Source organism: Eptesicus fuscus, chromosome 4, assembly GCF_027574615.1.
Source record: "Eptesicus fuscus isolate TK198812 chromosome 4, DD_ASM_mEF_20220401, whole genome shotgun sequence".
In the NCBI taxonomy this organism is placed as follows: domain Eukaryota; kingdom Metazoa; phylum Chordata; class Mammalia; order Chiroptera; family Vespertilionidae; genus Eptesicus; species Eptesicus fuscus.
In genome coordinates, this window is record NC_072476.1 from 9,785,389 (window position 1) to 10,026,215 (window position 240,827).

A 240,827-nucleotide genomic window follows, 5' to 3' on the forward strand; every position below is an offset into this window, starting at 1 on the left:
AGAGCAGGGCCAGCCACATTACGGTGCCGGTAGTCACAAGGTCCAGACCCAGTGCCCCGGTGCTCACTGAGTCAACCAGCCTTTGCATAGAAGGGGTGGGAGGACTGTTTTCATAATCCGCCATCAGAAGCTCCTTCCAAAAATAAACCAAAAACCTCCCTGAAGTGAAAAGGGAACGACTCCGTTATCCTTCCAGAAGGGCTCATCTAGCTGAGAGAGTGGATACCACCACTGGCCCTCCTGAGTGTGAGTCAAAGCACAGCCTGATCCTCCTCCTCTGAGGAGCCCGTGGCTGTTATGTGGATATTCTGGACACTGCAGTGTAGCTCCCCTGAGCTAGAGTGCCAGATCAAAGCCCTGCTAAGAGCAGGCTAGACAGGTCTAAATTCCTAAAGAAATGTGGGCAGATGGGGTGCCTACCTCCTCCCTAGTGGAGCCCGTGGTCTGCACTGAGGGGTGAGCCAGGCATATCTGGATCCGGTCATTAGGGCAAGGGGAGGAGGGGTGTCAGATGACCAAAGTCAAAGGGGAGTCCCAACAGTAAGTCATAATTTCTGAAGATGAGCAAAGCTCACTGTGACAGTGCCCATTGTCACCACATGTGAAGGCCGAGGTGACGCGTCTAGAACATACAGGGACAGCAGACTCCATTGCAGCAGTCAGGAGGCAGTCAGTCAGATTTATTTATTCCTACTCAACATAACCCCAGAACACAGGAGTAATTCTGTACATCTCTAGAAACTCACAGCTAGCTCCAAAACAATAGAAACTTTAAACTACAAAAGATGTGTTGTATTCAGCAAATATAAAGGGTAACTTCAGGCTGTGTCAAACATTTATCAGACTATTTACAGCGCCCAGGCATAGGTTCAGATCTCTCCAGCCTCCTTCTCCTCCGATGTCTTCCCATTGGAGCTTTCGAGCCTCCAGTCAGTGGCCCCACGCTCACTCCGACCTCGCTCCCAGGACTCCTCCCTCGATGCCCGCTCTCTGGAGAACCTGGGAAATGGGAACCAGAGGCTCAGCAGAGGCTGTTGTCTCCCTTCGGACTTGTCTCCTCAGATGACCCTCAACACCAGGTCAAGGAAGGCCAACACCCACCCCACCAAGGAAGGCTCCCTAGCACACCAGAGAGCAGTCAGGCCTGCCATCTCATGCCCAGCCCATAACCACTAAAAAGTGACATTTGAAAAGATTTCTAATATAATATAAACAGAGCAGCTATAATATAAACAGAGCAAAGAAAAATGCAACAAAAGGTCCACATGCAGAATATGACCCATTATGTAAAAAAAAAAAAAAAAGGAAGAAAAAAAGACTAAATCCAAGCATACCAAAGTAGTAACAGTGGTTACCAGTGGTGTTTTTTTCCCTTAGAAAAACCACAACAGAGATATAAGCAGGGCACAAGCCTCAGGGGCTCTGTGCATCAAAGTGATAGTGAGTTGGTGAGTTGGCAGCCCCTCAGTGTGTCAGGCACCTCGTGGGGCCGTGCTCATGTGTGACCACCCCCACAGCCTCTCAGTTGTCCCATCCCTGAATCCATCTGCTGCTCTCAGCTTAGGGCTCCCAGGACTCTGGGTTCCATTTACCACTCCTCAAGGCCCCAATACTCAGTCCCACAGATGCCCAGCCAGTCTCCTGAGCAACAGGTATGGCTGACAGACCCCAGCAAACCCTGGGAACACAAAGAGAAAGGGCTCACTCCTGGTCGCAGCTACTGAAGAAGTCAGAGTAGTTACTTGTATTTCGCACTCCGGTCCCTGGAAGCCCGGCGGTGGCCACGGCTATGGCTCCGGGAACGACTGCGGTGACGCCGGTGTCTGTCTCGGGACCGGGACCTGGAAGGCTTTCGTCGTTCTCTGGAGGTAGATCTTGACCGCCTCCGACGTCGGTCCCGGGAACGTGACCTGCAGTAGACCAGAGGCTCTGAAGGCTGTGGTGGCCCCACCCAACGACCCTCCTCTCTCAGCACATTTAGCTTGATGCTTTTCTGGTATCTCTCCTTCCCTCCTACAAACTTATAGCTTGGGCTCACAACAGTCCCATCAGTTAATCTCTGGTCAGAAAGAACTATGACCAGACCCGTCCCACCAAAGCATCTTGCTGGGAAACTCCTGGCCACCCGAGGGCCTCAGCAGTGCCCTATAATCTTCCCTCTCACTGACATCACTGACAGTGGATCTTTCTACTGGACTAAGCCGCAATCAACCCAGCAACAGATGGGGCTCAAGTCTGACCTGTGCCCATGCCCCCTCACAAGCCAGCCCTACCCATCACATAATAATTGTGACGTTATAAAGGTTAAGTATTAAGAAAAATGCATGTGTGCTCAGGCCAGGTAGCTCAGTTGTTTAGCGTGTCCTCCCGATATGCCAAGGTTGTGGGTTCAATCCTCAGTCAGAACACAAACAAGAATCAATCAATGAATGCATAAATTAAGTGGAACAACAAATTGATGTGTTTTTTTTTTTCTTTCTCTCTCCCCCGACCTTCCTCTCTAAAATAAAAAAGAAAAATGCATGTGGAAAAGAACATGTGACTGAGAACACTTAAATGGATGTTTGTTTGTTTTTTTTAATCCTCACCTGAGGATAGTTTTCCATTTTTTTTTTTTAGAGAAATGGAAGGGAGGGGGAGAGAAAGAGAAACATCAATGTGAGAGAAACACATCCATTGGTTGCCTCCCCCACACACCCCTACTAGGACCGAGGATCAAGCCTGCAACTGAGGTACATGCCCTTGACCAGAATAGAACTCAGGACCCTTCAGTCCACAGGCCAACGCTCTATCCACTGAGCCAAACCGGCTAGGGATTAATTGGATCTGGAAACCTACCTCCGTCGATCTCCGGTTCTTGATCCAGACCTAAAATGAAGGGGGGAAAAAAATGAACAATCTCCCCCAAACAGCCCCATCCCACACATCTAAGGAGAGGAGTCCCAATTCTACAAGGTGAAGGAGGGTCGACTTCCCACAGAAACCTGTTATCTTCTAGAGGTTCACTTTTTCTCAGGCCTGCGGCACCAAGTGTCAATGCTTACAAAATGAGGTCCACCTCCAACCCCCAGCTCCTAGCTGCTTTTGGCAAAAGGACAGGACCGGCACCCTGAGTTCAACAACTGACTCTGCGAAGTCTTTATAGTGGACACTAGCTCACCTAACAGACACAGGGCTGGGTAGAAGTGAAAGCCACCATGACACCAAAGTTAAAGCAGAACCTCAAGTTCCAAACACAGGCTCATTGCCAGGTGAAGGTCACATGAGGCCCTTGGGAAATAGTATACAATCAGCAATCCAAAAAATGTGCATAGTAATGAGACCTCATTTTACAGTGTCCACAGCAAAGCTTACATGATTGCCACCAACACGGGCTGAGGAGGAAGTGACAGAACATGCTCTTATACTGTGTGGTTTAAGATGATTTAATAAAGCTGCTTGGAAAGCAATTTCTGTAACACCTACCAATATTTATTTATTAAATTCTTTTATGCCAGAAATTCTAAGGAATTTTATAAAACGCTCAAAACATATACAGATGATCTGTAGAGTAACTGTTCAAAAATAGTTTTATAAAAACATAAAAATAGTCATCAAAAATTAAAGTTGGCCCTAGACGGTTTGGCTCAGTGTAGAGCATCAGCCTGTGGACACAAGGGTCCCAGGTTCGATTCTGGTCAAGGGCACATTCCCTGGGGTTGTGGGCTCGGTCCCCAGTAGGGAGCGTGCAGGAGGCAGCCAATCAATGATTCCCTCTCATCATTGATGTTTCTTTCTCTTCCTCTCCCTTCCTCTCTGAAATCAATAAAAATATATTTTTTTAAATGCTTAAAAAATAAATTAAAATAGGTTGCCCTGGCCGGTGCAGCTCAGTTGTTTGAACATTTGTTCAGTGCACCAAAAGGTCATTGGTAAGGGCACATGCCCAGGTTGTGGGTTCGGTCCCTAGTCAGGGTGCATTTAGGAGGCAACCAATCAATGCCGCCCTGCCCCACCTTCTTCTCTAAAACCAATAAAAACATATTTTAAAAAAATATCATCATCCCTTCCAACCCGAAAAAAAATTTAAATTAAAAATGATAGGCAATAGCCTTGGTAGGATAACTCAGCTGGTTAGAACATTGTCCCAATACTACGCCCACCAAGGTTGCAGATTTGAAACTGGGCCAGGGCACATACAAGAATCAACCAACAAATGCATAAATAAGTGGAACAATAAGTTTCTCTCTGTCTCTCTCTCAAATCAATATTTTTTTTAAAAAAAGGATAGGCAACAAAAGCAAAAACAAGTGGAACTATATCAAACTAAAAAAATTCTGTACAGTGAAGGAAACCATCAACAAAACGAGAAGGCAACTACAAAATACAAGAACATATTTTTATTTTAAATATATTTTATTGGTGTTTTTTTTACAGAGAGGAAGGGAAAGGGAGAGCGAGTTAAAAACATCGATGAGAGAGAAATATCAATCAGCTGCCTCCTGCACACCTCCTACTAGGGATGTGCCTGCAACCAAGGTACATACCCCTGACCGGAATCGAACCTGGGACCCCTGAGCAGGCCGACGCTCTATCCACTGAGCCAAATCGGTTAGGGCTCAAGAACATATTTGTAAATTATATCAGATAAGGGCTTAATATACAAAATATATAAAGAACTCTTAAAACTCAAAAGGAAAAACATCCAATTAAAAAATGGGCAGATGCCGAAACCGGTTTGGCTCAGTGGATAGAGCGTCGGCCTGCGGACTCAAGGGTCCCAGGTTCGATTCCGGTCAAGGGCATGTACCTTAGTTGCGGGCACATCCCCAGTGGGGGGTGTGCAAGAGGCAGCTGATCGATGTTTCTCTCTCATCGATGTTTCTAACTCTCTATCCCTCTCTCTTCCTCTCTATAAAAAATCAATAAAATATTTTTAAAAAAATGGGCAGAGAATCTATATTTTTCTGAAGACATACAAATATATAAAAAGGTGCTCAATATCACTAATCACCAGAGAAATGTAAATCAAACCCACAATGAGAGATCATACCTGTTAGACTGGTAATGATCAAAAAGACATTTTGCCCTGGCCAGTGTGGCTCAGTGATAGAGCATCAGCTAGTGCAACTAAGGGTCGAGAGTTCCTTTCTCAGACCTGATCAGGGCGTGTGTGGGAGGTAACCAATCGATGTCTCTTTCTCTCACATTGATGTTTCTCTCTCTCCTTCCCCATCCCTCGCTTCCACTTTCTCTTAAAAAAAAAAATTAATGGAAAAAAATATCCTCGGACCCAGCCAGTGTGGCTCAGTAGCTGCACATCGACCTATGAACCAGGAGGTTACGGTTTGATTCCCAGTCAGGGCACATGCCTGGGTTTTGGGCTCACTCCCCAATAGGGGGCATGCAGGAGGTAGTCGATCAATGATTCTCTCATCATTAATATTTCTATCTCTTTCTCCCTCTTCCTTCCTTTCTGAAATCAATAAAAATATATTAAAAAAAAAAAAAAGGTGGGGGGCATTTAAGCCCTGGCTGGTTTGGCTCAGTGGACAGTATTGCCCTGCGGACTGAAGGGTTCCAGGTTTGATTCCGGTCAAGGGCACATGCACATGTTGCAAACTCTAACCCCAATGGGAGGGTGTGCAAGAGGCAGCTGATCAATGATTCTCTCTCATCATTTATGTTTTTATCTCTCTCCCCCTCTCCCTTCCTCTCTGAAATCAATTTTTAAAAAATTTTTTTAAAAAGACACTTTAAGTGTTGGCAAGGATGTAGAGAAAAGGGAGCCCTCCCCCCCACCCCCCCGAAAAAAGGAAAGGGAATCCTCATACACTGTTGGTGGGAATGTAGACTAATGCAGCCACTATGGAAACCAATATAGAAATTCCTTAAAGAATTCAAACTAGAACCACCAATGCCCCAGCAATTCCACTTCTAGGTAAAGTAGTCTCCCCTTTCCTTTCATTTTCTACAGCTTCAGTTACCCATGGTCAACCTCAGTCTGAAAACATTAAATGAAAATTCCAGAAATAAAAAATAAGTTTTAAATTGCATGCCATTCTGAGTAGCATGATGAAATCTTGCAGCATCCCACTCCGTTCTACAAATCATCCCTTTGTCAAGCATATCCATGCTATATACATTACCTGCCTGTTAAGTCACTTAATAGCCATCTTGTGAACAACTGGTGAAGTACCACATTGCTTGTGTTCAAGTCACCTTTATTCTACTTAATATTGGCCACAAAGAACAGGAGTAATGATGCTGGCAATTTGGATGTGCCAAAGAGAAGCCGTAAAGTATATATAGGAAAAAAAGAGCTTACTTAAGGTACGGTACTATCTGCAGTTTCAAGCATCCAGGTTTAGGAATCTATCTTCTGCAGATAAGAGGGGGAACTACCATATTTATTTGAAACCCCAACTAAGTGTCTACTGACAGATTAATAAAGAAAAGTGATACATATACACAAGGGAATATTATTCAGCCATACAAAAGAAGGAAATCCTATTTGTGACAACATGGATGGAACTTGAGGGCATTATGCTAAGTGAAATAGGTCAAACAAAGACAAATACTATATGATTTCACTTATATGTGGAGGCAGGGGATGGGGAAGTGAATGAAAAGGGTGAAGGTGGGGGGGGAAGAATACTGTTATGACACATCATTATAAGGACACACCTGCTGTGGGATGAGCTCAGATATCAGCTGAGGGTCCCACAGGTACCAGTGCACACAGACACAACCCACACCACAGTGGTCACCTCTGTGTAAATAGGGACTTGCATATTTTGCTTGTATATTTTTATACTGCTTGAGTTTCTTTACAATCAGAATCTGTTAGGTAACTAATGGGAAAAAATACAATAAATTCTTATTTATCCTTCCATAGTTACACACTGAGGAATTCCTTCAGGAAAACCCAGTTTCTGGGCCTTTCAAAGACAATGAGCTATGCCCAATAAGAGAGCAGTTACTTCTGGCTCAAGTCTCTTCCCTGAACTCTGACCAGACTCAGCATCTCTACCTAGATGTTTCTTACACATCTCAAACTGAGTATGACCAGAGAGTCAAGTTATACTCCCTACATCCTCCTCACGCCAACACACAGCTCCTAGTCTTTCCTACCTCCGTAGATGGCTACTTAAGGCCAGAAACCATGACACCAGCTCCATTCCCCCTTTGCTTGCCTCACAACTGATTACCAAGAAATCTTACCAGCTCTATACCTAGACCAGTGATGGCGAACCTATGACACGCGTGTCAGCACTGACACGTGTAGCCATTTCTGATGACACACGGCTGCTGAGGCGGCCGCATGCTGAGGATGAAACATTTGCTGAGGATGAAACATTTGCGAAATAATGTTTTTTCCTCAAAGTGACACACTACCCGAGTTATGCTCAGTTTTTTGGCGAAGTTTGACACACCAAGCTCAAAAGGTTGCCCATCACTGAGCTAGACAGATGTTCAACTCTCCTATTAACCCTTCCCACCCTCACCTGACTTAAACTTCCACCTCCTCCTTCTGGGCTCTCCCAGCTGGCTCCTCACTATTCTTGCTGCTACTGCCCCTACAACCTGCACTTATTCACAAGGCAGCAGGTCCCAACCTCCTCCACTGGCCTCATTTCACTCAAGTCAATGCCAGAGGCTAAATAACCCCAAGGGCCTTCTCCCACAGCTAGGCATAGCAGTGTGACACCTTTTTCTGCCTGTCCTGTTTGCCGAGGGCATATATAAAAATCAACCAATGAATGCATAAATAAACCACAGGAGTCCGGGTGTAGCAGGTTCCTCTCCCTCTTCTACGCTTTACCCTGGGGAGTGGGGGGTGGAGGGTGGTGTCTACATCTTTCCAGATAAGAATTAGGTCACAGAGCTCTCGTGCAGCCGAAGATAGCCCAGTCCAGTGCTGCAATGCTGTGCACACACAGGTCTTTCAAGGCCAGTTAAGACCTCGCTCAATTGAACATGCTGTGAGTTTATTTTCTTTTAACTGCCTCTTAGGTACTTAGCAACCTCAAATGTTATCAGCAACACTGCAATGAAAGTAGGGGTTTCCTTACGATGTGCTATCTCGGGCTCACCTCCTGCTCAGCCGCTCCTCCCGCTCCCTCTCTTCTCTCCTCCTCAAGCGATCCTGGTTTCTCTTTTCCTGTTTTTCAGCCACAGTTTTCTAAATAAATGAAAAATTGGAAAATAAGAGAAGAGAAAGTTATATAAACTAGAGTATAAATATTGTTTAATAAAGCACATTTATATGACCTCAGTATTGGTAATTTAAAAATCTAAGAGAAAGTCTTAAACAGGAAACATGGTCAATTTAAAAACTTCTTAAACAATGAAAAATGAAAAACTCATTTTAAAATGCTTTATCATCATATTTAAAAAATTTTAAACATATTTTTATTGATTTCAGAGAGGAAAAGAGAGGGAGAGGTAGGAACATCAATGATGAGAGACAATTATCGATCGGCCACCTCCTGCATGCCTCCTACTGGGGATCGAGCCCACAACCCAGGCATGTGCCCTGACCAGTAATCAAACTAGGTTCTCCTGGTTCATAGGTCGACACTCAACCAATGAGCCACACTGGCTGGACTATCATTACATTTTATAAATTCAGTGACACAGTGCATATCCTTCTTCTTTTTTTTAATCCTCACCTAAGGAGTGAGGATATTTTTCCATTGATTTTTAGAGTGGAAGGGAAGAAGGAGGGTGTGAGGGAGGGAGGGAAAGAAAAAGAGAGAAACATGGATGTGCAATAGACACATTGACTGACTGCCTCTCCCACTCGCACCGACCAGGGGCAGGGACTGAACCTGCAAACCCAGGTGCGTGCCCTTGACCAGGAATCAAACTGGCGACTCTCCAGTGCCCAAGCCGACGTTCTAACTGCTGAGCATACCAGCCAGGGCAAGAAACTGCATAGTCTAAGGAGCTGTTGTACTTCTAAGTCACAGAAAATTTACCATATTGCTTTAAATCAATCCAGAAAGCTGGTTTTCTATCCAAAGGAGACTCCACCAACTTTATGGTAAAGGAGAACACAGATATCAGACCAAATACATCTTGTTGCTGGAAGCCAAGCTCCTGCTGTCAAGGAGCAGCCAGTCTTCAGGTGCCTTTAGACCTGGCCTCACAGGGAAGCAAGCAGGGGAAGAGGACCATGAACCTCCAATCTTAACACATGGTTCATCAGGCTTGATTGTGAACCCAACAGAAAAGAAAATTCAACAGGCTGGAGGAGGCCTTGAGAAACTTGCACTGCTGGAACACAATCAACACAGCTCAGTGCAAAGCAGCACTATGTCCAATCTGCACATCCCCCAACCCAACGTCTTTCAAAGCCTGCCCATGGCCTGATCTCTCTGCTCAGTGAAATGAAGTCCTGAAGGAAAGTCAGAGCCAATGAGACAAACAGTCACCAGTCTTCTCATCCCCATGAAGGCATGAAGGATGATCTTAAATCTCAGTGCGGACTAGAACCAGGCCAGGTCCCCAGGAAGAGAAGGCACAGCAAGGTGTGAGAGAGAAGCTAGCTTTCCTCCCTGAAGCACTCCTCAGCTATGAGAACCTTCCTGCCGGGCACCTCCAGTTCTACACCTGGGACCCCAATCACTTGCACCTGGAGCAGGCACACACAATGGACAAGTAATGTTAATAATGGAAGTCTCAGCACCTCTGCTTCCATGTGCACTCTTCCTAAGAAGATCTGATTGTGAACAGACCTGCAGGCTGGCATCATTTCCTTTCCAAACTCTTCCCACTCCCTAAAAAACTATCTTTCCCCACCCGACAAAAAAGGCCTTACTCTTCTTACACCCCCACATTTACTTCAGTGTGTGGCTTTGAGATGTGAACATCTCTGGGATCGCTGTGAAGCCATCTCTGATTAGAGCACAGAACTCCCACCCTCTTTATCATTTAGAGCTACCTTTTCAAATACATTTTCTGTTGTTTTAGTTTAATAGCTATTTAACAAAATCTATAATATATTTGTGTTGTTTTGGCCAACTATATACTACTCATCACTGTAAAAATAAAACATACTTTCTAGATCAAGTAATTAAGTTCTTAAGGGTTCAGGAAAAAATATTTTAATGTATTCACATTTCTGATGAAGATATGTTACAGAAATGAAAAGCTTTCAGGACAAAATTATGGAGTGATATGGCATGGAACTACAATTTAAAGGAGAAATGGGCTCTAGCTGGGTTTGCTCAGTGGATAGAGCGTCGGCCCTCAGACTGTAAGGGTCCTGGATTTGATTCTCGTCAAGGGCACATGCCTCAGTTGCAGCCTAGATCTCTGGGGCCATAAACTTATAAAGAAAAAATTCTGACTTATAAACATCTGACAAAGTGTATTAATTTCCAAAATCCTACTGGGAACACAGGAGTAAAATGTGTAAAGACCAGTGGCTAAGGACATCCTCACTGCCAGCTCCCTCACCCAGTGCCGAGATCACATATCACCTCCTGGGGATCCCTCCTTTGATGCAGAGCGCTGCTACCCACTGCTCCTTCCTGAGAGGCACACAAAGGTCTCAGTCTTATCATAGTGTCCTATAGTTAGATGCCATGTCTGTCCTTCCACCAGATTTCAGGTGTCTAGAGGGAAGGCCTGTTTCCCGGCATCCCCATCTTTAACACAGTACCCAGCAGGGAAGACTCCTGTCAGTTTGGAGAACGATAATTCTAAGTATCTGAAACATGTTCACCCTTTCTTCTTAGTGTTCTGTACTCAAGATTTCAAATGTTTTACAGTCTAACCCAGGAAAACAATCACCTTCTTGGCCTAAGTTGGCTCAGGGCAAGGGCCAGGATGTGTCGTTTCCCATCTAGCCTAACCATTCTTCATGCATTGCCTCTGTCCAAAGAGAAAAACTAGAGACTGTTGGTTCTTTCCCATCCCCTAACACCGTGGTCAGCAAACTGCGGCTCGAGAGCCACATACGGCTCTTTGGTCCCTTGAGTGTGGCTCTTCCACAAAATACCATGGCCTGGGCGAGTCTATTTTGAAGTGGCATTACAAGAAGTTTAAGTTTAAAAAATTTGGCTCTCAAAAGAAATTTCAATCGTTGTACTGTTGATATTTGACTCTGTTGACTAATGAGTTTGCCGACCACTGCCCTAACAGAAGTTATTTTGGAGATGTGCAAAAGGTGTCCGTATCCTGTACTGGACTCTGCCATTATCCTTATAAAAAGGGAATGCTGACTAAATAAATGTCCAACGCCCCTTAGGTCTCTTGTGTGAGTGATGAATCCAGCATTTATCTAAACTAATAAAAGAGAAAGACGCAAACTGACCATACCTTCGCAACGCCCACCAGCCAATCAGGAGTGGGTATGCAAATTAACCCATCAAAGATGGCAGGTTAATTTGCATACACAGGCGCTGAGCAGCTGGGGGCTGGACGCAAGAGCTCCACACCACCCCAGCCACTCCGGGCATCTGGGCAGTGTGGGAAGGCGGGAAAGCGGAAAGGCGGCTCCGGGCTGAGCAAAGGCGGTGCCCAGCAGAGCCAGGGGAAGGAAGGCCCATTCTTGCGCAAATCTTCGTGCATCGGGCCTCTAGTTTCACTATAAAATTCAAGGCACATTCTTAGGATAAGAACAAAAGTTTTCTAGAAGGAAATAAATGTGAAAATCACAAGACTTCTTAGGTTTCTCCAAAAACACAATACATTAACATACCCTCAATTGATCAAGCTTCTCTCGGATCTGAATGAACCCCAAGTGCAATTTGCCCCCAAAGTGGTCTGCAAGTCGACGGTCATTGTCATGGAGACCAAGGTAGGCTGAGCAGACTTCACAGACACGCAACTTCTGCTGTTGAAAACTGGATGCAGGCATGGAATTTCTGTATTCTTCCTGGAAAAAGAGAATGGAGTGATGAAAATGCCACCAAATAGTCAACCCCTAAAATGAAAATATTTGAAGGGACTAAAGAAGTGCGTTATAAATAAATAAGAATTTGATCCTTTCAAAGCTTCAGATATTTTTAACCAATTTAACTTCATCATTTATTTAAGAAATGAACCAACAGCCCTAGCCAGTTCAGTTGGTTAGAGGGTCATCCAATAGGCCCAGGTTGCAGGTTCGATCCCCGGTCAGAGCATATATAAAAATCAACCAATGAATGCATAAATAAATGGACAACAGATCAATTTTCTCTCTCTCTAAAAATCAATTAAAAAAAATTTTTTTGAAAGAACCAACAGTCATGATTTTAAAACAAGGAAAATTCAAAACATCCAGACCAGCAGGATGCTGCCTATTCTCAGAAGGAGTAGTGAAGGCAGGTCTCTAGGCACTGTGGGGAGTGAAGACCAGAGAAGCAAGACAGGAGAATCTTTAGCAGGGTCCTTCAAAAAATAAACCAAATAAACAAGCAAAAAAAACTCGAGCCCCATCCACAGAATTTGTGTCCCAATGTCTAGGAAACTATATCCCAATGTAGCACCAAAAGTTAAAATTTGGAAGGACAAATATATTAGACACTCTCTTCAAAGAAGAAAGTGTGCACAACAAAACTGAACAAAACCAATTCCCTCCTGCAGCCACTACAGTCTGAGTCCAATCACAAGAAGTAACTCACTCAGGCTCAAAATATATAAGACACGAAAGAAAATGAAACATGACATGGAAACTGCTGTTTGTGCCCAAGTTAAAATGCTCCTTCAAAATCCAGGTTTAAGATATGCATTACAATAGTCACTTATCCTTAAAGGGAGGCTTGCTTGTAAGTAATCTATTAATCCACACATTCAAAACATTTCCTAGGAAAGACAAATTAAAATAAGATACCACATCACACTCACTAAACTGACAAATATACAGAAAAACAGGCACTCTCATACATTACTGACAGGAGGAGCCTGAGTTGGTACAACTAATGTGCAGTGTACTTTAGTGATCTATCTAATGGAAGGGGGACATATATATGCTATTATCAGAAACTCTCCTTCCTAATCTATGTCCTAGAACACTCTCACATGCACTAGTAGACAGGATCAAGAACACTCACTGTATAACTGTTTGTAAAGATGAGAAATCCCCCAAACCTACAAAACAGCCAATGGACAGTCATCCTATCCTATCCTACATAATAACCAATATATATAGCCTATCATATATAATAAAAGGCTAATATGCAAATTGACCAAACATCGGAACAACTGGTCGCTATGATGCACACTGACCACCAGGGGGCAGACGCAAAGCACAGGAGCTGCCCCCTGGTGGTCAGTGTGCTCCCACAGAGGGAGCTCCGCTCAGCAGCAGTGGCTGGGGTCAGACATCCCCCAAGGGCCCCCAGAGTGCACAGGCCGGGCTGAGGGACCCTCCAGAGTGCACATATTTTGTGCACTCTAGTATGTTCATAAAATGGAATCCTACAGCAATAAGCTAAAAAAACAGATCTATAGGCAGCAACATGGAGAGATCTCACAAACAATGCTGAGTAAACAATGCAAGTGAATAAAAGATATAGTGTGGACAGAATTTATGTAGGACTTTAAATATTTAGTATATTTTTATTGTCTTCAGAGAGGAAGGGAGAAGGAGAGGGAGATAGAAACATCAATGATGTTCTGTATCTTGATTGTTATTAATGTCAGTGTCCTTTCTGTGATGTTGTGCTAGTTTTACAACATCGGGGGGTACGGGTAAAGGGTAACAGGATCTCTGTATTCTCTCCTGCACACGCCACACTGGGAATTGAGCCCGCAACCTAGGCATTGTGCACTGACCTAGAATCAACCATGACCTCCTGGTTCATAAGTCCACGGTCAACCACTAAGCCACACCAGTGGGACATGTAGGACTTCTTTTTTTTTTTTTTTGTAGGACTTTTTTTAATGCACAAAGTACATCCCCCTCACACACATGCATAGAGATTATGGGTATAAATGTGTAATAAAGTATAAAGACAGAATTGAAGGTTATGTTACATGTACACTAATGCCTGTCTCTGAAAAGGGAGGAAAAGTGGGACTAGAGAAGAGGGGAAACACAGAGAACTTGAATTTCCATTATAATGTACTACACACTTTTAAGTAAAAACAAAACCAAAAAATCTTAAGCAAAAATTATAAATATGTTGGTTATACAAATACAGGCAGTCCTCGGGTTAGTAGGACTCGACTTAACGTTGTTTCATGGTTACATCACCATCTCCCATTTACAGTATTTAAAAAGTTCCGTCATTTCAACATATGTACATATGTGCTTTATGTTTATTATTATTTATTTACCACAAATAAAGGTCAGGAATTGTTATCTTTCTTTTAAATTTTTTTTACTGTTTCACTTCATTACTGCTGTGTATGTGCTCCATGTGAGTGACGTAGGTGCTTATGTAGGTGGGTTCCGACTTATGGCACAAATCGAGTTATGTCGCACCATAGGAACATATCTCCCACGTAACCCAAGGACTGCCTGTATTTATGATATTGTTTCCCCTTCTGTAGTTTTGTAACTTCGAATGCTATTCTGTAGTATCTCTCAAGATAAATTCTAATTATGCTGACTGAAAAGCCAATTCTGCCCTGGCCAATGTAACTCAGATGGAAGGTCGCCAGTTTGATTCCAGGTCAGGGCACATGCTTGGGTTGTGGGTTCAATCCCTGGTTGATGTGTCTTTCTCACTCTCTCTCTCCCTCTCTCTAAAATCAATTTCAAAAAAGCATGAGGAAAGAAAGAAGATCCCAAAGGTTACATACTTTATAATTCAATTGATATAACATTCTTGAAATGACCAAATAAAGACATGGAGAACAGATTGGTGGTTGCCAGAGATTAGAGAAGTAGGTATGGCTATAAAGGGCAACAGAATGGGGATCTGTGGTAATGGATGTTCTGTATCTTTTTTTTTAAATATATTTTATTGATTTCAGAGAGGAAGGGAGAGGGAGAAATACCAATGATGAGAGAGAATCTATAATCGGCTGCCTCCTGCACCCCCCACACTGGGGATGGAGCCCACAACCCGGGCATGTGCCCTTGACCAGGAATCGAACCAGGACCTCCTAGTTCATAGGTCAACCCTCAACCAACCACTGAGCCACGTCGGCCACGCTGGATGTTCTATATCTTATTAACGTCAGTGTCCTTTCTGTGATATTGTGCTAGAGTTTTATAACATTGGAGGAAATGGGTAAAGGGAACACAGGATCTCTGTACTCTCTTAAGCCTGCTACTAAGAGCAGAAAGGATCCCACGGGTGCTACACCACCACAGAGACCAGCACTCCCAAGCCTTCCCACACACCATCTGTCTTGCCTGGTGGTTTTAAGTGGTGCTGCCTCTTGACGGTACTCACAGTGATGGGGACAGGGAACAGCAGCAGGAGCAAGGATGCTAGCAATCCTGGGCATGAATAGCCATGTGTCCCATATCCTGCTCCTGTCTCAGCTGTCTACAGACATCCATGTGGTAAACACCACATCTACAATTACTTTAGCCCAGTGGTCGGCAAACTCATTAGTCAACAGAGCCAAGTATCAACAGTACAACGATTGAAATTTCTTTTGAGAGCCACATTTTTTAAACTTAAACTTCTTCTAATGCCACTTCTTCAAAATAGACTCGCCCAGGCCGTGGTATTTTGTGGAAGAGCCACACTCAAGGGGCCAAAGAGCCGCATGTGGCTCGCGAGCCGCAGTTTGCCGACCACGGCTTTAGCCTATGTGTAAATCTTTGAGCCATCAGACTTTGGTGTCTGCTTGGTTCTTTGAAGCAGGAAGAGCTGGCCCTCAGTGTGTGGTAGAGGCCACGAGTGTCTTTCCTAACGCCCTGGCCTTTCTGGTACAGCTGAGCTGTCAGCAGCAACTCAGGGAGTCTAACATCTGTACTACATATGAACACAAATTTCCCATTTAAGCATGTAGAGATCTAGTTCCTATAAAGGACTTATATGAACATACGACCCTTCGGTGCTTGGGCCAATGCTCTTACCACTGAGGCACGGGGGCCAGGGCTCATTTATCTTTTAGTGTGATCAATCTAAGCATTTATATACAAAAACATCAGATATGTATTGTGAATTCTTTTGTCTCTCTTTTATGTTCAAGAATGGATTATATTACCACAAATATCACTGAAGGGGATGCTGGTGTGACAGGTGCATGAAGCATTATCGCAGCACCACCTTCCAACAAACACTGCTGACCTCAATTCCAGCCTGTGCTGTTGAGGCACCGTGGAAAGGTGTCCTGACGGCCCCATCATGAGTAACCCCATTGCTCTGTCTCTTCAATCTGTCACTCGCTCAGCAAACACTGCTCTAACACCATGACTCTTGGCAATACCCTACTATGTATACCATGCTCTGAGCCAGGGTAGTGACAACCAAAATCAGACCTACACCAGGGCATCTATAAGCCATCTCCTCATCTCTACCTGGCCCTCCTGCCCCCACCACTTTGATAAATTTCTCAGTCTGTGGATCTCAGCTAAGTGGCCTTTAGGACTAACTTACCCTATCTGAAGACCCCCTACAACCCAAAGTCACACTCAAACTCAGACCCCATTTCTTCTTAATTAATCTTATCCAACTGTTCACATTCTCTTCTGTCTGTGCCCCCACCCATTCTCCAGTGCCATCTCCATTAGGGGAGGGCCTCTTCCAGTTTGCTCACAACTAGGAAAGTGCCAGGCACCGAGTTGAAGCTTGGCGAGCATTTACTAAAGGAACACACCCTGTCTCACTCTGGCTCTACCATTCTCGAGCCACCTCCAATTGTAATGAGGATTCAAGAACAAGATATCCAACAGATAAAATAACCTAGTAAGAAAATGGTTGTCAGTGAAACAAACACTGAGCCCTTGATCTGTTCCGCTACCACACTGCCAGTGTGTCCTGTCCTGGCACCCAGGCCAATACCACTTGTATGCTACTCAAACCTGCACAGGCTCTCTCTACCGAAGATGCAGCATCAAAGGTCTCATTCTTTACAACAATCTGCAATACAACTGTGGTCCAGTCACACAAGCTATAAAACCACCACAGCCCTCCAACTCCCCAGGGAGCTAGAGGAATAAGCAGTAAAACTGGTTTCTATGGAACCTCACACATGGGAATTATGCTCAGATCGGGCAAGTGACTGGTCTTAGGTTATGAAGGGATGCCAGGGGGCACAGTAAAGACAAGAGACAAGCCCAAGCATGCACTGGGATCCTGTCAATGTCTCACCGCATTTTAACTCCTTCTTAAGATTCAAAAATTAGAGGCATGGCTTAAATTTCAGTCCAGAGTCAACTCTCTGGCATTACTCAGTTTCCCCTTTCTCTAAGACATTTTTCTCACCAACCTCAGCTTCTTTTTTCTTTGCACGGACTTTCTCCACTTCCATAAGAATTTTCTGGGATTCATCCACATTTCCTTCTGCTCCCAGCTGCTCAGCTTTAGCAAGAAGTTTTCCTATTTCTTCATTCAACTCATGTACTTTTTCTGCCTGAGGGGAGAGAGAAACCATCAAGTAAGCAGGCATCCAAAAAGGGGAGGATTTTTAATACAAAGAAAATGAGTGTGTTTCTTGCTGAATTTCTGGTCTGTCCCACTGAAAATAAACAGAACAGTTAAAGATCCTTGGTGGCTCACATAAATTGTGACAATTACGCCATCCTTATTGCCAACACTGAGACTCTGACCATAAACTAAACCTGTACACTATGTTTCAATAAAAGCACTGGCATCTCTGTCACTTCCAATATGGCTGCAAGGATCAATATTAGTCATTTTCTAGGCTGTGTTTTTTTATGTCTCCTTCACAGTTCGATATTTTGGGGTAAGAGTAATAAAATGTCTAGGTTTAAATATATGAAACCTATACTATAAGCAAAATGCCTAATTATTTTTATTTACTTTCAGAAATAAACAGCACTTTTGGTCCAGTTAGCAACTGCATATATTCTAAGAAATGCTTTTACAAAACTGAAAGGGAAAAAACAATAAGCAATTTTAGTTCCACTGAACAGGGAGTACAGAAGAATAATGCAGCTGACACCCACCCAGGCCAATTATATACAAATCTACCTTCATTTCGTGATATGGATGTACTATAGTTCAAACATTTCCCCACTTCCCATTTCCTGTTTATGTGGGATAAAACACACTTTAAAAAGTATGTATGGTGGGGGCAGGGATAGCAGCAGTAGCTCCTGGTAGCTGAGAGTTCACTGACAGCCACTCTTCTTACTGGAAACACTCAAGGCAGAGTAGTGTCCACCCCAAAGATGCACTATCAGTGCTGATGGTGAGCTGTAAGTCCGTCAGCAGCCCAGTTCTTACCAGACAGTGATTTGTACCAGTAACTCGAGGCAAAAACCTCACAAGCATACCTTTGCAGAAACTTCTGCACTGATCTCCTCCTGTGTCTCTGCCAGCCGCTTCTTGGCAAGTTCAGTTCTCCGATCACACTCAGCGATAAAGGACTCCAAGTGATCCATCGCCTAGCTCAGGAGAAGCAGAGAGCTGGGATCAATTACATGTATGATCTAAGAACCCAGTTGTTCGACAGGAAAATACTCCTGGGTTGATTTCTTAAAGCCTGTAGGTTCAGTGGGAAGATTTGAAACTACACTCCAGCCAACACATCCATAGTCACATTAAACAAGGGGCTTTGTTAAACCAAATAAGCATTCGGGAGCATAGTCTTCTCATCTGATTTATTTATTTCCAAATTTTGTAATAGGTACCCCATCCCTCAATAACATTTCCAAGAAAATACTAAGGAAAATTACAACACTTGGCCATGATGAATAGTTTTCTCTGAGGGACAGAAAAGGCTGGATCGAGACTGGTGTTAAGAGCCCTCCTCTGGTGAGCTGTGGGAAATGCAGATGATGTACTCACTGGTCTTTGTGAGCCACGCAAATATTACCCCTCATGTTCTGAGGGTAGAGCTCCCCCTTCCACCTCAAAACAAAACAATAGAACAAATATTACTGAGAGCTGTGAATACGTTTAGTTATTGCCTACTGTCTAAAGTACCAGGAAAACTGGTATACTACTTACCCAAAGAGATAAAGGAAAAGAAACTCTAGAAATCTAAATGCTTACTCCGGAGAGAGTTGGTAGGGAACAATAAAATACTAATTAACAAGTTGTCACATACTAGTATACTAAGTAGTTAATTTGCCATACTAGTCAAAGGCCCAACATAACTTCACATACATACAAATAGGAAATCACTTGTCCAACTTTCAGGCTACCACCAGTAATAAGCAGAATCTCCAAAGTTATAACCATGAGCCAGTCTGCTAATGTCATTATCACCTTGAAAGCAAGGGAGTATAGCCATGGATAACAGGGTCAGACAGTATGATCTAGCATTAAGAATAAATAGGGAAAAGAAATTTTGGGTGGTAATGATAACAAGACAGATAAAAGTTAGGCCAACAGACCAAGTGGTGGTAATTCATATCCCTCCCTGCAAAGATGGCCAGGAGAGAGCAGGTGAGCTATTAAGGAAGTGCTCCACAAGGATCCGTTGACACTGGAATAACATTTCACTATGTTCAAATCAAGCAATCAGGAATGCAAATGATCGGCATTTGTTTGCCTGGATGCACTGTATTTCCTGGAAAAATATAGAGTAAATAAGTTGTACTGACAAATTTGAACTCACCAGGATCAAAGTTCCAATGAGCGGATGGATATGTGTCACGTACCATCTGTGCTCACCTAGGACAACTGTGCCTAAGAAAATAGCCTGAGATGCCCCAGTTCACCCACACACAGGCACTGAGACTTTGGTGCGGAGCCCCTCGAATGTCTACACAGAGCCATTTCACACCTGAGGCAGATCCAGGGATCCACTCATCAGAGGCCCAATAGAGAGCAGACATCTGACGACACTGCCAGTGTCTTTACCAATCAGAGAAACCACTTGTATCTCCAGCAGAATCCCAATTGGCAGGGTCAAAAATCAGAATCAGATTTCTGATCAGTTATAAACTAAACAGTAAACTTCACAAAACAGAACAGGCAGACCGCAGAGAGGTATTTTAACTGCCAGGTTTTCTTTTTTTTAAATTCTCATTTTAAAAAAAATTCCTCACCTGAAGATATGTTTTTGATTGATTTTAGAAAGGGAGGGAGGGAGGAAGAGGGGGAGAGAAACATCAATGTGAGAAACATCGTTTAGTTGCCTCCTGTACAGGCCTCTAAAAGAGATCGAACCCATAACCTAGATCTGTGCCCTGACCAGGACGACACTCCAACCCAGGGAGCGAACCGGCCAAGGCTAACTGCCAGGTTCTACTGCCCCTCCCTCTCTTCAATGTGCTTCTCAATTTCAGAGTGATTCCTAAACCAAAGAGCAGGTCTAAATGATTTTTTTTAATGTTGCATTTCTTGAAATACTTGATTATTCTCCACATGATAGTAATAGTAATTGCTATAATGGATTAAAAAATTCTGTTACAGACATCTCAGCAGAAAATTGAAAGACTAATATTTAAATTAAACCACTTTCTTCTATACTAAAAAAACTAACTAAAAAGGCCATGAAAAATAGATCTGATTCTCAATAGCAATGAAAATTTTAAAAAACTATTAAAAAACTTTACTGAAATACATTTGAGGTCCCATAGCTCATCAAAATGCACAGTTTTAAATGGATTGATTTTATTGTACAAAAATTGCTCTTTAAAAAGCCGTTTAAAATGAGGCACCCTTGCTAGATGCTGTGGCTCAACGGTTGAGACCCATTCCCAAGAGATTGCTGGTTTGATTCTGAGCCAGGGTACAAGCCTGGATTGCAGGCTCATCCCCAGCACCAGGTGTACAAACGGCAGCCAATCAATGTTGTTTCTCTCTCATCAACGTTTCTCTTTCCCCTCTCCTCTAAAATCAATAAAAACATTTTAAAAAAAATAAACAGAGGTACCCTTTCCAGGGTCATTGTATTATGACCATTTATTGTGGTATCCTCTTATGTATTTCAGTAAATTAATTTTTTTTAAAAGGTATTTGCGTCTAAAAATTAAGTCCTAATCACAACCTACCACTTACTACTAGAAAGTCACCCAACTTCTCATAACTCGAGGGTGATGAGATGAAACATGAACTCCTAAGGGTACTTGAGCACAGCACAGCACTGCACACAGGTCTCACTGCTGCTGCAGGAGGCTGTCCCTTCACACACAGGACTGGCTGTGACTGACTGTGCTGTTTCTGATTCTGCCTGGCCAGCAGCAGTGACACCAGCCAGCAATCCATGAGCCTGAGACAAAACAATGTTGTCAGAATGTTCACAGCAAACATGTGCCCCTGGACAGTTTGCCTGTTCCACACATGCCTCAAAATAGCTGTACAGGGACTCTTAAGATTTCCATTTCTCAGAAGAAGAAGTTGAGGTATAGGTTCCAAACTACTTACTAAGTGATAGTATCAGGATGCAAGGACCCCTGTGGTTTAGCTCCCTACACCTTAATCCTCACAACTCTGAGATAGTTATCACCAGCCCAGTTTCTAGATGAATAGAAACAGGTGAAATAACTTGCCCAAGGTGACACAGGGATTCTAATCCAAGATATCTGACTTATAAAACTATTAAAAAATGTGTGTGTGTATATATATATATACACACATGTATGTGTTCTGATTATACCTAGTTTTTCGGTCTTACATATGCACAGTATTTTTATATATATATTGTATTATATATATGTGTGTGTGTGTATATGTATATATACATGTACATACATATATATATACACATACACACACACACACACACACACATATATATAATACAATATATATAAAAAATACTGTGCATATGTAAGACCGAAAAACTAGTATCATCAGAACTGGTCACATTTGGTATATTAAGACAGTTTGGAAATTAGTTAACATGGTGTGTTGTTCTAGAAAGCTGCCAAATAGAACATCACAGAAAAAGACAATTTAAAGAAAAGATCAACTGTATTTACACTAAATTAAAGAAAAACAAACTATTTACATTTTCAACATATGGATACTTAAGAAATGTACTGCTCTGTAACTTTTCCACAGGTTAAACTAATGAGTTGACATTGTTTATTTGCCAGTGTTCAAGTTGAGGAACTTGAAATTCATTTACAGAGTACCTAGTAGAAAATATTACATGCCCTTTCCTAGAAAATTCCTGGACAAAACACTCAAGAAAGCAAGGTCTGCTCCTAGCATGATCAGGCTGAGGCTGCATTAGGCCTGAGGAAGCTAATGGTAGGCACCTTCTCCCATCAAAACACCTGAATTTTGGGTGGCTCCTGAGTGGAAAGGTGCCAGAAGTCCTGCCCTTCATGCTCAAACTGAGGATACAGGCAGGGAATACCTACACAAAGAAGTATCTTGATGACAACTCTATCAGGCCCACAAAGAAATACATTTTTACACCTTTTGGGTCTCTCACTGACAAAGACCCAGAGTTTGACAACTCACTGTCAGTGAAGATGTGAAAACTGGAACTCTCACACACCATGGTGAGAGCATTCTCACCATGGCACTATCCATTTAAGAGTTTGGTACATACCTTTTTAAATTGTGTTAAACTATAAATTGGTAGTTACAAAATAGTCACAGGAATGTAAAATACAGCATAGGGAATATAGTCAATAGTACTGTGATAACTATGCACAATGCCAGGTGGGTATGTGAAATATTGGGGGGACCACTTTGTAAAGTATATGATTGTCTAGCTGCTATGCTGTACACCTGACATACAAAATAATATTGAATGTAAACTGTAATTGAAAAATAAAATTTTAAAAAGTATATAAAAACATGTAATTTTTATTCCAACTAAACACGTTTTGCAAGTTTCCTTATCTTTTTCACATCAATGATCTAAAGTTGTGTAGTATTTCACTGTATTTTAACACAACTATGGTAACCCCTCTAATAAATACATAGTTGGGATTTTTCAATTCCATTCCTTTAAAATGATAGCAATAAACATCTTATGTCTTCTCATACATAGGCAAATACTCTTTTAGGACAATTTCTTACAAATTGCTTAGAAGTGATTCAAAGTCCGTAAGTATTTTAAATTTATAAAAAGGGCTGATTAGTTCTTATTTTAAGGGAATTTTCCTTTAAACCATTGCATCATGAATTAATAAATCAACTATAAACTTCAGTTTTAAAAAGAGTTCTTTTCTAAAATAAACAAAAGGCATGGATATCTTAGTACCATCCAGATTGCAAAACTTTCATTTTGATCTGATTTCAACAACCTATTTTGAAAAAACAGCCCTTATATAATAAAAATGATGTAGCCCAGCTGGTGTTGCTCAGTGGTTGTGTCAACCCATGAACCAAGAGGTAGCTGGTTCAATTCCCAGTCAGGGCATATGCCCATGTTGTGGGCTCAATCCTCAATAAGGGGGTGTACATGAGGCAGCCAATCAATGTTTCTATTTCTCTTTCCTTCTCTCTTCTTCTTTCTCTAAAATCAATAAAAACATCTTTTAAAAATAAATAAAAATGATTTAAAATATAATTCAAATCGTTGCTATATCGAACTTATTTGATTAAAAAAATTTTTTAATATATTTTATTGATTTTTTTTTACAGAGAGGAAGGGAGAGAGACAGAGAGAGAAACATCGTATGAGAGAGAAACATCAATCAGCCGCCTCCTTCATACCCCTCACTGGGGATGTGCCCGCAACCAAGGCACATGCCCCTGACCGGAATCGAACCCGGGACCCTTCAGTCCACAGGCCAACACTCTATCCACTGAGCCAAACCGGCTAGGCATTAAAAATTTTTTCAATATTAAAACAACATAAATGTTATACTTTTTTTGTCAGCTCTCTAATATAACCCGGGTTAAAAAAAGCTCCTAAATATCCTTGATTGATCTACTGAATGGAATCTGATTCCTCTCCTACTCAGTATCACATGCTGCTGCTTCCCTTCATTCTGGCAAAGAATATTAAACTTACAGAACTTTCAGAGACTTTGGAGGTAAATGTTTGACCCACCTCACAGAAATACTGCCAACAATGAAGAGATTCTACCAAAACATTTGGTGAGCTACACAAATGTGTTAAGAAAAATGAGAACAAATCATGGGTTAGTGATGATCACACTACAGCTCTTCCAGAAACCACCTCAATCAACTTGTGAAAATGAAACATGAGTCCATCTCCCAATAGTGATGATCACACTACAGCTCTTCCAGAAACCAACCTCAATATGGACACTTGGGAGCTAATTCACCCCAAGCCTGAGACTCAAAGACAACCCATGGGCTACACGGCAGGCTGGGAGCTAAGTGCCAACAAACCGGTCATCATGAGGCAGCAGCAGGGTCTTTCAAGAGTTGGTCTATTAACCATATCTAGTCAAAAAGCTAATGTGTTCTGCTTATCAAAATTGCAATTTTGAAACGCCCCACCCCCACCCCAAATCACAACTGGCCTCTATGAGAATTCATTCTGAATAAAGGTTCTTTGAAAGCTACAAGTGACCCCAATAGACAGATACTGGATGGCTAGTCATATGGAAAGGGGAGACTTCCATGTGAAAAGTCTGAGCCTTCTAGAGCTCTGGAATCAGTAACAGTGAGTGTATATTAGCTACCGAAAGTCATTTTCATCAAATTAATTCAACAAATTTATATTCTGAGAAAAAACTTTATGTTTCTTTCTAAGTTTATTCTGCAAGACTAAGGAAATAAAAGTTAATATAGCTTGGTATTTTAAAGTCAGGCCACTTTTATTATTAAAGTAACCCAGGCACATCCAAACACTACCAATATGTATAAATTTTAAACTTTTAACGTAGGCCCAGCTGGCATGCCTCAGTGGTTTAGCATGGACTTATGAACTGACCTATGAACCAGGAAGTCAAGGCAGCCAATCAATGATTCTCTCTCATTATTGATGGTTCTATCTCTTTCTCTCCCTCTCCCATCCTCTCTGAAATCAATAAAAAAATATATTTTTAAAATAGTAAATTTTAGTCCTAGCCAGTTTGGCACAGTGGATAGACTGTCGGCCTGGGGTCCGAAGGGTCCCGGGTTTGATTCTGGTCAAGGGCACATGCCTGGGTTGTGAGCTCGATCCCCCGGGGGGGGGGGGGGGGGGCGCTATCAATGCTTCTCTGTCATCATTGGTTTCTCTCTCTCTCTGTTCCCCTCTTCCTTCCTCTCTGAAATCAATGAAAATATATTTTAGAAAAACATAGTTTTTAATATAAATTTTTAAGGTAGGGCAAATTCTATGGCACGTGAACTATATCTAAAGCCATTACTGTAAAAAACCTTTTTTATCTCCCTAACACCCAGAGATACCTGCTTAAAACTTCATGAAACAGAATGATAGGACCACAATTTGTGTACCAATCCCCCATTAATAGTTTTATCATAGCTTTCCTTCCCCCTGAAAAAAAGTTGCAACAAACCTCTTTTCTGTGTATTCATTTGCACAAATCCCCAAGATACCTTCCCAGTTGCAGAGTTCTGGGAGGAGCATACAATAAATGTTCACTGGACATGCTGACAGTTCCTGACAGACTGCCCTTCTACAAACACGGCTGCCCCAAGTTGCCCTTCAGGCTTCAGGGTAGGAGGCCCCCTCCATGTGTTCATAGCACTGGTTATCAAACATTTTAATATAAGCTTTCCATAATGTCAAAATTATTTTTAAGGAGATAGCAGAAGGGGTGCTTACCTTTTCAAAAGAAAAAGTAATTCCCGCATACTGTAAATTTTCACACAGCACCAAAAGGTCTTTTGACCTGTTCTAGCCCTCCAACTAAGACAAGAGTGACCATGTCAAGGAGTATAAAACACCCTCCCTTCTTGAAAAAACAAAACAAAAATAAGGACACATATGTAACACCTTAATCAATAAAGAAATTTAAAAAAACACACACCATGGAAGCATCATACCACATTTTGCTTTTCCACTTAATCTTAGAGGTAATTTCACATCAACATACACTAAACTACCTCCATTCTCTTTTCACAGTTATAGATCATTCCACCAATTCAGCCAGTCCCTTACTGAGGTTAGTCTTTTTGGTTCCTGCTTTCTGCAGTTATAATGCTATAAGAATATTCTGGAGCAAATTTATCTTAGTATATATGCAAGTATTCAGTCAGATATACTCTCACAACTGGCACTGGTAGAACGTGTTTTCACACCCTGAGATGCTCAATTACCCAGGTGTATCAGGATTACTTAACTCCCATCTCTTTAGTTCTGAGTGAAAGTAAGCACCTGTTATAGGATTAGATGCCTGCTAGGAAATGTTCCTCGCCCGTTTTCTATTGAGCTATGTCAACCATGATGAATTTTATATATAGCAGGTCCTCGAATAACATCATTTCATTAAACATCCATGAGATGATATAGGAACTTGACTCTTGCTTATATCTACTATTAACCTACGGTAAAATTGGTTTCTTTTTACATCATTTCACTAAAGTCACAGAACCCACCAACGTAAAGTGAAGACTTAATGTAGAAAGGAAACTAGCCCATCATCACATATACAAATATTTTGCCTCAGTTGTCTTATTTTATGTATGGGAATTTTTCATAAGATAGTATCTTAAGTTTTCATATAGATTAATGCATCCATCTTTCTCATAGCTTCTATGCTTTATAACATCTGAAGATGACAAAAACAAAATTAACTTTTTGGGGCTCCAACTTGGTATTTTTCCAACTGGCTAATCCACAGTTTCCAACACTGTTCATTAAAAACCAATCTTCTCTACTCTGACTGAACAAACATATACCCTTCATAATAAACCAAATTACTATTTATATTTCAATCTCTTTCTGTAGTCTCACTTTCTTCTATTTACCTATTCTGATATTAATCAGGCTATTTAAAAAGTACACTGACCTTCTGACTTAGTAGAAATGCTAAGGTTTGTGATCCAAATAATATATTAACTAAAACTGAGATTTCAACCTATACCTCTGTATACCTATCAGTTTACTAAAACCTGATATCCCTAGGTAACAGCCTCTTTATATAATCATTTTTAGGTTATTGGAGAATTAAAACTCATAATATAGAAAATTACCATTCCCAAGTCCCATCTGTTAGTTGAGCTGTTGCTAGACATTGTTAATTCAAAGATTCAATGCTGAGAGCACACTGCTGTTAAAGAATATATTTGGGGAAAAAAAATCCATTCTAATCACTTTTTAAGACTACTGGCTTAACCAGAATTTACTCCAGCAACAATATATCCTTTAAAATGTCCTTTGAGGGGAAAAATGTCTTTCCTTGGGTTTCATTTTTCTCTGGCTTCCTTCACAGTCTTCAACTCAGGAAACTGAATGGCATCAAACCCTTCTAATGACTTCTGCTCATAATAGTGTTGGCGGATTAGGGGGAAAAATTAAAACAACTCTAAATCATGCATTCTCAAAAGGGGAGGGGTAAAAACTGGCCTTATAGGGGAAAAAAATCTAAGATATTACAATGGTTGTAGAATGGAAAGAATCACAGTACATAAACTGACATGCAGCATGGATTATCATGATATCCAGAGTGTCAGAGCGAACGGGGCCAAATTCAGGAAAAAAAAATATATATCTTTTAAAAAGGTTCCTTTGGGAGAAAATAAACAAAAGTTGTGAAACGTCATTTTATAACCACTAAATTACAAAAATTTAACAGTCTGATAATACCAATGTTGGTGAGGATGTATACACCCCTATTGTGGGTGTAAATTGATATAGCCACTTTATCAAACAATAGAGAGAAAAAAGAAAAGAATTATCTTGAAAGGATGAACATGTGCATCCCTTACAAACTACCTCTCCTAGGAGTATATCCTAGATAATAGAATATATCCTAGAAAAATCCTTGTACACATGCACCAAGAAGATACTAAAGATTATTCTTTATACTCCTCATAATAGCAAAAAACACTAATTTTGTCTATGAATAAAGAATGGATAGATTGAGCAATACTCAATCAATAATGAAAACAATACCCAGCAAAATGGGTAAATAGAAACACTACTGAACCAAAAAATAGTTATTAACAACTGTCTACACTATGAAACCATTTTAAAGCCTCTAAAACAAGAAAGAATAAACATAATCTTCAAGGAATCATAAAAATGTGTAATACAAATATTTTAAAAGGAAATGACACACACAAAATATAGAATAGTGTTGGGGAGGTAGACACACAGGCAGACACAAAATGGTATTGGCCATGTTCCAGATCTTAGCTAGAGTGATGGAATAACAGGTATCTATTTTGTTTCATAACTTACTTATGTTGCATTATTCCTATTAGTTCAATATTTGGCTCTTCACAATAGGGACTAATTAACACCAAATAAAACTTACATCCAATTCAAAAAACAGGTCCCTTTCTTTACTTGCGATTTCATAATCTGCTCGGAGGGCCAAGTCGTGGATTTTGGTACATTCTCCTAAATCCATGCGCTGTAAGAAACAAACAGAAGTTTACACACGAACATCTACCCATTAGAAAGCACATGCTCTGGTGTCTCAACTGTCACCAATATAAACAATACTTTTTTGAATACTAATCTATCATAAGAAAATTAAGAAATAGAATATGGCTGAGAAGCCTTATTTTTCTTTACCACCGTGACTACATGATACTCAGAACTGATGCATTTAACAAGTGTAAAGGTTTATATCTCTTTTAGACCCAGAGATAATTGGACAAATGAAAATCACATTAATTAACTTTGCCAATTTTATTTTTGCATCAGTCATAGAAAAAAATTTTCTATTTTTTAATAGGAGAATTGGGGGTGGGAGTGGCAAGAAAGAGACAAGAAAACCCGAGTGTCCTGATAGCAACAAGCTTCTAGTTCTAGGCATCCTTTCATGCAATCTTGACTACTCAAGATGCTCAAATTGCAGACAAGAAAAGGAAAGAGCAGACAGAAATCAGGTTTTGGCAATTACAACACAACCTAACACTTGGCTTTTGTGTAGCACTTTGTATACCAAAGGGAATAAAGCAGAATAGGCTGATTCAGAGCCAAATGAATCCTCCATTCTCTTAACCTGATAAAAGACCCTGGACATATAATTGGGCCACTCAGTTGCCCTTTTGAGAAACAAAAGGCTCTTTAACCAAACAAATCACCTGTGTTACAGTAAGATTAGCCTGATGTGCTATTATGTGTTTTAAGCACCCGTAGAACAATTAACCCTGCACAGTTCTTATGTAAATCCTGAGTACAAGACTGCACAAACACAAACACCGCCTCTGACATCTAAACAGCAACAGGGAAGTTTGTATACTGAGGATCATGCTTATCAAGTAATAGAGTTCGAGTTAACAAAACCCAACATCCAATGAGACAACTCATAACTAGTAAACAAAAAATGATGGAACCCAGGAACTCCTTTGAGCTCAAACTGTGTTCATAATGATATCAAAACCTTCACGGGTTATAAAATCCATAACATTTTAGGAAAATTAGAGAGGCTCACAGTGCCTGGCTCTTGGGCCCTATCTCACAGAAGGTATGTGCCACACTCACTCACAAAATATCCTTCAGCCCTAGCCAGTTTGACTCAGTGGATAGAGCATCGGCCTTCGGACTGAAGGGTCCCAGGTTCGAATCCGGTAAGGGCACATATCTGGGTTGGGGGCTTGATTCCCAGGGTGTGCAGGAAGCAGCCGATCCATGACTCTCTCTCATCACTGATATTTCTCTCTCTCTCTCTCTCCCTTCCTCTCTGAAATCAATAAAAGTATATTAGAATATATATATATCACCAGTGACAGTAATAATGTCAGTAAGCTGCCTAGCGTGTTTATCTTCATTTCTACCAAAGATTGACTCTTACATTTAAATGCGAAACCGGTTTGGCTCAGTGGATGGAGCGTCGGCCTACGGACTCAAGGGTCCCAGGTTCCATTCCGGTCAAGGGCATGTACCTTGGTTGCGAGCACATCCCCAGTAGGGGGTGTGCAAGAGGCAGCTGATCGATGTTTCTAACTCTCTATCCCTCTCTCTTCCTCTCTGTAAAAAGTCAATAAAATATATATTAAAAAAAATAAATAAATACTAAAACCTTTTCTCCTTCATTATCTTACTCTGAAGTCATATATAGCTCATGTATTTTGGTTACACAGGGGATCTAGAGGTAGAGCAATAGTGGTTCTAGAAGCCAAAGTTGCAACTAGAATCACTGCCCCTGTAAAGCTAACTTTTGCTTCATTTACTCTTTTAAGTACCAACTAAGATTATTTAAAATACATAATTTCCACAAATAAAACTATGCGCTTTAGCAGAAAAATTAATGGCAGCTATTAGAAATACTTAAAAGCTAATGAAGTCTTGCCCTGGCCAGTGGTTAGAGCATTGGCCCATTCACCAAAGGATCAAGGATTCGATTCTCTGTCAAAGGCAAGGGTAAGTACCTGGGTTGCAGGTTAGATCCCCATGGGGGAGTGTAAAGGAGGCAACCAATTGATGTTTCAGTCCCTCCCTTTCTCCCTTCCACTCTTTTTTTTTTTTAATAATATATTTTATTGATTTTTTACAGAGAGGAAGGGAGAGGGATAGAGAGTTAGAAACATTGATCAGCTGCCTCCTGCACACTCCCCACTGGGGATGTGCCCGAAACCAAGGTACATGCCCTTGACCGGATTCGAACCTGGGACCCTTCAGTCCGCAGGCCAACGCTCTATCCACTGAGCCAAACCGGTTAAGGCCCTTCCACTCTCTTTAAAAAAATAAAATAAAAGCTAATGAAGTAACCACCACAGGAAGCACTAAAACCTTAAGTGCTAAAAATTTTAAGTGCAAATCAATTTCCACTCTAAAAACTTCCAAATGCCAAGAAAGTTTTTACATTAGGGAACCACAAATGAAGCAAAATTCACCGCTGTTTTCCTTTGGGTGAGAGCCCTCAAGCTAAAGCAAGCAGAGGATAAGCCTGGGTGCCATGGTTACTCTCTGGAAGTATTAGTATCTTTTCCACTTTGCCAAGGAGGCAGGGAAGTACTGGCCAATTACCCTGGCAGCTAAACACCAAACAGAGCTGAAACATCACACTCATTAGGTCCTTCCAAAATACCTCAAGTGGCTGTTAAATCCAGCCTGTCAGAGCTTTTTTACTGCACAAACACCTGTGTTCTCACTAGTGATCTGACACTGCTAACAGGAAAAGACACTACAGGTTTCTTCCAGGACCTTTGGAAAACAAAGTTCTTCCACTGAGACAAGTTATACTACTTTCCCTCCAGCTATTTTATTCTCCCAAACTTACTAACCAATACTATATTTTTCCATTAGGCCCCAATAAAATTATTACTTCCACCCCTCTTTACCTTACCCTAATGACAGGATATAGTTTTGAACAAAAACTTGGGCCTGCCTGGCGTAGCCCTTAGCTGGCTGCTGACGGTTATAACCACTTTCATCTTGCAGCTCCACTCTACAGAATTATATTCATTCCAATTTAACACAAACCCCCCATAAGACCCATCATTCAACTCTACCCTCACCTTCCACTTCCATGTAGCCCACACCCAATGAGGCTCAACCTTTACTACAACCTCCATTTGAATTCCCAATCCTCATCCTAATGGATCCTCGGCAACTCCTGAGATTTATTTGCATCTTCACATGAACATGTCTCCTTCTCCTCAGTCTGCTCCTCCTCAGACTCCTTCTATTGAGATGCCCCTGCCCAACCTGCCACCAGAGTGACTCTGATCAGTCCGTGGCTTCTCATCCCTCAAATGATTCCACAGCCTCTGCCTCCCTCTCCCCACTCACACCAGTCCAGATACACCAGTGGCATTCCTGCTGTCCTTCATCTCTATCCTCTACCCAGAGCATTATATCCTCAAAACCAGGCACATGTTCTTTCTCACCATTCACGTCTCTATTCCAATGTCCCTAAGAGTCCTAATCTTATCACCCTATCTAGAATAGTCCATTACCTACTCATTATTTATTGTATGTTCTCTTCCACCATTAGATGAGAGCAAAGACTTTGTCTTATTGGCACCATATCCTCAGTGCCTGGCACAGACAGTAGGTGTCCAATAAATGCTTGGTGAATTAATCTATACCTAACACAATAAACATTGGTGGGAAATGGCCTCATTCTGGTTATTTTTCTCACCAGCATTCTGGAACAATGCTACACAGGGATCTGATTAAGAAAAACATGGTTGGCCCTAGCCGGTTTGGCTCAGTAGATAGAGCATTGGCCTGCAAAATGAAAGACCCCGGGTACGTTTCTGGTCAAGGGCACATGGCCAGGTTGTGGGCTCCATCCCCAGTGGGGGGCGTGCAGGAGGCAGCCCATTAATGATTCTCTGTCATCATTGATGTTTCTCTCTCTCTCCCCTCTCCCTTCCTCTCTGAAATCAATAAAAATATATATATATATTAAAAAGAAAAGAAAAACATGGTTGAAATGCTTCACTCTGGTTCATGTCCCTCATCTCCAAACTTCTCCCAACAAGATTGTTGATCTATCAACAATTCCAGGTTATGAAACTTGTCCTACAGGAGTATCCTATAGTTGAACTGTTTATAACTAATGGAAGCCAGACATCTACATTGATGGATTCCTTTGGCTCTGAATTTGACGATTCTGCTTGACTTTGTCTGGTACACAAAGAGCAACACAAAAATCTGTAGCAAATACGAGTTACAATGCTTTCCTACATAAGATCAAAGTGCAGTAAGCCTCAGGTAACAGACTCACAAGGTTTGGTATTAATTTCCTATTTGCTGTCAGAAGAGCCAGGTTGAGATTTAATACACCTAAGCAGTTTCCCACCACAATGATATTAATAAAGCAATGATTAATCACAAAGAAAACGTTCACTAGTACATGCACATTTGAGCCTTAAAATGAAGACAGTTTTTATATCCACGAGGTGGCTGTGAAATCTTAAAATGGTGCTGATCATTATAGAGCCTACACTCTATTTAGTCTTCTTAAGTCCTATCTAATTTTGAATAAATGCAATTCTACAAAATTAGCACTCATCTGTTTTGTTCATCTGAAGTGAACTTAAAATTTTAGGGGTCTATATTCATTGAATCGTGTTACTTTCTTGAAAGGGTGACATAACACAAAACTAGAAAAATCAATGCTATTCCCAACTTATTTTTAGAAAACTTCTGAACTCGGAGAAGGAATGTTATCTTGTTTGACTCTACAAAAACCTGGTAACTTTTGCCTGGCCTGTTTGTCTCAAGTGGTTAAGTGTCAACCTATAAACCAGGAGGTCACAGTTTGATTCCAGGTCAGGACACATGCCCGCTTGTGGGCTGGATCACCAGTAAGGGGTGTACAGGAGGTAGCTGATCGATGTTTCTATCATCTCTCTCTCATCAATGTTTCCATCTCTCTCCCTGTCCTTCCCTCTCTCTTTGAAAAAGCAATAAAAACCTATTTTAAAAAACTGTTCATTAAAAAAAAAATTCCATTAAACTAAAAGAACCTATAATTTGAAGGGGCAATAAAGGTGATTTCTACCTGATAAAGGAAGACAGAATTCAACCTGGAAAACTTATACTGCCTACACAGCACCCCAAACCGAGTGTTCTGTGATGTCTCCCTCCACCCTCCAAATGTCCCACAAATGCACCTACCGTCCCAGCCAGGATGTCATGAGGGCAGCAGTCCAGAAGGTGACTCTTGCAGACTCGGTCATCTGTAAACTTCACCCTCTGTCTGGTTTCATCTCCTGAAATTTATTTGTGGTTTTAAATAAGACAATACCACGTTAAATACAAAAGCGTATCTGGTACAAGTCACCTGGATGATTTGCAGACTACCAAATACACTGAAAAGCTGATCTAGAGATATTTACAACTGGAGTGGAATACAGATGTTTTTTGATGCTAAATATATCACGAAGAATCACATTTAATAAGATCTGACTCCATCATTGTGCCAAAGAAGTCAAGGAGTCAGAAGTAAAAGGCTGAGCACCAAAAGGCCACTAGCCCCACACATACATGTGGGCAATGATACCAAAACCCATGTTAATCAGAGGGCCATGAATCACCACATATGACCTATAGCTGGTAGTTTCCACCAACAAAAGCTATTTATTAATCTAATCATTTTGCTGTGGACAAAATGTGTAGGCAGCATTTTGCTCAAAAATACAAAGAAAGCTTTCAAACTCTACCGCTAATAAATAATCTAGACCTAGTCTTCCTATCCCCTTTTCACCCCCACCCTTAAAAAAGAGAGTTGGCACCTGGGAGTCACTGTTAACAAGACAATACTTAAAAAAAAAAAAAGAAAAAAACTTAAAAAAAAAAAAAAGGCAAAAAGGAACTAGGTTAGTCAATACACACTGTGAGTTCCAACATATACTGTACCCATCTGCATTCTTCAAGACCTCAGCTGCAGAATTTTATGCCCGCTGTTGAAAAGTTTTAAAGGAAAAGTTTTCTTGCCCAACCTGCAGTAAGGAAGTCAGGGGAATGATACATAAAAGTAAAGGCAAAGTGGAATGTGACAAATTTTAAAGCTAATCTGTGTATAGGACACAGAGCTGTGTAATACTAAAGGAGGAATATATTTTAGGATTTGCAAGCATCCAGGATTAATGTAGTGTCTTTTTATTGAAAATGCTCTCTTTCTAAACTACACTTTTAAAGATACTTGTGAAAAAAAGCAAACACTTTTTTGTTATAACAGCTTAGAAATTGGTTGTGACTCACGGCTCGATGAACATGAGGCTTTTCTGCAACTCCCTTGCAGATTGATGTAGGCAGGCAAAGATACACTGAACCTTTATAAATAAAATAGAGGGGCCACAATTGTTCAGTTTGTATGAAATAAAAATATGGGAAGCAATTCAAAAGCAACTCAATATACAAAGAAAGCTAAAAAGCACGTTTTCACCTATGAAATATAGTGCAAAGAATTTGCACAGCCCTGCGAATGTGCCAGTGTGAACTTACAACTTCATTACTTCAGTAGAAAAGAAAACACAAACCACAGCAGGTATATAGTTTTGCAAAGATGCAACCACTTTCTCCTGAGACAACCATCATGATCTTGCACTCCTCCCTACAATACAACCTAACCTAACGACTGACAAGCGCTGGCTAAACAGAGCCTCTCCTAAGTGGGAAGTGGGCTTGGAAAGCAACTCGGCAGGAACCCTCGTAAGAAAAGCTCAATTTACGGCTCTCCTTGCAATGATACAGAACAAGAACGGCGGGAGTTCGAGGCCCATCGGCTCCCTTGGGTGTAGCTTCTCCCAAGTGGCCGGCGACCTGAAACCCATGGTGGCTCCAGCCTTTCGCCAACTGCCCGGTTGGAAATGGCAAGACCATACATGGGGAAGGGGGATGGAGCCCCACTGACGGAGCGGGCTCGGAGGAGGAGCTCGCCGAGGATCCGCCGCCGGTGGGAGAAAAGCCGGCCGAGGTCGCCCGCCTGGCGAACCCGCTCACACAAAGGCCCGGCGCCTGCCATCCGCGCGTGGGGGAGGGGAGGGCGCAGGCGCAGACATTTGCGGCCCCCGCTTCAGGCCGCCCGGCGGCCTCGCCTCACTCCCGCCCCAGCCCCTCGCCTGGCTGGCCGCCCCGACTCACCATCCCGGGCCGTGCCCATGAGCTGGTCCAGCAGGGCCCGCATCTGCGCCTGGGCGGACATGGTGACCGGCGGGAGCAGCAGGAACGGCCCTGACAAGATCTCTCAATTCCGCAGCGGTGGCGACGACGGAGAGTCACGTCGGCCTCGATCCCACTCGGCTCCTTCCCTTCGCGGGGGACGTCGGGAGGAAATACGTCAGCGCCGGCGTTTGGCCTGCTGGGAAATGTAGTTCCTGGGTCGGGTGCGTGCAGAACTCCGCTCTAGAGGAGACTGCCGTTAGATGGTCCAAGCCAGTTGTCTAAGCAGCGGAGACAGTCTCTACTCTGATTTTACTCTGGAGCCCAAGACTTATTAACTCTACAGAGGCTAACCTTCAACTAAACAAAATAGTAAATATAGACAAACCAAAACAAATCTCGTGGGTCTTTTTGCTAGCCAGTTTCAAAATGAATGATAGTCTTTAACCTGGACAGGAATCAGGAAGTCCTGCTGGAGGAGCTCTAAATGCCCTATGTGGTGACAGAAAGCCCTACAAGAAGAGTTCTAGGTTATAACAACCCTACCACACACTTCCTCTCCCCTTCTATAAAAGATTTCCTCTCTATTGCTTACCCAGGAACTTGCACCTGATTCACTATGGTGGCAAGGGCTGTGTTGCAATCCTATCTTTACTTCCAATTAAATATTATTTTTGCTGAAGGAATACCTGGCCGACTTCGTTTGTGGTCAACACAGTGAGGGCTCATCTGGGATCCAGAGAAGACCCGGATAGCTCTGGGCTGGTGAGCAAACAAATGTGGTGCCCACAGAGCCAGTTATTTGATCTGGTTGTTTTTCTCCCCTCCGCAGAAGCTTGAAGGTAAGTTTTCTCCAGAGTCCAAGCTTCCAGGTGTCTTGCGTTTTAAAGCTCTGTGGGTTTTCTTTGGAATCTGTTTAGAAGGTTATTTTTTTCTTTCTATATTAAAAGGCCTTGTTTGTCTGCGAGCTCTCCCTTTCATACTTTGGCCTGATTCCAGGGGATCAGGCTGTTTCTTGGGACTGTATTAACTATGGACTTGGTTTTTAGATTCTGGTGGTTTGAGCTGTCTGTCAGCCTGATTCTGTTCCTATTCTGTTGAAACTGTGTCCTTGAGCCTTTGGCCAGGCTCTCTCCCAAGCAGGCTGTTCTAATAGAACTACATTGCTTCTCAGCCTATGCCTGACCACCTCAAGTTGGGTTTCTGAATCTGCTGCCTCAGCATGGGGCCCTGACCCCTTCTCCTTTGGATCAAATGGTTCTCTTTTTTAAATATATTTTTATTGATTTCATAGAGGAAGAGAGAGGGAGAGGGAGAGAGAGATAGAAACATCAATGATGAGAGAGAATCATTGATTGGCTGCCTCCTGCACACCCCCTAGTGGGGACTGAACCCTAAACCTGGGCATGTGCCCTGACCAGGAAATGAACCCATGACCTCCTGGTTCATAAGTTGACCCTCAATCACTGAGCCACCCGGCAGGGCTTTATTTATTTATTTTTAGAAGGAGTAGAAAGGGGAGATAAACATTGATTTGTTATTCCACTTATTTATGCATTCATTGGTTGATTCTTGTATGTATCCTGACTGGGGATCAAACCTACAATCTTGGTATAAGGGGAGGATGCTTTAAGCAACTGAACTACCCGGCCAGGTCTGGATCCGACTGTTCTAAATGGAACTGGTTGCCCTAACTGGTCTGGCTCAATAGATAGAGCGTCGGCCTTCGGACTGAAGGGTCCCAGATTTGATTCCTGTCAAGGGCATGTACCTCAGTTGCAGGCACATCCCCAGTAGGGAGTGTGCAGGAGGCAGCTGATTGATGTTTCCCTCTCATCGATGTTCCTAGCTCTCTATCCCTCTCCCTTCCTCTCTGTAAAAAATCAATTAAATATATTTTTTTTAAAAAATGGAACTGGTTGTTTTTCAGGCTGCAGGCTGCCTAAGCTAATTGTTTGAATTGCTTAGCCAGTTTGGGCCCTTTCTCTAGAGAAAAGCCTCTGAAAAATGGGGTCTTGGGTATCTAAATATTTCCCTCCTACAGGGCTTCCAGCCAAATTTATGTTTAAAAACCATGGTCCCACCCAGTCGGTGTGGCTCAGGTAGTTGGGCATTGTCCCCTGCACCAAAAGGTTGCTGGCTCCATCCAGTAGGGGACATGCAGGAGGCAGTCAATCGAGGTTCCCCCCTCACATTGATGTTTCTGTTTCTCCCTCTCCCTTCCTCTCTCTCTAAAAATCAATCAAAATAGCCTGGCCACATGGCTCAGTGGTTGAGCATCAACCTATGAACCAGGAGGACACAGGTTTGATTCAGGCTCGATCCCCAATAGGTGGCATGCAGGAGGCAGCCAATCAATGATTCTCTCTCATCATTGATGTTTCTTTCTCTCTTTCCCTCTCCCTTCCTCTTTGAAATCAATAAAAATATATTTTTAAAAAATAAAATAAAAATCAATAAAAAATATTTTGAAAACCATGGTCTTTAATGTACATTTTTAAAAGATATATTTTATTGATTTTTTACAGAGAGGAAGGGAGAGGAATAGAGAGTTAGAAACATCGATGAGAGAGAAACATCGATCAGCTGCCTCCTGCACACCCCCTACTGGGGATGTGCCCGCAACCAAGGTACATGCCCTTGACCAGAATCGAACCTGGGACCCTTGTGTCTGCAGGCCGACACTCTATCTACTGAGCCAAACCGGTTAGGGCTTTAATGTACATTTTAAACTAAATGGACTGCTATGACCAAAAGTAATTAGAGCATCAATGGCCATTATGGGGAACTTCCCCCTCAACTTTTATAATGTAATGACTCTTTAGTTCTCTATTTTCAGGTCTGAGCTCCTGTTTTAAAACCATCAGATACACTAAGTTTGTTATGTTTTTAATTTTGCCTCTTTTTTTTTGCTGTTAAAATTTGTACCTGTTGCTTATTGAACCTGGACATGAGCAATTTGGACCATGCATTTTCTCTCCAACTTTCAACAGGAGACCCTGAAGAGGTCCTTCCTGGTATCAAGGGACAAAAGGCTGCTGATTTTGGAAGACCTGACTATTGATCAGCTATGCCTTCAAAGATCTCCATCAAAAGGGAGAAATGTCAAAATTAATAAAAGATTTAAACCAAGATAAGAATCCTTTTAGGAGCCTTGGTTGGTTGGAGCTTCATCCAGGACACCTTCTGGTATACCAAAAGGATTAGGGTTTGAGTCCCCCAAGGGAGGATACCTAGGATGCCGGTTCAATCCCTGTTCGGGGATACAGGAGGCTACTGATTGATGTTTCTCTCTCGCTAAAAAATCAATTTAAAAAAATATCCTAACCTGACCAGCGTAGCTCAGTGGTTGAGTGCCCACCTATGAACTAGGAAATCACGGTTCAATTCCAGTCAGGGCACATGCCCAGGTTGCTGCTTGATCCCCAGTGGGGGGCATGCAGGAGGCAGCTGATCAAAGATTCTCTCTCATCACTGATGCTTCTGTTAGAAAGAAGGGCAGCACCAAAACCAGAGTTTAGGCCCACAGTCTTGCATGATTGGCTAATTTAAAGGGAAAAGGAAGGGGTTGACCTTTGCCATTTCAAAATGGCAGTCCCCAGGGGAGCTGCAAGTTAGGAGAGCCAAAATGGTGGCTGCCTAAACTCCCTTCTTTGACAGAAAAGATTACATGTTTATTCCCACAACTCCCCCCTTTTTTCTTTTCTTTTCTTTGTTTATATTTTTATTGACTTCAGAGAGGAAGGGAGAGGGAGAGACAGATAAAAACATCAATGATGAGAGAGAATCATTGATTGGCTGCCTCCCGCACGCTCCCCACTGGGGATCGAGCCCACAGCCTGGGGACATGCCCTTGATGGGAATGGAACCTGGGACCCTTCAGTCCACAGGCTGACGCTCTATCCACTGAGCCAAACGGGCTAGGGCCCCCTTTTCTTATTTAACTCTTTTCTTCAAACTCGGCTAACATTCATTGACTTTCATGCTCTGCAGTGTCTAGGAGGAGGAGATTATTTTGCTGTTTGGTCAATGGGATTTCAATTAACCTTTGGATAAGGCCCTTCATACATGGATGATACAACATCCCACCTCTGTAACTCCTAACAAGATTATCAAAGAATGAATATGGATACCATCATCCCCTTCCATTTTCTGAACCATTGCTCTAGTAGATTGGAGAAAGGATCCTCAATTCCAGGATTCTCAGCTAACTCATGGCCTAAAGTTGTTAATCCCTGCAGGGCCATTGGCCAACATGGCGGCTGTCTAAACTGTTCTTTGACAGAAAAGATGACTTGTTTATTCTCACACTTCCAAAGAAAATAAATAAATTTAAAAAACACATTACCCTTCCTCACAAATCTTTTTTTTTTTAATTTTTTATATATTTTTTATTGAGGTATTATATGTGTACATATCTTACCATTACTCCCCCCACCCCACACCCATACATGCCCTCACCCCCCAGAGTTTTGCATCCATTGTTCATGCTTATATGCATGCATACAAGTCCTTCGTTTGATTTCATAACTCCCCCACCTCTCCCTAACTTTCCCCCTGTAATTTGAAAGTCTGTTTGATGCTTTACTGTCTCTGTATCTATCTTTTTGTTCATCACTTTATAATGTTCTTTACTATTCCTCACAAATCTTACAATTTTCAGAACCCACTTTTTTTCCAGTCAAAATGACACCAGAACCATAATTTCTTTCCAATTAGAATTCCTAATCCATAGTGCTAGGTGTATGATTACTGCTTTGTGATTGTCCTGTGAGCTCATAGCCTGCCATCCACCAAAGCTCTTCTAGTCCTAGCCACATCAAGAGACGGACAATGAGCTCTTGACCTAGTCCTCTCCCTTGAGAGCAGCCCACTGCTTGAAGGTAGGTTGGTTACATTGGGTTCTTTCTACTTTAAGGGGACAGTGATTCATCCTTTTGGAACCATTAACATATCCAGATGTGTATTGGCTTTTCCTGACTACAGCACCTCTCCTTCAGCCCACACATCCAAAGGCTTGCAAAATTCTGAGTCACTGACATGGAATCCTGCACAAGAGACCCATTTCATGGTAAAGCAGGTCAAATATTTATTTCTGTGTAGCAAGCCACTTAGAAACTCAGTAGTGTGAAATAAAAACATTTATTATTTCTCATAATTCTGTGGAATTCCTCCAGGGCTTAGCTGGGCCCAGGGCTCTTCAACTCTAGGTGGTGATGACTGAGTTCCCAAAATTGCTTGTATAAAACGGGGCTGAGTGAAGGTAGAAGGCTTCACTGACATGACTGGCCCCTCCGTGGTCCTCCATGTGGCCTCTCCCTGTATGTGAGATCATGTCATTCAGCAGTCTAGTCCAAGCTGCTTCATAGTATGGCAGCTGGCTGCCCTCAGGGAGGAAGTGGAAATTGACCGTTCTTTTAAGGACTAGGCTCAAACCCCAGAACTTTACTCCTACCATTGTCAGTCAGAGGAAGTTGAAAGGTCAATGCAGATTCAAGGGGAGGGGAAACTAATGCTACCTTTTGATGTCAGGAACAGCTTGTGTGTACAAAGCTGTGAATAATTTCCAATAGCCATTTTTGGAGACCACTGACTGCAGTCCCCAATGGCTAAAATATACAGGCTTTGGAATTAAGGGTGGGAAGCAGTACTGACATAATCATTGCTCTCGTTGACCAAATTGAGGACTTCAATATTAAAAACTTTAAAGCCGGGGAGGAACCAAGATGGCGGCATAGGTAAACACCTAAACTGCTGCCTCGCACAACAATTTCAAAACTACAACTAAAAGACAAAAGGGCCGAACCGGTTTGGCTCAGTGGATAGAGCGTCAGCCTGCGGACTGAAGGGTCCCAGGTTCGATTTCGGTCAAGGGCATGTACCTTGGTTGCGGGCACATTCCCCCGTGGGGGGTGTGCAGGAGGCGGCTGATTGATGTTTCTCTCTCATCAATGTTTCTGGCTCTCTATCCCTCTCCCTTCCTCTCTGTAAAAGATCAATAAAATATATTTTAAAAAAATACTTAAAAAAATAAAATAAAAAATAAAAGACAAAACGTCTATCACCCAGAACCACGGGAAAGCTGGCTGAGTGGAAGTTCTACAACTAGAAGGAAAGAGAAAAGAGCATTGAGATGTGCACAAGAGCTGAAAAGCTGAGGTAGGGAGGCGCGCGAACCGGGCTGGCGGCAGGCATTGCTTTCTTCAACCCAAAGGGAGACAAGCTCCCGATTACTCTGAAATCCAGTTTCTGGGGAGACACGGGGGACCCAAACTCCTACGGGGAGAAGCTGGACTGTTTACCATCGGGTTGGAAAGTGAGGGTGGCTTGCTTGCAGAGCTGCGCGCAGGAATAATTGTTTACTGTGCTGGGGCGCGGGACGCAGGGACGTGGTCCGAGAAGCAGAGATGGCTGACTGGCAGCCATCGCTGTTTGCCACGCCCTAGCCTAGTGACTCCCTGAGACCCCGCCCCGCACAACCTACAAACCCACCCAAGCTCCAAGCAGCGGCTTTTGCATATGAATGGCCTGCCCTATCGCAGCTTAACATAGCAAACTGCAGCCCTGGTCAGACAGCTCCAAAACCTCCAAACCCCAATCAAAGAGGAGAAAACTGTAGTTCTCACTGTAGCTCCTGCTGGGTGGCCCTAGACAGTAGCTGACCTGCAACCCATTGGAGATCCAGAAGCCAGTGTACCTAGTGGTCAGTGTGAGACACCAGATTTCAACTCCTCACATCCATAAGTGACACATTCAAGAGGCAGACTCAGTGAGCACCAAAGCCCCACTGAAACAAGTCCTGCCCCATAAGCGTGTCTCCAGCGCAGCAGTTTTTCCATTATAGACACAGCGGGTCCTCACAGCCAATTGGCCTGGAGGTCCATTCCTCCCAGTGTACCAACAGCAATAAAGGCTTAACTACACCAAGACTTTGCACTCAGCCCACAAAGGGGTGTACCAAGAGCATCCACCTCAGGTGATTGGGGAGGCTGAGCTACTGGCCCTTTAGGTCACCTACCACACAAAGCCACTCCATCAACACAGGGAAGCAGCAAAATGCGGAGACAAAGAAATATGTCATGAATGAAAGAAATGGAGGAAAGCAAACTACTGGACGACATAGAGTTCAAAAACCACATTTATAAGGTTACTCAAGAATCTTCTAAAAACTGCTGAGAAATTTGATGAGACCTCTGAGGAGCTTAGTGAGAACTTCAAGGACCTTAATGAGAATGCCAAAAAAAATGGAAAAGGACAAGTCAGAAATTAAGCATACACTGTCTGAAATAAAGAATATACAGAAACTCAACTATAGATCAACGTACCCCAAGAATCAAACCAAAGTTCTGAAATATGAGGAAACAAAAAATACCCAACCAGAAAAACAAAAAGAAAAAGAATCCAAAAATATGAAGATAGTGTAAGGAGCCTCTGGGACAACTTTAAGTGTACCAACATCTGAATTTTGGGGGTGCCAGAAGAAGAGAGAGTGCAAAATATTGAAAACCTATTAGAAGAAATAATGACCGAAAACTTTCCCTACCTGGTGAAAGAAATAGACTTACAAGTCCAGGAAGCACAGAGAACCCCAAACAAAAGGAATCCAAAGAGGACCACACCAAGACACATCATAATTAAAATGCCAAGGGCAAAAGACAAAGAGAGAATCTTGAAAGCAGCAAGAGAAAAACAGTTACCTACAAGGAAGCACCCATACAACTGTCAGCTGATTTCTCAACAGAAACTATGCAGGCCAGAAGGGAGTGGCAAGAAATATTCAAAGTGATGAACAGCAAGAACCTATAACCAAGATTACTCTACCCAGCAAAGCTGTCATTCAGAATTGAAGGTCAGATAAAGAGCTTCACAGACAAGAAAAAGCTAAAGGAGTTCATCACCCCCAACCAGGATTACATGAAATGCTGAAGGGTATTCTTTAAGAAGAGGAAGAAGAAAAAGGTAAAGATAAAAATTATGAACAACAAAATGACATCAAATACATACCTACCAACAAGTGAATCTAAAAATCAAGTGAATAAAAAATCTGATGAACAGAATGGACTGATGAATATAATAGAATCAGGGACATAGAAAGGGAGTGGACTGACAATTCTCAGGGGGAAGGGGGTGTGGGGTGCGGGAAGAGACTGGACAAAAATCATACACCTATGGATGAGGACAGTGGTGGGGGATAAGGGCATGGGGTGGGGTGGGGAATCACATGGAGGGGAGCTATGGGGGGGGGGGGCGGAGAGGAACACCTGTAATAATCTGAACAATAAAGATTTATTTAAAATTAAAAAAGAACTTTAAAGCCATTAGGAAAAAATGTGGAAGAGTAACTTGGTGTAGGACAGGATTCTTTAGCAAAATACAAAAAATACTAAGCATAAAAGATAAATTTTTCTATATTTAAATAAAAACTGTTCATCAAAAGGCACCACAAAGTGAAAAGACAAGATGCAAACAGAGATACTTTCAACACAAATCACTGATAAAAATTTAATATCCAAAATAGAGCGCTAAGAAACTATAAGAAAAAGACCAACCATTTAACAGAAAATTGGACCAGAGAAGAGAAAGTCTTGGCCAATAAACAGGTGGAAAGATGCGATAATAATCGTGGAATGAGAATAAAGCCACAAGCAGGTCCACTTCAAACCCACAGGACCGTCCAGGCCAGCTCTGGGTGGTGACGGCCGCACGCTCCCGCGGCGCTGGACTCCCACGCACGCGCCCGCCGCCAGCAGTGGGGCGGCACTGGGTCCGGGAGGGCTCAAGTTTCTGGCCCCGGGAGGGCGCGGCCTAAAGCAGTGTTGCTTAGCAACCGAGGCCCTCCGCGGGATGGGGCCAATTCCGGCGCGCTTCCGCCCCGCCCCGGTATACCGGAAGTGAAGCTTGGGGGCGGGGCTGAGGAGCGCAGGGCGGTGCGGGCTGTGCGGACGAGAGAAGGCACGGCGGGAGGTGAGTGAAAGCGTTCGCGTCCTCCTCTTCCCGTGTGCATGACACGGGGCCCACCTCTTCACTCGGGACCCGGTTTCTCCGCCTCGGCCACCCCAGCCCCGAGGGACGCCGCCCGTGCTAGCGCCCACCTCCCCTCGGTATTCGAGTCCACGCGTGTCGGTGCAGTGGTGTGGGTGGGAAGGCTGCAGCAGAAGCTGGGGCCGGCCAGTTCTGCCGGCTCGTCCAGCCCCAGAGGGTCGGCAGATCCGGTTTCCACAGCCTGGACTTGGTTGCGTTGAGTTGGAGCCTTTTTACCTCAGAGACAGGATTTAAATCCCAGTTAGGAAACTTCCCACTCCGCGTTGCCTGCGCAGGTAGGTAAGCTAGGCATTGCTACTTACACTCTTGAGGGTGCTGCCTAATGAAAAACATCTATCCTAACCGGAATGTCCATGAGAAGTCTCTCACAAGGGTCAGGTAGGCATGTCGTCTTGCCAGGACATTGTTAAACCAACTGGCAAAGTAACCCAAAGCTCAGCTGATATTTACTCATCTGTGGGGAAGATCACTCAGAGATAGCCTGTCTTACTGAACAAAAGCCAGAGTTTAAAAGGGGGAAGAAGAAAAAAAAGAACACAGTGAAAGAGTTTCTAGCTCCTCCGTGAACTGATTGGCTGAGAGCTAACAAGGAGAGGGTGATAAGTTATCAGGACAGGCATGTGCAATTACTTGCTGTTCTTTAGGAAACCCTGTGATTTCCGCCGAGGCGCTTGTGTTTTGCGCTCATCTCCAAGTACTGGCTGTAATGTTTTCCTAATGCCATCTCCAGATTGTGCCACTTCTTTCTTTTTCCATTGCAATTTCTCAGTGACCATACAGCAGCTCAGTGACCATACAGCAGCTTAGATGAACTCATCAAATACGGAATGTCTACTTAGTGCTGAGGATATAGCACTCAACAAAACCCCAAATTCCCATCCTCAGGGAACTTTAAATCTATAGGAGGATAAAGATAACAAATAAGACAAATAAAGCAAAATATGGATCATGCTAAAGAGAAATACAGAGGAGGGAAGAATGAAATAAGGGAAATTTTCCTGATATTAAGTGGACATTTATTAGGGCACTTTACCAGTTTTCTGGGTTCTTGTTGCAGGCTTCAAGTGTCAAAAAACACACATTAAAACTAGTGTAACCTGGCCCAATTGGTGTGGCTCGGTTGTTTGAGCGTTGTCCCGTGTACCAGGAGGTTGCTGGTTTGATTCCAAATCAGGGCACATGCCCGGGTTGTGGGCTCAGTCCCCAGCTGGGGCCGTGCAAGAGGCAGCGCATCAATGATTCTCTCTCATCATTGATTTTAAAAAATATATATATATATATATATATTTATTACCTTTTTTCATCCACAAATTCAAACACTTATTATTTCACAGTTTCTGTGAGTCAGGCATTCGGGAGTAACTTAGGAGATTATGGTTTTATCACCTATAGCTAGGTGAGTGTGGAGCAGTGTGAAGAAGGAGGTCAGGTTTGAGTGTGCTTGGCAGGCATAGTGGGAGTTACTAGGTGAAGACAGGCAGAGGAACAGTGTGTACCAAAGATCAGCAGTGTGACTAGGGGAACAAATGTTGGGCATAGTGTTTGGGGGGAGATGGTACTAGAGGTAGGCAAGAGACAGGTGGTGAAAGACCTGGAGCGAAATGGGGGTTTCTGAGCTTTTTTTCTAAAATTGTGAGGGGTCTTTCTTTTCTTTTTTTTTTTGTGAGGGGTCTTTCAAGAAATTTTAAGCAGGCAAATGACATGATAAGGAGAAATCTTAGAATGCTGTCTTTCGAAACTTCAAGGAAAAGACTTGAGAGGGCTGTAGAAATTCAAGTAAGTTATAGAAATACTAGAGGCCTGGTGCATGAAATTTGTGCACTTGACGGGGGGGGTGGGGGTGGGGGGGTGGTCCCTCAGCCCAGCCTGCACCCTCTTGCAGTCCAGGAGCCCTCTGGGGGATCCGATTGATGGCTTAGGGGAGTGGGCCTAAGCCGTCAGTCCAACATCCTTAGCTCTGCTGCAGAGGCGGGAGAGGCTCCCGCCATCGCCACTGCCACTGTGATCACCAGCCATGAGCACGTCTTCTGGCTGAGCGGCACTCTCCCTATGGGAGCGCACCGACCACCGGGGGGGGGGGGGGGGGGCGGGGGGCAGCTCCTCTGTTGAGCGTTTGCCCCCTGGTGGTCAGTGCACGTCATAGCGACCGGTCGTTCTGCCGTTAGGTCAATTTGCATATTAGCCTTTTATTATATAGAATAGGATGACCTAAAGCAGTGGCTGTTGGAAGGAGGAGCTAAATTGAACAGATCAGTTAGAATCTACAGAATTTGTTGGATGTTTCAAAACATACTGTATATCTCACTCAAACTTGATCTTTATATAAAGCCCACAAATCTAGTGAATTTTGTTCCCTCTTTCACTTTGTAAAATCCTTCATGGAGCTTAGGTTGCCTGGATGTGGTGTCAAAAAAGGAGGAGAATGAAGCCCTGGCCAGGTAGCTCAGTAGATTAGGTGTTGTCCTCATACACCATGGCGCAGGTTCCATCCCTGATCAGGGGACACACAAGAAAAGTTTTTGCTTCCCCCACCCCTTAATGTATGGATAAAAATAACACTGATTCCTAGGAGAGTCAAAGAAAATAAAATCTGCTTTAGAATTCAGGGAAAAGGTTTACTCTATGTTATTTTCTGGACAAACCTACACAACTGATTCCATGTAATAACTGTTTGTCTGAAATGCAGATACATATTCCTCAACTTATTTTTTAGGAGTTACTGTGAGCCATCCTCAGTTAATTTAAACCTTTTGCACTTGTGTAAAGGAAAGGAACTGGGTATTGAGGTTTGTGAGTGCTGCTGTCTGCATATGCTGTAATGCATTTGCCTTTATCTGGGCACTGTCACCTTAAAATTTGTTCTCAGTTGAAATATGATTAAGGGCCTATTCTTTGTTTTGAGTTTATTTGCTTGGTGAAGAGAGGAAATTATTGTTCAGCTGTAAACAATTGAACAGTAGCAGTCATTGTCTGACTCTTGCTTTGCTCAGCGGAAAATCCACGCTGCCTAGTTGGATATTGTGGGTGTCTTCCAAATACCCAGGTGGAACTATCAGAATACTTGGGCCACTCTTGGCCTTGACATAGGCCTCCTAGTGTAAAAAACATTCTTAACCCTTTCTTATATATAATTGCCAGCTTTAGGGGCAAGCATTTGAGCACACGTGCTATAAGATCAATTAGAAATGACAGGTCGTGACGTCTGCAAGAAGACTGGCCCTGGAGTGAAGAGACGGATTGTGGTTTATTTATTGTACTTGTCCTCTTGTCCAGGGCTCCATAAAGCTCTCTCCCCTCCAGTCAACTGACATTTACTGAGTGTCTGCCACGTGTTTGGCACAGGGGATGCAACAGAGTCCTCCCGCCCTTAAATAGCTCTCGCTCAGCTGTAGGAAGGATATCGGGAGTGCTTTGAGAGAAAAGGCCAAGTTCTCTGGGGTAGAAGGTGGCTAACCCCGGGTCAGCAGTGCTCACACAGGCTTGATGCTGCTCCAGCTGAGGCTTGGAGGACTGAGAGGGGGCTTCCCAGGCAGGAGACCAGCATATGGAAAGTGTTGAAAATCAGGATTCCTTACTGGTCAAGTCCTAGCACAAGCTAAGTGGACAAAGGCAATTTAATAAAACAACAGAGCCCGGCCGGCACGATTCACTGGTTGAGTGTTGACCTATGAACCAGGAGATCTCGGTTCAATTCCTGGTCAGGGCACATGCCTGGGTTGAGGGCTCAATCCCCAGGGGGGATGTGAAGGGGACAGTCGACAGATGATTCTCTCTCATCATTAATGTTTCTATCTCTCCCTTCCTCTCTGAATTCAATAAAAATATATTTTAAAAAACCACACAAATGCTCCATGAATACAGTAGTTCCCCCTCCTCCCCCTTATTCATGGGGAATACATTCCAAGACTCCAGTGGATACCTAAAACCACAGAATCAAACCCTATGTATACTGTTTTTTTCCTTTATATTTATGTACCTATGGTAAAGTTTAATTTATAAATTAGGCACAGACAGAGAAGAACAGTAAAACTAATAATAAAAGTTATAACACTATACTGTAATAGTTATGTGTATGTGGTCACTTGATTCAAGGAATCACTTACCATTTAATATTTTCAGACCATGGTTGACCATGAGTAACTGAAACTATGGTTTATTTATTTAAATTTGAAGGAGCCTTGATTTAAATAGTGTCTACACTGTAAAATTGTGGTTGAGGAATGCAAGAAGTAGGTCGTCTTTGAGTGGTGGGAAGCATTCAGTTGGCTGTGCTAGGACTTCTGGGTGCACAGAAGTGAGCCTTCCTCATTATTCCCTCACAGAGATCAAACTATAGCACCAAGTTCTCAAAATTCTCAGATGAAACCAAAATTGAGACTTTAAGACATGCAGTTTAAAATTTTTTTTAAATGTAAACCAATTTTTAAATGTGCAAACTACCTTTTAGGTTAAAGTATTTACTTTTAAAATCTGATCTCTTTGGCTCATTGTCTGAAAATTCCTTTAAAAAACGCTGTAAAATTCAAAATTTTAAAATTGGTGGAGGGGGAAGGTTTTTAAAATATATATATTTTTATTGATTTCAAAGAGGAAGGGAAAGGGAGAGAGAGATAGAAACATCAGTGATGAGAGGGAATCATTGGTTGGCTGCCTCCTGCACACCCTCTACTGGGGATCGAGCCCGCAACCTGGGTATGTGCCCTTGACTAGAATGGAACCTGGGACCCTTCAGTCTGCAGGCCGATGCTCTCTCCACTGAACCAAACTGGCCAGGGCAGGGAAGGGTTTTTATTAAGGTACCTTGAAATGACCTTTTCTCAGAAAAACAGTTACCAAGTTTTGGTTTAAAAAATATCTGTAGAACTGCCAATTATTTGTTCTGGCAGTTTTCCTCCTGCTTTTGTTAGAATTTTTATGCTTTTTTTCTTTATCTATTAAAAAAAATTAGAGTGAGACTTTTTTCTCTCTAATTTTATGTTCTCTCTGACTCAGTTCTCTCTTCCTAGAGAAAGAACTCTTGGGGGAAAAGGAGATACCCTTTATTTCCTTCCTGTGTGTACTGTAGCATTCCTGCCCTTGAAAGTTAGTGAGTTACATAAACTGTTGTTTTATTTTATTGTTTTTCCTCATAATTAGAGTCTCCACCCTGGATGGCGTAACTCTCTGGGAATGTTACCGGAAAGGGGGTCTGGCCCTTGGTGGGTCTGCTCAAGGCAGCTGGTGGTTCTTAACTTCATGTAGGAAAAATTTCACAACACGAGTCCAGGTGACTGACTCTGGGGAGCACTTACTAACGCTGGGGACAGTGAAACCAGAAGGGGCTGAGCGCAGAAGCAACAGGAGAGCCCACGCTGGGCTGCCCTAGCTCGTGGGAAGTCAGAGAAAACGGGGCCTTGGGATCAGGTTCAGGATGAGCTGCTGCTGCCCATTGCTCCCCTGGTTGCAAGCCTGTGGGGGTCCTTTAGGGTTTAGGAGATGCATGCCTGGGGGTGGGGGGGGCAGAGAAGAGGGGAAAGGGGATGGTGGGGGCTGCTCCCCTGAGGGAGAGCAGGAGCTGGTCCTGGGTCTGAGGCTTTCTCTCTGTCTCACAGGCTGGAATAGGGGAGGTCTCAGGGGAGCAGAATATTTCAGCAGAATATTCACAGTGGTCTAGGTGTGCCCCTCCAGGCCGTGTGGTCTCCACCGATTGGTCGTCGTCACAGCTGGTCCTGGTGTCGCCCACCCGGGTCTGCCGCTTTCCTGGGTCAGGAGCTTGAAGGCCTCAGTGTCCCTGTCCCACTTGTCCTGACTTACTGGCCAGTCTCAGGAGGACAGGAGTGGCAGCTATAGTGGCCTTTAACAGACACACCCACTGTTGCCGGGTGTGTCTACTTCCTCATAGTTCCTTAGTGCGGAATGGGGCGAGTAATCTATTTGAAAATCCATACACAGGGATATGTTTTCATCTCACTTCAGGTTAGCCTTGGAGTCACATATTTTGCCTTAATGTGTGTTTCATATTGATACATTTTCTTTCTCATCCCTCACATTTTCTTCTTCTTTTTTTGTTTTGTTTTATTGGACATTAAGTTAAAATGCAGACTTTATAGTTATCATTTCAGAAACTCAGAATTGATGGGGAAAAATTCCGATCAGTGACAGTCTGAAAATCCTGTGACTCAATTTCTAATTTCTGTCCTCAAGAATACTAGCTTGTTAGAAGTGAAAGTACATTGGGTGAAAATGAGGGAAAAATACAAATCTCTTAACCTCATGATCTTTTTCCTTTATTATTTTTTCTTCATCTGTTATATTTTTTCTTCATCTTTTTCTTCATCTTCACAGCTTTTATTATAGATGAAAACTGCTTAATTTTTTTTTTTGGTATCTGGAAAGCATTAATTTAATTTCATATACAGGGTGGGGCAAAGTAGGTTTATAGTTGTAAGAGAAACAATTTATTTTTTTATTTTTCTTATTTTATTGATTTTTTTACAGAGAGGAAGGAAGAGGGATAGAGAGTTAGAAACATCGATGAGAGAGAAACATCGATCAGCTGCCTCCTGTACACCCCCCACTGGGGACGTGCCAGCAACCAAGGTACATGCCCTTGACCGGAATCGAACCTGGGACCCTTGAGCCCGCAGGCCGACGCTCTATCCACTGAGCCAAACAGGCCAGGGCAACAATTTATTTTTGTATTACTGTTTATTGATTACTATATTATTTTCCATAGAAACAGGTGTGTGGTTTGAGATTCTTCATTGTGATATTAGAGGCAAAATACCTTAAAGTTTCTCTTCAATCTTGATCTGAAATTTAGCAGTTGCCATTTGAAACAAACAAACAAAAAAAGCTCTGAGTTTACAGACTTACAAATTCCGTTTAGAAAGAAACCTCTTGTACTTTATTTCTGAGTCTGCTCAGAACAGGTCCCCATGGGAGGGCCTGCAGCTGTCCCACCCCCACACCTCCCACAGGTGCTGCTGCTGCGCCAGGAACCATAATGATGGCTGGCGGTATTCGTAACTTTGCGTAAGATGTAAACTTACAGGTTCAGGAAGCTAAGCAAACCTTGAACAGGGTAAACCCAAAGAAATCTATGCCGAGACATTATAATTAAACTTCTGAAAACTAAAGACAAAAGAGAATTGACATGTTACTTAATGGGGAAAACCAATTCAAGTGACAGTAGAATTCTTGTCAGAATCCTTGAAGGCCAGAAGGAAGTGGCATAACATTTGTCAAGTGCCGAAAGAAAAGGGCCTATCAAACTCAGGGCTTTTTTTGTTTGTTTGTTTTTTAATCCTTACTCGAGGATATGTTTTTTATTGATTTTAGGGGGGGGGGTAGAGAGAGAAATATGGATGTGAGAGAGAAACATTGATCGGTTACCTCCTGTACATGCCTCCACCATGGATCGAACCCACAACCTTTTAGTGTAGAGGACAATGCTCTAACCAACCAAGCCACCCAGCCAGGGCAGCCCTGAGTTTTTTATTTTTATTCTTATCTTGGGAATACGTGTATTAAAGCTGGGGACAGTGAACCAAGAAAGGACTGAGGATGGAAAAAGCAGCAGGAGAGCGTAGGCAGGGCTGCTTTGTCTCACTGGAAAGTCAGAAAAGGGGGCCTTGGAGACAGGCTCGGGGGGGTTAGCTTGGGACGAGCTACCTGGCCCATTTCTCCCCTGGTTGCAAGTCTTGTGGGGACTCTTAGACTTTAGGAGAAAGAAAATTCATTTGAAAAGGAGATTGGAGTGTGCATGCCCCAAGGAGAGTGCACCTCAAACCTACTGTTTTTGTTTTAATATGTCTTTATTGATTTTAGAGAGAGGAAGAGAGAGGGGTAGAGAGAAACATCAATGATGAGAGAGACTCATCAATTGGCTGCCTCCTGCATGCCCCCACTGGGGATCGAGCCTGCAACCTGGACATGTGCCCTTGACTGGAATCGAACCCAAGACCCTAAGTCCAAAGGCTGATGCTCTACCCACGAGCCAAACCAGCTAGGGCTCTGGTCACATTTTAAAAACATACTTTATACATGTCAGTGCAGTGGGCTTTCTAGCCATAAGAAACTGCTAACATGCTTCCCCTCTTGAGTTTGGGGGCCATAAGAGGGAGGGAGATTTATACCTTTATACCTTTCAGATGTATTATGTATATTGCTGACTTTTAAAAAAAAGTCAAAATCATCAGTACTGTTTGTTTTGCACTTTCCTTTGTTCTTAGTTTTAAGGACCCACGTAGTTTAGGGATCCTAAGACTGGTGAGGGAAAGGAGAAGTTTAACTAGATTGGGCTCTGCATTTGCATTTACTTTACTTACTGAGCTTACGGACAATTCCAAGGAAAACAGCACCCCCAAAAGCAGCCTCGGACGGCTTGATTACTGGGAGAGGCTGTTCCTCCCCTGGCTTTGCTTTCCTGCTTGCTGGCAGTGGGAGTGGACTCTCCACTCAGGGGCCAGGAGGCAAGAGAAAAGTAGTCATCATCCGATGGCAAAATGGGATGACCAGACAAGGGAAGGCGGAGAGTCCTGGCTCCGGAAGGACCCACATCCTTCACAGGACGCATCCGCAGGCTGCCCCGAGATGCATTTCACCACCAGCTTTCTGATCCCCAGACCCACCTGTCCAGACCCAACCACCAGATGTACCAGTGGCTGTCCAGAAGCTAATGTTGAACACGGCGTCCAGCTGCTCCTGCAGAGGTAGGCCTGGGAAACGAGGGGCAGAGACTGAATGTGAATAGCTGTGTCGTTTTGAACAGGTGCCCCTCGCTCGTGCGTAGGCTGTCTGAGGGCGGTTTCCTGCTGTCTCCTGGAGGATGCTCCGTCTTCTGACAGATGAGGGCAGCTCTTAGCTCTGAGAGCTTGAGTTTCTTGCCCAACATTTTAAAGCTCTAACTTTAAAATTAGAGCTTTTAAAATCAAGGATTTCAGAATTCTGATTGCTCATTCAGTTTTCTTTCCTTTGCCAAATGAATTTGTGTTTTAGTGATTTCTAGAGTGACCAGATTTGCTGAGTAAGCAGCCCTCCTGTTGGTCAGGCCTGGTCCCAGGTTCTGTTGCTTGCTTTTTCCCGAGTTACCCCTACAGACGCCCTGCCCCACCTCCCCCACACCCACGGCAGGTGTTTGGGTTTGGTGCGGTCACTGTGTCGTTTCCTATGTTGAACTTATTACCTTTGACGGATGCACCTTTTCTGACTTCGATGTTTAAACATGTCTCCGCTCTCGGGAGAATGCACACAGGTTTGTTTGGGTTTCTTTTTAAATTGTGGTAAAATACACACGACATAAAATTTATCATTAGTGACATTTGGTTTTACTGCCGCCGCCACCACTACCATTTTTGTCACCCCAAAGGAAACCCTGCACCCATTAGCGGTCACTCCCCATTTCCCCCAGCCCCTGGCAACCACTCATCTGCTTCCCGCCTCTCTGGATTTGCCCATCACTGATGGTTCATATAAATGGAGTCATACAATATGTGACCTTTCCTGTCGGGATTATTTCACTGAGCACAAATGTTTTCAAGCTTCATCCATGTTGTGGTATAGGATTGCTTTATTCCTCTTATGGCCAGATAGTATTCCATTGTACAGAATTAGCACATTTTGCTTATCCATTCATCTGTTGATGGACATTTGGGTTGTGAATAATGAAGCTATGAATATTTGTTCGCAGGTTTTCTTTTCTTTCTTTTTATTTATTTATTTTTTTACAGAGAGGAAGGGAGAAGGATAGAGAGTTAGAAACATCTATTAGCTGCTTCCTGCACACCTCCCACCGGGGATGTGCCTGCAACCAAAGTACATGCCCTTGACCGGAATCGAACCTGGGACCCTTGAGTCCGCAGGCTGACGCTCTATCCACTGAGCCAAACCGGCTAGGGCCACAGGTTTTCTTTTTAAATATACTTTTATTGATTTCAGAGGGGAAGGGAGAGGGAGAGAGAGATAGAAACATCAATGATGAGAGAGAATCATTGATTAGCTACCTCCTGCATGCTTTATACTGGGGACTGAGCCCACAACCTGGGCCTGTGTCGTTGACTGGAATTGAATTTGGGACCCTTCAGTCTGCAGTCCAACGTTCTATTCACTGAGCCAAACCGGCTAGAGCTGTTCACAGGTTTTTGTGTGAGTCTGTTTTCATTCCTTTTGGGTTAGAAGTGGACTTGCTGGATCATGTGGGAATTCCGTGTTTACCTTTTTGAGGAACCGCCAAACTGTTCTCCACAGCAGCTGCACCATTTTCCATTCCCACCAGCAGTGTACAGGATCCCAGTTTCTCCACATCCTCACCAACACTTGTCACTTCTTATTTTTTTCTAACTAAAGCTACCATAGTGGGTGTAAAAGCAGGTTTTAAAATTAATAGGTTTTACTAGATGGAGAGAAACAGTTAAAGTCAGAAAGTAAAAAGTTTATAACAAAAACAACATCTTGTCTCCTTCCATCCTCCGTTAGCCCATTCCTACAGGAAGACAGTGTCTGTTGTTTCTCCTGGGTTTCACCTCCATTTACTAGACAGGCGCTTTAACCAGCTAAGCCATGGAGCCAGCACTCCCCTCCATTTATTTATTTATTTATTTATTTATTTAAAATATATTTTATTGATTTTTTACAGAGAGGAAGGGAGAGGGATAGAGAGTCAGAAACATCGGATGAGAGAGAAACACCAATCAGCTGCCTCCTGCACACCCCTACTGGGGATGTGCCCGCAACCAAGGTACATGTCCTTGACCAGAATCGAACCTAGGACCCTTGAGTCCGCAGGCCGACGCTCTATCCACAAACCGGCCAGGGCTCCCCTCCATTTAACTGCTGGCATATTCTCATTTACCCATTTGGAGTCATTGACTTCCTTTAGGTGAAAATTACAACTCACTCTGGCCCATCTGATCCCTTCCATTCTCTCAATATAATTTGTGTTAGGACACTGGTTTGACTGTATAAAAAGGATCAAGACAACAAATATCTTGCCTTACACAAGATAGAAGTTTGTTTCTTTTATTTTTTATTAATATATTTTTATTGATTTCAGAGAGGAAGGGAGAGGGAGAGAGAGATAGAAACATCAGTGATGAGAGAGAATCATTGATTGGCTGCCTCCTGCACGTCCCATATTGGGGATCGAGTCCGCATCCTGGGCATGTGCCCTTGACCAGAATTGAACTCGGGACCCTTCAGTCCCCAAGGCTGATGCTCTATCCACTGAGCCAAACTGGCTAGGGCTTCTTTTTTTTTTTCTTTTATAGTTTATTAATCCTCTCATGAAACATCTGCACAACCGTCACCGAAGAATCTTTACTCCTTCTGTTGTTCAATCTCCAGCTCACTTTTTGCACCAACATTGGCCTTTGCAGTCCCCCTGACTTTCTTCATTCTGTTCGTGCGTTCCTTTCTGTTTTCTTGAGGTCTTCTTCTCGTATAGGCCATGTCTTGCAAGTCTGTGTTTGGGTTCATTTTTCTTTGCGTAATTCAAGGAATCATCAATCATGCCAAAGCCAGTGGCCGTGCCACCACCAAAGTGGGTTTTGAATCCAGATACAAAGATGACATCAGGTGTGGTCTTAAACATTTTGGCTGGTTTTCCCCGAATTTTTGCCTTGAGTACTGTTGCCTTCCCAGGGTGAAGGACATCAATGACCATTTGCTTCTGCTGAAGTCGTCTGTTGGTCATGAACTTCCTGGTCCGGATAGTTTCTGTGTCATTCATGATGAAGGCTGATCTTCAAGTAGCCAGGGAGGAAAGGTGTTTCTTTCTTACATAAAAGAGTATAGAGAACTCAAGCATTGATGGTGGTGGTTCCCAGCTATCAGGGACCCATGCTCTTTTTGTGGGTTCACCGTCTTCAAAACTGTTTTCCATCTTATTTTCCAAGGTGGTCACTCAAGGTTTGCTCACCACACCCACCCACAGTCCAGCCACAGGGAGGGGACAGGGCAGGAGAGAGCTTGTTCTCCGCCGTAAAGGCTCCGAAGTTGTGCGCAGTCCCGTGTCCCTCCATGCAGCTGTCCACTCTCCTCCACGTGACTTGTAACACATTTTATCTTGTTATTAATAATAACTAGCCAGTGTTTTGAGTGCTTTATATGCGTCAAATTCTGTTCTAAATGCTTTCTCCTCACTTACTCATTTAACCCTTAACACAGTCTTCTAAAGTTGTGTTTCCCGTTTACAGATGAGGAACCCAGGCGGTCCAATCAAGGGACTGCCCAGGTCACAGAGTGCGTGAGGGCGAGGCTGAGGCTCCAGAGCTCACCTTCACTCAGCGCTTTTTTTTTTTTTTTTTTAAATCTTCATTGATTTCAGAGAGGAAGGGAGAGGGAGAGAGAGATATAAACATCAATGATGAGAGAGAATCATTGATTGGCTGCCTTTTGCACGTCCCCCAATGGGGATCAAGCCTGCAACCCAGGCATGTGCCCTTTACCGGAATCGAACCTAGGACCCTTCAGTCCACAGGCTGATGCTCTATCCACTGAGCCAAATCAGCTAGGGCCACTCAGCGCTTTTAACGTGGGGTCTGGATCCCATCAGGTTGTTCCATCTGTGCTTCAGGCTGGCAGAGGCTGACAGAGGTCCCCAGGCATGAGCTGGCTGGGCTTAGTCAATGTTTAAAGTACGGGCTTGTTATCAGCCCCGACCCAGCACTGCCCTGCTTATCCCAGGTCAATGGACAAGAAATATCAGTGTATGAAGGATGAAATATGTCCTGTACTGGCTCTGTGCAACCAATTTGCCTTTCTGAATTAAGGACCTTCTTGCCCGGCCGGTGTGGCTCAGTGGTTTAGGGTCAGCCCAGGAACCAAGAGGTCACCGGTTCGATTCCCGGTCAGGGCACATGCCTGGGTTGCGGGCTCAGTCCCCAGTGGGGGGAGTGCAGGAGGCAGCCGATCAGTGATTTTTTTTTTCTCTCATCAATGCTTCTATCTCTCTATCCCTTTCCCTTCCTCTCTCTAAAAGTCAATTAAAAAATATGTGTAGCCCTAACCAGTTTGGCTCAGTGGATAGAGCATCGGCCTGCGGACTGAAGGGTCCCAGGTTCTATTCCAGTCAAGGGCATGTACCTTGGTTGCGGGCACATTCCCAGAAGGGGGTGTGCAGGAGGCAGCTGATCCATGTCTCTCTCTCACCGATGTTTCTAACTCTCTATCTCTCTCCCTTTCTCTCTGTAAAAAAATCAATAAAACATATATTTAAAACATATATATTTTTAAAAAGACCTTCTTAAGTGGAATCTGTGACACCCTAAACATTTACTCCGCTTTTATTTCTTGGGCTGTAGCCCACAGTCACCACTGCAGCCATGTCCCCCAGCACTGACAGCAGCAGGGCCTTGGGGGTCAGATGGTGCTGCCTCCCCTGACTGCCTCGTGTTTTGTTGACACAGTGACCAGAAGGTAAACTGTGGGATGTGCGCACGATGGACAGCAAGGACTTAGAAGCTGAAATCCACCCCTTGAAGAACGAAGATGGGAAATTGCAGGAGAATCTGGGGGACCAATTGAAAAAGGGAGATAATTTGAAAAGTACGCCCCCGCAGTCCCGCTTCTCCAGATGTCGGACGGTGGCCTTATTCCTCTCGCTGTTCGTCTGCCTTTTGGTGGTGTTTGTGATTTCCTTCATCATCCCGTGTCCAGAGAGGCCGGTGTCAGAGGGGATGTGGAGGATCGATTACAACTCAGCAGGTACGCCTCGCCCACAGTGTCATGCTCTCCTCTGGGTGTGTGTGTGGGGGCGCAGCATGTGTGTCCTGGAGCCTGGAAGTCACCTTTGACAGTGAGTCAACCCTAAGTGGCTGCCAATTCTGTGTCCATGGTTTTCCTGGAATTTGGGGGGAAACTGGAAGGCCTGCTGTGGGAGCAAAGCGGTCTGCTCTCCCATTGTAGGAAGGATGGGTTGGGTCAGTAAAGGAAAGTGGCCCTTTTGATTACTTTTCAGAATTAAAAATAATAAGCAAACAGTACCTGGCAGAAGAGATATAGAGAAGGCTGTTCCGAAATGTGGCAGAAATGCAGCTGATTTTGTAGTCCAGTCTCCCTGAAGGGCTCTGGCTGACATTCTAGTTGGATTAGCTAGAGCAAAGCACACTTTCATTTGTCTCATGAAATTGGCAGTCAGGCCCTAGCTGGTGTTTCTCAGTGACTAGAGTGTTGGCCTGCGCACCAAAGGGTCCTGGGTTTGATTCCCGGTCAGGGGCACATACCTCGTTGAAGGTTTGATCCCCGGCTGGGTCGGGGCATGAATGGGAGGCAACCAATCAATATGTCTCTCTCACATCAATGTTTCTCTCTCCCCCTCCATCTCCCTTTCCCTCTCTCACTCTCTCTCCCTTTATCCCTCTCTGCCCATCCCTCTAAAAATCAATGGAAAAAATATCCTCAGTGAGGATTAACAAAAACAATTTTAAAAAAGCCTTTCTTGCCCTGGCCAGTTTAGCTCATTGGATAGAGCATCGCCTAAGCGGACTGAAGGGTCCCGGGTTCTATTCCAGTCAAGGGCACGTACCTCAGTTGTGGGCTTGATCTCCAGCCCTGGTCAGCCCATGTGGGAGGTAACCAATTGATGTGTCTGTATCACATAAGATGTTTCTCTCTCTCTCTCTCTCTCTCTCTCCCTCTCTCTCTCTCTCTATCTCCCCCGCCCCCTCCACTCTCTCTAAAAATCAATGGGAAAATATCCTCAGGTGAGGATTAACAAAAAAAAAAAAGCCTTCCTTAAAAAAAATTGGTAGTCAGTTTATGAAAAGCAACTGAATCAGCCTCTCTCTGGTCACTCCACTTCTTTTATATATATATATATACTAGAGGCCCGGTGCATGAAATTCATGCACTGGGGCAGGGGTGTGTCCCTCAGCCCAGCCTTCACCCTCTCCAATCTGGGACCCCTCGAGGGATGTCCAACTGCCTGTTTAGGCCTGATCCCGGTAGGATTGGGCCTAAACGGGCAGTCGGACATCCCTCTCACAATCCAGGACCGCTGGCTCCCAACTGCTCACCTGCCTGCCTTCCTGATTGATCACCCCCTAACCACTCCCCTGCCAGCCTGATTGATGTCTAACTGCTCCCCTGCCAGCCTGTTTTCCCCTAACTGCCCTCCCCTGCAGGCCTGGTCCCCCATAACTGTTCTCCCCTGCAGGCCTGGGTCCCCCCAACTTCCCTCCTCTGCCGGCCTGGTCACTCCTAACTGCCCTCCCCTGCAGGCTTAATCGCCCTCAACTGCCCTCCCCTGCAGGCCTGGTCCCTCCCAACTGCCCTCCTCTGCAGGCCTGGCCCCTCCAAACTGCCCTCCCCTGCTGGCCTGATCCCTCCCAACTGCCCTGCCCTGCTGGCCGACTTGTGGCGGCCATCTTGTGTCCACATAGGGGCAGCCATCTTTGACCACATGGGGGCAGCCATCTTGTGTGTTGACGTGATGGTCAATTTGCATATTACTCTTTTATTAGATAGGATATTTTTTAAATTGATTTTAGAGAGGAAGGGAGAGGTCTAGAGAAGTAGAAACATCCTTGAGAGAGAGAAACATTGATCAGCCACCTCCTGCACGGCCATCATGTACATGAGAATTGCTGGTGCTCTAAAGAGCTGGGGATTGAGTTCGCAACCCAGGCATGTGCTCCAACTGGGAATCGAACTGGTGACCTCTTGGTTCATGGGTGGACGCTCCATCCACTGAGCCACACCAGCAGGCTCTTTGATCCATTTAAGGTAAGGGCCCATTCTTTTGATGTTTGATTTTAAAATATAAAGTTTTGTGTTTTTTTGTGGGATTTTTGTTGTTAATTCTCACCCAAGGATATTTTTCCCATTAGTTTTTAGAGAGGGTGGAAGGGAAGGAACGAAGGAGGTGGAGAGAGAGACACGCATTGATGGGTTGCCTCCTGCATGCACCTCAACCCTGGCCAGGGATTGACCCTCCAACCCTTGTGCCCTTGACCAGGTTTCGAACCCACAACCCTTTGGTCCACAGGTTATGCTCTAACCACTGAACCACCAGCCAGGGCTAGTTTATCTTTGGAGCCTTCGAATGAAGGGGAAGGTTTAGAGCCTTATGACTATGGAAGTGTGTGTGATCTCTCTCGATCCCAAACTGACGTAAGGAGGAATTCATTCCTGAATAGAAGGTGCTCAGACATCCATTGTGGTACCCAGGTGTCCTGCTTGCTCCTTCCTACAGGTTAACCTTTGATACTGTCATCCATCATGTGCATGAGGAGTTGCTGCTGCTCTGAAGAGCTGAGGGGAATGGCTAGTCCCTGTGGTGATCTCACAGTGGCAGGTTCTAACTGGCACTGAACCCTAAGGAGCAGAGAAGAGGCCATGTCAGACATGGCCTGGCCTTTAAACCAGGCACGGCCTGGAGAATATAGTCTGGTTTTCTTTTGCAGTCACCTACGACTTTCTGGCCACAAAAGACATAAACAGGGACAGGGTCCAAGATGTTATCTTTCTTTATAAAAACACCAACAGCAGCAACAATTTCAGCCAGTCCTGCACTGATGAAGGTAAGAAAGAGGAACTCCCTATAAGAGGAGGAATCCTTGCTCCTCCAATATTTGGGAAAGCAATTGGTGGAGTTTCAGGAATTTCATTGTCTTTGCTTTGTAGCAGGACTAGAAAGAGACAAGGCCAGTCTCAGCACCCACCCTGTTTGGCTACTGACCCCCACGGGGTCAACACTGGGGCCCCCAGGGGATGGGGTGGGTTAGGGGCCCAGGTACAAAGGGAACGAGCCTGGTGGTAGGGCTGAGCGAGGTGTGAGGGAGGACGTCCTGCATGCACAGCCCCTCAGGCCTGGTCTGTCTCCTGCAGGCTTCTCCTCTCCCTGCTCCTTTGTGGCTGCTGTGTCAGGGGCCAACGGCAGCATCCTGTGGGAGAGGCCCGCAGCCCAGGATGGGGCTCTCGTGCTGTGCGGTGTCCCCCACCCGAGGGACAGTGGGGCATCTTCCGCCTGCATCCTTGTGGGCAGATCTGGTTCTTTCATCGCCGTCGACTTATTCACAGGTAGGCTGGTCCCTCTGCACTCCACCTGGGCCTCTCAGACGGAGGACGATGCCAGCACGCTCTGGGGAGGGACAGCCTGTGCTCTCGGGCATGTGATTGGATGGGAGGGTGGTCACAGAGTGGAAGGGAACCCCCACGTGAGGACACGGCCACTTAGCAGTCAACACCACAGCTCCTCTGCCATGTCACGTGCCGTTGTGCCTTGTCCCCTCCTGTATACATCTTGCTTGTGGGAGCACGTTGTGGGGAGGCAGGAGGAGGAGGAGCTCGGCTGCTGCCTGCTTTTGCAGCCCCCGGGGCCAGCACAGGCCGGGCAGCGTGGGAAGGAGACCTGGGCCTGTCAGTGCTCTAGATGTGAGGGTGCTCCCCGGGCCTTCCTGTCACCCGCTGTTTAGGCCCCGAGGGGATGGCCACCGACACCAAGGTGTTGAGGAATTCTGTGCCTTGACACTAGGTTTGGTGGGTACTGACATTTCCCTTACAACTTGTGGTTTTGAGACTGTGGAGGAAAATAAAGAGCAGGTTGGAAGTATTTTAAGAAGAGAGGAATCACTCTATAAAAAAAAGGACAAGATTATGTCTGGTCAGAAGCTGTTGCCTCAGGACCTGCAGTTCGCAGGCATAACCCCGAGGCCATCATTCTCTCCTGTGTGAAGGGCACAGGCACAGGCCACTCAGCTGGGGCCTTGGTGGGGGGTCCTGAGGGGCCTTGAGACATGGAGAGGTCAGGCCCTGTCCATCCAGGTGGGGAGGGTCAGCGTTGGCCCTAAGGTGCTCTAGAACCAAGTATTAGAAAACTAGTGGCCTGGTGCACGGATTTGTGCACATTGAAAGGAAATTAATTAGAAGAAATATTTTTATATCGCTATTTGCCATTTCTCTATAATAGTGTCAGAGATGAAAGAAAATTAGTAAAATGTATATAAAAATAATATATAAATTGATTAATAAATAATAACATGATATAACAACAACAAAGACATGATATAAAAACAACATTGATAAAAACAATGACTGATAAATTGATTAAATTTATTCTAACACTGAGGCCAATGTCAGATGTGGACAAATCAATTCTTGGAATCAGAACAACCTCTCCTCCACAGATCCTGTTAATATTTCAACTTCGATTATGTTAGGTAGCAGTCTTTTGATAATAAAAAATCTAGTACCATTACAAAGACCCCATTTACTATTAAGATTTCTCAGTAGCATGATGATTGCACCTACTTTCAATTCTAATTTATGACACGGCATTCCCGAAGGAGTAATACTTTTAAGAAATTCGATGGGAAAATTTTCCTTTTTGGCATCATCTGTTGAATCTAGTATTATTGTCGATTGCACTGTGTCTCTGAGTCTTTTTTTTTTAAGTGATTAGTATGCTCAAGTTTTTATTTTTTAATATAGTTTTATTGTCAGAGAGGAAGAAAGAGGGAGAGAGAGATAGAAACATCAATGATGAGAGAGAATCATTGATCGGCTGCCTCCTGTACGGCCCCCACTGGGGATCGAGCTAGGATTGAGCCCGAAACCTGAATCAAACCTAGGATCCTTTAGTCTGCAGGTCGGTGCTCTATCCACTGAGCCAAACCCGTTAGGGCCATTTGTTTCATTTTAGTGGCATTCGGATTATTGGGATCTGGTTTACAATGAATGAGCAAGTCCCTTTGAAAACGAGTCCTCCATCTTCGTTTCTTTCTTTTTTTTTTAAAATGACTTTTTCCCATTTTTTACAAAAGTTATTTTATTGATTTTTTACAGAGAGGAAGGGAGAGAGTTAATTAGAAACATAGATGAGAGAGAAACATGGATCAGCTGCCTCCTGCACATGTGCCCGCAACCAAGGTACATGCCCTTAACCGGAATCGAACCTGGGACCCTTCAGTCTGCAGGACGACACTCTATCCACTGAGCCAAACTGGTTAGGGCCATCTTCATTTCTGAATATGATGGTAACTTTGGTTACATGGGGATAATTATATCTACCCGGATCATTATTACAATCATATTTAATTAATCGCCATTGTTACTTCCGTGCGCCGCCACCACTTTCTTTCAGCTTCAGAATGTCAACAAAAACAACCAAATTCATGATCGACAATGACAGATGGAAACACATGGTGCGATTGGCATCAGCTTTGAGAGCTTTATATGTATTGCGCATGCACGAGTCAACTTAGCCTTTTTAAAAATATATATATTTTATTGATTTTTTTACAGAGAGGAAGGGAGAGAGATAGAGAGCTAGATACATCGATCAGCTGCCTCCTGCACACCCACTACTGGGGATGTGCCCGAAACCAAGGTACATGCCCTTGACTAGAATCGAACCTGGGACCCTTCAGTCCGCAGGCCAACGCTCTATCCACTGAGCCAAACCAGTTTAGAGCCAACTTAGCCTGTTATAGATATAGAACAAATTTGCTTAATAAGACCTGCTTTCTGATGCAGCTAAACTTTTTCCAGCCCAGTGAAGCATCACAACTTCTCGTTCAGGTAATTGTCAGCAGCACAGCAGTAAATATCAACACAAAGCAGATTATTACTGTAGATCACACAGGGAGAACAAAGGGTAAAATATTTAACTGCAGCAGTGTTTGACTGTATTCTGTGCAGTGAGAAAACCTGGTCATTTTCAAGGTCCACCATTTCTTTCTTCTTTCAGTCGGGTCAAGTGTCTAAGCTTTCTAAACCTCCATTTTCTGGCTAATGAAAAGAAAATAGGATTTCACCGAGTCTCCTATCTACCTACTCCAGGACTTGTATGAGGATCAAATGAGATGAGGCACGGGAAAACGCTTCACAGACATTTGGTTAAAGTGTGAAATGTTTGCACCTGGCTATAAAGCAAGTCGTGTTCCTGGGCTGAAGAAACTGCAAAGAGGCTAGTCGTCACTAGGGAGAGGAAGCCAGGCGTTGCTACGTGACGTCATTACCCAGATGGACACTTAGCATATCAGCCTTTTATATAGATAGATGGGCCCTAACTGGTTTGGCTCAGTGGATAGAGCATCGGCCTGCAGACTGAAGGGTCCCAGGTTCGATTCCCAGTCAAGGACACATGCCCGGGTTGCAAGCTTGATCCCCAGTGAGAGGTGTGCAGGAGGCAGCCGATCAGTGATTCTCTATTATCATCATTGATGTTTCTTTTCTTTTTCTTTTTTTTAATATATTTTATTGATTTTTCACAGAGAGGAAGAGAGAGGGATAGAGAGTTAGAAACATCGATGAGAGAGAAACATCGATCAGCTGCCTCCTGCACACCCCCCACTGGGGATGTGCCCGCAACCAAGGTACATGCCCTTGACCGGAATCGAACCTGGGACCCTTGAGTCCACAGGCCGACGCTCTATCCACTGAGCCAAACCGGTTTCGGTATCATCATTGATGTTTCTATCTCTCCCTTTCCCTTCCTCTCTGAAATCAATAAAAACATGTAAAAAAATTATATAGATGGGTCAACAAAAAAGGGGTGGGGTAGGGAGTTCTGCAATTCCCAGAAGTGCGGTTTGAACACTGGTGTGTGAGCCCCTGGTCTTTTTGCACATGTGCACTTCAGTGTGTTCAACAGCCGTGCTCACCTGCACCTGCCCTCAGCTCCCTCTGGCAGGTGTTTCCGTTTGCGAGCGGGAGGGTCTGTGCATTTGTCAGGCTGTGGTGGAAGGGGCCTGGGGCCAGCGCCCGCTGATGTGTGCTTGGTTTTAGGGGAGACCCTGTGGAACCATCCCAGCACCTTCAGAAGGAACGCTACCATCCTAAGCCCTTTACTCCAGGTGCCTGACCTTGATGCCAACGGGGCCCCAGATCTGCTGGTTCTCACCCAAGAGGACAAGGAGGTACAGTTCTCCTCCCGAGTCCCTGCAGCCCATGCCTCCGGAGCCTCTCTTCCCTGCTCCCTGGTCTTCCACTTCCCAGGCAGGTTTTGGGTCTGATCACCTGTCAGGGCACTTGCCCAAGGCCCTGTGCCCTGGCACCTGCAGACCCGGCACACTGGGGCAGCTCTGTCCCTGTCCGTAGCTCTTCGGCCTCCCCAAGAATGGGAGTGCCCTTCCCATTTGTGCCACTGAGGTGTGGGTGGGTCCTGAGGAGCCTGAAGGACTCTAGTGTGGGAGACCACGCACACACCCTGGTATCAGACACTTAAATCAAAGTAATCTTTCCCCAAACCAGGGGAATGTTGACCCCTTTCCCTTCCCATGTGTTGCAGGTTAACAGCTACATCTATTCGGGCAGCACTGGGCACCAGATTGGCCACCGAGGCAGCCTCGGTGTGGATGGGACCAGTGGCTCCCTCCTTTACGTCACCAGGGCGGGCGCCCACTACATCCTTCTCCCCTGCGGTATGTTGTGCCTGCTGGGCCCCCGAACGGCCTCACTTGCAGAGGCCTTGCTGATCTCAGATGAGATCTGTAGCTGCCGTGAGGCTCCTCGGCTCCTGCTTTCTTCTAGGATTCAAAGTAATCATTGACCAGCTGTGAAAGCCACAGAGGGTCCATCCCTCCCCGGCTCAGGGGGGCCCCGTGTGTTCCTACCAGCGGGGCTTTGTGTGCGAGTCCTGGTCCCCCGGCAGCCCCTGGTGACTTGAGGCTCTTCTGTGTTTTGAGTAGCAAGTTCCCTCTGTGGGCACTCTGTGAAGGGCGTCTACGAAAAAGTGACCGGGAGAGACAGCCCGCTGAGGAGAGACCCCAGCTGGGAGGACGTGCTCAATGCCACCAGCCACAGGCTGCTTGTGCACAGGTTGGTGTGGCGGCGTCACTCAGGCCAGGTCCCAGTCCTCCGCGCTCGGAGGGTGGAGGGGCTGCGGGCCTGGCTGCTGTACTGTGGGGCCATGCTGGGCTCAGACCCGGGAGTTGGGCAGACAAGCCGCATACAAACAGGGAAAAGGTTCCCAGCAGTGGGCTCACCCTCTCCAAGCACAGCGAGGTCTGGTTTTATATTATCAAATTAGAGATCTAAGCATTAGGGGGCTGCATGTGGGAGTCTGGTGGACAGTGCTCTGGGGAGGGTCCCCGCCTCCAGCCTCTGTCCTAGCTGCCACCTCCTCTAGCTCCGGAGCCATCCACTACCTGATGAACGTTCCCGGGAAGGGCGGCGAGGACCTCCTCCTCGTGAGTTCGGACACCTGTGTGCTGCTGGACGGCCAGGAGCTGGCACCCAGGTGGACCTTCAGCGCGCCCCAGGTCCTCAGGTACCGGCTCTTCCCCAGGAGCCTGTGCAGTTGTTGCAAGCCGGGCCCCGCCAGCCCATCCCCCTGGCAGCCCCGTGGAGGTGGGCGAGAGGACCAGTGTGCTTCTGCCAGAGGCGGCCTGCCTGTCTCCGGTACTTCCCTGCGTGGGGGGCTGGGGAAGCCCCTCTGCTTCCTGTCCTGGGCCTGCCTAGCCAGGGAGAAGAGGTGGCATACCTGCCCCCAGGTGTCTCCTCACAGAGACCCCTCGTGACTTCTTCCCTAGAAAACCCATCCTCGGTCACTACAAACCCGACACCTTGGCCGTGGTCGTTGAAAATGGAACCGGCGTTGACAGGCAGGTTGGCTGCACTTCCTTTTGTGTCCCACCTTGGTTTGTCGCTGAGGAAAACAAGTCTGAACAGCAGACAGGGGGTGGCCTGGAGGCTGAGCTGGGACAAGAGGGGCCTCAGGGAGACAGTCTCCACCCCAGGGAGCAGCTCGTTCAGGGCTGGCCCAGGTGCCTGTGCGAACCCCACCCCATCTGCCCCATGCCGTCCCCTTCCTCCCAGATCCGGCTCCTGGACCTCAGCACCGGGGCAGTCCTTTGGACTCTGGCCCTTCCAGGCCTCCCTGGGTACCCTCCGTCTGCCAGCCTGCTGACCGCAGACCACCGCTCAGCCTTCTTCTTCTGGGGCCTGCACGAGCTGGTCGGTGCCAACCAGATGGTAAGGGCAGAGTACATAATCAGGGGACACGCCCGTGCCAGAAGCCAGGGCCAGAGACCAGAGGCCTGTCTTAGGCCCCATCTTAAGGAGCTAATTGGGTGACTGGACACGTACAAATAAATAGAAGCCATGGGAGAGGGGTGGGATGAGGCAGTGCTCTGGCCCAGGGGCGGCCAGGGCGTGGACTGCCTTGGGGGCGGACTAGGGGAATCTGGAAAGAAGTAGAGTGTGCTGGGGAAGGGGCTGCCTTCCAGGTGGAGGGTGCTGAGGAGGATCAGGGTCAGGTTGGGGGAAGAGGGGTAGAGAAGGTAGATGCAGAGTTCAGATTGGCGTTTGGGGGACCCCAGGGGACACAGCTCTGGCTGTGGTCAGTGTGTCGAGTGTCCCATAAGCGATGAGCCCAGCTGCCAGGCCCAGGTGCAGAGGTGGCTGCAGCCTGGCCAGCCTCCTGCCCCATCGCTGGTTCTCATTCTAGGAGCCGGGAGACACCCAGCACAGCCTCTACATGTTTCACCCCATTCTGCCCGGCGTCCTGCTGGAGCTGGCCAACGTCTCTGCCAACGTCGTCGCCTTCCAAGGTGAGTGCAGCCTCGGTGTGGACCTGAGCGCCACCCATTTACACTGTGTCTGGTCCCAAGACCCCTGACGGCTCTGTCCTCCACAGTGGCCCTGTTGGAGCCAGGCCGCCATGCCGCCTGCATCCTCCTCACGGGCCCGGCCAGCCCGGATGCACCCGGCCTGGTCTCCATGGCCAAGCACAAGGTACAGGACCTCATCCTGAGCAGCAGGGTGGTTCACCTGGCCGAAGGCGGGGCTGACAGCGACCAGGACGTCAGGGACCGGCTCTCCCGCCTGCGGTACCGGAGCGAGGCCTAGGTACACAGCGGTCAGAGCACGAGGGGCTCCAGCGGCTGACATTAAACACCCTAGGAAGTTGGCCCTTCGTTCATTTGCTCTGTACACTGACTCCCACTCCTGAGCCTGGCAGCACTCCACAGGGTCTCCTTAGTCCCAGGGACACGGTGGGAAAGGGACACCCAGGCCTCTGTCCTGCCCAGCACGCCGTGTCCTTACACAGGTCCCCATCTGCCCACTGGGGTCACATGCCGAAGGCCAGCTGCCTTCACGGTGGCCTCCCTCTGGGAAGAGCCCAGGCCCGACCTGCAGAAGTCCCCTCCCCACTTCCCACCTGAGCTCTTCTGTCTGCACTGTCCCCCTGGGGTCCTGAGGTGGTCTCAGGGCAGCAGGACCGGCCCCGCCCTTCCCAGAGCAGGGAGGGAAGAGTCTAGCGTGGTTGGTGGTGTCTTGCCCTGGGGAGCGGAGCCCCTTCGACGGCTCATGAAGAGTGGGGCTTGTGGGGCAGGATGGGTGCACTGATCGCGGACGCCCTGAGGAGAGTTCACACCCTGTGCTGGCTGCTCGTGCTGTGACCTTCCCAAGGAACTGCCTTAGCACGCACACTGGGGTCATTTTGCACCCTCTTGATACACACTGGAGCCGCTTGTCCCTCTGGAGTCCCTGCACCCTTAGGCGTAGCTCCCCTCCTTCCTGGTGCTGGGTCGTCCCCAGCGTTGGTGTCCCTGGTGCAGGACTCACCTCTGTGCCTTGCTGCACCCGGGGCTGCCGTGCCCTGTGCAGCTCCGCCGGCCCAGGCACAAAGCGGCCTGCCGACTCTGGGTCACGCGGAAGAAACCAGAATAAACGTTTGCACTCGCTGAGAAAGCCCAGCGGGCACGTGTGCGCCTCCCGTCTGTCTGCTGCGAAGGGGTGGAATGGGTCAGGATGGGAAAGACGGCTGAGGCGGTGAGGGACCCTGTGTTCTCGGAGTGCCCCCCGCTCCTGCCAGGTCAGAAACTGAAGGGCCCGGAGGTCTTTGTCAGCACAGCCTCCACGTGCATCTCCGGTTTGAGGACCCTCCCTGGGCACCCACAGCAAGCCAGGAGCCCAGCCACGGACATGCGTGTGCTCCCGCCTGGGACAGGCAGTGCAGGGTCCCCCCAGCACCCCGGTGCCTTCCAAGGGCTGGCCAGGGAGGGGGTGGAGGTGGGTTCTGGCAGCTGCCCAGGAGGGGCCCAGGTGGGAGGCTTCAGTGAGATGCAGCTTTGGGTACCAAACTGATGAGGGAGACGTTTTAGAGAATCCTGAAAGAATTTCCTGTGGACATTTAAATATGAAAAACTCCCTGTAACCTCCAAATCCCCCATCCCCCCAAAAATGTTCCTGTGAAAAGTGACAGGTCTGCAAGTGAAAATCACCTGGAGCCAATAGGGCTGGGGGCTGGAGTCCAAGGCCTCTCGGGGTCCAGGTTGGGGTCCACAGCCCTGGACAGAGGAGCCGGCTCTGGGGAGGGACCACCCAGTTTGGGTCTTGGGACAGTGAGCAGGAGTTAGGGGGCCAAGCCCAGGGGGTGCCCTCATCAGTGGGCCTCCCGCACCCTGGACTTGTAAGCAAAGCAATTGGCCCATGGGTTCCATGCCGCGCTCCCTGGAACTCCCCAGCCTTAGGGCACAGCCTGTCCAGGAGACGATGGGTCCCGTCCCAGGAGTCTGGACTGTTTCTGCACTCGGCCCTGGAGCCCGGGCATCCTCGTCCCTCAGAGCAAAGACCAAGCACCCCCAGTTTGCAGCCTGAGTTCAGCCTGGGGCTGTCTCCTCTTCTGTGGACACACGGGACCTTCCATGACACCTGAACCCCCCACATTGTCTTTCACCGCTGCATGCTTCATGCACACACAGACACAGCAGGTGCACACGCACAAACCACGATTTGGACCACAGCAGGTGAGCACAGAGCGAGGGCCAAAGCCTTTCTTTTCTTTTTTCTTTATTGATTTTAGAGAGAAACATCAGTTTGTTGTTCCACTTACGTATTCATTAGTTCTTTGTTCTATGTGCCCTGACCAGGGATCGAACCTGCAACCTTGGTGTATCAGGACAACACTAACCAATTAGCTACCTGGGCTGAGGGTCTTCTATCTCTGGGCCAGGAATGGGCAGGAGCAGGCTAGCTTTGTGAGGTGGGGCGCTGCCTCAGCTGAGCCTGTCAGGGCTGTACCCCCAAAGGAGCGGTGTTCCTTCACAAACGGAGGTGCACCTTCAGGACAGGCCTGGGACATACACAGTGGCAGTGACAGGGCAATACCTGTGGTGACAGCTCTGTACTCATTGGAAGGCTGAGCCCAGCCCCAGCGACATTCAGGGGGCTATAGAGTCCCACTGGGTCCCACTGAGCAGAGGAGTGGGTGACTCAGCCCTGGAGCCTGCATTTCCTCACCACGTGACAAGTGCTCCTGCTGTCTGCCTCTGGCTCCCAGGCACTGGCCTGCTAATGTAAGGCCTGGAGGTGCGGGCTGGGCACCAGGAGCTGAAGACGGCGACGTGCCAGGAGCGTGGCCTTGGTCTGGTTTGCCCATCTCGTCCCCCCTTTCTCCAGGTGACCCAAGCTCAGCCAATGACTCCCCCTCCCTGGTGGTCAGCTCCTGGACCAATCCCTTCTGGGAAGTCTGACTTGTGTGCCCCACAGCAAGGCCACACCCTTTGTGCACTAGGGGATGCCCATGCTGGGGGTCTCGGCAGCTGCCAGGACCCTGGGTGAGAAGAGGGTGATGAGAGGCGAGGGGTGGAACCTCCTCCTCTGGGCTCAGGCCCACCTATGCCTCTCCATCACCACCACCAGGACCACCTGCGGCAGCTGCCGGTTCCACTGAAGCAGATGCAGGAGGGAGAGCAGGGCTCAGGCTCGAATGCCGTGGCTTCCACATGAATGGGAACACTCTGTAGGCGAGAAGGGGCCTCAGTGCAGGGCGGCCTCAAGAGTCCCGCCTCACAGCTCCTGGGCACAGGGCACCACCGAGGCTCACCGTCTCTTGGTCTCCGGGAGTATCATGGCCTCCGCCAGCAAGCCTTTGTACATGTCCGACTTGAGGAACCTCGGGTAGGAGTCCTGTAAGAAATGGTGGTCAGCCCTGACGCCTTCCGCCTCCTCCCTCTCAGCTGCCCCCGCCGCAGCCTGCCACTGCTCTGACCCTCGGAGCTCCCAGTGGACAGTGCTGGAGGCGCCACCCAAGGCCTGCCCTGACCAAGTCAGCTGACTCAGAGGGACCTGGGTCCCTTCCAGGTGGGCCATTTAACAGCCAAAGAGGAGCAAGAGCCCGGCACCCACACGTGGAGGAGTGAACCAGGGTGCCTCCTGCAAGGGAATGCGGAGCAGCTGTCTGCCCCGTAGAGTGAGGGCAAGGACACAGAGCCAACTCACAAGGGCAAGAGGAACCGTACAGTAGACAATTAAGTGGGGGAAGAGTCTACGAATCTAATTGGTTATATATTTTTTAAAATATATTTTATTGATTTTTTTACAGAGAGGAAGGGAAAGGGAAAGGGATAGAGAGAAGCATCGATGAGAGAGAAACATCGATCAGCTGCCTCCTGCACACCTCCTACTGGGGATGTGCCCGCAACCATGGTACATGGCCTTGACCGGAATCGAACCTGGGACCCTTCAGTCCGCAGGCCGACGCTCTACCCACTGAGCCAAACCAGTTACGGCCTAATTGGTTATATTTTAAAAAGATGAATATAAATTTATCTTGGGAAGGAGGGGAAAAGGTAAGGGGCAGCAATAAAAGCTAGATTTATTGGAATTTACCCTGCTTAACAGATTGGGTTTTGAAACTAGATATTTCACATAATTATAAAATAAGTAAGCAATCCCCAAACATTGGAAGTAAAGGGTCGTCATCGGAGCTGGATATCCAGGGGTGACACCATCCTAACCACACATAATGACAGAGCCGTTCAAGAGGGCGTCCCAAAGAGGACACATACAAGGGACCAAAAGAGGAAGAAAGGAAACCACTGCCAGCGGTTGTATGGTAAATGGTGCTGTGTGTCGTTCAGTTCAGACCACTGAGTGGATTGTGAGAAAGCAAACGAGTAATTATGTTAGCATTGCTGGAAACCAAGATTTTCAGTGGGAGTGAAAAAAGAGAGAAATAAGATCAGGGAGGTAGAGAAAGTCTAATCCTGAACCTGAAGTACAAGTGTCAGTATGATTCAAATACATTATTTTTAAAACACATGTTTCCTAATTCTGTCCACTGAAAGGCCGGGAAATGATGACCACCCCAGTGGCACGAGCACATCTGGTGTGTAGGTCAAGGTTTCTAAACACCACCCATGAAAAAGAGCCAGGGCTGACTGGGAAATGGCCTAGGTCTGGAGCAGGATGAACCTGGACAGTATCATACCAGGAAGCAAGGAAGTCACCATACACTGTGGGACACATCAGAGACCTCTGAATATCACATAAGAATAAGAACTGACATGGGCCCCTGCTGGTTTGGCTCAGTGGACAGAGCATCAGACTGTGGACTGAAGGGTCCCAGGTTTGATTCCGGTCAGGGGCATATACCCGGGTTTCGGGCTCAATCCCCTGTTGGGGGCGTGTAGGAGGCAGCCAGTCAATGATTCTTTCTCATCATTGATGTTTCTCTCTCTCTCTCTCTCTCTCTGAAGTCAATAAAAACATAAAAAGAAAAAAAAAACTGACATGGATTTAAACCCATTAAGTCCAGTGAAAATGTGAATTTGGCGGATATCAGGGTCAAACTCATTATTTTGATAAGTGGTAATTAAAAGGAATCAGCCCTAGCCGGATTGGCTCAGTGGATAGAGCATTGGCCCTTGGACTGAAGGATCCTGGGATCGATTCCAGTCAAGGGCGTGTACCTTGGTTGTAGGCTCAATCCCCAGCCCTGGTCAGGGCATGTGTGGGAGGCAACCAATCAGTGTGTCTCTCTCATATCTGTTTCTCTTTCTCTCCCCCCACTCCCCCACTATCTAAAAATCAATGGAAAAAATATCCTTGGGTGAGAATTAATAACAACAACAAAAGAAGGAATCAAGCATTGATCTGCCTTTCCTATATGAGTACCACTGGCCAGCAGAGAGCAGGGAGGGGAGGCTTCAGCTCATAAACGGAGGCGGCGATGGGATCAGAACTCTGCTGATGAAATCACGAGTCTGGGCAATGACTGTTAGTGGAGGCAGCCAATCTCATGTACCTCCTGATGGAAGGACACACCAAACTGAAGAAAATATTCTTGACAACACTGACCAAATAAGCAACAAAACTGAAAATGACTTCTGATCAAGACTTAAATGGTCGCTACCAATTTTTAGCAACTACCAATTTTGGGGCAGAGAAACACATCAAAGATACTACAGGGACTCAGCAAAACCCAGACTGTGGGAAACTACAGAACAAGGGACCCAGTTCCTTCCAAACAAAACAAAAACATTTTTACAAGACAGAGAGGAAACCTATACAGTACTCTAAAAAGAGATTTAAGAGACATTCACCAATGTATGGAACCTGTTTGGATCCAAAGTCAAGCAAATTTTAAAAAATTAGATAAATAGTTGTGGGCTGTGGTATACAGAATAAAGCTGCCCAGAGGTGTCCACATCCTAATCCTTAGGCCCTATGAATGTGTCCCCTCATGTAGCAAAGGAACTCTGCAGGTGTGATTAAAGTGATGATGCTGAGATGGGGAGACTGCCTGGATTATCCGGGTGGCTCAGTGTAAGCACAGGGATCTTTAGGAGTGAAAGGGAGGCAAGGGATCAGAGAGAGAGAGAGATTTAAAGATGATACATTGCTGCTACACCTGAAACTAATATAATATTAGAATGTATCTCAACTATAATTGAAAAATAAATTTTAATTTTTAAAAAAAGGAAAAGCCCTGGCCGGGTGGCGCAGTTGGTTGGCCGAGGTTGCGTGCGGACCGGTTTGCTCTCCGGTCAGGACACATACAGGAAGCAGCCAATGAATGCCTGGATGGGTGGAGCAACGGATTGATGTTTCTCTCTCAAATCAATTAAAATTTTTTTCTTAATTAAAAAAAAAAAATGACACGCTGCTGTCTTTGAAGATGGAGGACGGGCCATGAGCCAGGGATGGGGGTGAACGGCCGTGAAATGGATTCTCCCCTGAAGCCTCCAGAAGGAACCAGCCTCGCAGACACCTTGACCTGAGCCCGGAGATACCCGTCTCAGCCTCTGGCCTCCGGAGGATAAGTGTGTGTTCATCCAGCCACCAAGTCTGTGGCATTTTCTACGGCAGCAACAGGAAGCTAACCGAAGAGGCCACGTGGGCAGGTGCGGACCCTGACTGGCTGTTTGAGGACACTGAGCAGCTGTGCGTTCCGGGCGTGCTGCTGGCGTCTGCAGCCCGGCTGAAAGGCAGGAGGGGGTCCGCGTCCCGTAGAGGAGCTTCCTGGAATGCCTGCCCACAGGAAGTGTGGGAACGGCTTTACAGTCGCGGGAGGAAGTGCTCACCTTCTTCATCAGCAGGTAGATGTGCAGCTGGGCATCATCCAGCACGTAGCGGTGGGGCTGGCGCAGGCCCTCCAGGGTCCGCTCCATCGTCCGGCTGTCGATATTGACCCAGCGGGCAGCGCCAGGGGCCAAGAACTGCCTGTGCGTGGGGACGGGGGACAGCCCCGGTGGGTCCAGGCTCCACAGGCCTGCCCTCCGGCCTGCCAGGCCCACCTCTCGCACTCACTGGTACACGGAGTCCACCAGGGCGGGGATCTGGGCCTGCCCTCCATGGCGCAGCTCCTCACATGCCTCCCAGAAGCTGAGGTTCTCCGCTGGGGGTCCAAGCACCAGGTCAGGCCCACCCTGAGCTTCGGCCAGGGCTGATTGAAACCTGGGGGCAGGGGGCGCGGGGGGGGGGGGGGAGTCCCAGGCAAAAACCTCCCTCACTGGGGCCTCAAATAGGAGCTGGGGGCATCTCACCGCTGAACTCTTTCCTGAGAAAGTCCATGAAATGGGCCCGGCCCACAGGGTCTTCCAGGAGTCCCCGGAAGCTGAAGCCCCATCGCTCCACACGGAGCCTCGTGGGTACAGCCACACTGGGGAGGGGTGGGTGTGTCAGGAGCACGAGGACTGTGGGGTGGTGGGACAGTCTGGAAGAACACCGCAGACCCCCCCTCCCCCCCTCAGCTCACTTGGGGGCGTTCATGGCCCAGTAGGTGTCATCGTCTGTGATCCAGGGGTTGCTGGGCAGGCACCCCGACATGATGGGGTCATGCGGGCCATGCTGACTGCTGAACTTCAGGTACCTGGGGGTGGGGATGGTGACAGGGGCCATGCAGAGAGGGGTTCTGGGTCAAGGGCACTAGAGGAAGGGTCTGGGCTCTGGGCTTGGGGCCTCCAGCTGCCACCCCCATCCCACTCACGCTTCAAGGCAGACAGAGGACTTCACCCGGATCCTGCCCAGGGCCTTTGTGCAGCACTCAATCTACAACATGGAACTGTGAGCAGGGCCAGGGCGGCGTAGGCCAGCCCACCCCCCTGTTCTGGCCCCAGGACCTACCTCCTGCTTGTAGAAATCCGTGTTCTTGGTCTGGAAGGGCCAGGGGAAGCTACAGTTAGAAGGCAGGCCCCTGGGGACCGACACCCCACCATGGCCCAGGCCCCTGTCGCACCCTCCTCTGATGGCAGGGTCTGACTATCCAGGAAGCTTTCAGGGAGCTATAGGTTGGAGGTTTCCAGAATGTTCTCAAAGTTGCCTTGAGATGCCCCAATTATCACTATCCCATATTTTCAAATGTACCTACATTACTTTTTAAAAACAACACATAGGTGAGAAATACTACGACGAGTCACACTAGGAACCCAGGCTGTTGACTGTGCTCCAAACTCATCCTGTTCAGAATTTGGAAGCCGCCTGCCACCTCCCCGTGGGCCAGGTGGAGGGGCGTGGCCATGGGACTGGCTGGCCCTCCCGAACACTGCACACCCCTCACTGGTCAGCGAGCAGAGGCACAAGGCACCCCAGGTGCCTGTGATTTCCAAGTTCTGTGTCAGCCCTCCTGGACTGACCTTAAAGTGGGAAATTATAAACCTACGATCATGAGCTTATGGTTTTGACCTCAGGAAGAAGCTTTATCAGTGAGGTACTCAATGTATCTGTTCTGTTTGGGGTTTCATAGGGTTTGAACAGGGGGCTCTGCTGCTACAAAGTCTGGCCATGCCTGTCCTGGTGCAGTTGGTCCCGAGGCCAGCAGAGGCCTTGGAGGGGTGGCTGGTCTGGCCTGGGAGAGAGCCCCCCGCCCTCCCCAGGGCCCATCGCACTTACTTGCACCCAGAGCAGCAGGTGGGAAGTGAGAGAGGACAAAAGTTAGCAGGGGGGCTGGGAATGGGGGGCTAGGGTGAGGGGAGAGTGAGACCAGGAGTGGGACAGGGCACAACAGATGGAGGGAAGCCCCCAAGTCGTCCCAGAGTGGTGGAGGAGGTTGGGGAGGGGTGTGTGCATGGGGTATAGGGGGTGGGGATGGCAGGAGGCCTGGGTGCAGGGGTGGGGAGTGGGGGGCATGTGTGTAGGCGTGGGGAATGGGTGGGGGTGGGGCATGCATGCCAGCAGGGGTCTTACCATCTGCACTCGCCTGGCAATGCAGGAGCCCCGCTCTGGACCCTGCTCCAGCACATTCGGGACCCCAGGCTGCAGAGGGGAGAGTAGATGAGGCAGGGAGCACAGCTCAGATGGGCTGCTAAGACCCCACCCTAGAGCTATGTTCCTGCTCCCCACTCACCCCCATATATTGAAGCTCTGAGCCCACATGTTACCCTTTGACATAGAAACTGACACTCAGAGGAACCCAGAAACCGGAGTCTCCTCTCTGCCCATTCCCACCCCAAGTGACCACCCTCTCAGAGCCACTCTGGGTTTTCTCCCCAGCCCCTCCCCCAGCTCATAGCTCCTGAGTTCCACATCCATGTGTCATCCCTGGCTTTGCCACTAGAGCGAAATCCTTGACTTTTCTCCCCAAACCTCCCCATTCTCCCTCTCTTCAGTCAAGCTCACCTTCGTACACCTGACTGCTCAAGCCAGAGACCTAAGCACCTAAGACAGTTCCACTCAGCCAAACCCACTCGTCCTACACCTCGTCCTCACACACACGTGCTGGCCTGGCCTCTCCCCCCCTCTGCCCAAGTCAGAACCCTCGTGTCCACTTGCCCAGAGGCTCCAGCTGCCACTCCTGGGCCCTCCACACGCACCTCTCACCCATACCGCTGGCCCGGCCCCTCCACACGCACCTCTCACCCATTCCGCTGGCCCGGCCCCTCCACACGCACCTCTCACCCATACCGCTGGCCCGGCCCCTCCACACGTACCACACACCCATACCGCTGGCCCGGCCCCTCCACACGCACCACACACCCATACCGCTGGCCCGGCCCCTCACACGTACCACACACCCATACCGCTGGCCCGGCCCCTCACACGTACCACACACCCATACCGCTGGCCCGGCCCCTCACACGTACCACACACCCATACCGCTGGCCCGGCCCCTCACACGTACCACACACCCATACCGCTGGCCCGGCCCCTCCACACGCACCTCTCACCCATACCGCTGGCCTGGACCCTCCACACGCACCACGCACCCATACCGCTGGCCCGGCCCCTCCACACGCACCTCTCACCCATTCCGCTGGCCCGGCCCCTCCACACGCACCACACACCCATACCGCTGGCCCGGCCCCTCCACACGCACCACGCACCCATACCGCTGGCCCGGCCCCTCCACACGCACCTCTCACCCATACCGCTGGCCCGGCCCCTCCACACGCACCTCTCACCCATACCGCTGGCCCGGCCCCTCCACACGCACCACGCACCCATACCGCTGGCCCGGCCCCTCCACACGCACCACTCACCCATACCGCTGGCCCGGCCCCTCCACACGCACCACACACCCATACCGCTGGCCCGGCCCCTCCACACGCACCACACACCCATACCGCTGGCCCGGCCCCTCCACACTCACCTCTCACCCATACCGCTGGCCCGGCCCCTCCACACTCCACACGCACCTCTCACCCATACCGCTGGCCCGGCCCCTCCACACGCACCTCTCACCCATACCGCTGGCCCGGCCCCTCCACACGCACCTCTCACCCATACCGCTGGCCCGGCCCCTCCACACGCACCTCTCACCCATACTGCTGGCCCGGCCCCTCCACACGCACCTCTCACCCATACCGCTGGCCCGGCCCACTCCTGGGCCCCGGCCTCAGCTCATGCACATCGTCTTGGGGCCATGCCCACTCCACCTTCCTCCCACTGCCCGCCGCCTGGCCCTCAGATGGAAGATGGAGTCCTTTTCCCGGATACCCCCAAACACACTTGATGAGGTCATCAGGCCTGTGGGTGCCTCCCAGAACCTATTTCCTGTGTTTTTTCCCCACAGGAGCTCCCATTCATGTTTGCTGTGACTGCCACATGGACCCAGACATCTCTCCACTGCCCCACACAGTCAGGGGACCTCAAACCACCGGCCAGGACTGCGGTTCTGGGCAAGGCCTGACGCCTGACCAGCACCCCAGAAGCTGCAGCTAAGCCTCGCCCCCACTTGCCTCACCCCTCGGGTCTTCAGGTCCCCCCACAGCTTCCGCAGGCCTCTCCCTTAGACCTAGAGAGAAGCGTTTTGTCCCGGGGTCTGTGAGTGGGGGCAGCCTTAGTCCTGGCCTCATGCTCCTAGGTTCTGATGAGCCACAGCCTAGAACCTCCTGTCACCCAGGGGCACCATTTGAGGCGCACACACTGACTCCGGCGGGACCTGCTGCTGCCCGAGGAACCAGCCCTCCCCACACAAGGGCTCACCGGGGGCCTGTTCACCAGCCAGTACGTCTGCTCCTGGCACGCCATGACCAGCCTGTCCCCCTTCCTGCGCTGCTTAGCAGCCCTGGGGAGGGGCAGGCAGAGTTGGGGGAACGGGCACCCACCACAGCGCCTCCCACACCCGCCCTCCGGCCAGGGCCTGGGCAGGCAGCCAAGGTCCCATGGCTGCCGGTGCCCAGCTCAGTGCCTCTGGGCTTCCTGGGCAGCCGGGGCTCCGTGCCCGCTGGGCGGGGGTCTCACCGCAGCTGTTCTCTCGCCTGCATCACCACCAGGTCCCACGTGTGGTTGATCCTCCTGTGCAGCTGGTCGTAGTGCTCCTGGGGGTGGCGTTCAGGTCTCCAGTGGCTAAGCCCCTTCCAGGCGAAGCTCAGGGGCGGGGCATGGGCCCTCCCCCTCCCCACCGGGACACGCTGTGCGCCTGCATTATCCTGGGGCCGGGCTGTGTGCTCCCAGTCAAACGGTGAGGCCCTGGGACATGAGTGGGGCTTGGGCTCCTCTGGCTGGACTCAGCCTGGGGTGGGGGTCCCACCTTCTCGTGGTCGACCAGGGCCCCCTGCTTTCGGATATTCTTCTTGGCGAGGTAGATGGCTGGAAGGACAGGGCGCAGGCTGCAGAGGACACTCTGCCCTCGGTCCTGGGAGCTGTCCCAGGCCAGCCCACCCTTCCGCACTCACCATAGTCGAGCTCAGCCGCCGGCCACAGAGTGCTGGTCCAGAAATAGGGTGTCTGGTGCCACGCGGGAACAAGGGGTATCTGGGACCTCCTGGGCCTGCCCCACCCCAGGAGCTGTCCCTACCCTCTCAGCTCCCTTGGGAAGAGACTGGGCTGGCTGGGGATGGGGAGCCTGAGAATCTGCCTGTCTGTCCGTGGCCCAGAGGCTCGGCTGACCACCGGCCATTGTCCCACCTGGAACTGAGCTCCATTCACCTCTGGGGGCCCTGACCCAGCTCCTGGGGCCTTCACTCCAGGGAGGGGTGGGTGGGGCCTTCCCAAGCCCCAGATTTAGTCACAGTCTCTGCGGGAGGCAGGGACAGAGCCTGAAGGCAGGCCTGACCTGGGTTCCTACTGTGGACAGGAAGGGCAGGCAGGGAGTTCCATCATGACTGAGGACACAGACACACTGAGGTGCAGGGCTCCCTCCTCAGGCCCACACAGCCTCCTTCCTGGAGTGGGGGCCTGAGGACCCGGGGAAGCTGGCAAAATCCTCCCTCGGTACTAACTACCCTCCGCTGTGGTCCCAGAGAAACAAGCTAAGGCCCCTCCCGTTAACATGGAAGGGCCTTCTACCACAAGGAAGCTTCCAGCCCTAACCGGTTTGGCTCAGTGGATGGAGCGTCAGCCTGTGGACTGAAGGGTCCCAGGTTTGATTCCGGTCAAGGGCATGTACCTTGGTCGCGGCACATCCCCAGTAGGGGGTGTGCAGGAGGCAGCTGATCGATGTTTCTCTCTCATCGATGTTTCTAATTTTCTATCCCTCTCCCTTCCTCTCTGTAAAAAATCAATAAAATATATTTAACCCTTTGCACTCGCTTGCTTTTTTCTCACTTCCTTTATTCTAATGCTAACTGTGTGGAGTCACACTCGACATCAGTGCAAAAGGTTAAAAAAAAGAGAAAAAAAAGGAAGCTTCCAGTGCAGGCCTTTTGGGGAGGGGACAGTAGACCACCGGGCCTGCTGTGAGGTCACCCAGCCCTGCCTCTTCCAGAAGTTCCTAGTCGGGCTGCTGGGCTCCCACCTCCCCCAGTTGAGCCTGACCTGGAACCTGTAGAGCGTTTCGTCAAGCTGGAGCCCAGCGCTGCGGGGGTCGTGCAGTGCATACAGGTAGCCATGCCGAACCAGGAGGCTGCCCAGGTGCAGGGCCTCTGGGGTAGGGTTGGGAGGTTAAGGCAGGGTGGCAAATTCTCATCTGGGGAGAACTGAGCAGGGTCTCTGGGGATGAGTTCCCCTTCCCCAACACACTTGGCTTGGCCCTAAAACTGCTGGGCCCCAGAAGGCGCAGCCTTATTAGCCCTGGGACCCCAGGGTGGGCGAGGCGCCGGGATGGGCAGTGAGTGACCCCTTACCCTCCTCTGAGATGCAGTACTTTTGGATCAGCCACTCCACGACGTCGCTGCCTGCGTAGTAGCAGAGGTGGTGTGGCGGAGGCCAAGGCAGGGCCGGCAGCCCCCAACCCCCACACCCCAGCCTCACCAGTCACCGCGTGTGGAATGACGGTGATGAGCAGTCGCTGGCTCCGCATCTTCACGCCCTGGTCGGGGTCCTGCATGCTCACGACCACCCGCTCCATCTGGGCAAAGGGGACACTTGCAGGGGGTCGCCCCAGCCAGCCTCCCCCATCCCACATCCTGATTCCACCGACCTGGTTGCCCGGATCGGTGTGGGCAGAGATTAACACACACAGATGGTGGGATTTCAGGCCTTGCTGGCAATGGGTGGGGGTGGGGCGAAGGCCCAGGGCCACTACCCTCACCCCCAGCCCTTGGGGTCTCTGCTGCCTCACCCTGCCCCACAAAATGCCAGTGCCCCAGGTCGAAGTCTACACTTGCCCTCACCTGCACCCACTCCTCTCCTGCCCCTCCCAGCCTTGATGCCAGAAATCCTGGGGACCGCAGGACCCCTACCCAGCACCCACCTTGCTTAGGTGAGGCATCTGCACACGGGGGCACCCACCGTGGGACACGGGGCCAGCGGCCATGGCTGGGGGTGAAGCCCTGGAGGGTATTAGCATCCGAGATGCCCCGCCTCGCCCTGCCCCGCCCCACGTCCGAGTTAACCCTCCCTGGTCTAGAGTTGGTCCCTGGTCCCATTCGGGTCTGGGAAGGGGCCGGTGCCAGGCCAGCCACCCCAAGGAGCTTCTCCCTACCTTAGGGAGAAACTGAGGCCCCTGTGGGGAGGACTTGCTAGGAGCTGCGTGGCTGTGCAAGGTGCCCTGAGGTGGGACCCGAAGATGTGGGCTTAGAGCGGGGTCTTGTGAGAGGGTAGGGGCTCAGGAAGAGGAAGGGGAGCTCAGAGAGGGGTGAGGACTCAGGGAGAGGGTGAGAGATCAGGGAAGGGGAGGGGGCTCTGTGGGGGGAGGGTCTCCAGGAGAGGGAAGTTTTGGCGAAGGTGGGCTGGGGTGGGGGACAACGGGTCTACTGTAACCCCTGCAGGGACCAGGGGTGGAGGGGGCTGTGGGGTCAGACAAGGGGTCTGACTGCCCTAGGAGGGTGTGCTTGCGATTGTGTGATACCCTGGGTTTCATCGTGTGGATGCCACCAGCACCTATGACATTTTGTGGCTGCATAGGGTGCTGGGTAGGGGTCCTCTGAGACTTGGGGGAAGGTGGGAGCTTCAGGACCTGGGTGGGGCCCGTTAGGGAACTGGCAGAGATCCCTTTATTGGGAAGGAAGGATCACACACACACACACACACACACACACACACACACTCCAGTTCCAGCCCTTTCCCTCCTCCAACTTGGCCGTCCCCACCCCAGACCTCCTCTGCTGGGGCCATTTTAAGGGCTACAAACAGGTCCATTTCTGCTTTTTGGAAACAAGAGGCCCCCTCCTTCCCTCTCCCCTCAGGGGCTTGGGGGCAGGGCAGGATGGGGTGAGCCTTTGGCCAGCAGCCTTCCACATGTGATCTGAATCCATTTCCACGGCTGGTGAGGACAGGTCCGGCAGGAGCTGGGGTAGGGGGACTGGAGGGAGCTGCTACCCCAGCCAGGTTACCATCCTGCCTTAGATCCCAGTGAACTCCCACCCAGCCCCACCCACACAGTGAGGTCAGGCTGGACCTGACAGTCCTCTCTGAATGAGTGGACACCTCCTGAGAAGGCCACCAGAGGCCAGAGCTGCCCCTCACCTGGGGACATGTAGCTTCCCAGACTGACCCCGCCTATCCCAGAGAAAAGGCAGCAGGAGTGGGGCCCAGAAGGACCTGGGCCCCAGCAGGGGGGCTGGGGGAGGGGGGAATCCTGCCTTGGAAAGACTGGGGGCAGGTGGGGCTTGGAGGGGAACAGTCCCTCCCCAGCCCAAGTGCCCCCTAGCCCCCAGGGCCTGCAGGCCTCCTGCTCACAAAGGGGCTCCTTGGGCAAGACTGGGTCCAATCCCTGGGTGTCCTCAGAAATAGGAGTGGGCAGAGGGGGCCTAGAAAGAAGGGGCCTCAGGCTGTTCCACCTCCTCCTGCTCCACTCAGACCTAGGCCTTTGGTCCAGCGGTCCCAGCCTGAAGTCCAGCTTATCCCTGTACCCCTGTCCCCCCAGGCTGACTCCCGTGACTCACCCCAGGGTTTGCTTAGGTGTCAAGACCAGAAGCCCCTTCTCTGCCCCCGCCTCTCAACACTCCACCACCCGGTTCTGTTTTGTTTCAATGTCCTCTTCTCCCCGAGGACAAGGAGGGGTCTTCAGAACCTTCTGGGTCCCCAGAGCATAGAGACCCCCAACCCACCCCCACCACCCACACAGGCCGGTGAATAAACACTGAGAAATGGCTGTGCGGGTGGGGACCCCAGCCCCATGCTTGTGTGCTCTGGTTGCTCTGTGCTGATGACTGTAACCTCTGGGGTGCAGGGCCAGGCGGCTGTGCAGACACACACAGCTCCCCCCCCCCCCCCCCCCGCCCCGCCCCGAGGCCAGGCGGTGCTGGGAGTCCCCTCTGCCTAGACACAAGCTCCGAGGATGGGGAGGGGGGAGGGGCTGTTGGGCCCCAGGTGCGGCCTGCACTGCTTACTGGTAATGGGAGCCTGGGGACATGGGGAGGGGGACGCACCTGCTCCACTGGGCGCCCCAGCCCCCCACCGGCCCCGCCCTGAGGGCTTCCCCGGAGAGCCCCCGACTCCGGCGGGCGCCTGGGAGTAAGGCAGCCCTGGTGGCCAGAGCAGGGTGCAGTCGGGTGGGCCGCTGGGACCGTGACCGCGGCAGCGTCCGCGGCAGCTGTGCGGGGTTCCGGTGGGTCGGAGGCAGGGACGACCGGGTGCCTGCGCGGTGCGGGCGACACGCGCGTCTCTGCGGGGCTGCGCGGGGTCCGCGGAGCGGCTGGGGGCGCGCGGCGCGGGCGCGGCGCTGGGCGCGGGGGGCGCTCCCGGCCGGGATGAGCTCACCGCAGTCGCGCCGGGGCTGAGCGCCAAGCCGGGCGGCGGCTCCTCGGCGGCTCCTCGGCGGGGCCGGGCCGGGCCGCGGGCCACCATGCTGGGCCTGGACGCGTGCGAGCTGGGGGCGCAGCTGTTGGAACTGCTCCGGCTGGCGCTGTGCGCTCGAGGTGAGCCAGCCCGGTAGGGGCCAGGGCGGCCACGTGGGCGGGGGGGCTCTGGCGGGGGCCGGTTTTAGTCTGGGGTGGGGACCGGCCCCTCCCCCGTGGAAACTTTGGGGGCTCGCGTGGGGACCTTGTGATGTGGTCCTCCTGGCAGCGCTCTGGCGGGGGTGGGGGGCTTCCTTCAGGCTAAACACTCGGGAAAAGAGCCAAGAGTGGGCGGGTCTGCTTGTGGAGCCTGGGTGACAGAGGGACCCTCTCCCCCTGGGAACCCCCTCCTCAGATCCTACTCCCTTGGGTGGGGCTGGGGCTCCTTCAGGGTGCGTGGCGATTCCTGAGAAGACAGGAGCGCAGTGTGCAGGGACTCAGACAAACCCTGTCCCAAGACACTATGGGAAGGGCTTGGAGAGACCCCTGCGCCAGCCCAGCAGGAAGGGGCTCTAGGAGACACTGGGAGGTGGCCCCACACATAAGCTCCAGGGTTTAGAGAGAGCCCCCTCCCCATCCCCCACAGGAACACTGTGGAAGGAACTCCTAGGACTGTGGGAAGGCCCTCAGAGACCCCAGTCTCTGCCTGAGCAGGTTGACAGGGGCGGGCCAGAGGCTTCAGAGAGCATTGTGGGAATATGGGAAGAGGCCTCAGAGCACGGGGGGACTCAGAGGACTATGAGGGCAGAGCCTCTGCTCCAGGAAAGACCTTGGAGGTCACCACTCAATGGTGGGGCCCCTAGTCCTTGGAGCTGTCCCCCATTTGGGGTCTTCATTGCCCCCACCTTTGGCCTCAGAGTCCCTAGATGAATGGCTGGGCCAGGAGAAGGCAGCTGATGCCTCCAGGAACGTTACTTGGCTCTTGTGAGCCTTTGTCCACCCCCAGAGCCCACCCCTCTTCTGGAGCCCCCACGCACCTCCCTCTGGGAGCTCACACCTCCTTCCCTAATCCCACACTCCCTCCCTCCCTGAGCCCCTACTGGCTTCCTCTTCAGTGTCTCTGGGCAGGGGGAGGTCCACCTGATCGATGGGGCTCCCGTCTGACAAGTGAATGCCAGGGTAGCTGGCAGCAGTTGCTCACTCACCTCCCTGACCCCAGTCCTTCTGACAGAAAAGGAAGCGGGGCAGCTGCCGCCAGATGAGGTGCTGGACGAGGCTGTGCCAGGGTACCGGGCCCCGGGGAGGAAGAGCCTCCTAGAGATCCAGCAGCTGGACCCCGACGATGAGAGCCTGGCCAAGTACAAGCGGGTGCTTCTGGGTCCCCTGCTGCCGGCCGTGGGTATGCTCGGGCCATGGGTGTGAGCGGGGCGGGGTGGGGGTTGGGGGGTGCATCCAGCAGACTTCCAATTTCTCCTCAGACCCGAGCCTGCCCAACGTGCAGGTGACCAGGCTGACTCTGATGTCTGAGCAGGCTCCCGGGCCCATGACCATGGACCTCACCGGTAAGCTCCTGCTGCAAACCACGGACTGATCTTTGGGGTAGAGACCCCTTAGAAGCCTGTGCCCAAACCCTAGTCCTCAGACCCATCACGTAGACGTCACAGATACTGCCCCCCTAGGGGGCTCCTGGGGCAGGGTCTCAGCCATCGAAGGAGTCTGTTCCTTAGCTGCACTTTCCCTCACAGGGGAGCTGGCTGCACTGAAGAATCAGGTGTTCGTCCTGAAGGAGGGTGTTGATTACCGAGTGAAGATCACCTTTAAGGTGAGGCAGCTGTCATGGGCGATGCCAGCCACCCACAGGATCAGCTTCCCAGAGGGACCACGTAACACTCTTTGTCCCTCAGGTCAATAAGGAAATTGTCAGTGGCCTCAAGTGTCTGCATCACACCTACCGCAGGGGCCTGCGAGGTGAGGGCCGTGTGAGGGCCTGGAGGCTGGGGGCGGGGGCCAGTGGGCAGAGGGCAGCCCCTGATGCCCTCCTCCTCCCCCAGTGGACAAGGCTGTGTACATGGTGGGCAGTTATGGCCCAAGAGCCCAGGAGTATGAGTTTGTAACTCCGGTGGAGGAGGCGCCGCGAGGCGCCCTGGTGAGGGGCGCCTACGTGGTCACATCCTTCTTCACTGATGACGACAGGGCAGACCACCTTTCCTGGGAGTGGGGCCTCCACATCTGCCAAGACTGGAAGAGCTGAGCACCCACCCCCCTGCCCTGCCCCGGAAGCTGTCTCCCCACTCGGGGTCCTTGTTCCCTCTGCCTCTGTCAGTCACTGCACAGGGACCCCCAAGCATTCTCCAGCCCCCTCGGTCAGTGACCAGACCCCTCATGCCCTCTGCCCTGTCTCGGGACACCCCCTCCCGGGCCTGGCGCTGTGCCCTGAATAGCCCTATTAAACTTCACCCTGTCTCAGTGCCCAATGTTGCCTCTGTCTGCTTCCCCTCCCCCGGGGGTGGGGGGAGCCTTGTGGCCTTATCTTTCCTGCGACCAGGACTGGGTGACACGTGGCAACTGCTGCTTGGCCCCCGGCCCCCTTATCTGCCCCCGCCCCATCGGCCCCGGCACTGCCATGGACAGCCAGCTCCCGTCTGTGCTGCTGCTGCTGCTGCTCGGGGCCTGGAGCCTGCGGGGCCAGGGGCCGGAGCCAGGGGGTCCCTTGGAGGAGCCCGGGAAGGAGGAGGTGCCTGAGGAGGATGGGATCTTGGTGCTGAGCCACCGCACCCTGGGCCTGGCCCTGCAGGAGCACCCTGCCTTGCTGGTGGAGTTTTGTGAGTGCACAGGGTCAGCAGGGCTGGGGGACCCGCAGGTGTCACCCAGTGTGCTCAACCCCCTACCGCGTGGACTCCGGGGCTTATGCACTCGCAGGGCTTCCCCGATGGGCACTTGGCTCCATCAGAGGGCACCTGAGGCAGAGCCTTGGGGCTGAGCTGGTCTGGGGGTCCAGTTTGAACAGGTGGGAGGGGAGGCACAGGTATAAGGGAGACCCTCAGTTAGACTGTGAAGAGCCAGATAAAACTCACACCTTGCGTATTCTTCCGTGGCTTTCTTACAACCCTTTACACACGTAAAAGCCACTGAGCTGGCAGGCCTCACGGTCAGCGGCATATGGCAGGGAGCACGGCCTTAGGGAGCAGCAACGGAGGATTCTTCTCCAACTCACTGCCTGGAAGGTGCTGGCCACTGCACTCCTCATCTGGGAGCCTTGAGTGGTCCGGCCTCTGGTGCTTGGGTTTAGGTGGCTGAGCTCAGGAGGGAGGTATACAGGACATGCTCCATGCTGGAGCTGACCAATCCCAAGTCTGCCAGCTCTGGCCGGGCGGGAGCAGGGGCTGCGACCAGGGGCATGGAGGCCAGGGACACTCATGGCCCTGTCTCCCAGATGCCCCGTGGTGTGGGCACTGCAAGGCGCTGGCCCCTGAGTACATCAAGGCAGCTGCCCTGCTGGCAGCAGAGTCAGCCAAAACCAGGCTGGCCAAGGTGGATGGGCCTTCAGAGCCAGAGCTGACCAAGGAGTTTGCTGTGACCGAGTACCCCACGCTCAAGTTCTTCCGAAACGGGAACCGCACGAGCCCGGAGGAGTATACTGGTACAGGGGGCAGGCATGAGTGTGGTGGTGTGGGCCAGGGGCTGGGCCCAGGCTGATGGGACTCTCCACAGGCCCCCGGGAAGCCGCGGGCATTGCTGAGTGGCTGAGGCGGCGGGTGGGGTCCAGCACCACACGCCTGGAAGATGAAGAGGGTGCCCAAGCATTGATAGATGCCCAGGACATAGTGGTCATCGGCTTCTTCCAGGTGAGCTAGTGGCACAGGGGCCAGGCCTTGGGAGCAGGGCCTGTGGCCTCAGATGGCCTCACAGACGTGGACCCCTTAGGACCTGCAGGATGAAGACGTGGCAACCTTCCTGGCTCTGGCCCAGGATGCTCTGGACATGACCTTTGGCCTTACTGACCGTCCGCAGCTTTTTCAGAAGTTTGGCCTCACCAAGGACACCGTGGTCCTTTTCAAGAAGGTGGGTCTGGGCCAAGGCGGGGGTTAGGGACCGGACTATGGCTCCTACTGACCCACCTGGTGTTGTCCAGTTTGACGAGGGGCGGGCAGACTTCCCGGTGGATGAGGAGCTGGGCCTGGACCAGGGTGATCTGTCCCGCTTCCTCCTCACACACAGCATGCACCTGGTCACGGAGTTCAACAGCCAGGTGAGTTGGGCTGCAGGTAAGGAATGGGCATTGGGCGGAGTGGGAGGGTGACCACGGAGCCAGCTCCCATGAGCCCTGCTTACTCCTGCAGACGTCCCCCAAGATCTTTGCGGCCAGGATCCTCAACCATTTGCTGCTGTTCATCAACCAGACACTGGCCCCGCACCAGGAGCTGCTGGCAGGCTTCAGGGAGGCAGCTCCCCCATTCCGGGGGCAGGTACTGGCTGGATGGGCTGGGGGCGGGCGGTGGGGAGGCCAGTGCCCAGTGCATACTCCCTGTTGGCAGGTGCTGTTCGTGGTAGTGGACGTGAGTGCCAACAACAACCACGTGCTACAGTACTTCGGGCTCAGGGCAGAGGAGGCCCCCACCCTGCGCTTCATTAACATGGAGACCACCAAGAAGTACATGCCTGCTGACAGGGGGCCGGTCACTGCAGCCTGGGTCACCACCTTCTGCCACTCAGTCCTCAGCGGCAAGGTCAAGGTCTGTGCTGGATGGCCCACCTAGGGTGTGGGGGTGGGAGCAGCAGCTCTCAGGAGAGATCCCCAACAAAGCGCCTGGCCCGGTTCCCCCCAGCCCTATCTTCTGAGTCAAGAGGTCCCCCCTGACTGGGACCAGCATCCTGTCAAGACTCTTGTGGGCAAGAATTTCGAGCAGGTGGCTTTTGACGAAACCAAGAATGTGTTCATCAAGTTCTGTGAGTGTGGAGGGCAGTAGACAGTGGATAGGTGGGCAGTATGGGGTCCTGCTGGCTGTGCCAACATCCCCCTATCCTAGATGCCCCATGGTGTACCCACTGCAAGGAGATGGCACCAACCTGGGAGGCACTGGCCGAAAAGTACAGGGACCACGAAGACATCATCATTGCCGAGCTAGATGCCACGGCCAATGAACTGGAAGCTTTTGCTGTGCATGGCTTTCCCACCCTCAAGTATTTCCCAGCAGGACAGGGTCGGAAGGTGAGGCAGGACCCCATCTTCCTTGGTCTGATGTCTGAGTCCTTAGATGGAGATGGGACAAGGCCTTAAAGGGTGTGGCCTTAGTAGATGCGCTCTGGGATGGAGTGTGGTCTTAAGAGTGCAAGGCCTAGCTAGTATAGGGTGTGGCCTGGGGGCAGGAAAGGGTCTTGGTAGGGTGGGCCTTAGCCAGTGGAGTCTAGACTGGGTGTGGTCTGGGCAGGACATGGTGTATCCTCCAAACCCTCCTGTCCCTCCTCAGGTGATTGAATACAAAAGTGCCAGAGACCTGGAGACCTTCTCCAAGTTCCTGGACAACGGGGGCAAGCTACCCGAAGAGGAGCCCCCTGAGGAGGCCTCGGCTGCCTTCCCGGTGAGTGCCTCTATCCCAAGGTTCCAGGCCTCGGGCATGCCCTCGGGTGGGTGGCTATGGGACTGACTGGGCAAGGTTGGGCTAAGGGCACAACTTCCAGCTGGGCCTCTGTGACCCTTTCCAGGATACAATAGCCAACTCCACCGTGGATCTCAAGGAGGAGCTGTAGCCACCCCATCAGTGCAGGGGAGCCATCTCCTCGGTGCCTGGGAAATTGTGGGCATTGAATAAAGAGTTTCGGCCCTGGACTGTGTGTGGTTCCTGAGCATGGCTGGCCCCCATTTGGCTTTGGCCAGATCTCAGCCTCCTGGGGTTCCATATTGGATGGGGCCTAGCCCTTGCCCCCAGGGTATGCTTCTAGATCCCCACATGGTGTTGCTGCCATCTTGGCTCCTCAAGACACCCTACTCCCAAGACCCTTGGATGCCAGTGTGACCTTGTTGCTGAGGCCTGATATGGGCTGCGCATAACCAGGTCTGGCTAGAGGGGACGGGTCACATGTGCTGGAAACTGGGCTGAGGATGGCGCACCCACTCACCAGACCCCACCGACAGAAGATCCGTGCACTTTATAGCCAGGGATGGTTCAAAACTGGTTTTATTTCATTATTATCCAAGTACCTTTAAAAGATCATTGTACAAGTCAGCGCATGAAAAATGGGCTCGGGGCAGCCCCCGCTAGCCCTAGCCTGAGAAATGTACATATTTACATGGGCCCTCACAAAGGAAGAGCCCGGGACCCGCTGAGCCGGCGCTGTGGAAACTGAGGGTGGAGAGGGAGCACTGAGGTGCCCCGTCGCCGGATCCACATAGTGGCAGGCAAGAGACAAGCTGTGTTGAAGGCACTCGGTGACATGTACAATTTAGAGACCCCTAATAGCCCCCTGAACCCCGGGCCTGAGTTGGCCCTGACCAGAGTAGGGCATGGTGGGCAATTTCTGGAGGGAGAAGCAGAGCCCTGGGGGAGGCGCCAGGGGGCTGGCCCGTGGTTAGCAGCGGGGATCCGCTGGGGAGGGTCAGCAAGGCGGCCTCACAGGGGCTGCTCCCTGCTTGCGTGGGCGGACTCTCATAGTAGTGCTGTGGAGGAGTGGACGGGGCCCCTCCTTGTCGGCAGCAGGACAGACACCTGTGGGACCACTCAGCGGGACCCCCGCTCACCTGGACACAGATGGACCAAAGAGGTGGGTGGCTATGAGGCAGGCAGTCCCTGGCCTCACACGAGAAGCCGCATGCTTGCATACACATGAGAGCACCTGACATGGCACAGCCTTTCCTGCTCTCAGTGTGGCCATCCCCGCCCCACCTGATGAGGGCCCCGCCTGGTGCAGAGGCCTGGCCTGCGGGTCAGTCCACCTTCTCCACTTTGCCGATGATCTTCTCCTCAAAGACAGGCAAGATGGCCTCATCTTCCCGAACCTCTTCAAACACCACTCCACAGTCAAATTCGTCACTCACTTTCTTGAAGTAGTATCTGGGGGACGGGGGTGAGAGGAGATGAGGGCCTGTCCACTCCTCTCCTGCCCACGCCCCCATGGTCCACACATGCACAGCACTTGGTGGCCACATTCCAAACACATCATGCAGGGCACGCGAGCTGGTTCTGCCTGATGCCCACTTGCCAAAGAGTTGACAGTGAATAGTACAGTGACCACTTGGGGGGTCCTCTGCCCTGGCTTCTAGGATGCTATGGGGGAGACATAGGCAGGTTTGGGGTTTCTGTTTCCTAAGGGCTGAGCCTGTCATCTCCATCTCCATCAGGGTGATGTGCCCCCACTAAGGCCCAAGCAGAGGCCAGTGGAGCTTGGGCCTCCTCTAGTGGCCACACCCTCTACCTCCAAGGAGCACTTTCTCACCACTCAGTGGACAGAGGAAACCACCCACCCCAGGCTGCAGTGGGCTGACCCCATGTGGCCCTTCCTCCTGCAGTGCTCACTCAGGAGCCTTCAGGGGCTATCTCAGGCTGGCAGGGCAGAGCGGCCCACGGCAAACCCTGGGAATGGGGGTCCTGGATTCTGTATCCAGTGAAAATGGGTTGAGTCAGAAGGCTGGAGAAAGGCCCACCCAGGTCAGACTAACGTGGGGACAGACAGACCACTGTGTCTGGGCCTGCTTCCCCACTTTTAAGGCAAGGACTGTCCAGACCCCTCGGTTGACCTGGAGGCCTCAGTCACCTAAGGCTGGGAGTTGGGGCTGGGAGCCTTGAGGCCATCAACACCTCACACGTCAAGGTGCTCCCGCCAACAGCTCAGGGTTGGTTAAGCAGGTAAGAGGGGAACAAGGACTAGATGGGATAAGAACAGGGTGGGAATGGGGCACCCAGCACAGCACTCTCCTGGACAGGGACCTCTTTACCACAGACCCCAGCCCTGAACTCTCACCTGTAGTTGCCTTTCTTGGTCAGCAGCTCCTTGAACTGACCCAGGGTGACTGCACGGCCCCTCACCAGGGTCCGGTAGGGGATAGGTTCTCCACAGAAGTAGTAGGCCACAACGATGCTGTCACACAACTGGGCACCCCCACCTCCTGCCTTCTTCTGTGGTTTCGTCCTGGAGGCAGAAACACAGTGGTTACTGCTGAGCTCAGAGTCCCACAGGTCATCTCCCCGACAGGCCCCAGGCTCCCCAGGAAACGACGGGGCAAGGCCTGCAGGAGTGAGCTGCAACACACTCAGAAACGTCATGCATCCAGAGGCCCCAATATTCACCCCACCCATTCAGTTGCATCCAGCCCCCAGGGGCCCTCGCCCTGAATGGTCTCTCAAACCAGGGTTCCAATCCTGCGCCAACCCTATGCACAGACACAGCGTGGACGCCAGTTCATCTCCCCGCTTCCTGCCTGCCCCACATCTCCACAGTGCCTCAGCTCACTTGCTGCTCTCCTCCACCCATGGGAAGCTCCTGGCCTCACTGTGGCTGGACTGGCTAATGGGCAGCACCCCTGACACCGACCATATGAAAATGGGCCAGCAGGCTTCTCAGGGCTGGAGCCCACAGTAGATCCTTCTCCTGCTTCTTAAGGTGGCCAGGCCACTAGAACCAATGTAGCCCCTGCCTCTGGGCTGGACTACACAGCTTGTACCCCAGATAAAGCCTACTGCTCCCAAATAAACAACACCTGAAGGCCAGGAATTGGACAAACAATTGCGTTGGGTCTTGAAATGGACCTGCCCCACAGCAGAGAGCTTGTCCAAAGACCAGAGGCAGCAGCCAGCCAGATTTCCAGAGAGGGGTGTGAGGCCACCAACATCTCCTACTCACGCTGGGGTAGGGCCCTCACCCTGATGGGTCCTGAGCCGCCATTCTGTGTTTGGGACAGGTAGCACTTTCTCTGCCCCCCAGAACCCCTCGTCCTTGTGACTGCTCTGGAGTTGCCCAGGTACACATGGGCAGTCCTTGGCTCTTGCCAGCTGGACGTGGTAAGAAGCTTCCTGAACCAGCGTCATATCAGGAAGGCCACCTTAACTCACAGTGGGCTCTTCTCTCCATGAGGACCCTCCCCTCCCTGGTGCTCCTGGGCACTCACCATGGAGTCAATCTGTGTGGTTGTCCACCCCTCGAGCCACACTCCATGGCGCCTGCTTTCCTTCCCATAGTCCTGAAACCTCAAAGCCAGCCTGTCCTGGGAGCCTGCCTCGGGGTTTGTGTGGGCCCATTCTCTACAGACAGGAGACAGTTCCTGCTCCTCCAGGGGCCACCCCTGAGGAGTAACCTGGTGGGGACGATCAGAGCTGGCTGGCGTTGTCTGGGGTAAGCTTGGGGAGGACTCTGGTGGAGGACTTCCTTTTGCTCTATCTTGAGCAGAAGTGCAGGGATGGGCGGCCAGCATTACCTGCATGTGGCCTGCAGCTCCCTAGCGCCCACCCTACTCTACGCATACCTAGGGAGCAGATACGTCCCACGTGAGAATGCACCCAGGCTCGCTGTGCACACAGCACCTGGACATGCATTACAGGTGCTGATGCTTTCAGTCGGCAGCGTGTCAGAGGAACCATGGGTGCAGCCCTGACCCTAAGTCCTGAGTCCTGGCTGGGTGACATATGGGACCTCCTCTTGGTCATTTGTCACCACGTGGATGGTCAGTGTCCCGTTTGACAGACAGGAAGGAAAGGCCTGTGAACAGCTTGCAGCCCCAGCTCTTCCAGTGCAGTGCCCGGGCTCCCGCCCTGGGAAACAGCTGCTGCTCCACAGCCCCTGGCCCACAGCACAGGCTGGACGAGCAGTACAAGAGGACCCGCCGGGGACGCACGTACTCTGTCTCGGAGAGCTCCGTGTCGGACACTGCTGGCACCACGCTCAGCACGGGCGTGCACACCGGCCTGACGCAAGAGCGCCCCCGCTGGATGACCTCCTGCACATACCTAGGGAACAACCGCGTCAGTGAGCCACATAGGCCTGGGGCAGGGCCTCTACACTCGCGGTGACAAAAGGGTGACAGACAGCAGGCGGAGCACGTGCTCCCCAAGAGGTTCCATTACCACCACGCAAGGCTTCCGCTGTGTGAGTCGGGCAAACCCCTTCTTGGGTGGTGAAGTGGTCAGGATCAGGCAAGAAACAGATGCTGCCTTCATCATTCAGGTTTCCCACATTCTTCATTTGTGGTCAGAGCCTTTGGGCTCCCTGGAATATACTTTGGGGAACCCCTCATCTGAGGTGCTAGGATCCTGTCATTTCATCCACACTGAGAAGACCTGCCTCTAGCCTCTTCCCTGAGGGCACACCTCTTCCCACTTGGCCCTCTGACATGGGCCTGGGTCCTGAAGCATGGTCACTGCTCCATCCGAAGCAGCCAGAGTCCTGTTCTGGGTCTCACTGGCCAGCAGCTCCTCTCCAAGTGGCCATCCACCCTGGGCATGCGCTGTGCAACCCTAACAGTAATTTCTGCTCTGACTGATCTGGGTGGGAGTCACCCCACGAGGAGCTCAGGGAGGCCTAGAACCCCACTGTCACATCCAGACCTCTGCTCTGTGGCCATTTACAAAAGGCTCACATGCCCTGGACCGACGACACGTGGAGATGCCAGAGCCACCGGCTGAAACCCCACAGGCAGCTCACCCCCCAAAACACAAGTCACAGAATGGCTCCACTGGCTACAGAAAGACCATGGTGTTATGATGAGCTGGCTAGGTGCTGGTGAAAAGAGGGAATGAGAGCCCTGCCTCCTGGAGATCGCAGCAGAAATGATGTCCCAAGAAGCCCCGGCAACAGGAGGAATTCCAGCCCTCCCGCCCCAGCCTCTCCCTAGGCTGCCCTCTGTTGCCCTGTATGCCTCCAGGTCAGGGGTCTGCACAGAGCCAGCTGGCTCCATACTGACTGAACAAGATCACAGAGTAAAAAAGTTGGCTGTAAAAAACATTCACCTTCAACCACCCGGGGACACCTTCAGGCTTCCACCTGTGCCTGATGAGGTGGATGCTAGGGAGTTTGCACCTGACACCAGCTTCCCCAGAGCAGCATAGCCCCCCACAGTGAGGCCCATGGGAGGCAGAGTCAGGAACCGAATGACTGAAGAGTGGGCAAGGGGAACCAGTAACATCTGAGGAAACAGTGGCCGTGATGCCAGGCCCTGGTGAAAACTACAGAGTCCAGGCACCTCAGGAACCATCATCGCCTACAGTTTCCAATGAACCAGCATGTCTGTGAAAAGTGACCTCAAGGCCCAGCTGAAAGGGTCAGGGAAGCCACACTCCTGCCTGGAGAGATCTGTCACTCAAAAGGGGTAGTCCCCTTCTTCCCCCGAAAAGAGAACAGGGCCTGCCCTAAGGCCATAGAGGCAGCAGGCTGAGCCACTCTGCCCCCTGAAAGCCAGAGAGGGAACAGTGAGGAGTAGCTGTGGGGCCTGGGGTCTCTCCAGAAGAGATTTATACTGGCACATATTTTAGCACTGTTTACTACTCTACCTGCAAATGGCATGGGTTAAGGCTCCTGAATAGAGGCAGCCAGGACCCACTGGGACCAACACCCCTGAGCTGAGCATGCACAGCAACCAGTGGTGACCTGTGTGACCTCCAGCAGTTCCATGCCACTAAGGGGACCCCACAGCCTCCCATAAAGACCCAGGGTGAGTGCAAGCTCAGAGCACAGGAGGCGTGATCAGGAGACAGACATCCTCTCCTCCCCAGGACAGTGCAATGACCATCTGCCTCCAGCAGGGCCGTGTGGAAGAAATTGGAAGGAAAAACCCAGTACTGCTGGTGGGCACCCAGTGTGGCTCTATGTATGGACCTCAGGCCTCAGGGAGCTCCACCCCAAAGCATAGCCACAGCACCTGGAGGGACCCTGGAAGGTTCAAGCCCTGCTCTCCTCGATGGCCCTGTACCTCTGCTTTGAGGGCAACTTGCTGGCTCTCTTCTCTTCTTCCTCCAGACGCCTGCGGGCCTCCTCCAGCTGGGTCAGGGGGTTGGGGGCCGGGTTGGGTGGCATTGTGGGGTCTTGAATGAAGAGATGAGAGGGCTGGACAGAGTTCCGAAGCTGAGCGCTGACCCAAGGGTGCACAGCCCCAGGACGCTCAATGGACAAGGGCCTGGAGCTCTCATGAATCTGCTGCTTCTTCGCCCCAGAAGACCTTTGAGAGCGAGAACAGATGGGGCAGAACGTGAAACTTCGGGCCCTAGACAGGCATCTGGAGCTGGGCAGGAGCCAGCAGCATAGGCTGAGCTTAGCACTGATCCCTGGATGCCTGGGCCAGGAATGCCCTGTGATACTGGCCATTGGAAGCCAGGTGAAGCAATTTCCTCCTAAACTACATGACACAAACATTCCTTTCTTGCACACTTCTTTTTTTGTAACTCATTTTTAACAGCTTTATTGAATATATAAATCAATCCTATACAAAGACTTTCTATAAAAAAGGTTTTGGTATTTAATGTTCTTTGTGAAAAACCTGAAATATGCAGTAAAGTCAAAGAAAAAAATATATTAATAATCCATAATTTAGAAAAAGCCACTCAGAATATTGATCTATTTCCTTCCCCATTAAAAAACACTGAACACACTTGGCATAATTCTAAACATAATTTTCCTCTCGATGTGGTATCATGCCTTTCTCTGTTGTTTAACATGGAGAATGTGCTTTACTCCCGTGCAACACGCCATCACTCCACCACGGGATGGGATTCCAGTGAAAACATCAGCTTCTTGCAGCTACAGCTCGAAAGGGGGAATCTCCAGGAGCAAAGATGAGGGAACCCAAGACGGCCCCCTTGAAGTGGGCTGCCCCAATGCTCTCATGACACTAGAACTGCCCAATGAAAGATACCCCGGGGAGGTGGGCTCCTCCTCCTAAAAAACCCAAGGCTAGCCACAGGGAGACTTCTGCCCCCCTTCCCGCTCCCCACTTCCCAACCTCCTACACCCCCATCTTCTCAACCCTTTTAACTCCCCACCCCTCACTTCCCATATCCCACCCCTTCCTTTCCTTGCCACCCATGCCCCCAGCCCACCTGCCTTATGTAAGAACTCCTGGGAGGCCAGAGAGGGCCTGGTGGGGACACTGAAGGCCATAATTTAAAACAGCCCATGGGACTGATGGCAGGAGCCTCTGGAACCTGGGAGGCTATTTCTAGATGTACCTCTTAACTCTTCAGCCACAGAAATCCTTCTTTTGGGGTGGGAGGACTGGCCGGGACAGACCCATTCCTTCTATAAACCCATAAGGGAGAAATTCAGAGAAGCTGGGAATTGAACCCACTCCAACCAGAGCAGGAGAGGGGCTCCTGGAGAGGCCCCCTCACTAGGACAGGCTTTGTGGCTGTAACGAGGTCTGGACACTGGTGGGGGGGCTCATTCTCAAGGTCAGGCTCACCTGCCTCACACATATATTCAGTCCTCCCTAACCATGGCCAAAGAATGCTGAGGGTCAGGGAAATCTGAGAGTGAGGAAGGAGGGGATGGCCCACCCACTGAAGGACAGATGCCACCAGCCCCAGGCCCAGGGCCCCTGGGTGTCACCCACCTCTGGCCTAGTCCCATCCTAAGCCAGCCCTGTCCACCTTAGGATGGACTAGCCCCGTGGGGTAATCTAGAGCTCAGAGGGATGCACACTAAACAAGAACCTTCTCCCACCCACTGCTGAGGGTATGATCAGGTATAAACAGAAGGCTTCTGCTGAAGCTCCAGCTGAAGTAAAGGTCAGGTACATGCCTCACTTCCCCGATGCCTTAGGTCATTCTCATGTGGAGGTGTCACTTGTGAAAGCAGCTATGCTCCTCAGTGTGCGACAGCAGCGAGAGGCATGGTGACTTCAGACTGACCTCACCAGTGAGCACTCCTGCCCAGGACACTGAAGCTGCATCCAGGACCCCACCCCATCACAGGTCCATGCAGGGCAGGCGTCAACGAGTTTATGTTGTGAGAGCTTGAACCAGATGCCTTTGAATAACTGCTTCCATTGTACATGGTTTGCAGTAAGACGGCAGGTGGGGCTATGCCACTCTGGACACTGGTAAAGCAGCTCTAGAGGGTCGCCAGCCAGTTTGCATGCCTGTGCCCACACCCCCAGGACACAAGTTGCTGCTTACCCGTGGCCAGCCTTCCGGTGCCTGCTGATCTCCTTCTCCCCCTCAATGATCCACTGCATGATCTTCTGGTTCTTCTCTGCGTCCTCTGAAGGGCCTGGCACCTCAGTACTGGCACTCTTCCCTGACTCAGCCTTCTTGGCATTTCTTTTGGAGGTTGTGCCCGCCTTCCCACTGCAAAAGCAAGACCTGGGAGTCACCCACTGACTTTACTTACCTCTGCTTAACCCTGTATGGCTCCCTGAACATGGAGGCCTCAACAAAGTGGCGTGTTCTCACAGCCTCTGCCCCAGCTCTGTGGGGTTACTGGGGTTTGTTTCAGGCGACTCCATGGCAAGAAGTGAAGGAAGGCAGCATTGGCTGGGAGAGCTGGAGCCAAAGATCAGATGTAGCACTTGCCTGTGTCCTCCCAGGCCAGGTCACCTGCCTGGTGGAGACATCCAGGGCCCGGCCACGCCTCCTCATCCAGACACCTCGCTCTAAAATGGATCTTTATCTAACCACACTTCACAGCTGGAGCCCTGGCTGGACCAACGTCCCAGGCAGAACCTGGTGCCTATCTCTACCTGACACCTGAGCTCTTGGCCATGACACACCTGCAGTCTCTGCAGCTGACCTTGGTTTAAAGACTTCTAAAGGAGAATTCTTGTCTAGAAAATCAGAACAGAATCCACAGGAGCCACAGTCTCTCATTGTGATCCCTTTCTCCCTGGGAAGGCAATGGACACAAGCCCAAGGACAGAATCCACAGCCCCAACCTCAAAGCATGGCTCTGGCCACCCCAGACACTCACCTGTAGGCCAGGCTGTCGTTGGCATTGGGGGTGGTGCCCACACTCTCCAAGTGGTTTCGGGTCTTGACTGTGTGACTGTGCAGCTCCGGGCCCCATGCAAAGCTGCTCTGGACCCGGCGGATGGCCTCGGCCTCAGCCTGCTCCTTGGGCCTGGCCACACCGTGGTGGCTGTGGTGGTGGCTGTGCCTATGAAGATGCAGGCCAGCCGCCTCTAGCTTTGCCCCCAATTTGGGCACGTGCTTACTGTGCCCCAGAGTTGTGCCCCCCAGCACTCCTGACATCTTGGGCATGTGTCCACTGTCAGGGGAGCGGTGGCCAGGCCCGGGCGACTGGCAGCCTGGAGTCCTCATGACCCGCTGCACATGCTCGTCCAGGATGCTCTCGGGGTTCTCCTCATGTGCATCCCGCAGCCCTGTGCAGCCTACGTCCGTGTAGCGGGGTGGGAAGTTGTGCCAGGCTGGGGCCAAAGGCAGCTTATGACTGGCCCCTGGGGGGGCAGAGGACACATCGCCATCCTCCCCTTCTTCCTCCTGTAGAGACAAGGTCACATGTCATCTCTCAGCACCTACTGCACCAAGGAAACCTCACACTTTGGGAAATAAACAAATAACAAACAACCAAAAAAAAAATATATACCAAAACCACAAAGCCTGTCAGTGCCGAGTCCTGGGGGTCAGGAGCCCTGAGCCCAGGATGAGGCAGGGCCAAGGGAAGTGCCGGACTTCCAAGCGACGTTTCTGTCCCTGCTGATTCCTGAACAAACTCGGCCAGGCTCTCAGCAGGCTATGCTGCAGGACGGGCGCAGACAGGATGACACAGAGCTATGCTCACCCACAAGTGTGCAAGGGCATGCGACTGCCGCACCCCAATGATTCAGGGAACACAACACCACTGCCGGCTCAGACCACAGAGCAACCTCCGCACTGGTTGTTTTCTTTTATGCTTCTCAATAAAGATTTTTGTTCTCTTTCAGTGAAATTTTCCTATTCCTTAATTTATATTGCCATATTTTCAAAGGCCTTTTTACAGAAGAGCTCTTGTTTTTTATCTTATGTGTTTCTTGATAAATTTTCACATTAACTGAATTTTATTCAATTCTCTAGAAGTTAATATAACCATTACTGTAGCAGAAGCATTTTATCACCTTAATTTCAAAAAATACATATTTATTTTCTCATTTTATTAAATTGTCCAAACCAGAATAATGTTCAGTAAATTTGGTAATAATTGAAAAGAAAGTGGAACTAAGCTAAACCTGTACTTTAATATAAAAAGATCTCCAAAAGCTTACCACAAAATTTCACACTAATGCAAAAGTATCTAAATGTCATTAGAACAGGCTCAGGGTAGAGTGGCACTGCAGAGGACAAAGTACAAGAGAAGGGACCTAATAGATGGAGGGTGAATGCACACTCCCCCTCCCCCCCACTGGACACAGCTTGGAGCCACCTCAGCAGAGACTTGGACCCCTGGACTCCCATCCCGTGTCCCCATCCCAATCCCTTTGCTGTGCAGGGCTAAGGGACCAGGAGACTTTCTACTGGGGGTCTTCCCAGGGCACTGAAAGTATTAAAGCCATTTATCCCCTAAAGCAGCAGCAAGCAAGAGGAAACCTCCGAATTCCTGAGAGGTGAGGGGGTGTAAACCTTCAGCTGAGATCCATTTTTTCTTAGTAGTTCTGCATATGTAAGATTGAATTTTACAGTTTGGAAATGTTACAGATTTACCTAACTGTTCAGCTAATAGTTTTCATTTTCTTCTTTGCTTATCTTTTCAAAATTTTATAGTACAAGTTATTTAAAAATTGTGTAGTTATCCCTTTTAAAAAAAGGACTATTATTTATAGCATGATTTATTTAGATTACAAACTGCACATGATAACAGAGACTGCACTGACAGCTGCTGGGCAGTGTGCCACAACCGAGGACTAAGGGACACCTGTGGGAGCAAACTTGCTGGAGCAGCTTCGGGCGGAGCACATGACCTAGAGTCCGTGCACCCACTTCTGAAGGCCACTGTAGGCCACTGCATGTAGTAAGCCCACCTGAGCTTGAGGCCATGTGCCTGCCGATTAGCTCCTAAACTGACAATGGAGACATACAAAAGGCTGTTCATTTGAACATTTCTGTTAAAGAACACCACTGGGTGTTGGCAGCTGGGTCCAACCCCTGTCCTGAGAGCTGGTGGTGGGTCCAGACACAGCCGCCTTGCACCTGCCAGGGACCCCACAGAGAAAAAAACATCTGAGTCAGACATCAGAAAAACACACAGAATACCCACAGCCACAGCTGCCTTCACAATGTCTTGCCCAAAACGTTCACCTGCTGAGGACACAAGCACACACAGCCACTAAGCCAAACTAAAAACTTGACAGAACAATTATACTAACTCAATTCTATAGTAAAAAGGTGGTGAATTCTTCCTTTCTTAGACTCCATTTAAGAAACATTACATACATTATTTAATGAGCACATTTGTTTTAAGAGTTGTTAACTATGACATGTTCAGGGGTCCCTCACACAAAGAGAGCTGATGCCCATTGAAACACTGTGCTACACAAATGAAGACACCAGCTTTGCCACAACATGCAAATTGGGATTTAGCTCCTTCTAAAATATTCCATACTTCATGGTGACTCTGTTCCCTGCATTTATTTGTTCAGAGAAGGCTATTAAAATGCTGAAACTACGCTCCTACCTATTCCTTCAACTACTCAATAAGGCTCTGATGGACACTAAGAGCTGGCCTCAGTAAGTGCACACTCAGTGTCCCCGGCTCCCACTAGACGGCCTGTCTCTGACTGGCTCCTGAGAGCCTCTCCCTCTAGTCCAGTGGTCGGTAAACTCATTAGTCAACAGAGCCAAATAGCAACAGTACAACGACTGAAATTTCTTTTGAGAGCCAAAAATTTTAAACTTAAACTTATTCTAACGCCACTTCTTCAAAATAGACACGCCCAGGCTGTGGTATTTTGTGGAAGAGCCACATTCAAGGGGCCAAAGAGCCGCATGTGGCTCGCGAGCCGCAGTTTGCCGACCACAGCTCTAGGTCAAAGAAGTCTCACCCTTGCCCTCACACAAGAAGCCAGCATGGCGGGTGCCCTGCTGAGGGACCTTGGACAGATCACTGAATGTGGGAACTGTGGGGAGGACAGCTGGCACCTGCTCTGCCAGAGTGAGGGTCACCCAATCACCATGAGGGGAGGAGGAAAGGATGCTGGTGAGAAAAATTTACTTGTGCATGTGCATGAGCGCTTAAACATACTTCCATGCAAATTCCTTCCTGGAAGTCACCACTGTCTGGCTATTTATCTTACTCTCAGGTTTGCCTTCCTGGTACCACGTTCATATCAGAAAATGAATCTCAGGTTCTAATATGCTATTTGAAAACTACCTGATGACTTGATGTGGGGAAAGATGGGAGGAGCCATGCCCTTCGGCTGGAAGCTGAGCATCATGTAAAGAAGCTCTGGAACCCAGGATCATAGCTGCAAGGCACAGCCAGCAGGATTCCCTATGTGCAGTGCCAGGGGCGGGGCGGGGGGGCGGTGGGCAGGAAAGGAATCGTCAGCTGTGACCCTCTGCTCTGCCCCATGTCTACCCTTATGGCAGTGTCTCCAGCTTCAGGCGCACAGAACTCATCTGGGGACATGTAAAGAGAGAGAGTAAACCCCTCCTGAGGGGTTCTGATGGGGTCTGAGGAGGGCTCATGTACTGTATTTTAAATAGGAATATTAGGTGATCGGGTAGTGAAATAATTCCTTCAAGAAACATCACATTTTTGAGTTTCAAGTATTGAGCATAAAGTATTGAGAAAAGAATGGAAGACAATCACTTACTTGGTGGTGACCATTAACCTCCAGCAGGTAATTCCTACATGATGAGAGACAAGCAAAAGCCTGTCTACCAGTGACATGGAAGCTCAGGGCATTCAGGAGGGACTGGGTTCAGTGAATAAAGTTCAACAGCTAGGAAGTACAAGGGACACAGGGAAGGCCTCACTCCAGGGGCACGCTTGTTACTGATGTCCCAGCACTGACACCCATGAATGTGTATGGAAATGAATTTGTAGAATGACACCCAGGACAACAAATGCAAGGTATCTCTTCAGTAGTTATGGGCAGAACAGTATTTAAGCAAATGAATTACAAATATTACAAAATTCTTAGCATTCAACACTTCATCAAGTGAGGCTGCAGGTCAGTAGACAAGATAAACAGAAGCCGAGAGGAACCAAGATGGCGGCAAAGTTAAACAACTAAACTGCCACCATGCACAACAATTTCAAAAATACAACTAAAAGACAAAGCGTCTACCACCCAGAACCACAGGAAAGCTGGCTGAGTGGTAGATTTACAACTAAGAAGGAAAAAGAAAGAACAAACGCGGAAGGGCTGAGGTACGGAGGCGCGTGAATAGGGCTGGTGGCGGGCGACGGGAGGCGTGGCTTTTTTCCCAACCTGAAGGGAGATAAGCTCCCGATCACTCTGAAATCCAGTTTCTGGGGACACGTGGGGGACCCAGACACCTACAGGGAGAAGCTGGACTCTCGGCCATCGTGTCGGAAAGTGAGAGTGACTTTCTTGCAGAGGTGCGCCCAGCAATCAATGTTTACTGCGCTGGAGCACGGGACATAGGGACTTGGAAACAGGAAAGGCAGAAAAGGCAGACTAGCAGCCATTGCTGTTTGCCACGCCCTAGCCTAGTGATGCCCTGAGACCCCACCTCGCCCTGAGACCCGCCCCGCACATTCTACAAACCCGCCCAGGCTCCAAATAGCAGCTTTTGCATATAAATGGCCTGCCCTGTGGCAGCTTAACCAAATAAACTGCAGCTCCAGTCAGACTGCTCCAAAACCACTCAAGCAAAGAGGAGAAAACTGCAGTTTTTGCTGTAACTCCTGCTGAGTGGCCTCAGACAGTAGCTGACCTGCACCCCTTTGGAGATCCAGAAACGAGGGCATCTAGTGGTCGGTGTGAGACGACACCAGATTTCAACCACTCTCATAAGGGACACATTCAAGAGGCAGACTCAGTGAGCGCCAAAGCCCTACTGCAACAAGTCCGGCCCATAAATGTGTCTCCAGCACAGCAATTCTTCCTTTATAGACACAGCGGGTCCTCACAGCCAATTGGCCTGGAGGTCAATTCCTCCCAGTGACACCAACAACAATCAAGACTTAACTACAACAAGGCTGTACACACAGTCTAAAAAGGGGTGCACCAAGAGCGTCCACCTCAGGTAACTGTGAGGCTGACCCGTTGAACCAATAGGACACAATAGTACACAAAGCTACCCTACCAACTCAGGGAAGCAGCAAAAATGAAAATGAGGAGGCAAGGAAACAGATCCCAAACAAAAGAAATGGAGGAGAACAAACGACTGGACATAGAGTTCAAAATCACGGTTATAAGGTTTTTCAAGAATTTCATGGAAAAAGCCGGTAAATTTAATGAGACCCTCGAGGATATGAAAAAGGTCCAACTAGAAATGAAACATACACTGACTGAAATAAAAAATATACAAAGACCCAGCAGCAGACTAGAGGAACACAAGAATCAAGTCAAAGATTTGGAATACAAAGAGGCAAAGGACACGCCTCCAGAAAAGCAAGAAGAGAAGAGAATTCAGAAAGTAGAAGATAGTGTAAGAAGCCTCTGGGACAACTTCAAGCGTACCAGCATCCGAATTTTTGGGGTACCAAAAGAAGAGAGAGAGCAAGACGCTGAAAACCTATTTGAAGAAATAATGACCGAAAACTTCCCCCACCTGGTAAAAGAAATAGACTTACAACTCCAGGAAGCGCACAGAACCCCAAACAAAAGGAATCCAAAGAGGACCACACCAAGACACATCATAATTAAAATGCCAAGGGTAAAAGACAAAGAGAGAATCTTACAAGCAGCAAGAGAAAAACAGTTAGTTACTTACAAGGGAACACCCATACGATTATCAGCTGATTTCTCAACAGAAACTATACAGGCCAGACAGGAATGGCAAGAAATATTCAAAGTGATGAATAGCAAGAACCTACAACCAAGACTACTCTACCCAGCAAAGTTATCATTCAGAATTGAAGGGCAGATAAAGAGCTTCACAGATAAGAAAAAGCTAAAGGAATTAATCACCACCAAACCAGTATTACATGAAATGCTGAAAGGTATTATTTAAAAGGAGGAAAAAGAAGAAAAAAGTAAAGATAAAAATTATGAACAACAAATACATACCTATCAACAAGTGAATCTAAAAGTCAAGTGAATTAAAAATCTGAAGAACAGAATAGACTGATGAACATAATAGAATCAGGGGCATAGAATGGGAGTGGATTGATAATTCTCAGGGGAAGGGGGTGTCTGTGTGGGGGGTACGGGAAGAGACTGGACAATATCATACATCTATGGATAAGGATAGCGAGGGGGGGAGGTAAGGGCAGAGGGAAGGGTGGGAACTGGGAGGAGTGGAGATATGGGGGGGGAAAGGAGAAACAATTGTAATAATCTGAACAATAAAGATTTATTAAAAAAAAGAAAAAGATAAACAGAAGCCTACATCCAAACCTAAAGCCATTCTGTGCTCTGAGGTGACAGGTGGGAGCTGCGGGCCCTTCCTGCCACATGCCTGCTCTGCTCTGCACAGATGCATGTGGCCTAGGACCCAGAGGTGCTTGAGGGGCCTCCGTCCACCAGCACTCAAGGGAAATTTCAGCTCCACATGCCAAGGGGGCCTGTGGGTGAGGGGGACGTGGCCAGCAAAGCACGTGTGCTCACGCCTAGGGTTAGTTGTCTGGCATGGAGGGCCCTGGTAGAGGGGAATGAGCCTGGGGCACCAAGAGAAGGACAGCAGGAAGGAAACTGGTCCTGGGGTGAAAGGAGAGGCTGGTTAGTCTGCACTTTGGACATGTCCTGTGCCAAATCTCTCTGAGTTGAGCTGTGCGGTGCCTACTTTGGGGACGACAGCTGGGAGTTGTCTTGGCTTCCCTCTTAACTCTCTTCTCACAAGCAGGTGGAAAAAATACCCCAACCCTGGCAACCAAGGCCACGGCTCTGACACCTACTGGGTCACTCTCCAGGCCCACATTCAGGGCCCAGCCATAAGGACCTCTTCCCGGGGAGACAGCCCAGGCTGGGAACAAGGGGTGGGGCTTTAGAGAGGGTAGATGCCATAGGAAAGTGTGCTGTGACTAACCATCAGGACAGGTCAAAGCATGTCAGAAGCCAGTGTGCAGTCAAGTAGGGGGAAGGGGGCTCTGGGAAAACCTGGAGGGGGCCCCTCAGGGCCTGAAGCTGTAATAAAATAACTTGGAAACCACGATCTGCGTGGCCTCCCTGACTGAGGCCAACTCACCATCCGGACTCGCTTCAGTCGCTCCTCTAGCTTCTCCTCTGCCTCCCGAGTCCGCTGAACAGCCTCCAGGCGGTGGATGAGCTCCGCAGCGAACTTCTGGGGCTCCACGCGAATTTCCTTTGGTATTCGGTAAGTACGCTGCAAGGAGACACTGCTCATTAGTCGACCAGGCACAGCTTTGTTTTTAAAAAATATATTTTATTGATTTTTTACAGAGAGGAAGGGAGAGGGATAGAGAGTTAGAAACATCGATGAGAGAGAAACATCAATCAGCCGCCTCCTGCACACCTCCCACTGGGGATGTGCCCGTAACCAAGGTACATGCCCTTGACCGGAATCGAACCTGGGACCTTTCAGTCCACAGGCTGATGCTCTGTCCACTGAGCCAAACCAGTCAGGGCCCAGGCACAGCCTTTTTTTTTAAAATTTAAATATATTTTATTGGTTTCTTACAGAGAGGAAAGAAGAGGGATAGAAAGTTAGAAACATCGATGCGAGAGAAGCATTGATTCAGCTGCCTCCTGCACACTCCCCACTGGGGATGTGACCGAAACCAAGGTACATGCCCTTGACTGGAATCGAACCTGGGACCCTCCAGTCCGCAGGCCAACGCTCTATCCACTGAGCCAAACCGGTTAGGGCTCAGGCACAGCTCTGAACTACTGTTCTCTGCACCAAGGTGGCACTCAAGCACTTTTGGGGTGGGAGAAAAGAATGTTAAGTCTGAATTTTATTTTAAAGTGAGTGTTTACTTTTCCCCTTTTACCTGGGAATTAATCTCCTCACTGCCCCCTATTCTTGTCAGACTAAATCTCTCCTTCTCCCAGCCCTGATCCAGGGGTGAGAATGGAGCACTGACTTCCACAGCCAAAGAATCAGAGACACTGAGCAGGGCAGAACTTGGTCTCCTGGGGTCAGGTTAGCAGGGCAGTGGTCAGCAAGGGACTGTGAGTGTGCCCTGAACAAAGGGCCTCCAAGACGGACCCAAAATAGGCCTTCTAATATCACTGGCCAGGAGCTGCGAAGACCACAGAGAAGGGAGAGGTGGGAGAGGCAGCCCACAAGCAGGACCTATCTGCTCGCTGCAGTGACCACCCTGCACACAAGAGGGCAGCAGCCTCTGGCGCTTAGATGTACGTGGACCAGGCTGTTGCAGGGATGAGGAACATAAAATTCATGGTACAGGAAAAAAATCAGGGGGGAAAGGTAGGACTATGAAGGACTCCCCTTTTCAAGGAATATAATTCTGCAATGTATTTTATAGTGATACACTGTATAGCTTTTTTTATTTTTATTTTTTTGGGGGGGTAGCTTTATTTTGAAGTAATGTCATATTTAAAACAGTTGCAGGAATAGCACAAGAGCTTCTGTCCCAGATTCCCTGACTGCTGACCTTTCTCTCACACTGTCATTCTCTCTCACACATACTTCTCTGAGCCAGTCAAAAACAAACTGCACATATGATGCCTGCCTACTCCTAAACACTTTAGAGTGTATTTAACATTAACCCAGAACATTGTTGTTGTTTTTTTTTAATCTATTTTATTGATTTTTTTTTACAGAGAGGGAGGGAGAGGGATAGAGAGCTAGAAACATCGATGAGAGAGAAACATCGACCAGCTGCCTCCTGCACACCCCCTACTGGGGATGTGCCCGCAACCAAGGTACATGCCCTTGACCGGAATCGAAACTGGGACCTTTCAGTCCGCAGACCGACGCTCTATCCACTGAGCCAAACCGGTTTCGGCAACCCAGAACACTCTTATACCTACAATAGGACAATTATTTACAAAAAAAAAACCAAAACCCTGATATAATACTGTTACCTAGTTAGCACATCTTATTCCAATTTCACCAGCTGCCCCAATATAGCAAAACATGTTTTAAAAATCTAAGCCACTGCCCTGGCCAGTTTTTCTCAGTGGTTAGAGCGTCAGCCCGAGGACTGAAGGGCTGTGGGTTTGATTCGCAGTCAAGGACACATACCTCAGTTGCAGGTTCGATACCCGTCCGTGAGTCAGGGCGTGAGCAGAAGCAACCAATCGATGTGTCTCTTTCACAACCCTCTCTCCCTCTCACACCCCCAATCCTCCCTCCCTTCCACTTTCTCTAAAAAAAATCAGAGGAAGCCCTAGGTGGTTTGGCTCAGTGGATAGAGCATTGGCCTATGGACTGAAAGGTCCCAGGTTTTATTCTGGTCAAGGGCACACACCCGGGTTGTGGACTCGATCCCAGTGGGGGGGTGTGCAGGAGGCAGCCGATCAATGATTCTCTCTCCTTACTGATTTTTCTATCTCTTTCTCCCTCTCCCTTCCTCTCTGAAATCAATAAAAATATATTTTTAAAAATTCAAGGGAAAAAATATCGTGTGAGGATTAAAAAAAAAAAAAATCTAAGCCACCAAGATATAAGGATGGGGAAGGTCTGGAGGTTGCCTCAGATGAGGCAGGACAGGTGGAAGAAAGAGGTGGCCTGGGGACAGGGTGGCACAAAGGATCTCTGACCTCTGTGGGTGAACAGTGGCTATTTAGAACCCTGGCCTTCAGACGTGGAACAAGGCAAAGAGAAAAGACTCATGGTGACAGCTAAAGCCTGAGTGGAGGTGGCGCCTCCAGCCTCTTGTTGGTGGGCTCTGGGCATAGTTCTCGACTTTGCCTACCTGTTTCTCATCTGCAAAACAGGAGTAAAGACAACACCTAAAACCACAGAAAGTTTTAAGATGATAAGAAGATTATGTGAAGGGCTCAGAAACAAATGTCCATGTGTAAGGCTGATGCTGACCACGATGGATTCAGAGGTGGCCACAGAAACCTTTGAGGGGCCTGGAGAGGGTAAGAGGCTGAGGGCAAGCCAACACAGGCCAAGGCTTCAGGGGTGGAAAAAGTTGGAGTGTTGCCTGGCTGGTGTGGCTCAGTGGTTGAGTGCTGACTAGGAGGTCACGATTCAATTCCCAGGTGGGGCACACGCCCAGGTCTTGGCTGGATCCACACTAGAGGGTGTGTAGGAGGCAGCCAATCAATGATTTTCTCATCATTGATGTTTCTCTCTCCCTCTCCCTTCCTTTCTGAAATCAATCAATCAATCAATCAATCAATCAGTTTCTTAAAAAAAAAAAGTTAGTGTGGAAGGTCTGGTGGTGCCCAATACTAAGCAGGGGTCTGTGCTGAAGTTGAGGAGACCTTACCCAAGAAGAAGGGCAAGTTGGGGTATCCAGTGCTTCTAGACGGTCCTGGGGGAAAAGTCAGGGAAAGAAGGTGGGCATGGATGGCAAGCCCCAGGGCACTGGGGACACTGTGGAAGGAGTGGGGCGTTTGAACAGACAACAGGCCAGTTCTTGTGCAATATGGCAACTTGGGCTGTGTGATGGCGACCTCCCTGGCAGGAGGCATTGGGGGCACAGGACCCTGCTCACTCTGCTCACAGGGGCAGTGTCCATCTGTCCCAACACTGATGACAGCATCTGACCCCTGACTCAGGAGGGCCTCACAGGTCCTCCCCGAAAATTGCTTTTTCCCCACTGTGAGCGGTTATTTGGAACAATGAAAATATCTTGTCCCTCATCAAACTCTCAATTCATTCATCATGTCAGCATGGATACATGGATTCCAACTTCACTGCCACTAACTCTGATGCTCCAGCTATCTAGCGCTTGGCCAGCAGGAGCCCCTTTAAGCGGCTCCTATGTGCCCCCACTCCCTTAATTTCTGGGACAGAAGATGCCCAGTCTCCTCTTCTGCACCCCCCACCCAGCCCTGGTCTTGAGTTTAAACGTCCACTAAGCAGAGCTGAGAAGACTCTTGCATCACCACAAGGCAAGGCGAAGATGCCAAGGCTCAGGACCAGATTGCTCCAGATGACAGGAGTGAGGTTGGATGCTCCCCAAGTCACCTGCAGCGCACACACGCTTGTGTATGCGTGCACACATGTACACACACTCCACACACAGCATCTTCCACTCTTCCCTAAGCAGACACCATCAGTGCCCAGGTTAGGCCAAATCTGTGCCAAGGGTTAGCTGGGAGGTGACAAAGCGCTTGACCATCATTTTCACAGAAGTAAGGACAAACCAACATCCTTTCTTCTCAACCATAAGCAATCATTTTTCTTATCTGGAAATTAAAATATTTGTAGACACTCTAATCAAGGAATCCTGTGATTCCAAGAAACTGTGATTCCAAGAAACAACCACTTTCCCTGCACAGAAACCACAAATGAGTGGCCTGTGTCGCTCTCAGATGCTGCAGGCACCAATGGGCTGGAGCTGCTACTCTAAGCTTTTCTTATCTTCCCCTAAAAGTCTTTCCCATTCAAAGTTATTGTGGCAAAATAAGAAAAGAGAATCACTCCATTCACCAATAAAGGAACTATGTGCAGGTGGAGACAGGCGGTGCCTGGCCACTTAGCGTTGGGCTCTGTGAATCCCCACAAGCAGAAGAACTGCTATCATTAGGAATTGATGAACCACTTTTTATTTTTATCGAAAAGGTGAAGCTGAGGCAGCTTTGAAGTCAGGACGTCCATGTGGTAACGCTCACCATTCAGCCACAGAAAGGCTGATGCCTCTTTTTATCTTGAATAAGGCAGCGCTCACAATAACTCGGACCAAGAGGCACTCCCGCCAGGCTTTCTGACAGAGCAACAGCCAGGCCTGGGGATTGAGCTTTTGAGGGAGGCTTAGAGCTGCTCTCCCACCTCAAGGAGAAGCACCTCACTTGGCACAATGAGAAAAGGCCACATGGCAGACACTTAAGGGCAACCCCTTATCTTCTGAACTGACCGTGAGGTCAGGGCCCTAAAAGCACCCCCTCCAGCCTGCAGAGTATGACCAAGTGTTGACCATGAGCTATATCTGGATGTAAGCTGAGCTCACAGAAAGTCAAGCAGGTGCCTTTCCCACTGGCCATGGCCACAGCAGCCCAGTCAGAATGAGAAAAACAGGTGGGCATGGGTCTGAGAGGACTGGTGAGCCTCAAACTCAGGGACAGGAGGGTGAGAGCTGTGCGGTGGAACTTACGGGAATGTGAGGTAGAGGCACTCGCCCGTTGACCTGGACGCTCTCCTGCATCTCCCTGCGGTGCTGCTTACGGATCCTGTATGGTGGGATTCCATCCCTGCCAGAAAAAAGAGACAGCCTCGTGTGAGCGCACACAGAACAGCTCCACAAAGCATAGCTGTGCCGGCTTTACCATGGGCAGGGTCCATGTGGCCTGTTTTACTAAGGCCTGATAATTAAGAAAGGTTCTTACATTTTTAAAGGGGGGAAGGAATATGTGACAGAGACAGCATGTGGCCACAAAGCCTGAAATATTTGCTACTGGTTCTTTAAAAAAACCATTTGCTGCCCTAGCCGGTTTGGCTCAGTGGATAAAGTGTTGGCCCTCAGACGAAGAGTCCTAGGTTCAATTCCGGTCAAGGGCATGTACCTCGGTTGCAGGCTCAATCCCCAGCCCTGGTCAATTGAGGGCTGGGGATTGTGTCTCTCACATCAATGAGTCTCTCCCCCTCCTTTCCACTCTCTAAAAACAAACACACAAACAAAAAAATTTGCTGACCCCTGCTTTATTGCCCAGGCAGGATGCGATGTGCCTACCTGGGAGTGGACAGGAAACATTTGAGAGCTGCAAAGTGGGCAGCCAAAACAATCTAAATCATAGTGAAAGATTTGCAAGGCTTCATTTTTCTACTTTCTTCCAGGGTAAATTGGTCAAGCAGTGTACTCTCTTTGAGGGATGCTCAAATTAGTTTTCTTGACATAGCTATGAAGATTTAACTTCTGAAGATTATGATAAAAAATGTCAAATTATATATTGTCTTTAAGATAATTAAATGCACTTACTCAAGACAGATGTCAGATTTAACACATAACTCACTGCATGTATACAATCCCTAAAAACCTCTCCAGTCCTTTCCCTGCCATTTAAAAGCTACTCTGGGGAGCATAGTGGCTACCAGGAGCCAGCATGTGAAAAGATGCGTGCCAAAGCAGGATGACTACCATGGCTTCTCTGGGTTCCTACTTCCTCTCTATTGAAGGAACCCAAGGTGGGCCTCCCTGCTCTCCAGGGTGCAGTGAATGTCTGTGACCCTGACTGCAGGGTGCTGTGAATGTCCTGACCCCCTCGACTACTTCCCAAGCACCGCCCACTGCCAGCACATCATGCTCTTCCTGTATGGTGGACGAAAACATGCAGCCAGGACAATTCTAACCCCACTTTAACTGCTGGATGGACTAGGGAAGTTGCCACCTTGCCCCTTGGTACCCAGGACACACTTAGTGTGTCTTGGCCAGCCCCACACCTACCAGCACAGCAGTTTCAAGGGTAGGTATGGCTGCAACATTCTCCCCAGAGCCCTGGTCTGGGTAGAAAAGGTGAGCTTTGGTTCAGAACAGGGCAGAGAGAGGCTGTGATGGTCTCTCCCTCCTATCACCGCCTCGATATTCCTGGCTACCAGTGATCCAGTGGGTGCAAGGGGAACTCAAGGGGGCAGATGTCAAGGAAAAAGTGAGTTGAATACATTTAAAATGTCTTTACATGCCCTCAGGTTTTGTTCAGGTGTCCTGAGCAATCAACTTGTTTGTTTCTCATATACTTTAATGGGGCACTTAAAAATTCCATACTCCTCTATGGGGATTAGGCATTATCCTCAGACACCTATGTCCAAAATCCACAAACTACTAAGGTGTTCAGTCATTTTTGTCATGAGGTTAAAATACTAAGTGCAGTTGCCCCAACAATTTAATAAAACACACAATCCTGTTTTTTTGCATCTAATATACATTCAAATATGTCATAATTTTACATCCCAAATTCTTGACTTTCCTACATTTCTGACTCATTATAAATCAAGATGAACAAAATATCAGGAGGAAAACATTTTTAGTTTATTTATTTATTTATTTTTAAAATATTCTTTTATTGATTTCAGAGAGGAAGGGGGAGGGAGAGAGAGATAGAAACATCAATGATGAGAATCATTAGGCAGTTGCCTCCTGCACGTTCCCTAATGGGGATTAAACTCCCAACCCAGGCATGTGCCCTGAACAGGAATTGAACCATGACCTCCTGGTTCATAGTTCGACACTCAACCACTGAGCCATGCCGGTTGGGCCATTTTTAAATTTTTATATCTTCCCCTTAGCAAACATATTTTATTGGATAGAATTAAGATACTTTTCAAGGAAATTGAAAATTACCCAGGCAGATCAACTTTCATTTTAGTAACAGAGTATTGGGGAAGAGGAAAACCGGATGCTACAAATGCTATCCATCCTGTGCTTTCAGCAGTTGTGGACATCTGCAGGGCAGCAGCTGAATGTAACTGTTTTATGATATTTTACATTCATGGCAGGTACTGTTTGAAACCCCAATAATTTCAAGTAAGAAGTTGTTTAAAAACATGTCAACATTTTATCTTCAAGATTCAAAATAAAGGAGAATGAAATGGTCCATGAGAAATACCACATTCAGAAGTTCAACCTGAAGGGACAGATTCATCTAGTGATGTCACTACATGGTCATTGAAACGGAGAGAGCTCAAGACTTACAATGATGGGTGACTGGCTAAGTTTGGTTCAGACACAGCTTATGATAACCTATCCTGTACACTAAAATTGAGATGTCAGAAAAATCCTTGAAGACAGGCAAATGATGGGCAGAGGACCTGAATAGACACTTCCCCAAAGAGGACATACAAATGGCCAATAGACATATGAAGATACTCAACATCACTAATCATCAGAAATGCAAATTAAAAGCACTATGAGATATCACCTCACACCTGTCAGAATGGCTATCATCAATAAGTCAACAAATAACATACTGTTTTCCATAGTGGCTGCACGAGGGAGAAAAGGGAACCCTCATGCAGCCACCATGAAAAACAATATGGAAGGTCCTCAAAAATTTAAAATGGAACTGCCTTATGATCTAGCAATTCCAGTTCTGGGTATATATATATGAAGAACCCCCAAACACTAATTCAAAAGCATATATGCACCCCTACGTTCATAGCAGTATTATTTACAATAGCCAAGACAAGGAAGCAACCAGGTGCCCATAAATAGATGAATGGATAAAAAAAAGTTGTGATACGCCTTAGCCGGTTTGGCTCAGTGTTTAGAGTGTTGGTCTGCGGACGCAAGGGTCCCAGGTTCGATTCCATTAAAGCGCACATGCCTGGGTTGCAGGCTCGGTCCCCAGTAGAGGGCGTGCAGGAGGCAACCAATCAATGATTTCCTCTCATTATTGATGTTTCTCTCTCTTCCTCTCCCTACCTCTCTGAAATCAATAAAAAATATATATATATTTTAAAAAGTTGTCGCCTAACCGGTTTGGCTCAGTGGATAGAGTGTCAGCCTGCAGACTGAAAGGTCCGAGGTTCAATTCCAGTCAAGGGCATGTACCTTGGTCGCGGGCACATCCCCAGTAGAAGGTGTGCAGGAGTCAGCTGATCGAAGTTTCTCTCTCATTGATGTTTCTAACTCTCCATCCCTCCCCCTTCCTCTCTGTAAAAAATCAATTCAAAAAATATATGTGTGTGTATGTGTGTGTGTGTGTGTGTGTATAAAAGAAAAGCAGTGTGGTTAATGATTATATGTTTAAAAAAAGTTGTAAGAACATTATAAACTTGAACAAAAAGATAGATACAGAGACAGTAAAGCATCAAACAGACTGTCAAATTACAGGGGGAAAGTTAGGGAGAGGTGGGGGAGATAAGAGATCAATCAAAGGACTTGTATGCATGCATATAAGCATAACCAACGGATGCAAAACTCTGGGGGGTGAGGGCATATATGAGAGTGGGGTGGGGGGTGGCAATGGTAAGATATGTACACATATAATACCTTAATAAAAAAATTGAAAATAAAAATAAAAAAAAGTTGTGATACATGTATACAATGGAATATTACTCAGCCATAAAAAAGAATAAAATTTTACCATTTGTGACAGCATGGATGGACCTAGAGGGTATTATGCTAATTGAAATAAGTCATTCAGAGAAAGACAAATACCTTATGATTTCACTTATGTGTGGAATCTAAAGGAAAAAATAAACTAACAAAATAAAAATAGGCTCAGAGATACAAAGAACAGACTGATGGTTGCTAGAGGGAGGGGGGTTGGGAGACTAGTTGAACAAGGTGAAAAAATTTAAGACTCATTACAAAACAGTTACAGGGATGTCAAGTACAGCATAGGAAATATAGTCAATAACATTGGAATAATTATGTATGGTGCTATGAAAATATCAGGGGGAACAATTTGTAAAGTATATGATTGTCTAACCACTATACTGTACACCTGGAACTAATACAAAATAATACTGAATGTAAATTATAGTTGAAAAATATTCATTTAACAAATATCGATTGGATTTCAACTACTACTGATTGGTTTTGAAGGTCAACAAAATATTCAAGAATGTTTACAGATGAGATTAAAAAAAACAAAAACACAAACAGCAGGTGCCCTAGCTGGTGTCTCAGTGATGAGAGTGCTGGCCTGCACACCAAAAGGTCGTGGGTTCGATTCCCAATCAAGGGCCTGTACCTGGGTTGCAGATTTGATCCCTGGCCCCAGTTGTGGTGCATGTAGGAGGCAACCAATCAATGTGTCTTTCTCACATCAATGTTTCTCTCTGTTTCACAAAATCAATGAAAAACTATCCTTGGGTAAGGATTAACAACCACCACCAAAAAAATACATATATATATACTCACAAAGACAGGCAAACGAAAGGTATGAACTATAAAAATGGCATGTTAAGTGGGACACTATTTTTTTGGTTAATCCTCACAATTTATTTATTTATTTATTTTTGGGGGTTTAATCCATATTCTTCCATTGAGTTTTAGAGAGAATGGGAGAGGGAGAAGGGAGGAGGGAGAAGGGAAAAGAAACGAGGAAGAGGGAGAGGGAGAGGGAGAGTGACATTGATTAGTTGCCTCCGCACGCACTCCCAGACCAAGGCCAGGGATCCAGCCTGCAACTAAGGTACATGCTTTTGACCGGAATTGAACCCAGAACCCTTCAGTCCAAGGGCTGATGCTCTACCCACTGAGCCAAACCAGCTAGGTCAAGTGGGACACAATTTAAAAGTATGCATTCGCCCAGCCAATATGGCTCAGTAGTTGAGCCTTGATCTATGAACCAGGAGGTCATGATTCAATTCCCAGTCAGGGCACATACCTGGATTGTGGGCTCAATCCCCAGTAGGGGGCATGCAAGAGGCAGCCAATTGAAGATTCTCTCTCATCACTGATGTTTCTATCTCTCCCTATCTCTTCCTCTCTGAAATCAATAAAAAAATAGTGGGGTTTTTTTTTAAGAAAAATGATCTGCCGAAACCGGTTTGACCTTTGGTGGATAGAGCGTCAGCCTGCGGACTGAAAGGTCCCAGGTTCGATTCCGGTCAAGGGCATGTACCTTGGTTGCGGGCACATCCCCAGTAGGGGGTGTGCAAGAGGCAGCTGATCGATGTTTCTCTCTCATCGATGTTTCTAACTCTCTATCCCTCTCTCTTCCTCTCTGTAAAAAATCAATAAAATATATTTTAAAAAAGAAAAAAAGAAAAAAAGAAAAATGATCTTAAATATAATGTTGCATGCAATAGACATTAATATCTCAAGACAAATGATTTTAAATATGATGTTACATACAAGAAACACCAATTATTCAAGAAAAATGATCTTACATATAATATTACACGCAATAAACATTAATATTTCAAGAATAAAAGAATTTTAAGTATAATAATATTACCAAAACTGTACTAACATAGTATGATATCACAAAAGTTGTAGGAAATATTAGAAATCTGTAAATAACACGATTACTTCTATTATATTCTAGATTATTCCCCCCCCCACTCTATTTTTGTTCATCCGTTTATGTTGTTCATTATATACCACAAATGAGTAAGATCATATGATATTTATCTTTCTCCAACTGGCTTATTTCACTTAGCATGATGCTCTCCAGTTCCATCCATGCTGTTGCAAATGGTAAGAGTTCCTTCATTTTTACAGCAGCGTAATATTCCATTGTGTAGAAGTACCACAATTTTCTCAAATCTACTCATCTGTTGATGGGCATTTAGGCTGTTTCTAAATCTTAGCTATGGTAAATTCTGCTGCTATGAATATAGGGGTGCATATATCCTTTCTGATTGGTACTTCTGGTTTCTTAGGATATAGTCCCAGAAGTGGGATTATTGGGTCAAATAGTCCTTATTTTCTTTCTTATTTAATCTATGACTCCTCAAATTTTTTTTTCTTTTTTTTTTTTAAATATATTTTATTGATTTTTTTACAGAGAGAAAGAGAGAGGGATAGAGAGTTAGAAACATCGATGATAGAGAAACATCGATCAGCTGCCTCTTGCACAACCCCTACTGGGGTTGTGCCCGCAACCAAGGTACATGCCCTTGACCGGAATCGAACCTGGGACCTTTCAGTCCGCAGGCCGACGCTCTATCCACTGAGCCAAACCGGTTTCAGCTCAAATTTTTCATATGATGAAATAGGCTGGATGGAGAAGTCTCCCTGTGACCAGCTGACAGCTTGTTGCTCTAGGCCCTATGAGGTCTGCCTTGTGGGGAAAGAACCCTGTGTAAGGTATATTCTATAGCTTTCCCCTGCACTCAGTACTTTTCCACTGTGCCCACTTGGGGCTCCTGCCCTCTCTGCACTTTTCCTGTTATTCTCATTTCAGGTGTCACAAGAGAGAGCTAAGGGGCCAAGAAGAGCAGCTTTAGAGTTGGCTCCCTGCAACCTCCTGCAGCTGCATCCAGCTTAACTGTTCGCTCCCACCCACATAAGTAAGAGACATAGAAATACTTGCCCTCCCTACTCTTACTTGCTGACACTACTTTGGTCTCAACCCTTCTTTTTTTAAAAAAATATATTTTATTGATTTTTTACAGAGAGGAAGAGAGAGGGATACAGAGTTAGAAACATCGATGAGAGAGAAACATCGATCAGCTGCCTCCTGCACACCCCCTACTGGGGATGTGCCCGCAACCAAGGTACATGCCCTTGACCGGAATCGAACCTGGGACCCTTGAGTCCCCAGGCCGACGCTCTATCCACTGAGCCAAACCGGTTTCGGCTGGTCTCAACCCTTCTGTTCACAGGTCTAACAATAAACTTTGCTTTTTAATTTCATTTGGCCTGTTCCTCTCGGTATCGACCTAACACCCTGCAGTCAGTGAGCTCACACCTACCTGCTCAATGTCACAGCCAAAGACTTTCTGGCCCTGAGGCTGGAGGGTGTCCAGGAGGCAGCCCCCACCCCTAGGGCCCAACCCTGAACAAATACTTCCTATCAGTGCTGGTCAGATAGCAAAAGGCAAAAGTACCAAAATCTGGGCAAGTCTGACATCATGGGCAGCAGGGTCAAGACCCCAAATGACTTCAGCGAGTGACAGGCAATGCCCTCATCTAGTAAGACAATGTTTGACACCATCAAGCTTCTAATGTGCACTTGTACCCCAACAAGCCATCTGCCAATGTGAAGGAGAAGGTGTCAGAAAACAAGTACTTTCCCACAAAAGGAGAGGATGAAAGATCTGCTGCCAGCACAGAGAACACGGAGGCTCAACATGGCTGTTTGTGGTCACTGAGACCTCTTGGACATGCAAGCCTCAGTTGAAATATCTGGGCACTGGGCCAGCACACAGAACCAGCTGCACCAACTTCCTCCCTTGCTTGCATCTCCCTCTCTCCCCATGGTGAGATGATAGGGGACTGCTCACCTATACGACAATTTCTAAGTTTAAAAAACTGGTAAGTGCATAACAGTGAGGACAAGAAATGCACCTGCACAGCAGTGCAGCCTTCCAGGGTCACATTTGCCTGGGCAGGCAGTCACCCTCTGCTTGGTTGCTAACAAGTGCTGATCTTTAAAGTGAACCCCACACTATAAAAACCAAAGAGAAAAACAGAACCAAAGTGCTCCAGCCCAGGCAGCCCTAAAATTTGTTTCAATGTCACCCCATGGTTTCTCCTCTTTCAAAGGTTCCTGTAACCTCGGCCTCGGAGAAAAGCAACTAATGCAAAACTCAATTCTAGTTTATGTTAGGATTAAAAAAAAGTTTTTATTGATTTCAGAGAGAAGAAGGGAGAAGGAGAGAGTTAAGAAACAGTGATCGGCTACCTCCCACATGGCGACCCCCCCCCCACCACTGGGGGTCTAGCCTGCAACCTGAGCATGTGCCCCAACCGGGAATCAAACCGGTGACCTCCCAGTACATAGGACGACACTCAACCAACTAAGCCACACTTGCCAGGCTATGTTAGGGTTTTAAACACTTCCTACAATGCAGCTTGTCTATCTGTACGTCAGATGTACTAACACCAAGTTGGGAGAAAGGCCACAAGTCACTTTCCGTCAAGATAAAGCCCCAGCTCAGACTGGCACAGGCTACCATGCTCCATGAGGGCTGCACTCACCCAGGCAGGGGGGACTTACACACTGCTGTCAGTGAGGGACAGGCTGTCCGCGTCGCTGGAGAGGCTCTGCTGCTCACTGTCATTGGTGCTGGTGGCTGGAGCGAGGGCATAGCCAGAGTTGACATAGTAGGGGTTGACAGGCTCCCGCCAGGATCCATATCTGCAAAGAAGGAAGGCACGTCAACAGCAGCCCAACATCATCTCCTATTAATCCGCGTTTTCAGAATCATATGCATATCCTTCTATACGAACTACAAATGCAAACAATTCAAGAAAAAGTACAAAGGGCTGGCATCTTCTTCCTGCCTCCCATTCCCCAGTGGGATCGGTTAAGCCCCAGGGATCTTCCAGGTCTTTCCTCTGTATTTAAGTAGATGTGTAAGTGAACACACAGATTATTATTTGGACTTGCATTTTTATGCATGTAACTAGGAACAGGACACAGCTGTTCTGCTTGTCCTTCTTCTAAAGAGCAGACTTATTTGCTGCAAAGTACACCCAACCTCCTGGATGTTCCAGCAGCAGCGTCAACCCCTGCCCACTCCTTGTGCAGGCCCACTTCAAGGCAGCCAGAACTCCTGTGCACGCCTGAGCACCGCCACAGAATGGGATGTAGGGGATGGCGGGGGAAAGTATGTAAGTTTAACAGAGTGTTCATTCTGTCCTCCAGTCACTCCCTGGGTGGCATTCACCTCCAATTGTCATGTGATTAGCCAGAAAATGACAATTTATTTTAGTTAACAGTCAGGCTGGCAGTTTTGGTTGTCGTTTAAATTCCTCCCTTTGGCCGAAACCGGTTTGGCTCAGTGGATAGAGCATCGGCCTGCGGACTGGAAGGTCCCAGGTTCGATTCCGGTCAAGGGCATGTACATTGGTTGCGGGCACATCCCCCGGTGGGGGGTGTGCAGGAGGCAGCTGGTCGATGACTCTCTCTCAGTCTCTCATCGATGATTCTGGCTCTCTATCCCTCTCCCTTCCTCTCTGTAGAGAATCAATAAAATATATATATACACACACACACACATTCTAAAGGTAATATGCAAATTAACCGTCACTCGGTTACAAAGCTGGCAGCACCCATAGCCACAAGATGGTAGCGCCCAGTCCTCTCAGCCCCGCCAGAGTCCCCCAGTCCCAGGGGGTGACTGCTGACAGCCGGTAGCGTGAGAGGCCTGGCAGAATGCTTGCTTCGTCGCTGCGGTGACGAGGCAAGCGTTCTGCGCCCAGCCGCAGATGGGACTCTGGGCCGTGGATGGGCCTCTGGGCCACGGAGAGCCTTTGGGCAGTGGGTGCGGAGTGGCCAGGTCCCGCAGAGAGCTACTGGTGCACAGATTCGTGCATAGGGATACTAGACAATAATGAGAGAGAATCATTAATAGGCTGCCTCTTGCACGCCCCCCTACTGGGGATTGAGCTCACAATCTGGGCATGTGCCCTGACCAGGAATTGAACCAGTAACCTCTTGGTTCCTGGGTCCATGCTCAACTGCTGAGTCACACCCAGCTGGGCTCTTAATGATTTACATTGGTTTTTAAATATTCTTACTATTAACCTCTGGCTACGAATAAAAAATATTTTTTTTCTCTAAAGTCACTTAAAAAAAAAATCCTCAACCGAGGATATGTTTATTGGTTTTAGAGAGATAGGGGGAGGGAGGGAAGGCGGGAAGAAGGGAGGGAGAGAAAGAGAGAAACACAATGTGGGAGAGAAACATCAATGGGGCAGAGAAACATCAACCAGTTGCCTCCTGTCCATGCCCTGACTGGACATTGAACCTATACCTGCAACCTTTTGGTGTATGGGACAACACTCCTACCAACTGAGCCACCCGGCCAGGGCTAAAGTCACTTTTAAAAAATAACTCGTTTATGTTAATTTTGGTCACACAAAATGTTTTATTTTTATGAAATCAGATTTGGAAACCTCTTCCTTTATAGATTTTTCTCCCAATCTTACATAGGTAGGCCTTCCTCATTCCAAATTATAAATATATTCTTCTATTTATCTTAATTTTTAAAAATTTAGATCTTTACCTGAAATGCATGTGGATGTAAAATCTACCTCACTTTCTTGCATCAAAATGGAAAGCCAGTTGTTAACACTAAATACTGAATCTTTCTCTGCATTCTATCTGGACTTCCCTCATACACATATCTACTCTAGTGTCTACACTGATCTATCTACACGTCAGCTTTCCTGACCCCCTCACTGCTGTCCTTGGCCTTGTGTTCCAACACCACCTCTTCTTCCCAAAGACTGTCCTTGAATAGCCACCTCTGTCAGGCCTCTACAGGTCATGATGAAAGTGGAATAGGACTAAGGCTGTCTGAAGGCCCCATGTCTGTGTAGGAGGCTGGGGTTTTCATGCTGATTGCTCAGTGATGTGCACAATGGACCCCAGTCATAGTCCCCACAGCCCCAGCCTCACTTCTTTTATTTTTTAAAAAATATATTTTATTGATTTTTTACAGAGAGGAAAGGAGAGGGACAGAGAGCTAGAAACATCGATGAGAGAGAAACATCGACCAGCTGCCTCCTGCACACCCCCTACCGGAGATGTGCCCACAACCAATGTACATGCCCTTGACCGGAATCGAACCTGGGACCTTTCAGTCCGCAGACCGACGCTCTATCCACTGAGCCAAACCGGTTTCAGCCCCAGCCTCACTTCGGATTAGAGTTACTGCTCCCAGTCCTTGAGCACTTGCTGTACTGGTGAATGACAGGCTGTACTGACTGCCAAGACCTGGGATGCGTCACCCTGTTCTTTGGACCTCAGTGTCCTCAGTGTAGAAAGAGGAGAGACCAGGGAGAAACCAAGATGGCAGCATAGGTAAACACCTAAACTGCAGCCTCGCACAACAATTTCAAAAATACAACTAAAAGACAAAACGAACATCATCCAGAACCACAGGAAAGCTGGCTGACTGTAACTTCTACAACTAGAAGGAAAGAGAAAACCACAAGGAAAACCAGAGGAGCTGTAAAAGCCTGAGGTACAGATACATGGGCGCGTGCGTGCGGAGAGGACGGAGCCGGAGAGGACGGGGTAGCTGAGTGCCTGGCTGGCGTTCTCTAGTGGGAAGGAGATAAAAGCTCAGGACTGCGCTGAACCCCAGTTCCGACTGCACTGAACCCCAGTTCTGACTGCACTGAACCCCAGTTCCAGGCGAGACCCTGGGGACTCAGGCTCATACGGGGGGAATCTGGACTGTAAGGCGGAAACTCAGGGGAGCGGTGAAAGGCAGAGCTCTGGAGATGCGCACGTGAATGTGTGCAGAGGATGGACTGTTGACTGTGCCGCTGGATTGCCCTAGCGGGAAGGAGACAAAAGCTCCAGACTGCGCTGAACCCCAGCTCCGACTGCACCGAACCCCAGTTCCGGGCGAGAATCTGGGAATCCAGATTCATTGGGGGAGAGACTAGAGACTAGACTGTCCGGCAGCAGGCGAAACTCAAGGGCACCTTTCTCTCAGAGATGCTTGCAGCGAGTACCGAGGGACACTGAGGGACACTGAGGGACACTGAAACCCAGGAACCTCATAGGGCTGGGCTGACAGGAAGCCAAGGCTGTAGGCTCCACCCTGAAACTCTGCCCCATTCAAGCTGAGCACAGAGGCTTTTGCAATTTTGCAAGTCTAGTGGAATAAGGCTGTCTCCCAGCGTAGACACAGCTGATCCTCACAGCCAATTGGCCTGGAGGTCAACTCCTCCCACTGATACCAACAACAATTAACACTTAACTACAACAAGGCTGTACACACAGTCCACAAAGGGGGGCACCAAGAGTGTCCACCTCAGGTAACTGGGGAGGCCAAGCCACTGGGCCATATAGGACACCTAGCACACAAAGCTACCCTACCAACTCAGGGAAGCAGCTAAAACGCGGAGACAAAGAAACAGATCACAAACGAAAGAAATGGAGGAAAATAAACAACTGGAGTTCAAAACCATGGTTATAAGGTTTTACAAGAATTTCCTAGAAAAGGCCGATAAATTAAGCGGAGACCCTCGAGGATATGAGAGAGACCCTCAAGGATATGGAAAAGGACCAACTAGAAATTAAACATACACTGAATGAAATAAAAAATATTATACAGACACCCAACAGCAAACTAGAGGAACACAAGAATCAAGTCAAAGATTTGAAATACAAAGAAGCAAAAAACACTCAACTGCAAAAGCTAAAGGAAAAAAGAATCCAAAAATTTGAAGATAGTGTAAGAAACCTCTGGGACAACTTCAAGTGTACCAACATCAGAATTATGGGGGTGCCAGAAGAAGAGAGAGAGAGCAAGATGCTAAAAACCTATTTGAAGAAATAATGACTGAAAACTTACCCCACCTGGTAAAAGAAATAGACTTACAACTCCAGAAAGTGCACAGAACCCCAAACAAAAGGAATCCAAAGAGCTCCACACCAAGACACATCATAATTGAAATGCCAAGAGCAAAAGACAAAGAGAGAATATTAAAAGCAGCAAGAGAAAAACAGTTAATTACCTACAAGGGAGCGTCCATACAATTGTCAGCTGATTTCTCAACAGAAACTATGCAGGCCAGACGGGAGTGGCAAGAAATAGTCAAAGTGATGAATAGCAAGAACCTACAACCAAGGGTACTCTACCCAGCAAAGCTATCATTCAGAATTGAAGGTCAGCTAAAGAGCTTCACAGATAAGAAAAAGCTAAAGGAGTTCATCAACACCAAACCAGTATTATATGAAATGCTGAAAGGTATTCTTTAAGAAGAGGAAGAAGAAGAAATAAGTAAAGATAAAAACTATGAACAACAAATACATATCTATCAACAAGTGAATCTAAAAATCAAGTGAATTAAAAATCTGATGTACAGAATAAACTGGTGAATATAATAGAATCAGGGGCATAGAAAGGGAGTGGACTGACAACCCTCAGGGGGAAAGGGGTGTTGGGGGTGTGGGAAAAAACCGGACAAAAATCGTACACCTGTGGATGAGGACAGTGGGGGGGAGGTAAGGGAAGAGGGTGGGATGGGAACCAGGTGGAGGGGAGCTATGGGGTGGAAAAGGAGGAACAACTGTAATAATCTGAACAATAAAGATTTATTAAAGTAAAAAAATAAATAAATAGCCGAAACTGGTTTGGCTCAGTGGATAGAGCGTCGGTCTGCGGACTGGAGGGTCCCAGGTTCGATTCCGGTCAAGGGCATGTGCATTGGTTGCGGGCACATCCTCCAGTGGGGGTGTGCAGGAGGCAGCTGGTCCATGTCTCTCTCTCATCGATGTTTCTAGCTCTCTATCCCTCTCCCTTCCTCTCTGTGAAAAAATCAATAAAATATATTTTTAAATAAATAAATAAATAAATAAATAAAACATGCATTTTCCAATATACTGTAAAAAAAATGAAATAAAATAAAAATAAATCCCCCCATTTGGCACACATATGCCTTTAAGACTCCTTAAAAAAAAAAAAAGAAAGAGGAGAGACCAGTTTGGTTCTAAGCTAGACAGATCCCTATGGACACCCAGTGCCTGATGAACAGAACCTTCTGGAAGCCTCATTTCATGTCATGCGCATACCCAGGAAAAGGCACTTTTATTAATGAGACCGCAGGATACCCTGATATCATGGACACCTGTCACGCAGGCTATGTGGAGCTGGGCTGGGTCAGACAGTGGGTTTGGAAGGTAGGCCCACAGAGGAGGGCTATGTCCCCTGGGGGCCTCGGCAAGAGCAGCACCTGAGGCCACAAACCTCAAAACAGTGCCAACTATGGTCAGTACTCCTCCTCTTCCAGCCATCGAGGTCACAGCAATGGACAGTAACTAGGCTATATAAGTTACCTACGAGCTCAGGAAGCAGATGTTCATCATTCCTGCACCACAGAAGGGGAGCAACACCCAGGGGGTTAGTCACTATCCAACATACACAGTATTTCTGACCCACCCAATGTAGCCTGAGGGCATCCCTGGAGGCCACTAATATGTTCCGGCCCAGTGAGGGCCAAGGCAGGGCTATGAAGGCTCTTAGGAAAGCATCATGTCCAAAGATTTACAGGAAGGACAGGGATATCTTTAAGAAATGATATGCAACGTCACCTTCTTTAGTTTAAATATCAAAAACTCATTTTTTTAAATGACAGTTATTCTTCTGGCACTTAAAAAATAAAACCACCAATATCGTCACCCAACAGCCACCGTACTGAAATTCAAATTACAGGCTAAGTGCTGAACTGTTTGTTTTTCAGTTTCCTTTTTACATTTAAGGAATATTACACTTTGGTAACTTTGAATAAACACTCATTTGGTCAAACAAACAAAAACATTCGAATTAAAGAGATAAAGGTGTCATAGCACTCACAGCACAGAAGCCCGAGCCCACAGATCATACTGAAGAGCCCCACACACCCGCACGGGGCCACCTTCGCCTCCCCCCATAGGACAGGAATGATGTCAGCGTAGGACCAAGTCTCAGACTTTGATGCATCCGGTATGTCTGCCTTCCTCCTCTGACAGCTCCCAGAAAATTCATCTTTAAGGTGATAAGTAGGGAAAACATGGATTTTTAATTTTCTATAGTATCCAGTGCAGAACAAATCCCACTATGTACATGCACTCCAAGTTCGGAGAACAAAGGGAAGAGAAGAGAAAGGAGGAAGCGCTACCCATCACCTGTTTACCTTTTTAAAGTTCTAAACAGTGAAGCTGGCTCTTGGGACAGGTTAGTGCTCACTTCTTGGCATGGAAAACAGAGCCGCTGGGCCTTCACTGCAGGCTGATGTGACAAAGAAAATTCTGACTAGTGAGGTATGAGAGGAAATGTCATGTGGGGAACTCCAGGACCAGAGGTGGGAGGGAAGTGTGTGTGTATGCGTGTGTTTGCGTGTGCGTGTGTGTGTGCACGTGTGCTTATGTGCAGACACAAACTCCTACATGAATATGGGCACAACAAATATGGCTAACTCCTCAAACTCCTCAAGTGGTGCATCTAGGGAAACATCCAACTCCTCTACTCCTCTATAGCTTTCAAAGTTCTCAGAATAAAACCTCCTGGGACCCATACAAGCACTTTCCCCGGCCCTCATCCTGCCTGCATTGACTGCTCTCTGGCTGTTGTTCGCAGGACTTTCATTTTCCATCTTTTTACACTTAACCTTTCTATATTCTCTTACTTTTGTGTCTTTTGTTAAGATCCAGTTTGACAGTTTTTTCTTTTATTTATTTATTTATTTATTTTTAAATGTATTTTATTGATTTTTTTACAGAGAGGAAGATAGAGGGATAGAGAGTTAGAAACATCGATGAGAGAGAAACATCGATCAGCTGCCTCTTGCACACCCCCTACTGGGCATGTGCCCGCAACCAAGGTACATGCCCTTGACCGGAATCGAACCTGGGACCCTTGAGTCCGCAGGCCAAAGCTCTATCCACTGAGCCAAACCGGTTTCGGCCAGTTTTTTCTTTTAATTGTATCACTTAGTCCTGCTGCACTGAGTTGGATCACTGAACATGGGGCCACCATCTTTTCTTTTCTTTTTTTTTGGTGCCCTTGACCGGAATCGAACCAGGACCCTTGAGTCTGCAGGTCAATGCTCTATCCACTGAGCCAAACCGGTTAGGGCGGGCCACCATCTTAACTTGCTTTCTATTTGTCATTGGTTCTATTTGTTTTGTTCTTTCTTGCCAGCTTTTTGAATATTTTGCATGTTCCATCTCTCCCTCTAATAAAGTAACCCTTTTACTATTCTGATAGTGATTCCTGTAAAGTTTACAATAGGTAGCCTTTATGTATTAAGTCCAATTAAATGCATTTACCTCTTCCAAGGCAACACAAGGTCAGAATTTCCTCCCTTCACCTTCCTCACACACTGATGGGCTACTGGTATCCTGTATTTTAATTCTATATATGTCTTAAACCTCACAAAATATTTTTTTTTTTTTCTAAAATATATTTCATTGATTTTTTTATGGAGAGGGAGAGAGAGTCAGAAACATCGATGAAAGAGAAACACCAATCAGCTGCCTCCTGCACACCCTCCACTGGGGACGTGCCCGCAACCGAGGTACATACCCCTGACTGGAATCGAACCTGGGACCCTCGAGTCCGCAGGCCAACGCTCTATCCACCGAGCCAAACCGGTTAGGGCACAAAACATTATTATTATTATTGTTTTACCAACTGAAAGTCAACTAGAGTTACTCCATAGTGTCCAGGAGTTTCTACCTGAGAGCATTTTCCTTCTGCCTGAAGAACATCCTTAGGTATCTCCTTTAGTAAGGGGCTGCTGGTGACAACTTTCTGTGTGTCTGAAACAGTCTTTATTCCCCATTCATTCATTCATTCATTCATTTGAGAGAGAGAGAGAGAGAGAGAGAGAGAGAGAGAGAGAGAGAGAGAGAGAGAGCCCTAACCGGTTTGGCTCAGTGGATAGAGCATCGGTCTGCGGACTGAAAGGTGCTAGGTTCGATTCCCGTCAAGGGCATGTACCTTGGTTGCAGGTACATCCTCAGGAGGAGGTGTGCAGGAGGCAGCTGATCGATGTTTCTCTCTCATCGATGTTTCTAACTCTCTATCCCTCTCCCTTCCCCTCTGTAAAAAAATCAATAAAAAAATTTTTTTTTTTAAATGAGAGAGAGCCGAAACCGGTTTGGCTCAGTGGATAGAGTGTCGGTCTGTGGACTGAAAGGTCCCAGGTTCGATTCCGGTCAAGGGCATGTACATTGGTTGCGGGCACATCCCCGGTAAGGGGTGTGCAGGAGGCAGCTGGTCAATGTTTCTCTCTCATCGATGTTTCTAGCTCTCTATCCCTCTCCCTTCCTCTCTGTAAAAAATCAATAAAATATATTTTTTTAAAAATGAGAGAGAGAGGAAGGGAAAGGGAGAGAGAGAAATAACAATGTGAGAGAGAAACACCAATTGGTTGCCTCCCATACACATCCCACCTGGGGATTGAACCCTTGACCCTTAGGTGCATGGGATGACACTCCAATCAACCAAGCCACACCCACTAGGGCTCCCCTTCATTCTCTCTTAAAAATATATATATAAATATAAATAAATAAATAAATACACACACACACACATACACATACACACACACACACACATTTTACTGATTTCAGAGAGGAAGGGAAAGAGAAGAGATAGAAACATCAATGATGAGAGAGAATCATTGACCGGCTATCTCCTGCATGCCCTCTAGAGAGGATCAAGCCCACAACCCGGGCACGTGCCCTTGACTGCAATCAAACCTGGGACCCTTCAGTCCGCAGGCCAATGCTCTATCCACTGAGCCAAACCAGTTAGGGCTCCTCTTCATTCTTGAAGGACATTTTCACTGGATTAGAATTCTAGGTTGTTGGTTATTTTCAATTTCTCTGGAACCTTGTGCACTACTGGTGGGAATGTAAAATGGAGCATAGTATAGCAGTTTCTAAAACTTAAAACAGAATTACCGCATGATCCAGTAATTTCACTTCTTGGTATGTATCCAAAAGAACAGAAAGCAGGGTTTCAAAGAGATTTGTACACCCAGACACTTCAAAAATACCACCTGTCAGCTTGTCCATCTTTCACTCCTTGGAAGGTAACAAGCCCTACCCACCTGCCCCCCTATGATTGCTGGAGGCAGGTTCTCAGACTGGCTGATGGCTCCTCTGCCTACTCCCAGTGCTAAGGCTGAAGTGAGGTATTATTCCCCTACCTGTAGCTCTGATCTTGCCACAAGCCAAGGGCAACAGGCAGTCAACCCATACAATATCGATCACTAATTGAAAGGCCTAACTCAGATTTCTTCCACTGGCCCAGTAATGCCTTTAGAGCTATTTTTATGAAAAAGATTCAGGCCATAATTGCACAATGACTATGATGTGTCTTCAATGTCCTTTAACCTGGACAGGCCATTAATCTTCACCCTTCCTGACCACGACATTCTCAAGAATCCATATCAGTTGTTCTGTAGAATGTCTCATTGTTTCCTTGCTATGAGATTCACATCAGGCATTTTTGGCAGGAACATGAAAGAAATGATGCTGTGTCACATCAAGAAGAACATCATGTTGACGGGTTCCATAATGGAGGCAAACCAAGTGCCTGCCAAGTTTTTCCACTCTTAATTTATTATTTTTCCTTTGCAATCAATAGGCATTCATGGGGAATGTACATACTCTATTAACACCCAGTGACTTTCCCTTTCCTCCCTCCCTCCCTCCCTCCGTCCCTCCGTCCCTCCCTCCCTTCCTCATCTTTATTGATTTCAGAGAGGAAGGGAGAGGGAAAAAGAGATAGAAACATCAATGATGAGAGAGAATCATTGACTGGCTGCCTCCTGCACATCCCCAACTGGGATCAAGCCCGCAACCCAGGCATGTGCCCTTGACAGGAATCGAACCTGGGACCCTTCAGTGCGCAGGCTGCCGGTCTATCTACTGAACCAAACCAGCTAGAGTACCCAGTGAGTTTCTAATGTCATCATTTGAGCTGTATTTATTATTTGGCATTCTACTGTGAGGAAGACTCCCTCTGCCACATTTATTTATATCAGTGTGGACTGTCAGATTTTTATTTATCCAGTAAATTAGAATCCATTCCTTTCATTTCTGTTTATACCTGATCATGGTCCCATCTGTCTGTGAACATTTTCTTGTTCCTGTTTGAGCCTAGAGCCCACACCTTAAGGGACTACCTCAGCCAAGTTCCCACCATAGCACCCCTTCCGTACGTACCCTCTGTGTCCAGGGAAGGGCTCTGGCACCAGAAGGGCAGGGGACAGTCACTGGGCAGACAGAAACCTGGGACATCACCACAACTGGCTTCCAGAAAGGTAAACCAAGGAGAGGAGTGTGGTTTGGACTCTGGTGTGTGTTGTCCTGTATCCCAGAAGAGAGGATACATGGCCTTCATTATCTCATGGACAAAGGGGAATAGGCATAAACTATGCGAGAGAATTGAACACTGGCACACAGCAAAGAACGTGCACACAGCAAAGAACACAGCAAAGAACCTGCTACAGGGGCCGAGTCTGACATGCCCAGGACACTCTGCAGTGACCAGAAGCCTCCACAGCCAAGTGTCAGAGGGTCCATATGGAGGCAAACACTCCCTTCTGAGCCAGGTATGTTCTGTGATATGGAGACTTGTTTCTCTACCCACCATTTTTGTTGTTGTTTTGTTTGTCGTTAAGGAGTTTTTTGGTTAATCCTCACTTGAGGATATTTTTCCATTGATTTTTAGAGAGTGGAAAGGAGGAGGAGAGACACAGAAAGAGAAAAGATCGATGTGAGAGAGACACAGTGATTGGTTGCCTCCCGCACGCACCCCAACCAAAGGAGGGATCAAGCCTGCAACTGACCAGAATCTAAACCAGGACCCTTCAGTCCAAGAGCCGATGCTCTATCCACTGAGCAAAACTGGCTAGGGCCAGAGGGTGGTCCTTGATCATATTACGGTCAGCACAAGTGTTACGGCCACCTCACCACAGACTCCGGTAACATCAAGTGTACCTTCCTGTTTGATCTTCCTGAGAAGAAGTGTGGAAAGGAGCGCAGAAAACAAGCACTCATTGAAAGAGATTCAGGAACAAGGCACCACTTAGCAGACAGTCATCTGGTGTGGTGTGCAAGGACCAAATGGCCGCAGCCATGATGAGCACCTTCCAGACTGACTTGTCAACATTATCCACTGAGCTCAGACCCTGAAGAATTGCCATCAATTTGCCATGGAGCCAGCAGACAGGCAGGCAAGAACAACATTGCGTGTTACCAACCATTTCCTGCCGGAAGCAGCTTCCAATGACACCACCATTCCCTGGAGCCTGGTCCTCACTGAGACCTGACTGACAGCCTGCACGCACAGGAGCCCACACCTGTCACTGCCCCATGGAAGCAAACAGCTGAGCTCTGTCCAAGCCTTTAGGGAAATGAATACTGCTGTACCCTCTGGTCCTAAAAGCCTAAATTCCCCTAGATCAAGGCACATAAACTGCTTTTGTAAAAACAGCTTTGCTGAAGTGTGACATACAATAAACTTTGCATAATTAAAGTGGACAATGTGATGATTCTGATGTCAACTACACCCATGAAACCATCACCAAGACCAACATAATGAAAGCATTCATCACCTTTATAATTCCTCTGTCCAGTCCCCCTCCACCCCCACCACTCTCACTTGAGGTTACTTTGCATCTTTTAGATTCTGCATAAATGGCACCACCACACAGGGAGTACATGTTCCCTTTTTTGGGGCTTCTTTCACTTGGCACATGGATTCTGAGATCCATGAAGGTCACTGTCTGGATCAGTAATCATCCCTTCTGTGCCAGGTAGTGCTCTGTGATATGGAGGCTTGTTTCTCCACCCACCTAGCAATGGCCACCTGCGTCGTCCCTAGAGTTGAAGGGTACATACCTCTCACAGTGACAGTACTTCACACTGGCAGGACCAGCACCCACACAGCTCTGTCGCTCTCTCGCATGAGGATGTGGGAGTCTAGACCCAAACCTGGATGCAGGGCTCCCAGACCACAGCTCTTTTCTACTACCCTCAAAGAGCCGCAACTGAACAAAAAGGTGATCATCCAGAGACACCACCCGCCTTTGGACCAGTGTTACTCTCAAGTCTGACCCTTAGGAAAAAGAAAGGAGGGGCCTGTTTCCCAACAAAGCAATTTGCTCCTAGAGCTCTGTCTCCACACAATATAATCTTCAAAACCACGAAGAAATGATTAAGACAAAGGGGGCAGAATAGTTAGAACACTTCATTTCAAATTAGTACAAAATGGCCCTACCTGGTTTGGATCAGTGGATAGAGCATTGGCCTGTGGACTGAAGGTTCCCGGGTTTGATTCCGGTCAAGGGCATGTACCTTGGTTGCAGGTTCCCCGGCCCTCACCCAGGTGGGTTCAAGAGGCAACCAATCGATGCCTCTATCTCACATCTATGTTTCTCCCTGTCTCTCCCTCTCCCTTCCACACCCTAAAAATCAATGGAAAAATATACTTGGGTGAGGATTATCAAATTAGTACAAAATGCAGGGTACCAACCTACAGGTGAGATGAGCTTCTATTTGTTTTGTAGCAGCAGCGATGACTTAGGTGCATGTTGCCTGTGTTCACGCACACATACTATCACTTCTAAAACAAATAGCTTTGCGTCAAAAGGTCAAAAAGTTTACACTAAAAAATGAAATAGAAATCAGGTGAATGTCAGCTATAAAAATCTCTATTTTATGTCCTCCATGCAAAATCAGGAATTTGGCCTTTATGCAAATGATCACCAAGGTTAATAAACAGCCCCTCCATGAAGCCCCCCATTCACTACACTTACATATCCATTGTGAGCTCTACTTAGATGACAGACACTTGGGGGCTCTCACTGCCTCTGTGATAAAGCTGAGGTAACTCAGGATGGGAGGAGATAAAGGCTGAGAAAAATAAGTCACCTGGTTATACCACGTGCAAGCTGCCTACTTGGCCATCATGAAAACTGTGCCATGAGGTCACTTCGTGGCTTCACACTCCGTGCAGACTTTTTATTTATTTTTATTATACAGCTGGAGCACCCTGCCTGCCACTGTGAATGAACTCTGAATTGCACAACACATCAAAGGCCCATTATGGTCAAATCAAACAGGATGTGTGTTCAGCATAGACTGAGTCAGATGGCTGCTGGGTGGCCATTCTCATTTGTCCCCTCCAGGTGGACAGTAGAGAATGCTGGCTCTAGAGCAGCTCTCAGGGCCACCACTTGCCAACTGACCTTTCCTTCCTTCCCTGCAAAATGGGATGACAACAGTTGCTTCACAAGGATTCCAAGAGTTACGAATAGCATACACGGAGCACTTGCTGGCATATGATATAGAAAGCCCTCAACTCAGACTGGCAATCACGCACTCCAGTCAGGGCAGTGTCCCTAGCACCGAAAGGGAGAAGAACTGGGTATTAAAGGCTGCAAGTTGCAGTTAAATCCCACACTTCAAACTAGCTTTCTGTGAGAGTCAATACAAATGCTTAACAACCCAGATTAAAGGCTTTAGTCAGAAGGACATCCTACTTAGGGGAGCCTAAGCTCACGACTGGAAAAGGGTCACTGCAGCTGGTATGACAGTTGTAGAAGAGAAGGCACAGGTGGGTCCCACCTGGTATCACTTTTTTAAAAACGTATGTTTTTATTGATTTCAAAGAGAGGAAGGGAGAGGGAGAGAGAAACATCAATGATGAGATAATCATTGATCGACTGCCTCCTGCTTGCCCCCTACTGGAGATCGAGCCGAAACCCGGGCATGTGCCAGGACCCGGAATCAAACCATGATCTCCTGGTTGATAGGTGGAAGCTCAACCACTGAGCCACATGAGCCGGGCTGGTATCACTTTTTCTTTGCCGTAATTCTCACATGTAGCTATACTACTCAAACCAGTAACACTAAAATCTAGATAAAATAGTGATAACTCTGAGCAGTGGGCCATCAACTTATATTTTTGCTTACTGCATTTTCTAATTTTCCTGCATCAAATGTATTTCTCTCAGGCAAACCTTATTTTATTGTGCTTCACAGATACTGCTTTTTTTACAAATTGAAGGTAAGACCCTCCACCAGCAAAATGATTATGACTCATCAAAGGCTCATAACGGTACACATTTTTTTTTTTAGCAATGAAGTATTTTTAAATTAAGATATGTACATTTTTAGACATAATGCTATTGCACACTTAATAGACTACAGTGTAAACATAACTTTTATATGAAATGGGGAAAAAAAATTTGTGACTCACTTTATTACATTACTTGTTTGATTGAAGTAGTCTAGAACTGAACCCACAATATCTCCAAGGTATGCCTGTATAACTTTGACAATAATATATCTCTGTATGTTATCCCTGCAAAGTAGTTATTGAAGTGTATAGAATAAATATGAATATCACTTTCAAACTTATTATAGCACTCTATAGAAATCACTTATGGACCTTACTAATGAGAGTTCAAACATGGTGAGTTAACAAAAGACCTCATTCCTTTCTGCTCAATAAACACTGCACATTTAAATTAACTTTACCCTACTCACTGCCAGTTTATTAAATGCCAGAGAAGTCTCTTCAAGACCTGGACTTACACAACTGTTTCACATCAGATTTTTAAGATTTTCACATGGATTTTAGAAAGAGGAACTTTATGTGGTAGTATTCAAGAAGTGGAACAAAAGCCTGGCCAGTGTAGCCCAGTGGATTAAGCACTGTTCCATGCACTAAGAGGTCACCGGTTCAATTTCTGGGCACATCCCCGGGTTGGGTTCGATCCTCAATAGGGGGCATGCAGGAGGCAGCTGATTGATCTCCCTCCCTCCCTCCCTCCTTCCTTCCTTCCATATACTTTTATTTATTTCAGAAAGGAAGGGAGAGGGAGAGAGATAGAAAAATCAATAATGAGGGAGAATCACTAATCGACTGCCTCCTGCACGTCATCTATTGGAAATCAAGCCTGCAACCTGGGCATGTGCCCTAACTGGGAATCCAACCATGACTCCTGGTTCATAGGTTGATACTCAACCACTGAGCCACAGTGGTCAGGCTGATCGATGTTTCTAGCTCTTTCTTCCTCTCCCTCTAAAAAAATCAATAAAAACATACATATATATTTTTGAAAGTGGAACAAAAACATTTTAAAGAATATGCCATCATGATCTTTAATGAATTGTTCTCACTGTAATGATGAGGGTCAGCCTGCACCCAGCACTGCTCTCCCCTGGAAACCCCAGCCCTTCATTCCAGCCTTTACACCTCAAATAAAAGCTCCAAAGAAATTACCAGTGCCACTCATACTATTTGACAAACTCCAATAGTCACAGTTGCAATAAACTTTAAGAAGTGGTAATTCTCAACAAATTACAGGCAATCCTATCTAATAAAAGAGTAATATGCAAATTAACCATCACTCCACAAGACACGCCCACCACCCAATCAGGAGTGATTATGCAAATTAACCCCAACCAAGATGGCTGCAGACACAGAGCGCAGGAGGGAGGGTTGGGTTTCCCCGGCGACGGAGGAAGCCAAGCTTTCTGCACACCCTGGCCGGCCGACGCCTCCACTCCAGGCTACAAAGTTTCAATTATAGAAGATAAATCCCAACAGAAATGGCGGCAGCCACGGAGCTAGAGAGAGCAGGAGGCTAGGGCTGCCCCTAGCAATGGAGGAAGCCAAGCTTTCCGCACACCCTGGTCGGCCCAGGCCTCCACTTAAGGCTACAAACTCCAATATAGAAGTTTTCAATTACAGAAGATAAATAAATTCCAACAGAAATGGCTGCCATCATGGAGCAAGCAGGAGGCTTGGCTTCACTCCAGGCTACAAAGTTTCAATTGTAGAAGATAAATAAAATCCCAGATACCAGGGCCTCCGCTTGAGTAGCGGGGGCGGGAGGGGGAGAGGGGAGAAGGCGTGGCCGGCCTGCAAACCACCACAAGCCCCTCGCCCAGGCCGCCCCATGCCCCAAGGGAACCCCCACCCAGATCTGGGACACCCTTCAGGGCAAACCAGCCGGCCCCCACCCATGCACCAGGCCTCTATCCTATCTAATAAAAGAGTAATATGCAGATTGACCATCACTCCAACACACAAGATGGCTGCTCCCATGTGGTCAAAGATCCTGCCCCCATGTGGACACAAGATGGCCACCACAAGATGGCCAGCAGGGGAGGGCTTTTGAGAGGGACCAGGACTCCAAGGGAGGGCAGTTGGGGGTGATCAAGCCTGCAGGGGAGGGAAGTTAGGGGTGACCAGGCCGGCAGAGGAGGGAAGTTGGGGGCGACCAGGCCTACAGGGAAGGGCAGTTGGGGGGAACCCAGGCCTGCAGGGGAGAGCAGTTGGGAGGGACCAGGCCTGCAGGGGAGGGCAGTTGTGGGGGATCAGGCCTGCAGGGGAGGGCAGTTAGGGGCAAACAGGCTGGCAGGGGAGCAGTTAGGCATCAATCAGGCTGGCAGGGGAGTGGTTAGGGGGTGATCAGGCTGGCAGGCAGAAGCGGTAGGGGCAATCAGGAAGGCAGGCAGGTGAGCAGTTGGGAGCCAGCAGTACTGGATTGTGAGAGGGATATCCGACTGCCGTTTAGGCCCGATCCCGGTGGGATGAGCGTGAAATTACTCTGGATTTCTGACACATTTCTTATTATTCAGAAATTCTTTTTTAAAATATATTTCTTATTGATTTCAGAAAGGAAGGGTGAGGGAGCAAGAGATAGAAACATCAATGATGAGAGAGAATCATTGATCGGCTGCCTCCTGTATGCCCCCTATTGGGGATCGAGCCTGCAACTGGTTTGATCGGGCCTAAACAGGCAGTCGGACATCCCTCAAGGGGTCCCAGATTGGAGAGGGTGCAGGCTGGGCTGAGGGACAACTCCCCCCCCCCCTGCATGAATTTCGTGCACCGGGCCTCTAGTTTAGAATAATTTACTGAGATGTTATCTGATGTCTTTCAGACATGAGCTAGAGAACCACAAGAGACTCTAGACTTGGGTCCCTGCTGACTTCAAAATGGCAGATTGGGTGTCAGACTCACAATCTCCTTTTCTTTTTTTAAATATATTTTTATTGATTTCAGAAAGGAAGGGAGAGGGAGAGAGTTAGAAACATCAATGATGAGAGAATCATTGATCAGCTAATCCTGCATGCCCCCTACTGGGGATCGAGCTCACAACCCGGGCATGTGCCCTTGACCGGAATCGAACCCAGGACCCTTCAGTCCGCAGGCCGATGCTCTATCCATTGAGCCAAACCAGCCAGGGCCATACTCATAATCTCTAACACAGGCTGTGATCAGTTAACCTTTTGCACTTGGATGTCGAGTGTGACACGACATGGTTAGCATCGGTAGCAGCTCTTTAAATGTATCAATAATTTGAAATATAAAAAAATCCAAATAAATAAGTTTGTATGAAAAGAAATTCCAGTTTTTTATTCTATTGCCGCGCTTTGTAAAATCTGGGGTATTTAAAAAATTAAATCCCGAGTAGAATAAAGGAATCGAGAAAAATGCAAGCGAGTGCAAAGGGTTAATAACCCAAATCAAAATATAAGAGGCTAATAATCACAATTCCGAAGCCACTGTAATAAAAACTCTGGTAAGAAGACCAGTTCTCAGTGTAGAAGCTTTAAGACCAAAATAGAAACAGTATAATTTGTTCCCTTGAAGTAATTCAGAAATCACTATGACCCTTGCCGGGGGGCTCAGTTGGTCAGAGCATCGTCCGGATATGCCAAGGTTGCAGGTTCAATCCCAGGTTAGGGCACATACAAGAAGCAAATAAAAAATGCATGGATAAGTGGAACAACTAGTTGATGTTTCTCTCACTCTCAAAAATCAATAAATTTTTAAAAATACAAAAAAATTATTTAAAAAATAAATCACTAATTCCAAGTCTCAATTCACCCTCTTTACTTCATAACATCATCAGGTAATTCTAAAGATCTTCTCTCTAAGCTAACAGTTCATATGGCAGCCCTGATCCCTGCAGAAAGCTTGTGTCTAGTTTCCTTGACTCTGAGCCTCTGCTCAGAGAGTGAAAACCCAAGGGAACAATAGAAAATCTTTGGGTATTTTGTTTCTATAGGAGGTACTTGATTTTTCTGCTTATGAGTTCTCTTCCACAATGTCTCAAAAGCATTTTCTTTTTGGCTGGGCAGTGTGGCTCAGTGGATGAACATCAACCAATGCATCAAGAAGTCACCAGTTCTATTCTCGGTCAGGACACATGCACAGGTTGCAGGCTCGATCCCCAGAAGGGGCGTGCAGGAGGCAGCCAATCAATGTTTCTCTCTCATCGACGTTTCTATCTCTCTCAAGTCAATAAACACATACTGGAAGTCCTAGCCACAGCAATCAGACAAGAAGAAAGAATAAAAGGCATCCAAATTGGAAAGGATAAATATTGCCATTATTCGCAAATGACATGATATTGTACATAGAAAACTCTAAAGACTCCACCAAAAAACTACCAGATTTAATAAAGGATTTTGGCAATGTAGCAGGATACAAAATAACACCCAGAAATCATTGGCATTTTTATACACCAACTAGGGGCCTGGTGCACAAAATTTGTGCATGGGTGGGGGGGGGGTGTCCCTCAGCCGAGCCTGCACCCGCTCCAATCTGGGACCCCTCGAGGGGTGTCCCCTGCAGGATCGGGCCTAAACCGGCATTCGGACATCCCTCTCACAATCCAGGACTGCTGGCTCTTAACTGCTCGCCTGATTGCCCCTAACTGCTTCTGTCTGTCAGCCTGATTGCCCCCTAACCGCTCCCCTGCTGGCCTGATTGCCCCCAACTCCCCTCCCCTGCCATAATCCACCTCCTTCGCCGTACCCCGCCTCCTCGGTGTGTGCAGCCATCTTGTAACGACATGAGGACATGATGCGTGAGGGCATGATGACCACCTAGGCTATTATTAGTACAGATAATGAACTCTCAGAAAGAGAAACTAAAAAAAAACACATGCACAAAAAAAACACCATTTACCACTGCAATGAAAAAAATTAAGATACTTAGGAATAAACTTAACCAAAGAGGTAAAAGACCTGTACTCGGAAAACTGTAGAACCTTGAAAAAAGAGATAGAAGATATAAACAAGTGGAAGAATATACCATGTTCATGGATTGGTAAAATTAACATCATTAAAATGTCCATACTACCCAAAGAAATCTATAGATTCAATGCAATCCCTATTAAAATACCAAATGCATATTTCACACATCTAGAGCAAACACTCTAAAAATTTATATAAAAACCAAAATAGACCCCAAATATCCACAGCAATCTTGAGGGAGGGCGGGGGGGAGTCAGAGGGATCACAATATTAGATATCAAGCTATACTACGAAGCCACTGTAACAAAACAGCCTGGTACCAGCACAAGAACAGGCCTATAGAACCATGGAACAGAACAGAGAACCCAGAAATGGACCCAAGTCATTATGTTCAATTAAATCTTTGATAAAGGAGGCAAGCGCATACAATGGAGTAAAAACAGTCTCTTCAACAAATAGTGTTGGGATAATTGGACAGCTTCATGTAAAAAAATGAAACTAGACTACCAACTTATACCATACACAAGAATAAATTCAAAATAGATAAAAGAATTAAATGTAAGTTGTGAAACCATAAAAATCCTTGAAGAAAACATAAGCAACAAAATATCAGAGATGTCACATAGCAAAATTTCCACTGATACAATGCCTAGGGCAAGAGAAACAAAAGATAAATAAACAGCCCTAACTGGTTTGGCTCAGTGAATAGAGCGTCAGCCTGCGATTGGAAGGTCCCAGGTTCAATTCCAGTCAAGGGCATGTACCTTGGTTGCGGGCACATCCCCAGTAAGGAGGTGTGCAGGAGGCAGCTGATCGATGTTTCTCTATCATCGATGTTTCTAACTCTCTATCCCTCCCCCTTCCTCTCTGTAAAAAATCAATAAAATATCTTTTTTTTTAAAGAAAAATAAACAAATGGGACTACATAAAAAAGCTTCTGCACAGCAAAAGAAATCAGCATCACAATGAAAAGGGAACCCACTATATTAAAGAACATATTTGCCAATGATATATCTGATAAGGGGTTAATATCCAAAATATATGAAGTACTCATACAACTCAACCAAAAGAAGACAACCCAATTGATAAATGGACAAAAGACCTAAATAGACACTTCTCCAAAGAGGACATACAAATGGCCAAGAGACATATGGAAAAACGCTGAATGTCATTAATCATTGGAGAGATGCAAATTAAAACTAAATGAGATACCACCCTCACAGTTGTCAGAATGGTTTCCATCAATAAATCAACAAACACTAAGTGCTGGAGAGGATGTGGAGAAAAAGGAACCCCAGTACACTGCTGATAGGAATGCAGACTGGTGCAGCCACTATGGAAAGCAGTGTGGTTTCCTCAAAAGATTAAAAATGAAACTGCCATTTGACCCAGTGATCCCAATTCTAGGAATATATCCTAAGAAGCCTGAAACACCAATCAAAAGAATATATGCACCCTTATGTTCATAGCAGTGTTATTTACAATAGCTAAGATCTGGAAACAGCCCAAGTGCCCACCAGTAGATGAATGGGTAAAAAAACTGTGGTACGTTTACACAATGGAATACTATGCAGCCGTAAAAAAGAAGGATCTCTCACCCTTTGAGGCAGCATGGAGATACCTGGAGAGTATTGTGATAAGTGAAATAAATGAGTCAGAAAAAGACAAGTATCACATGATCTCACTTATATGTGGAATTTAATGAACAAAATAAGCTGACAAACAAAACAGATCCAGAGACATGGAAGCATGCAAAGCCTGAGGAGCCTAAGAGGGAAGGGCTGGGGGAAGAGATCAACCAGGGGGAAGAGATCAACCAAAGGACTTACATGCATATCTACATATATAAAAGCCTAAGCGACCATCCAACTGTTCAACCGTCTGACCAGTAGCTATGATGTGCACTGACCACCAGGGGGCAGACACTCAACGCAGGAGCCGCCAAGCTGCAGCTGTGGTTCTTGGGTGATGCACCTGAGAGGAGGGAGCCCAATTCCGGGGTGTGTCACCCAAGAACTGCCCTCTTGCAATCCGGGACCCCCTCGGGGGATGTTGGAGAGCTGGTTTCAGCCCAATCCCTGCAGGCCAGAACAAGAAACCCCACTGATGCCGAAACCGGTTTGGCTCAGTGGATAGAGCGTTGGCCTGCGGACTCAAGGGTCCTGGGTTTGATTCCGGTCAAGGGCATGTACCTTGGTTGCGGGCACATCCCCAGTAGGGGGTGTGCAGGAGGCAGCTGATTGATGTTTCTCTCTCATCGATGTTTCTAACTCTCTATCCCTCTCTCTTCCTCTCTGTAAAAAAAATCAATAAAATATATTAAAAAAAAAAAAAAAGAAACCCCATTGATGCACGAATCCATGCACTGGGCCTCTACTACATATATATGCATAACCCTTGGACACAAACAATAGTGGGGTGCATGCCTGTGGAGAAGACAGGATTGGGGAGAAAGGGTGGTCAATGCGGGGGGGGGAGGGGACATCTGTAATACTTTCAACAATAAAGATAATTTATTTTTTTTAAAAAGAGCTATTAAAAACGGGGAATTCTGCCCAGCTAGCATGGCTCAGTGGTTGAGCATCAATCTATGAACCAGGAGGTCATGGCACATGCCTGGATTGCCAGCTTGATCTCCAATATGTGGGGTGTGCAGGAGGCAGCTGGTCAATGATTGTTCCATCACTGATGTTTCTATATCTCTCTCCCTTCCTCTCTGAAATACAATATAGATATATTTAAAAAGGGGGGGGGGCTTATCTGCTTTGGCTCAGTTTATAGAGCATCAGCCTGCAGACTAAGGGGTCCCAGGTTCGATTCCAGCTAAGGGCACATGCCCGGGTTGCAGGCTCCATCCCCCCAAATAGGGGTTGCGGGCTCCATCCCCCCCCGAGTAGGGGGCGTGCAGGAGGCAGCCAATCAATGATTCTCATCATTCATGTTTCTAGCTCTCTATCCTTCTCCCTTGCTCTCTGAATAAAATAAAAAGGGGGGGGGGGGAGAGCTTCTTTAAAGGAGTTTCACTTTATCCAAATTAACTTAACATGACCACCTATGAGAAAGCCAACTACACAGGATCTATCAAATGTTTCTATAGAATGCACAGCAATAACTGGTCAGGGAAGCATAAGTGGCCTGTTTGCCAATCTTTTTGTTCACCATGGCAGCGTTTTATCTTTAAAGCATCTCCAACACAGCACCACAGAACTTACATTCCAAAGTAAATAGAATTTCGAAGAACCAAGGTGCAAGTCTGACATTCCTTTAGTCCTGTTCCCTCCATCCTTGGGATCTCCACGAAGGTGGGTCTCTGCTGCACGCCTCACCCCAGAACTCATTAGATCCTGATCAATACTATTGTTTCCATGATGCGAATTGCAGAGGCAGTCTTGAGGGTGGGGAGGTCTCCAGCACAGGTGCACCTATGGACCTTTGTTTTCTGTTGCCCCAACAATAGTCAGTGACACAGGCTCAAAATGTCTGAATCCTAAGCCTACTGAAGGACAGCTGGATGCTGAGCACAGCACCTCCATGTTGTGGCATGTATATGTGTCCTAATGCACATAGGACACATGGAGCTGAAGCTACCTGGCGTGTGCTTGCTGGGTGACATTATAGCCACCAAAGCCTTGAGTTTGGTCCTCATTCAGGTCAGTTAATTATGTTCACTCTCTTCCCTAGTGAACTTGGCCAGTACTCCATCCAGTCATATTTGTCACACGGGAAACAGGATAAGAATACTTGGATAGATAAAAGCCATGCAATTAAAAACACAAAAGCCCTGGGCAGTGTGGCTCAGTTGGTTGAGCGTCGTGCTATGCACCAAGAGGTTGCTGGTTCTATTTCCGGTCAGGGCACATAGCTGGGTTGTAGACTTGATCCCCAGTTGGGTCCATGCAGGAGGCTGCTGATCTATGTGACCTCTCACATTGATGTTTCTATCTCTCTCTCTCCCTCTCCCTTCTCCTCTCTGTAAAATCAATAATAAAAACATATTTAGCTGAAACCAGTTTGGCTCAGTGGATAGAGCGTCGGCCTGCGGACTGAAAGGTCCGAGGTTCGATTCCAGTCAAGGGCATGTACCTTGGTTGCGGGCACATCCCCAGTAGGGGTTGTGCAAGAGGCAGCTGATCGATGTTTCTAACTCTCTATCCCTCTCTCTTCCTGTCTGTAAAATATCAATAAAATATACTTAAAAAAAAAAAAAAAAACAGTTACATACTATTACTATTTAAAAAAAACACATATTTAGCCCTAACCAGTTTGGCTCAGTGGATAGAGCGGCCTATGGACTGAAAGGTCCCAGGTTCAATTCCAGTCAAGGGCATGTACCTTGGTTGTGGGCACATCCCCAGTAAGGAGGTGTGCAGGAGGCAGCTGATTGATGTTTCTCTCTCATCAATGTTTCTAATTCTCTATCCTTCCCCCTTCCTCTCTGTAAAAAATTAATAAAATATATATATTTTAAAAAACATTTTAAAATTTAAAAAAACAAAAAAATAAAAAAATATTTATAGTAATTAGTCATCTTTATAACTGAAAAATGAATATATATATATATATATATATACAATAGATCTAGAGTTTATACTCAATGTATACCATGTTCTATGACACTGACCTAATTTTTTTTAAAATATATTTTATTGATTTTTTACAGAGAGGAAGAGAGAGGGATAGAGTGTTAGAAACATCGATGAGAGAGAAACATCGATCAGCTGCCTTTTGCACACCCCCCACTGGGGATGTGCCCGCAACCAAGGTACATGCCCTTGACCGGAATCGAACCTGGGACCCTTGAGTCCGCAGACCGTCGCTCTATCCACTGAGCCAAACCGGTTTCGGCATAGATTGACCTAATTTTTTAGGTTACATCCATTTCTCAAAAGAAAATTTATATTTAAAAAATATTAAGTATTCAAAATATAAGAATATGTTCATATTAATTTGTGTATACATAAAGACATTCTGGAAAGACACACAAAAATTATACAAATTAGCCCTGACCAGTTTGGCTCAGCGGATAGAGCGTCGGCTTGAGGACTCAAGGGTCCCAGGTTCGATTCTGGTCAGGGGCATGTACCTTGGTTGCGGGCACATGCCCAGTGGAGAGTGTGCAGGAGGCAGCTGATCGATGTTTCTCTCTCATCGATGTTTCTAACTCTATCTCTCTCCCTTCCTTTCTGTAAAAAAATCAATAAAATATATATATTTTTTTAATTATACAAATGATTTATTTACCTCTAAGTGATGAGTTCTGGCAGGGCAGATTGGCAAACATGTTGAGAGAGAGGATTGAGGAAGTCTTCTGAAAAACATTTGTTTTTTATAACCCACGGAGCATTTATTTCAATTTCCACTCGTGTACCTGACCACAGCAGGCTTTCAACACAGTCTGTGGAAAGAACACCACTGAAGAGCGCAGCTCTCAGAAAAAGCAACTTGGCCATTGTGAGGCAGAGCAGCCTCTCTGCTCAGAGGCCATCTAAAGGCACACCTGGGGAAATAGGGACACCCATCAGCAACCACTCATCTCTTCACAGACTTCTGACTCCTATATATATTTTTAAATATATTTTACTGATTTTTTTTTTTTTTTTTTTACAGAGAGGAAAGGAGAGGGATAGAGAGTTAGAAACATCGATGAGAGAGAAACATCGATCAGCCACCTCCTGCACACTCCCCACTAGGGATGTGCCCACAACCAAGGTACATGCCCTTGACCAGAATCGAACCTGGGACCTTTCAGTCCCCAGGCTGACGCTCTATCCACTGAGCGAAACCGGCCAGGGCAGGAAATGCTTCTTCTATGAAGCCAGCATCACCCTAATACCAAAACCAGATAAAGACAACACAATGAAAGAGAATTACAGACCAATATCCCTCATGAATATAGATGCCAAAATCCTCAAATCCTCAACAAAATTCTAGCAAATCGGCTCCAGCAGTACATCAGAAAGATCATACACCATGACCAAGTAGGATTTATCCCAGGAATGCAAGGATGGTACAATATCCGCAAATCAATAAACGTGATACATCACATAAACAAACTGAGAGAAAAAAAATCACAGTCATATCAATAGATGCAGAAAAAGCATTTGACAAAATCCAACACCCTTTCTTGATAAAAACTCTCAGCAAAGTGGGAATAGAAGGATCATACCTCAACATAATAAAAGCTATATATGATAAACCCACAGCAAACATAATACTCAATGGGCAAAAACTAAAACCATTTTCCCTAAGAACAGGAACAAGACAGGGATGCCCTCTCTCACTACTCCTGTTTGACATAGTACTGGAAGTATTAGCCATTGCAATTAGACAAGAAGAAGAAATAAGAGGCATCCAAATTGGAAAAGAAGAAGTAAAGCTGTCCTTATTTGCAGATGACATGATATTGTACATAAAAAACCCAAAAGATTCCATCAAAAAACTAATAGACTTAATAAATGAATTCGGCAATGTAGCAGGATACAAAATTAACGCCAAGAAATCTATGGCATTTCTATACACCAATAGTGAACTTACAGAAAGAGAGACTAAAAAAGCAATCCCATTTACCATCACACCAAAAAAACTAAGATACCTAGGAATAAACTTAACTAAGGAGGTAAAAGACCTATACACGGAAAACTACAGGACACTGAAAAAAGAGATAGAGGAAGACGTAAACCGATGGAAGAACATACCATGTTCATGGATTGGTAGAATCAACATCATTAAAATGTCCATACTACCCAAAGCAATCTACAGATTCAATGCACTCCCCATCAAAATACCAACAGCATATTTCACAGACCTAGAAAGAACTCTCCAAAAATTCATCTGGAATAAAAAAAGACCCCGAATAGCCACAGAAATCCTGAGAAAGAAGAATAAAGTAGGAGGGATCTCAATACCAGACCTCAAGATGTATTACAAAGCCACAGTTCTCAAAACAGCCTGGTACTGGCACAAGAACAGACATATAGATCAATGGAACAGAATAGAGAATCCAGATATCGACCCAAACCACTATGCTCAATTAATATTTGACAAAGGAGGCATGAACATACAATGGAGTCAAGACAGTCTTTTCAATAAATGGTGTTGGGAAAATTGGACAGATACATGCAAAAAAATGAAACTAGATCACCAACTTACACCATACACAAAAATAAACTCAAAATGGATACAGGACTTAAACATAAGACGGCAAACCATAAAAATACTAGAGGAATCCACAGGCAACAAAATCTCAGACATATGCCAAAAGAACTTCTTCACTGACACTGCCCCTAGGGCAATGGAAGCTAAAGAGAAAATTAACAAATGGGACTACATCAAAATAAAAAGCTTTTTTACAGCAAAAGAAACCATCAACAAAACAACAAGAAAGCCCACTCTATGGGAGAACATATTTGCAAATGCTATCACTGATAAAGGTTTAATCTCCAACATCTATAGGCAGCTTATGCAACTTAATAAAAGATAAATGATCCAATAAAAAAATGGGCAACGGACCTAAATAGAATCTTTTCAAAAGAAGACAGAAGGAAGGCCAAGAGACACATGAAAACATGCTCAAAGTCACTAATCATCCGAGAGATGCAAATCAAAACGACAATGCGGTACCATCTCACACCTGTCAGAATGGCTATCATCAACAAATCAACAAACGACAAGTGTTGGCGAGGATGCAGAGAAAAAGGAACCCTCGTGCACTGCTTGTGGGAATGCAGACTGGTGCAGCCACTGTGGAGAACAGTATGGAATTTCCTCAAAAAACTGAAAATGGAACTCCCATTTGACCCAGTAATCTCACTTCTAGGAATATATCCGAAGAAACTAGAAACACCAATCAGAAAGGATATATGCACCCCTATGTTCATAGCAGCACAATTTACAGTAGCTAAGATTTGGAAACAACCTAGGTGCCCGTCAGCTGATGACTGGATCAGAAAACTGTGGTACATCTACACAATGGAATACTATGCTGCCATAAAAAAGAAGGAATTCTCATCATTTGCAGCAACCTGGATGGAATTGGAGAACATTATGCTAAGTGAAATAAGCCAGTCAATGAAAGAAAAATACCACATGATCTCACTCATTTATGGATAATAAAGAACATTACAAACTGATGAACAAAAACATAGATACAGAGACAGTAAAGCATCAAACAGACTGTCAAATTATAGGGGGAAGGTTAGGGAGAGGTGGGGGAGATAAGAGATTAACCGAAGGACTTGTATGCATGCATATAAGCATAACCAATGGACACAAAACTCTGGGGGGTGAGGGCATGTATGGGTGTGGGGTGGGGGGGACAATGGTAAGATATGTACACATATAATACCTTAATAAAAATAAAAAAGTGGGGGAAAAAACAAACAAAAAAAATGGCAAAAACACCCACATGTGGCCCGTGGGCCGTAGTTTGAGGACACCTGCACTAAAGGGTCGTGGGTTTCAGTCAAGGGCATGCTCTCACCCCCATTGGGGCACATGTAGGAAGCAAGCAGTCAATGTGTCTCTCACATTGATGTCTTTCTCTACCCACTCTCTTTTTCCCTCCCTTCCACTCTCTCTGAAAAGCAATGAAAAAAATATACTCTACAGCAGCGGTTCTCAACCTGTGGGTCGGAACCCACAGGTTGAGAACCGCTAGCAGGGTCGCCTAAGACCATCAGAACACACAGATATTTACATTATGATTCATAACAGTAGCAAAATTACAGTTATGAAGTAGCAACGAAAATAATTTTATGGTTAGGGGTCACCACAACATGAGGAACTATATTAAAGGGTCGCGGGCATTAGAAAGGTTGAGAACCACTGCATTAAACTATAGGACAACTATCATTGAGAACCACCTGAAATCTAACTGACAGAAGTCCTACAACTAAGGATATGAAGAAGAAGCCATATCAATACTGGTAGGAGGGGCAGAGACCCAAAGCTGGCTGGTCCAACACCCACGTGTGGTGAATAAAAATCGTGAGGGATATCCTGGCGGTGGAAGTTCCCTCTGAGGAGCAAGAGGTCCCAGCCCACACCAGGACCCCTACACAGGGTTCCAGGGCCAGAAAGAGAAGTCCCCATAACTTCTGGCTGTAAAATCCAGCAGGGATTGTGGCTGAGTGAGATGGAGGGCTGCTGGATTCCCAGGTGTTCCTCTTAAAGGACCCAGGCACAGATTACTTAGACTCACTTGTTCTGAGCTCCAGGGCTGGGGCAGCACATCAGGAGGAACTGACTTGTCTGGCATCAGGTGGGAGCTGGAGGGGTAGCTTTCTCTCAGAGAGCAGTGCTGGCAGAAGCCATTGTTCCTTTTCTGAGCCCTTCCCCCCCAGAGGCAGGCTCCCAATCTGAGTCCCCATCCCACCCACCCAAGCATTTCCAGTGACTTTTCCATACAAATGACTTGTCTTGGCTCATGCTTCAGACTTTCCTAAAATCTCTCAAAAAAGCAGCACCCGGTCTCCCCAAGCCCCATACCTCTTAAGTGGCCCTGGGCCTGGCACTACTGGCAGCTGGGTTTTGTTGCAACTTGGCCTTACCTGGGCACCTCCAAGCCCAGCACAAGGAGCAGCCATCTGAAGATCACATTGTAGCTCATGCCAGGTGGGTTGGCCTTGGCCTACATCTCCCACGAAGGCCCAGAGCCAGCATATACACAGTGGACAGCTTCAGACCATGCGGAAACACCTCCACAAGGGGCACTTAGTGGGCACCAGAGCCCTGCTAATATATATCCTGCTTCCTGGGGTCATCCCTATACAGCTGCTATTCCATGCTAGTCAGAGCCAGTTCTTGGTGGTCACAGCCAGAGGGGGATAAATCCCTCCCACTGAGGTGCCAACAGCAATCAAGGCTCAACTAAAAAAGAAGGGTGTACACAGTGCAAATGGGGGGCACACCTGGAGTGGCCAGCTCTGGTGATAGGGGAGGCTGTGCCACTGAAACTTACAGGACACCTATTACATAAGGCCTGGGAGAAGTAGAAGTTCTACCTAAAAACAAAATAAAACAAAAAATAGGAAAAACCCAAGATGGCGGCATAAGGTAAACACCTAACTGTTGCCTACCACAACAATTTTGAAATTACAACTGGAAAACAGAGCACACACCGTCCAGAACCACCGGAAAGCTGGCAGAGTGGAAAACCTACAACTAGAGAAAAAGAGAGAGGGGGACGCTGAGCCTCAGGAGCTGTGGAGGTGCGGAGATCCGTGAGTGCGGAAAGGGTGGGCAGCTGAATACACGGCAGGCTTGCTCGCAGCGCACGGAGAGGGAGGGCAGCAGACGCTGCGTGGCTAGCTTTCTCGTTTGGGAGAAAAACAAAACCTCCCGACTGCACTGAAATCCAGCTGCGGTCGGGGAGAAACTGGTTGGCTCGAAAGCTGCCTTCTCTCAGAGGCGCGCAGCCATTGATTAGGGCACGGAGAAACCAACCCTCTTAGGGCAGTGTGGACGGAAACCAAGTTTGTCTGCGCCATTCTGAGACTCCGCCCCATCTAAGCTGAGCACAGCCCTCCCAGTGACTGGATTTCTCGTTCGGGAGAAAAACAAAACCTCCAGTCTGCACTGAAATCCAGCCCCAGCTGGGGAGAAACTGGTCTGTTAGGCAGCGGGAGAGGCTCGAAAGCTGCCTTCTCTCAGAGGCGCGCAGCCATTAATTCAGGCACGGAGAAACCGCCCCTCTTCGGGCGGAGCAGACGGGAAACCAAAGCTTGTCTGCGCCACCCTGAGACTCTGCCCCATCCAACCTGAGCACAGAAGCTCTCCCAGCAGAGACACTGCTGATCCTCACAGCCAACTGGCTTGGAGATCAATTCCCGCCAGTGATACCAACAATCCCAACCACTCTAACTCCAGTTTCTGGGGACACGCGGGGGACCCAGATGCCTACGGGACTCTCGGCCATTGGTCGGAGAGTGAGAGTGACTTTTCTGTCGGTGTGGACGACACCAGATTTCAACCACTCTCATAAGGGACACATTCAAGAGGCAGACTCAGTGAGCACCAAAGCCCTACTGTGTCTCCAGCACAGCAATTCTTCCGTTATAGACACAGCAGGCCCTCACAACCAATTGGACTGGAGGTCAATTCCTCCCAGTGTACCAACAGCAATCAGGGCTTTTAACTACACCAAGACTTTCCACTCAGCCCACAAAGGGGAGTACCAAGAGCGACCACCTAGGGTGATTAGGGAAGCTGAGCTACCGGCCCCTATAGGTCACTGACCACACAAAGCCACTCCATCAACACAGGGAGGCAGCCAAAATGTGGAGACATCGAAGTATGTCACAAGTAGGAGAGATAGATGAAAGCAAAATAATGGACGACACAGTGTTCAGAACCATATTTATAAGGTTACTCAAGAATCTTCTAAAAACCGCTGAGAAACTTGAAGAGACCAAGGACCTTAATGAGAATACCAAAAAAATGGAAAAGGACCAGTCAGAAATTATGCACACACTGTCTGAAATAAAGAATATACAGAGTAGACCACCGCACCCGAAGAGTCACAACAAAGATCTGGAATATGAGGAAGAAAAAAACACCCAACCAGAGAGGCAGAAAGAAGAATCCAAAAGTGTGAGGGTAGCATAAGGAGCCTCCAGGATGGCTTTAAGCGTACAAATATCCAAATTTTTGGGGTGCCAGAAGAGAGAGAGCAAGATACTGAAAACCTGCCGAGACCCGTTTGGCTCAATGGATAGAGCGTCGGCCTGCGGACTGAAGGGTCCCAGGTTCGATTCCGGTCAAGGGCATGTACCTTGGTTGCGGGCACATCCCCGGTAGGGGGTGTGCAGGAGGCAGCTGGTCGATGTTTCTCTCTCATCGATGTTTCTAGCTTTCTATCCCTCTCCCTTCCTCTCTGTAAAAAATCAATAAAATATATTTAAAAAAAAAAAAAAAAAAAAAAGATACTGAAAACCTATTTGAAGAAATAATGACAGAAAACTTCCCCCACCTGGTGAAAGAAATAGACTTACAAGTTCAGGAAGCGCACAGAACCCCAAACAAGAGGAATCCAAAGAGGACCACACCAAGACACATCATAATTAAAATGCCAAGGGCAAAAGACAAAGAGAGAATCTTACAAGCAGCAAGAGAAAAACAGTTAGTTACTTACAAGGAAGCACCCATACGACTGTCAGCTGATTTCTCAACAGAAACTATGCAAGCCAGACAGGAATGGCAAGAAATATTCAAAGTGATGAATAGCAAGAACCTACAACCAAGACTACTCTACCCAGCAAAGTTATCATTCAGAATTGAAGGGCAGATAAAGAGCTTCACAGATAAGAAAAAGCTAAAGGAGTTCATCACCACCAAACCAGTATTATATGAAATGCTGAAAGGTATTCTTTAAAAAGAGGAAAAAGAAGAAAAAAGTAAAGATAAAAATTATGAACAACAAATACATATCTATCAACAAGTGATTCTAAAAATCAAGTGAATTCAAAATCTGAGGAACAGAATAAACTAATGAACATAATAGAATCAGAGGCATAGAATGGGAGTGGATTGATAATTCTCAGGGGGAAAGGGGTGTCTGTGTGGGAGGTATGGAAAGAGACTGGACAAAAATCATACACCTATGGTTAAGGACAACGGGGGGGGGGGGGAGGGAACCGGGTGATGGGGATATATGGGGGGGAAAAAGGAGAAACAATTGTAATAATCTGAACAATAAAGATTTATTAAAAATAAATAAATAAATAAAAATAAAAGTCAAAAAACAAAAAATAAAAATAAAAAATAAAACAAAAAATACAGGGAGGCCACCAAAATGAGGAGACAAAGACACATGTCCCAAATTAAAGAACAGAACAAAACTCCAGGAAAAGAACTAAACAAAATGGAGAAGCAATCTACCAGATGCAGAGTTCCAAACACTGTTTATAAGGATGCTCAATGAACTAAGGGTAAGAGTAGATGAATTTAGTGAGAACTTCAACAAAGAGATAGAAAACATAAAAAAGAACCAGTCATGCCTGACCAGTGTGACTCAGCTGGTTTGAGTGTCAGCCCATGAACCAGGAGATCACAGTTTGATTCACAGTCAGAGCACATGCCTGATTTGTGGGCTCGATCCCCAGTGGGGAGCATGCAGGAGGCAGTTGATCACTATTTCTCTCATTGAGGTTTCTCTCTCTCTCCCATCTCCCTTCTTCTCTCTGAAATTAATAAAAACAGATTTTTTTTAAAAAGAGAACCAGCCCTAGCCGGCTTGGCTCAGTGGATAGAGCGTCAGCCTGCGGACTGAAGGGTCCCAGGTTCGATCCCCAGTGATTCTCTCTCATCACTGATGTTTCTATCTCTCTCTCTCTCCTTCTTCCTTCCTCTCTGAAATCAATAAAGAAATATATTTTTAAAAAGTGAGAGAGAGAGAGAGAGAACCAGTCAGAAATGAAGACTACATTAACAAAATGAAGAATACATTACAGGGAATCAACAGTGGAGTAGATGAAGCAGAAGGTCAAATATGAGATTTGGAAGATAAGGAAACAGAAAACAGCTGATCAGAACAGTAAAAAGAGAAAAAAAATTCACCAAAAAATGAAGACAGTAAGGAGTCTCTGGGACAACTTGAAGTGTACCAACATTTATATCATGGGGGTGTCTGAAGGAGAAGAAAGAAAACCTATATGAAAAAATAATGATGGAAAACTTCCCTAACTTGGCCCTGGCTAGGGTGGCTCAGTTGGTTGGGTGTCATCCCATGCACCAAAAGGTTGCCGGTTTAATTCCCTGTCAGTGCATATGCCCAAGTTGGGGGCTCGGTTCTGGGAAGGTGGAGGGCAGGAGGCAGTTGATCACTATTTCTCTCATTGAGGTTTCTCTCTCTCTCCCCTCTCCCTTCTTCTCTCTGAAATTAATAAAAACAGATTTTTTTTAAAAAAATAAAAACAGATTTTTTTTTAAATCGATGTTTGCTCTCACATCCATGTTTATCTTTCTCTCTCTCCCTTCTTTCTCTAAAAATCAACAAAAATTTTAAAAACAAACAAATAAACAAAAAACCCGATCTCATCTGGTGAAGGAAATAAGACATACAAGTAGAGGAAGTGCAAAGAGGTCCATACAAGACGAATCTGAAGAGACCTACAGGAAGACGCATCATAATTAAGATTCCAAAGGTTAAAGACAAATAGACAATGTTGAAAGCAGCAAGAGAAAAGCAGTTAGTTACCTATAAGGGAACGCCCATTAGACTGTCAGTTGATTTCTCAATAGAAACTTTGCAGGCCAAAAGGGATTGGTAAGAAATATTAAAAATGATGAAAAGCAGGAACATACAACCAAGATTACTCTACCAATCAAAGCTATCATTTTGAATAAAAGAACTAATAAAGAGTTTCCAGACAAGAAAGGAGCTCATCACCACCAAACCAGTATTATAAGAAATGTCAAAGGGTATTCTTTAAGAAGAAAAAAAAGGTAAAAAATGTGATTAATAAAATGACAATACGTATCTATCAACAATGAACATAAATGCAAATGAATCAAGTGCTTCAAAGAAAATATATATGAAGGCTAAATGGCTGTATATGCTATCTACAAGAGTCCCACTTCAGATAAAAAGATACATACAGCCCTGACCGGTTTGGCTCAGTTGATAGAGCATTGGCCTGCAGACTCAAGGGTCCCAGGTTCGATTCCGGTCAAGGGCATGTACCTTGGTTGCAGGCACATCCCCAGTAGGGGGTGTGCAGGAGGCAGCTAATTGATGTTTTTCTCTCACCGATGTTTCTAACTCTCTCTCCCTCTCCCTTCCTCTCTGTAAAAAATCAATAAAATATATATATTTTTAAAAACCACATACAGACTGAAAGTAAAGATATGGAAAAAGATATTTCATGAAAATGGAAACAAACAAGTAAAAGCTGGGATAGCAACACTCATACCAGACAAAATAGACTTTAAAACAAAGACTATAACAAGAAACAACAAAGAACCCAACAATTCCACTTCTGGAATTTAGTGTCCACCTATGAACCAAGAGATCACGGTTCAATTTCCAGTCAGGGCACATGACCAGGTTGTGGGATTGATATCCAGTAAGGGACATCCTGGAGGCAGCCAATCAATGATTCTCATCATTGATGTTTCTTTCCCTCTCTCCCTCTCCCTTCCTTTCTCTGAAATAAAAAAATAAAAAGAAGCCCAGTAGGTGTGGCTCAGCGGTTGAGGGTCGACTCAGGAACCAAGAGGTCGTTGGTTCGATTCCCAGACAGATGCCCAGATTGCAGGCTTAATCCCCAATAAGGGGCATACAGGCGACAGCCAATCAATGATGTTCCACTCTCTCATCGATGTTTCTAACTCTCTATCCCTCTCCCTTCCTCTAAAATAATCAATAAAAATACATATTTCTTAAAAAAAGAAGAGTGGTGCATATATATATAATGGAATATGACATAGCCATAAAACAAGAATGAAATCTTGCCTTCTGCAACAATACGGATGGACCTAGAGGCTATTGTGCTAGTGAAATAAGTCAGACAGAGGAAGACAAATGCATATGATTTCACTTACATGTGGAATCTAAAAAACAAAATAAACAAACATGCAGAACAGAAACAGATTCATAGATACAGAGAACATTTCAATGGTTGCCAGATGGGAGGGGGGTTGGGGAGGAAGGTGAAAAAGGGAAGGTATTAAGAAGTACAAATTGGTAGTTACAGAATAATCATGGGGATGTGAAATATAGCATAGGGAATTTAGTCAATAATATTATAATAACTATATGGTGATGGATAGGGTTATCACTTAGTAAGTTATATAATGTCGAATCACTGAATGTACACCTGAAACTAACAGAATATTGTATGTCAACTGTAATTTAAAAATTAAAAAAGAAAAAGCCCAAGCAAGTCAAAATAGTGTAAAATAGCACTGCTGATAAAGAAATATCCAAGAATATTCAGAGAGAAAAGAAAGTCACATCCACAGAATGTAAGCAGGATGGAGTCAGGCCTCTCCAGTACAACTCCAGAAGGCGGAAGGAAGGTAATGATGTAAATTCTTTAAATTTCTGAGGGAAATGCCACCCAATCTAGAATTCTAAACCAAACCAATTTCTCCTTCAAGTACTTTTGGCATCAGGAAGACACAGTAGCTACACGGCACACAAGAACAACTCTCTCACATGGAATGGAAACAGGGAAGATTTTATAACACACTAGAGACCCAGTGCACAAATTCATGCATGGGTGGGGTCCCTCGGGGTAGCCTGCAGAGATCGGGTGCCAGCTCGTGCCCCCAGCCTCGCAGCCCTGCCTGGCACCCCGCCTTAACCACCCCCTCAGCTGCTCCACCATCCTGCCTGCTGGGCGATTGATGGAGGCGGGGGGGAGGGCGCACCCAACCCCCACTGTGGGGCGATTGGCAGGGCAATCGGGTCCCTGCTCGCACCCGCCTTGGCCTGGCGCTGCCCGCTCACCTGCTCCACCATCCCGCTGCGATCCCACTCTTTTTTTTTTTTTAATATACTTTTATTGATTTTAGAGAGGAAGGGAAAGGGAGAGAGAGCTAGAAACATCAATGATGACAGAGAATCACTGATCAGCTGCCTACTGCACAACCTCTACTGGGGATTGAGCCAGCAACCCAGGCATATGCCCTCGACCAGAATCAAACTCATGACCCTTCAGTCCATAGGCCGACGCTCTATCCACTGAGCCAAGCCGGCCAGGGCAATCCCACTCTTGTTGGGGCCCATTGGGGCCCACAGCACCTCCACTGCCACCCGCTGCCAGCACCTTGTCGTGGACACCCACCATGTTCCGTGCTGCCCCCTGGTGGTCAGCGCACATCATAGCGAGCGGTTGAACTCCCGGTCGAGGGGACAATTAACATATTAGGCTTTTATTATATAGGTTGTCTTTGGTTGGGGGGGAGTTTATATGACAAATCTCATAATGTGGAGAAGTATATTCCCAGGATTTTTTTTCATATTGATTTTTTTAAATATATTTTATTGATTTTTTTACAGAGAGGAAGAGAGAGGGATAGACAGTCAGAAACATTGATGAGAGAGAAACATCGACCAGCTGCCTCTTGCACACCCCCTACTGGGGATGTGCCCGCAACCAAGGTACATGCCCTTTACCGGAATCGAACCTGGGACCCTTGAGTCTGCAGGCTGACGCTCTATCCACCGAGCCAAACCGGTTTCGGCTCATATTAATTTTTTTATATTAGTTTCAGGTATATAGCATTGTCATTAGATAATTATAATCACAGAACTTTTTAAACTGATGCAACACAAAGAAAGATTTATGTCAGAAAGTCAAATATCTAATCAAATGAAAAACTGCAGCAATCATAACTAAAACAAAACAAAAACAAAAAGGTACAAGAAAGAAAATGCTTGGCCTATGGTTGCAGGAACATCCCCAGTAGGGGGTGTGCAGGAGGAAGCTGATTGATATTTTTTCTCTCATCGATGTTTCTAACTCCCTCTCTCTCTCCCTTCCTCTCTGTAAAAAATCAATAAAGTGTTTAAAAAAAGAAAAAAAAGAAAATGCTTGGCCTAACTTGCTAAGCAATGAACACACCAAATATGGATTTAAACCAAATCTAGAATATATTATTACGAATGACCCTTGAGCAACATGGGAGTTAGGGATACCAACACCCCCACACAGTTGAAATGTGCATATAACTTGTGACTCCCCAAAAATGTAACTATTAAAAGCCTACTCTTGACCTCATTACTGAAAATGTAAACAGTTGTTTAACATATTTTGTAGGTTACATGTACTACATATGATATTTTTACAATAAAATAACCTGGAGACAAAATGTTAAGAAAATCATCCTAGAGAAACCAAGATGGCGGCATAGGTAAGCACCTAAACTGCTGCCTCGCACAACAATTTCAAAACTACAACTAAAAGACAGAATGGACATCATCCAGAACCACAGGAAAGCTGGCTGAGTGGAAATTCTACACCTAAAAGGAAAGAGAAAAGCTCACGAAGAATCAGAGGAGCTGCAAAGGGCTGAGGTACGGAGACACGCGCGCAGAGAGGAAGGGTGGCTGAGTGCCTGCTGGCTTTCTCTGGCGGGAGGGAGAAGATAGCTCCCGACTGCAATGAACCCCAGTTCCGAATGCACTGAACCCCAGTTCCGGGCGAGCCCCTGGAGACCCATGCTCTTACGGGGGGGAATCTGGACTGTCAGGCGGGAACTCAGGGGAGCTGCGAAAGGCAGAGATCTGGAGGCGCACGTAAAAGTGCGCGCAGAGCGGACTGACTGCTGAGTGTGTGGCTGGCTTTCTCTAGCTGGAGGGAACAGGAAGCTCCCGACTGCGCAGAATTCCAATTCCGGGTGAAAATCTGGGAATCCAATTCATTGGGGGAGAAACTGGACTGTCTGGCACTGGGTGAAACTCCAGGGCAGCTTTCTTGCAGAGGTGCTTGCAGCAATTACCAAGGGACACTGAGACCCAGGAGCCTCGGGCAGGGCTGATGGGAAGCCAAGACTATCTGCTCAGCCCTGAGACTCTGCCCCATCCAAGCTGAGCACAGAGGCTTTTGCAATTTTGCAAGTCTGGTCCCATAAGGCTGTCTCCAGCACAGAAGGTCTCCCGGTGTAGACACAGCTGATATTCACAGCCAATTGGCCTGAAGGTCAATCCTTCCCAGTGATACCATCAACAATCAAGACTTAACTACAACAAGGTTGTACACACAGTCCACAAAGGGGGGCACCAAGAGTGTCCACCTCAGGTAACTGGGGAGGCCAACCCACTGGGCCATGTAGAACACCTAGCACATAAAGCTACCCTACCAACTCAGGGAAGCAGCAAAAATGCAGAGACAAAGGAACAGATCACAAATGAAAAAAATGGAGGAAAACAAATGACTGGATATAGAATTCAAAACCACGGTTATAAGGTTTTTCAAGAATTTCCTAGAAAAGGCCGATAAATTTAGTGAGACCCTCGAGGATATGAAAAAGGACCAACTAGAAATTAAACATACACTGACTGAAATAAAAAATATTATACAGAGACCCAACAGCAGACTAGAGGAATGCAAGAATCAAGTCAAAGATTTGAAATACAAAGAAGCAAAAAACACTCAACCGCAAAAGAAAAAAGAATCCAAAAATTTGAAGATAGTGTAAGAAACCTCTGGGACAACTTCAAGCGTACCAATATCAGAATTATGGGTACCAGAAGAAGAGAGAGAGCAAGATACTGAAAACCTATTTGAAGAAATAATGACTGAAAACTTACCCCACCTGGTGAAAGAAATAGACTTACAACTCCAGGAAGTGCACAGAACCCCAAACAAAAGGAATCCAAAGAGGACCAGACACATCATAATTAAAATGCCAAGAGCAAAAGACAAAGAGAGAATATTAAAAGCAGCAAGAGAAAAACAGTTAATTACCTACAAGGGAGCACCCATATGATTGTCAGCTGATTTCTCAACAGAAACTATGCAGGCCAGACGGGAGTGGCAAGAAATAGTCAAAGTGATGAATAGTAAGAACCTACAACCAAGATTACTCTACCCAGCCAAGATGACATTCAGAATTGAAGGTCAGCTAAAGAGCTTCACAGATAAGAAAAAGCTAAAGGAGTTCATCAACACCAAACCAGTATTATATGAAATGCTGAAAGGTATTCTTTAAGAAGAGGAAGAAGAAAAAAGTAAAGATAAAAATTATGGACAACAAATACATATCTATCAACAAGTGAATCTAAAAATCAAGTGAATTAAAAATCTGATGTACAGAATAAACTGGTGAATATAATAGAATCAGGGGCATAGAAAGGGAGTGGACTGATAATTCTCAGGGGGAAAGGGGTATGGGGGGTACAGGAAGAGACTGGACAAAAATCGTACACCTATGGATGAGGACAGTGTGGGGGAGGTAAGGGCAGAGGGTGGGGTGGGAACCAGGTGGAGGGGAGCTATGGGAGGAAAAAGGAGAAACAATTATAATAATCTGAACAATAAAGATTTAAAATTTAAAAAAAGAAAAGAAAATCATCCTATATAATAAAGAGGTAATATGCAAATTGACCATCACTCTAACACACAAGATGGCCGCCCCCATGTGGTCAAAGATGGGCGCCCCCATGTGGACACAAGATGGCCCGCAGGGGAGGGCAGTTGTGGGGGACCCAGGCCTGCAGGGGAAGGCAGCTGTGGGGGACCCAGGCCTGCAGGGGAGGGCAGTTGGGGCAACCAGGCCTGCAGGGGAGGGCAGTTAGGGGTGACCAGGCTGGCAAAGGAAGTCAGTTAGGAGTAACCAGGCCAGCAGGGGAGGGCAATTGGGGGTGACCAGGCCTGCAGGGGAAGACAGTTAGGGGTGACCAGGCTGGCAGGGGAGGGCAGTTAGGGGTGACCAGGCCAGCAGGGGAGGGCAGTTAGGGACCATCAGGCTGGCAGGGGAGAGGTTAGGGGGTGATCAGGCTGACAGGCAGAAGCAGTTAGGGGCAATCAGGCAGGCGAGAGGTTGGGAGAGGTTGGGAGCCAGAAGTCCTGGATTGTGAGAGGGATGTCCGACTGCCTGTTAGGGGGGATCGGGCCTAAACGGCAGTCAGACATCCCTCAAGGGGTCCCAGATTGGAGAGGGTGCAGGCTTGGCTGAGGGACACACACACACACACACACACACACACACACCCGTGCACGAATTTCATGCACTGGGCCTCTAGTAAGGAAGTTAAAACACATTTATAGTTATTAAAAATAAATCCATGTGTAAGTGGACCCACACAGTTCAAACCTGTGTTGTTTAAGAATCAACTATAGCCGAAACCAGTTTGGCTCAGTGGATAGAGCGTCGACCTGCGGACTGAAGGGTCCCAGGTTCGATTCCGGTCAAGGGCATGTACTTTGGTTGTGGGCACATCCCCAGTAGGAGGTGTGCAGGAGGCAACTGATTGATGTTTCTCTCTCATCGATGTTTCTCTCTAACCCTCTCCCTTCCTCTCTGTAAAAAAATCAATAAAATATATATTAAAAAAAATAAAAAATAAAGAATCAACTATAATTAAAACAAGAGGTAGGGAAGGGAGAACACCAATATTGACTAAAAATAGCACATTACTGCCCTGACCAGTGTGCGTCAGTGGTTAGAGCATCACCCTGTCCAGGATTGCAGGTTCAATTTCCGGTCAAGGGCACACATCTGTCTGTCTCTCTCTCTCTCTCTCTCTCCCCCACCCCACCCCCAACTTGCAGTCCATCACACCCACCCCCAATCCTTTCCACTCTCTAAAAAACCAGCACATTCTTCAGAAGGGTGGGTGTGATGGACTGCAAGTTTATGCCCCCTCGAAATCCATATGTTGATGTTCTAACCATAGTGTGACTATGTTTGGAAGAGGGGCCTCTAAGGAAGTCATGAAGGTTAAATGGGTTCTTAAGAGAGGGGTCCTAATCTGACAGAATTAGTGTTCCTATATCAGAAGAAATATCCGGAAGCTGCTCTCTCTTTCCACCCACCCACACTGACAAAAGACCATGCGAGCACAGCAAGGTGGCACCCATCTGCAGCCACGAGAAAGGGCCTTGGAATAAAACCTACATTAATGGCACCTTGATCTGGGACTTCCGGCCTCTGGAACTGTGAGAAATAAATGTCTGCTGTTTAAGCCCCTAAGTCTAGTATTTTGTTGTGGCAGCCTGAGCAGATTAATACACTAGGGCAGTGGTTGGCAAACTCATTAGTCAACACAGCCAAATATCAACAGTACAACGATTGAAATTTCTTTTGAGAGCCACATTTTTTAAACTTAAACTTCTTCTAACGCCACTTCTTCAAAATAGACTCGCCCAGGCCATGGTATTTTGTGGAAGAGCCACACTCAAGGGGGCAAAGATCCACATGTGGCTCGCAAGCCGCAGTTTGCCGACCACGGCACTAGGGTAAGACACAGTTGGATGTGATTATCTTGGAAAGGCCAGGGGTGATATAGAACTTCTAGTTATCAGCCTTTTAGCATTATTGGAATTTTTCCTTGTTTCCATTTTAAAAAATAAAGTAAAATTAATCGAAAATATTGGTATAGTAGTACAAACATTAAGGAAACTGAAGAGAATTCTAAAAGGAAAAATTCACATGCATCCTTTTTTGGTTAAAATTTTTTTTTAATATTTTTTTCGCCCTAGCCAGTTTGGCTCAGTGGATAGAGCATCAGCCTGCGGACTGAAGGGTCCCAGGTTCGATTCCGGCCAAGGGCATATACCCAGGTTGCAGGATATATATATTTCTTTTTTTTTTTTTTAATTGATTTCAGAGAGGAAGGGAGAGGGTGAGAGAGATAAAAACATCAATGATGAGAATCACTGATCGGCTGCTTCCTGCACGTTCCCTACTGGGAATCGAGCCCGCAACCCAGGCATGTGCCCCTGACTGGAATCAAACCCAGGACCCTTCAGTCCACAAGTTGACGTTCCATCCATTGAGCCACATGCATCCTTTTTAAAGAAGAAAATGTTTTTGAAAAGCTGCATACAACTCAGATCTTCTTGTGATATACCTTTGTATATATTTTAATAATATACTTTATAATTATAAAGAAATATATTTTATAGAATTTTGTAAAATGTAAAAACAAACAAAAAAAGACAATAAAAAGCCTATGTTCTCCAACTGTACAGAAAAAAAGCCCTGTGCAAGTAACCCTGCTATGGGACATTCTATTACAAACAAGGTTGTGAGCAGCATTCTTTTTTTTTTTTAAATAGTTTACTGATATATATATATATATACACATATGTGTGTGTGTGTGTGTGTGTGTGTGTATGTGTGTGTGTGTGTATGTATATCTATTTATATATAAAATGCTAATATGCGAAGTGTCCCCTTGGGAGTTCAACCAGGAGACCGGAGTTCGATCGCTCACTATGATGTGCGCTGACCACCAGGGGATGGCATGGAACATGGCGGGCGACTGGCGGTGGTGGGGCACGGAGGGAGCAAGGGAAGGAGGAGGTTGGGGCGGGGGAGAGGGACCGCAGGCAGGTGGTGAGGGAAGGAGGATGCAGGAGGTGGGGAGGCAGGGAACTTGATCGGCCCTGATCACCGGCCAGGCCTAGGGACTCTACCTGTGCACAAATTTCATGCACTGGGCCTCTAGAGTGTGTGTGTGTGTGTGTGTGTGTGTGTGTGTGTGTGAAGACAGAGAAGAAGGTAGAAAAATTGTAACATCAATTGGCTGCCTCCTACATGCCCCCTACCCGGGATTGAGCCCACAACCTGGGCATGTGGTCTGACAGGGAATCAAACCAGCAACCTTTCAGTGCATAAGATGACACCCAACCAACAGAGCCACACTGGCCAGGGCACAAGCAACATTCTTTATGATTATTTTTATTATTTTTTTATTGTTGTTAATCCTAAACTGAAGATATTTTTACCATTGATTTTTAGAGAGGGTAGAAGGGAAGGGGAGAGACAGAGAGAGAGAGAAATACTGATGTGAGAGAGACACATCAATTGTTGCCTCCCACACACACCCCTTCGGGACTGGGAATGAAGCCTGCAACCAAGGTAAGTGCCCTTGACCAGAATCAAACCCAGGACCATTCAGTCTGTGGGCTGACAACTCTATCCATTGAGCCAAACTGGCTAGGGCCTTTATCATTATTTTTAAATGTTTGTTCAAGAGAAGACAATGGCGCTAGAGACTGAAGACAAGAGGGGCAATATAAAAAATAATAATGATGATTTTTAAAAATAACACTATAAGCACACAAAAATGGGTGAATAGAAGGCCCAGAAATGGGCAGAGGAGTCCCTTCCTGCTGGGGGGCTAAGGATGGTGCTCACCAGCCACAGCTCTCCTCTGTCCACTAAAACTGGAGGAGTTTGGCTCAAACAAAAGAGTTGAGTCCAGCTGCTACAAGAAGTTTCAACAGTTCAGAGAAGGCTGATGGCCAAGGCTGTAATGCACACAGCAACGGGGATCCACTGTGAGAGGGAATGAGGAGGGGAGAGGTTGAACCTCTTCATGCACAGAGGCCCTTAAACTTGGCCTGTGTGTGGCCTCCTTGAAGATGACATAACAGTGTGAAGGCCAGATTTGGTCACAGAAAGGGAATATAGAGTTTTACTGAGTTTTTACCTCAGATCAAACACTTTTTGGAATTAATGGGCTCTGAGAGGACCCTAAATGGCTCACAAAACCATGCATTTGTACTAAAATGTGAAAAAGGGGAAAAATAAAGCAACACTTATTTCTTCTACACACAGGTATGTAGTAGCCTCATGCTGATCACGTATTGAAGGAAGAATTATTAGACAGCCTTCTTTTCCTAACCAAACCACCACTACTCAGCCAAATACCACATTTCTAATAACTGCAGGGTAAACTGCATGGTATAAATAAACTCAGAATTCCAGAAAAGATTAATGGAGCCTGTGTGTATGCATTAAAACCAAATCTCTATGATGCTGCCCAGTTGGTGTGGCTCAGTGGTTGAACACCGTTCCATGCACCAAGAGGTCACTGGTTCGATTCCCGGTCAGGGTACACACCTGGGTTGCAGGCTCAATCCCCAGTAGGGGGCATGCAGCAGGCAGCTGATCGATGTTTCTAGCTCTCTCCCTCTCCCTTACTAACTCTAAAATCAAAACATATTTTTTAAAAATCTCTGCGACTCTGACTGGCATATAAAGATGACAATGGGCTGGTCACCAGGCAGTTCCAAGAACCACACAAGCAATGCCCACATGCCTGCACACTGTACCAAATACACTGTACCAAATACACCAACCCCACACTCTTCTGAAATAGCCAGGGGCAGCATGATCCATGCAAAGGGCCTCAGTCAACATTTGCTTGTCTGCTCTCTGTAAGCACTTCCCTTTCATAAACCCAATAATACAAAGGCCCAGGCAAAGGGGCTTGCTCTATTCCAGAATTTTTCAGTCTGATGGTTAACCACAGATACTTTCCTGGACTTTGTTGAAACCTGTCAAAGATCATAGTTTTATATGACTAAAGCAAAGAAAAAAAATATTTTTAGACTCTCCTGTAACTAGTTTAAAAACTTTGCTTAAAAAAAATTACAATGGCCAGTCCTACTCCACTGACAGGTATATAAAATGCACACAGCATGCCCGGGTTGTGGGCTCGATCCCCAGTGGGGAGCGTGCAGGAGGCAGCCGACCGATGGTTCTCTCTCATCATTGATGTTTCTGTCTCTCCCTCTCCCTTCCTCTCTGAAATCAATAAAAATATATTTAAAAAAAAATAAAATGCACATAGCATGCTGGTGCTATTGTGACAGAATCCACTGTGAGCATATTTGTAGCATGGGGAGCTACATGGGGAGCTTGAGGTTGACCCCAGGTGCGGTGGGAAGTCCGAACAGGGCTGAACAAAGGGATGGTGTGATCAGACTTGCATTTATTTTATTTATTTATTTTCTAAATATTTTTATCAATTTTTTTTGGGGGGGAGAGAGAGGAAGGGAGAGACATCAATGTAAAAAACATCAATCGACCACTCCTGCAAGCCTCCTACTGGAGATCGAGCCCACAACCCGGGCATGTGCTCCAACCAGATCTCAAACCATTGACCTCTCAGTTCATGGGACAACGCTCAACCAACTAAGCAACACTGGCCCAGGCCAGACCTGCATTTTTATTTTATTTTATTTTTAAATATAATTTATTGATTTTTACAGAGAGGAAGGGAGAGGGATAGAGTTAGAAACATAGATGAGAGAGAAACATCAATCAGCTGCCTCCTGCACATCCCCTATTGGGGATGTGCCTGCACCAAGGTACATGCCCTTGACTGGAATCGAACCTGGGACCTTTCAGTCCGCAGGCCGATGCCTATCCACTGAGCCAAACCGGTTAGGGCCAGACCTGCATTTTAAAAAGATCCTTTTGGTGTTGTGGGGAGAAGAGACCAAGGCCGAGACCCAGCCAAAAGGTGGTAGGTCCAGGAGATGGGAGCTAGAATGCACAGTGAGAAGCAGAGGAATTCAACACACATTGGAGGGGAAACCATAAGATAATACCTGAAGGGTGCTTAGACCAGCTGCTGCCTGCACACAGCAGGTGTTTATTAAATTTCGGCTCTTGCTGTGCTCTTAATGTGAGGGTCAGTAAAGCAGTAATCAGGTGATTTGGGTAGACTTTTTAGATGTTGGTGTCACTCCTGGAAGGAAGAATGATTACAAGAGGAACAGGTTCCAGACTTGCAGGAAAAGCATACCCCGGAGGAAGCTGAGGCATGACTGCTCGAGAGCCAGCCTTCCATGTGCAATTTTCCTCTGATAGTTCCTGGGTACTGTTGCCACGGTGATAGTGACTGTCCGTGTCATTATCTATCCACCAACAGTAAGAGAAGCTTTGCAGTTGAGATATTGTTTAACAGATGGAGTGGTTTCTGTTGGACACTAAGTACTGCTACAAATGATGGAAAACAAACAAGAGGAACAGGTTTGGGGTGGGGAATTAACATATCTCTTTTAAGGAAATATGATTCCTAAAATCTGAATGTGTTATTCTCTACCCTATTTTTTAAATATATTTTTATTTATTTCAGAGAGAAAGGGAGAGGAAGAGAGAGATAAAAACATCAATGATGAGAGAGAATCATCAATCAGCTGCCTCCTGCACGCCTCCTACTGGGGATCAAGCCCACAACCTGGGAATGTGCCCTGACCAGGTATTGAACCGTGATCTCCTGGTTCAAAGGTCGATGCTCAACCATTGAGCCACACAGGCTGGGCCTCTACCCTATTTTTGAAACCAACCTAGATGCTAATTTCACAACATCTAGCAGACCACTAAATTCAGATGATAATAATGATGAAGAAAAAGAACCACAGCAAGAGCTGAAAGTTAATAAGCACCTGCTGTGTGCAGGCAGCAGCTGGTCTAAGCACCCTTCAGGTATTATCTTATGGAACCTCCATGGCAACCTCATTTGGCAGGTTCTTACTTCAACTTCCCCACTTTACAGGTAAGTACAGAGAGGTTTAGCAACTTCCCTTAAAGAACACAACCAGAATGCTGACCCTACAAGACACTGCCAACTGGAAAAGTCAAGTGAGGGGTCGTTAAGTGAAACCACCAAGCTTAATGTTCTCCCCATCAGTCAACAAGGTAAGATTCCTAAACTCATCTGGAGAACTCTGCAACAGCATATTAAGCCTTGTCTGAAAACAACTCCAGCAATCTACTTTGGGATCATCTGTTCAGTTAAAAGAATTCATCCAGTTGGATAAATCACACATCTGGAAGGTGACAAGGGAACAGCAGCAGGGCCATACATTCTCCCTAAGTTTTGTGCCCCCGCTTACAGTAATAAGCACAGCAATAGAGAAAAAAAAAAGGGGGGGGGAGGGTTATAGGAAGAGCTAGAATTAAATGAGCTACCTTCCATCATAAATGGCCTAAAAATTCAACAGTGAAGAGAACGTGCTAGAGCGCAAATTTAACAGGCTCACTATGAACAAGACAAGTGTGTCCTGAGACACCCATAGCCTGTGGCCAACCATACCTCAAGCACAGCAGACACACACTCTACCCTATTGATGTGGAGGCCCTCTGCAGCTAGGCACCCTTCAGCCACTGCCCAAATTCTACCCCACTCCACTCAAACTCCAATCAGAAACTCTAATCAATCTTACTTTTCTGCCTTTCATATTATGTTGTATACCTTTTGGGTGCTTCCTCTTTCTACATTTCTTCTCTTGACCCTTTAAGGCAGGGGTCCTCAAACTTTTTAAACAGGGGGCCAGTTCACTGTCCCTCAGACCGTTGGGAGGGCCGGACTATAGTTTAAAAAAAACCATGAACAAATTCCTATGCACACTGCACATATCTTATTTTGAAGTAAAAAACAAAACAGCAAAAACACCTGCATGTGGCCCGTGGGCCATAGTTTGAGGACACCTGCTTTAAGGCATTACCAGAAATATAGTCAATAAACCAACAAACAGGTCAAACTCTGAGATGACCTTGGAGAACAAGAGCTGGTTACCCATCCTTTAAAGGACCCACAAGTCGCCAAGTTGCTTCTGCTGTGAACAGTATCCGTAGTCCACCCTCTGGCCACAGCCATGATAACCAGCCCTGACTAGGAATGCCTCACAGGACTGACTCACCAGGAAGATGCAAGAACATATATATCCACTGAGACCCTGTCCTTAGGAAACTTCTCAGCCAATGAGGAAGGTAAGGGCAGTAAATAGAAATGAAAAGTGCCCTGGCGAGATAGCTCAGTTGGTTAGAGCATCATCCTGATACCGTAGGACAGTGGTCAGCAAACTCATTAGTCAACAGAGCCAAATATCAACAGTACAACGATTGAAATTTCTTTTGAGAGCCAAATTTTTTAAAATTAAACTTCTTCTAACGCCACTTCTTCAAAATAGACTCACCCAGGCCGTGGTATTTTGTGGAAGAGCCACACTCAAGGAGCCAAAGAGCTGCATGTGGCTCGTGAGCTGCAGTATGCCGACCACAGCCCTAGGATTTCAGATTCAATCCCCAGTCAGGGCACATAGAGGAATCAACCAATAAATGCATAAATAAGTGGAATAACAAATCAATTGACAGAGACCTAACTAAGTAAAAGACTCATTTAACTTTTCTCTCCTTCTCCCTTCCTCTCTCCCTAAAATCAATCAATAAATAAAAATTAGAAATGGAAAGCATTTGCTGATGTTAGACATCAAAACCAGTGGGAATCACTAAGTGTGGGTGGTTGAAGCTGAGGAAGATGGCCTGGTTTCAAGCCTGACCAAGACCAGCCCTCCCATGATCAGGCCCTAAAAGGAACCTGGCAGGCCAGGCCAAGCTTTGAGAAGGAGTAAACCCTGAGCCTGCTAGCCAATATCTTACAGACCCTGGGCTTTAATGACAAATAAGTGAATATCTAGCTAAAACACCTGCATCATCAGAGGACCCTATGCCAATCACACCAATTAAAATGGTGGGCATGAACCAACCAAAATTAGGTTAAAAGTTCCGCTGATAATGGGCAATAACAACTGCCAAAATCTCCCGCACATAGAACAAGAAAACAAGGAGTGAATTTGTGATTCCTTAGCCCAGTGGTCGGCAAACTGTGGCTCGCGAGCCTCATGCGGCTCGCACAGTTTGCCGCTCTGTTGACTAATGAGTTTGCCGACCACTGTCATATACTACCCTTTACCTCTTTGCACACAATATGCCACAATTGCCTAATCCTCACAGCTTCCAACTACAGGGTAACATTTAGTCTAGCAGTGGTCGGCAAACTCATTAGTCAACAGAGCAGCAAACCGAGGCTCGCGAGCTGCATGTGGCTCACGAGCCGCAGTTTGCCGACCATTGCCTTAGCCCATAGGCTCAAATGATCCCAGGTGAGTAAGATAAATGCAGAAAAAGGTCAGGAACATCACTGTCTTCTCAATTTTGACAGAGACCTAAGTAAAAGACTCATTTAACCTTTCTTAAGTCGGCTATATAAGAAACAACCACGTGTGCATACGTAAAGCCAAATGAGGAACCACGCTTGGCCTCCTATCAGGGACTGGAAAGCACATATGTCTAGTACAGGGAGACAGAACATCACCAGCCAGTACAATTAGAGCAGCCCTTCGGTAAATTCTAGGTTCAGGAGTCCCTCGAAGTCATCCTATCCTAGAGATGGCCATCTGGACATGACACACTCCTCCATACAGAATCAACACTTAGAGAGGCACCTGCCATCAATGGGAAATGCATTTCCTACCAACAAGACTGTTCCCTCTCTTCTTTGTAGTGGGCCCTCACAAGTTGCCTATTCAGCACACACTACCTTTCCCTCTTCCCCATAAAACCCATCTTCCTTTGGAAGACCACTCTCCCCTGTTGAGGAGAGGCATGCTATCTGGATGGGGCACCCCACTTAACTTCCAGGGTGGCCCTACTTGGTTGTGTAAGCTCAGCAGCACAGTATCAGGTCCTTGTATGATTATGCTGGGCAGGACACAGCAGCACACAGCATCCCTAGTCACTCAGAGCAAACTGCAGGACCTCCTTCAATGACTTGGGGAAGCATCTATCTATATAATCTATATAATAGAGGAATATGCAAATTAGCCAGGATGCTGTAATGTCATGACCGAACAGCAGGGACCTGAGGCTGCATGGCACCTGGCCGGGGCAAGGGACCTCAGGCCACACCCCCCACCCCACAGGGCTTGGCAGGGGCCCTCAGACTGCGCCCCCTGCCAGGCAGGGCTTGACGGGGGACCTCAGGCCACGCCCCTCACCAGGCAGGGCTTGACAGGGGACCTCAGGCCACAGTCCCTCGCCTGGCAGGGCTTGATGGGGGACCTCAGGCCATGCCCCCCGCCCGGCGGGGCTTGACGGGGATGGGACCAGCTGGGTCTGGGTCTCACCCAATGGGGGTGGGGCTGGCCAGGTCTGGGTCTCTTGCGTTTTTGAAGCGCATGTGGATGGTGGGCAGGGACTTGACTCTAGGTCCCGAGGTGTGCCCCAGACTCTTCCAGGAGGGAGATTTTCATATACATTTTTACTAATTTTGTTTCATCTCTGACACTTCTATTATAGAGAAAGGGCAAATAGCAATATTAAAAGATTTCCTCTAATTAATTCCCTTTTAATGTGCACAAATTTCATGCACCGGGCCACTAGTTTGTTTAGAAAACACTAGAGGCCCAATGCATGAAATTCCTGCAAGGGCTTTGCCCGTCCACCGCCGCAGCAGCTTTGTCCGGAAGGACGTCCAGTTGGACATCCGGTCTAATTAGCATATTACCCTTTTATTATTATAAAAGGGAGCCCATTGAGCAGCCACCTCCAACACAAAGTAGCCAACCTGAAAGCAGGCTACTGAAAGTGACCACAGGAAGGCAGAGGCAAAAAAGTATTAAGAAACCCCAGCTGGTGTGGCACAATGGTTGAGCATCAACCCATGAACCAAGAGGTCACCGGTTTGATTCCCAGTCAGACATGCCCGGGTTGCAGGCTCAATCACCAGTAGGGGACGTGCAGGAGGCAGCCAATCAATGATGGTTCTCTCTCGTTGATGTTTCTATCTCTTCACCCCTTTCTAAAAATAAATTTTAAAAAATATTAAAAAGAAAAGAAACCAGGCCCTAACTAGTTTGGCTCAGTGGATAAAGCATCAGCCTGTGGGCTGAAGGGTCCCAAGTTCAATTCTGGTCACGGGCATGTACCTTGGTTGTGGGCACATCCCCAGTAGGAAGCGTGCAGGAGTCAGCTGATCAATGTTTCTAACTCTCTATCCCTCTACCTTCCTCTCTGTAAAAAAATCAATAAAATATATACATATTAAAAAAGAAAAAGAAACTGGGCAGAGCCCAGGTGAAGTGGCTCAGTTGGTTGAGCATGGTGCTATGAACTGAAAGGTTGCCGGTTTGCCAGTTCGATTCCAGTCAGGGCACATACCTGGGTTTCAGGTTTGATCATACAGAAGGCAACCAATAGATCTTTTTTTTTTTTTTTTAATTGATTTCAAGAGGAAGGGAGAGAGAGAAAAAGATAGAAACATCAATGATGAGAATCATTGATTGGCTGCCTCCTGCACACCCCCTACTGGGGATCAAGCCCACAACCTGGGCATGTGCCTTTGACCAGAATCAAACCTGGGACCCTTCAGTACACAGGCTGACGCTCTATCCACTGAGCCAAACCAGCTAGGCCAACCAATAGACCTTTCTCTCTCACATCAATGATTCTCTCTCTCTCCCCTTTACTCTAAGTGTTTCCTCAGGCAAGGATTAAAAAAAGAAAGAAAGCCTGGCTGGCATGGCTCAGTGGCTGAGCATCGATCGACCTATGAACCAGGAGGTCACAGTTCAATTCCCTGTCAAGGCATATGCCTGGGTTTGGGCTTGATCCCCAGTGTGGGACCTGCAGGAGGCAGTTGATCAATGATTCTCTCTCATCATTGATGTTTCTATCTCTCTTTCCCTCCCCTTTTTCTCTAAAATCAACAAAAATATATTTAAAAAAAAGAAAAGAAAGCCCTAGCTGGTTTGGCTCAGTGAATAGAGTGTTGGCCTGGGGACCAAAGAGTCCTGGGTTCGATTTGGGCAAGGGAAAATACCCTGGTTGCAGGCTCCTCCCCGGCCCAGGGCCCTGGTTGGGGCTTGTGTAGGAGGCAACAATTGATGTGTTTCTCTCACATTGATATTTCTCTGTCTTTCCCTCTCTCTTCTACTCTCTATAAAAATCAAGGGAAAAATATCCTCGGGTAAGGATCCTACATAATAAAAGGGTAATGTGCAAATTAACCATCACTCCGTTACGCCCACGATTGGTCCGGCAGGAGGCGCGGGGGGCAGGACTCGGGGTGGCTGATCGCGCTGGCGGGAGGAGCAGGGAGCAGGGACTCGCAAGACCCCGCCCCCCCTGCTCCTCCCGCCGGCCCGATGGGCCACCGCTGAGGGAGCACCGATGGGGCCGGCATAAGGCATGGGCGGCGGGCCTCGGGGTGGCCAATCGGGCCGGCGGGAGGCACTCTGATCGGCGGGTGGCCAGAGCCAAGGCCTGGGTCCCAGGTGCCAGAGGAAAACTGGTGCCAACGGAAAACTGGTGCCAGCAGCCAGGTGAAGGAATGTCTATTGCACGAATCTTCATGCAACGAGCTTCTAGTAAATAAATAAAATGGGCCCTGACTGGTTTGGCTCAGTGGATAGAGCGTCGGCCTGCGGACTCAAGGGTCCCAGGTTCGATTCCGGTCAAGGGCATGTACCTTGGTAGCGGGCACATCCCCAGTGGTGGGGGTGCAGGAGGCAGCTGGTAGATGTTTCTCTCACATCGATGTTTCTAACTCTCCATCCCTCTCCCTTCCTCTCTGTAAAAAGGTCAATAAATATATTTTTAAAAATAATAATAATAAATAAATAAAATGAATACTAACTAAAAAAATAAAAAGAAAGAAATGGGGCAGTGTCTTATAAAACTAAACCTGTTACACCATGCAATCCAGCAATTGCGCTCCTTTTGGGTATGTACCCAAAGGAGGTGAAAACTTATGTCCACACAAAAACCTTCACAAGAATGTTTATAGCAGCATGATTCATAATTGCCAAAACTTGGAAGCAACCAAAATGTCCTTCAGCCCTGACCGGTTTGGCTCAGTGGATAGAGCATCGGCCTGCGGACTCAAGGGTCCCAGGTTCAATTCCGGTCAAGGGCATGTACCTTGATTGCGGGTACATCCCCAGTTGGGGGTGTGCATGAGGCAGCTGATTGATGTTTCTCTCTCATTGATGTTTCTAACTCTCTCTCCCTCTCCCTTCCTCTCTGTAAAAAATCAATAAAATATATATGTATTTTTTTTAATGTCCTTCAGTAGGTGAATGGATAACTAAGCTGTGGTACACCCAGACAATGGAATACTATTATTCAGCACTAAAAAGAAATGAGCTACTAAGTCATGAAAAAACATGGAGAAAACTAAAATGCACATTACTGTGCACCTAGGTCCAGGTGAGCCCACGTGCCCCTGGGTCTGAGAGAGGCCACGCACCCCTGGGACCGGGCGAGACCATGTGTCCCTGGATCCGGGTGAGGCCTCGTGCACCTAGGCCCGGGTGAGGCCATGTGCACCTGGGTCTGGGAGAGGCCAAGTGTCCCTGGGTCCGGGTGAGACCATGTGTCCCTGGATCCGGGTGAGGCCTCGTGCACCTGGGTCTGGGAGAGGCCAAGCGTCCCTGGGTCCGGGTGAGACCATGTGTCCCTAGATCCGGGTGAGGCCACGTGCCCCTTAGTCCGGGTGAAGCCGTGCCCCTGGATCCGGCCGAGACCAAACCAGAGGGAGTCGGACCTCCGTTACCACCATTTGTCCACCATCCAGAGCTGAGGGGTCAGTGCTGACATATACACATAAGGAACTGGTGGACATTGAAATTGGGTCTCAAAAGAACTGTTGGTCCAGAAAGAAACTCACTACAGACTGATTCATTTGCCTGTCAGCATAACTATTATTGCTTGTCTCACATTCAGTTCTCATAAGTATATATCTAGTGACATATGATCTCGCTCATCTAGGGGAAATGATGAACAACATAGACTGAGGAACAAGAACAGAACCAGAAGCAAGGAGGCATCGATCGGACTATCGGGCCTCAGAGGGAGGATAGGGGAGGGTGGGGGAGGGGGAGAGTTCAACCAAAGGACTTGTATGCATGCATATGATCCTATCCAACGGTTAAGTTCAACAGGGAGTTGGGGCATGCGTGGGGAGGGGGGGGGATGGGAATGGGGGGATGAGGACAAATATGTGACACCTTAATCAATAAAGAAATTTAAAAAGAAAAAAATAAATAAATAAATAAAATGCACATTACTAAGTGAACAAAGCCAGTTTGAAAAGGCTATACACTATATGATTCCAATTATATAACATTCTGGAAGTGGCAAAACTATAGAGACAATAAAAAGATCAGTGGTTGCTAGGAGTTAGGAGAGAGGAAAATAGGTGGAGCACAGAGGATTTTTAGGGCAGTGAATATACTCTATATATCATAATGGTAGGTACATGTCATTATACATTTGTCCAAATCCATAGAATGTACACCACCAAGAGTGAACTCTAATGAACACTATGGACTGTGGATGATTATGATGTGTCCATATAGGTTCATTAGTTGCAATTAATATACCTCTGGTGGGAGTTGTTGACAATGGGAGAAGCTGAAGCTGTGCATGTGTGGGGCTAAGGGTATATGGAAAGCCTTTGTATCTTCGTCTCAATTTTGCTGGTAACCTGACTCTAAAACAAACAAAGTCCTAAAAAGAAAAATGGCTGGAATACATATCAAACCATTTACTTGAAGTTGGACTTGCCTCTGGATTTTTCATTTATCTGAGTCAGCCAATCCCCTTCACTGTTTAAGTCAGAGTGGACTGGATTTTCTGTGACTTCCAACTAGTGCACCCTAACTGCATATCCCACAGAACAAGTGAGATGTGCTGAACTCTATCCTGTCAGTGCTCATAAATGATGACCCAACATCGGAGATTCTCCACCAACAAAAACACCATAGGCAACTTCAAATGGGAAAATATTCCATTGTAGACAGGACTCCTGAACTCCAGGCTCCCTCTACCACCAGCAGCTCCAGGACAGGCATGTTAAAAACAAAGTGTGCCACAGTTCTTATAGCTGAAGTAGAGGCCCGGTGCATGAAAATTCATGCACTGGAGGGGGGATCCCTTAGCCCAGCCTGCCCCCTCTCACAATCCAGGAGCCCTCAGGGGCGGGAGGTGACCCGGCGATCAGGGGAAGGCGATGCCCCCATCACACCTCTGCTGCTGCCACTGCCGGCAACGCAAGCCTCAGCTGGCCCTGGTTACTTGAGCCTCGGGCGGCCCTGGGTGGCTGGGCAGCCGCCATCTGAGGCTTGCCTGCACCTTGGGCTGGCCCTGGGCGGCTGGGGGGCTAAGGAGACTGGGGGACTCCAGAGGCAGGTGCATGGAGCGGCCAGGCCCACCTGGGGGCGGGTCTGGCCTTGCCGCGGACCTGCTGCCCTGGTGGGGCTAAGGGGACTGGGCGACGCCATCTTTGAGGGCAGGGCAGTCAATTAGCATATTCCCTCCTTATTGGCTGTGGGCGCTGCCATCTTGAGGGCAGGGCAGTGAATTGGCATATTCCCTCCTTGTTGGCTATGAGCACCGCCATCTTTTGCAACAGCGTGAGGGTCAATTAGCATATTACCTCTTTATTAGATAGGATAGGATGCTATCAGACAGGCAAAGTCAACACATTCTATTAATTTGATAGCAAGGACTCGTTATAACAAATAGAACCAAAGAAAAAGCAAAGTTGCTGTTTAAGAACTGAAAAGTGTGCAGACTGGGGCTGGTTGGAGGAGGAGTAACCCTCAGGAATATTTTGTTAGAAATCAGAATTAAGCTCCATTTTTTTTTTCCTGAATCCCAGGCCTCAAATTTAACCCCATCTTAAAATTGTTCTAATCAAATATGAAAACTTTTAGGTGAAGTTTTTAAAACTTTGTAAGTTATTAGCCTTATTAACAGGGTAATTTTATGACATACTCTAGTCTAAAAAGCTTGCTAAAAAGCTTTGTTCCCTGGCATATGTAATCAGTTTTGGCTCAAATAAACTCCTATAAAAATTCCAAATAGCCCTAAATGGTTTTTGCTCAGTGGATAGAGCATTGGCCTGCGGACCGTAGAGTCCCAGGTTTGATTCCGGTCAAGTGCATGTACCTTGGTTGCGGGCACATCCCCAGTAGGGGCTGTGCAGGAGGCAGCTGATCGATGTTTCTAACTCTCTATCCCTCGCCCTTCCTCTCTGTAAAAAATCAATAAAATATATATATTTTTTAAATTCCAAATAAAGAAATAAATACAAAATAAAAACCTTGCTAAACCAATAGCGTTTAGCTAAAGAGAGTGAGCAAAAAGGCACACAAAAATTATCTCAAAGAGTACATCCTGCCCTAGCCAGTTTGGCTCAGTGGATAGAGCGTCAGCCTGTGGACCAAGGGGTCCTTGGGTTCAATTCTAGTCAAGGGCACATACCAAGGGCACATACCTGGTCGGGGCTCATGCAGGAGGCAACCAATCAATGTATTTCTCTCACATCAGTGTTTCTCTCTCTCTTTCCCTCTCTCTTCTACTCTCCTTAAAAATCAATGGAAAAATATCCTCGGGTGAGGAGCAACAACAAAAAAAGAGCATATCCTGAGTCACATCGCTTGAAGGATGGTTAAACCTCAAAAATGTTTGATGCTGTGTTTATTAGCAAGTATCAATTTCTCTGTCACAGTAAGTCTGAATAAATGATCCAAGTTTTTAAAAACTCCATGACAGAATCCCAGCACCTGGGGATGTATTTTCCGACTCTTGATGAAATCAGCAGGGTCACGCGAATTCCAAGCTTTCAAAGTTTCACCTGCAGTAGTCTCTAGACCAGCTATAGGGAAATGAGTGGAAAACAAAAGAGCCCTGACAATATTTGCTAACATCAGCAACAGGCTCCAACTATGGCCAAATATACCTCCAGTAACCACAAAAGGGATTACCAAGAAGAGAATGAAGAAACAAGTTTTCTAAGTTGTAACAACTTCTTGATAGCACCACTTCATACCTCCAAAGTTGCATATGTGTCTACACGCAAAGAATGCCCCCAGGCTGCTGGGCACTGACTACACACACACACACACACACACACACACACACACAACAGCACTAATACATTTTGTTGGCAAGGGAAAAAAGTCCAATTCTAGAAATGCAACCACAGCCACAAAAGTTCCCAAAGTGCTCAGACAACCTGCTGCTTGGCAGCCTCCTCACCACCATTTCCCAACCTCTAGGAAGAAACTTAGACCATTATAAAATACAATGATCCAGAATTCTCTAAGTATTGATGCATCTAAATGTCCACACCTCCCTTTATTAAGCCAGAAGGATTACCGCTACCAGGTAAATCCACCTTCTATGCAAGAGGATACAAATTTTACTGCTAACAAGTAAGGTGTAAATGTCACGACTTCTAAGAATTCTAATGTTCCGAATGACTTACAAAGCCATATATTTAGTCTGTCATTTTTTTTCTTTATTTTATTTTTCCATCATATTTTAGTCTGTTATTTTTGCTGCTGTTGTTAATCCTCACCTGAGGATATTTTTTCCGTTGATTTTTAGAAGAATTGGGGGAGACAGAGAGAGAGAGAAACATCAATGTGATAGAGACACATCGGTTGTTGCCTCCCATATGCACCCTGACTGAGGCTGGGGATCGAACCTGCAACTAGGCATGCACATGCTCTTGACCAGGAATCGAATGTGTCACCCTTTGGTGAGGGGGTCAACACTCTGAGCAACACAGGCCAAGGCTAGTCTGTTCTCAATTAAAGTATCCTCAACATAAAAATATTAAAAACATCTAATGACAAATGTGAAGATATCATGACTAAGAACTAAAACCACAACTTACCATGGCAACAGGAGTATACCCACTTGGGGTTGAAAGACAAGACCATTCCTTACCAGCACCTTTCCTTGCCCGTTCTCCAGCTCTGGGAGGTGAGCTTGTGTTTGACTCACCTGAATTCTCTGCCTTCGCTGTACCGTCTACTTGAGGAGGCCCGAGGGGCAGCTGTTTCCTGGAGCAGCTTCTGTGTCACCCTGCCGGCGGGAGCAGGGTCTCTGCCATCATCTTCATCTATATCTTGGTCACATTTCCATTCCTCGTCTTCGTTCAAAGTGGGCAGATATCCAGATATGCCCTTCCCTGTCCCTGACCCAGAGCTCTGGTCACTACAGAGCTTTGGGCTCTCTGAACCTGTCCTCGTGTATTCCAAATAAATATCAGACTTGAGGAATGAGGGGTAAGTATTCTCCTCCATGGTAGATTGGATTTCAGTCTGGGCCTGGTCAAACATGGCAGGATCAATCAGCTGCTTCATAATGCAGTCCTTTATGAAACTCTTGGTGGCTGGCTTAGTTTGCCTGGATACGATGCCATTGTTATCAAGGATGTATTTTCGGTAAATAGCTTTGGCCAGCTTCAGTCTCTTCTCCTCATTCGAGTCACAGGGCTCCAGTTTCCTGAAGCCGCTGCAGGCAAACCAGAAGTCCAGCAGGTCAGCACAGTCCTCCTGCTTCAGGAAAGTCCTAAACAGGTTTATCCCATCTTGATCGTCTAGTAAGGAGTGCAATGACTCGGCCCACTTCAAGTACGGTGGGGTGGGTGAAGCACTGCCCTCAGGCTCATACCCCAGGTCCAGATCTGAGCGCCTTGGAGTGGCTGTTGAAGTCTCGCCTTTAATACCAACACCTTTCCCGGAGCAGAAGCTGTGACTGACGGGCCTGGGGTCTGTGGACACCAGTTCACCCTCCTCACCAGGCACTGGAGGTCTGGGGGCATCTTCGGTGAAACTTGCGAGGTCCAAGGGGAAACCCTGCTCTTGAATATTCATTTTGAGACTCTGCGTCAATGAACAATGAGCGCTGCACCCTAATACATCAGTACTTATAGCTCCAAAGTGAATCAATCTGTCCTGTTGAAACCATTAAGAGGACAAGGATTAGGAAAGGTGGGTCCACGGAAACATGACCATAGAGGTTTTCTCAAGACAAGACTTGCAATGATGCCCTCCCACTCGAACTCAAAGCCAGAAATTCCATTTAAATTTGCAACCTTTCATCATACGGTTTTGCTTATTAAAACAATTTCTGGAAACGTTTACAACAACAAGAATGCCTCTGTGCTAAGAAATAGAAAGCACCACACCCTTCAAGTGTCGTCTGTGAAAACATCACAGAGACCAGCAGCCTGGGGACCTCCCATCTCGGCTTCAGAGCTGAGTGGCCAGTTCTCTGCAAGCTTCAGGAAGGCAGGACCTGAGGAAAAAGGTGCTTCTAGTCCTCCTAGCTGTACAAACTTGGGTGAAAGCTGATCCCTCACATGTGAACTAAAGATGACCACCCTACCTGCCCCATGGGTCACTGTGAGACTCAGATACAGAAAGGACGGCACATCACACACCATTAGGTGGGTGGTCGTGTCTGCACCCTACATTCTCTAGGCCCTCAGCCACTGTGCATTCTGCCCACCCCATCACTTCATACTTAGTATGCCTCACATGTGCAAATATACAATGAGTTGTTCCTCTAACTCTCAATACATGCCTATAAGAGCAGTTAATTATGGGTCACCTTCAGCATTTTCAAGCGAGTGAGCAAAGGACACTACCCACATTGACACACGTGCACGCCTTCTCAAGTCACCAATGTGGACAATCTTGAAAATGCTCCCATCAGAAAGCTGCACTTCACCTTTAAAACCTTGCTTATAATGAAAGTATCCTACTGATGGCAAATGGCAATTGAGTACTCTGAGGAACAGAAAAGGTATGGAAAAAATGAAATCCAATACAATTATAACTTTTAGGGAAGGAAGCATAACAACTCACATGATTTAACTCTGTAAACTAAACACCAAACCACCCACTCTTTTAGAAGTCAGGGAACCATGAGGGTTTTTTGTTGCTGCTGCTACAAGTCTGCCTGAGGTTTGAGGGAAGATTGCCCTGGATCAGCACTCTGCCATGGTCTTTGGTCCTCCCTGACACATCCTACAAGGGACCACAAGCTTGTGCTATGCTTCCCAACCTGGCCAAGGGGGTGACTGCCATGATGTAAATGGTCTGCCTAGAGGTGGACCAGAGAGAAGCATGTCAGGTCCAAAACGCCTGGAACACTGAAAAAGCCAGAAGCAGCAAAATAAAACCCTAAAATCTGGTACCAACACAAAGGGTAGCTCTCTCTGGCCATCACTCCATTGTGGGCCCTGGCCTACATGTAATCCTTCCCAAACACCTGCATTCTCACACTGCACACACTGCACCTGCCAACAGCTGCTAACGGCTAGAATGAAAAGCATCCAGAGATGGAGGTCACAATTATGTGCACCAAATGACATTTCTGCAGCTAATGACTTTTTATGAAAATGACTGGGTAGGCTGTAATTCCAGCCTCAGCAGAAACAGCCTGTTCTTAAGGTCAAGACCGGTGTGCTGTGGCACCCTGCTGTTCATGGACCACTTCAACTGCCAAGTTGCTTTTCTTTGAGCACCATCAACATAGAATGAATAGCTATGGTGTCTCAGCTCCACACCAGATTGTGGATGTCTAATGTCTTCTTGTCCAGGACACCATTTCAGGGAAGAGGGCCTGAACCCAGCCCCTGAGCCTTATCCTTAGAGATACTCTGTAGTTCACTGGCCTTAAGAAAGAACCAAGTCACTGTTGGAATGGGAAGCTACTTATGAATCTGTCACTTTCTCTTAAGGTGCTATGACTTCTATGTAAATGATCTGTAGCAACCTAATTTAAACATTTTCTGCAGGACTCACAGCACCTAGCACAAGGTCTGGCAACTAATGGATACCAATAAATATTTAATTCATTGTCATAAAGGAAAATGACACTTGCCACAGATGCCAAATGTTACCTCTTTACAGATGCTGAACTACTATGCTATAGAAACAGCAGTAAATTCAAGATTTAGCCCTTTATTACCAAACAGGCTATCTTAAAAGACTGACATTTTAATTCACATGTGAACAAGTCCCCCTAATCATTTTAAACTATTTTTCGTTGCACAAAAGAAACATTTCTTATAATTCACATCTATTTTAGCTATCAACTGACAGAAGACCTTTGGTGTTTCTGGAAGCACATGAACATTTCCCCAAATTACTGATGTTATCGAAATGTGCTCCAATTCCCACAACCTCCAGGTTTGCACAGAGAAGCACACCAAGCATTTAGTGTGCACACATGTACATACCACACATAAAGCAGTTATATTAATTCAAGTTAGAGTCAAATACCCACAAGCACTGAATCTGACCAACAGCATATAACCACCATCAATAAAGGGATTCCATGAAAGGAATCTACAACTCTGATACCACATTTAAAATCTACTTTGCCGAAACCGGTTTGGCTCAGTGGATAGAGCGTCGGCCTGCGGACTCAAGGGTCCCAGGTTCGATTCCGGTCAAGGGCATGTACCTTGGTTGCGGGCACATCCCCAGTAGGGGGTGTGCAGGAGGCAGCTGATCGATGTTTCTCTCTCATCAATGTTTCTAACTCTCTATCTCTCTCCCTTCCTCTCTGTAAAAAAAAATCAATAAAATATATTTTAAAAATAAATAAATAAAATAAAATCTACTTTGGTCACTGCCAAGATGACATACCCCCTGGGTACCATGGCAGCCAGCTCAATGCTATAGATGTGTATATATTTATTTATTTAGCTCAAATATAATTTTTGACCGTCTTGTTTACTTATGTGGAGTGTGGAAGTACTACAACATGACTGACATTTTCCCAACCGTCCATTAATTAAACTCTTGAAAGATTAAGGGCTACAGTTTTACATGTAATCCATTCCCCCACCACCTAAATTCTAAATAACCAATGTAACCAAAAAAAGTCCACCTAGCTTTTCTGAAATTAAAAATCCAAGAAACACCAACACCTGATAAGAAACACTGTATTGTATATGCTTCCCCATCCTTATTCCTGAACATAAGTTCTTAAAATGAAGCCCCAGCCCTAGCTGGTTTGGCTCAGTGGATAGAGCATTGGCCTGCAGACTGAAGGGTCCCAGGTTCGATTCCGGTTTCAGGCTTGATCCCCAGTAGGGTGCGTGCAGGAGGCAGCCAATCAATGATTCTTTCTCATCATTGATGTTTCTCTCTCTCTCTCTTCCTCTCTGAAATCAATAAAAATATACTAAAAAAAAAAAAAAAGTGAACCCCTGATACTGTTATCTTGAAAGGTCAGATTTAGACTGTGTGTGTTCTCTAAAACAGGACCTGTGGGTCCAAGTATGCTTAAGACCAGGCGTCCTCAAACTACGGCCCGCGGGCCACATGCGGGTGTTTTTGCCATTTTGTTTTTTTTACTTCAAAATAAGATATGTGCAGTGTGCATAGGAATTTGTTCATAGTTTTTTTTTTAAACTATAGTCCGGCCCTCCAACGGTCTGAGGGACAGTGAACTGGCCCCCTGTTTAAAAAGTTTGTGGACCCCTGCTTAAGACTCTTCCTGAAGACGCAGAGAACATAAGTGGGAGCAAAAAAGAGGCTGAGATGCATAATTAAGAACTCTATAAATCTGAGGTGAACTGAGAAAAATCCCAAGAGAATTTATTTATTTTTCTCTACTGTCCTTAGTGCCGAACTAAGTTTCACTGCCCTGGCTGTACTGCTCTGGTTTCATGGAAGATGCATTCCAAAATACGGTGTGGAGGTAGAATCTAAGACTCTCAAGACAGAGTTTGGGTGCATCAACCTGAAAGAGTACAGCCACTCAGATCAGCAAAACAGCAGCCTAGACCCTGCCTAAGGCACCTCTGCCTCAGAGGGAGTGCTCTCCTTGGTTTCAGACTCACTCATTCCTACCTTTTGCTGGGGTTAGGAAAAAGAGACAGTCCTTCTGTCCAGCCTCTCTCCAGAATCCCTGCACACAATGTCTCACCCCAGCAGTTACTCTGCACGCTACCCCCACCCTGAAACATGCCTAAACCCACAGACCACAACACGCACCTGGCATCATCCAATCAAACACATCAGCTGCAGACCCCAGGCTCCTCCAGGAGGAATTCCCACCTCTTCTCGGAATCCTGGGTCTTCCTTACACCCTTCCACTCACCTAGAGCAGGAGTCTGCCCTTTCTGAACCAAACCCAGCACTCTTCCCCCCAGGTTAACGACCCTTGTCTTCTCTATCCCCTGCTGGCACCCCCTCTCTGACACACCTGCACTCACAGCCTCAGACACACACACCTTCCTCGAACATCACCGCAGTCTGCACACCCTCCATGCACAGCCTAAGCACTCCAGCACACCGCCCCTCACACACTCCCGGCCCGCACAGCCTCCCCTCACACGCTCTCGACCCGCAAAACCTCCCCGCACTTGCTCCGGGCCCGCACCCGCCGAGCCCCTCTTCCGGGTCCCGCGCCCGGCCTGGCCTACGCGGCCTACAAAAGGCGGCCGCACTGGCCCGCGCCCCTCAGGAATGCGCGACCTACCCACACTACTCACCCGCGCGCGGCAGCGGCGGCGGCGGCGGGGCCCCGGGCCCGGCTCCCGAAGCGGCGCGGCGCGGCGCGGCGCGGCGCGGCCCATGCGCTCAGTGGCGGCGCGGCGGGCGGGACGGGGCGGGGGCGCGGCCCGGGGCGGCCCCCATCGCGGCGGCGGCGCGGCGGCCCCGAGGCGGGCGCAGGCAGGCCGCGGCGGAGCCGCCGACGCCGGCCGCCCACTCTCACCGGCTTGCTCCGCGAGGACACGAGTCCGGCCCGACTCCGGCCGGTCCTGCGGCGGCAGCAGCGATCGTTTCCCCGAACGGGGAGCTCAAGCCCAGAGTGCCGAAGCCCAGGCCCGAGCGCCCCCGCCGGCGCCGCCCGGAAGTGCGGGGGCGGGGCCGGACTAGGGGCGGGGCCCCGAGATTAGGAAAGGCCGAGAGCGTGGGGCGGGAACCAGAGCGCGGAGCGGGGCAGAGAGCGTGGGGTGGAACCGAGAGCGTGGGGCGGGACAGAGACTTGGGGTGGGTCGAGAACGTGGGGGCAAGGCCAAGAACGTGAGGGCGGGACCAAGAGTGAGAACTGGGCCGAGAGCGCGGGACAGAGCCAGAGCGCAGGGATAAGGCGAAGAGAGTGGGGGAGGGTCTCCAAATGTGGGGGTGGAGCTTCGAACAAGGAGGCAGGGCCGGGTCACGTGCTTGAGGCCGAGAACGTGAGGGCGGGGCGGAGAAAGACGGAGCCGGAGCGATGGGCAGGGCTAAGATCGTGGAGGTGGAGCCTCGACCGAAGGGGCGGGACCTGGGCGAATGGGTTGGCCCTGAGCTCTGAGGCGGGACCAAAAGCGTTCAGGCGGACCTGGGACGCGAGGCGGGGCCGGAATGAGTGGGCGTGGTTAAATGTACTGCTATGGGCGGGGCGGGGGCGAAGCTACGACCCTAGAAGGGGACCTGGAAGGGGGCAAAGTGGCGTGTGGAGACGCCCCCGCGAGGTTTCTTAAAGACTGTGGTCACCAGGAAGGCCTGGGCTGGTGCATCAAGCTAATGGCCGGTCCAGCAAGGTGCATGCCGGGTTGCAGCCCTTTTCTGCTGCCCACACGATGTCCACCAACCAGCCTAGGGTTATACCAAGGTTGGCACCCACAGGCCCTCAGGGCAAGCTCGTGCACCGGTGGGTGGGGTAGCTAGAGGGACTGGAGAACTTGGGGCTGGCTGGCCCTGGACAGGAAGACCCTCACAACTGTCCAGAGCACTGAAGGGAGCAGGTGTCCAGGAGTAGGGCACTTAGAGGGCAGAGCCAGGCTGACTGGGAGCTGAACCCCTGGAGATGTCCAGCCCGTGATTCTCCCTTCTTCATGCCCACTTCCCCCCAGCTGGCCAGGACGCTGAGGAGGTGGTCTGGGGCTCTGCCTTCCCTGAGTCCTCAGGCAATCTGGACTCAAAGCCAGGGCACACATAAGGTAGTATTAGGCATCAAATAAATGCTAGCTGTCACTTGATCAGGAGCCCCAACTTTCAAAGAGCTGTGGGCTGAGACTTGCTGAAGCCCCACCTTGGCTGGGACCACTTGCCTCAATTTCTTCCAGGCACCATCTAGGGTCCAAACAAGGGCTCCCCTTCCCATCACTGTCTGCGGGTCTCACTTGCCCAGGCCAGCCTGAGAACACAGGCTTCTGGGTGTCCTGATCCCTGCACTCACCATCCCTCTCCCCATCGCTGTCACCATGACAGCTTTTGCCTGACCTGCAAGCCCAGCTGCTGCCAAATCTGTGTTGCTTACCCACCACCACCTGAGGGAAGGATGTTGGCACCCAGAATTGATTACTGCCCCTAAAGAATTGCTTCTTCCACCACCTATGGACCACCCAAGACCCTGTCCCCTGCAAAGCACTGGGCTTAGCACGTGGAGAAATGTTACTGGCAGCCTCCAGGGGACAGCTATACTGCTATTGTACAGACAAGGATGCTGCCACTCCAGCCACATTAAGGACTGGCTCACCTCTTCTTGTCCCAGGGTTCCCAAACACTTCATCCACTCATACCTTCTCCAGCAGCCTGCTCCCTGGTGCACACAGCCCTCAGGGCCCTTTGGTAGTTTCTTCTCCACACCACATGCTCCTGGGAACATCTGGGCTCTTGCCTACTTCATGATTCCACTAAGCTGCCCCCAGGTCACCTCTGATGTCAACGCATCTCCTGAACACTGTTCACCCTTATTGCCCACCATCATCTTATATATATCACCCAGGGAGCAGAAATCCCAGCTCAGGGCTGCCTGAGCCACCAGCCAACCTCCCACTCAGCTGCCCACCAGTGGTGCCTGCCTCTCCCAAGACTCAACACAGCACCTGGTGCCCAGGATTTTGTAGGAAAGGGGAGCAGTGAGTGATGGAGGCCACTGGAAGTATCCCCAGCCTGCTGAGGACCCAGGCCACCTTCAAGGGCCATCACCATGCCTAGGGGCTGGCTGGGCAGGGGCAGAGGTTGTGGAGAGGACAGCATATTTTAGGAGCTGTACGTCTGAACACACATTGGCCCCACTAGAGTCCTGGCAGCAGGTGTCACTCTCACTTGCTAGGATGGCCTCAGGCCCCACAGTGCTGGGCACAGTAGGTGCCCCTGTATCCCTTCCTCTCCCCTGTTCAGCCTCAGAGGCTTAGAGGAGACAGAATGGGTGGCCTTCATGGCATATTAGGGTCACTGTGGGGTGCAGGAGTCCTGGGTGGACTGGACAGACAGCAGCACATCCCACATAATGATCCTCCCTCTCCTAGACACGGGCCCCAACACTTGCCTTGGTTCTGAAGAGCAGCTGCGGCCAGGCCAGGCTCCTGGGGTTGTGCCCACATCCGTCCTCCTCCTGGCCCATGATGGCAGATGTCCCCAGGCCCTGGGACCAGAACAGGGCCCTCGGGCCTCCGGCTCCTCAGGGTCCCTGCCCTGCAGGGACAGGAAGGGCGTCAGAAAGCCTGGAGAAAATGCAACAGCACTCTACAGTGTGTTATGGCTGTGGTCATGGAGGGGAGATTATCTAAGCAGGGGGGGAGTTGGGGGGGGGGGGAGACCAGAGGAGAAAGCTCCAGGAAGACTCTGAAGAGAGGGAGGCAGGGAGGGCAACACTAGGGGCCTGCAATGAATCAGAGATGACCTGGCAGGGAGATTGCATCAGCCACCTAAAGCTGAAACCAGATACAGCTACAGAAATCTCAGTTCTGAACAGGTCAACTCTGAGATCAAGCACCCCCTTTTCATTACAAAGGTCCTTTCAAATGAACTCCCCATCCCTGGGTGTAGGAGTTTGCCACTAGAGGCTTTTGATTTGATTACCTGTAGATGACATTTGTTCAGGCTCTCCAGGAACTAAACAAAAACCTTAGGAGCAGAAATGAAATTCTTTTCTTCAATTTAGACATAAAAGGAACACTTTAAAATACAATGGTCTTTGAAGACTTACATGTGTTCATGCACTTGGCTGAGGAAGACAATTTATAAAAGAGATCACAGATGCACCAAGGAGGTATGTTGAGGCATGGCAGGGGGCGGAGGGTGTGTGTGTGTGTGTGTGTGTGTGTGTGTGTGTGCGCGCGCGCGCAAAGCCCAATGCAGGATGGTGAAAACCAGCAGCAGGAGACTAGCCTCAGAGATGGGATACTGTGCAGATCCCCATCCTCCTCCTGGGAGGACAGGACAAGGAGGAAGTGTACTGATTCCAACTTCTATAGGGAGATGGGAGCCTCAGACTGAGCCCCTTTCAGGCTGTCCATTCCCTGGGCCCTCAGCCCAGACCACAGGTGTGGGAGGTGGGAGTGGACAAGCAGGTAGGGGGAGGGAGGCGTTGGCTCATCCAGTTCTGAGGAGAGAGGAGTGGACTTCCCTTTGGAGCACAGCTTCAGCAATACTGGCCAGCCGCCTTCCCAACCATAAACTTAGCCCTGGCCTCTATCTTTCCTCCTTGTGTCCTTTTTCCATCAGTTCTGAACTTGGGAAGGGATCAGGTATTGTTTTGAGCCTCCACCCTAAGCCAACCAAGCATGTAGAACCATTGCACATTGCAAGATATAACACCAAGAAGAAAAGCTAGGAGACTGCACACACAGGTTGCCTGTATTTGTGAATAAAGAACATGGACATGTAAAGGGAAGAAGACTAACGAACTGCCCCAGGGCAATAATACCAGGTTATAGCTGCAGAGCAGAATTAGGAGTGGGTTCCATTCTGTGTTCAGGAAGTTCTACATGATATCACTATTACGATCACATGAAGACTACAAAGCTCTGCAGCAGGTGTTAACCTTTCAGTAGTCGGAGCAAGACCAACAGGGGTGAGGACTCTGGGGGTAGGACAGAACTGACCCATTGGGCAGGAAGGGTGGGGGACTATCCTATGACTGCTGCGGTCACCTCAATTTGGGCCCCAGGACCAATGAGAAGGTGCCATCTCAAGCTTCCTGGGATGACCTATGGGCACTCCAGGCTGGGGTCACCCCTGGGCAACCCCATATCAGGCAGTCCCTACCTGTTCTCGTATTTGACTCCTCTCACCCTCCATATCTGTGGGGCAGGTATATTGTCCAGATATTTTGCATCCCTCTTGCTGTTTGAATTTCTCTCACCTACCCTTCAGATGATATTGCCTGAGGCAGATGCCCCAGGAGTGGTCCTGGCCTCAATGCCAAGCTGGAGAATTATAGGGATAGCAACAGGGCTTTGCCTCAAACAAACTGGCTTTAATGTCAGCTCAGTGTCCACCACTGCATGCATACCTGGCATGACTGTCCCCTTCTAACCCGGATGCTATATGTCATCCTGCCCCGATGGTTCCTGCTCATCCTATGTCCCTTGCATGGACAATTCACCATTAAACATGACACAGTCCCCACCTCCCTGCTGGCCCCAAGGCCAACAGAAAAGCAGTGGCATGGCAGAAGGTATGTGAGCCCCAAGGGTAGCACACTCTATCCCAGGCTGCCCTCTACCTACTCCCCAACTCAGGTCTCATCCTCAGTGTCCTGAGAGGGGTCCTGTCTCTCCAGGTTGAGGGACACAGCAGAGACACCTTCCCTGCACAGGCTTTCTGGAGGAATCTGACCCCAGGGATGTGTCCACGGGTCCAGGAGATAGTCAAGTAGGCTTAGGGCTAGAGGGTGACTGTTGAGGGTTCAGGCTCCCTGCCAGCTACAGGGGCCTGGGAAAGAGGAGGGGAGAGTCGCTTGCCTACCACCAACCCAGTACCACCCCAATTTGGGAGCCTCAGGGACATCAATGGTATGGCCAGAGCTGGCCCAGCTCCTGGCTCTCTGGAGACACAGTCTGCCTATGTCTTGGGCTAGCGGGTGGCTCTGGGCCAGGTAGGTACTTCTTTGAGCCAGAATATCCTCCTCAACAAAGTGAGAGTCCTGGCCCAGCCCCAATGGCCTCAGAGGTCCCTGTGTGACTCTCTGTGAATGGGCCTGGGCCATGGTATGGAGCCCATGGCTGGCTGTGGCCCCAGATCTTGTGTCTCAGACACATCACAAGCAGAAGGAAGAGCTGCTAGACACCCTCAACCTCAGCGCCAATTTCCTAGGAAAGGTGTTGTCCCAGTGAAAGGGTCTTGTGCCTGAGGGGCCTTGGCCAGACTTCTAGAAGCAGCAGATGAAGTCTCACGTTCCCGAGTGGACTTGGGCCACTTCCCCTTCTGGTCTTGGGCATGCCTTCCCTCCGGCTGCACTGATCCTCACACCAGGGGGACTTCCCCCTTTGTCATCACTGTTCCCTCACCTGGAATGCCCTTCCCCATCCTGACCATTTCATCCCCAAAGGCTTCTCCCGGTGCTGGGAGCTCTCACGATCCTTTGCAGTTTATTTTCCCCACTTGATGCATCTCACTTAGTCCCCTGCTCCCCCAAGCCTGCAGTTCCAGGGACCAGGGGCAATTTCTTGAGCTGGTAGCTGGTTGACTTGGTGATGGAAGACAGGCCAGCTGCCCTCACCACAGCACATGCCCTTCAGGTCAGCCGGCACACACCCCTGACCCCTCTACTGCCCATCCTGCACTTTGCTGTCCTGCTATGTCTCTCTCTGCTGCCTAGGAGCCCTGCGTGGCCACTGCCAAGTTATAAGTATGTGATTATGCATGCTGGGGTTCCCCAGGCCCCTTTGTTGCTGCGGAATCTGTCCTGGCAAACAAAAGTGCACTGGATTAGCCACAGTGGATTAAAAGATTTGCTTCTTAGAGTTTAACTAATAACCTAACAATCGTGCCGACAGAGGCTTTGAACCTCTGGACACGCTTGCCAGGCCATGTGGGAGCTCTTGGCCTCTGTGAACAGTGGGGTGGCAGTTGGGGTCATAAGAGGCAGCCACCACCCGCCCTCACACCCAGCTGTGTGTGTGTCTGGGCCTGTGCTCTTGGCTCTGCCAGGCCCATCTGGGCTGAACTTGGGGACGGACCAGACTCCAAGAGAAAGTGGAGGCCCAGGTGGAGGGAACAAGGCCCAACCAGGACCCCCTTCTAGAGGGCTGGCTGCATGAGGCCAGGTGTAGGTGGTATAGACCAGGCCTTGCCTACACCCAGCCTGGCCCCCCTGGGCGTGTCCACATGTCCACACAGCACCAAGGACACAGCAACATGGCCGTGATGAGCAGGTGACATTCCAGGCTTCCCCATGCCATGGCACACGCCCCCCCTGCAGTCACCCTAGTATGCACGTTCCTACACACACACACACACACACACACACACACACACACACATAAACACAAAAGCATGTCCCTCTTTGATCTCCAAAGGACACTCCATTTACAAGCTCTTAATCGCAGCTGTCTTTTCGGGGCCTGTCCTCTGAAGTCCCGAGTAATGGGATTTGGCTCCTCTGATCCATCTTGAGCTGGCCGCTCGCCATTATAGGTGGACATTTTTTCCCTTTTTTTGCACTTTTTAAAATTTTTTTTTTTCTCGAAAAATTGTCCCTTAAACCTCACATGGCTTGTCGCCTAGTCCTGGGAATGGTGGCTGAGAGAGGGGCAGGCAGCCTTTATGCCAAGGGCCTTGCCAGTTGGGGGTCTTTGATGCCGCCTCCATGTGAAATCTAATGTGAAAGACCATGAGAGCGATTTTCGGAACCATAGTACGGTGGATTCATTCTGCCTCGTGCTGTTTCCTTTGTCTCTCTTCCCATGACCCTTCCTTGGGACATTTGGGGAGAAGGCCTCAGAGAGAGGGTGCGGTTATGCGTGTACGTGCATGTGAGGGTGCAGAGGGCAGGGTCGGCTGAGGGCAGGGCCTCGGCCATAAGAACAAAGGGCAGCAGGGAGCATGTCCACCTGTCCGCCTGCCCATCCATCCGTCAGTCCATCCACCCGCCCAGCTTACCTCACCTGCCTGGCTCTGTGTGCTTGCTCGCGCCCCACCATCCTGCGGTCCGCCATGATGGGCTTGGCTGTCCGTCTGAGCACTTTCAGCCACTCCAGGAAGCGAGTCCCTGCTCTTGGCCACTGTGTGGCTGGGAGGAAGAAGCGTGACTCTAGGCTGCAGCTCGGGCTCCCACCGCCGATTGGCTGAGGCAGGGACCAGATGACGGCCTCAGAACCCTATGGTAGCCATGGCAACCAGCCCCTTTAGATACCGCCACCCCCAAGCCACTCCTGACAGCTGAGGGAGCAGGCAGCGCCTCTGATGGGTCCACGCCAGGGTCCCCTCAGAGGGTCAGATCAGGCATGGCTGGATGGTGGCTGTCCCGCACTAGCTGTTAAGTGCTTTCATGTGTGTGTGTGTTTTTCATGAATGTCCAGTGCAAAGGGACCCTGTCCCTCTCGGGACATGTCCCAGGCTGCTCCATACCCTGTCTGACCCCTCAGTGGAGGCAGAAACAGTGTCCTTACAGCCCCTGCTAAGAGGAGGACTTCAGGTTAGGCTTGCCCCAGGGGCTGAAGGCCAGGCCCAGTCTCATGAGAAAATAATGGGTGAGAGCAACAGGAGGAAGAGGAGAAGGAACTGCCCAACCCCAGGTGGACAGAGCCAAGCTTTTGATCCACCTCAAACCCCAAAGGGCCTGCCAGCTCTATCTCTGACTGCCAACCTCGCCTGTGTACTCTGATTAATCCGTTGAACACACAATTACACAGTCCCCTCTCAGCCTTCAAAGGCCCTGCCATAGGTCTGCTGCCTACAGATCTTATGCCTCCACCTGTAGGATTCTGGGACTTGGGCCACACTAAGTAGACACTCTCCAACCCTGCAGAAATTGGCCACACACCTGTGACCTTGTACCTGCTCTTCCCTTGACCTGCACCCCCGGCCCTTTGGTGAAGCCTTCCCAGATGTCTCAAGACTAGGACTTCTCAGAAAGGACACGACACAGCATCACTCCTGGGTGCTGCAGAGCAGAGAGCAATTCATACCTCATCTCTGTGACAGCCCCTGGCCTGCCCAAATGTTCCTGGGATGAGCACCACCTGGTCAAGGTCCCCAAGAAGGCCACCTGAAAGCCCAGCTTTCTGGCCCAGCCCAGCCCATACCTGCTGAACACAAGGTTGAGTAAGGAACAGCTGCAGGGCTGCCAGGAGTAGGCGTAAGCCTCAAGCCCCGGTGAAGAGGCCAGGACTAAGGCAGGTCTCTGGGGCCCAAGAGGCTGCTGAGGCCACTCCCAAGGCCAGAAGACCCAGGAGCTAGGGGGAGCCTAGAACACAGATCAACATGGGTCCTGAAGGAAGGGGCTCAGGGAAGGCCAGGCTGGATCCAGAGCCACAGAGCAAAGAGGCTGCTCAGGTAGCCCCTGAACTTCTTACACTTCACACTGCCTCCACCCTAAGCTACCTGGTCACATGACTGAGCCCCCAACTTTAAGGGCCTCCCCTGCAGGATAGGATGCCATCAGCAGATAGCACTTATCCAGGGGTAAAGCCTGGGTCACCTGATGGTGATAAAGGGCCCTGGACCTGCAGCTCCAACTTGGGGGTCAGAATGAGCTGGGAAGGGCTCTGGTTTGCCGTGGCAGAATGCAGGACAGCACAGGGCTAAGGCTAAGGGGGTTCATCTGGCATAGGGCTCCATCTTGAGGGCAGTTGGTGGAGGAGGGATTTGAAGGGAGTCTGGAGCCAGCAGAAGGTTCAAAGGGGTGGCAATGGATATTGAGGACGAAGTTCAAACACAGGCTCAGGGAAGGGCAGATGGAGCACAAGGGTGGGCCTCACAATGGCTCCTCTGAGCTCCCAGCACCCTGATAGGACCCAGGGCAGGGACAAAGGTGCCCAGGCCTCACCTGCTCTCTCCACATGCACCACCATGCAGCCATTGTCCACTAGAGCAGGACTCGAGCGACACCCTCAGGATGAAGAGAGGTACAGAGCCCTAGACTGGGCTGCACCCTTCCTGGGGCTTGAGACAGTGGACCTAACATGGTCTTGATGGCCACTCTACTGCCCCAGTCCCAAGGGACCCCTCCCCAGTCCATAGCCAGTGATGGTCTGCCCTGTGTCCACAGCCCAACCATGGCCCTTGACACTGAAGCTGACTGGTTGGGCTCTGTTGTCCTGTAAACACATGGGACACATGGGCATCAAGAGGGCTCCTAGACAGCTGAGGGTCTGACCCAGGCCAGCACAGGGTAAGTCTGGCTTCTGCAGGTTTGACCTTGGTCAGTACAACTGACCCAATTCAGGGGCTTGAGGTGCTGCAGGACCTCATGGAGAGGGAATTGGAGGCTCTCAGAAAGACACACAACAGAGATGACCAGGGCCTGGAGGAATATATGGGGGCAGGGACATGTGGCTAGATGGGCTCCAATGGCTCAGCTCCTGATTCCATATGACATGTGAGCATATATAGTCCATGTGCCCCCTCCCCACCTCCACCTCCTAAAAGGTAGGACAGTATGATGGATCCAGTCTGCCAGTGGCCTGTCCCAGAGCTGGGTTATTGTTTTATTTGTGGTGGGGGATGACTCTGTCAATCACTGAGGGCTTCTTTTTTTTTTTTTTTTTATTATATTTTATTGATTTTTTACAGAGAGGAAGAGAGAGGGATAGAGAGTTAGAAACATCGATGAGAGAGAATCATCGATCAGCTGCCTCCTGCACACTCCCTACTGGGGATGTGCCCGCAACCAAGGTACATGCCCTTGACCGGAATCGAACCTGGGACCCTTCAGTCCGCAGGCCGACGCTCTATCCACTGAGCCAAACCGGTTTTGGCCACTGAGGGCTTCTTAACCTTTGCTGAGTCAAGGGTATTTGTGAGAATTTGAGGAAACAAATGGATGCTGCCTCCCTCCAGGAGAGAGCTCATGTTTCAGATTCAGGGCCAAGGCCACACTCAGACTGCCACCTCAGTCTAGCCTGTTACAGAGAAATGAGTGACCTGCCAAAGCCATGCCGAGCTCCTCCCACTGGCCAGCAGCACCAGAAGCCAGGGGAGCAGAGCCAGCCAGGACTTGGGACACTCTCCCTTGGTCCACCAGTGCTGACAAGGAAACAGATGCCCAAGTTCACCCCACCCTGTGCCAGTCCCAGGTCCCTTGGTTATCGCAGGAATCTGACACAGGAGCCCCCTTACCTGTGGCCTTCATTGAGGTGGAAAACAGGTTAGTGAGGGGTGACTGAGAACCAAGGTCAATGAACTGGGAACACTAGGGGTACATACCACTGTGGGGACCCAGGTGACAGGCTGAGGGGCTGGAAAGGGATCAGTTTGATTCAGTTCAGGGCTGATGTGAACTGTGATGTGGACATGAACATGGGGAGGACTGGCCCATCCAGAACACAGCCAATCTGGCTGAAGTCAGAGGCTGTAGTTCAGACCACTGGGCTTGGTCATGCTGGTCCACCAGAGCTGGGGCAGGGGCAGACTGGGAATTGTCAGCTTTTGGTAAATTTTTTTAAATATTTAAAACTGTTGCCCAGCCGGCATGGTTCAGTGGTTGAGTGTTAACCTATGAACCAGGAGGTCACAGTTCAATTCCTGGTCAGGGCACATGCCTGGGTTGCAGGCTTAATCCCCAGTAGGGGACGTGCAGGAAGCAGTCGATCAATGATTCTCTCATCATTTATGTTTCTCTCTCTCTCTCCTTCTCCTTTCCTCTCTGAAATCCATTAAAAATATATATTTAAAAACAAAAACAAAAAACTGTTGCACTGGCCGGTTTGGCTCAGTGGATATAAGGGTCTGTGGACTGAAGGGCCCCAGGTTTGATTCTAGTCAAGGGTCCACGTGCCTGGATTACAGGCTTGATCCCCAGTAGGGGGTATGCAGGAGGCAGCTGATCAATGATTCTCTCTCATTGATGTTTCTATCTCTCTCTTCCTCTCCCTTTTATTGATTTTAAATCAATAAAAATATTTTTTTAAAAAAAACTGTTCATCAAGTAGGAGCATTACATGAGAGATCACTGGTGTATGGGAAGGATGAGGAAGTGTGTGGGACTAGGACAGTGTACCCAGCTATGGACAGAGATCTTGGAGACATGCCTCCCAAGCAGGTCCTGACTCTTGATGACCTCATGAGCCGTGAAATCTCCAGGGCTCTCCTACAGCTGTACCCACTGACCAGCCATACCTACTGGCCAACTGCATGCTCTCTCTGGCCTCCGTCACCAGGAATACAACCCGGGTGTTGTCACTTGCACATCACCTTTCAGGGGAGCCCAGTATCCCTCAGCCAGTTGTCAGGACCAAGTCAGGGGAACCCCTCCTTGTGCTCCTAGGGACCTTAATGGGTCTCAATGCTGAACTTCCAGGTAAGGGTCAGGGAAGAGGGCCAAGTCACCCCGAAATCTCAGAGCAGGAAAGGCCTCAGGGTGACTGGCCCAAAATCAAGTGTGGGTTTGCAGGTCCAGGTGGCTGTGCTGAGAGCTCCTGTGAGAGGCTCTCTCCGCGAGACACTGCCACCTACAATGCCCTCTGAGGGCCCCCGCATCCCTGAGCTGATGGGAGGTGCTCACCACACCAAAGGGCATGCCAGCATGGACACTGGTCACTCCCAGAGCCAGGCCACGGCCTCCTTGCCTCTGCTCTGGAAAACATTCCAAAACAGGCAGGATGTGCAATGCAGAGAGGCAAGCACCATCCTGCCCTATTACAGAACACCTTCAATTTCTCAGGATTCTCTCCCAGAGGAAGAAAAACACCAAAACAAATCTTAGTCCCACAGCTGGGGGCCACTGCCCCTCTCAGCCATGTCCAGGGTCTCTGGGCAGGGGGGTAATGGGGTCAAGGAATATGCAGGAGAGCTCCAATCCTCTAAGCAAAGCAGCACACACATGGCCCAGCTCAAGACTTTACTCGTGCTGACGCCGAAATGTGGTGAACCTTCCTCAACCGGGCCTCCGCTACAGGCGGAAGAGACCTCAGAAGCAGCGAGAAGGCTCCAGGCCGCTAGGGATCCTGAGACCAGAGGCCCATTAGGGCCTCCACACAGTCCACCCCACCCAGAAGCTTCACAGCCAGCACACACAAGAACGGTTCAGCCACTGCCCACAAGTGGCTCTTCCACCGCCCCAGACCATGTCTATGGTGCCAAAAGGTGGAGGAGTGGGCTGGCCAGGTGACAAGGGACACTGAGCCTGGCTATCAAGCGTGGGTCAGTCACTATGTGGTCACTTCCCGCTGGCTCTCTTCTGCATCACCGCCGGCTCAGACAGTGCCTGTTGCTGAAGCCGCTCAATTAGCTCTTCCACGTAGACCTTGAACAGAGGGACGGGATCCTACAGGGGCAAGACGGGGTCACAGTGAGGCACTTTTGGGAGAACAGAAATCCAGCTGCCTTTGGCCAAACACCAAGAGGAACTAGGAATGAGAGGACTAGGCCTCTCAGGCTTGGCCACAGGGTCAAGTGAGGCCCCTCAGCTTGTCACTCCTCAGCCCCCAGTCCAGAGGATAGTGTCCTGTCCATGAGACAGAGATAGCCTTCCCGTGGGGATGCAGGAATCAGGCGCCTGCCTCTGGTTTCCCTGCTTGGGGCTTAATGGAAACGGCTGAAACTAAACAGAGGGAACAGAGGCAGCCAGCTGCTTTGCCATGGGTGGGGGCTCTCTGTCCCGGCGGCTACCACAGGCTCCACACCCCCCTAAGGGACAGACACAAAAGGTCTCAACCGGGAAGACCCTGAGGGATGCTAAGTGGCTAAGTAAACCAACAGTGCAAGATTCCAGCTCTCATCACTGAGAGACTTTCTGTCCCTGAACCTATGAAGTGGGCCAGAGGGAGCAGGAGAGGGTCAGAACCATGAGGGGAGGGAATGTGCCATGTGGAATCCACAGGACTGTGGCTCTGGCTGGGGAGCTGGGCAGAAGCAGCTCTTTCCCAAGCCCACATGGTGTGGGCAGCCCCTCATTCAAGGCAGTGCATTTCCTCCCTCCCCATCTGTCTGCTTGGCCGCTATGCCACCCAAGAGGGTAGAGCCGCTGGCACTCACACATGCTCACCTTCTCCTCTAGAAGCCTCTGCTTCTCCACAGCTTCATCCAGTGTCAGGCCGACCCACTCGGCCTCCTCCTCTGGGATGACAAACTCCTGGGCAGGCAGACAAGGAGCATGAGGTGAGGCCAGGTGGTCAGTCACTGGGGCCCATGAGGAGCAGAAGTCCAGGCCCAAACCCTCACCTTGTACTTGTCATAGATGGCTGCCCTCCTCTCAGGGTCGTCTGGGTGCAGCTGGGGGTCCCGTCGGGCAAGCCGCAACAGCATCCCTCGCTTCAGGTCCATCCCAAACTTGGAGCACAGGTCCTCCTTCGGGGTCTGACAGGAAGCTACGAATGGGGCCAGGTGCCGCTGCCAGGATCCCACCCACCCGGATACTCCCTAGCACCTGGCAGACCCTAGGCCAGAACAGAGGAAGGAAGAGCCAAGAACAGGAAAAGAGGAGGCTGTGTCCACTTGGGCCCTGGAGAGCAAGCAACAGAGCCGCCCACAGCAACAAACTTTCCTGCGGGCAGAAAGCCCCCACGGGGGCTGCCCCAAAAGGGGCATGGTCCCATTCACATCTCATTGGTGACCCTCCACTCCAGAGACCAGCGTGCCCCAGTGGTTGCTGTGGCCTGGTCTCCCCTCTCTGACTGACCATCAGACAGACCCCCTCTTGCCTTCAGGATATAGAAGTCAAACCCATAGGCCTCATCGATGAGGTCCAGGGTGCGCATAGTCACAGTCACAGGGAACTTCTTGTCCAGGATCTCACTATAGAGCTCGCGCTGAAACAGCTGTGGCTTCCACACCTTCTTTACCCTCTTCGAGAGCTGAGAAAGCAAGAGCCTTCATGAGTATCACTGCTCCTCCCAAGAAAGCAGAGACTCAGAACACAGACCTGGTTGCCCATTCAGAAGTCAGCTTCCACCCAGCCAATTTGGCTCCCCAGACTTTGCCAAGGTTGCTGGTGTGTGTTCCAGACACACTACACACACAATCCTAACTCCACGTTTCACGAGTTATCACATTCCACACCAGGGACCAAGAAGGCAAAGGGAGCCGCCAGCCTGGGAGGCCTCCCTGAGGGCTCTGCTAGCAATCCCTCCAGGTTTACCACCAGAGGCAGCATGTCTCCCAACGGACTTGGGAGACATGCCCTCAGGTGAGTGTCTCAGTCTTCCAAAATGCGATGAGGAGGTGGTTGTGTCAGAGGCAAACTGTGGTGATTCAAGCTGACAGGTGACTGCAGACCCTCACCCCTCACCACACAGGCCTCCCCATCCTTACACCTGATCTGTGCCACAACCGCAGGGCCTCTGCACTTGCTGTTCCTGGTCATGGATTACCCTGTGTCAGGATATCCAGGTGGTTTTACAAAGAGCTGTGTCCCCTACAACTGTGCCTTTTCACTCTAGCATGCTCCTTTGAGGGAGCCGTCTCACCAGACTGTAAGCCCTCCTGGGACTGGTCGGTCTCCCTTTTGCTCTCCAGATACCTCGGAGCCCAGCACGGTGTCCAGGGCAGCAAAACCCCGGGGAAGTCCCCCTGAAGCTTGCCCTGCTCACCCACCTTGTCGTTGTTGACATATCTGTGGCCCAGGATAAAGCCCTCGCCGCCCCAGAGCCCCTGCTGGGACTCGCGCGGGTAGTGAATGGGAATGGGCACGTCCTCCACGCGCTCCCGCTGCCCATTTTTGGGGTTAATCTTGAACTTGGCCCCGTGTGGCCTGTAGTGCACGGGAGTGGGCGTCCGCGTCTCCTCCAGTGAGCGAAGGTAGTGCTGGGGCAGGCGGGAGTAGATGCCCTCCCTCATCTGTAACCGCTTCCATAGAAAGACAGGGAACTTGTGCAAGGGCATCGCGGCCAGCCTGGCGGGAGGCAGAAGACCGCCATCACGACGCAGCCCGGCTAAACCCCGGACTCTAGCGCAGCCCCTACCCCAGCCCCGGCCTCAAACCCCCGAGCTAACCCGGCTCCCGACCTCCACTCTCAGCGAGGGACAACCCGCAGGAACCCAAGTACCTCTCCGAGCTCCGCGCCCTGCCGGAACCGGAAGTTGTGCTGCGGTCACGTGCTCTCCACCCGCCACTGGCTGGCCGCAAAGCCCGTCACTCTATCGCTATCCCGCCCCCTTTTCCGCCTTTAGGGACCGTGAAAAAAGCCCTGCGAAGCCTGAGGCAGCGCTAGGCACCGTCCAGAAAGGCCGGTTTTTGGCGAGCAGCAGCCTGGGGGACAGGCCTTGTCATCCCGGGCCTACCTGCTTTTCTCCCAGGAGAGCAAAAAAAAAAAAGTAAAAACTCTTGCCTTGAAATATAACTGTAGCCCCGGCGGGCGGCTCAGTTGGTTGGAGCGCCATTTCATACACCAAAGGGTTGCGGATTCGATCCTCAGTCAGGACCCGTAGGAGAGGCAACGGGGATCTCGTTGCTCTCTCTCCCTTCCTCTCTAAACATATACTTGCGTGAGAATTTTAAAAGTATATATAACTGTAGATTAAATTAACCAATCACAGTGAAATCAGAGCTAAAAATATATTAGTCTTAAATAGTTTTACCCCCCAAAACACCATATATAAATGTTTCCCCTTTATAAGCCTAGCGAATGCTATGTTGGCCACATGCAGAGTGACTGGAAGTGGAGGAGACCTCTAGTGAGGCTACACCCTGGACAAGACTCGGAAGGAATCCCCAAGGGCTCTGAGCCTGGCCTCAGTGACAGCGGCTCCCATGGCCCTGTTCCACATCCCTCACACAGCAGCCCCCTGTGCTCTTGCCTTGGGAAGGGGCAGGGAACTGCTCCTTGGGGCGATCATTGCCCCTTACCTTGCTTCCCCCACAGAAGAGGGAGAAAGGCTGGGCCCAGTCTCTCTAGCAGCCCCCTAACCAAACACCACGTGCTTGAGCCAGTGCAGGGAGGCAGCCGTCACCTCCACTCCTGACAGCAAATTAAGAGGATGCTCACCAGACAAGGGCCCAGGGGAAGAGTGGGGACACAGAGTTGGAGCAGAGTATACCCTATATTGCTGGCACCCACAGAGCAGCTCGGCAGCCCCCTCCCCAGGAAGCTCTTCTCAGGGGCCTGCAGCTTCAAAGCTGAGAACCAAAGGGAGGGGGAGAGGAGGGCATTATAGCCAGAAGCCAGCCTCTCCCGGGCCACCACTCATGGCAGCTGAACCCTATGTCCCCCAGTGCCAATCAGCTCTCTGGTGGCCATGGTCACCTCTCCCCAGGGCAACTGCATCAGCAGGAGGCATCCCCATACCCAAGATAAACTGGCATTCAGAGGCACAGCTCCAAGCCTCAGCGTGTTGGGGGCCGGTGGGAGGTGGGCTCAAGCCTCCTCTGCCTCCCTGGGTCTCACAGCACAGCCTCACAGGAGAACAGGGAGATGAGAGAATCGTTCTCCACATCTCAAATTGTCCACAGGGCCGGCAGAACACAGAGCCTGCCTCCAAACGGCACCTGTGGTCTCCAGGCAGCCAGGCCCTGGCCCCAGGGGCTATTGCAGATACCAGCTGGGACCTGCAGAGGATGGGGTCAGCTGGCAGCCAGGAAGCGCTAGGGAATCGGGGCGTGTGGTCCTCTCCTCGGCAGGAGGAAGCAAATGGGTGAGCAGGGCCATTTTATTCAGTTGGAAATCTATCTGGACAGGGTCCCTCTCCCTTGGTCCTGCCCCTGGCTGGAGAGGCTGTCATCAAAGCTGTGCATGTCCCTGAGTTGGCTGCATCATGTCACCGTGTACAGCTCCTCCTGGTGGTTCTTACAGATCTGATAGTGGCAGGTGAGCTTCTGTGAGCAGGCCCAGGGCTCAGTGTGCTTGTCACGTGGTGGCAGCAGGAACGCCGTGCTTCCTGCCAGCAACATGTGCCAGATGCTATGGGTATAGTAATAGTTGTCACTGGTCATCATGGAGGCATAGATGGAAATGGCCACAGTGGCCATGGAGATGCCAGGCAGGAGATAGAAGACCCAGCGCTGCCAGGAGGTAGGGTAGCAGTGGCGCCGGTGCCCACAGCGGTACACCTGGAGAGAACCATCACGAGAGCATTGGCACAGGGGCTGCAGCTGTACCTCCCAGGGGCCCACCCATGGGTAGCAGGACCATGGATGTGCAATACTCGGAAGGGGCTCAAGGGCACAGAGACCTGCCGGGTCCTCAGGACTGGGCCTCAGCATGAAGCCACACAAGGCCTTGAGTGCCAGTGCCCAGGCCTCAGCAAAGGTGGAGGACTTGCCCTAGCCGGTATGGCTCAGTAGATAGTGTTGGCCTGCAGACTGAAGGTTCCCGGGTTTGATTCTGGTCAAGGGAACGGGCTCAGCTGCAGGCTCGATCCCCGGCCCTGGTCGGGGCATGTGGGGGAGGCAACCAATTGATGTCTCTCTCACATTGGTGTTTCTCTCTGACTCTCCCTCTCCCTTCCATTCTCTCAGTAAAAATCAATGGAAAAATATCCTCAGGTGAGGATTAACATCAACAACAACAACAAAAATATATATATATATGGAGGACTCAGACTCAGGACCAGGAACATGGCCAGAATCAGTGGCCAGGCTCTCTTCTTCCAGAGCAGGGGGTCTGTGGGGGAGACAACACTCTCTTATTCTAGTTACCAGGAGATGGGGTCTGGGCAAGAGCTCCTTACCCACATGGTGACCATGATCACGAAGGCAAAGAGACAAGGCCCCATCATGTTCCAGGCGCCCCTGCGGTCCAGCTGTAAGGACATGGCGAACACCAGCGTGCCCAGGAGAAGCAGAACCTGAGCAAGGCACACAGACGACCACAGGGTCACAGGAACCCTAGGCCAGGGGTCCTCAAACTTCTTAAACAGGGGGCCAGTTCACTGTCCCTCAGACCGTTGGAGGGCCAAACTATAGTTTAAAAAAAACTATGAACAAATTCCTATGCACACTGCACATATCTTATTTTGAAGTAAAAAAACAAAATGGCAAAAACACCCGCATGTGGCCCGCGGGCCGTAGTTTGAGGACGCCTGCCCGAGGCCAACGTTGTCCGTGACGGCACAAGGTCCAGCAGGAGCATGTGGCCTGGGCATGCTGGTCATCCTGTTATTGGCCCACTGCCCCCCAACACCTCTGCCCGCACCCTTGGAGCTGCTGGCACACTGTTCTGCTCCACTGTCAGGGAGGGAGGCACCTCTCCTCTAGATACTGATTCATCCTGAGGCACAACTTAGCCAGGCAGGGCACCGGGTCACATGTCTCCATCAGCCACGCCAGGCTGAGGCAGAAAAAGCTCCAAAGTGTTCTCAGCACCGGAGACTCCAGGAGCACATCCGGGGCTTCTCAGGGAGGTCTGGCCTGGGTTGGGGCTCTAGGCATCCCTTTAAATAGAGCCTTGAGAGAGAAACAGGCTAGAAAGGTCCTTGCCTACCCCTATCTTCCACCTTCCTTTCCTGGAATCCTCCAAGCAGCCAGCACTGTCCCTTCCAGCTGCCAGAGGCTTCTTCCAGAGGGAGACTGGACATTACAAAAGAAGGGAGGTTTCTAATAGCAGCAGCTGATCTTTTCCTCAGCATGCAAGGGCCTCTGCTCCCTCAGAACCCAGACCCGGGTGTCAGGAGGTCACTCACATATTTCAGGGCTGCCTTCAGCCGTGCCATGCAGAGGATGGTGACCCAGATGGACACTCCAGAGCCCAGGAAGTCGCAGTACTGCAGGGTGTCATAGTTGAGGATGCACAGCACGGCCTCCCCCGGCTGGTCGCAGGCATGATAGAACTGCAGGGCAGGGCGGTGAGCGGAGGCCCAGACCTCCCCACCATCCCCAAGGGAGCAGGCAAGCCTACCGTGGAGAAAAACATGGTGTAGGCGTAGACGGAGGCTTCCACCAGGAGGCAGCGGTACACAGAGAGGGCGATGGGAGCCAGGAACATGAGGTTGCTGAGGGTGAGTAGGAGCACCGCCATCCTCTGCTGGGCTACAGTCTGGGCTGTGCTGTTGTCCGTGCAGCTCCACCCACGCCAGCCTGTGGGCAGGGCAATGCTGAGCGGGCTGAGGGTGGGCAAGTGAGGCCAGGCTAATGGGAGAGGCACTTCTGAACCTCAGAGCCCACCCTCACCCGCAGCCCTGCAAAGAAGTCCCTTTCTCACCTAGGAGCAGGCTAGGACAGGTATAGGTAGTGGGGCACGTGTGGGTAAGTATAGGCTGGTGTGGGCAGGGACAGACAGCTATGAGGCAGGCATGGGCAGGTGTAAAGAGGGGTGAGACAGGTATAGGAATGTGTGGGGCAGGTATGGGACAGGTGTGGGATACGTGTGGGACACGTGTGGGCAGGTATGGAGCAGATGTAGGCAGGTGTGAGTCAGGTATGGGACATGTCTGTGGGCGGGTGTGGGCAGAGGAGGCCAAGGTCAGAGGCAGTACCATCTCTGGGGGTGCCTTTCTGTGCTTGCATGGGGGAGGTATGTGGCAGGAGTGGGGAGAAGGCATTTGCTCTTGTTCTGTGAGGGTGCTCTCCAGCCTTGGCAGAGTGGGATGGGCTCCTAGAGGAAGGCACAGGGCTGAGAAGTCAACGATAGTATTGTCTGGAGGCATCCAGGCCTGGCCCTCACCTGCCTTGCAGCTACACCCCGCATACAGGTAGCCATGTCTGCGTAGCAGGAGGCACTGGCCGTAAGGTCCACAGTCATTCAAGCAGGGCACCAAAGACAAGGTAGTCTCCACGGGGACTGAGGACTTCTCACACTCCCTGCGAGAAAGGGGCCATAGGAAAGCTGGCTGCCGAGGTCTGCTGGCCAGTCTCTGCCAGGGCTCCAGTCAGGCTTTTGGACACATGAGCCCAGAATTGAGGCCCCTAGGCCCTGAGCCCTGGAAGACAGCAGCTGTGAGACTCACAGAAGCCAAGATGCCCCTTCCCCTTCGCACCACACTGCATCCCAGTTTGTCTAGGGCTGTGCTGAACCAGTCCCCTCAGGAGACTGACTCCCAGGGCTGCCCGAAGAGGGGTGGCCATGTGGAGAAGGAAAGAACTTCGTACCTCCCGGAAGGCAACTTATCCTGTGCGGCTTATAGGAAGCGGGGTCACTTTCAGACTCAGATGCAGGCAGCCCAGTCATGGTCCTGAATGCAATGATTCCCCCTCCTGGCGGCTCTGGGTGGCCCCCACCCTAGCCCTCAAGTTTACTTACTCAGGACTCTGAAGGCACACGAGCTGCAGGGAGAGGTACCAGTTGTCCGTCTCTGGGTAGGGAATGATCAGGTTGGCCTTGCGAGACAAGGTGCTCAAAGACAGGGGATACCCCTGGAAGAAGGCTGCAGGGGGGGCAGGAAGGCCTGGTAAGAGGTGGCTGGAGAGGCTGGCGGGGTCACTCAGCCAGATGCTCCTGCCCGTACCTGTGGTGCAGTTGAGCGAAGTGTTGAAGCTGAGGAAGGGTGAGGCAGCGTTCACGCAGACCTTTACCAAGGTGTTGTTGGAAATCACACTCTGAAAGGGGCGGCCGTGCAGTGTCAATCCTAAGTCTGATGCTGGGCGCTCTTTGTGGCTCCCACTGCCCACCCAGGACCCTCCCCTGCAGGCCAGGCAACACCCAGCCCCTGATCCTACCCACAGTCCCATTTCTAGTGGCACAGCCCTCAAACCGCTGACAGGGACCTAAAAAACAGGTCTCTCGGCCCTGGCTGGTGTGGCTTGGTTGGTTAGAGCTTTGTCCTGTGTACCGAAGGATTGCGGGTTCAATTTCCAATCATGGCGTGTACTGGAGGCAACCAATTGATGTTTCTCTCTCACTTCTATGTTTCTCTCTCTCTCCCTCTCCTTCCCTCTCTCTCTAGTCAGTGAAAAACACATCCTCAGAGAGCGTCGGCCTGCGGACTGAAAGGTCCCAGGTTCGATTCCAGTCAAGGGCATGTACCTTGGTTGCGGGCACATCTCCGGTAGGGGGTGTGCAGGAGGCAGCTGGTCAATGTTTCTCTCTCATTGATGTTTCTAGCTCTCTATCCCTCTCCCTTCCTCTCTGTAAAAAATCAATAAAATAAATTTAAAACAAAACAAAACAAAAAACACATCCTCAGATGAGGATTTAAAAAACAAACAAACAAACAAGCCTCCCTTTCTGCAAGTGGGGCTCCTATTCTGGTCCAATGCCTATTGGGGTCATTCTGTTACCTGAAAGGCCACCCCAACCCAGTGTCAATGGTAAAGTCAGTGCAGGAAGGCTGAGCAGCATCATTCATCCTGGGAGCGTCTGAGCCCTGAGCTGAGCTGGGCCGTGAGGTGCTCACCTTGTTGGCCCACAGGGAGATGGTGAGGGAGCCCCCACTGTCCATGCCCGTGTTGAGGTGCAGCCGCATCACCGAAGGCATGTCCGACTGCACCAGCACTGAGGCCCTGTCTAGGGGCCTGAAGTGCACAGACACCACGTCCACGTCTTCCCGCATGACCTGGTAGCTCAGAAGGCAGAAGGGGCCACCACCCACAGTGCTGCTCCTGCCGAGGTCCTGGTAGCCAGGGCTTGCGGGCAGCAGACCATTGGAAGTGTTGCGGCTCTGGTTTGGACTGTTCTGCAGGAGATGTTGGAAGTTTATGATCCAAGGCCTGCAGACTGACAGGAGGACAAGGCGCTCAGCTGGAAAAAGGGCTGGGGATCCAAGGCAGGGGGCAGAACCACGCCCAGCCGGCCTCCCCATGCAGCCCACCTGTGAGAGAAGCTACAGTGCTGAAAGCCACCAATGCGCGAGGCCCTGCCAGGCTCTTGGCTGTCACTTGCAACCACCGGTCCCAGGGTGGCGAGGGCAACAGCAGGCGGCAGGGCTGGGTGGGGTCAGTGCAGGTGAGCACCTTCTGGAAGTTGCTGGGCAGGGTAAGCGAGCCCACGGTGAGGTGCACGGGGCAGCCTCGGCTCCTGTTGGACACACAGCCCTGCAGCTCCAGCCGCAGCTCCTGGGTGAACTCGGGGACGAAGATTCTGCAGCCAAGGGGGATGGCCTCGCTCAGGCTTTGTGACTTCCAATGACCTCCCCTCACTGGTCACACTCAGGGTGGTTGCCCCACTTCCCAGTACGACCCCAAGACCCAGAACCCAACCTTTCTCACCCACAGCGAGGAAGTGGTAACACCCAGCCCATCAAACCCGGAGGCTGGGCCTCCCCCAAGACCCTCACTTACTTGAGGTAGCTGGGGTGGGAGAGGAGGGTCTGTGGAAAGGGTGTGTTGGGCTCCAGGATGGAGACCTCGACTACCCGCACAATCAGCATGTCAGGCTGGAAGATGTAGGCACAGGTGGGAATAAAGCCCTAGGAAGAGAAGGAGAGGCGGGGGAGGGAATTTCGTAGGCATGGGATGGGGCAGGAGCAGAGAGCCCAGACCAGGTTGGGCGGGGAGGGCAGGACCAGAGAACCCAGCTGGGGATGGCTGGTGGGGAGGCAGGGCTACAGCAGAACCTTGACAAGGTCTGCCCCGAGGTAAATAACAGGGATCAGCCATTCCTGCACGGATGTGTCCTGCCCCTCTATCTCTGGCGAGCAGACCCCTCACCTTCACCTCAATCTTCTGGGATGAGGGGGGCAGGTGGGCAGCCACAAACCAGTCCCCAGGTGCTGGGTGGGAGATGTTGATGGAAGCGTTGCTCTGCAGCATCTTGATGAAGAAGGCGGGCTGCATGGAGGTGTTGGCAGGGAAGCTGGTACCCAGTGGGTTGATGACAGGAGGGGCACCATATCGGAAGTACCTGGAGGTGGGGATAGCAGGGCAGGCGTCAGATGGCGGCCCTGGGCCAGGCTCGGGCAGGCGGGCAGGCAGGCACCTACACGGTGATTTCCACCTTTGCACACGTGGAGTCAGCACCCTGGGACACCTGCAGCAGCCAGCGCAGCAGCACGGTATCCGGGGGCACTCGGAAGTGGAAGAGTCTGGCGCTGCCGTACCAGCTGTAGAAGGACAGCTTCTGCGGGGACTGCGAGAACTGCTCCGACACCAGCCTGATGTCTGCGGGAAGAAAGCACTGTCAGCCAGACCAGGGGTGCCCCAAGGCGCCCCCACCTCCATGTGCGGGGCAAACAGAGAATTCAGAGGCCCTTCTCCCCCGGCATGGCCCCAGAGAGAAAGGATGAGGGAAGCCATGGTGGGCTGGTCTAGAGCCCTTGGGATGCCTGGCACTCCAACTTTCACCTTGGCAAAGGTTATTGTCCCTCCCTCTCCAGTCCCTGGAAGTTGCCTCTGGCAACTGATCCCACTTGACAAGTGAGGGAGTTCAGGCCCGTGATGATTTGGGACACAGCCTGAGTCCCCCCACCCAGAGAGGTGGCAAGCAGAGACCCTGGGGTGGAGGCGACCCCAGGCTGGAAGCCTCGCTAGCCGTGGGGACCAGAGGACAGCTGGCCCCCATTCTGCCCAGGGCTTTACCTGGGGCTCCCCACACCCCAATCCCTGCAGTGACTCTCAGTCCCTCCACTTCTGTGGCATCAGCCCCCTGCTCCCCTCCCTGACACACTCCCAAAATTTTGCCCTCACTGCTCACTTCCTGTCATACCAACATTTCCTGGAGCAGCTCTGAGGAGCTTCTGAGACTCAGCACAAACGCCTAAGCCCCATCTAGGTTAGGCCCCTCCTGGAGTGTCCACTGACTAGGGCACAACCTCCATGAGAGCATATGTCTGGGTCCTACAGTGTAATCACCTGCCCCATGAGTGAGTGAGGGTGCCCACTCAGGACCCTCCCTATTGGGACTCCCACGGAATAGGCATGCTCTGCACTCCCATAGGTGGATTACCAGGCCTGGGATCCAGTCAACTCTCTAAGATGGATGGCAGGGATCCTGAACCCAGTACCAGCTTAGGCCTTGTGGCCCCCCCCCCCCCCGCCCCCCGTGACCTTGGGTATCCAACCCTTTCTCTGGGTCCCAGTTTCCTCACGATTTTGTCCAAGTGAATAGCACCTCCCCTTGGGTGTCCCTCCCTCCAAGGTTAATGGATGTTCAAGTGCTTCTGAAAGAAATACCCTGTGGACCCAGCAGAGGGCAGCCTCACTCTCCTCCAGGCTGGGGGTGCCGCCCTCTATCCTGCTAGGAGTTGCTGGCTCACACAACCCCAGCAGCAGGCCCTGGGCCCCCAGTGTGAGTCAGGTGAGCAGGTAAGGGAGCCAGGAGAGCAGCTGGCTCTCCTGCCAGCCTCCTGACCTTCCAATGGAGGAACCTTGAGAAAATATAACAACCTACTTTCAAAGACAGTCTGAGCTCCAGAGGAGCCCAACATGGGGGGCTAAGCAGAGGTAGGCTCCACATAGGACACCCTCCAGGCTTTCTGGGTGTCTGCTGGCCTCCAGGTCCCACCTGGTGAGTGGCTAGGAGCCACTCAACTAGCACAAACTTTTCTCCTGAAGCTCCTGCAGCCCCTAGGATGATATGACAAGGGCCAAAGGCTGGGAGGTGAGACAAGATAGCTCCCCACCCCCACCTCAGGACCATGGGGCCTTAGAGAAACAGTCAGCCAGTGGGGCTAGCCTCTGGATGGGGTCCCAAAGGGGAGGTCACACTGCACTGCACAGCCCCCTGACCTGAGAGAGGCAAGTCCTTCTGGCCCCGCCAGCCCTGGAGCACCAGCTGGAGGACAGCTGGAACCCAGCTGGTAGCTGTGACATTTCAGCAGATGCACAAGAGATCAGAGATGTGCTCAAGGTCACCCCAAGATGCAGTGGTCCCCACTCCCAGGGCTACAGAGCCACTCCAGGATACCCCCTAATCTCTGTAGCCCCATCTCCCTGCCCAAGATGCTCACACTGTTATCTTGGTAAACATACCAAGCCATTAACACATCAGTCTGAGCCTAATGTGGAAGTCACATCTCTGATAACAGGGAGTAAGGGCTGTTTGTACCCCTGCCCTGCCCCATAGCCCCCTCCAAGGACACAGGGTTGTGGAGAGAACAAAGAACGTTCCTGAGCCTGACCTGGGAACTTGAGTGAGGGCACCCTTCAAACCAGGACCCCTGCAGACCCATAGTTCCCAGAAGCCAGCGCTACATTGCTGTCTGCCCCTCGAGCAGGCCCGGGAGGTGAGGGGCTGCCCCAGGTTTCCATCTCCATAAACTGTCCACCAGTGACCCCTCACTCCACTCCACCCCCCAGGATGGAGAAAATAAGGGTGGCAGTATCTAATGGAGCAACTTAATCAGGAGTCATCTCTGAGAAACCGCCTTTCATTTCAAGCTCAGAAACCAAAGGCACAGTCTTCAAAGAAACAGGAGCTTGGAGGAGCAAGATTTCAGAAAAGGAGGAGGGGCTGGGAGCACCAAAATCAAGGTGAATTAGTCCCAGGCTGTGCTGGATATGGCTGCCTAACTGCCCAGGGAGGGAGGGCATCTGGGCCTTTGCAAAGCAGCCCTGCCAGCCTGGCCTCATGGCCCCATAGGAGTCCCAGGCCATAGGAGTCAGGGGAGCTTACTCAACACCCCCAAGCCCCAGGCAGAACCCCATGGGCAGCACCTCCTGTCTAGGCACCACCTTGAATCCCGGTAGACTGGGGCCTCTCAAGAATGCGGAAATGCAAATGGAGGGAAGCAAGTTCACCAACGCCAGTGAAGTACCCATTTCCTCCAAATCACCTTCGCCCACCAAACTCCTCTGGGCCACCTCCCTCCAAGAAGCAAGGCAGCTGTTGAAAGAGTGCACTAGGGTTGGTGGTCACTGTGGGAAGGGTGGAAACATGACACCCACCTGGGCCCCTACTCCAGGATCCAGGCAACTTTCTCTTAACTCTGCCCCTTTCCAGACCAGATGCCCCCCCCCCCCCCCAATCACACTGCTTAACCCTTCTTTTCAGCGGCCTCTCAGCTGGAGCCTGAGCTGAGTCCCCCTGGACCCCTCGACCCCACCACGTCCCAGCGTTAGAAGGAGGAAGAGAGAGGGAGGACGCGCTCCAAGGGGTCCGTTAGGCCGAACCCGACCCTGGGGACAGAGGAGGGGTCGAGCGCGTCCTTTACACCCCGATCGCTCGAACACGGAAGAGACTGACCTACGCCCCCAACCCGGGGTGGGGACCTGGGCACTGAGCCCGCGCTAGGTGAGTGCAAAAATGCCCCCAGGTGAGTCACAATCCCGGCCCCGCCCCCCGCCGCTCCCCCCACCCCACCCCAAGCCCGTGCCGGCAGGTTGGCACCCACCGTCCCACTCTCTCACCACTCTTACTGATGTCGCCGGTGGCGGCAGGAGAGGGCCGAGCGAGCAGCAGCAGCAACAGCGGCCCCGCTACTGCCACCGCCACCGCAGCTCCCCGGGTCCCGATCCCAGCCCAGCCCATGGCTTTGCGCACGGCCCGGCACTACCCGGACCGCGTCCTTGGCCACCTGCTCCCGCCGCCGCCCGGGCAGCCACCGCCGCCACTACGGACCCTGCCGCCGCTGCCCCGGGCTCCCATCGTCCCGGCCGGTCCCAGACACCGGCGCCCGGGGCACTTCCGCCTCCGAGGCCCCGCCCCGCCAGTAGCCGACTGGAGAGGAACGCGGAGCTAGGGCCGCTGGGCGCGGGGGGCGCACGGGGACTGGGATCCGTAGGAGGACGCGGCAGGGGGATATTGGAGTGGGGCGGGGCGGGGGGGCGCTGAGCGACGCGGGGCTGAGAGCGGGACGGAGCGCGATGCGGAATCAGGGGCTACGTGGGATCAGGGTGACGCGGGGCGGGGTGCGGTGTGGGGTCTGGAGCGACTTGTGCCGTTGGGCTGACGCGGGGCTGGGGAGCGGACCTGAGGCCGGGGTTGGGGGAAGGCGGGCAGACGCAGTCAGGGCCGACAGGAGGACGGAGGGGTGCACGAGGAAAAGGGTCAGCGCGAGGTCGTGGACTGAGGGAGACCGCTTGCGCAGGAAGGGGTGTGCATGGCGGGATAGATGGACGGTCCGGCGGTACACGCGGGGGACAAGGGGCCGAGGGAGGCATTCGGGGCGGGAATTAAAACGCACAGGAGATTCCAGGCGGCGGGAGATGCTCAGAGAGCTCCAAATGCTTCCTGGAGGCGCTGGGTGGTCCCACGGGACGCGAGTGTTTGTGTGTTCACTGAATTGTGGGCCAGGCGCGACGGGGCAGGCCGAGTGGCTGGAGCGGAGACCCCTCACAGTCTGGCGGGTCCCACACCCATTTTTGCCTCCCCAGGGCGGTGCACCCCCCAGAGCTGAACTCCGGCGCTGTCACTCCGCGAAGTTGAAACGAGTGTGTGTAACACACACATACACAAACACGTTTGAAAGGTGAAGGCTCTGTAGACATGTGGGAATTTCACATTGTTGAGTGGGACTATTTCCTCACCAAACACTAAGGATTTAAGCGCAAATAGGAAATGATCGGGGACTAGAGGAAAACTTGGGTAAGATTTTAGAGTCTTGGAGAAGCAAAGGCATGTCTAAATATGGCCCCAAACTCAGAAGTCTTTAGAGGCAACACTGGAAAATTCAACTAGGTGAAATGTTTTCTGCAGAACAAAACTACCTACGTGAAGTAAAAAACAAACAAAACCCAAGCCATGAACTGGAGAGGACAGGCTTGCACCTTGTATTACAAAGGGCCAATCTTAATAAGATTAATAATAAAGACCCCTACAAATCAATGAGAAAAGACCCATCCTCCAATACAAAAGGATCTGAGAGTACTCCTGGAAAGGAAATGCAAATGAACAGGAACAGGCTCAACCTCCCTCCTTACAGTTTTAAGTTCAAATTAAAAAGTTCCCAGATCCTCTTTTTTTCTTTCACCTAACAAATCTGCAAAGATCAAAAACTTTGATCAAACATGAAGGGTGAGATTGTGAGCCAACAGACATTCTTATGTGTAGTGAGCCTCTAGGAAGCCTCTGAACTCTTGAGTACGCGTAGCCTTGCCTCAGTTATTCCACTGCTGTGAGTTTTCCCTGTGGAGATCGGTCATAAGGGGATGGGATATTCGATTCATGGATGCCCATACCATGACGCAAACACTATAACATGTGACTGCAAAAGGAAACCCAGAAGCTCTGTGTACTGTTTGGAAATGTTTAGCTTTAGCTCAGAAAAGGAAAGGGCAGAAAGTGATCGCTTTTGTTGGAAATTAATATATATATATATTACATGTTTCAAAGGCATAGAATAAAATTCCAGCAGCAAGGGCACTGGTGTAGCTGGGAGGGAACCACGTGGCTAGTGATGGGATTGGGGGTGGGGGTGGGGTGCTATACCTGTTTGTACCTTTTGAACTTTATACTGAGGGAGGGGGTGAGGTAATCTGGAGAAGCTGACCCACCAAGCCCAAGGCCACGTAAGGCCAATGAAGTGGGGGTGGAGGCCTAGGGAGGAAGGAAGCCCAAGGAAGAAGGAAGCCAGAGGCGTGAAGCACAAAAGAGACCCTTTGTTCCTTTGGAATTTTCAGGTTGGGCCTTCCTCTCTCCTGCTGTTCTGGATTTAAAGGGGCAGATACCAGTTCTGGGTTTTATAGAGCTGTGATTTTAGTGCACTACAGTTATGCTGGGGACAGCAGCTGTGGTCAACACTGGGGACTGTTCCATCCAAGACCCATCTCCTGCCCCAGGCTGGGCTCAGAGGCCCCCCACCAGCCCTCCTCACTCCAAGGTCCTCTCCTGAGTGTGCCACTTCCTATGAGCTTCCTGTGCCCAAGTTCCCTACCAGGTAGGAGGGGAAGTAGCAGATGCCTCTGACCCCAGTGCTCTATCTAGGGAGTTGGTTAATTTGTAAGTGGACAAGGAGCCCTAGACTGGAGTCCAGAGATCTTTGCTAAATAACAGCATCAGCAATGGAAAGAACCCTAGAACCCACCTTGAGGGGCTTCATTTTCAAGATTGGAAACTGAGGCCCAGCGAACAGAGAACTCTGTCTAGAGCAGCGGTTCTCAACCTGTGGGTCGCGACCCCTTTGGGGGTGGAACGACCCTTTCACAGGGGTTGTCTAAGACCATCGGAAAACACAGATATTTACATTACGATTAATTAACAGTAGCAAAATTACAGTTATGAAATAGCAACGAAAATAATTTTATGGTTGGGGTCACCACAACATGAGGAACTGTATTCTAGGGTCACGGCATTAGAAAGGTTGAGAACCACTGCTCTAGACTCAATGAAATCCTCACCTGAGGGTTAAAAAGTATGAGCCCAGCCAGCATGACTCAGTGGTTGAGAGTTGACCTGTGAACCAGGAGGTCATGGTTTGATTCCTGGTCAGGGCACATGCCTGGGTTATGGGCTCGATACCCAGTGGGGGGCATGCAGGAGGCAACGAATCAATGATTCTCTTTCATTACTGATGTTTCTATCTCTCTTCTCCTTCCTCTCTGAAATCAATATATATGTATGTGTGTGTGTGTGTGTGTGTGTGTGTGAATAGAAAAATACAGTTGCTGAATAATGTGGATACATCCTATTTTCAGACTGGAACACCCTGGGACAGATCCTCTCACTAGCTCTCTGAGTATGGACCAAGTGGAGTACTGTCCAATCACCCAGAGGGAAGGGCTGTTAGAGGGACGGGGGTGTGGGGGGTGTGAGTGGAGGACACAGACGTTTTCCCACAGACAGTCTGTGTCTGGCTACAATGAGCATTATTATATTTACTTTCGATAAGCATTTCAAAGGTGCCCTAGCTGGTTTGGCTCAGTGGATAGAGCATCAGCCCTCAACTGAAAGGTCCCAGGTTTGATTCCAGTCAAGGGTTGCATGCTCAATCCCTGGTTCTGGTTGGTGCTTGCGGATGCAACCAATCGATATGTCTCATATCAATGTTTCTCTGTCCCTCTGCCTCTCCCCCTCCCTTCCACTCTCTCTAAAAATCAATGGAAAAATATCCTCAGGTGATGATTAACAAAAATTTTTTTTCAAAGGTTAATAAAAGACACCTCCCCCCAAAACCACACCCCACTATAATTCAATTTTATCCAAATAATTGTAGGAAGAGCTGCGGCACCTGGGTGTTTCTTTCTCTGTGACCCTCAGCCTTCCTCTCTCTCTAAAAAAAAAAAAACAAAAAAACCTTGATGTGATCTGGTAGGGAACTGTGGGTGTAGAAATCAGTTCCCCGCTTTGTCCCAGCATAAACTAGAACAGGGTGCCCAGACATCTGGGTTTCATAAGGATAATTTCCCCAAAAGTTTTATGAACAACATGGGGTTTTTGAGTCTCTTTTACCAAAACAATTTTTTAAGTTATAACTTTCTATTGATGTTTTAAATACATTTTTATTTATTTCAGAGAGAAAGGAAAGGGAGAGAGATAGGGATATCAATGATGAGAGAGAATCATTGATCAGCTGCCTCCTGCACACCTCCCACTGGGGATGGAGCCTGCAACCCTGGCATGTGCCCTTAACCAGGAATCGAACCATGACCTCCTGGTTCATAGGTTGACACTCAACCACTGAGCCACACTGGCGGAACTGTTTTATTGATTTTTTTAAAAGTATATTTTTTTTATTGACTTCAGAGAGGAAGGGAGAGGGAGAGAGAGATAGAAATTTAAATGATGAGAGAGAATCATTGATTGGCTGCCTCCTGTAAGCCCCCTACTGGGGATTGAGCCTGCAACCCGGGCATGTGCCCAATCCGAATTGAACTATGACCTCCTGGTTCATAGGTTGCTGGTGTTCTTATTCCAGCATTAAAAAGTGTTCAGCAATCTCAACAAGGTGGGAATAGAAGGCTCATACCTCAACATAATAAAAGCTATTTATGATAAACCCACAGCAAACATCATACTCAATGGGCAAAAACTAAAACCATTTCCCCTAAGAACAGGAACAAGACAGGGATGCCCACTCTCACCACTTCTATTTGACATAGTACTGGAAGTATTAGCTATCGCAATTAGGCAAGAAGAAGAAATAAGAGGCATCCAAATTGGAAAAGAAGAAGTGAAGCTGTCCTTATTTGCAGATGACATGATATTGTACATAAAAAACCCAAAAGATTCCATCAAAAAACTAATAGACTTAATAAATGAATTCGGCAATGTAGCGGGATACAAAATTAACGCCAAGAAATCTATGGCTTTTCTATACACCAATAATGAACTTACAGAAAGAGAGACTAAAAAAGCAATCCCATTTACCATCGCACCAAAAAAATTAAGATACCTAGGAATAAACTTAACTAAGGAGGTAAAAGACCTATACGCAGAAAACTACAGGACACTGAAAAAAGAGATAGAGGAAGACGTAAACAGATGGAAGAACATACCATGTTCCTGGATTGGTAGAATCAACATCATTAAAATGTCCATACTACCCAAAGCAATCTACAGATTCAATGCACTCCCCATCAAAATACCAACAGCATATTTCACAGACCTAGAAAGAACTCTCCAAAAATTCATCTGGAATAAAAAAAGACCCCGACTAGCCTCAGCAATCCTCAGAAAGAAGAATAAAGTAGGTGGGATCTCAATACCAGATTTCAGGCTGTATTACAAAGCCACTGTTCTCAAAACAGCCTGGTACTGGCACAAGAACAGACATATTGATCAATGGAACAGAATAGAGAACCCAGATATCGACCCAAACCACTATGCTCAATTAATATTTGACAAAGGAGGCATGAACATACAATGGAGTCAAGACAGTCTCTTCAATAAATGGTGTTGGGAAAACTGGACAGATACATGCAAAAAAATGAAACTAGATCACCAACTTACACCATACACAAAAATAAACTCAAAATGGATACAGGACTTAAACATAAGACGGGAAACCATAAAAATACTAGAGGAATCCACAGGCAACAAAATCTCAGACATATGCCACAAGAACTTCTTCACTGACACTGCCCCTAGGGCAATGGAAGCTAAAGAGAAAATTAACAAATGGGACTACATCAAAATAAAAAGCTTTTTTACAGCAAAAGAAACCATCAACAAAACAACAAGAAAGCCCACTGCATGGGAAAACATATTTGCAAATGCTATCACTGATAAAGGTTTAATCTCCAACATCTACAGGCAGCTTATGCAACTCAATAAGAGGAAGATAAATGATCCAATAAAAAAATGGGCAACAGACCTAAACAGAATATTTTCAAAAGAAGACAGAAGGAAGGCCAAGAGACACATGAAAACATGTTCAAAGTCACTTATTATCCGAGAGATGCAAATCAAAACAACAATGAGGTACCATCTCACACCTGTCAGAATGGCTATCATCAACAAATCAACAAACAACAAGTGTTGGCGAGGATGCGGAGAAAAAGGAACCCTCGTGCACTGCTGGTGGGAATGCAGACTGGTGCAGCCACTGTGGAGAACAGTATGGAGTTTCCTCAAAAAACTGAAAATGGAACTCCCATTTGACCCAGTAATCCCACTCTTGGGAATATATCCGAAGAAACTAGAAAAACCAATCAGAAAGGATATATGCACCCCAATGTTCATAGCAGCACAATTTACAATAGCTAAGATTTGGAAACAGCCTAGGTGCCCGTCAGCAGATGAGTGGATCGGAAAACTGTGGTACATCTACACAATGGAATACTATGCTGCCATAAAAAAGAAGGAATTCTCATCATTTGCAGCAACCTGGATGGAATTGGAGAACATTATGCTAAGTGAAATAAGCCAGTCAATGAAAGAAAAATACCACATGATCTCACTCATTTAGGGATAGTAAAGAACATTATAAAGTGGTGAACAAAAAGATAGATACAGAGACAGTAAAGCATCAAACAGACTTTCAAAGTACAGGGGGAAAGTTTGGGAAAGGTGGGGGAGTTATGAAATCAAACGAAGGACTTGTATGCATGCATATAAGCATAAACAATGGACGCAAAACTCTGGGGGGGGGAGGGCATGTGTGGGTGTGGGGTGGGGGGGGTAATAGTAAGATATGTACACATATAATACCTCAATAAAAATATTAAAAAAAAAAAAAAAGTGTTCAGCAATCTGGAGAAAGGCTGTGCATAGATTAAGTAAGAGTCCAGAGATGAAAGATAATTTTGAAAGGCATTGGGGGTCAGAGGAGCTTCAGCTAAAGGAGCTAAAGGTCCAAGTTCATCGTTCTCCTTGTCTCAGGACCCCTGCTTTTTATTAACACAATTTGTCCTAAGGCAAGGTGGAGATAATACACTTCAAAGGGTAGGGTACAGAAGCATTGTCGGATTGTGGAATAGCCTACAGCTGTTCAGGTGTTTGGCCAACAGGAGGCAATAACATGTAGACAATCATCCTGTTCTGCCAGCAATTCCAACAGGTAATTACATATGTGACTCAGCCCTTGTTGAGCCCCCAAGTTTCATCAACATTTTGATGAAACTCTTGTAATTATGACATGCTGGAATTGGCTTCCAGCAATAGGTCAATGATGCCCAACTACTGAACTACCCCGGCCAGGCTGATTTTTGTTGTTGTTAATCCTCACCCGAAGATATTTTTCCATTGATTTTTAGAGAGAGTAGAAAGAAGGGGAAGAGACACAGAGAGAGACACACACATCAATTGGTTTTCTCCTGCACATGCCCCACCAGGGCTGGGGATCAAGCCTGCAACCAAGGTACGTACCCTTGACCAGAATCAAACCCAGGACCCTTCAGTCCGTGAGTCGATGCTCTATCCACTGAGCCAAACTAACTAGGGCTGATTTTTTTTTTTCAAGCCAGAGAGAAGAAGGGAGGAGAGAGAGAAACATCAATGTGAGAGCAAGACATAAATTGACTATCTCCTGCACGTCTCCTACCCGGGGATCAACTCAGGACACTTGGGAATGTGCTCTAACCAGGAATCTAACCAGCAACCTTTCTGTGCAATGGATGACGCCCAACCAACTGAGCCACATGTGCCAGGTCCAAAGTTTTTCTTAAGTCTAATAAGCCTAACTACTATTATCATTTCATAAAGAAAAATCATTTTCAGCAGTTCCAGAACTGTTTGTCTCAATTGGCCATTTAAGTTTAATAGCAAAAGACTGGTTAATGAATTACAACGCACTGTAAAGCATTCAGAAGGAAAGGAGAATGCTTTGTGGACCATTTGGGTTTTGTTTCTTTGTTTGTGTGGCAGTTTTTTATTTTTTAATAAAATTATTTGTTATATATTTTTTATTGATTTCAGAGTGGAAGGGAGAGGGAGAGAGATAGAAACATCAATGATGAGAGAGAATCACTGATCAGCTGCCTCCTGCACGTCCCCCACTGGGGATTGAGCCTGCAACCAGGGCATGTGCCCTGACCAGGAATCCAACCATAATCTTCTGGTTCAGAGGTCAATGCTCAACCACTGAGCACACCGACTGGGCATGTGTGGCAGTTTTTGTTATTAGTTTTAAAAATAAGTACTTTTAAATACATATGTATATTTTATTGATTTTTTTACAAAGAGGAAGGGAGAGGGATAGAGAGTTAGAAACATCAATGAGAGAAAACATCAATCAGCTGCCTTTTGCACACCCTCTACTGGGGATGTGTCCACAACCAAGGTACATGCCCTTGACCGGAATTGAACCCGGGACCTTTCAGTCCACAGGCCAATGCTCTATCCACTGAGCCAAACTGGTTAGGGCAAAATAAGTACTTTTCAATGGAAACAGCTTGACCAAAAATCTGCCACAGAATTTTGAAACCCATTAAAACAAAATTTAATGAGAAAATAAATTCATTTTCCAACCTAAAGTAGAAAGTACATACATTCGGAATTATGCTTAAATAATGGTTAGTAGTTTATTATTATTATTATTGACTAGTGGCCTGTTGCAGGAAGATTCCTGCAATAGGGCTTCCTGCTGCGGTCGCTGCCCCGCCTGCTTTCCTCCCTTCTCCCCACCCTGCCTGCTTTCCTCCCTTCTCCCCTGGCCCCGCCTGCTTCCCTTCCTTCTCCACCGCCCCACTTGCTTGCTTCTCCACAGCTTCACTCCCTTCTGCAGGCTTGGCTTCTTTCTACACTGTCTTGATATGCAAATCAACCGCCATCTTGGTTGGGTTAATTTGCATACTCACCCTGATTGGCTGGTGGGTGTGGCTTGGTCATAGCGAAGGTGCGGTCAATTTGCATATTACCCTTTTATTAGGTAGGATTTTTAGAGAGGGAGAGGAGGGAAGAGATAGAAACATCAATTTTTTGTTCCACTTTTTATTTTTTAAATATATATTTTTTATTGATTTCAGAGAGGAAGGGAGATAGAGAGATAGAAACATCATTGATGAGAGAGAATCATTGGCTGCCTCCTGCAAGCCCCCAGTGGGCTTAGCATGTGCCCTTAGCTGGAATCAAACCTGGGACCCTTTAGTCTGCAGGCCGATGCTCTATCCACTGAGCCAAACCAGCTAAGGCTAAAGATTAGTTTTGTTTTTTAAAGTTCAGCAAGTAGTTCTTATTTATCCCCTCTTTTTAAAACCTAAGTTTTTATTGACCTTAAAGAGAGACGAAGGAAGAGGGAGATAGAAACATTGATCGGCTGCCCCCTACCGGGAATTAAGCTCACAATCCCAGTATGTGCCCTGACTGGGAATCAAACCTGCTACCTGCCACTTTTTAGTGCACAGGATGGTGCTCCAATCAGCTGAGCCACACCAGCCAGGGCTTGATTGTTTTCTCTTGTTTATTTATTATAGTTAGAGAAAGGAAGGGAGAGAGGGAAATATCAATGTGAGAGAGAAACATCAATTGGTTACCTCCATTCCCCAACCAGGGTTCATCCTGAACTAAAACCTAGATATATGCCTTGACTGGGAATTGAACTGGAAACCTTTTTGGTATACAGGAAGACGCTCCAACCAACAGCCACCCAACCAGGGCTGGAATGTCATCTTTAAATGGCTGGAATAAAAAAGAAACTCCTGTCAATCCATGATTCTATATCCAGAAAAAGCATTCTTTAAGAATGAAGACAGTCCTAGCCGGTTTGGCTCAGTGGATAGAGGGTCGGCCTGTGGACTGAAGGGTCCCAGGCTCGATTCCGGCCAAGGGCATATGCCTGGGTTGTGGGCTCCAACCCCAGTAGAGGTTGTACAGGAGGCAGCCAATCAATGATTCCCTCTCATCATTGATGTTTCTATCTCTCTCCCTCTCCCTTCCTCTCTGAAATCAATAAAAAAAAAAAAGTGAATGAAGACAAGCCCTGGCTGGTGAGCTCAGTGGTTAGAGCTTCTGCCTGCACACTGGAGGGTCTTGGTTCGATTCCAGTCAAAGGCACATACTGGGTTGCAGATTGCAGGTCCACCCCCACCCCCAGTCAGGGCAAGTGTAGGGAGCAACCAATCCATGTCTCTCTCTCACATCTATGGTTCTCTCTCCCTTTCCCCCTTCCCTTTCACTCTCTCTAAAAATAAATGGAAAAAATATTCTCACTCCTTGGGTGAGGATTAAAAAAAAGAGAGAAAAAAGAATGACGATAAAGCCCTGGCAGATGTGGCTCAGTTGGTTGGAGTATTGTCTGTGCACCCGAAGATTGCAGGTTGGGTTTCCAGTCAGGGCACATAGGTTTTGGGTTCCATCCCTGGTCCCCAGCATAGGTGAGGCAACTCTTGATTTATGTCTTACATTGATGTTTCTCTCTCTGTCTTTCTTTTCCTCCCTCTAAAGAATAAAAAATTAAAAGAATAAATACATTTTTTAGATAAAAGAAAACCAAGGTGTGGTCAGCCAATCTGAATGACAAAAAAATGCTAACAAGATAGATCTTATATTGTCTTAACACAGAGACACATAATAATAATAATAATGCCGAAACCGGTTTGGCTCAGTGGATAGAGCGTCGGTCTGCGGACTGAAAGGTCCCAGGTTCGATTCCGGTCAAGGGCATGTAATAATAATAATAAAAAATAAAAAAAAAGAGTGTGGGAGAAAACTTTTGGAGATGATGGATATGTTTATGGCATATATTGTGATGGTTTCACATTTATATACTTATCTCCAAATCCTACACATTAAATATATACAGCTTTTTGTTTGTCAATATTTAATGACTGCGTTGGTATGAAAACAAATATGATCCACACTGAGTTCATATTATTATCGATTTTTTTCTCCTGATTTTAACAGAAATGGACATATTTTCCCTTGGGCCCTACAAGTGGAGAACAGTCGGGGAAGGGGGTCGAGCAGGCAAAGGGGCGGGGATAGATGGGGAGGAGGCCAACGCCTCTCCAGGCTGTCCACCCTATCCTTCCTCCCTTCCCTCCCCCCTCCTTTCTTCCCCTCACCCCACACCTCCGCTCCCCTTTCCTTTCTCCCTCCGCCCCTCCTTCAGTCCCTCCGCCCCTCCTCCCTTTCTTCCCTCGCTGGAAGCTTTATAATCCCGCGCTCACTCCTCCAGTGTTCAGCCCGCACCCACGGCCTGGGCGCCATGAGCGGCCTCTTAGGTTTAGGTTGCGCGGTGCTGAGGGAGGTGTTGTGCGGCTCGCGGGCCTGGGTCCCCAGCCTGCTCGTGCGCCCCTGCTCGGGTGAGTCGGGGGAGGGGATCGGCAGGAGGCGCCTCCTAGCCTTGGTTGGCGCACAGGCTGGGGGCCTAGACCCCGCAGTCCTGACTCGCTGGGAAGTCTTGGGGCGCCAAGCGGGTGCGGGGTGCGGGGGGTGCGGGGGGAGGCGATCAAAGTCCCGGAAGGCGCGCTCCTTGGGTTCCTGCGGGGGCGGGCCGGGGTCCTGCATCCCTCCCACTACCGCTCATTGCCCTCCAACCCCCTCCCCCAATGCCTGCCGCCCACCTCCCCAGGTTGCCTGGGGCAGAGGGACCCAGGGACCCTGGAGCAGAAGGAAGCCAGAGGCCTAGTGGCCACATTGGGTGGTGATGTGATCCCTGCGGAGCTGGGGCTCCTGAGAGGGAAGTCACTCTCCGCAGATGAAAACTCCTCCCTCGGAGCCGCTGTGGTGTTTTCTCTAGGCCCTAAGTCTGCCTGACCGCACCTATTTGGGGCCCTGGGGCCCTTATCTGTAACCGGTCCTCTACCCTAACTGAGAGCCAGATGTCATGGTGTTCCAACGCTGGCAAGAGTGCACTGCCATCTTCCAAGGCCAGGCTAGACAGCAGGTCCCTAGGCACTGGATTTGGGGGGAACAAACTAGTCGGGGGCTTCTCTCCCTGGTGGGCCGCATTTGGCCCTGAAGGGATGTGCCAGCAGGTCACCCACAGCACAGGTTTTGGTTCATTTTCCTCCTGGGGATGAGGAATGGCAGCTGCAGATGCCCCCTGGGACGCTGGCTGGCTCCAATCTTCTTCTCATTTCTCCACCAGTTCTGTCTTCGAAGGACTTTGCAGGACATCCAGGGTCTGGGCTTTTCTCAAAAGCACAGTTGAGCCTGGATCCAGTGCTGAGTTGCATAACTCGGAAGTGGCTTGGGCTGTAGGAGGGTGATGCAGCCTCCCATCTTCTTAGCTGTGTTGGGCCGGGTTCAGTGCTCTCCTTGGGCCTGGAAGCTCCCCACCTTAAAACCTCACACAGCAGCACAGAGTTCCTGCCTGGCCAGTAAGGTGTAAGAGAAGTCCTCCAGGCTTCCTCACCTGCAGACAGGAACCTCTCTACCTTCCTCCTCCATCCCCAGGTGCCACTTGTCCTGGTGTCTGTGGCCTACCCGGTGGGGAGAATATACTGCATTTCTCCTTGGCTCTCCGCTATATTCTTTCACCTCAGACCCAGAAGATGGGCTCTGGGTCCTTGGTGATGCGGCAGTGCCTGTGTTATCACCCCCAAGGACAGGAGTCAAAAGTGAGGCCAAGAGTCATGCTTTCTTTCCAGTGAGTCATCCCTGGGTCTCCTGGCTCGCAGGGGACACCAGCTCCATCATGAGCAGCTTCTGCTACTGCCTGGGAGGGAGCTATGGCCCCTCTAACAGGTTGGAAGCCCCCAGGAATCCCGTGCCCTGATTATCCCTGACAGGCAGCACCATGCTGGGCAATTCCTGGCTGCGGGCACCACACTTATCCCCCTCCAGAGCTGCTCTGGCGGAGGCAGACACTGTAGCCCAGATGACATCTGGGCCCTGGCAGGGGAACACAGGTCAGGAGACTTGAAAAGGTGAGGCAGCATCCCTGAACCCTCCTCTTCTAAAGGAGGGCCCTCCTGGACCCGGGAGCGGACCCTGGTGGCCGTGAAGCCAGATGGGGTGCAGCGGCGGCTTGTTGGGGATGTGATCCGGCGTTTTGAGAGGAGGGGCTTCAAGCTGGTGGGGATGAAGATGCTTCAGGTACCAGGGCTCTTGGCCTGTGGGTGTCCCTCAGTGCACTAGGGGGGGGGCTTCTTATGGACCTCAGAACCTCAGCCCTTCATGTCAGCCCTGCTCCAGGAGGAGTGTCCTGTTGGAAGTAGAAGGGGAGGGATGGAGAGGTAGAGTTGGTATCTCCTGCTCTGCTGTGCTTGACATGCCGGCTCATGTAGGTGTTATCTGCAAAGCCATTGCCCCAGTGTCCACTGGGGTTCCCTCTCACTCCTTCTCCCAATGCCACTCAGGCGCCAGAGAACGTCCTTGCTGAGCACTACCACGACCTTCGGAGGAAGCCCTTCTACCCAGCCCTCATCAGCTACATGAGCTCTGGCCCCGTGGTGGCCATGGTATGGCCTGGTGGAAGGGGCGGAGGGCCCTGGATTGAGCCTAGGGCTGCTGAGCCCTTGGTGATCCCCACTTCTCCTGACCTTTATCTCTGTGCTGCAGGTCTGGGAAGGCCCCAATGTGGTCTGCACCTCAAGGGCCATGATAGGGCACACGGACTCAGCTGAGGCTGCCCCCGGCACCATTCGAGGCGACTTCAGCTTCCACATCAGCAGGTACAGGGGCCCTGGCACACTCAGCCACAAGCTCATTGTTTTGCTGGGTGAAAGTTAAGCCAGAAGAGACTTTTAATGTGGGACATCACACCTCTTACTTGCTAGTCTCAGGGAGATAAAGTATTCCCTGAGTGTTGTGTATGTATTGCATCATCATTGTCTGTTGTCTGACTCTATCTTGCCAGATACCCTGAGGGAGGACTGGTGGGAAAATGAGGCTCCCAGTAACAGTCTGGGCTGGTCCATGAGGTTGTGGGTAAGAGGCCGAGGCCAGGCTGGAACCCAGTTTTCTAGCTCCCCTCTTCTGCCTTTCCCCTCTGCATAATCAGCTTGCTCCTCTGGATAGTAGGGAATCAGCAGACATATCCCAGGACCTCCAAGGTGCATGTTGAAGCCTGTGCCTTACCTTTGCTACCTGTTACCTGGCACAGGAACATCATCCACGCCAGCGACTCCGTGGAGGGGGCCCAGAGGGAGATCCAGCTGTGGTTCCAGAGCAATGAGCTGGTTGACTGGGCAGACGAAGGCCACCGGAGCAGCCTCTACACAGCCTGAACCTCAGGCTGCCCTAGGCTGCCCCCAGCATCCACCCAGGACCAACTACCTCTGTCCACAAGAACTTGAGCCCACACTGTGCTCTGCCCATCGGTCCCAGACCACTTCCCTGTTCACCTTCTGCCTCAGCCCAGAGCAGTTGAGCCACCTTTATGTGCCTTTTGGTATCTTAAACCAGCAAGAGATTGGACCAAATCCTTTCCATACCAAAATGCCAGACCACCTTTGGGGGGGTCTCCAAAAGTGGTTTAACCTCCCCTCCCCCACAGGGGAGACATTAAAAGTCCTTGTGCTGTGCATGGGGGTGGAGCACTCATTATGTCGGTGGCTGGGAACTAATGAGGCCTTTAAGCAAGGCTGTGTAAACCAGTAGGGGGTCAATAGAATGTATGACTCAGGCAGAGATCCAGAGACCTCCGACCTGAAATTCGGGGGAATCCAAGCTGGGCCCTGAAGCTGGTGCTGTCCCAACACCATTCTGATTCCGCTGAAGGAGGAGCTTCCTGCCTTGGACAGGACTGGAGGGTGGCAGGAACTGGTGGCTGGGGAGGTGGTGGCTAAGACCACCCTCAGGGCAGAAAGCTTGGTGACTATAACCCCCTCCCCTCTTCCTGGCTTCATGTGGCTGAGGCTGCCTGGTGTTTACTTGTTGACACTGCATCTCACCCCTTGTCCCCAGGTGTCCCTCCTCACTCTTGACAGGTACTGGACACTACACAGCACACATCATTACATCTGCTAAGGCTGACTTGGTCCTCATTTGATATTTTTTCCTTCTTAAAGTTCTCTTTTTTTTTTTAGAGAGGGGAAGGGAGAGGGATAGAGAGAGAGAAACATCAATGAGAAACATCAACATTGATGGGCTGTCTCCTCTGCATGCCCCCTATTGGGGATCGAACCCTGACCTGGAATCAAACCAGCAATCTCTTGGTAACCACTGAACCACCCCGGCCGGGCTTTTTTTCCTTCTTGATGAAGGATGGCCTGGTCCTTGCCCTGACATTTATCGCTCTAGAAACAGGTCATTTTAGGAATTGGCCCTGGGACTGGACAAGTGAAGCAAAGCCTTTCCGTGGCTTTTCTTGGCTGGAGTCTCCTTCCCTCCTTTTTGATATTTATGCAACAGCGTAGGCAGGTGTCTGGGAGACAAGGGCATTTAAATGCTGAGCACTTCCCAACCAGCTGTTTTAAATGCACAGCTGGGCCAGCCTGACCTTAACCCTGGAAGCAGTGTCCGCTTTATCCAGCTGGCTCCGACCACGGTACTAACACCCAGTCTTGTGGAGAGGACTTAGTCTGTGGACAGTTTGGAGGCCCACTCACCTGGCCTCAGCCACAGAAATCCGCCTGCAGCACTGCGCTTGCGCCTGCCGCGGTTCTGGGACAGACCAGCCACCCCCATTCTCAGCAGGCCGTGTGGCCACAGAGCGCACAATGTCCTGGAAGAAGCTGGGAGGCAGCTGGGAGGGGGCGGTGGTCCTGGGAGGAGCGAGAGGCCACTGCTGGGCGGGCGTCCTGGGAGGAGCGAGGGCGCCTGCGGGAGGGGTGGCGGCGATGGGCGGGACCTCCGTTTCCCTGGACTCTACGGGTGCTCAGAAGTGACGTTGCTAGAGCGCCGCTGGTCCACGTGGTGGCAGCTGGTGCTCTGATCCGAAGCAGGTCCCTGCTGTTCCCGCTGCCGCGGGTCTGTACCGAGCGCCATGGCCCAGCCGCCGCCCGATGTCGGCGAGGATGACTGCCTGCCGGAGTACCGCCACCTCTTTTGCCCCGACCTGCTCCGGTGAGAGGGCCTAGTCCGGGCCTGCGGTCGGGAGCGGGGTCAGGAACAGGGGACGCCGGAGACCCGGCCTGGAACTGGAGGCGCCTGGGGAGTAGGACCTGGGGTTCGGGGCGTCCAGGTGCTCTGGAACTTGGATCTTTGCACAGTGGAGAGCACGTTCTGTTTGGCTTGGCCCGTGCTGGTGGATATTGCTAATGGCAATTCTGGGAGGGTGGAGCTTGTATGTTCTGAAAACATTACTCACTGAACTGACAACTTTATGAATAGAGAATTTTTGGCTGAAATAGGATTTCCCAAAGACCCAGAAAGCCTAGGCATGCAGGCATTAGCGTTTTATTTTCTTACAAAAATCATCCACGTTATTTGGTATCAGTCTGAATTTGATAGAAGTGCCCAGTTCATAGGGTCAAAGTCCTCCTAGAGCCACAGCCTTACCCCACTCCCTAGTTAATGGGGATATCTTTAAAAAGCCTTGTGGTGTTGTTTAATTCTTGTTTAAAGTATTACATAAGTCTCCTTTTCCCCCCATTGACCCCTCCCCGTTACCCCGCCCCTCACAAAGCCTCGTGTTTTCTTCCCCCAGGGACAAAGTCGCCTTCATCACAGGCGGTGGCTCTGGGATCGGATTCCGGATTGCTGAGATTTTTATGAGGTGCGCACTCTCTGTTTGTTCTGTGCCCACCACCCCATCTCCACTGCTGACTCTCACGCTTCCTCACACCTTCCCTTCCCGCTGGATCCTGGGATTCCCGGGCAAGAGGCTGGTGGGTGTGGGAACCCCTCTAGGCAATGAGCCATTTAAGAACATCTGAAAGGGTCAAGTGCTGTCCTAGGGGAGGCAGGACTCCAGGGCACTCTCCTAGACCTTAATGGAGACTGTGTGGCTCTGGTCTGAGGACCCTCATTTATACAAAGAGGGAGGGAGGGTTCAACAGCTTGTGGTAACCCTATTGCAGAGCCCCTGGGGCCTGGCTGAGCCAGAGTCATGGAGAGCCCAGTTGCATGTGGAACACAGTGTCTCTTGCGACACAAGTTCTGTGGCCTCAGGTCCAAGTCACATATTTATCACCCCGACCTGGGAAAGGCCCAGAGGTAGGCTGGGGTTGGGGGAGAGGGAGCCTGTTGATATCCTAGGGACCCTCACTTTTCATACCAGAGAGCTGAGTCCCACTGGACAAGATTTTGGGATTCATTCATTCTAGGTGAACTTTTTGCCAAACTGGTGGCTTTGGGCATTTGGCTTCTCTGAACAGAGTATGACTAGCTGGTCAGGGTTATTTTGAGGAGTAGGTCGAACCTGCTTAGAAGGTGATAGCTGCTATTGTTACCACCAACCCTGTGAGGCTCAGGTTGTGAGGAGGTGACCCAAGGCAGGTGCCCTGACCTCAGAATGGGCTTTCTGTCCTCTCCAGTATCACAGGGAGAGAGGACAGGAGCACGTGGGGCCATGCCAGGGGGACTTAGAAGGCCTCAAGCCAATGCTTGGGCCCCCATTTGATGTTCACAGCTGCTTTGGTGCTGTGCACATGGAGTTTGGGGCAGCGCCTGATGCCAGAGAGGCCACCCCAGAAACGCTGGGAGTGGGACTAATGGCAGCCACCTGAAGTCCCACCACAGTGGCTTAGCTGTGTTCAGACCCCTGTGTCCTCTGACAGCTGTACCTTCAACATTGGGCTGGTGTTTCAGCCCAAGAGACCCTTGGGGGGAGGGGGCTCTGCTTAGAGCTCTGGGCAAGAGCCCACCTGGGTTTATCTCTTGGCACCTTGCCACCCTCACTCCTGCCCTCTGGCTTTGCAGGCACGGCTGCCACACGGTCATTGCCAGCAGAAGTTTTCCGAGAGTATCAATGGTAAGGTGTCTCTACTATGCCTATCCCATCCATGGGTGGCTATGGAGACCCAGAGCCTGGACCTGGAGGGTCCTGAGGCCCAGAGGATGTTGACTCCAAAAGCTGCTCCTCTTCCAAATATCAAGCTTCGCTGGAGGTTGTCTCCCAGGAAAACACCTGGCTTTTAAAAATGTTTAATTATTGGGTCCTGTGAGGGACCCTCATGTTGAGTGGTACTGATGCTAAGAGAGATCTCTGAGCTCAGCTGGGTTAAAATAGCGGTCCACATGTCCTACCCACCCAGGAGGAAAGTCTCACCCCTGCCACAGTGGGTCTCTGGGCAGGGACTGAAAGTCCGCTAGAGCTGCCACTGACCCATGAGCAGTGGCCTGGAAGGTGATGTGGAGGGAGGAGTGTTGAATTTCTGAGAAATGTCCACTCGGGGTTGTGGACCCAGGGAATGGCTACCTGCCAGCTGCATCTCTCAAGAGTGGAGTCCAGCAACAAACCCTGGCTTCCTAGCAGAACCTGAACACATCCTCTTTGGATCCTGAGGGCTGTTCTCTCTAGGCTGAGCCACTTGGCCATTGCCCACCTCTTCTCTCCCTTCCTGTCTGGCTTCTAGGCTGCCAGAAAGCTGGCTGCAGCCACTGGCCAGCGATGCCTCCCTTTATCCATGGATGTCAGAGATCCCCCAGCCATCATGGCTGCCGTGGACCAGGCACTGAAGGAGTTTGGAAAAATCGACATTCTCATAAACTGTGAGTCACTGTTAAGCTAGGCCAGGGGTTTTCTGATGAATCAGCAATACTAGACCTTCCTTCTTGGAGGTCCCAGAACTTTTATCCCGGGCTCCAGGCCACTATCTTGGCCAACTCTGTTCCTGCCAAGTCATTTCAGTGTGAACTTGTCTGAATCAGAGTCAGAGGCAATCTCAAGCCGCCTTCCCTGTCCAGCTTGTGCCATCCTGAAGTCTGTAAGCTCTAACTGCCCAGGGCTCCTGCACCATCCGTGTCTCCTTCCATCCTGCAGGTGCAGCCGGAAACTTCCTGTGCCCAGCCAGCTCGTTGTCCTTCAATGCCTTCAAGGCTGTGATGGACATCGATACCTTGGGCACATTCAATGTGTCTCACGTGCTCTACAAGAAGTTCTTCCGGGTGAGTGTTCTCTGGTTGGGACCTCCCTGGTGGTCTGCTTGCTGACAAGCGTCCCCCTGACCCCCCCACCCCGGTCTCCGCCATGTGTTGCAGGACCATGGAGGAGTAATCGTGAACATCACCGCAACCCTGGGTACCCGGGGGCAGGTGCTCCAAGTGCACGCAGGCTCTGCCAAGGCGGCCGTGGGTATGGCACCCCATCTGGTCTGCTCTCCTGGGTTCCTTAGGCTCCCTCTCCTGCCTGTCCCTGGAGGCCAACAATGTCTGAGTGGGCATTGGAGAGGCCCAGCCCTGGCCCTGAGTCCCCACTTCAACCCAGGCCACCCCAGAAGTCAAAGCAGCCCTGCATTCTCCCTCATGCCTGCCTGCCTTCCTTCCATGCAGATGCAATGACGCGACACTTGGCTGTGGAGTGGGGTCCCCAGAACATCCGAGTCAACAGCCTTGCCCCCGGCCCTATCAGTGGCACGGAGGGGCTCCGGCGGCTAGGTAAGGCTCTCAGGAAGCCCAGGTCCTCTTGGATGCTCCCCTAGGTACAGGCTCCACAGTGCCTCCCTGGGCCCCCCTCTCACCTGGCTGGGACAAGTGCCAAATTTTCATGGCTCCTTGGGGCTGGCAAGGAGCCATTTGTGGTTAGCACACAGCTGCAATGGACTAAGGATTAACCAGACTTGGGAAGCTGCTCCCTTGAGGTAGAGGCCACAGGGCTACTGGCCTTGATGTTTGAGTCAGAACCAAAGTGGGGCTTCCATTGAAGCTTCCAGAACCTTGGCAAGGTGTCCATCAAAAAGCCCTATGCTGGTTCTTTGGCAGTGTTACTCAGTACCTGGCCTGTTCCTGCTCTGCGAGGATGGTGCTAATAGTGCCCGCAACATTCTCGGATGTGGTTTAGAGAGGGCTGGGCTGGGGAGGGTGGAGGGCCTTGAGATCCTGTGGCTCACAGGGTTTGACCTCCCAGGTGGTCCCCACACCAGCAAGGTCCTGCCCAGCCCCCTACAGAGGCTGGGGAACAAGACGGAGATCGCCCACAGTGTACTCTACCTGGCCAGCCCGTTGGCATCCTACGTGACAGGGGCCTTGCTGGTGGTCGACGGCGGGGCATGGCTGACGTTCCCTAATGACATGAAGTTGCTGGCGGATTTTGCATCCTCTGCTAAACTCTAGGTGATGTGCCACTCCCACCTTCGGGATGTCATTTGTGTTCATGGCCCTTTCCTAGGACCCCACCCTGTGGGCTTTTGGTCATTGTTTGGGCCCTGATACGTTTTCACTCAATTCCTTGGGCATATTTCTAGACATGTTCTTGGGCATGTTTGGGCTTCCACTATACCAACAGACCAGGCCATATGTAGTTCAAGCTGGGGAGGGGTCTTCTTGGGTGGTATTGGGAGGGGGCTCAGCCCAATGAAGCTCTACCCCAGATCTCAGGCCCTCCTGCAAACCAGGGTGGGCATGGCTTGCCTGGGAGACAGGAATTCTCTCTCTCTCTGGGAGCTCCCCTCGGTGACCCTCTCTGGAGGCCTGAGGCTGTCTGGGCCCATGCAAGGGTGCCATTGCTCTCTGCCTCCCCCCTCCTCCCAATCCCAGTGGTGTGGCTGGTCCATGAGGCCTGCTTATCCTGGTTCTCTGAGCAGCAGCTTCCTCTGAGGAAGGCTGAGGCCCTACCCATGCCTCTGAACACCTATGCTCGCCAAACCTCCTGGGTCACCATCACAGGGTGGTGGTAGAATGTTCTAGACTTTGGCTGTTTCCTGTCCCATCTGAGGGGGTGTGTATGGTGAAGGAGTTCACAGTTCAGCCACACTGTGAAGCCAAGTTTGGAGCAGGTTTCTGCGATGACTCCCCACCATCTTTCTTGGAGACGGGTTTGTGAGCACAAGCGATGTTGAGAAGCCCCTCTGCTGAGGCCCTCTGAGCTTTGGTTGCCATCAGACATGTTCTGAAGTGCCCGTGAGCGACCAGGCAGCTCGAGGTGGGGGGTGGGGGGAACTCTGGGCTGGTAAACCATCTACTGGGGTGAGGAGAACTCATCTAGGGGAGTTCTGGAGGAGGGCAGAAGGGGACTGCTGGTGTCTGCCCCCCAGGGGCTACACAAGGCTTAGCTGCCCAGTGCCGTCTCCCGGCCACTTGTGGGTGCTGCCCAGATGGCAGATACAGTTTCCCAGGCTGTGCCGGAGATGGGCCTGGTGCGCTTCAGTCCTCTGTGACCTTGGTGTCTGCTGGCATTTCTGACAGGAGCTGGACAGCTGAAGCGAAGAAGGCATTCTGAAGGCGAGGCTGGTCCACAACCCACTCTTGGATTTCTGGGACCTGCCTCTCACCCAGCTGAGAACTCCAAACCAATCACCCTAGCAGAGCAGCTGAAGCAGAGATTAACCCCTCCTCAGAGAGCCATTCTGTGTTCCCATTCCCTTCCCGTGGTCCATCTCCTGTGCATGGCAGGCGTGACCAGGCAGTGAGGCCAGCCTGCTGACCTGCCCACACCACAGATATCTGCCAGGAGGTGATTGGCATTTCAGCTCCCTCAAGAGTGGAGATGCAGACCAGTTGCTGGGGTATACCCCTCACCCCTGACCTTGGGTTTAGGGGCTATCCTGCCCTGCCTAGTCTCAGCCTGGGCTGGCCTCCTGCCTGTTTCCTGTCCCATCTGAAGGGGTGTGTATGTGAAGGCATAGCCCAGGAGTTCACAGTTCAGTCACACTGTGAAGCCGAGTTTGGAGCAGGCTTCTGTGATGACTCCCCACCATCCTTCCTGGAGACAGTTGGATGCCTCAAGGTTTGAGCCCCTCAATACTATAGGTCAGTCCTCTGGTTAGGCACACACAGTTCCATCCTTCATTGTTGGTATCACCCATTTGTATAAGCACAGATCCTAGAACTTTGCCAGAAAATAAATTTCCTTAAAGAATAATATTTTTTATTGTAAAACATCTATTCATTGGACTTTGTAAAATTTTTTACAAGGAAAAGGAAGATACTTGAAAAGAATCACTGTGATCCGGTCATTTAGAGGTAGGGATATGTTTCCTTCCTATCTTTTTCCTGTGAAGAGTTTAGAAAATGCTTCCTATCTAATGCCCGAAGACCCTGCAAGGTCCCCATTTGCTCTTGGTCTGTTCCTACTGCCATTAGGGGGCTGAGTGTGAGCTCTCTGCCCCAGAGGACCATGCTTACTTGTCCCTTGTTCAAGTCCCTTCATTCTATGAAAGAGACCACCTCGCCTCAACATGTGCAAGGGAGTGGCAGGAAAACCCCATGATCATCCCAGCTGGGAGACCACCTGGCAGAGGGAGCACCTTTTGCTATTTAAAGGTGCTCCCTATTGTCAGGGAGACCAAAATGTGGTGCATCAAGTTCACCAGCAAGACAGAGTGGGCCCTGCTGGTTTGTCTAAGTGGATAGAGCATGGGCCTATGGACTGAAGGGTCCCAGGTTCGATTCCGGTCAAGGGCACATACCCGGGTTGCGGGCTCTATTCCCAGTAGGGGATGTGCAGAAGGCAGCCGATCAGTGATTCTCATCGTCTGAAATCAATAAAAATATATTAAAACAAAAAAGACAGAGGAGTCCTTATGATACTGCTGGGGGGACAAGACAAAAGAGTGAAAGCAGCTACTGGGGAGACCTGGCCAGTGAGAGGCAGAGGCAATCCTGGGGACGCCCCTCCATATGCCAGTGAGCTTGGGCCTGCTGTCCTTCCTGAGGAGTAGGCCCTGGGGATAGCCTGAGGGGGAGGGTGTCCCACCATGGATGACTAGGCCCTGCTGCTTTTGAAGGTTGGGATGCACTATTGAGGTGCAGGTTCCAGGGGTAAGCCTTTTATTACTGTATTAACGTGCTCCAGAAACAGAACCAATAGGATGTATATAGGTATATATATGGAATTTATTAGAGGGATTAAATAGGAGGCCAAGAAATCCCATGATTTGCAAGCTGGAGACTCAGGAGAGCCAATGGTGTAATTCAGTCAGAGTCAAAGGCCTAAGAACTAGGAGCTCTGATGGCCAAGGGCAGAAGAGAGAATTCTGCCATCAGTGGATTGGATTAGGTCAGTGGTTGGCAAACCGCAGCTCGAGAGCCACATGCGGCTCTTTGGCCCCTTCAGTGTTCTAACGCCTTCTTCAAAATAGACTCACCCAGGCCGAAAACAGACTTCTGCTCATGGGCCATGAAGTTTCAATTGCACTGTATATGCGCGCCCGCAGGTGGTATTTTGTGGAAGAGCCACACTCAAGGGGCCAAAGAGCCTCATGTGGCTCTCGAGCCGCGGTTTGCCGACCACTGGATTAGGTGATGCCACCCACATTGGTGAGGGTGGATCTTCACTCAGTCTACTGTGCTAATCTCTTCTAGAGACACCCAACTATCTGGGTATCTCTTAGTGCAGTCAAGTTGACACATAAAATTAGTCATCACATACAGCAAAGTCTGTCTCCACACTCCATCCCCTGCACATGCTGGTCAGTTTGGTTATGAGAAATCAGCCTCTGGCTTAGGCTACCAGCCCAGGCTGTCATCCTGTAGGTATGGGATGACCACTGGGAGCTCGTGGGTCACAAGCATGTCCAGCAGGCATCACTTGCTGGGTGGTGAGGCTGGTGAGCCCCAGGTGCAAGCTGGCGAGGAGGGCCAGGTGCACAGGCTGTGACATCAGTCCCAGCAGTGGCACTTGGGCTCAGTGGCAACTGGCAAAGAACTAGGTTACCCCTTTCACATTCATCTCAAAAATTCCCCTAGAAAATGCCAGGTTTTCTGAAAAGAAAGATAATTTTTTTATATGTGAACCCTAGTCAGAGTTTTCTTCAACCTTAGCCTTGGAAGCTGATTTACAGCCCTGCCAACTTGGTTCCCCCTTCGGTGGGGTAAGAATGTTTATCATCCTTTCAAAACTATACAGAAAACATCAGCCAAGGCAGAGGACTACCACCCACAAAGAAGCTACCACTTGGGGTACAGCCCTGTAGCCCTTTTTCCATATCTTCATCTTCACAGGGAGCAGATGGACATGTTGAAAAGCATTGTATACTGTATTTGTTGAATGAATAAATGAACGGCCTGCTATGTTGTGAATCACACAGGTTATTCCTGAGATGTTGCTATAATGCAATGACTATCTGGGCTCATTCATCTTTATATCTACAGAAAGCAAAGAAAGTCTTAAAGTTGCCTCAAATAACCAGCTAATTTGAGGTCATTTCTCTCTGCTGACTCTTGTTCCTGTGATAACTTGGTTAAATTAGACTGGCTTGCATGTGCGAGCTTTATCCTTTGGGTCATCTCTGGAGGATCTGGAGGCTAGACACCTAGCACTAATGGTGGTTTCCCAAATGCCACATTGTTTTCTCAGTTGCTGAGTTGTCATACCCCTCCCTACCTCCGTCTGTCTTCCTGTCCCCTTTCCTTCTATGTGCACTGAGCTGGTACTTTGCCCAGCACCCTGGCTGGGAATCCAGACAGGACTCCGACCCTCCTGGACTTCCCTGCATTCTGTCCACACTGAGAGAAGCAGGAAGAGAGAGATGAGACATCCCTGAGAACCTCAGCAATTTGAGGGTCAGCAGATGTTCCTCTGTCCTCATCCAATGGGTCAAATCAAGCCCCCTACCCTGGGCTGCAAGTTCAGGCGAGCATCTTTTGTTCCCTGGGTCTGCCCAGTGCTTCAGCTAGGCAGCGACGTTCTCTTGAGTAGGGCAGATGGGCTCTCTGGGCTCAGGGCTTCCCAGCCCATGGGAAGCGGGCTGGGTATGGGCCCCTTGGGCATGCCCCTCAGGATACTAAAGTTGGTCGCTGATAGATGCATGCGGCAGAAACCTATTCTGCCTGTTTAGAGCCAAAGAGGAAATGTATGGGGAAGATCCTGGCTCCAAGGATAGGATGCACTGGAGCTCCAGGATAAAGCCTGGACCCAGGGCTCTGGGGTCCCTTTTTTCTCCCACCTTCACCTGGCCCTGTGAACCAGCAGCTTCCCCTCCCTGCATATCAGCTGTCTCTATGTCTTGGTCCCATTGCCATGTATATAAGCTGTAATCCAGCTCCTTGAAGAGAGACACAGAGTTCCTGAAGAAATATGCATGGTCATTCAGTCAGGTGTCCAGCTCTTGTTCATAAAACCCTGGCCAAGGATTGATCACATCATACAAACATGTCAACTCCCACTATAGGCATGGATTTGATTGGAAAAGGGCTGCTTTTAGAAAATGTGTGTTATAGCAGACCATCTAGTGTAGGTCCTGAGTCACACCAAGCAAACTCACTAAAAACCAATGTGTAGGCCCTGGCTGGGTAGCTCAGTTGTTTAGAGCAGCAGTTGCCAACCAGTTGTTCTCGGATCACTGGTGGTCCGTGAGGTTCGAAAGGTTGGCAATCACTGGTTTAGAGCATTGCCCCAACGCCAAGGCAATGGGTTCGATATCCAGTTAGGGCACATACAAGAATGTGGCTTGTGTAGCTCAATGGTTGGAGCGTCAAACCACTCCAAGGGTCGTGTGTTCCATTCCTGGTCAGGGGCATGTGCCTGGGTTTCCGGTTTGATCCCCAACCGTGTAGGGGGCAACTTGTTGATGTATCGCACATCGATGTTTCTCTCTCTCTGTCTCTTTCCCTTCCTGCCTCCCTTCTACTCTCTTTGAAAATCAATGGAAGCATATCCTCAGGTGAAGATCACCAAAAATAAAATAAATTAAATTAAATAATAAAATTAAATAAAATGGAAATCCACCAATGAATGCATAAATAAGTGAAACAACAAATTGATGCCCTAACCGGTTTGGCTCAGTGGATAGAACGTCGGCCTGTGGACTGAAGGGTCCCAGGTTTGATTCCGGTCAAGGGAATGTACCTTGTTTGCGGGCACATCCCCAGTGGGGAGTATGCAGGAGGCCGCTAAATCGATGTTTCTCTCTCATCGATGTTTCTAGCTCTCTATCCCTCTCCCTTCCTCTCTGTAAAAAAATCAATAAAATATATATTGTTTTAAAAAAAACAACAAACAAATTGATGTTTCTCTCTTTCAGTAAATAATATAAAAAAAACACCCTTATGTGTAGCCCCTTAAGCTGATTGTGTGTGTGTGTGTGTGTGTGTGTGTGTGTGTGTGTGTGTGTGTGTACTGCTTTTCAGTGATTGGATGAGTCTCAGGTCTCCCTCTCTGGTGAAACCCAAAGGCCACTTGGGAGATGGCAGAAGTTGCCTAAGTTGGATGATCTACACAGGCTTCCCACTTATATCTGGGGCCAGGACTTGGCCCAACTCAGCTCTTCTGTGCTAGGGACCATGGTGGAGACTGGGTCCTTCTTTGGACTTCTGTTTTTCTTGCTTATGCCAATGGAACCCTTGAGCAAAACAGCCCCCAAAGACAGGGCATTGCTGCTTTCCTATTTAACACTGGGTTCTGGTTCAGGTCTCTGGAATGAGACCTACATCTGTTTCTCAGGTGACAAACATAATAAGCATGGATTTCACCAACTGAACTCTCAGAGGATAACAGTATTTTCAGGTCTGGGAGATTTTTGGAGTACCTCATCACATCCATTAGTCAGAGTATCTCGATAAGACATTACTTGGCAGGTGTCTGTTGAAGAAGGAATGATAAATATGCAGAATTCAGAATTAACTTTTAACTCTCCCACCATCACATGTAATTGGGACAATTTTTATACAATGGGAAGAAAATGATGTGGATTAGATCTTTACCTATTTGGAAAATGTGACCTGAGGCTAAAAAAAGGAAGTTCTGCCCTAACCGGTTTGGCTCAGTGGATAGAGCGTCGGCCTGCGGACTGAAAGGTCCCAGGTTGGATTCCGGTCAAGGGCATGTACCTTGGTTGCGGGCACATCCCCAGTAGGGAGGTGTGCAGGAGGCAGCAGATGGATGTTTCTCTCCCATCCATGATTCTGACTCTCTATCCCTCTCCCTCTCTGTAAAAAAATCAATAAAATATATTCAAAAAATAAAATAAAAAAGTAAGTTCTGAATCCACATACAAACTCCTCACTGCCCCTCAGTGCAGTTCCCCCAGTTGTGATTTTGGCTGCAGGAGGGAGGAGGTGGGTGCAAAATGTGGGCTGTGGGCATTAGAGGCGCCTGTCTTCACAGGAAGATGGGAGCAGGTGCCAGCAGCTTCAGAGTGAAATGGTAAAATAGGAAAAGCATCCAAACTCTGAGTCACGAGGAACTATATGGTGCCTTTCAAACTCATTTTATTTTTACTCGAAGAAACGTACTTTACTAAATTTGAAGGTGAGAAAAAAGCCTATCCCACTGAATAAAATATCAGTAAACACGAGTGTGGATCTGTGCTCTCAACTGCTGGAGGCTACAGGAGAGAGTGTGATCTAGATCTATAATTGACTTCTCTTTACAAAATGTGAGTCTTGTTTCCAAAATTGTAAAATAAAAATATTTGGCTGGTGCCTGATCAGAGTGGCTCAGGTGGTTGAGCATCGTCCTGTACACTGAAAGGTTGCTGGTTCGATTCCCAGTTCAGAGCACATACCTGGGTTGCAGGTTCGATCCCCAGTTGGGACACATCTGGAAGGCAACCCATGGATGTTTCTCTCTCACCTCTCTCTCTCTCTCTCCCCCTTCTTCTAAGGATGTCCTTAGAGAGGATTAGTGAGGATGAAAGGATATATATATTTGGCCAGCAGTTTTTGTTTATAGCTTGATTGATATATACTTGACGTACAATAAACTGCACTTATGTAAAGTGTATTATTTGATGAATTTTGACATACCTCTTTACCTGTGCAACCATCACAACATTCACAATAAGGAACATACCCATCACCTGCAAACCATTTCCTCCAGTCCCTTGGTAACCATCCCCCCCCTGCTTCTCCCTCCCCCTTATCCTCAGGTGACAGAGGGAAGAACTGGTGAGCCATCCAGGATGACAGCTCAGGTCCTGGGGGGCGGTGGGGGGCAAGACCCGCCAGAAAGGGTGTGGCCGTGTGGGAGAAAAGGTTCCACAAGGAGGAGGGGAATCGAGAACATCTGGCTGAAAGGTGGAATAGTAGGAAGAGGTGCCGGGCACTCAGCTGGGTCCAGGACCCCTGTTTAGGAGTCCCAGCGCAGGCTGTTTGGTGGCGGCGCTCCTTCCCTACCCTGGCCCTGTCACAGGGTAGTCTCTCTCCTGCTGTCCATCTCCAGGGCCACCAAAGCTGCTCCTGGCCTGCTGCCCCAAACCACCTTGCAGGAGGCTCCCACTTGACCACTGGCTGGCTCAGCCTTGGACATTGTGCTCTGGGACACAGGGCTCTCTACATGTACTGATGTCCAGATCTACATGGCCCGCAATGCTCATTGAGCGAAGGACCTGCCACAGATGTATCTGGAACTGTCCCCTTTGGGAGGAGGGCTTTGTTAGACAGCCTCCCAGAGCCTACACCCCAACTCTCTGATCTGGGTTCCTACTGTAACTCCACTTTTGACACAAATCATTTTCAAATATTACAATAAAATGGCTGATAGAGGCGACCTCACGAATACACGGGGAAAGAACAGATAGTGTGGGGGAAACAGCTCATTAAGTGAGAAACATAAAGTCAGGTCCCTACCTTACATCACATTGAAACAGAAAAACTCCAAGTGGATTAAAGTCATAGTGTAAAAGGGAAAACTATACATTTAGGCAGATATCTTTGAGACTGGGCAAAGGATTTATTTATTTAACTTAAAAATGTTTAAGTATGAAATTATTAAAATACTAGAGGCCCGGTGCATGAGATTTGTGCACTGGGGAGGGGGGGGTCCCTCTCGCAGTCCAGGAGCCTCGGGGGATGTCCGACTGTGGGGAGTGGACCTAAGCTGGCAGTTGACATCCTTAGTGCTCCTGCAGAGGTGGGAGAGGCTCCTGCCACCACTGCTGGCTTGCCAGCCATGAGCCAGGCTTCTGGGCTTCTGGCTGAGCGGCGCTCCCCCTGTGGGAGGGCGCTGATCACCAGGGGGCAGCTCCTGCATTGAGCGTCTGCCCCCTGGTGGTCAGTGTGTGTCATAGCGACCGGTCGTTCTATGGTCCGGTCAATTTGCATATTAGCCTTTTATTATATAGGATGTGGGTAAGATTTAATAACAATTAAAAAAGGACACACCCACATGTTCACCACTAGAATTGGATGCTTTGCCAGGTTCACCAGATCTTAATCCTTGTTTGCTTCCAATCTGTCTGCCTTTAAAGGAAATAAATTTTACAAGTAGAGTTAAATTTCACTTTTCACTCCTTTCCTCTTCTGTCCCCCTCAATATAACTCCCATGCTTGTTTTGGTATTTTTACTACAAATAAAGATGCTTAAAAACAATAGATGTCATTGAGGATGTGTTTTTAGACTCTGCAAAAATGATATTACACAGTTCTGCAACTTGCTTTTTCACTTGTTTTGTAAGTCTGCCCATGGTGATGTGGCAGATGTGGTTAATTCATGGAAACTACTACATAATATTCCATTACAATAGATTACACCTCCACCATTCAGCAATCCTTTTTTAAAAAAATATTTTTATTGCCCTTACTGGTTTGGCTCAGTGGATAGATTTTTATTACCCTTACTGGGGTCCCAGGTTCGATTCCGGTCAAAGCCATGTGCCTTGGTTGCGGGCACATCCCCTGTGGGGGGTGTGCAGGAAGCAGCTGATGGATGTTTCTAACTCTCTCTCCCTTCCTCTCTGTGAAAAATCAATAAAATATATTTTAAAATATTTTTATTTATTTCAGAGAGGAAGGGAGAGGAAGAGAAAGATAGAAACATCAATGAGAGAGGATCATCGATCAACTGCCTCCTGCACACCCCTTACTGGGGATTGAGCCCACAACCTGGGCATGTGCCCTAACCGACAATTGAATCGTGACCTCCTGGTTCATAGGTAGATGCTCAACCACTGAGCCACACCGACTGGGCCAGCAGTCTCTCTCTCTTTTTTAAAAAAAAATATATTTTATTGATTTTTTTTTACAGAGAGGAAGGGAGAGAGAGAGAGAGAGAGAGAGAGATAGAAACATCAATGAGAGAGAAACATCGATCAGCTGCCTCCTGCATGCCCCCTACTGGGGATGTGCCCAGCAACCAAGGTACATGCCCTTGACCGGAATCGAACCTGGGACCTTTTAGTCCGCAGGCTGATGCTCTATCCACTGAGCCAAACCGGTTTTGGCATGGCCAGCAGTCTCTTTATGGAACTATGAAAACCAGCGCTGCAGGAACACCCCTTTCCTGTCTCCTCATGGACTTCAGAGCATCTCCTTCCTGTTTCCTCATGAACCTGGGCATTGGAAGGTACGGAATGGAAGTGCTATATTAGTAATGTGAATTCCCATACTCTGCTAGGATCAGAGTTAATTTTTCCTCTGATTGGTGTCAAATGCTATCTTAATTCAATTCCTTGAGTACCAATATGGTTCAGCATCTTTTTTGTGTTTACTAGCCACTTGAGTTTCCTCCTCTGGAACTGCTTATTCTATTCATTGCTCATTTTTTTAAGGGGTAGCTGTTATTTTACTGTTGGTTTTTTTTTTTTTAGGACTTCTTTGTGTATTCTGGAAATGAATCCTTTATTAGTTATATCTGTTCTAAATCTCTTCCAAGTTGCTATGGACTGAATTGTGCCCCCAAATTCATTAGTTGAAGCTCTAACCCCCAATTCGATGGTATTTGGAAATGGAGGGTTAGATGAGGTCATGTGTTGGGGCCCTAATGATGAGATTAGGGGCTTTATAAGAAGAGGAAGAGAGAGAAATGGCTCTCTCTCCCAGGTGAGGATACACCTAGAAGGAAGCCCTCACAAGCCAAGAAGAAAGCTCTTAACAGGAACGAATTTGCTGCCATCTTGATCTTGGACTTCTCAGCTTCCAGAATTGTGAAAAATAAATGTCTGTTGTTTAAGCCACCCAGTGCTTGGTATTTGGTTATAGTGGTGTAAGCAGACTAATACACTAGTCTATGATGTGTCTTTTGTCAAACAGAAGGCTAATTTTAAAAAATATTATTTTTTTACTAAAGTATAATTTACACACAGTAAAATTTACCCTTTGTAGTGAGCAATTCTGTGAATGTTGGCAAACACATTCAATATAGAACTACCATTACAAACAAGATACAGAACATTTTTTTCACTCCAACAAATTCCCCTGTCCTCCAGTCCCCACTGATCTGATTTTTGTCCCTATACTTTTGGAAGTATTTAAATTTGAATCATTCTTTTCTTTAATAGTTTGCAATTTTTATTCTTGTGTAAGAAATATCCCTGCTCCAAGGTTCTAAGTATGTTTTTCAATGTTTTCTAAAAGTTTTTCTTTCCAACTTTATGCTTTTGATTACTCTGTAATTATTTTTGCATCTGATGTGATAAAGGGATCTAGTTGTGAGGTTTCTGTATAGATAACTGGCACCAGCTATGGAACA

The 240,827-nt window shown here is 48.6% G+C and overlaps 10 protein-coding genes, 1 long non-coding RNA gene, 1 other non-coding gene and 1 pseudogene across 32 annotated transcripts; 7 read left to right on the forward strand and 6 right to left on the reverse strand.

Annotated features, from left to right (window-relative positions):
• Positions 1–657: 657 nt before the first annotated feature.
• LUC7L (LUC7 like) lies at positions 658–35,674 on the reverse strand. 7 transcript variants are annotated; one of them, XM_028134126.2, is made up of 11 exons: positions 35,560–35,674; positions 34,678–34,748; positions 33,592–33,686; positions 28,325–28,423; positions 18,341–18,451; positions 17,311–17,454; positions 11,693–11,869; positions 8,076–8,164; positions 2,839–2,868; positions 1,743–1,910; positions 658–999 (listed from the first exon to the last, which is right to left on the reverse strand). In XM_028134126.2, exons 4-11 carry the CDS (start codon positions 28,418–28,420, stop codon positions 870–872), a joined length of 945 nt encoding a protein of 314 aa, XP_027989927.1. In that variant the 5' UTR covers positions 28,421–28,423; positions 33,592–33,686; positions 34,678–34,748; positions 35,560–35,674; the 3' UTR covers positions 658–869. The 7 variants fall into 7 exon arrangements, with proteins under 7 accessions (XP_027989927.1, XP_054570531.1, XP_008155893.1 ...); XM_054714556.1 differs by lacking the exon at positions 35,560–35,674 and adding an exon at positions 34,333–34,376 and having other exon boundaries at positions 34,678–34,742; XM_008157671.3 differs by lacking the exon at positions 34,678–34,748 and having other exon boundaries at positions 35,560–35,638.
• Positions 35,675–35,705: 31 nt separating this feature from the next.
• LOC129148788 (uncharacterized) lies at positions 35,706–38,672 on the forward strand. Its single transcript, XR_008555750.1, has 3 exons — positions 35,706–36,107; positions 36,261–36,419; positions 38,571–38,672. It is a non-coding gene; the product is annotated as an uncharacterized LOC129148788 (long non-coding RNA).
• A 5,792-nt stretch (positions 38,673–44,464) lies between these two features.
• On the forward strand, positions 44,465–69,239 carry FAM234A (family with sequence similarity 234 member A). 5 transcript variants are annotated; one of them, XM_028134116.2, is made up of 13 exons: positions 44,465–44,541; positions 53,226–53,312; positions 58,005–58,302; positions 61,002–61,118; positions 61,426–61,617; positions 65,326–65,456; positions 65,828–65,960; positions 66,228–66,357; positions 66,668–66,808; positions 67,071–67,146; positions 67,357–67,512; positions 67,988–68,090; positions 68,177–69,239. In XM_028134116.2, the coding sequence occupies exons 3-13, from the start codon at positions 58,038–58,040 to the stop codon at positions 68,386–68,388; spliced, it is 1,656 nt and encodes a 551-aa protein (XP_027989917.2). In that variant the 5' UTR covers positions 44,465–44,541; positions 53,226–53,312; positions 58,005–58,037; the 3' UTR covers positions 68,389–69,239. The 5 variants fall into 5 exon arrangements, with proteins under 5 accessions (XP_027989917.2, XP_054570536.1, XP_008155892.2 ...); XM_054714559.1 differs by lacking the exon at positions 44,465–44,541 and adding an exon at positions 44,575–44,678; XM_054714560.1 differs by lacking the exon at positions 44,465–44,541 and adding an exon at positions 50,553–50,574.
• Positions 55,908–56,326, reverse strand: LOC114228400 (40S ribosomal protein S24-like; annotated as a pseudogene).
• A 1,726-nt stretch (positions 69,240–70,965) lies between the features above and the next one.
• On the reverse strand, positions 70,966–81,904 carry RGS11 (regulator of G protein signaling 11). Of its 3 annotated transcripts, XM_008157735.3 has the most exons (17): positions 81,842–81,904; positions 81,400–81,496; positions 81,273–81,323; positions 80,965–81,071; positions 79,884–79,935; positions 79,739–79,797; positions 79,450–79,526; positions 79,192–79,273; positions 76,954–77,022; positions 75,895–75,924; positions 75,758–75,819; positions 75,527–75,640; positions 75,315–75,430; positions 75,079–75,166; positions 74,853–74,991; positions 71,372–71,454; positions 70,966–71,285 (listed from the first exon to the last, which is right to left on the reverse strand). In XM_008157735.3, the coding sequence occupies exons 1-17, from the start codon at positions 81,902–81,904 to the stop codon at positions 71,162–71,164; spliced, it is 1,413 nt and encodes a 470-aa protein (XP_008155957.3). In that variant the 3' UTR covers positions 70,966–71,161. The 3 variants fall into 3 exon arrangements, with proteins under 3 accessions (XP_008155957.3, XP_054570187.1, XP_054570188.1); XM_054714212.1 differs by lacking the exon at positions 79,884–79,935 and having other exon boundaries at positions 79,739–79,800; positions 80,949–81,071; XM_054714213.1 differs by lacking the exons at positions 76,954–77,022; positions 79,739–79,797; positions 79,884–79,935; ... (2 more) ...; positions 81,400–81,496; positions 81,842–81,904 and having other exon boundaries at positions 79,450–79,472.
• A 2,469-nt stretch (positions 81,905–84,373) lies between these two features.
• On the forward strand, positions 84,374–86,754 carry ARHGDIG (Rho GDP dissociation inhibitor gamma). 2 transcript variants are annotated; one of them, XM_008157669.3, is made up of 6 exons: positions 84,374–84,449; positions 85,528–85,707; positions 85,787–85,870; positions 86,054–86,130; positions 86,213–86,276; positions 86,360–86,754. In XM_008157669.3, exons 1-6 carry the CDS (start codon positions 84,377–84,379, stop codon positions 86,557–86,559), a joined length of 678 nt encoding a protein of 225 aa, XP_008155891.1. In that variant the 5' UTR covers positions 84,374–84,376; the 3' UTR covers positions 86,560–86,754. The 2 variants fall into 2 exon arrangements, with proteins under 2 accessions (XP_008155891.1, XP_054570189.1); XM_054714214.1 differs by having other exon boundaries at positions 85,540–85,707.
• A 177-nt stretch (positions 86,755–86,931) lies between these two features.
• Positions 86,932–90,056, forward strand: PDIA2 (protein disulfide isomerase family A member 2). The gene is made up of 11 exons (XM_008157667.3): positions 86,932–87,130; positions 87,742–87,948; positions 88,020–88,153; positions 88,233–88,370; positions 88,441–88,557; positions 88,649–88,774; positions 88,844–89,041; positions 89,135–89,255; positions 89,336–89,517; positions 89,777–89,887; positions 90,012–90,056. The coding sequence occupies exons 1-11, from the start codon at positions 86,932–86,934 to the stop codon at positions 90,054–90,056; spliced, it is 1,578 nt and encodes a 525-aa protein (XP_008155889.1).
• Positions 90,057–90,466: 410 nt separating this feature from the next.
• On the reverse strand, positions 90,467–183,449 carry AXIN1 (axin 1). 3 transcript variants are annotated; one of them, XM_028134156.2, is made up of 11 exons: positions 183,328–183,449; positions 177,586–178,541; positions 120,007–120,147; positions 111,549–111,645; positions 106,535–106,672; positions 99,192–99,721; positions 98,402–98,572; positions 96,202–96,447; positions 94,136–94,243; positions 92,265–92,432; positions 90,467–91,357 (listed from the first exon to the last, which is right to left on the reverse strand). In XM_028134156.2, exons 2-11 carry the CDS (start codon positions 178,458–178,460, stop codon positions 91,231–91,233), a joined length of 2,601 nt encoding a protein of 866 aa, XP_027989957.2. In that variant the 5' UTR covers positions 178,461–178,541; positions 183,328–183,449; the 3' UTR covers positions 90,467–91,230. The 3 variants fall into 3 exon arrangements, with proteins under 3 accessions (XP_027989957.2, XP_027989954.2, XP_008155888.2); XM_028134153.2 differs by lacking the exon at positions 183,328–183,449 and adding an exon at positions 183,104–183,201; XM_008157666.3 differs by lacking the exons at positions 94,136–94,243; positions 183,328–183,449 and adding an exon at positions 183,104–183,201.
• On the forward strand, positions 165,689–165,950 carry LOC114228419 (small Cajal body-specific RNA 13). Its single transcript, XR_003614566.1, has one exon. It is a non-coding gene; the product is annotated as a small Cajal body-specific RNA 13 (non-coding RNA).
• An 11,702-nt stretch (positions 183,450–195,151) lies between the features above and the next one.
• Positions 195,152–198,524, reverse strand: MRPL28 (mitochondrial ribosomal protein L28). 4 transcript variants are annotated; one of them, XM_008157664.3, is made up of 6 exons: positions 198,476–198,524; positions 198,024–198,321; positions 197,132–197,284; positions 196,653–196,787; positions 196,477–196,563; positions 195,152–195,756 (listed from the first exon to the last, which is right to left on the reverse strand). In XM_008157664.3, the coding sequence occupies exons 2-6, from the start codon at positions 198,309–198,311 to the stop codon at positions 195,649–195,651; spliced, it is 771 nt and encodes a 256-aa protein (XP_008155886.1). In that variant the 5' UTR covers positions 198,312–198,321; positions 198,476–198,524; the 3' UTR covers positions 195,152–195,648. The 4 variants fall into 4 exon arrangements, with proteins under 4 accessions (XP_008155886.1, XP_054570537.1, XP_027990037.1 ...); XM_054714562.1 differs by having other exon boundaries at positions 198,435–198,492; XM_028134236.2 differs by lacking the exon at positions 198,476–198,524 and adding an exon at positions 198,423–198,450.
• Positions 198,525–200,057: 1,533 nt separating this feature from the next.
• On the reverse strand, positions 200,058–209,840 carry PGAP6 (post-GPI attachment to proteins 6). The gene is made up of 13 exons (XM_008157663.3): positions 209,584–209,840; positions 206,220–206,397; positions 205,948–206,140; positions 205,579–205,706; positions 205,110–205,378; positions 204,696–205,015; positions 203,808–203,898; positions 203,603–203,726; positions 203,027–203,163; positions 202,262–202,440; positions 202,047–202,193; positions 201,096–201,212; positions 200,058–200,475 (listed from the first exon to the last, which is right to left on the reverse strand). The coding sequence occupies exons 1-13, from the start codon at positions 209,702–209,704 to the stop codon at positions 200,179–200,181; spliced, it is 2,301 nt and encodes a 766-aa protein (XP_008155885.2). The 5' UTR covers positions 209,705–209,840; the 3' UTR covers positions 200,058–200,178.
• A 10,720-nt stretch (positions 209,841–220,560) lies between these two features.
• NME4 (NME/NM23 nucleoside diphosphate kinase 4) lies at positions 220,561–223,962 on the forward strand. Of its 2 annotated transcripts, XM_054714215.1 has the most exons (6): positions 220,561–220,794; positions 222,399–222,532; positions 222,796–222,897; positions 222,998–223,110; positions 223,296–223,366; positions 223,542–223,596. In XM_054714215.1, the coding sequence occupies exons 1-5, from the start codon at positions 220,698–220,700 to the stop codon at positions 223,324–223,326; spliced, it is 477 nt and encodes a 158-aa protein (XP_054570190.1). In that variant the 5' UTR covers positions 220,561–220,697; the 3' UTR covers positions 223,327–223,366; positions 223,542–223,596. The 2 variants fall into 2 exon arrangements, with proteins under 2 accessions (XP_054570190.1, XP_008155956.1); XM_008157734.3 differs by lacking the exon at positions 223,296–223,366 and having other exon boundaries at positions 223,542–223,962.
• A 1,322-nt stretch (positions 223,963–225,284) lies between these two features.
• Positions 225,285–233,414, forward strand: DECR2 (2,4-dienoyl-CoA reductase 2). 2 transcript variants are annotated; one of them, XM_054714564.1, is made up of 9 exons: positions 225,285–225,445; positions 226,029–226,097; positions 227,243–227,294; positions 227,899–228,034; positions 228,306–228,430; positions 228,524–228,617; positions 228,815–228,919; positions 229,389–229,594; positions 233,328–233,414. In XM_054714564.1, exons 1-8 carry the CDS (start codon positions 225,366–225,368, stop codon positions 229,592–229,594), a joined length of 867 nt encoding a protein of 288 aa, XP_054570539.1. In that variant the 5' UTR covers positions 225,285–225,365; the 3' UTR covers positions 233,328–233,414. The 2 variants fall into 2 exon arrangements, with proteins under 2 accessions (XP_054570539.1, XP_008155884.1); XM_008157662.3 differs by lacking the exon at positions 233,328–233,414 and adding an exon at positions 230,666–231,736.
• The last annotated feature ends 7,413 nt before the right edge of the window (positions 233,415–240,827 follow it).

What these genes read in the sequence shown, in the direction of transcription:
- NME4 (XM_008157734.3), top strand. Translation starts at nt 220,698, where the DNA reads ATGAGCGGCCTCTTAGGTTTAGGTTGCGCGGTGCTGAGGGAGGTGTTG. An exon ending in TGGGGATGAAGATGCTTCAG is followed by an intron (nt 222,533 to 222,795) that starts GTACCAGGGCTC and finishes AATGCCACTCAG; the next exon opens with GCGCCAGAGAACGTCCTTGC. An exon ending in TTCAGCTTCCACATCAGCAG is followed by an intron (nt 223,111 to 223,541) that starts GTACAGGGGCCC and finishes TACCTGGCACAG; the next exon opens with GAACATCATCCACGCCAGCG.
- RGS11 (XM_008157735.3), bottom strand. Translation starts at nt 81,904, where the DNA reads ATGGCCGCTGGCCCCGTGTCCCACGGTGGGTGCCCCCGTGTGCAGATG. An exon ending in AAACGCTCTACAGGTTCCAG is followed by an intron (nt 79,936 to 80,964) that starts GTCAGGCTCAAC and finishes GCGTGGCACCAG; the next exon opens with ACACCCTATTTCTGGACCAG. An exon ending in TGGGCCATGAACGCCCCCAA is followed by an intron (nt 75,431 to 75,526) that starts GTGAGCTGAGGG and finishes ACCCCTCCCCAG; the next exon opens with TGTGGCTGTACCCACGAGGC.
- MRPL28 (XM_008157664.3), bottom strand. Translation starts at nt 198,311, where the DNA reads ATGCCCTTGCACAAGTTCCCTGTCTTTCTATGGAAGCGGTTACAGATG. An exon ending in GATATGTCAACAACGACAAG is followed by an intron (nt 197,285 to 198,023) that starts GTGGGTGAGCAG and finishes TTGCTTTCTCAG; the next exon opens with CTCTCGAAGAGGGTAAAGAA. An exon ending in AGAGGCTTCTAGAGGAGAAG is followed by an intron (nt 195,757 to 196,476) that starts GTGAGCATGTGT and finishes TTGCCCCTGTAG; the next exon opens with GATCCCGTCCCTCTGTTCAA.
- PDIA2 (XM_008157667.3), top strand. Translation starts at nt 86,932, where the DNA reads ATGGACAGCCAGCTCCCGTCTGTGCTGCTGCTGCTGCTGCTCGGGGCC. An exon ending in CTCCCCCATTCCGGGGGCAG is followed by an intron (nt 88,775 to 88,843) that starts GTACTGGCTGGA and finishes CCCTGTTGGCAG; the next exon opens with GTGCTGTTCGTGGTAGTGGA. An exon ending in GAATGTGTTCATCAAGTTCT is followed by an intron (nt 89,256 to 89,335) that starts GTGAGTGTGGAG and finishes CCCCTATCCTAG; the next exon opens with ATGCCCCATGGTGTACCCAC.
- LUC7L (XM_008157671.3), bottom strand. Translation starts at nt 35,620, where the DNA reads ATGTCCGCCCAGGCGCAGATGCGGGCCCTGCTGGACCAGCTCATGGGC. An exon ending in CAAAGAAAAAAGAAGCTGAG is followed by an intron (nt 11,870 to 17,310) that starts GTTGGTGAGAAA and finishes CTCTTTTTCCAG; the next exon opens with GAAGAATACAGAAATTCCAT. An exon ending in AGAACCGGAGATCGACGGAG is followed by an intron (nt 1,911 to 2,838) that starts GTAGGTTTCCAG and finishes GGTCTACTGCAG; the next exon opens with GTCACGTTCCCGGGACCGAC.
- ARHGDIG (XM_008157669.3), top strand. Translation starts at nt 84,377, where the DNA reads ATGCTGGGCCTGGACGCGTGCGAGCTGGGGGCGCAGCTGTTGGAACTG. An exon ending in TCCCCTGCTGCCGGCCGTGG is followed by an intron (nt 85,708 to 85,786) that starts GTATGCTCGGGC and finishes ATTTCTCCTCAG; the next exon opens with ACCCGAGCCTGCCCAACGTG. An exon ending in CTACCGCAGGGGCCTGCGAG is followed by an intron (nt 86,277 to 86,359) that starts GTGAGGGCCGTG and finishes CTCCTCCCCCAG; the next exon opens with TGGACAAGGCTGTGTACATG.
- DECR2 (XM_054714564.1), top strand. Translation starts at nt 225,366, where the DNA reads ATGGCCCAGCCGCCGCCCGATGTCGGCGAGGATGACTGCCTGCCGGAG. An exon ending in ATTGCTGAGATTTTTATGAG is followed by an intron (nt 226,098 to 227,242) that starts GTGCGCACTCTC and finishes CTGGCTTTGCAG; the next exon opens with GCACGGCTGCCACACGGTCA. An exon ending in GTTTTCCGAGAGTATCAATG is followed by an intron (nt 227,295 to 227,898) that starts GTAAGGTGTCTC and finishes TCTGGCTTCTAG; the next exon opens with GCTGCCAGAAAGCTGGCTGC.
- PGAP6 (XM_008157663.3), bottom strand. Translation starts at nt 209,704, where the DNA reads ATGGGCTGGGCTGGGATCGGGACCCGGGGAGCTGCGGTGGCGGTGGCA. An exon ending in CCCAGAAGATTGAGGTGAAG is followed by an intron (nt 205,707 to 205,947) that starts GTGAGGGGTCTG and finishes TTCTCTTCCTAG; the next exon opens with GGCTTTATTCCCACCTGTGC. An exon ending in TCTCCCTGTGGGCCAACAAG is followed by an intron (nt 203,899 to 204,695) that starts GTGAGCACCTCA and finishes CGCCCCTTTCAG; the next exon opens with AGTGTGATTTCCAACAACAC.
- AXIN1 (XM_028134153.2), bottom strand. Translation starts at nt 183,187, where the DNA reads ATGGGCCGCGCCGCGCCGCGCCGCGCCGCGCCGCTTCGGGAGCCGGGC. An exon ending in AGCGAAGGCAGAGAATTCAG is followed by an intron (nt 120,148 to 177,585) that starts GTGAGTCAAACA and finishes CCTTCTTTGCAG; the next exon opens with ATATGGATCCTGGCGGGAGC. An exon ending in CACCGGAAGGCTGGCCACGG is followed by an intron (nt 96,448 to 98,401) that starts GTAAGCAGCAAC and finishes TCGCTCTCAAAG; the next exon opens with GTCTTCTGGGGCGAAGAAGC.
- FAM234A (XM_028134116.2), top strand. Translation starts at nt 58,038, where the DNA reads ATGGACAGCAAGGACTTAGAAGCTGAAATCCACCCCTTGAAGAACGAA. An exon ending in CCAGTCCTGCACTGATGAAG is followed by an intron (nt 61,119 to 61,425) that starts GTAAGAAAGAGG and finishes TGTCTCCTGCAG; the next exon opens with GCTTCTCCTCTCCCTGCTCC. An exon ending in CGCCGTCGACTTATTCACAG is followed by an intron (nt 61,618 to 65,325) that starts GTAGGCTGGTCC and finishes GCTTGGTTTTAG; the next exon opens with GGGAGACCCTGTGGAACCAT.